At 31.8% G+C, this 288,358-nt stretch overlaps 3 protein-coding genes and 3 long non-coding RNA genes across 9 annotated transcripts; 2 read left to right on the forward strand and 4 right to left on the reverse strand.

The window, feature by feature from the left end:
• Window positions 1-12,299: 12,299 nt before the first annotated feature.
• On the reverse strand, window positions 12,300-16,377 carry LOC143062743 (cytochrome P450 2J6-like). The gene is made up of 4 exons (XM_076234508.1): window positions 15,996-16,377; window positions 14,544-15,059; window positions 13,325-13,765; window positions 12,300-12,882 (listed from the first exon to the last, which is right to left on the reverse strand). Exons 1-4 carry the CDS (start codon window positions 16,321-16,323, stop codon window positions 12,704-12,706), a joined length of 1,464 nt encoding a protein of 487 aa, XP_076090623.1. The 5' UTR covers window positions 16,324-16,377; the 3' UTR covers window positions 12,300-12,703.
• A 24,912-nt stretch (window positions 16,378-41,289) lies between these two features.
• On the reverse strand, window positions 41,290-47,885 carry LOC143062744 (cytochrome P450 2C25-like). Its single transcript, XM_076234509.1, has 4 exons — window positions 47,502-47,885; window positions 45,802-46,323; window positions 43,610-44,053; window positions 41,290-41,707 (listed from the first exon to the last, which is right to left on the reverse strand). Exons 1-4 carry the CDS (start codon window positions 47,836-47,838, stop codon window positions 41,532-41,534), a joined length of 1,479 nt encoding a protein of 492 aa, XP_076090624.1. The 5' UTR covers window positions 47,839-47,885; the 3' UTR covers window positions 41,290-41,531.
• Window positions 47,886-59,246: 11,361 nt separating this feature from the next.
• LOC143062747 (uncharacterized) lies at window positions 59,247-60,366 on the reverse strand. Its single transcript, XR_012974834.1, has 2 exons — window positions 59,739-60,366; window positions 59,247-59,676 (listed from the first exon to the last, which is right to left on the reverse strand). It is a non-coding gene; the product is annotated as an uncharacterized LOC143062747 (long non-coding RNA).
• An 844-nt stretch (window positions 60,367-61,210) lies between these two features.
• LOC143062745 (GTPase-activating Rap/Ran-GAP domain-like protein 3) lies at window positions 61,211-187,496 on the reverse strand. 4 transcript variants are annotated; one of them, XM_076234510.1, is made up of 28 exons: window positions 187,204-187,496; window positions 126,855-126,924; window positions 119,739-119,816; window positions 117,021-117,105; window positions 115,687-115,805; window positions 114,641-114,705; window positions 114,078-114,168; window positions 113,460-113,535; window positions 112,598-112,696; window positions 110,956-111,059; window positions 107,735-107,846; window positions 104,271-104,316; window positions 101,037-101,143; window positions 100,411-100,526; window positions 98,741-98,842; window positions 75,945-76,019; window positions 74,393-74,456; window positions 72,644-72,691; window positions 71,428-71,526; window positions 68,478-68,591; window positions 67,427-67,590; window positions 66,751-66,903; window positions 66,188-66,254; window positions 64,986-65,066; window positions 63,596-63,714; window positions 62,784-62,880; window positions 62,433-62,641; window positions 61,211-61,496 (listed from the first exon to the last, which is right to left on the reverse strand). In XM_076234510.1, exons 1-28 carry the CDS (start codon window positions 187,434-187,436, stop codon window positions 61,356-61,358), a joined length of 2,934 nt encoding a protein of 977 aa, XP_076090625.1. In that variant the 5' UTR covers window positions 187,437-187,496; the 3' UTR covers window positions 61,211-61,355. The 4 variants fall into 4 exon arrangements, with proteins under 4 accessions (XP_076090625.1, XP_076090627.1, XP_076090628.1 ...); XM_076234512.1 differs by lacking the exon at window positions 187,204-187,496 and adding an exon at window positions 151,588-151,850; XM_076234513.1 differs by lacking the exon at window positions 187,204-187,496 and adding an exon at window positions 142,990-143,558.
• LOC143062748 (uncharacterized) lies at window positions 150,863-166,096 on the forward strand. The gene is made up of 3 exons (XR_012974835.1): window positions 150,863-151,001; window positions 159,764-159,828; window positions 165,971-166,096. It is a non-coding gene; the product is annotated as an uncharacterized LOC143062748 (long non-coding RNA).
• On the forward strand, window positions 186,490-187,376 carry LOC143062749 (uncharacterized). The gene is made up of 2 exons (XR_012974836.1): window positions 186,490-186,599; window positions 186,676-187,376. It is a non-coding gene; the product is annotated as an uncharacterized LOC143062749 (long non-coding RNA).
• Window positions 187,497-288,358: the final 100,862 nt, after the last annotated feature.

The following is a 288,358-nucleotide window of genomic DNA, read 5'->3' on the forward strand; positions in this document are numbered from 1 at the left end:
TGTGAAAAAAAAATGGGGGGGGGGGGAAATTTTTGCTCATTTCTTCAAACATTTTTTTGAGAGGATTAATATTCAACAGCATAGTGAATTGCTCAAAGGCAAACAAAATATTTTAAGTTCATTAGACCACATTCATTTGGTGTCAGAAACCTATACTGCGGCAACTATTTAATCACAATCCAAATTTAGAGCTGAATCCAGCTTAAATGTTGTGTCCATACTTGCCCCAACAGTTCAGGTTTCAACCTCTGCGGTCGTATATAGCTGCGCCCTGCGGAGCATCTGATTGAGTTTTAGTCATTTTCTAATACGAAATGCAATAGGTCACCTATATTTGGTGTATGGAAACATTTTATGATCTATATGTCAGTCACGCAGGTTTTATTTGACCTTGACCTCATTTTCACAGTTCGTTGCTCAGTGTTAAGTTTTGTGTTTTGGTCTGTTTTTCTTAAACTATAAGCAATAGGTCAACTATATTTGTGGTATGGAAGAATAATAGCTATAAATGTCTGCCTGGCATTGTTCATTTGACCTTGACCTCATTTTCATGGTTCATTGGTCAATGATTAGTTTTCTTGGTTAATATTAAGTTTATGTGACAGTTATAATAAAGCTTTATAATTAAGACTATTAACATAATATCAATGATTAGTAAAGAAGGCGAGACATTTCAGCGTGTGCACTCTTGTCTTACTTTAGTTTGCCTCAACCAAATGTTATGAAACTTATACACAATGCTTATTACCACAAAATACAGATCAAGTCTGAAGTTGTGTGACATCACTATATAAACTGTTCTAGAGTAATTTTAGGGGACCTAGTTTAATATAGGACCCTCAGGGAAATACATACAAATGTTTATTTTTAGTGAAACACTGAATGGAATCAACCAAACATGAAATTGAGAAAGGAAATGGTGAATATGTCAAAGCGACAACCACCCGACCATAGAGCAAACAACAGCCGAAGGCAACCAATGGGTCTTCAATGTAGCGAGAATTCCCGCACCCGTAGGTGTCCTTCAGCTGGCCCCTAAAATATGCATAATAGTACAGTGATAATGGACGTCATACTAAACTCCGAATTATACATGGCATGAATATTTCTTATGAGATGCTGACCAAGTGTTGTTACTTTGAAGCAAATCTATCATCATAGATGGCAGCCAGCAGGGATCTTAATTTAACATAGGACCCCTTAGAAAATACATAGCAATGTATTCTTTTAGAGAACCACTAAATGGTATGAAACCAAACATGGACTGAATGTTTCTTAGAAGGTGCTGAACAAGTGTTGTTACTTTAAAGCTGATCAATCATCCAAGATGGCCACCAGCAGGGTAACTAGTTTAACATAGGACCCATATTTCATTTATTCTTCAGCAAAAAAGATTGTAAAATAACCTCTTTAAAATGGTTTACATGAAAATAAGGAGATGAGGTATGTTGCCAATGAGACAACTATCCTCAAAAGTGTGTTGATGTGGTTCACAAGTTTTTCTAGTTTCTCGTTTTTTATATACCGGTAGATTAGACCGTTGGTTTTCCTGTATGAATGGTTTTACACATGTCATTTTGGGGCTCTTTATAACTTGCTGAGGGGTGCAAGGGGTTAAACTGTTATGCTGTTATGGGGTAATTTAATTCTTTGTTATCTGTTATTCTGAAAATATATTTCCTGTTAGCTGTTTTGTTTATTCCTTGTTAGCTGTTATAGGACTATTATTTTATTGTTATCTGTTATTGTGAGATTGTATTTGCTGTTAACTGTTATTGAAAATTGGATTTTTTTTGGACGATCAATGCATTTGAATGGGGACATATAATTGGAACCCCCCTTTGTCCTGGGTTAGGAACCCCCCTTTTTAAAATGGCTGGATCAGCCCCTGGACAATGCTGTATGGGTTTGCTCATAGTAGAAGGCGATATGAATAATGATGAGCTATAGTTTTTGTGAGCCTTTTTGTCTATTTTGAAGAGTTGTCTCATTGGTAATGATACCACATATATATCCTTGCATACTTTACAAATTTACAAAATACAAAAATATTTATGGATCATTTGTTTGAGCATGTGAGTGAAATATTGCCTTTGGGAATTACACAACATCTTTTGTTTTTATCATTCATATTTAGAATTGATACTTCTCTTTTTTTTTGTATTTACATGAAAGAGAAACCAATTTTTTTAAGGCTTTTTAACTGCTATAGATACATAGTAAAAGTTGAAGCTCAGAAACTGTTGCTGCAAATAAAGATGTGTCTCTTTAAGGGACGACATCAAAAGTTCAATGAAGGATAAAAAACTTAATTCAAATAGTTTTTTTCACTGACCCCCCTACCCCCCTATTAACTTAATTTAGGAAAAATTGATTGACCCATATGGATATATGTAAAAATCAATGTCGGATAACCAAATCTTGCAGCAGTTCAACCCCACCTCCATTCTATTTGAATTAAGTTTTTTTTATCTTACATTGATCTTTTGATGTTGTCATTAACAGCTTCAATTTCTCGACAAAAATCGTTTTAAAAATCCAACAGCTATTCAAATGCAGTACCCAAATTCTCCATATTCAATAATTTCACATATTAAAGATGCATGATAGGTGTTTCACTTGGTGTCATCCAAATAGTCACTCCGGCCAATTTCTATCATGCTATCATGCAGAATAGTCACTTGAGTCAATTTCTATCAAATTATCATAATTAACTGTATGCATGGATCAATTACATTAATTAATTTCCTGTCACCATCTGGGTATTTTTGTTTTTTTTAACTAAGGTTTATTATGTGGTCTTTGAATAAAAATTCTATAGTGTCCCTAATGTTTTTTTTAAAACAAAGTCCATACGAAAAAATTGCTTTTCAGAAAAAAAATGTTTTAAATATCAAATTAATATCAGGTGTCACTGGCTTCATTTTCTTGAAAAATTATAAAGAAAAAGAAAATCATAAAAATCAACCCAACAAATGCCCTTGCCATGATTTTTAAATATTGCTTTAAAAAAAACAGAAACTAGTAATTTTGTTCAGTTTGAAGTGATTTAAGTAGAAATTTGTACAAATTGTAATTTCAAACGGTTCATGGATTTTTTTGTACAAATTACAATTTGCATGTTCAAAGTAAAAATACAAATTATAATTTGTAATTTTTTTTGGGTACAAATAATAATTTGTAAAAATCAAAACTTGTACATAATATATAAAAAAAAAATTGTTTGACCAAGGCCTATCTCATCAGGTATCCCTAGCCATATGTTTTCCTTTATTGTGATATTGTTGGATTTTTTTTTTACCTATATAACGCATGGGATAATGTTCCTTGTACCCCTATGCGTGCAGTATATTAAATTCAAATCAATTATTAAAATAACAAACAGGAAAACATATAGCCAAGGATACCTGATGAGGATCATAATAAAAATGTATATATATATATATGTATGTCTGGCGCTCTGTTAAAAGTTCTAGCCGTAGGTCCATATATACAACCAGTTATTTATAATAAGATCTACTGTATTGGTCCCGGACCGGACTAATTTTAAGATTTCATTTACTGTTATCTGTTATCAGCCCTTTTTAAATTCTTTGTTATCTGTTTTTCGCATAATCAATTTACTGTTTTGTTGTTATTGGAACCCCCTTGCCCCCCCCCCCTTTCCTCATTTGCTGTTCGGTGTGAGCCAAGGCTCCGTGTTGAATATAAAAAAGAAGATGTGGTATGCTTGCAAATGAGACAACTCTCCACAAGAGACCAAAATGACACAGAAATTAACAACTATAGGTCACTGTACAGCCTTCAACAATGAGCAAAGCCCATACCACATAGTCACCAATAAAAGGCTCCGAAATGACAATGTTAAACAATTCAAACGAGAAAACTAACGGCCTTATTTATGTACAAAAAATGAACGAAAAACAAATATGTAACACATAGACAAACGACAACCACTGAATTACAGGCTCCTGACTTGGGACAGGCACATACTTACATAATGTGGCGGGGACTGATCTTTAACATGTTAAACAATATAATGCATGGTTTACTTTTACAAATTGTGACTTGGATGGAGAGTTGTCTCATTGGCACTCATGCCACATCTTCTTATACATTGTATCTAGTTAGTAATTATATATATGTAACTGTATATCCCAGCAAACACATATATACCATTTTAAAAACATTCTTTAAATGTCAGATGGATGTCTTTCAGAAAACATTTGAAAAAAACGTCATTTAAACATCGAAAAAATATTCATTTCGTTGTTGTTAAAATGTTTTAAATCTAACATTATTCATAAATGTTTTTACAACATCCAAGTGATATTATTTGTTTATATCTATTATTCACGTTTGCAAATATTATTTCAGAATGAAGCACGCATATTTCTAAAATATAAAAATATAATATTTCCTTTGTTAGACATTTCATTTTGTTAAAACATTTGAAATGAATATTTTCCAAATATGAAAAAAAACATTTGGTTTAAAACATTTAACTGATAACATAGTTTCGATGTTCGCAAAAAATATTTTATAACGTAAAATTCAAATGTTTACATTTAACATCCGAAAAATCTCTGCCAAATATTTATTATTTTGTTATTAAAATGTGCAAATTTTTGTTAACTTCTAACATTATTCTAAAACGTTTTTATAACATCTAAGTAATTAGGGGGGCAAGGGGGTCCCAATAACAGCAAAACAGCAAATTGATTTGGCTCATAACAGATAACAAGAAATTAAAATGGACAAAAACAGATAACAGTAAATGAAATATTAAAATAATTCGGTCTTTGACAAATCAGTATTTCTTATTACGGATATAATCCTTTGTAATGCATTCCATTTTTTATGACTATGTTTTTAGTATTAATTTATGTATCTAGAATGTGTTTAAATTACTACTCAATATATTATAATAATTTGTATACGCTCGTTTACGGAACATATTATGGTATACTGTTGTCAACATGTCGGACATTAACTCAAAATCCCTTTAACCATTTGCATTAAACTTTGGGAAATTGTTTATATCTATTGACGTGAGCTCCCTTTTTTTTTTCTTTTTATAAATTTTAGATTTAAAGTTTCTGGGTAATGGGTTTTTATTCAATAAAATTGGTGTTTTTTTCAGTTTTCTGCCGATAATATCTCAAAAATGCTTTCACAAAGCAAGGAATTTTGGTGAATTGTTTATATCTATTAACATGAGGTAACTTTCAATTTTTATAAATTTTAGATTTTACGTTTCCGAGTTAACGGGTTTTATTAATTAAAAAGGGGTGATTTTCCAGTTTTCAGACATTAACACAAAAATGTTTTCAGCAGTTCTCATGAAACGTTGGTGTATTGTTTATATATATTGACTGAAGCTCGATCACTTTGTTGCTAATAAAAAAAAGTGACCTAAAAGAGTTTGAATATTCTGACTTTTTCTAAATGACCATTTAATGAGGTGTGTGATTTTTTCTTAATAAAACTATGAGTCAAAGTGTAATATAGGGTAGAAAAATCAAAAACACCAATTATAAGCATGCAATTTATCAAGTACTTCGAACGAATTTTGACACTCTAAAAGCAATTTATTCCACTCTTTTCAAAGGCCTTATTTGAACAATTTTTTTATCAGTTGAGGTTTTTGATTGTACCAAGTGTACTAGTAAGTAGAATACATACCGGTAGTTTAGTAGGGAAACAATGGCTTGAAACGAAATAAATTTGTTTGTAATGAGATATTTGCAGCTTCGGACCCAAGTACATGGTTGGAACTTTCATTGTACAATGCATTTGGTTCTGCTTTGAAAAGAATTACAGAGCTGAGTCTATGTACCATATTATATAAAAGGTTAAGTGGTTGTTAGGACCTAGTCCTTAATTGAGATCCTTGTCAGATATTCCTGGCCATATGTTTTCCTCTTGTCATATTAAGAATTGTTTTAATTTAATTTGTTCGTACGGAAAACAAGGAACATTATTCTCATACAAAAAATTAAGATAATTCTAAATACACATTCATAAAAAAAAGGAATTTATAACAAAGGATAATCATAAGATATACTTGAATTGTCCTGGACCTCACTTCTGTGATGGGTATATGTTAATGGAATCCTTCTCTGAATACGGGACAACCATATTAGTAGTGGTAGACCCCAATGGCCAAAGTTCTTCAATTTATACCGAATATTGACTGTAAAAAAAAATGCTAACATTCCAATTTTCAATAACAGTTAACAGCAAATACATTATCACAATAACAGATAACAAAAAAACTAAAAGCCCAATAACAGCTAACAAAGAATAAGACAATAACAGCTAACAGCAAATATATTTTCAAAATAACAGATAACAAAGAATTAAATTGCCCCATAACAGCATAACAGTTAAACCCCTTGCCCCCCCCCCCTCAGTAATATTGTTTGTTAATATAAAGTATTCAGGTTCTGAAATATTGTTCGAAAATATCTCGAAAATATTAAAATATAATATATAAATTTTGTGTTTTTACTGTCTTCTGATTGGTTAAAATTATTAGTTTTATTTTCAATGTTGTCAATTTTGATGGCGACACGCCCACTTTGACCGTTGTGTATTCATCCGCCAACATGTGTGTACGTTGTTATTGTTAATATAAATAATATAAAAAAGTTCTTCGAGCCTTAGTTTTGATAGAAATTTATTTATAATGAATGGCAATAATTTATTTTGATTTTATTGAACCATAAAACTAATTTTTGACTCTTCACATTCTACATAATCCGCTTCGCGGATTATTTAATGGGAAGAGTCAACAATTAGTTTTATGGTTTAAAAAATTCAAAATAGATAATAGCCATTCATTAAATATTAGTTATATATAAAGTTGAATTCTTTGATTCATCGTTTTTACGTGATGACGGCTGACAAATTGGACCTCGTAATTTTAGTATTATAGATAGATGCATGTATTATCAATAGCATTTAGGTCAAGTATGAAAACAAGGAAGTAAAATTCGGCAGACATTATAGAGTTATAATGGCCTGTGGAGGTGGACAGGTTCCAGTTTCCTGTAGTCTTTGTGAGGAGGATTCTATTATCAAATGGAAGTGTTTAAACTGTGATATGCTTATGTGTGACAAATGTAAAGAGAAAATCCATGTGAAATTCAAATTTGCAAAGGATCACAAAGTTGTTTCCATACAGGAAGTGGGGCTCAATTACAAAGAAATAGATTTTTCCAACATAAGTTGTCAAATTCACAGAGGTCAAAATTATGTTTTGTTTTGCAAGACATGTGACTGCTTAGTATGTCCATTATGCATATCAGAAGCCCATAATGGCCATGAGTTTGTAACAATCAGAGAGAGATATGAAATCCTGGTGAGCAAATTAAAGACAAAAGAAAAGAGTATCGAAACAAATATATTTGTATTGAAAAAAAGAAAAGCAGAAGTGAACGATGTCGATAAGGCCGAACTTTCCAAATTTGAAAGCACTATGAAGAAAATCAAATATCAGAATGTCCAGCTTAAGAAGGAAGTGGATCAACATACTGAAAAATTGGAGACTGAACTTATAAAAAAGTGGGACGACTTACATCGATGTACTGAAAAAGAGGAAAAAGATGTGTCCCTGCTCATCGGCAGTCTTGAATCTAAAAAATCTGAGGTTAATGAAATCATCCAATCCATGGAAGCCGAGACAGTCTTTGTGGATGGTTTTGGGTTAATAAAATCAAAAGAGGAAACAGTTGCATCGCCTTGCACAAAATTTGATTCTATTCCAATATTTCTGCCTGGACAAATAACTGCTTATAACATCGGATTACTAGAGAATGTTTGTATCAGTGGTGAAATTAAAGTTTTTAAACAATTTGACACTGAAATCTTAAACGTTTATGCAATGACAGCCTGTTCTGAGGATATGTTTTGGATTACTGACTTTAAAGTACTGCAGAAAGTTAAAATAGAAGGGAGTACTTCGATGATATTTGAGCAAAAAGCAATTATATGCTGGGATATGGCATGTACTCCCTCAAAAGATCTCCTTTTGGCTGATGGCGGAGCTATACTTAAGCGGGTAAGTGAACAAACAGGTGAAGTGACCAGCACTAAGTATGAGGTAAAGGGTTTACGTGTATCAGCTGTTCATGTGGACCAATATGGAGACGTCACTGTTAGTGCTTTTAGTGGGGAAGTAGTTTACCCAGCTGTGGGAAGACGGGTTGTGATCGTAATGGATGAAAGCGGGAAACATGACGCTGTCTATGAATTTGACAGAAGAGGCAAGCCTTTATTTACGTATGTTCTCAACATCACCAGAACAATGAATGGTAATATCTGTGTAGTGGACAAGTTATCTGCAGATAACAGCGGCAGAGTGGTAATACTGAGTGAGGATGGGGATATTCTGAATACCTTCAGTGGCAATACAGATAAAATTCTTTTCCAACCAATGCGTGTATTCACTACTCCATCTGACCATATTATCATTTCCAACTTGAACCATAGCATTTTATATTTCCTTAACAATTCAGGGAACTATATTGGATGGAAGGACACAAGTAAAATAGGAATAATATACCCACGCTCTTTCTGTAGTACAGAAGCTGGACATACTTACTTAGGGTGTGTCACACCTAAAAACAGTCGTGACATTGCCAAAATATATGAAATTATCATTTCTTGAAGGAAACATTTCAATTCAATGAGGGAATAGAGATTCTCTTCTATAGTAGTGGAGACAGGGTCTTATGTTTTGTAGTTCAATCTGTCTGATTGTAAATAAACATGCTTTAAAAACTATTTGTTTTCGGTATGAATAAAACCAGAATCGGGGTTAACGTCGAAAAAGAAACGTACAAAATACCACACAAGTTCTACAAAAAATCACCCATCATATGGTTGCTAAGAGAAACCAAAGTTTCTCAGTCATTACACAACCACACGAGTTAATTTAAACAAGTTGCAATTGGAATTAGGAGTTACGAGACATCAAGAGCAAATCAGGAAATAAGCATGTATATATATTGACATTGACGTTTAAGAAATCGTGAATAAAATTTCCTTGTAAATCACCAATTTCAGTTGATCCAAATTTGGCCTAGTGTATTCGATTCAGTGTTGATATGGACCATCTAACATGACGATATGTATTATATAAATAGAATAAAACAAGTATTGCATATGAAACATCTTAATATTTTTTTGTCGATTCTACGGCTTTTGAAATCGGTGATGGCGGAGGTGGCGCTTACTTACTACTTAAAAAGCTTAATATTTCACAAAGTAGAAGACCTGGATGCTTCATACCTTGCTTATAGATTCCTTATGTTATTAAGTTTCCATCTGTCATATCTTTTTTATTGTCTTTGATCTTATTTTCTTGGTTTACTGTACTTAAAAAATAAATTTATGATGTTATTTCTCATTAATCATATTTCTATGCTGTGTACTTCCCTTGCAATTTCGTCATGCCTAAAAACAGTATTCGACACGAACTCATGGTTTAATTCACAAGGTTTAGATCCATGGTCAAATTCATATTTCAGATACTTTATGCTGTATTTGGTGTATGGAATGTTTGGAACGTGTATATGTCTTTTTGGTAATTATCATTTGACCTTGACCTCACCTCATGTTCATAGGTCAATGTTTAGTTTTCCTGCACAGGCACTCGTCTCAGAATCTTTTTCCCCTATATACCTTTATAAAGAAAAGAAAATTCTGAGACGAGTGCCTGTGTTTTCAGTCTGGTAAGATTTGTTTCTTGTGTTGTTTATGGAATAGGTCAACTATTTTTGATAAATGTGATGATTGTAATGCGTACATATCTGTCTGACAGGGTTCATCTGTTTTACAAGAGCTTTGGGACTTTGATCATAATTTTGAGGACTACCAATGTTTTAATAGGCCGTATTTAACAGAATTTAGGATTTGGGATGTTAGACCATGCATAAAATTTCGAAAGTTCAAAGACCGCATTCATACTGTGTCAAAAATTCAATCATAGGCCAAATTCAGAGCTGCATCAAGCTTGAATGTCGTGTCAATAATTGTCGCAACTCTTCCGGGTTCGACCTCTGCGGACGTATCAAGCTGTGCACTGTGGATCATTTCATTTTGTTTTGTGGAGGAATTAAACTGGTTTGACAAGCAGAACCACCGATTTTCTGTAGAAAAAACTGTATAGCATTGTCAGTTATAAACTTAGCCAAACATACCTTGTCAGGAGAATAATCATTTAGAATAATTTCTTAAATTTTGTAACAGCAAAATTTGATAACAAAACATATCTATATTTTTATGCCAGTACTTCGGGCTCCTAGACTGGTGATAATCGGTTGTATTACAACAAATCAAAAATGCTTTCAATTTCATAAAACAAATGAAAAAAGAATATAAAGAGTGTGTCCACTTGAACCACATGTATATGATTGTTAATTTTAAAAATAAGAATATAATTTTATCAAGCAAAATGCGGCCTTTTCAACACCGGGAACGAAGTTTTTGGGCACATTTCATTGATTCTCTAGACGCCAAAGTAATATGCATTCAGGAACAAGAGCATTCATTTAAATTTTATAAAAACAAGATGTTGTATGATTGCCATAAGGCAACAAAGAAATCAAATGGCGTTTAAGTTAGCATCAATAGGTCACTGTATCACCCTCCAAATAAAAAAATCAAAGTGTTCAGTTTCATGGACGACCTCTATCATATATAACCTATACCTATTGTTTTATTGTTAATTTTTTTCTCGTCATAAACATATATCATGGATAATTTGACACTGCACGTTAAGCCACCAGCAATCAACCAATAAATAACTTTCAGTCTACAACAATGATTAAAACTCTTACCGCATAGCAAGATATTAAAGAATTTGCCGAATGGATAATTCATGTAAAACAATTCAAAGGGGTAAAATTAACGGTATAATTTCTTACAAAACAATCAACAACAAAAAATAATTATTATGATATACATGCAGATACAAAACTCAACCACTGAATTATTATTTTTAGAATTTGAGGTTTAGTTTGTTATTTTGTTCAAAGCTGGTAGTAATCTATTGGTCCAAGTTCAAGGTAATCAAATACGTGACCATACTGGTCAATAATTCTGTTGTTTCAGCGATATTTTCTGATAATGGATCCGGATTATTATTTTTTGTGTCTTGATTCGGTACATGACCTAACAAAAATGACTCAATGGACTTTAAATGTTATCTAAAGTTGAAATTGACATAAGTTGATTTAATCAATTCTAGCCAACTTTTATTTAAATCTTGTTTTCCTTTTTTCCATATTAGCTTTACAGAATAAAATCAATACGATTTAAATATATCATATCTCGCTTGCTCGTCGACTTTTTATCGTACATTACGAAATCAGAGATCTATATTTAACTAGATTGGGATATAAAGATATGATTTCTACGTTTATAACATAGATGAAAAGATGTTTTTTTTTTCTTCTGAAGTTTGTATTTGGTGATAATGATGGAACAACAGTGTACATTTTCCCCCATGTATGAGCCGGCGCATTTGCCTATCAATACGTTATTTACAATTGTACTTATAAAAGAGGCCCAGATTTGTTTTTATTATTTTCAATCGATCCTTTATTTTTATTGTACAAGTCTTCTCACTGTATTTGCATGTATAGATACGACTATACTAATTGCATGTTCCTTTTATCGTAGCGTAACGTGCCCTCCCCAATTTCCTTTTCTGAGATCACTGGTCACCGAATACGATTTATTACTGAGTTTGTGCTTGTGTACTGTAGATGTGGATTTAAATTAAAATTTTGCTTGCCCTACCAGAGCACATTCTGTCTGAGTTTTGTTTGGGTTCGTGTTGCGACATCTTATGTTTTCTATGGATCATGTTTTGTAGACTGTTGTTTGTGCTATGTCCTGTAATTTACCATTGGGTTGTATGACTAAATTAATTCGACTTGACATGCGTTTTTTTTTATTGCATTCAGGCTTGGTAATTTTTCATTGTACATGCATAATTGGATATTTCTCATTTATAGATTTGTCCAGCTGAAGGAAGCCTCCGGGTGCGAGAATTTCTCGTTGCATTGAAGACCTGTTGGTGACCTTATGCTGTTGTCTGCTCTATGGTCGGGTTGTTGTCTCTTTGGCACATTCCCCATTTCCATTCTCAATTTTATTATAGATATTATGTATAGTGCGCAAAAGAATTATCTGTGTATGCTTTGAAATGTGAATGAAACTATGATTACGCAAATAAATCGTTTTGTACAAACTGATGAAACTGAACACAAAAAAATCACAAACTGTTTAAAAGAACAAAAGATTTATTACTTAAACTATAATATATGTAAACCACTTCTAGAATATGAATATTATACATAATCAATAATTCGTCGTCTATATATTAACTTCCAAGACAGTTTTTCTGTCAACTTGGTCAGGTTTCAAGTCTTTAAACATGTAAAAATGAAAAGTAAGCTTATACAAATTAACACAAAAGTATTGATGTAAATGAAAGCATAGACATAATTATTAATTATAGAGCAATAATTGTGACTTGTTCTTTTATTGTCTCCGTACTTGAGCGTTACAAAAAACACTGCTTGTTCGACATTCAAGTCAAACCCTTTCTTGCTATTTGTTATGATCTGTTATTTACGGGCTTGTATCACCAGTCACGAAATTCAACTCAAGTAGACAAACATACACATCACCATGGAACACATCTAACATTAAATGGAAGCGGTCCATGTGTTATGCCGAGATTTCCAACTGCTGGGGGTGGCTGTTCTCCCACTGGTGGTAGGAACTTAAATTTTTGAACCATTGATGTTAAGAATAGAAACAATTCCATTCTAGCCAAAGATTCGCCCAAGCATACACGTCTTCCTGTAAAATAAGAATTGTTTGTCTCAGAACTTTTCACCATCATTTCATTATCAGGATAATACGCGACATATAAATAGAAGTTTATACATGTAGATTTTGAATATTGATAACAGGCACATACATGACATATTTTAATCTACCAGTATATTAGATTTTACAAGAAATTCGATCATTAATAACAATAAACAAACCTGAGAGAACAATATATTTATCATGTTTATTATTTAATCTATTTTTTTTTATTTTAAAGTCAGAGCTCAAAGCAATCCTAGCTTGTTATAGCATAATTCACTGAGACTCGTCTACTATACTTATTCATTTCATGAATCAGGGCAGGTATCTAGTACCCAAAATAATAATAAATATACCGAATCAAAACAGGGTTGCACAATAGCAACTATGAGTTTAATGTACGATCCTTTGTGACGAGTCGAGTACATACCTAAAGAAAATGGCATGATCTTATCCTGATTGCAGTACTTTCCCTCGTTGTTAATGAATCTTGTAGGGTCAAACTTTTCTGGATTAGGAAAGTTCTTCTCATCATTCTGGACAGAATCAAGAACAGGAATAACAATCGCTCCCTTCGGTATTCGTCGATTCTCCAGAACGAGGTCCTCTGTGGCCATGTGGAACAGAGACAATGGAACTATATTCCCCAATCTCTGGGTTTCAGTAATCACAGCATTACAGTATGGCAAATCAGTTTTGTCGGTCAGTGTTGCCTGTCTATTTGATCCGACGACGTTTTCAATTTCTTCGTGCATTTTTTCTTGTATATCCATATTTTGCATTAGGAATAATACTGCCCATGTAATTGTCGTGGAAGTTGTTTCTGTTCCTGCGGCAAACAAGTCCAGTATGGTAAACTGTAGTTGGTCATCTAAAAAAAGATATTTTTGACATGTTTGATGTCTTCTAAAATTTGAAAAAATGATCTATTTTTGTGTGGATTAACATTAACATTAATTATACATCCGAAAGAATATCGTGGATATAAGTACAGCTGTAAACTGAATTATAAGATAGCGCGCTTTCTCTTTTTGGCATATTTTTTAGTTTATACTTAATCATAACATATATTAGTTTGATATACATGCATGTATTGCTTCAAATACACGCGAGTAGGATTTAATGAATGAATACATGCATGTACTATTTTGTATGTACTGACACTGTGTTGACTTGAAATATCATTGATATGTTCATATTAATAGCTGTATTTGGCAAACTTTTAGGAATTTTTGGTCCTCAATGCTCCTTAACTTCGTACTTCATTTGGCCTTTTAAGCATTTTTTTATTAGAGCGTCACTGATGAGTCTTTTGTAGACGAAACGCGCGTCTGACGTATATATAAAATTTTAATCCTGATATCTATGATGAGTTTAATCCAATCTAATTAAAATTAAATCCTTCAATTGCCCCCGTTCTGATATGTCGCGCATCAGGTATATGTCGCGCATCAAGGCTCGACATATCAGAACGGAAGCATTTAAAGGATTTAATTTTAATTAGATTGAGTTTATTCATAATACACATGCAGACCGAAAAGAGGATGATATATTGCTATTGGTTGATAGGATAGGATTGCACTTTATGCAATTTGAACGCTATAAACCGTACGTTACTGACAATACATAATCCCTACGACTATACAAACCTTCAAAATCAGTTCCCTCTTCCTCTTTGTGCTTCATCTCTTCTAACAAGAAAGCGTCAATAAAATCTCTTGCGTCGTTTTCATCCAATGTCTGCCTGTGTTCTTCTATTTCTTCTTTAACAGCTTGCTCCAATATGGCTTTGTTTTTAAACGAACGCTTAATGAGGAACATATCACCAGGAACGTACTGTAGAAATGGAAGCATATCAACAAGTGGTCCATACGGATTTGAAATTTCCTCTCCAACTAGGTTCACCGCCTGAGTAAAACCTTCGTCGTCGTAACTGAATGTCTTGCCTACAGTTATAGAACATATAACATTGGACACACTTCTGTTTATTAGTCCAGCAAGTCCCATAGGTTTTCCATTTTCCTTTTCTAAAATTTCAATAAAATTTTTATTTTCTTCTAATATCTTGGTCTCCATACTCCTCTTGCCAAAACCAAAAACTCTGAGAGCTGCCAGGGCGAAAGTCCTTTGACCCTTCCATCGGTGACCATTGGAGGATACGATTCCTGAAAATATAATGGACAGCTTGATAGGGAAATTTACATGCCAAAATCCCCATACGCGTACACACTTTAAGATTGTTTTCTTTTCTTTGACATGCTATATCAGCTAGTTAACCTTAAATTAATCAATAAATTTTATAGAGACACAATACAAATATATCATAAAATGTATCAACTTAAATTTAACATACGCAATTTAATGTTAAGATTGAATGTCGCTTAAACATGTTAAATACATGTATATAAACAAGTCCGTTGATCGTACATCATTATTTTTATTAATTTCAAGCTGAATATTTTATCAAACAAAACGTTTGTTTTTATTATTAGTCATTGAACAATTAATGATCCTAAACAAGCCATAACCTTTAAAATATAAGAATATATACCATAGAAATATCTGAATTTATTCAACTTCAATGCCCTGAATATTGATATTATAAAGTAGGGCGAACGGACTCTATGGAGAAACGAACTCAGGGCGAACGGACACAGGGCGAACATGTCATTAGGGCGAACATACCCGATACCAATGTTTAAAGCGGTCTTACACGCTCTTAATCGTCCCGAAATTATACAACAAGTACACGTTGTTAACATGGTAAAATTGATGATAAACTAAATAAAATTGTCAGAAAGAAATTTAAATTCTTAAACTTTATCATACCTTTAAGGCATGTATGACAAACAAGCCGTAAATCTCGTTCTTGTTTTTTTTTGTTTGTTAGATAAACGCTTTTTTTTCACTAATTAAACTGTTTCCATAATTTTTGTATAACGTTTACGAATAACAAGTTTTTATGTTTATGTCATCATGGTCATAGTGATTTAACTATTACGATGCAAATGATAATCAAATGATTATACGGACATAGCCGATATTTATTTGCATAGTAAAATTATGACCTATAGCAATAATTATTCAATTATTCGACCTACCTCGGCGTTCTGCCAACACCTTTATGCTGAAAGTATCTGGTCTGTCTGACAAAACGTCAGCATTCTTTACAAATGCCTCCTTCAGGAGGTCATAACCATTGACAAATACAATCCAGTAAGGTCCAAGAGACAAGCTGTATAAATCACCATATTGTTTTCTCAAATCTCTGGAAACTTTCAATAGATCTCCTCCAAATAAAGCCGGAATATTTCCAATCAGTGGAAGAGGCGTAGGTCCCGGGGGTAAATCTCCGGGTCTCTTTGATCGAATCCATAAGAAAGTTAATAGAACTATTAAAATCACCAATGTCAAACTAACTCCATCCATTTTTTTGTCAGTTTTTTTGTAATTATAAATTCGGTGCAATATTTTAGAAAATATTCAGGTCACCATGATAAGCTAAATATTGATGCTCGCAAATTTCCTTTGTTTGCAAGCTATTTTGTAAACAAACTTGTAGGTCAATGAACACTAATGCGACTGACCACTCGATGTTAGCATGTAGTGGTCATTTAATACGGTCAGCTGGATATAATAAAATCAAGGTCAAGTATTTATGTCATTATGTAATGCCAGTCATGGTATACATGGACATACATCTGGACATATCTATATCGCATCGGTCAAGCGAAACACATCTTTAAAATAAGCTTCTCTTTTATTGTTCATGTTGTTTGTTACTAAAGCACAAAAAGATAAATATCTTGTGATAAGATTAAATTAAAACTGATTAATTAATTATCTATAAAAATTAAAATCAAATCTCCAAATAAGAGGATCGAATATTAAAAATTATCGATCTAATCATTACAAGAAAAAATATTATCAATTTCTTATCATGCTTGTCCTGTTGTGTTGTCAAGGTTGAAAGTTGAAGTGGTCAAGTTCAAAGATTGATTTCAATTCGATATTAAATCAAGGAATTGTATATTTAAACCTTTTAAATATACAATTCCTTGATTAAATTAACTACACAATCACACACTAAAATGAGCTTTTCAAATCGACTGTTACAAATGAATATGCATACACATGTATTCCTCCCCATTTATAGCTAGTATTTTGATCTGTGCAAATAAATGTTTCGAGATCTAAGTTTTAAAGGGTATATTCAATGTATGACGGCATTTCCGGGTGTAATAAGTAGGTTAACAATACCCATATTTAATTCTTGAATTATATATGTTTCATTTTTAAACGTTTAAAAAAAAAATTACTCAAACTTACAAAAAAATCAAAACAAAAAAACGGTAAAAAGAGTTATGTAAAGCTACGGTTATTAAAAAAAAAAAACTTATCGGTGGTACATGTAGCTTAATACATAAATATTTCATAGGAATTATAAAAGATTCAAATAAATGAATTTCATTTTAAAAATTATTTTAAAGTTTGAGTGAAAATTCTCCCTCGTCCAAGGTATTAATGATATATAATTGATATAACAATAAGATGTGGTATAATTGCCAATAAGACAACTTTCCATCAAATAACATAGAGGTTAACAACTATTATAAAACACCATATACGGCCTTCAACATCACCAGATATTCTGTATCCTCAGTCACACATTCAGGTTTTGACTTCCGTTCTAAAAAAGGAGCATTCCTGAGTAAAATTTGACAAAAAGTCTGATAAAGATCCTTTCATTTGAGGCTAGAAATTAAAAAAAAATGTAAAATCATTTAAATTTTATCACGATAATGTTCAGGAAGCGTCCCGATTATCCCCGTTCTCAATCAGTCGATTTGCATCTTTGGACTGGTAATACAGGACAGTAAATGTTCTGACTTCGTCCAGATTCTACCTAATGCGATCTAAAGATCTATAGACTCAGTCAGCTAGGAAGGCAATGTAAAATGTCTTCAGATCATGTCCGTTCCACAGGACACAACCCAGACAACACAGGTGACATTTTTTATATCCAATACAGCAGAATCTGGCACGATAAACTAGTAGTCACGAGCGTAACCTGACTAGACTTAAACGGCTGAGTTTCCCGAATGTTACGGGACACAACTGTCAGGAATGACCATTCCCGTTAAGGTAGATGGGGTGTCTAAATTATAATCCATAGAATTTTTTAATAATTTGCCAAAATGTAGTTTATATCCTGCTTGTTTAAAAACATTAATAAAAAGAATGGGTCACTGGACTTATTTTCACACTACAGGTTGTGCAAAATTGTCCGATTTTGTATAGATTATGCATGGAAAACCCAATTTTGCGTCATAAAACGAAAACTACACCATAGAATTTTGAGATAAAATATGAGAAGATAGCTCCAATATTATGCTTTCAGATAAGAAAAAGAAAAAATGGGGTCACCGGACTCGTTTTCTTGCTACATAGTAAAATTGGTAAATTCCTAACACATTCTATTGTAAAAGTAACACTATCTGAATTATCTGCCCTTGCATTTGAGTTGTCTCCCCTTATTTGGCAAAGTTGGAAAAAATTTAATCAAACAAAAGTAATCGTTTTTTTGAAAAATACAACCATAAATATAATAAAACATGGCATTTTCTATATCATAATAAAAAATTCTTACACATGAATTAACTTCTAATCTCAAAATTTGCACATTTGATTAAAGTTCTAGACCTTGTTTTCTGGTATTTCAAAATCCAAAATGGAGGAAGACACCCTATCTACCTTAAGAACACATACGATCCCGTGAAGAAAAAGAAAAGGTAAGACATTCCAAACCATTTCGAATACTAGTAGTTACCGACGTTTTCACTTTTAGTGTCGTAGCGATGTCTTACTCTTAACGAAACCCATGCACAATCGGCTATGTTAGAATGCAGCTGTATATATATATATATAGTGTCTAAGAATGTAACTTTAACACACTAATGAGTGTTATAAAATTAGTTGTGATATTTTATATATTATTCACGCAATATTTCGCTAAACAAATTAGCTTCATCGGGCGTATGCATATATCTAGGTGAAATCGGATACATGACAAAAATATCTTTGTAGCTTGAGCTACACAAAATTCGTGTAAAAGTTTAACATATTGATTGATGGTCTATATAAAACATATTTTTGTCGTTTATTGTATATAACAAATTTTAAATATAAACAAATAGTTGTTTTAGTTAAATAGAATGAAATTCATGATTTATTCCTTTGGTTTTGGGTTGAACTGTTTTTCATCTCTCTCATTTAGACCATCAGGTTCAAGAGTACGTAGCTGATGCATCCAGAACCTTTCTCTCTGTTTTCTCCTTTCGAAGTCCCAATTTTGGTTTACTTCAATTATTTGAATGGTGATATTATCAAAAGTATGTCCTGTTCTTAAGAGATGTCTCGTAATTGGACAGTTTCTTCCTTTTGTATAGAACGACCGGAGATTGTTTAGTCGGATGCTGAATTTAGTTTCTGTTTCACCAACATACTGCAGCTTGCAAGTTCCACAAGTAAGAATATAAATACTATTTTCCGTTTTGCAATTAGATGTAACATAGATGTTGTATCGCTGCTTTGTTACTGTGCTGCTGAAAGAGTGGTCAGTGTTGGCGGCTGTACAGCACTTACAATTGCTTCTACCGCATTGTTTGTAACACCCAAATTTAGAAGTTTCTTGTTTCATTACTTTTGATGTCACAAGTATGTCTTTGAGATTTTTGGATCTGCGATAGGCAATAACAGGAGGTGATGGAAAAATTTCTTTTAATTTCATTTTCGATAAGACGCCAGTGCTTTCGGATAGTAGATGAAATATTTGTCAAATCTGGATGGAAGTTTACAACAAACGGAATTCTATCTGCACGGGTCGTCCTATCTCTGTATTCCATGAGGCTAGCTCGATCTTTTTCTTGGGCTTTATCAAAAGCGTCTGTGATGTTTTTAGTTTTGTATCCTCTTGATTTCAACTGTGTTTTTAGTTGTCCCAAACGATAGTTTAGTTTGGATTCCGAGGAGCAAATTCGCTTTAGTACTAGTCTAATGGATTGACTGTAAGGTATACTCCTGGAGCAGTGTTTCGGGTGACAACTTTTTAGAGAAAAGAACTGGTGTTTATCAGTTTTCTGTGTGTGGAGATCACTTGTCATGACCCCGTTTTTTACAAATAAGGTGGTGTCGAGAAGAGCAATTTTCTCGCTTGAAAATTCAGATGTAAATTTAATTTAAATCTTGCAAATGTTCTGCAGTATCGTTCCATTTCATGTCAATATCATCAATAAAACGGAACCATGACAAGGATTTGTATGGCACACTCAAAAGGGTGCGTTCTTCGAGATTCCCCACTAAAATGTTGGCAAAAGAAGGTGCCATTTTTGTTCCCATACTAGTTCCGTCAATCTGCAAAAAGTGCTTGTCGTTGAAAATAAAGTTGTTATTTTCAAACACTAGCTTGAGCAATTGAACTAGACAGTCAGTTTGGGGATGTTTATCCTTTCGAGTATTCCAAACTTTTTCACACGCGGCTATTCCTTCATCTTTTGGAATACTTGTGTATAAAGAACACACATCCATTGAAACCAAAATTGTGTTGATAGGTAAAGGACTTCAGGAATTCATTTTCTTCAAATAGTCAGTCGTATCTTGAATATGAGATGGTAGTTGTTTAACATGTGGTCTAAGGTGGTAATCAACAAATTCTGAATTTTTTTCGGTGGGATGGCCATTAGCTGATACTATAGGTCTCCCTGGAATCTCTTCTTTATGGAGTTTTGGAAGTAAGTAAAATCGACCAGCTGTGCACGTTTCGTCTGGGAGTAGATAATCGATCGTACGTATCGTCATCAATTTGTTTATCTTTATTAATTTCTAAGAGGACGTCAATAATTGTTTTGCTGATTTCTTTGGTTGGATCACATGTTAGTTCTTTATAAAATTTAGTGTTGGAGAACTGCATGGCGATTTCCTTCTTCGATGTAGTCTGCCTTGTTCATCACTACAACAGCACTTCCTTTGTAAGTTTGTTTGATAACAATTTCGTCACGGTCTTTTAAGTTTATCATGGCTTGACTATCTGACTTTGAAATATTTCTGACTTGTTTACCACTGATTAAAGATCTGACTTCAGCTTTGACTGATGTAATGAATGATTCCAAGTTGTCGTTTTTGCTTTTAGGGGGATTCCATTTACTTTTCTTTTTAAATTTTGGGATGCATATGTCTCCTTCATCACTTTCATAATCAGATTCATTGATTCCGGCTTCTTTTAAATTTTTCTTCTGTTGTCTATTGGAACGATACTGCAGAACATTTCAAGATTTCTAAGATCATTGTAATCAGTTCCATCACTCAATTAAATTTACATCTGAATTTTCAAGCGAGAAAATTGCTTTTCTCGACACCACAACATTTGTAAAAAACGGGGTCATGGCAACTGATCTCCACACAAAGAAAACTGATAAACACCAGTTCCTTTCTCCAAAAAGTTGTCCCCGAAAGACTGCTCCAGGAGTATACCTTACAGTCAAGCCATTAGACTAAAGCAAATTTGCTCCTCGGAATCCAAACTAAACTATCGTTTTGGACAACTAAAAACACAGCTGAAATCAGGAGGATACAAAACCAAAAACATCACAGACGCTTTTGATAAAGCCCAAGAAAAAGATCGAGCTAGTCTCATGGTATACAAAGATAAGACGACCCGTGCAGATAGAATTCCGTTTGTCATGTTTGTTATAAACTTCCATCCCGATTTGACAAATATTTCATCTACTATCCGAAAGCACTGGCGTCTTATCGAAAATGAAATTAAAAGAAATTTTTCCATCACCTCCTGTTATTGCCTATCGCAGACCCAAAAAATCTCAAAGACATACTTGTGACATCAAAGGTAAAGAAACAAAAACACTTCTAAATTTGGGTGTTACAAACAATGCGGTAGAAGCAATTTTAAGTGCTGTAAAGCCGCCAACACTGACCACTCTTTCAGCAGCACAGTAACAAAGCAGCGATACAACATCTATGTTACATCTAATTGCAAAACGGAAAATAGTATAATCAGACTAAACAATCACCGGTCGTTCTATACAAAAGGAAGAAATTGTCCAATTACGAGACACCTCTTAAGAACAGGACATACTTTTGATAATATCACCTTTCAAATAATTGAGGAAAACCAAAATTGGGACTCCGAAAGGAGAAAACAGAGAGAAAGGTTCTGGATGCATCAGCTACGTACTCTTGAACCTGATGGACTTAATGAGAGCGATGAAAAACAGTTCAACCCAAAACGAAAGGAATAAATCATCAATTTCATTCTATTTAACTAAAACAACTATTTGTTTAGATTTAAAATTTGTTATGTACAATAAACGGCAAAAATATGTTTTATATAGACCATCAATCAATATGTTAAACTTTTACACGAAGTTTGTGTAGTTCAAGCTACAAAGATATTTTTTGTCATGCATCCGAGATTCACACGCCCGATGAAGCTAATTTGTTTAGCGAAATATTGAGTGAATAATATATAAAATATAACAACTAATTTTATAACACTTATTAGTGTGTTAAAGTTACATTCTTAGACACTTGTATAATTTAATTTAGTAACTGCATCAGTTTATTTACAAACTGATCCCTCAGACTGATCCACACCTAGATAGATTGAATGTTGATTGTTGCTATTTTTAGACACCATTTATATATGTTGTGTACAAGTTATCATTTTGTACAAAAAAATTGTACAAATTATTATTTGTATTTTGACTTTGTACAAATTGTAATTTGTACAAAAAGTGCCTGTACAAATTACAATTTGTACAATATTTGACGAATTATTTATTAATTTTATTTCACTTATGACTTGTACAATAATTCATAAATTAATACGGATTTTGATGAAAAAAGCATTGATACACACCATTGGTACATGTATTAAATGACCATACAGTACATCATGTACATCTTATTTACAAAATATAAAATTGTTCTTTATGATTCGTTTGAGCAGGTGATTGAATTCTGGCATCAGAAATTGCATCATTTGACTTTCACATTTATCTCTTCTTAAGGTAGATCATAAGTAAATTTTTTTTGAGACAGAATTTTCTTATAATTTGCCAAAATGAAGATTTTACTATGCTTTTTTTCAAAAATATAATAATAAGTATGGGTCACCGTGCTATTTTTCAAGCTATGAGTCGTTGAAAATTGCCTAAATTTGGTTAGTTTGTTAATGGAAAAACACATAAGAGTGCATAAAAAAAATTCTATGAGATAGAATTTTGAAATAAATTGTGAGAAGATAGGTTTCGTAATATGTATAAAGATAATAAAAAGAAAATGTGGTGTCACCGAACTTGTTTTCCTACCTCAAGTAAAAATGAAAAATTTCCCTATTAGCCTAGTATAAATTTTGTACTAAAAGAGTTATCTCCTCTTAAGTGGCTCATTTGCAAAAAATGACTTTAAAAACCAAAAAGGTTGATATTTGTTAAAACATTTTGCATAATACAATAAATTAACAAGTTTTCTTTATATAAATAAACAGTTTAACCATAAAATTGCAAATCTGTTTCCAAATTTGCTGATTTGGGCAAGTAACTAGACTGATTTTGTACTGTGATTGCACAATCCAAGATGGCGGTATACCATGAATCTACCTTAAACACTTTGCAACAGTTAACTCCTTTGGAGTAAATTATTTTAATAAGTTGCTAAAGCTCTATATCCTAGAATTTATTATTTACACTCTTTTACATGTTCAGTCATTTACTCAATTGATGTAATAGTGTAAACATGGATGGCATTGTTGATCGCAAGGAGAAAGTTGTGCAAAACATATCTAAACCTAACAGGGAATGATAGACAAAAGAAGAAGTATGTATACCACAAGGACAAGCATAACGGGCTCATAGTTAAATTGGGAACGATACTGATATTGAAACACCGATCATTCTTGCAAGGAAGTGTGTACTGTGTGGACAATAGACCCGAGACTAATATCTTACCAAGAAAACAACCAGTAACTATCATAACTTGTTGTTTGGGGTTAATGTCATTATACATATTCCTTAGAATGATCGTGTCCAAACCTGTCCTCGATATATTTAAGGCGTAATTGTTGACTGTGGAGATTTTGATTACCAAATCAGAAAAAGTGTATAAATTTGAACAGGATATTTATGTCTCATAGTTAAATTCAAGCTATGAAAGACACATTTTATTCACAGTAACTGTTCTCGGGCTTCAACTTTCGCAGTTAACCAGCCTTTAAAAAATAGGTTGTCAGTGGTTTCTTTCATGTAAATGCCTAGGCGGGTACTTTTAATTGTAAAAATATGAATGTCAAAAAATATTGTGCTGCATTCCTGATGCCATTTCAAACGAAAGATACAGAATTAATTTAGTATTTGATAAATATGGTAAATTGTGTGGTCATTAATTAGCAATTCTGTAGTGTATATCAATGCCTTTTTCACCAAAATGTATATTATAAAATATCGTACAAGTTATAAGTGAATTTTCATCACTGTTTGTACAAATTACAATTTGTACAAAATCAAAATACGACTTATAATTTGTACAAAATGATAACTTGTACACAACATATATATACACGCACACTTTTTGTTCTTTAAAGATAAAACAAATAAAAATCATAATGGAGAAAAACAACACTTTTTGATATTAAAAATATTTAGTGATGGATATGCTCTGAAACAAAACAAAACATACAATACTTTTTGATTAATGTCGTCATGATCAAAGTGAAGAATATGCTCTAAATCTAAATCAAAACTAAACATACAAAACATGTCGTCTGCAGATAAATCGAGAACAAATATGTACCTATCCGCAGTGAATAAATGTGTACAGAAAATTGTTACCAATATCCCAAACAAACAAAATTGAGGAACAAATCATGGTATCAAATGATAAACAAATCGTATGATTTCTTTGTGATTTGAAAGTGATAAAATTTCACATGCAAATGAGCTAACAAAACACAATAACAAATCACGAACAAATTGCTTAGAAATCATAAGCAAATCATAAACAAATTGTCAAGAAATTGTTTTGAAATCATTAACAAATCAGAGGTAATTGCTTTCCTACTTCAAGCAAATCACAAACAAATTGTTTTCAAATCGTAAAGAAATTGTAAAGAAATTGTTATCAAATCTTTAACAAATCAGAAGTAAATCATATTCCTACCTCAACCAAATCATAAACAAATTGTTTTCAAATTCTTAAGAAATTATAAACAAATTGTTATCAAATCTTTAACAAATCAGAAGTAAATCATATATTCATACCTTAAGCAAATCATAAGCAAATCGTAAATAAATTGGCATCAATCAACAATTCACAGATTAAATCATTTACATCCAGATCAAAAATATGTTCTGCCCCTGAAACCACTAAACTTTGAAGCGCAATTGTCTTCATTTTACCTTAAATAGCTACTCCTCTAATTGTAAAAAGGAATACTATCTTTGGTTGCGGTGAGGGACGAATTATTCACTCTTTGTAAGTTTCTTTTACTTCTCTCCCGAATTTGACTATAACGAAATTTGAAAAAAAACATGGGCAACCACGTGTACTTAGTAGAATGATGTCGAATAGGTGATGGCTCTTATAGTCTTGGTCCAAATGTGCTACAACCAGGCTCAAGCTAGCAGCCACTCGCTAGCAGCCAATACGCTAGCAGCCAGTTTTCGGATGTGTCTATGAACCAAAAAATTGCATAAGATTCAAACGTACTCAATTTTTTTTTATTAATATATAACCAATGTGTGAACAGTGTTTAATATATAATAAAGCAGTCGGAGAACTATTCGATGATTTAAAAAATATCTAGTCCTGTTCATTAATTTGAGACAATAGTAATCGATGTCAATATACCAAACAGTGTGCTCCCCGCTTTTAATTTTAATAGTCAACAGTTTTAAGTGTACATGGAATCGTAAATATGTAATAAAAATTATTCAAATGCTTAAAAAAATGTTTGTAACAGGGAATTGACATTGAAATCATAAATTAATTTTGTGATATTGTGTCAAACAGCTTTCCATATTCTCGTCATTCTGTCAAATAGTTCCTGAAAAGTTATAATTGTTCTGCATGACAAGAAAAGAAAGTTTCACTCGTGCATTAATATTTTTTAATTAGACAAATCTGTTTTAACGAAAAATTATAATTCTGAAGCAGTGGATATCGCCTACTTTTGAATAGACAAAAGGTTTATTTTTTGTACATCAAGTATGGTGGGCAGGGAAATTATTTATAATCTTTTTAAAAAAAAGAAAAAAAGAAATAAGTATTGCCGTCGAACATTTTTTATTAACATTTCCGTAAGGGTGGGGTAGGGTGTCCGACCCCAACTTTGGACCTAATTTAAAAAAAATCTAAGCCTAAGCACACCCAAGATTTTTTCTCAAGTAAACCTTACCTATTCAGCTTCACATTGCACCTAGTTGCGAAAAAAGTATTGCCGTCAAACATTTTTTATTAACATTTCCGTAAGGGTGGGGTAGGGTGTCCGACCCCAACTTTAGACCTAATTAAAAAAAATCTAAGCCTAAGCACACTCTGGATTTTTTCTCAAGTAAACCTTACCTATTCAGCTTCACATTGCACCTAGTGGCGAAAAAAGTATTGCCGTCAAACATTTTTTATTAACATTTCCGTAAGGGTGGGGTAGGGTGTCCGACCCCAACTTTAGACCCAATTTAAAAAAAATCTAAGCCTAAGCACACCCTGGATTTTTTTTTCAAGTAAACCTTACCTATTCAGCTTCACATTGCACCTAGTGGCGAAAAAAGTATTGCCGTCGAACATTTTTTATTAACATTTCCGTAAGGGTGGGGTAGGGTGTCCGACCCCAACTTTGGACCTAATTTTAAAAAAATCTAAGCCTAAGCACACCCTGGATTTTTTCGCAAGTAAACCTTACCTATATTCAGCTTCACATTGCACCTAGTGGCGAAAAAAGTATTGCCGTCAAACATTTTTTATTAACATTTCCGTAAGGGTGGGGTAGGGTGTCCGACCCCAACTTTGGACCTAATTTAAAAAAAATCTAAGCCTAAACACACCCTGGATTTTTTCTCAAGTATACCTTACCTATTCAGCTTCACATTGCACCTAGTGGCGAAAAAATTATTGCCGTCAAACATTTTTTATTAACATTTCCGTAAGGGTGGGATAGGGTGTCCGACCCCAACTATGGACCTAATTTCAAAAGGGTTAGTTAGCACATCCTCCTTTTTACGGAATTGTTGTTTACCGAGCCCGGAAATTGAGAAACGGTCCTGGTAAATTTATCGATCCTTGAATTTTACTTATTCTAAAAGGTTACCAATTTAACACTTGAAGTAGATAAATAAATACTGTTTTTATTGGTATCAATATCAATTTTGTTACTAGTATCAGTAAATGAAAAGCAAATTAAATTTTATTACTGTATACAAATACACATTCATGGATTTACAATCTGTCGAGACCTGTATCTTGGCATTGCAAAAGGTGATGTTTGTATCTGACTGTTTGTAACGTCTCTACACTAAATCCATTGGATGTTGAATGTTTACTGATAATTTAGTCTTGGCAGCATGATATTTTTATTAGCTGTAAGTTTTTTTTTTTTTTATCATCATAGATACGCTAGACGCGCTTTTTGTATATAAGGACTCTTCAGTGACTCTTAAATCATCAAGTTTAAAATGACCAAGTAAAGTTGAAGAGCATTGAGTATCCAAACATTCTAAAATGGTTTGTCATTTCAGCTAAAGTATATTCCTGGTGAAGAAAATCGAAAAATGTAAAGTTGATTTATAATGATGACCATATCATTGATAAATAAATTCAACACACAGGGCAGTAATGTCAGATACCTATATTGGACATGTGGTGTAGACCATTCTAAGAGTAGTCATAAACTGTGCTTTTTGGGTAAATACAAAGACACAGGTTTGATTGTTTTACTGCAAATAAAAGCAATGACGGATGGACTTAAATATAGAATGGATAAGGCTGCAGCTAAATCAGATCCCTATATGTTTCACGTATAGTGTAGACATTACATAGTCCTTCCACCTGGATCGGTTGGTCCAAACGCCCAGAGGTCACTGTCCTTAATTTGCGAATCAAAATGTTCCAAGGAAACTTTTTAAAATAAGTGATGGTAAGTGGTCGATACTCAATTTGTAATCTATGATGTAGATCTTCTTTTGTTTATCCCACCTGGGCCTTTTTGTCGATAACACATTTTAGCTTACCTCTAATTAAGAATATTTTCGATTTAAATCTAAGCCGTGGAGGGAGGTGTGCTTTCTATCATACCTCACTATTAGATAGATGATGAAATCTATCTTAGGTTTCCCCCGTGTCTTTTGGTCACAGTAGACTTGTAGTATAGAATTGACAGTTGCAAAAGCATATCACCAGTTTTTAAAATATTAACCCAACCCTTACCGTAAACCCTTGCAAACAGTAGACCAGTACGAAAGAAAAAATGACCTGATAGGAGAATGATAAAATGAAAAATGAATAAAGAATTGACATTAACGTGATTTTTTTTTTATTTTCATTTTTATTTATCTGATAGAGTACACCTTTCCTACTTATTGACCTAAATTCATTGTTTTGCACCCATGCATTTCCCCATGAACTTACCGTGCGTGGCCGTCACTTCAAACTTACAAAAGTCAAGTTTAAGATACGGGTCAAAATGTATGCTGTATGTTAGCTTGTTTGTGAAAAACTTATCAATAGTTGATGAAATGGGTCCTCCTCAACTTTCTACTGATGTTAGATGGCAAATAATTGGCATGCGAGCAGCTGGAATGTCGTTAAGGCAGATTGCCTGACGCGTGCACGTGGGCCACCACCATTCAACCATCAGCAGAATTGTAAGTAAACATCAAAATACCAATTCTGTGGAGGATTCTCCCAGATCTAGAAAACCTTCAGTAACTTCCGATCGTGAAAACAGAGCTCTTAGCCGAATTATTCGAAGAAACACCTTCATTAACAGTACTGTATTGAAAAGACAGTTGCTTCCACAGCGTGCACTCTCCTCAAGATCTTTGAGAAATCGACTCAAAAGGACAGGATACCCGTGAAAAAGCCATTGTTAACGCCTAGAAACAAAGCTGAACTGTTACGGTGGTGTCGAGCTCGTCGTCGCTTGAATTTTTTATCTAAAGAAGAGTGCATTGGTCCGACGAAAGCAAATTTGTGTTGCATGCCACGGATGGCCGTGTTCGTGTGTGGCGGTAGCCAAATACCGCATATGCCGAAAGAAAACATTGTTGAGATAGTCGCTTTCGGTGGATGATCCGTTATGGTGTGGGGATGTGTGTCTTATGACTGTAAGCTGGATATGAAAACTGTTCGTGGTAACCTTAATGGGCAAAGATACCAGCAGGAAATCCTTGAGGCAATTGTAGTACAGCATTTTGACAATCACCCGTTGAGGACAAGGCCCATTTTCATGGACGATAATGCACGACCGCATCAATCGCGGGCTGTAACAGCGTATCTTCACGACGAGTCAGTGGAGACATTCCCCTGGCCAGCATGTAGCCGCTATTAAAACCCGATAGAGCATATTTGGGACATCAACGGTCGAAAAGTGCACAAAATGACACCTCCTGTGCAAAATCTTGCAGAATTGGACAATGCACTGCACCATGAATGGCAACACTTAACACAACAACAAATACGACGGTTATGTGGTGGTATTAGAAGGCGGCTGGAATCTGTTATCCGTGTGAACGGAAGTTATTTAAAATATTGAAATTTCCGGTTTAAATTGACAAGATGGATCAAAATGGGTGTGTTTGAAATAAACTCGAAGTTGTCCGATGGAATTGGAAATCGCGTAGACCAATAATTGTAAACAGTGCATTTGCTCAAAAATGATGTCTTTTAAAATAAAATGTATAATTATATTTGAATTTTCCAGTGTTTCACATGTCTATCAGATATAAGAAGACCCAATTCACCCAAAAGCTATGAACATTTAACCATATTTTATATAAAAAATTTTTTAAAAAAAGTACAACTCGGGTTTGAAATATGTCGAACGAAATAAATCAGGTGTTGTAATGCTTTTTTCCAGGTTCATATATACAAATGATCTGAATAAAAAGGACTCATGAAGCTACGAAATGTTAAATGTCATATCACAGAAATTACAGAGAGGAATGGAATATTTTGTAACAGTAAATTGTCATTTATTAGAAATACAACAAATTGAAATAAATAAAGTATCAGCTTACAATATACTACAAAAGATAAACTAAATTGGTGGAATCTTGTGTCAAAAGAAACGGTTTACATTTGACCCTGCATTTTGATCTGTAAATAATATCAGGGTTGGTTTAAAAAGAAAATTGAAATGAAAAAAAAAAAAAAATAAGAGGGAGGCTTAGAAGATATATAATCACGACAGGACCATAACAAATACGATGGTGTTTGCTGTTGAAAAAAAAATGTGACGTTGAAAGCTTTTCCTAAGAAACAACTGCGTAAAAAATAAAGATATAGCAAAAGCTCATACAATTGAACCAATTCGGCTGATAAGACTGAAGAAAAAAATGTTACTTGCATTGCTGGACAAACATGTCAAAGGCAATCAACTTTTAAGATATGTTAAAAATGAAGTATAATAGCTCCGGAGAGAAATTTGCAAGTTGGGCATAAGATAAAAGATATTAGCATTAACTGAGGAGATTAAAATAAAATTTGATATCTACAAATATAGATCAATTGTCGGATCTCAATATTAGGTCTACCTAAGTGGCTGGAAGACAAGAAAGTCATCATTGATGTGAAGGTGCAGTTGGTGCAATGTTTTATGTGGGCGATTTTGGTGCCAAATCATTAAGAATGTGTAGAACATACAAATGATTACCAGTACCGTCGATGGGCAGAAGTTTTACTTTTGAATAGATTGATATCACAGTGAATCTCAAAATCAAGTTTGAGAGAACAATTAAAACATGTCAACCAGCTTTCATGGTTTAGAAAAGAAAACATCAACCTACTCAGGATATCACTGACAAAAGAGAACGTTAACTGAATGAGGACTTGTTGGAGATTGAGATGGAAGGATTGATACACAGCTATTATCGGGTGACTACTTACTTGATTTAAAGTATCAACATATTGTAAAGATCACTCTCGGTTTTTATTGGTGTTATGTTTTATCAGTCCTTGTTTTCTGGTGTATGTATTGTGTACTGTTGTCGTTGAACTGTTAGTCTGAATCTAACTTTTGAGTTTAAAACGTAAAACTATTTCTTTGGTTTCTCTTTTAATCACACCCAAAAAAAAAAGACCTATCCCAGCAAAAAGAGAATAGTGATAACAAAATAACTGCTTAGTTACGATGCTAGATCGAGAAGCATACGAAGACTTGAAACAATTTAAAAAGTGCTTTACTGATGACATCAAGTCGTAAACATTGTGATGGTTTGTAGTGAAACAATTCAATTTTAAAAACAAACCAAGGAACACAATATGATCCCAGCTGAAGAAATCATAAATCGCTTTTTCCAAATAGATAACTGCAAACCCTACCAGAATCACACATCGTCCGGAATTCGCTATAGTGTGTAGTGCTATGACGGCAGCCTGCTATTTAGTAAATCAATTTGCTCTACAACATGCACACTGCAGAACGGAAGGGACGATGTGATCTGGATCTTTGTGATAACTTGGACATGTACTAGAGCAATAATTATTCAATGTTCAAGAAAATGTCGTGGAGAATGAAAAAGCTTACAATAGGAAACGATATAATGGATTTGTTGTAAGAAGGAGATGACTGTTATAACCAGGCCAGGTATGACATCCATGGCATCATTACAAACATAGGAGTGAGTAGAACACAGATCACAAACAGTTTTGCGAATTGAGTTGAAAAGGGTGGAAGTGGACAGTGTCCTTGGACTTACGCTCTGTTGGCAGCGTGACATTTATAAAAGCAATTGTTCAGGTACAGAAACCCGGAATTGTACAACATGAAACAACGTTAAAACAATTCTAAAGATATTAGGAACATAGTCATAAGACAGAAATTGGCTGATTTCCATTGTTAAAATGAAAGAAATTAAAGCAGAAAAGAGTACCAAATTGACATAAATGCTCGACTAACAAGCAATACCTTTAGAATCATTCACCTCTCTTTTAGTGTTATTGGTCGTTATGTAAGTAAGAAGTTAATCTTTAAAAATCCTCCTCATACACGATATTAATTATTTCATCATCATAATCTACAATCTATTAGATGAATCTCTGTATTGTGTCTTTAATTTTGTAGTGTTTCTGTCCAATCGATAATGCCTGCCTATTGTCGTCTGCTGAAAAAGATTTATTGTTTTGTGTTGTACTATGTTGATGGGGTCATTAGCTCAAAATCGTTTTTATTTTGTTGTAGAAATCATAACCCGAGTTCAGATATTGTTTGAAGTCGCTGTAAAAAATCTCATTCTGATCACAATTATTCATACCTTGAAATTTTTCTACCTAAATGTTTTAATGGCATACCGGCTTAGACCCCCACTTGCAACCATTGATATTCCAGCATACTTGATCGTGAAACATATAAACGTTCTTGTTTAGCCTAGTCTGGACTTGTAGTGTATGGTATGGTCAGTCGTTTTGTCCAATTGATGTACATTTTTCCAATTCCATTTGTAAGTGTGTGTTATTTGAATATATTCAACAAGATTTTCATTGTTGCGAATGTAGTTAAACGTGTCTCGGTTCTTATTGTGGTTAGTCTTTTACAAAATCAGTTATCAAGCTTTGGACTAGACCAATATCGCAAAACCTAGGACGATTGGTTTTTCAAATCCAAACTTGTTTCGTGTCTTCCGGATTTCATCCAAAAAGATCGTTAAATATATTCCGTTTCTTGAAATTGAGGCTGCTTGTTTTCATGTTTTTTTTTTATTTTAGAAATACGAACACGGTTATTTTTTTAAATGGGCCATGGTTTGATATGATAGCTTTGTATATATTCCTAAGTTTCAAATTCTGAGTCAGATTCCTCTTTAAGTTCATATCTATATTAAGTAATGTACCACATTTGCTGAAATAGCTTGTAAAATGTATGTTGAATGTATCTCAATTATTTTGTTCATTAATATTATCTGGCCTGTAACGTCGCGTGACCTTTCCTTTTGTCAATCTCATATGCATACATGTAGTCCTCGCAAAGTGTTTGTCTATTTCGTCATGCTTGTATTTTTAAATCATGGTTTCACTGCAATCTAATATCCTCAAAAACTGTCCCATTAAACGTAACATATTATACTTTCATCTTTGACATGAGTATTGGCTTGGTAATCATGCATTAAATTTAGCTAAGTATGCGTGTTTACTTTAACTCCTATGATCTATGGGCCTTAATTTGACAATCATCCAGATGATTTACATTGCATACAACTGTTGCTCTTATGGGTAAACTAGTATGTCTACCACTTTCCGGATATAGATTTATTGTAAATTCCGGATAAAGAAAAAATTCTCCAAGCACATTCTGTGTGTTTGGAAATACGACGGTGAAGTTCCTGTAGATTTGCTTTTATAAATTGCAGACTGTTAAAAAAGAATAATGCCTGTACCCTGTCTTGATCTTCCTATCCTCATTCCCTTTTGTTTTGCGACTCTTTTTTTTAAAACGGATGGTTTTATTCACATGTTAGTTATGAAGAGGTAGCTGTCGTACCCGACCAGATTGTGGAAGATAACCAGAATTATTCAAGTACATACGTCAGATAGGTCAATTTGAGGAATAAATAACCATATGAACCACAGGAAATATAGTGTGGTATTTTAATCAAGACTTCCATTGTAACTAAAACACACTGGAAATGGTTGTGCCTTTGGAACCGGTGGTATGTTGACAGTTATCTCTCATTTTGCCATCTCCTAACTGTTTTCAAGATCTCCGTTACATTATTGCTTGCTCACACGCTTGTTTATACTCTTTCGACATCTCCTTGGACATAATTATAATTTTTTCTTCTTTCAGATTTTGCATAAGGATCTCAGCAACATCATCCATCTTTTTTTACATTGTACTTGTTGAATTTCAAACTGATATCTAGTGATCACCCTGTCCAGTTGTCTGATTAATTAATACAATAGAAAAAGAACGATGTTTGCTTTTGGTAGGGTTTGATGTCTGGTTTGCAGTCATTGATTTGGCATCATTAACTTTTTTTCTGATTTTTTACAAAGTCTTGAATTGTATTTTCTCTGCCAAAAGAGGGGCGAAAGATACCAGAGGGATATTGAATCTCATAGATCGACAATAAACTGACAATGACATAGATAAAAAAAAAGACAGACAGACAGACAGACAGACAAATAATAGTACACAAGACACGCCATAGAAAACTAAAGACTAAGCAACCCTTGCAATGTTTTTGACTTGTCGTCATCAGTATAAAAGCACTAAAAATTTTCGTACACTACGAATAAAAGTACTACAACCCGACTTAATTTCTTTAAACGTTATTGTTCCGGAAGAACACACACCTAAATTAGGTATCGATGGAAAGAGGAAAATGTGTACAATAAGAAAATTTGGTCGTTAAAACCCAGGGTGGTAACACTTTTGTGAACTTAGAGTCAAATAACAAGCCTGAAAATATCATTAATTCAACCATGAGGTCAAAACGAGAAATGTTCTTATATATTATCATTAGAATGCTACAAAAAACGACTAAATCTTCAAAGGATGTCAAAACGACAAATTTGACCTCTTGAATAAAGGGTTGCTATTACAAAATTGCGTTAACTTTGAACATTCTGAATTTTCCGCATTTATAACATCGCATATATAGACCTGGCCTTGATCTTTTCACATCTATTAACTTTCATATTGATTAACAATTTTTACTACAACATATAACAGAATTATTTCTTAACTGAAATTCACCAGTTTATCAAATTATTTCAATAATTTGTCTTTAAAAAAAAAACAATTCAAGCGCGGAAACAGTGTTTTTAATTTTGCATCCAAACGGTTTTGTATTTTTGGAAAATAAGTATCTTGCTAAAGATAAATAAATATTGTGTATTTACGAAGTCGGATCGATTAGTTATAACAAACAATGATCATGGTAAAACGAGGCGAATGCGAGGTTTAAGAAAAATCATAGGTGTAACTTGCATGTATTAAGCGGTTGGTTTAGTGTAAAACAAAATAATAAAATGCATACACATGTCTTATCTGGATTATCTTGATAATGTGTAGACTCGTCAATTATTTAAGAAAAAGATAGATAATAATGTCAGATTGAACCATATATAACTTGTCGTTCAAATGCTACATTCAAAAGTTCTGGTCTTAACAAAAACGATTAACTGCATGTAAAAAAAATCAAAACGTTACAGTGGGAACGTGTTTTGCAAGAGTTGTAGCTATTGGCCATTCTCTACATTATCGTTTTCGGATTCAATACGCGTATTATCATAATTTACAGCACGCGTCACTTCCTTGATACTGACAAAATACAGTGCATGACAGATTTTGTTCAAAGCACACATGTCTCTTTAAAACTTTGGGCTTAATCCATGTGTGTCTTTCCAGTCAGTCTAATGTAAACTGCTTTGGTGGCTGTGCAATATTTGAAGAAGTCCAAACAGTGGTCTGAAGTGACGCTTTCAGGACAGGTTGAAGGAAAGTTGATTCGCATTGGGGTATAGTTTGGCTAAGCTAGCATCATTTTTGTTTAACTTTCACGGAGTTTATCTAAATCACTGTGGTCAAATTTAGCTTTCCGTTTCATAGAGCCATGCAACAAATGTCCAGTTGACATCAACAGATTTAACAATGTCACCGCTTGAAAGATGGTCTAAATCAGGTCCCCAAGATTGTCCTTTAAAATTTGATAAGCTGGTTTTTCCCCGGTTCCTTATAATATGAAGTGGGATCACAACCGGTCAAAGCAGAAGCAGCAGGTAAAACTTTACACATGACAGTGTTCAACACACTGTATAATATATGTACAGGAAGGAATCAACGCCCATCTTTATTGCTGATAATTGTTCCTGTTTGAAACCACAGTTCCTGTGTGTTTTTCATTGATGGAAAGAAATGCACATCAAGATTTATGACATATGTATCTGTATATTCGATCCTTCTTGTTTTGCCTCCCAAACTCTTCATCAGCAAATATGGCATGCATGATCATTTGCCTGTCTGCCTCTTCATGTTTGCTGGAAAAATCCTGGCAGTCAGTTACCCTGTGAAAGATAATATCTTCACAACAATTAGGTCAACAAAAATTAACCGCTAGATAAAGTTAATCATCGGGCAAGGTCAGCACCTGGTACTGACCATGATGAAGAAGGGTAAAATCCCTACGGAACTTAAATAGGGCTTGTTTTATTTGCGTTGACATTCAAGATTTTTTTCCGGTCTGTTATGGACCGACCATATACTACCTGAAATACCTTCGGGATCGAATTTACTCCAGTTCGGCAGATTTTATTGAATGATTGATATTGTATATATCAAAGGCTGTAGCAGCATTGGTAAAGCAAGATTTCTGACTTTGATGACAGATAGAGCGAAGTCACCGAATGTGCTAATTGTCTCTACATACAATGTCTGGACTAAGACAATTACGTCCCTAATAAGTACGGTAGAAGATCGATTGCATGGTGCCAACTGATGCTTAAATGCAGCTTCTGCTTCTATTTGATGCCAAATATCGTCTTTATATTTCTTTCGCATAGTGCCGTCTTCGCAAAAAAGAGAGGTAGGAACAGGTCCGATTGGGACGGATAGAACCTTCTCTATTGTAATATCTGCACAACACCCCGCAAGAACTAGAGCACGACGGAAGACTAATTCTGGACTTCCATGTACACTAAGAACTTCTCCTATCCTACACTTGATTTAAACTTTTTCGTTAAGTTTTCGAAGGTTTTAATTTTCGATCTAGGTATTTGGTCATAGAAGTCATTGTTGTTACCTTCTGTCAACGCACTATTCACAAACGATTTTACCATTTTCATCATCAAATGCTTTTGCCAGTGATGATTTAATTCCCTTAGGCGCATGCCTGCCAGTTGAGATGTTAATGAGTGCCTAGCTTCTGGCGAATGACAAACTGCCAAGATGAAAAGTCGCTTCTATATCAGATGTTAAGTTGGGCATATCTAAAATATGTACAGGTAAACATCTGGAATAGTTTACTCTGTTTGAAATAAACAAGTATTGTAATATTGAAGCAATAAAGGTCAAATGTATATCCCTTGAACCCTCTCGTTCCTCCCTAACATTCTGAACCATGATTTTTACAGCGCGTAAAACATATCCCAATACTTGAATGATGGTGACGATTGACATCCCCACTGTCTGTAGACTTCAAAACGAGGCATCAAAATAGTTCTCACGACAATCAGAGCTTTTTTACAGATTTATTATTGTCCTGGTTACTTTTAAAATTTGAGACACCTTCTTGTATAAAGCACTCCCCTTGATGTTTTGAAATAATGCCGTCTGGAACACAAATACTGTCTTGAATACAGTCAACATCGAGCATGGCAATATCGTCTTACCTCTGTATAGGAAGCACAAAAGCCATGAGAGTACAAAATTTCTATCAATGTTCGTGACACATATTCATGATATTCATGATATAACTGCACGGTCAGACACAAGTGGAATGAAGTGAATGATGATTTTGCTACATAAACGACAGATTCTGTAATAGCCATACATACACGAATTTTATCTTTAGACATAACACGCGGTTCAGAAGCGACTGTATGTGATTTTTTTATCAATCAACTAACAAATGAACATAAGAAGCGATGCTTCATTGGCACTAGGGTAGTCATCCGAGTAAAAAACGAGGTTTTTAATATCGCGCCATAGAGCGGTAGCGGCAGAGTGCAGTTATTGGTCCTCATTTGATATATTCTTAATCTGCAGACATTCCATGATGTAATTCTGAAAGTTTTAACATAGACTTCAATTATCCTGCACCAGATATGGCTTCTCGTATAAAAGTATCAGATTTTGACGATTGATCATATATTTGGCCACCCAATCCCACCCTTACGGAAATGTTAATAAAATAAATTCAACGGCAATACTTTTTTCGACACTAGGTGCAATGTGAAGCTGAATAGGTAAGGTTTACTGGAGAAAAAATCCAGGGTGTGCTTAGGCTATGATTTTTTTTTAAATTGGGTCTAAAGTTGGGGTCGGACACCCTACCCCACCCTTACGAAAAATGTTAACAAAAAAAGTTTGACGGCAATACTTTTTTCGCCACTAGGTGCAATGTGAAGCTGAATAGGTAAGGTTTACTTGAAAAAAAAATCCAGGGTGTGCTTAGGCTTAGATTTTTTTTAAATTGGGTCTAAAGTTGGGGTTGGACACCCTACCCCACCCTTACGGAAATGTTAATAAAAAATGTTTGACGGCAATACTTTTTTCGCCACTAGGTGCAATGTGAAGCTGAATAGGTAAGGTTTACTTGAGAAAAATCCAGAGTGTGCTTAGGCTTAGATTTTTTTTTAAATTAGGTCCAAAGTTGGGGTCGGACACCCTACCCCACCCTTACGGAAATGTTAACAAAACAAGTTTGACGGCAAAACTTTTTTCGCCACTAGGTGCAATGTGAAGCTGAATAGGTAAGGTTTACTTGAAAAAAAATCCAGGGTGTGCTTAGGCTTAGATTTTTTTTTAAATTAGGTCCAAAGTTGGGGTCGGACACCCTACCCCACCCTTACGGAAATGTTAACAAAAAAAGTTTGACGGCAATACTTTTTTCGCCACTAGGTGCAATGTGAAGCTGAATAGGTAAGGTTTACTTGAAAAAAAATCCAGGGTGTGCTTAGGCTTAGATTTTTTTTAAATTGGGTCTAAAGTTGGGGTCGGACACCCTACCCCACCCTTACGGAAATGTTAATAAAAAATGTTTGACGGCAATACTTTTTTCGCCACTAGGTGCAATGTGAAGCTGAATAGGTAAGGTTTACTTGAGAAAAAATCCAGGGTGTGCTTAGGCTTAGATTTTTTTAAAATTAGGTCCAAAGTTGGGGTCGGACACCCTACCCCACCTTTACGGAAATGTTAACAAAAAAAGTTTGACGGCAATACTTTTTTCGCCACTAGGTGCAATGTGAAGCTGAATAGGTAAGGTTTACTTGAAAAAAAATCCAGGGTGTGCTTAGGCTTAGATTTTTTTTAAATTGGGTCTAAAGTTGGGGTCGGACACCCTACCCCACCCTTACGGAAATGTTAATAAAAAATGTTTGACGGCAATACTTTTTTCGCCACTAGGTGCAATGTGAAGCTGAATAGGTAAGGTTTACTTGAGAAAAAATCCAGGGTGTGCTTAGGCTTAGATTTTTTTAAAATTAGGTCCAAAGTTGGGGTCGGACACCCTACCCCACCTTTACGGAAATGTTAACAAAAAAAGTTTGACGGCAATACTTTTTTCGCCACTAGGTGCAATGTGAAGCTGAATAGGTAAGGTTTACTTGAAAAAAATCCAGGGTGTGCTTAGGCTTAGATTTTTTTTAAATTAGGTCCAAAGTTGGGGTCGGACACCCTACCCCACCCTTACGAAAAATGTTAACAAAAAAAGTTTGACAGCAATACTTTTTTCGCCACTAGGTGCAATGTGAAGCTGAATAGGTAAGGTTTACTTGAGAAAAAATCCAGGGTGTGCTTAAGCTTAGATTTTTTTTTAAATTGGGTCTAAAGTTGGGGTCGGACACCCTACCCCACCCTTACGGAAATGTTAATAAAAAATTTTGACGGCAATACTTTTTTCGCCACTAGGTGCAATGTGAAGCTGAATAGGTAAGGTTTACTTGAGAAAAAATCCAGGGTGTGCTTAGGCTTAGATTTTTTTTAAATTAGGTCCAAAGTTGGGGTCAGACACCCTACCCCACCCTTACGGAAATGTTAACAAAAAAATTTTGACGGCAATACTTTTTTCGCCACTAGGTGCAATGTGAAGCTGAATAGGTAAGGTTTACTTGAAAAAAAAATCCAGGGTGTGCTTAGGCTTAGACTTTTTTAAAATTAGGTCCAAAGTTGGGGTCGGACACCCTACCCCACCCTTACGGAAATGTTAATAAAAAATGTTCGACGGCAACACTTATTTCTTTTTTTCTTTTCTTTTTTTTAAAGATTATAAATAATTTCCCTGCCCACCATACTTGATGTACAAAAAATAAACCTTTTGTCTATTCAAAGTAGGCGATATCCACTGCTTCAGAATTATAATTTTTCGTTAAAACAGATTTGTCTAATTAAAAAATATTAATGCACGAGTGAAACTTTCTTTTCTTGTCATGCAGAACAATTATAACTTTTCAGGAACTATTTGACAGAATGCCGAGAATATGGAAAGCTGTTTGACACAATATCACAAAATTAATTTATGATTTCAATGTCAATTCCCTGTTACAAACATTTTTTTAAGCATTTGAATAATTTTTATTACATATTTACGATTCCATGTACAGTTAAAACTGTTGACTATTAAAATTAAAAGCGGGGAGCACACTGTTTGGTATATTGACATCGATTACTATTGTCTCAAATTAATGAACAGGACTAGATATTTTTTAAATCATCGAATAGTTCTCCGACTGCTTTATTATATATTAAACACTGATCACACATTGGTTATATATTAATAAAAAAAAATTGAGTACGTTTGAATCTTATGCAATTTTTTGGTTCATAGACATATCCGAAAACTGGCTGCTAGCGTATTGGCTGCTAGCGACTGGCTGCTAGCTTGAGCCTGGTAAACTTGCCGGTGTATTATGTCTGCTGGCTCTGGAAGCCAGTCTTTAAATGAATGTTTCGATCTGTTTACACATCTTTTACACATTTTTATTTTGAAAATTAATCCTAACAGACCTTACAGTACTAAATTATCATGATTATAATGAGATACTGAAATGCACAGTTTCTAAATTTTAAAGGTTAACGTTTGAATAGTATTAGTTTAATATGTGAAATTATAAATATAGAGATTCCTTACCACCGTCATCTTTCATAGACTGAATAAAACTCCTCATCTTGCAACCTTCTGTGTTCAGTTAATATAGAACAGTATTTGAAATTTGAATTTGACCTCAACCGGAAGTTATAGAGATAGATAAACAAAGAAAATTGGAATGCATTAACATTTTATTCATGGTAGCAAATCATCAATGAATCACACCATGATAGCTAACAAAGTACACAAATCATTTTCAAATCATTTCATATGATATTCTAAGTTAACAAATCATAACGAAATCACACCATTCTAGCTTACAAAGTTAACAAATCTCTTTCAAATCATTTCATAAAATATTCTTAGTAAACAAATCATAAAGAAATCACACTAAAACAGAAACAAATTGCTTACAAATCATACAATAGAAAGAAATCACAAAGAAATCAGTTTTAGGGAATTTGAAAAATTCTAATTTGTTTCTGATTTGTTTAATGAATCGCAAGTAAATGGTACTAACAAATCGCAGAATCACGATTTGGAAGAGATTTGAATACGATTTGAAAGCAATTTGTTCATTTATTTTTCTGTTTGGGATGCCTTCTTTTATTACCAGTCAACAAATCGTACAGAAAAGGGTGTTGGCGAATACGTCATTCCTAATTTTCCTTCTATGTTAGGAGGTAACTGTCCTTCTGGTAAAATTTTGTACCGAGTTGCTATTGCTGTCAGAAATAAAAACAACTCCATCCTCGCTAGTGATTCGCCTGGACAAACCCGTCTTCCTGCAGAGATATACATGATCAATATAAAAGAAAAAAAAACATAGATAATAAAATTATTTTACTTTGGCCTTTATGAATTTTGATTGGTACTATTTGATTGTAGTCTTACACAAGTTTGACCAAACAACATTTTTTGGGGGGAATAATTACGAACTCTCACGTCTTTTATACCTTAGACTTCGATAACAATGGTAGCTTGGTACCGTCAACAAACATGCGTACAACTGATTAGTTCTTGTTTATATTAGGTATACTTTTACACCGAGTTATAATGCTTTAATTAAAAACCAAGAGTTCCATCATGGATAACCTCGCCTACAATTTGATTAATTTCATTATCAAAGAAAGATCACTCAATGGTCAAAAGTCAAAAACGAAGGTTTGTTCGTTTGTCAAGTACCTATAACAAAGTTAGTTTGTTTCTCGAGACGGATCTAGTTTGTTTATTGCTATTTATATTATTGTATTATTGTATTTTCTATCTACAATAGTAGTAAAGGGCAGCATCAATCCCTTTTGTATAATTTGTTTATTTGATATTCAAGAATATTTTCAAATAAATATTGATTGGCACTGGAGATCGAAAACTTTAATGTTTCTACAGAACAACAAAAATAAATGTTATACTCAAATTATATAACTATTTAGGAGTGTATCTCGACCAGTAGGAAATTGATATGAATTCTATACATTCACGTCACACCCTATTTCCAATTGTCGAAAAAAAAATATATCCAGGAGAACGTTTAGTGAATTGACTTCTTTTAAATGTAGATGAAAAAATAAATAGGTTTTATTTGGAAAAATGTGGATGACGATTGATAAATTAATGTAAAGAACATGTTAATCTGATAAGTACATGTATGTTAACCCTGATTTCTACTGAGCAGGATTTATAACGTGCTAGTTCACAGGGTAACAATCTGCTGGAACACATGTAACCATAACAACGCATATTCTGAATAAGAGTCCACCAATCTTTGCTCTAAATGCCGCGGTGTCAGCAGAGAAGTAACACATGTTATCTGTTTTTTCATTTGAGCTAACCGAAGATCTCGAACCTACGACTTCCCGCACTCGAGGATAGCACGCTTTCGAGAGACCCTCGACGTGCTGAAGGCTAACAGTTAGGAAAAATTAGAAGCGAAGGGGTACTTAATAAATTAGTTGGTGGCATTGGGCTGTTTTCTGCTGCTCTTTGTCGGACTGTTGTTTCTTTCACATATTTTAGTTAAACCATGCCACATAACTTCGATATGTCTAATTATCTATAAAAAAAGATCTCAGGTTTTAATAGAACCTTCAGTAATTGATTTAAGTTACATCATAACGGGCTGTTCTGCCCAACAGGCTGAAGCTGGCAATCACTCGCTAGCAGCAACTTCATTAGCAGCCAATTTTCCGTTTTTTTCCCGCTTAGGAATTTGTTAATGACGGTAGATATTTTTTATTACGTGTAACTTGTACGAATCGTTTTTTGTTTGAAAATGACATTTAGACACTTGTTTTTTTGTTTAGGAACGTACCCTTACCTTTTACTTATAACAATATTCAACGATTTTGATTGTTATCAAAGGTACCAGGATTATAATTTAGTACGCCAGACGCGCGTTTCGTCTACATAAGACTCATCAGTGACGCTCATATCGAAATAGTTATAAACCAAACAAATACAAAGTTGAAGAGCATTGAGGATCCAAAATTCCAATCACGATCGACCCTTTTGGTATTCTAAAATAACGTACTATGTCAATTTGACATTGACATAGTACGTTATTTAGGAATTTAATCTATGGACTCGAAAAGCAACTCATTGTGCACTATCATATTTAGTATTAAAGCAAAAAAAAAAAAAAAAGAGTTTTGAATGATTATAAAATTATATACTATAAAGGAACATACCAAGTGAAAATGACATAACATTCTCTCTACTTTTGTTGAGCTTGCCATTATCATCTAAATATCTGCTTGGATCAAAATTATTGGAATCTGGAAATTTATTCTCCTCATGCAAGGTTGCGTTGATGTTGGGAATCACGATCGACCCTTTTGGTATTCTATAATTATTAAGCACAAAATCTTCAGTGACCGTATGAGGAAGAGAAAATGGTATGATATTACCAAGACGCAATGTCTCGGTTATAACACTCTCGCAGTACGGTAGGTTGTTTCTATCGTTTAGCAACGGCTGACGATTGGGACCAACAACTTCCGTCAATTCATTTCGTAACTTCTCTTGAACATCCGGGTTATTAACTAGATAAATAATTGCCCATAGGATGCTACTCGCTGTAGTGTCAGTTCCAGCTCCAAACAGATCTAGCACAACACCCTCTAGGTTGTCCTCTGTATAATATACATAAAACATATTAATTATTTTGATTGTATTTTTAAATGAAAACACCATTCCTACATTTATATTTGTGTTTAACTCTTAAACCCGACATCGATTTGTTTTGCGCTATGGATTTAATCATTCTAATGTTTCATAAAACATATCTCTATATTTATAATTTTTCGCGAAGATACTATTTTAATATAATTGTGTGTAAAGAAGATGTAATGACTATGGTTTTACAATTTTATTTCATTTAAATTTAAATCTAACAATAATTACAACAGTTACTAAACACTGAACTCCATGCATGTAGTCAGAATATTATATGAATTGCATTATTGCATGCAATTTACATTTTAATTTAGTCCTCTTTTTATGATGACAGCAAAAAATATATAGCATTACCAATAAAAGGTACCCGAAGGACTTACATATTTCTGAGAATAAAAGCAATAAAGACTAAATATATATAAAACAAACAAAAACAACAAACAAAACTGTCTGAAGTCCTGACTTGAATGTCAAAATTGTTTTGACTATTGCAAAATGAAAGTTTCGTAAATACTTGATTCATTTGCCAGATAAGACTGTTTATATGTTCATCTATATATTGATGGATTGAATGGTGTTTAACAACACTTTCAGAACTATTGGCTTTTTCGATGCGGTCACTTTTATTGCTAGAGGATTCTGAAGGGCACGAAGAGAACCACCGAACTTTAGTTAGAAATCTGACAATCCTAGTCAAAATGTATTAAAATACAACTCACAATCTCTGTAGTTAAAATTCTAAGATCACTTGTCCGTCGAGGCCCATCAAATAGTTTGCACGTTTAAATGAAATCTGGATTCTTTTGAAAAAATGTTGGGTGTTGAACGTTAATTTAACTCAAGAAATAGATCTTTGAAAATTAAGTACCAAACAGGCCTAGGGAATCCGATACAGTTTCAGAGAGATAGGAATACTAGTTGTAAAACGAATAAGAAAGAGCTTAGGTTAACACGAGGGTCTGGATGGAGGGATCTGTTATTCTGTAAACATTTAATTTTCACCCTTTTTTTCTCTAATCTTCAAAAATCTAACCCCTTTTTTCTCTAATCCTCAAACAATTCACCCTTTTTTTCTCTAATCTTTATTTTTTTTTGCCCGTAATTCTTCAATCTTCTTTTTTTAAGCGCATTATTCTTAAATTTTTTAACACCATCCAAACCCTCATACACATTAAAGATTTATGCTTCCCTTTTGTCATTTTGTTTTATCTTTTTTCATGTATGTTCCTAGTAAATAATAATTTTTGATACCGATACCAATAATAAACTCAAAAATTATACTTTAAGGAAGTCGATTTTTTCTTTTTGTAAAATTTCGGAACCAAATTGAATGACTTTTTTTAACATGTAGAGCTTGGAAAAAAATTGGCACGCTAACCCTACATTTCTTTTCATAATTCGATAACATATAGTTTTACATTTTTAAGTTTAGAGAAAGTGCTTAGGTTATACACGAGGGTCTGGATAGGGGGATTAGTTTTTTTTTAATTTTTGAAAGACGAAAATGTCCCATTTTTAAATGTATGGAAAATATAGAGATAATCAGGTATGGCTACAATGCAGGCGATTTGGTTTCACGATATCTCAGTAGCATTGGTTCGAATCCCGGCGAGGGAAGAACAAAAAAAATTGCGAAAGCAACTTTACAGATCTAACATTGTTGGGTTGATGTTTAGACGAGTTGTATATCATTATTTATTTATACCTGAGAATTGAAAATCGTTTTCATGCGTGTGTTTTTTCCACTCCAACAGATATGCGTCTATGAAATCTCGCAAGTCATCTTCGTCAAAGTTACGTTTATGTTCCTCGATAATGTTGGCCATCTGAGCTTTTAGGTCTTTGACAAGATTGATACATTTTTGTGTCCCAAGTACATCGGAAATATAGCTGACATAATGTAGGTATGGTATCCAATTTACCATTGGTAGATAAGGATTAGACAAAAGTTCTTCCAAGTCTTTGATAAGTTTCTGAAATATTTTGTCATCGTAGTTAAATCTCTTACCAAATACGATGGAACAAATAATATTTGAGACAGCTTCTCTAACAGAAGTTTCAATGTTGACAGGACTCCCTTTCTTGCTTTTCAAAACTTCCATGAAAAATTCAACCTCTTCGAGAATTTTTGATTCCATATTTCGTTTACCAAATCCAAAATGCCTCAAAGCGTTTATCGTAAAAGTTCTTTGTGCTTTCCATAAAGCACCACTTGGAGCAGCAATCCCTACATAAAAGAGATTTGATTGCTAGCATTTTGGTATATGTCTAATTTTTCATCTTTCATATTGTATAAGTAGTACTAGTTAGTGACAAATGCAAAATATAACAAGCACAAACTCAAAATGAATACTTACAATCAAAACTACTAAGATCCATGTTATAAGCTCATATAATACATTCACTCAGATGGTCTAGGTGTAGCTTTTTCTTGTTAGCATTTAAAACTGTTAGTATAATGGTGCATATTCTTTTGTATTATGTTGATTTATTGTAAGGAATGTATGCACTGGCAATTGTCTCTGTCTCTGCCCCCCATCTTATTATATTCCTTAATATAATTATTTATTAAAATTTTATTGAAAGACTTACAAGAAAGAGCGTTAAACTGGCAATAATTGGTGCATAAAATACTCTAGTTAATACTGAAACTTATTTTTTTCCAAAAAGATAATTGGATTAAATAATAATTTCCTGTGAACGATAGAACCAGGAAGTTAAGACACCAATTCAATCATAAAAAACCCACATCATTCTGCGTGTGATTGTCTCAAGTCAGAATACTTAGTACTGTAATTCAGTGGTTGTCATTGGTTACCGTCTATCACACTTGTTTCGTTTCTTGATGTGTATATTAAGGTGGTACCCAACACTTTCACTAAAATCAATTTGGCTCGTTTCATTTTCATAAAATTTTGACACAGTATTTACTTTGACCCTTTAACAAAAATATAAAAAAATCAAAAAATTTGAACCAACCGTTTAATCAGAAAAATTACACTGGTTATATAGCAGTTTGACAAACTTTTATTTTGATCATTGATATGCTTAATATTCCCTTAACAACTCAACATCATTAAAACGTTCTGCTGATTTTACAGAGTTATCTCCCTGTAGTGTTAGGTACCACCTTAACACATTCTTAATTAAGTTATAGGCATAGAGGTTCCCGGCATGATAAAACAATTCAAACGAAGACCAATAAACCATTTCACCATCGACCAGATTTATGACAAAACAATATTAAACGTTAAAACAAATGTGACAGAGACAGTCACCCTATTCTACAACCACTGATTAACAGGCGCCTGAGATGAGAAAAGTGCATTCACTGTTTAGACTGTAATGCAAAACTTTCAATCGAATTGATGTCAGGTTATACGTTCAAGATAAAATAAAACTGACCTTTGCCGCCTTGAACTTTCGTGAAGAAAAACACATCCGGCCGGTCAGAAAATATATCCGCATGTTTGACAAAGGCTTCATGGAGTGTGCTTGTATCATTAATAAAAACTGCCCAATATGGTCCTAAAGACAAACTGTACATTCGTCCATACTTTTTTGATAGTTGTCTTGTTTTTGTTAATATGTCCACCCCAAATAAACTAAACAAATTCCCAATCACGGGCAGCGGTGTTGGCCCCGGTGGTAAGTCCGACGGACGACGAGACCGTTTCCATACAAATTTGCATGACAATATAAAAATTAAAACCAAAAGAATCCACACAGTAATGTCATCCATAACCTTGAGTATTTTTATCTACATTGATGTGATATACGAACAGGTGAACTAAACTTTGTATTAAACTTTCAGTCACCTGTGTCAACAAAGACATATTCACCTCATCACAAAATGTAGGTTATTCTAGAACCACGTGTCCTGTACGCGCACGGAAATGGTACATTTTTTAAGTAATACTGGGAAACACTTTGAAGGTAAAATATCGGGGCCAATAACCTTCTGTATTTTTAATTAAATGACTGTTATCTTCTGATTTATATGATACATAAAACGGTAAATGAAAATCAAAATGTTTACATTTGCCATCTGGGTTTCCTCTGTCAAATCTTTGCATGCTTTGTGTTTCGGACGTTCGCCACAAGTTGACAGCGTATATTAAGGATGTTCGCTTGTTGTGTTTTAGAATTTTCGTCAGATTTTCGGAATCCTCTGGTTTTATCCATTTGAATTCGTTATTTGTTTTGGCCCATTGACCCCCATTTTTGCTTTTTATAAATCTTTTGCATGTATAATTATAAGCCATTTGTAAAAGTCTTATAAAATCTTATCTATTTTTTTTTTTTATAGTTTTTGAGATCTTTAACTTGTCAATGATCAAACTATAAAAAAAATCAAGAGAAAACATTTTCCCGCCAAAATTTCAATAGCTAATATCTCGAAAACAAGCACATTGACCTTTATATATATTTTGTTTTTTGATTCCTTAATTAATCCCCTTTCAATATATACTAATGTTATGAAAAGCTATTTTCTTAAAAACTGAGTAGCGAACTTCCTTAAATCTCGAAATTGAATGAATTATCCAGTGCAGTAAGGAGATGCACATGTCTGGATTATCGATATTCCGAGTGAAAAAAAGGAAAGCAAAAGTGTAGTATATGTATTGCTTTACAACATAAAGAGACATGAAAAAGAACAGATATGTCAGTATTGGCCGAGGAAGTTGCAAATAGTTTATATCACCATATATTATGAATAAAATGTGAATAATATGAATGAATAATATGTCCTTGTCAGGTCAGGAAAATTATTATTGGACAGATTATGTTGACAAAATGAGATATTTAAACCCTTAAACATTCTTCTAAATTAAAATATGTGTGGAGAAACATATTTATTGATTGATTCTTGTTTGCTTAACAGTGGCAAATATTTCATGCATGTTCGGGACGAAAAAAAATATATTTACAATACAAACTTAAATTAACAGGGTTTGAACAGACGATGAAGAAACACCTTTTTATGGCAAGCCGTTTTGCTATTTATTCTTACTTCAAGATATCTCATAAACTTTATAAGATATCTTATATATAAATATAGTTTATATGATATCTCATATAGTTTATAAGATATCTTATATATAAATATAGTTTATATGATATCTCATATAGTTTATAAGATATCTTATATAGTTTGTAAAATATCTCATATAATTTATCAGATATCTTATATAATTGTCTTTATAAGATATCTCATAAACTATATAAGATATCTTATAAACTATATGAGATATCTTATAAACTATATAAGATATCTTATAAATAATATAAGATATCTTATATAAAAATTGTTTATAAGATATCTCATATACTTTATAAGATATCTTATAAACTTTATAAGATATCTTATAAACTTTATAAGATATCTTATAAATAAAGGCAACAGTAGTATACCGCTGTTCAAAACTCATAAATCCATGGACAAAAAACAAAATCGGGATAACAAACTAAAACCGAGGGAAACGCATTAAATATAAGAGGAGAACAACGACATAACACTAAAATGTAACACATATAGACAAAAACTTTAGAAGATATCTTATAAAGTATATAAGATATCTTATAAATTTTAGGAGCTATCTTATATAACCTTAAAGATATCTTATATAATATATACTATATCTCATAAAATATACTAGTCAACAAAAGAAACGATACACGACTTTTTTTCTAATTTAAAGATGAAGTTTTCCGTTTATAGGAGCAACATTTACGGTAGTAATATTTAATGGCCATGGAAATATAAATTCGTTGAAAAAAAAATGTTTTTTGCTTTCATGACGTCATTTTGCGAAATTTAAATTTTTTGACAAAATTGACATAAAACGACATTTTTGAAAACAGAAGTTCCAACTAATGATGTCAACCTCTCATTTAAAGATAAAGACAATGTTTGCCATCAATTCTTTTTAAAAAATCGTACAGTTTCTTTGTTTATTTGTAGAGCAAAGTTCGTCCCCACAAGAAATTGTTAAAATGTAAACATTATCAATTGATTTACCATTGACAGTATGTGTAAAGTGAAATTAAAAAAAAAAAACGTTAACAATCTTAAAATTAATCAGAGAGGTTCCAAATTTACAGTGTGTTGTTTTCATATCTAAAACATTGATTTGAGACGAAAACAATTTTTTCTTTTTTTGCATTTTTTTAAGTTTTCAAAAAACACTTTTTTTACCAAAATTTTTAAAAAACATTATTTCAACTCATTAGTCACAAGATGAACATAGCATGATTAGCATATTGAATATTGTTTAACCAATTTGAAAATTGATTTAGTACTCAGAAAATTGTGTGTCGATTTTGTGTCAAACTTTCCGCAAAAATAATTTGCACCTTATGATCGTTTACACGGAATTTCGTTACTTTCCGACAGGTTTTGATTTTCATTATTATATGCGCATACATTGCAAATGAAAGCTTTTTAAAAAAGTGTATCTCATATTGTTTTAGTTTTAATACTTCTTGATCAATTCTATTCTAACGTCGTGTATCGTTTCTTTTGTTGACTGGTATATATAAGATATCTCATAAAAATAAAATTATGTAAGATATCTTATATATTATAAGAGGTATCTTAAATATTATAGGCGATATCTTATTTAGTTTATATGATATCTCCTAAAGTTTATAAGATATCTCCTAAAGTTTATTAAATATCTCCTAAAGTTTATAAGATATCTTATATATAAAAAAAGTAGATGTGGTATGATTGCCAATGAGACAACTATCCACAAAAGACCAAAATGACACAGACATTAACAACTATAGGTCACCGTACGGCCTTCAACAATGAGCAAAGCCCATACCGCATAGTCAGCTATAAAAGCCCCCGATAAGACAATGTAAACCAATTCAAACGAGAAAACTAACGGCCTTATTTATATAAAAAAATAAAGTTTATAGAATATCTTATACAGTTTATAAGATATCTCATATAATTTATCAGATATCTTATTTAGTTGTCTTTATAAGATATCTCATAAACTATATAAGATATCTTATATAAAAATTGTTAATAAGATATTTCCTATACTTTATAAGATATCTTATAAACTTTAGAAGATATCTTATAAAGTATATAAGATATCATATAAAACTTTATGAAATATCTTATATAACATGAAAGATATCTTATATAACATTAAATATATCTCATATAACATTAAAGATATCTTATATATTATATATGAGACATCTTATGAAAATGAAATTATATAAGATATCTTATATATTAAAGGAGATATCTTATATATTATAGGAGATATCGTGAAATTCGAATAAATAGTAAAACGGCTTGCCATACCTTTTAGTGTCGTCGATCTAATAAAAACAAAGACTTTCTTGCACTGGCACTGTATCTTAATATAACGCAAAGAAGGTACTTATCACGTGAACATTTAATATTTGTTGTCGGAATCCTTCGTTACTGGCCTGCCCGAGTTTGTCAACCGTAATTATTTCGGCAATAATGGTAGGGGTGTTATGTACCATTGTGTAGATACATCGATTTAGATTTATTGCATAACAAATTTAAGTGGGCTTGACAACCGAGAAATCGAAATATAACTAAATTTCGCGACCTAGTTGAATTTTTCAAAAATACGTGTTTATAAGTACCTTGTGTCATATTAAGGTACACAGGAAATTTATTTGCTAAGACAAGTGCTTCTGATTTCTTAGTAGCCTCACTTTAGAAAAGATTGCGTACCATGACGACCTGCTCAACCAGTGTATTATCCAACAATATTTCATATCGGTTAAGAATAAGCTTCTCCTATTGGATACAAAGAGGCCACATAACATTCATAATTCTTCAGAAATACATTCAAACGGTCATTAACAGGATGAAACGGACCAAAAAACCGGTCCTCAACGAACTTTTCACATGATAATGACCGGTGGGCGTGGTTTCTGTCTGATAATGACCGTTTGGGCATGGTTTCTCTGTTAATGACCGGTGGGGTGTGGCGTCTCGGTTTAGGGAGATGTCCCTTTTATAAAACATTTTCCTGTTTTCAATATTACAAATTATAAAGAACTTATTAAGTATTTATATACTGGAAAATAGCACTAAAAGAATGACAGTATGACTACGACTGGCATTCACTCTTGCCATATAAATCGTATAACTACTCGAGTTTGCTTTAGGCATTTTGAATTTATGAGAATTTACCAAAACACGGTTTCTCAATGAAAGAAACACAATAGTTCTTGAAAAAACTGGTCATTATCGTGATACAGGGACTGCCCGTAGGACAGTGGTATTAACTGCAAGAGCAAAAATGACCTCGCCTCCGGCGCAGTCATTATCACTATCTTAGTCAATACCACTGTCCTGTGGGCAGTCCATATATCACGATAATGACCAGTTTTTCAAGAACTATTATGTAATTACTGATACGATTACCACAAAACCGGTTATTACAATAACTTAAGGACATGGTTAATAATTATCATTTAACTGTGTCACAATTGATCATAAGCATATGCCAAAGTATTCACATAGTTTTGTACCGGTATTCACACTTGCTGATAGTGATATTACCTCTGGTTTTTAATATGACTGGTGCGTAACAAGCACTTCATGCTTACCCCTTCTGAGCTGACGATATCACTCATGCTAATAATTGGTGTATATTTTTGTAATTGCACGGCTTTTTTTAAAAATTTTTCGTTGTTCGTTTAGATCTTTCCTTGTTTATTCGTACTAGGGTTATATAAATCGTCTTTTTCTGTAATTTTTCGCATTCACATGCATTTTGTTACTACTGTATACATTGTTTTAGAAACTATATTGACATCTTGTATAACTTTTTGTGTTTGCTATTTATGAGACCAAGATTAATCCACAATTTTCTTCATGTGGAAATGCCTGTTCCAAGTCGACAGTTGTTTTCCATTGGGTTGTTTGTGTTTGAGCTTTTGATTTTTTCCGATTGATAAAGAACTTTTCGTTTTGAATCTTCCTTAGAGTTCAGTATGTTTTCTATTTTTTTTTTAAAGACTTAAAAAACGTAACATTATGGATAAATGCTTGTAAACTTACAATCAAACATTGTATTGAATTTGGTAAATTCTTATTTTGACCATTTTACTGTTATTTTTATTATATCCCGTTGTCTGTCAAACTCCAGGTAGAATACATAGATATAAGAAGATGTGGTATGAGTGCTAATGAGACATCTTTTCATCCAAGTCACAATTTATAAAAATAAACCATTATAGCACTAAGTACAATCTTCAATACGGAGCATTGGTTATCACCGAACAACAAGATATAAAGGGTCCCAAAAATAATTAGTGTAAAACCATTTAAAGTGGAAAAATCAATCCTGATTTTTTACAAATACATTGAATTACGCAAAAATCTGGTTTTAGCACTTCGACCGAACACATTTGGAGAAACCTGGATTATCACTTATTAAGCACTTCAATTACTATTTCTGATAAAACATTTAAACATTCAACATCTTAGGTTGTACAATGAGCACACACGTCACCATTGCCTATCTTCTTTTTCATATGTTCCCAAAAGATTCAAAGTACATTATCATGATTATTTGACTTGTATCTTTTGGCTAATAACTTTTAAAGGACTAAACGCAGCGAATCAGACCAGCCCGTAACGGATGATGCATCTTTAACTGGAATTCACTTGAGGCAGTGAATATGAAGATACTCATATATTGACATTACAACCATACACCGCTTTGTATCGAAAAACCCATTCTGTACAGATGGACAACCGGCAGTCGTAATACCTGTCCATTATCCAAAATAATCCATTGCAGAAAATACCCATATTAATTATGACCAAATCATTCTCATCTTAAAAATGCATGAAATATTTTCTACTGAAATCAAACAATCAGCCAATCATAAACAAATCACAGAAGACTTTTTTCTCCGTTTCATGTTTCACTTCACGGCTTTGAATCTGGACTATATGAAAAAATCGTTTGGAAAATTTGTTATGTAGTAGTAATTGATAAGAAGTAGTGGATTCGTAAACGATAATCAACGAGCGACTTTAGTAAGAACAATAGACTGACGTCAGAGAAATGGATTAAATTGAAAGAACAATTTGTCCTCCCATCATTTTGACAAAATAATCGTCTGAAATACAGAGTGAGTACATACTTAACGTAGTATCGCTCAAAAGAACACATCATATGGCATACAAACCTTCCTAGCTGGTATTTGGAAAATAAATTAATTCTACCAAACCATCAGTTATTTTCTTTGCAAGATGTTGTGATTTTATCCAACTTTTGTCATATACATCTCAATGATATTATTCTTCTACAAATTGCCTGAAACTGAATAGGCAATTTGTGTAATTTTTTTTTTAAATTTCAGTCATTTTACAAAATGACTAGGTATTTTTAGTCATTTTGTATAATGGCTGTCGTCAGGCATTTTATAAATTTCCTGAAAATTCAGTCATTTTACAAAATGTCTAAATTTAGAAAATACCTGTAAAGTATAAATATATTAATACATCATGTACTATTTTCTGCAATTTTAGTTTCCTCTAAAGTCACTGTGTCTAAACCACACCGGCAAAATTTGTTCGGACTCAATGGTATCTAACATCCGGCACAATGACGGAACATTAATAGACAGAAGAAAGCTAGGTTTCTCCTTATTTTCTTATTTTTTTTATGATATCGAAGAATATATATACATATACAACTATTTTCTATTGTGATATGCAATATTTTCTACAACCGTTCTATATTAACGGAGAAATAAGTAAAAATGCATGTCAAAATGACGAATTGAGTGAACCTTGCCTCGAAATTGTTTAATTTCTCGTTAACTTGTTCACATTGTACGGAAAGAATGGTACGAGAAGGTAGATACTGACACGGAGATTGCAAAACTTGTTTTTATGAACTACTCACTACTTGTATTTCTGAGTATGGAACGAAAGAAATGGGTCATGTCAAAATGGAACTGGCCGGTTTCGTCAATGTGTACCACCCGGTTTGGTCTTAGATTTCACAATGCATAACCCGGTTTGGTCAAATAAAAAAAAAATCATAATCGCATTGCATTATAATTGATCATTTAACTTCAGTGTTAAAAAGGAGTTTTGTGACCGGGTAGTTGGAAAACAAGTTCTTTCACAGGACAACGGCTTATTATTTATATGATTAGTCTCAGATTCAAATAAAAAATAAGCAAACACTAGAATTCCTACTCTCATAGAACACAAATAATTTTAATTTTATTTTGCATTCAAAAATTTTTAACAGCAGAATACATATAAATAAAGGTTATAACGCAAATTGAGGTTAAAGCTCTCAAATATGCGTTTTCTATATGAATTATGGAAAATATGATAAGACAAATGTATATATGAATGCATAATCGACATGGAAAATGAATGTTTATAGGAAGAAAAGGATTACAACTACCATGCATCAAAGGTGGGATCGGGGGAGGGGGTGCAATATATAAGTCTTCTAGATTCGCCACTTATATTATAAAGTGTATACCGAATTAAAATATTGTAAGAAATAAGAAAACAGGGACACCCGCGAAATCGGATTATGTGAGTCTGATTATGTTTATTATAAACATTCTCATTGATATTTTTAAACAAGCGACACTAATTGATTCGAATTCATAGCGTTTTTAACTACATGTATTTGTATAAAGCTGCATATGTCAAAAGGAAGAAGGTTTGACTGTAACATATACAAGTATGAAACACAGATCTAACGATTTTTTTTTCCTATTTGTCATATGTCCATTGCCCTTGCCCTTGACCTCATTTTTATATTATTTTTCCTTCGGCCACAGACCTTCACCATAAATTGAATTGCGACCATTTAAGCATTTGTGACATGTCAGTGCGTACACTTAAATATAAATAATATGTCTTATTTGTTTTATTGAAAAAAACGCCAGTGAAGCTATGTCCGATCCGGTTCGTGAAATTTGAAATTTTCAGTTGTTACACATTTTTTTTAAATTCAAGAACGGTGTAATTTTGTTTGGAATTCTTTAATTTAATTTTTTTCAATAATAAAATAATAGATAGAAATTATTATTTTCAAACATATAGCAAAAATGACTTAGCAAGATATACAAATAAATCGACTTGGTCGATATCCTAATAAAACTTTTGACCTTTAATTAAGAGGTTTTTTTTCATTTCATTGCGTTTTTACACGCCCGTCAAAATTTTGACAGGACGTATTATTGTATACATCCGTCCGTCCGTCTGTTCTTCCTTCCACCCGTCCGTTCCTCCATCTATCAGTTATTCTGTCCGTCCGTCCGTCCGTCTATCTTTCCGTCCAGCGTAAACATGTCGCACCGTAACTTGAGAACAGCTTATCTAGTTTTCATGAAACTTAACAAAGTTATTTCTTGAAATGGTCAAACGATCTATAAACCTTTTAGTGAAAATCAAATGAAATCTTATTGAGTTACAGAACTTTGTAAGTAAAACAGGAGTGTGTTTTTTTTTAACATGTCGCGCCATATCTCAAAACGATTTATCATTATTGCATCAAACTTTACACACTTCTTAGTAATATAAATCTTAACTTCTGCATACTTTTTGGTGATGTTTTAAATTTTGTTTATTAAGCGTTATTTAGGTTTTTTTTTGTAAAAAAAAGGGGGGGGGTCACATATTGCGATGTATCTCAAAACCTATATAATAAATATCATAATGTTAATGTTAAAAAAATAATTAGATATCAGCTGAGACTACTATAACACATGTTATAGTAGTCTCAGATATCAGTGTTTGCTAATGAGTATTTATATTCCATTTAAAATTAGTTTGAAGATCAGTGAAATAACGGATACGTCTTTCATTAGGAAAATGTGTAGTACTATAATTACCTATGTAAATAAATGTAAACACGCCAAGTTTACTTTATAATAAATATATATCTAAATTCTTTCGTAAGACAATGTTCAGATCCGTGTTAACGTTGCTTTTCATAAATTGTTGGTTTTAAAAAAATATATAAAAAACCGGGTGATATATATAGACGAAACCGGGTGATTGTTAGTAAACAACAATGACGAAACCGGTGTATTTAAATTTGACATGACCCATTTCTTTCGTTCCATACACAGAAATACAAGTATTGAGATGCTCATAATGACTAGTTTTGCAATCTCCGTGTCAGTATCTATCTTCCCGTATCTTTCATTCCGTACAATGTGAACAATTTAACGAGAAATTCAACAATTTCGAGGCAAGGTTCACTCAATTCGTCATTTTGACATGCATTTTTACTTATTTCTTCGTTAATATACAACGGTTGTAGAAAATATTGCATATCACAATAGAAAATAGTTGTATATGTATATATATTCTTCGATATCATTAAAAAATAAGAAAATAAGGAGAAACCTAGCTTTCTTCTGTCTATTGATGTTCCGTCATTGTGCCGGATGTTAGATACCATCGAGTCCGATCAAATTTTGCCGGTGTGGTTTAGACACAGTGAAAGTATATGGTTAACAAGTATGGTTGAAAACTAATGCAACTATAGGTTATCGATGTTCAAATCTCGTAATTCAATTAAACTAGGGGAATCGCATGACTTCAAATAGTAGCAAGACCAGGTACGTGAAAAGCGTCCACTTCTATGCATGGATCATCCGACATGTTTTTCGGAGCAGACCCTGTTAAAGAAATCCGTATAGTATGAAAATGAACAAGCGTAACTGGTATGTACAGGTATGTGAAAACACCACATGATAAAAGTAGAGGGTATGTTATTGCCAAAAAAAGGAAAGTTGAAATAATCCCGTTTCTCGTACATCCTTAATAGAAGTTTTAATTGAATGTTGTGTCGTTGTTCTCCTCTTAAATTTAATGCGTTTCCCTCAGTTTTAGTTTGTTTCCCCGATTTTGTTTTTTGTCCATAGATTTACGATTTTTGAACAGCGGTATACTACTGTTGCCTTTATTTAATTCTGTGTCAATATTGATGAAAAAATAAAGGAATGAATCATATTTTCTACTTTCTGGTGTATTTCTAATTTCAATTTTGCTGAGATATACAGTATTAGGCGTACGCACTCATTTAATTACGTGTTTTAAGTGACAGCACATCTTCACTATATCTTTAAATGAAATTAAAGAACTTTGCAAGATGCTTTTTTTTCTCTAAGAAGGTTCCATATGCTTTTTGCTCTATATGAACAAAACAAACTAGTCGGCTTATTAGTGATGCACAATTAGTACTGATTTGAACTCTGGTAATCAGCTGGAATAACAATCCACCAAAGTGAATAAATATAATACGTCCAGTATTTTGATGATACCAGTTCGATTGTTAATTCCCTTTGTTAATTTGACAACTAAGCATACATATATAGATACACTGCCTGACATTGCAAAATTTAATCGTTTACATCCTCATCATTTGAACACTGGTCGATGGTTGTCATCAGCACTATTGTATCATTAATAAAATTGATTCTTTATATGGAAATAAGTCAACTCACTGCACTTTGCTTTGAGTATTCCGTTGGTAGTTTTATTCATATTAAGAAAAACTAACTTCTATGGAAAAATCGAACTTAGATTAAATTGACTGTTTTCTCTCAATCAAATTATGATTTTGAACAGCGGTTTACTACTGTTGCCTTTATTCATCAACCTTTGATCATATAGCTACTATTCAAGTGCTTCCCATCATTGACTTTCGTATGCCAAGTTTTGAACGTTCCTTATAAGATATAACCATAAAAGTACTTAAACGCATCACATTTATAAAGTGTTATCATCATTTTTATTTTAGAACGGAGTTATTGCCGCTATTGTTTGATTGATATGCTACGAGAATATCGTCAGATCAATAGTCATTGCTTCAGTATTGACATGATTTTTAAGGTATTGGTCTTAAAGCTGAAGAACTTAGCAATAATTAATAATTTTCCTAGTTCTCCAGGAAAAGATTACATATGGATTTGGCTGTTCCTTCATCAGTGTTATTGTCATATTCTTTAAATCAAATGTTTAAACCAACTTTGAAATTTTGAAATACTTGAGCTTAAATTCTACCTCTGGAATAGATTACCTTAGCTGTTTGTGGCAAAAAAAAAATGGCAACGTTTATGTAATAAGACAAAGTCAACTCATTATAAAGTTTCATTTTCATTTATTTTATAACAAAATAAAACAATTTGTAAACACATTAACATAAACAAATAACATCAAGAAACGTAGTAACTTTTAACATTATTACATGTACTCAATATAAAGCATTTTAATGACATATTGACGAATAACCGTCAGAAATTGTAACCTTATTGCTGCTGTCAGCAATACCTATATCACAATAATATAAAGTTTTTTCTCAAAGTCTTCAGGTTCCTTAGAACATCATCGGAAATGTATAAAGTTTTGAAGAATCATTATGATTATAATTAAATCAACGAGATCTGACTCTATAGAAAAATATTTGAAAAATGAATCCGTTTTCAATTGATCGACTCCGTTCTCAATTTAGAATTTTCAGCAAAGGTTGGCAGTCATCCGTGAATACTGGCTTCTACTGTCTTTGAAAACCTTATTGGATGATTAGGATTGATGTGTAAACCTTATTGGATGAGTAGGATTGATGTGTAAACCTTATTGGATGAGTAGGATTGATGTGTGTAATCTTTTGAGACTAGTAATTCCGTACCGTATATTTCGCAAGTCCGTTTTACTTTGTATGTTTCATCTAAGTCAAAATTTAATCAGGTTCAAAAAATGTATCATGGTCCTTTCACTTGCTTTTAAACATTTAACAATTGGAGCAAAGCCGGTTATTGTGAAAAAATCTACTGGAAATAAAAACTCGATGCGAATTTCATTCTAGTTTTAAACTCGGAGTTCTCTTGTTAGATTATGAAATATCAATGGTTTAGCAGCATGATATTCTAAAAACTAGTTTATAACTTGTCCAGAATATAAAATAAAAATTAAACGGAACAGTAAAACAGAAAATTGATAACAAAATAACATTACCAAAATAATTTACGGCAGCATTATTTAAAAAGTCAAAAGCAAATTGCACCATTTGATGAACTAGACAAACAACATATAGACCCGTCACAGGAACTTGTTTTAGCCTTGCTAAACATGATACATGCGTTCATATGCGTTATTAGGAAATCAAAATACATTTCTTGTTAAACAAGTAAGTAATTCATACTTTTATGATTTATCAATGAATCTTAGGAACATATTATATATACTGTTAAAGTACTATCCTTAAAGGCTTCATAAAGTATTTTCAGATGTAAAATCTATGATCAGTAATTGGTTGGTTTTTATTTACAATTTTATCTTTCTAGTCAAGTAGTAAAAAATACAGAGAGTAAAAACTTCTTTAAAAAAGTGTGTACAGACATTCAAACAGATTATTTTTTGAATCTAATTTATTTTTAATTGAGTGTAACCACTTGTCAATTTTGTTTTCAAAACATATTTATTGTTCACATTTAATGTCAGTTATCCTGGTTAATTTTAAATTTAGTCCAAATATCTATGATATAATGGATATCATTTGTTATCACTAGCCCCCATATTATTTTTAACAAAACAAAATTCCTATAAAATATGGTTAATCCCTCAAAGAAGTTGACATGAAAAACATCCCTTTACAAAATACAGTTATGGAAAACTAAGAGAACTACCGTAAATTTGTAATTCTTACACATCCAAATTATGTGCACAGTAATATTTTTGGGGTACTACATGACTTCTTTCGCAAAAATATTTGGGTATAAAAACAACTAATTTGGAACATTTTCATTTTTCAAAAACACACCAACGAACTTTCCGTTTCAAAGAAAACAGCACATGTATACAAAATTTGGAACTAGCACCTTAATAATAAAAAAAATCAGTGATGTTCAAAAAAAGCTACAGATATACATTGACTCCAATCTCATTGTCTCAACATTGTATCCAAAAAATTATTTTTAATAACATTCTTAAGGTCTGCTAGCTAGAATGTTTTTTAAAATGACCAATGTCCTAAATTGTGTATAAATTACAGTAACTATAAAAAAAAGTCAATTTTGTCCATTTGAGTTTATATACCATTTTATAAATTGGTCTCCATTTAGTCCTGTATTCATTTATTGTTTCACAGTATGGATCAGATAAGGTTGTTAATTCTGGTCTCATTTAGGCACAAGGAATTAGTTGTCTTTTGACAGTGCTATAGTAAACTGTATTATATCCTTTGACTTTTGTCACACAATATCTGATTCAACGTCTGAAAACACGACATGTCCAATGTAATTTTGGTAAGGACTTTCTGGTGGACTTATTTCCGATTGTTTTAATATTGTTATACCGGAATCCGAGCCAGACGAATCATGCCTATCTTTAGCCTGTTAAGAATAAATATACATATGATATACATTATACACAGGAATATATATTATAAATGGACACAGACCATATTATAGACAAAATGCTTAATTATGAAAAGACATTTGTAAAATCCATTTGAACTATGATAAGGGGGAACAATTCAGTTCTTGTCCATATCAGGAATAGATAGCAGAAGAGTTGTCTGTTCTGAAAATTAATTTATCTCTTCTAGTATTGTTACATTCTTTTAAAGTGTGGATTTGCATATCCGGAAAACATTTATTTGTTATGTTTTTTATTTTCAATAATAGATTTCGCTATCGGTTACTATCTTGTAAACGCTAGGTGGATCCTAGAGAAAACTTTTGACCAAAATTTGCATACAGCGTTTTTTAATTCCTTTTTTGTTAATATTGTTTCTGACTGTACGATGTGTAACCTGCATTTATTAAGCCACATATCATACTAAAGGTAAGGCTCAATACGGCCGTTTGCAAGCTCACGATTAAAATCAGTGGTAAAAACTTCTATTCCCGATACGACCCATTCCTACGTCTCGAAACACAACATTTAACGTTATAACCTTCCATGTAATTACATTGTATGCTAAAAAATCAGATGTGGTAAAATTGATATCTTTTCTGGATAAAATAAGGAGATGTGGTATGATTGCCAAGGAGACAATTGTTCATTAGAGACCAAAAATTATAAGTCATCTGTAGGTTAGGAAATTATCAATAATATATAAACCACAAGGAAAGATAAAAAAGAAATATGTATTAGACAAAAGTATTGAGAACATTTTACAAAAAATAACTGTCATTTCATTAGTAATGTACTTCTTTTAGGGATAAGGTTTTGGGAACGAAGAATATATTTCATTGATGCGATCCAGCGACAATACGTTTTACTAGTATCGATCTTACTAGTAATTGATAAGTTACAATACGCACCTGATCATCTGATAACTGTGGATGCACTGCCTTACTCCGTACCAATGGGCTCCGTTTGGGTAAAACACATTTATCAATTCCACCACTGACAGGGGCCAGCAATGGGGTAACTGATTGTTTTCTCACAGGACATCGATCTGTAGCTATGTATCCAGTAAGGCACGATAAGGGGATTTTGTAGATGTAACATGGTGGGCGTGTCATTTTGTCTGAAATAAAGAAAATTAGTTTTCTTTAGTAAATATAGCATTTAGTTAAGACAAAAAGATGCCTAAATGCTTTTTTTTTTGCATTACATGATGCAGAATTACTTATATATTGATTTTCCGTATGAAATTTTAAAATACTTACATGATGGTGATGACGGTGGTGTGTAAGAAAAATCTTTCTCTTTGCTTTTGTCTATTGGTGAATTTGGTCCAGCTGAGGTTGAAAAGAATATGTCGTCCTAAAACATAATGGTAATCCTGTTATTATGATTCGCTAGACAAATTGTTAAAAAACATTACAAGAACCCATTATTCAATATTATTTATGTACTCGTCAAAAATGCTAGTATGAGATTTGTATGCCGTACATTCGTATTGTCTCCAAAAGACTTAAAAGTAACGCTTGAATAAAAAATGGCAAAATGGCAAAACAAAGAACTAAGTTGGGGAGCATTTAGGACCCAAAATTCAGTGAGAGTTTGCAAAATAAGGCTAAAGCGATGTATTCCTGGGGTAGAAAATCCGTAGTATTTCGTAAACATGTGATTTTTGACAGAAGTCCTGGCTACTGGTCTGGTGATACCGACGGGTAGTTATCCTTCAACAGCACCGAACAAGTGGTTGTATATTAACTCATCGTTAGAATTGGATCTATAATGGGTTTAATTCCTTACCAGTCAGCATGCTACATAAAATAATTTACACAAACTAGGAATATTTTTTGTATTACAACTGGAGAATACAAATTAAAACAAAAAAAATGTACATTTGCCAAAATAGTCAAAAAGTAAGTTTGCAACTTGAGACAGATTTGTAGATTGATACTTTAGGATCACTTTTGCTATTCCGAGGGTCTTTTCGTCGTTCATAACTTTAGCGTTTATCAACAAATAACGTTTTTACTATTTGTGTTTGGAGAATGACAACACTTGTTCATTTGAAATAACAACATACCTTCGATGTAATGAGACATAGATCTGGCATGGTCATTGTATGAACCAGGTTACCATTGATAATAAGTCGTATCTCAATCGTGTCTTGGGTAAATGCAAGAATATATGGAAAGGCACAAACTGAAAATAGTTTAAAAAAAAAGTATTTAACATTAGTTTGATTCAATACTGTATACTGTATTTGATTCCGAAATACTAGTACCCCCCCCCCCCCCCGTAAAAATCACAATATAAACAATTAATTTTCATGAGTTTAATACATAGGCTAGATAAACATAACGTTGTTATAAATTGGAAAGCATAATTGTGCAATTAAGACGAAAGATATGCGTGTCATCTTTATATTGCTTAAATTTAATAGATTTTTTTCTAATTGAAATATTAAGAAATTTTCACAACATATATATGCACCGTATAACATTTTAAAATTTGTTTTACTCAAGATGACGCATATATTGTTAACAAGCACAGCTAATATTCATATACTGATTAGTAGAAACTCGGTCGTACTAGTTAAAAGTTTGACAAGTACCAGATTCAAACCACTACCAGTATTCAAATATACATCAACCAAGTCGAAACAATTTCAGTCCTGCAGCCGTTGTTTTTATGATGATCGAGTGAAGAGATACTTTACTAACGTTTTTATTTTAAATAATTTGATCATATTTATTAATTTCTTACAATTGCATTTTTTTTTAAATATGAAATGTCTTTACGCTGTTCTATAGAACTTTTGGACTATTTTAAATTTCGGTCTATTTCTGAAATTAATACTTACATACTTTTGATTTATAACCATGTATGCTAACATTGCCCATGTGAAACTTTAAAATTGTTTGTATAAACATCGAACGACAAAAATATGTGACGTAGAAAATTTTCTGACGTCAGACACGCGAAGCAATTGTTTCTTTTAAAATTGTAACACGATGATGACTGCTGTACCCATATTTTGACTATTTTATTTATTATGTTGTTAGTTCAGGCATCACTCTAAATATAACGGAATTTGATGAGACTGTCATACAAAATTAGAGGTTTAGCGTTATAAAACAGCAGATTTAATCCACCATTTTCTACATTTGAAAATGCCTGTACCAAGTCAGGAATATGACAGTTGTCCATTCGTTTCTGATGTGTTTTGTCATTTGAATGGTGCCATGATAAGGGACTTTCCGATTTGATTTTCCTCTAAAATCAGTATTTTTGTGATTTTACTTTTTATTCAAATATACGACAACAGTTTAACCCCCTCATCTGGAGAGGATTGTAATCAAACTAATCTGGTACATGCCTTTTAACCTATATTGCAACTTAATAAATATATTTCTAACCAACAATGAAACCAAATTTATATTGTATGTAGTTTTTCGATTAAATAAGCTTACCAATTGATTTCGGCTCAGAATTCCAATGGAAATCAAAGTCAAAGGTGATGTCTTCCGACAGCTTTTGAAAATGACTTTCATCTGGAAAAAGATCTAATATATATACGATATGTCATATATATAGATTCTGGTGGGTTGCAAATATAATTGACTGCATTATACATAATCTTCACTCGCTGTATATTTTTAATTAGAAAGCAATATTTTTATTGAGTAATAAAATGAAGACTCCATGTTTATTCTTTTAAAATGTCTATTATATCGATCAAATATAACTTTCCATTTCATCAATGAAATGAAATGAAATGAAATGAAAGGCGTAATTAATGAAGTTTTATTATGTGATCATAAGTGACGGTTGTATTTGTTTTCTCTGCGTACCCCTGACAAAGTTAAAGCTGGACTGCTTATCATGTATCACTAACAATTGAGTAGTGAAAGCTTCAACACTGGAGTGATATATTAAAGAAAAAATGTCAAATACTGTTATTTTCTCATTTCTATAGAAGAGTGATACATAAAAGGAACATATCAAGTACTATCATTTTTCATTCACATAGAAAGGAAATGCTCATAATTCACCAGCCAGTGTCACTTTATGTTTGTTTTTGCTACTACACAGAGGCTCCTATATATAGGTTATATCTTTCGATGTACTATACATCTGTAGCCTTCTTAGTGTCCCTGGTGAAGTTTTCCCGAAAGAGCAATCACAATGTTCACTTCCGAAACAAACATCATATCAAAAATGTTATCACGAATCCAGCAACAAAATATTAGCAGGTTCAATAAATAAAGGCAACAGAAGTATACCGCTGTTTGAAATTGATAAATCGACTGAGAGAAAACAAATCGGGGTTACAAACTTAAGCCTTTTACAAGAAATATAAAAGTTACTGAGCAAATACCTATTATAACTATTTTACACTGCTAATACTTGAAGCGTTAAACAATTTAGAATGTACTAAAACCGTGAAAATCAAAGATATTTTAATCAGTCTTTAATACTTTCATGTTGATTCTATATACTGTTATTTTTGTTTTGATCTTTTCTGTGTTTGTTTTTTTTGCCATGGCATTGTCACATGGTTTTTCGTATTATAAGTTTGGATGTACTTTTAGTATATTTGGCCTGTCTAATGTGTTATTCAGTTTACTCAGTAATTACATTTACTTTCTTTTCTGAATTAAACATATCTTACAATTATAGCTTAATAGTAACTCCACTTCTTCATCTTCATAGATATCTAACGATGACACAAGATTTACCTGAATAAATACAAATCAGTAATTAACATACCTGTAAGCGTTTTCTTTTATATTTTAAACATTTATCACAAACGGTTTTACATAAGCGTTTTAGTGAAACATAACATTGCATGGTAAACAATACGAGAATGATATTTTTATACATGATTTTTTTATGTCCATTTTGAAGAAGATTACCTCAGATCATTTTGAATATCATATATGGTGCCAGGATATAATTTTTTTCACTTATTAAGAAATTTCAAACATTTAAACGAACAGTAACTTGTTAAACATCGATTTTCACCTTTTTAAATTTAAATTAAAATTTAAAGTTTTAGTTTTGTAATTAATTGAGCCACATCCATTTGGGGAAACATGGGAACTAGACTATACATATGTTTGATTGTATATTTCAGTGGGGAAAAGGATAAAGTTATTACAGTAAAATATCATAACTGTTGTCCTCTGTTATTGTTAATAAAGAAATAAATGTGAAAATAAAAATGTTTCGTACCTTGTTGGCCTCAATACTGTACATCTGTAATGTGTCCCCATTTTTCTCGTTTATAAGGTCAAACTGATTTTTGTATCCTACACATATTTGGTTATCATCTTTACTACCGTCGATCAACGTTATAAGTTGAGGCACTTCGAAAGACTGCAATTCCTGTGACATGAAAGATAGATTAGGTTATCAACGGATACTTGTATATTTAAGTTTATTACATGATACAAATTCTTGTTGTAATTGACGCTATTACACACATGTATAAAGATATCATATATGTTTATATCTAACGACCAGATACTCCACAACTATACCCCCTTTAGGTTCTGCATAGCAAAAACACATTGGTACCTTTATCAGTTCAATGCGACAGTTTAGAATGAAGACCGATTCCTATATTTCATTCATAATTTCATCAATTCTATTACAATAAACATTTCATCGAAAGTTACATTAAACATAAAACGATAGATTTATATCATTGCCATCAACTAACAGGACTTTACACAAAATGCTTATTTTTACGTCGTTTATTTGTTTTTCATAAGCAGACTGGATCCATGCAACTTCGAACTGACAATGTTAGTGACAATCTCAAATTGAATAAGCAACTACCTAATCTTCATAAACAATTACCTATATCTATACAGGAAAGCAAGAGTGTTATAGAATTAATGCTTACCCTAACTAATGTAAATTCATTGGCCGGCTCAATATCGACAGTAGGACACCATGATGTCCAGGCAGAAGAATGTTTCCATGTAAACAGCAATAGACGTCTTTGTATAGCAACTATCATCCTTAGGTATCTGGATTCTGGTCGACTTAGAGCATATAAATGGCAGCCTGAAAAGAATTGTTTAAACAATGGTAATTTGGTATAATGGCAGATAATTTAATCATTTGCTATGTAGCCAGTGTTAGTTACGGTTTAATTTAATAATTCAATTTGTCCTTAAATTTTATCTAAGGTGGCAGATTTAGTCAACAATGGATAACCGATGTTCAAATACTTTATCCGATACTAATGTGGTGTCCATCATAGTAATTACGTAAAACTTAAGGAAATGCATTTACACCAAAAGGAGCAAGGTTGCGAGCGTCAATAATGAAAGCGTCTTCTTGGGTATGCATAACCCACCATGTAAATCCCCAATCAAAGGAAATGTCGCAATGACTAATGAAATATCTAAATGATAAGTTTGGGCCACAGTAGTTTACCGATGTTCAAATCTTGTAAATAGAAAACAAAGAGACAACTCATGGTAAAAAAAAATGAGTTAATTGAGTCAATACAACAAGCATATATAAAGAGATATAATCGAAAGATTGATTGATTGATTGTTGGTTGCTTTAATCGAAAGATAATGACCGACTCTTTGCCAATTAACGTAATGAAAGTACATACAATGATAAAACTCATTTATCAAAAAGGGACATATTCCAAGGAAACGTCTTAGTATTTCTTTTTATTGGAAGAGACCCCTGAGTAATGAATTCATTATTTTTAAAAAACATTTTAAAGCTGAAATTTTGATAATAAGGATGTTTTCATCAACAAAAGCTTAAATGGCATTATCATTATGGTTGGACAATAAATATTAGTTTTTTGTTAAAAATTGTGTAAATTAAATTAAAACCTATTATAAGTCTTTTTCATAAATTATGATATTATAATTATTTGAGTATACAACATAAAAGCTTTTAAAAATGAATATATGAAAAAAAATAACCTTTGGTCTTTTCGAGTGTGTGATCTTTAAACTCTGTCCGACCTCGGATTACTTCTTCATTGCTCTCTCCTTCAAAGTCAACAAGTCGGAAAATAGCTATTTTCCCATCCTTTCCTGTTGATTGAAAATTTAAAAGAAAATCAAACACAGCAGATGTATCTTCACCGCTGGAAATATTGCTTTAGACAAAAAGCACCTGCTCATATCATCTCCTATTTTCTATATAATTATTTTATGAAGTCTATTATCTCCGGTATAATTTCCTTTACATCGGCAAATTTTTTATAATACTGACCTGTTAGGAACAAAAAACTGATTAATCAAGTTATATGCTATGCTAGGCAATATTCCTATGTATTCAATGTACTTCTCGTTTAAAGTGATATAAATTGGATATATAATGATTTTTGAGAAAATGAAATAAAGGAATTATACAGTGTAAATGGTTGTTAATGTTCATATTCGTGTTTTAAGGTTTTAATCAAAATAGAAAAAAAATACTTAAATTTGCGTCAATCAATCAACATATAGTCGCAGTCACGTAAAATTGGCACCATGTTTTTTGTCAAAAAAAAATTAAATATCAGTCGCGTGTACTCAAGATGATGTTTTTCATTTAGCGAAAGTAAAATCCTGTTCAAATATCCACTACTGTCCTACCTTTTATTGTGTTTCCACTGTATAAACCTGACCTTCACATTTTTCAAGATTATTTACATTGTAAAACAGCCATCTTGGTTTCTATGAGGATCCCTTCTTCCATAACATTCGTTACTCTCTGGTAATATCATTGTCATTGATGATACAATTTCCCGCGCTTTTTACGTAAAGATGAGGAAAAGCTCCGAGAAAAAAAATGGAGAGCACGTGGAACTCCACGGCAACACTTCCGATAATAACAATGTCGGATTCCACCATACAAAATAATCTTGGATTATGTGAAGGTCTGGATTATACAGTGCAAACACAATAAAAGGTAGGACAGTAGTTGATTTTTGGAATGATATTTGATTCCGCTAATTGAAAAACATAATCTTAAGTAAACGCGGTCGATATTTAAGAAAATTTTGACCAAAAAACATGGTGCCAATTTTACGTAACGGCAACTATAATTAAGAATTTTTTTTTATTAATTATCAATAATAGTTACATTACGAGAATTCTTTAGTCTGATTGGCTAATTGCAATCATCATTCGCAAGTTAAACTTCTTATAAAAATAAATGTTACATTCGCGATGATATGTGCCAAGCTTAATAAAAAAATGTCTTGATGATTTCTTTTCTGGATCTTAATAGCATAAAAATATAATTATAAGAAATGAGTGCTTCTTTTTGTAATTCAACTGGGGCGTAAAAGTGTCGTGAACACATTTCTAGAAAGAAGGGATTCCGCCCTTCAATAAAAATGTGCTTCGGCAACACTTTTACATCCCAATAACGTTACACAATGAAGCATTTATTTCTTATATAAAAAAGCATGAATGCATTAATTACACATTGGTAAGCTCATTTAAGTTTAGAATGAATTTTAACAAGGTTCAAATTTGATCTGGCATCAATAGAAAATTTAAAATTGGTCGAAAGCCTTTAAATATTAACAATGATAAGTCAAGACAAGATTCTGTATTGAAAATTAACTAAAACAATATGAATTAAAAACCAATTGTTCAGAGAACCATTGATAGTCTTTCCACCAGTAAAGATATTTTGTTATATGAAAATATTCAAATTTGGTTTTAAATGTCAATTTTAGCGTCAAATGACAGCTTATTGAACGCTGATTCCAAAAATATATGGTTTCTATACAAAAAGATATAAATAAGGGAGATCATTCTTTACTTCCGGTTTAAAAGATGTTACTTCCGGTATTTTTTGATAGTTTACTTGACACCAATTCCAAAAATATATGTTCTATATACTTTTACATTAATTTAGTACAAAATATAGCTACTTCCGGTTTTCAAATTGTCACTTCCGGTTGGCTATTTCTAGATCACATTGCTTGCAACCTAATGCAAAAAGCCCCATGGCTTTATCATGAATACATATGAGGTAAAAGCAAAGGTCAAAATCTAGAACGTTAAATTTACCTATGACCTTGAGCTCAATTCCAAGGTCATCAGCCAAGGACCTCAAATCAAAAGACTCTAGGCCTCTTCCTTATACTGTTAATGAGTTATATTACCATACAACTAATATTAGATACAAAAGGGGGGAAAACTCACCTCAAATGTCTACATACTCTTTCAACTAATATTTACGTGTTACGACATGTCGCAACTAACAATTGTGTGAAAATATTTTGTCGATAACTTATAAGATTTCTGAAAATAAGAGATCACATGGTTTTCCAGTTGAAAGTACATTTCACTTATATCAAATACAAAAGGGGAAATAACTCTCATATGGAGTCTCCAGATAGCTTCGGTCAAAATAAATCATATCATCCTGAGGATATAACGAGCAATTTGGTAAAATAAATTTGTCGGTTTTTTATACGGTTGCGAATATCAAGCGATCACAAGAAAAACAGTGTTCGGGGAGATAACTCTTACATTGAAAAGATTTTGGTTACACGGTGTCAGTTACAAAAGAGTAATAACTGTTCGTTATCATATACCATATGTCTAAGCGACATCTTGCGAAACAAAAAAACTGCGAAGGAAAAAAAAGTTGGCGGAAGAAAAAAAATAATAATAATAATAATAATCAGAAGAAATCCAATAGGTCTTTCCACGGAAAGGTGGAAAGACCTAATAAATGGATCGATTAGAGTGTATACGACAATTTAATGTGTTAATCTCTAGGATATTTTTTAATAAGGATTGAACAATTGGGAAGCTCTTGATCATTTATTAACGCTGTTCATTACTAATTTAATTAATTAAGTTTATCAACACCTATTGATATTTGAATAACATAAGAACAGTTTCCTACTAGTCTATTTACCTTTATCCATCCTACATATGAAAATACCATAGTCCTCTATTACATCTAGTTGCCTCACTGGAATTGTCTTATCAAACAACATTCTAGACGGTGCACCTTCTAAAATGGTAAAGAGTAAAATAAGGAACTGATATTTTAGCACAAAACAAATGAAATCAATATGTAAAGACTAATTGTAAACAATTCATGTTCATGATAGATATTTACCCAAATACTTATAATGATTGATACTAATTATTGGTGCTACTTTCAGCATTTTGTCTTTTTCTTAGCAGTCATCATTATTGGTGAAGGAAGCCGGAATTGTGCGGAGAGAACCAGCGCAGTGGTAAGAAAATTGAACGCACTCAGCCTCCACCCTCCCTCTACCACACATAAACCCGAAAACATTTATAAAAAACTACTGCACAGTAGAAAAAAGGTCCATTCACAGTTGAGTCAATCAGGGTTGTTGCAAAACAAGTACGAGTAATTTGCTATCAAGAACATGAAGGAATTATAGAATTGAGACTGGAAACAGGGAATGTGTCAAAGAGACACCCACCTGTCCTAAAAGAAGAAAACAGCCTGTGGTTACCAATTGTCTTCAACGCAGGGATAAAATCTGGATGCCGGCTTTAGCTTGTCCCTAAACAATTATCTATACTAGTTCCGCGAAATGATCGCCACTCTTTACTCCAAAACACAAAATGGAACACACTTAAAAAGCACACAATACTAACAAAAGTTTGAGATTTCTAACATGGAACAGGCGCATGAATTCGGCGTCGTTAACTTGTTTCCTGATATATCAACCCTCCTCTATACCTATGGCCAATGTGGAATAAACAAAAAACAGCAACATGTATGTATGTAAATTCATTCTTGTCGTTTATACGAAATATCAGCCCCTAAACGTTAGAAAAACAAAAATCAAGCGATCAATCTGACTTGTAAATCAGTATTGATAAAATATGAAAACACGATTTTTTGTTTGTTTTTAAATTTAGAATGCAAATTGCAAACATAAAATAGTTATTTGTTCATAATACGAAAAACAATAACTAATGTAAATATACACGTACAATTAGTTCTAGTGTTGAATGATGAAATTATAAAAAGAAAAAAAATATTTATGGTAAGCTCTTGTTTGCTTGTGCTAAAGATATTTTTTTTTTCAATTTTACCTTGGTGAAATAAGGTTTAGAGGAATGAATTAAGCATTATTCATACATACCTTCCAAAAGAAGCATTCCTGCGTCTGTTGACAGAACAAGCTTATCACCTGCAATATCGAGAAACATTTAAGGTAGATTCATGGTATACCGCCATCTTGGATTGAACAATCACAGTAAAAAATCGGTCTAGTTATTTGCCTAAATCTGCAAATTTGGAGACAGATTTGCAATTTGATGGTTAGAATGTTTAAGAATATAAAGAAAACTTTACAATTTATTGTATAATTCAAAATAATTAAACAAATATCATTTTTTTTTTTGCTGTTTGAATCATTTTTTTCAAATGAGCCATTTAAGGGAAGATAACTCTTTTAGTAAAAAATTTATACTGGACAGATAGGGAATTTTTTTCTTTTTACTTGTAGCAAGAAAACAAGTTCGGTGACACCATTTTTTCTTTTTATTTTCTTAAAACATATTACAAAACCTATCTTTGCACAATTTATTTCAAAATTCTATCTCATAGATTTTTTTTTATGCACACAATTGTGTTTTTCCATTAACAATCTAACCAAATTTAGGCAATTTTCAACGACTCATAGCTTAAAAAATAGCACGGTGACCCCTACTTTTTATTATATTTTTGAAAAGAGCATATTAAAATCTTCATTCTGGCTAAGTATAAGAAAATTCTGTCTCAAAAAAGATTTACTTATGATCTACCTTAAGATATATGTATTACATTGTGATTTGTGATATTATTTTTTCAAGAGTGTTTGAAAGGGTTGGTATGTTGAACATCCGTAAATGTTTAACGTCGTCACTACGACACGAGGTATCGAGTAGATTGACTCAAATCATATTTTTTGAACCAATGAAAAGTTATATTTTCAATTCTAAATTACATATGTGTTTCGCTAACTTGTTGAATTAATAATAGAACGAATACTCAAGTATGAAGCATTCAAATTTACACCAGGATCCCATTAACTGCAATTGGAAATCCTGCATTTGTCATGCCTTACTATACAATATGATCAAATTGCCGAAAGATCCCCCTCATGAATAATCGAAATCTAATATTTTGCAATTGTCATAAAAACAAGTCGAGATACACCAATCAAACAAACGCCCCTTCTCAAGGGTGTATCGTATATACATAACCATTGCATGATGATTGTATACGCTGTTTATAATCATCTATCTACATAACAGATGGATTTATTGAATGAACGATATTTGACGCTTGAAATAATTCTAGATATTTTTAATGCAGTTCAGAACTATATTAAGCACTCATTGAGTAAGGAATGTGGGCAAAGGGGAAAATTAAAATTAATTGAAAATGATTATAAATAGAGATACTTTAAGTATAAACATAAAACCGGAACATCAAATTTTGCATCATTGTGTTATTATATGTAGGTAACCATTTCAAAAAATAAGAAATAATAAGTAATTCCTATGCAAGACTTCGGACTAAATTTAAGAATCTTAACCGAGATTTCCCATTTAAAATTCTTCATCAAAACGATATGGATTGAATTACACATAAAGATACGAAATGGGGATATATATATATTCACGCCGACGCTGACCTTAATAAGTAAAGTGTTAACACAAATCTTATTTTGATTAATATCATGAATGTCGCAGCAAAATTGATATCGTTTATCATGTTTATGTTATCACTTATAAAAGTTTATCTAGTTATTTGTCTCAAACACACTTAGCTGTAAAGCTAATTAATTGGTTCTGTTAGTGCTAAGGTATTAATCAACGCATATTAATCAAATAGTAAATCTTACCCCAAGAATCACCACAGTGTATTTGATTCGGAAAATCCATAAAACACTCTTGTGGTTCCCAAGGCTGTAAAAGAGTTGAAAATTAATTCATCATTGTTTCCAAACTGTAATTACTTAAGTGAATACAACAAATCGAATATCATATTAGATGAACGCCTAGTACATTTGAAATTATACCAGCCTTAGGTATTTTAAAAAGCCTTTCATGATAAATCAAACAATCAAATATTTAAAATAAGAGTGTACTTGCCAAAACTAGGATATAAAACTTAATTGCATTAACCAATATTTTTTTCAATAAAATTGAGAATGGAAATGGGGAATGTGTCAAAGAGACAACAACCCGACCAAATAAAAAAACAACAGCAGAGGGTCACCAACAGGTCTTCAATGTAGCGAGAAATTCCCGCACCCGGAGGTGTCCTTCAGCTGGCCCCTAAACAAATATATACTAGTCCAGTGATAATGAACGCCATACTAATTTCCAAATTGTACACAAGAAACTAAAATTAAAATAATACAAGACTAACAAAGGCCAGAGGCTCCTGACTTGGGACAGGCGCAAAAATGCGGCGGGGTTAAACATGTTTGTGAGATCTCAACCCTCCCCCTATACCTCTAACCAATGTAGTAAAGTAAACGCATAACAATACGCACATTAAAATTCAGTTCAAGAGAAATCCGAGTCTGATGTCAGAAGATGTAACCAAAGAAAATAAACAAAATGACAATAATACATAAATAACAACAGACTACTAGCAGTTAACTGACATGCCAGCTCCAGACTTCAATTAAACTGACTGAAAGATTATGATTTCATCATATGAACATCAGGCACAATCCTTCCCGTTAGGGGTTTAGTATCATACCATCATAACATATATGAGAAGAACATAACCCGTGCAATGTTCAATGTTTATCAGATTTTAGAATAATTTGCAATGTGCATACTATACATCGAATAGTACAACCGGTAGACTCATAATGCTACTATCCATAGTCCATTGTATTTTTTATGCATATGAATAATATGGGCATTAATACTCATAAATTTAACGATTACTGTGGCTTAATGAGACACAAATTAAAATCTGCAAAAAAAACCAAACACAAATATTTACTGTAGATTGGAGAGGAGCAATCCTTTTAGAAATATGTAATATTAAAAGTTTTGTCATACAATTAAGTAATAGCAAAGAAGGGGATGGAGTAGGAGACCTAAAATTGCTGGCTTTGCATTTAATATACAAACTTTTTACTTTCAGAGATTTACTACATATAAATATACATTTGCGCCATTTGACATGGCCAATTTCTATAAAAGGGGATCTATTGTAACATTTATAAACCTTAGCCGTATTTTTGGGAATTTTGGATCCTCAATGCTCTTCAACTTTGTACTTGTTTAGCTTTATAAATATTTTGATATGAGCGTCACTGATGAGTCTTATGTAGACGAAACGCGCGTCTGGCGTACTAAATTATAATCCTGGTACCTTTGATAACTATTATGAAAAAAACCTGTTGTATTTGAATAATTTACAAATAGTACCTCTCTTTTAAGTATTCCAGTTGTTACTGTGCTGGTTGGAGCATCTCCTTTCAAAATAGTTTTTAACTTCAAAGTCTAAAATAAAAAAATGAAAACACAGTTTAGTACTAAACAACAATTTTTTACAGCAACCAGTCTCCTAACAACAAATAAAATGAACGGTCAGGTATGATTACTCTCAACAGATGACTTGGATTATTTTATTTTTTTCATATACGACAGAATTCTGTTACAGTAATATGTTCAACAGTGATTGTACCAACACACCTAATTGCATAAAAAATCTTTTTTTATTTATGTCTATTCAGAGTTTCTGAATTCCTTCTGTTACTTGTCTTCATAAGCTATTGTTGGTGTGATAAAGTGATCCGAACGGTGTAAATGTTGAAAGTCTAACATTTTATTTGCAGATTAGAATCTCCTGTCGTGTGATAAATGCATAGCAGAATAAGCTTACACAGACGATACACCCAGTCTCATTCCAGTTTATATTCATGCTATTATTTCGTTGTTTTTAACTAGATACATTTAAGTTAAATTGATTACATAGTTTTAAACAACGATAGTCAATTGGTAACTCTTACTTATCACCTATTATATATTAGAATATATGTTTTTATGTATATCTACAACTGCTGAGAACTTGGCTATGAGATAAATAAGATTCGTAAATGTTCCGCGGAATCATGTGTCTCGTCTACTTTTGCTGTTAATCGCAGACTCAACAAAAATGAGTAAAACAATCAATGAAAATATTCCTCTCAATTCATCTTTTGATAGTAAGAACTTCTGTCCAAGTTTGGTAAAAATCCAGGATAGTTTATGAATCTAATAAATGTTTTAAAAACTTTAACTGCAGACTGTATGTTAACTAGAAAAAAACTAAATCCATTAATAAGTAAAATACAGATAACAGGTACAACTATTTTTACAAAATTTCCTTCTAGATACACCAGACACAAGTTGGTTCCTTTTTCCTTTTTCCTTTTTCGATATTCAAATTTTGAAAATATTACAAGTACAAACTGAATTTTTTTTTTCCTTCAAAATTTTTTTTCCTCAAAATTTTTTTTTCCTCAAAATTTTTTTTCCTCAAATTTTTTTTTTCCTCAAAATTTTTTTTTTCTCAAAATTTTTTTTCCTCAACTTTTTTTTTCATCAATTTTTATTTCCTCAAATTTTTTTTTCCTCAAATTTTTTTTTTCCTCAAAATATTTTTCCTCAAAAAGTTTTTCTTCAAATTTTTTTGTTATTTCCTTATTCGTTTTCTTTTTCCTTTTTCGATTATCATCCTTATTTGATTTCCATTTCCTTATTCGATTTTCATTTCCTTATTCGATTTTCTTTTCCTTATTCGGTTTCTTCTTCCTTTTTCAATATTCATTTCCTTTTTCGGTTCCTATTTCCTTATTCGGTTTCTATTTCCTTATTGGATTTTCATTTCCTTATTCGATTTCCATTTCCTTATCAAATTTTCATTTCCTTATTCGGTTTCTTTTTCCTTTTTCAATATTCATTTCCTTATTCGGTTTCTATTTCCTTATTCAGTTTCTATTTCCTTATTGGATTTTCATTTCCTTATTCGATTTCCATTTCCTTATTGGATTTTCATTTCCTTATTCGGTTTCAATATCCTTTTTCAATATTCATTTCCTTTTTCGGTTTCTAGTTCCTTATTTGGTTTCTATTTCCTTATTGGATTTTCATTTCCTTATTCAATTTCCATTTCCTTATTCAGTCTCTTTTTCCTTATTTGGTTTCTTTTTCCTTATTCGGTTTCTTTTTCTTTTTTCAATTTTCATTTCCTTTTTCGGTTTCTATTTCCTTATTCGGTTTCTATAACCTTTTTCGATTTTCATTTCCTTATTCGGTTTCCATTTCCTTTTTCGATATTCAAATTTTGAAAAATATTACAAGTCCAAACTGAATGTTTTTTTTCATTCAAATTTTTTTTCCTGAAAATTTTTTTTTCCTGAAAATTTTTTTTTCCTGAAAATTTTTTTTTCCTCAAATTTTTTTTTTCCTCAAAATTTTTTTGGCTCAAAATTTTTTTTCTTCATTTTTTTCCACAAAATTTTTTTTCCTCAAATATTTTTTTTCCTCAAAATATTTTTCCTCAAAAAGTTTTTCTTCTAATTTTTTTTTCATTTCCTTATTCGTTTTCTTTTTCCTTTTTCGATTATCATCCTTATTCGATTTCCATTTCCTGAGTCGATTTTCACTTCCTTATTTGATTTTCTTTTCCCTAATCGGTTTCTTCTTCCCTTTTCAATATTCATTTCCTTTTTCGGTTTCTATTTCCTTATTGGATTTTCATTTCCTTATTCGATTTCAATTTCCTTATTCAATTTTCATTTCCTTATTCGGTTTCTTTTTCCTTTTTCAATATTCATTTCCTTATTCGGTTTCTATTTCCTTATTCAGTTTCTATTTCCTTAGGGAGCTACCATTTGATTTTTATGGGGGGGCTAGGATGAAATTTGAAAAAAATAGGCAGGACAGGAGTTTTGAGTTAAAAAAAAAGGCAGGATGAGACACTTTGCAAAAAAAAAAGGCAGGATGACAATTTAGGTAAAAAAAGTCAGGATAAACTGATAAAAAAAAAAAGGCAGAACCGAATAGAGTGAAAAAAAAAAGGCAGGACAGAGATTACTATTAAAAAAAAATGCAAGACAAAATTTTTCATCCTAGCCCCCCCATAAAAATCAAATGGTAGCTCCCTTATTGGATTTTCATTTCCTTATTCGATTTCCATTTCCTTATTCGATTTTCATTTCCTTATTCGGTTTCTTTTTCCTTTTTCAATATTCATTTCCTTTTCCGGTTTCTATTTCCTTATTCGGTTTCTATTTCCTAATTGGATTTTCGTTTCCTTATTAGATTTCCATTTCCTTATTCGATTTTCATTTCCTAATTCGGTTTCTTTTTCCTTTTTCAATATTCATTTCCTTTTTCGGTTTCTAGTTCCTTATTCAGTTTCTATTTCCTTATTGGATTTTCATTTCCTTATTCAATTTCAATTTCCTTATTCGGTTTCTTTTTCCTTATTCGGTTTCTTTTTCCTTATGCGGTTTCTTTTTCCTTTTTCAATATTCATTTCCTTTTTCGGTTTCTAGTTCCTTATTCAGTTTCTATTTCCTTATTGGATTTTCATTTCCTTATTCAATTTCAATTTCCTTATTCGGTTTCTTTTTCCTTATTCGTTTTCTTTTTCCTTATTCGGTTTCTTTTTCCTTATTCGGTTTCTTTTTCCTTTTTCAATATTCATTTCCTTTTTCGGTTTCTGTTTCCTTATTCGGTTTCTATTTCCTTATTCGGTTTCTATTTCCTTATTTGGTTTCTATTTCCTTATTGGATTTTCGTTTCCTTATTCGATTTTCATTTCCTTATACGATTTTCATTTCCTTATTCGGTTTCTTTTTCCTTTTCCAATATTCATTTCCTTTTTCGGTTTCTATTTCCTTTTTCGATTTTCATTTCCTTATTCAGTTTCCATTTCCTTTTTCTATTTCTAGGATGAAATTTGAAAAAAATAGGCAGGACAGGAGTTTTGAGTTAAAAAAAAAGGCAGGATGAGACACTTTGCAAAAAAAAAAAGGCAGGATGACAATTTAGGTAAAAAAAGTCAGGATAAACTGATAAAAAAAAAGGCAGAACCGAATAGAGTGAAAAATAAAAAGGCAGGACAGAGATTACTATTAAAAAAAAATGCAAGACAAAATTTTTCATCCTAGCCCCCCCATAAAAATCAAATGGTAGCTCCCTTATTGGATTTTCATTTCCTTATTCGATTTCCATTTCCTTATTCGATTTTCATTTCCTTATTCGGTTTCTTTTTCCTTTTTCAATATTCATTTCCTTTTCCGGTTTCTATTTCCTTATTCGGTTTCTATTTCCTAATTGGATTTTCGTTTCCTTATTTGATTTCCATTTCCTTATTCGATTTTCATTTCCTAATTCGGTTTCTTTTTCCTTTTTCAATATTCATTTCCTTTTTCGGTTTCTAGTTCCTTATTCAGTTTCTATTTCCTTATTGGATTTTCATTTCCTTATTCAATTTCAATTTCCTTATTCGGTTTCTTTTTCCTTATTCGGTTTCTTTTTCCTTATGCGGTTTCTTTTTCCTTTTTCAATATTCATTTCCTTTTTCGGTTTCTAGTTCCTTATTCAGTTTCTATTTCCTTATTGGATTTTCATTTCCTTATTCAATTTCAATTTCCTTATTCGGTTTCTTTTTCCTTATTCGTTTTCTTTTTCCTTATTCGGTTTCTTTTTCCTTATTCGGTTTCTTTTTCCTTTTTCAATATTCATTTCCTTTTTCGGTTTCTGTTTCCTTATTCGGTTTCTATTTCCTTATTCGGTTTCTATTTCCTTATTTGGTTTCTATTTCCTTATTGGATTTTCGTTTCCTTATTCGATTTTCATTTCCTTATACGATTTTCATTTCCTTATTCGGTTTCTTTTTCCTTTTCCAATATTCATTTCCTTTTTCGGTTTCTATTTCCTTTTTCGATTTTCATTTCCTTATTCAGTTTCCATTTCCTTTTTCTATTTCTAGGATGAAATTTGAAAAAAATAGGCAGGACAGGAGTTTTGAGTTAAAAAAAAAGGCAGGATGAGACACTTTGCAAAAAAAAAAAGGCAGGATGACAATTTAGGTAAAAAAAGTCAGGATAAACTGATAAAAAAAAAAAGGCAGAACCGAATAGAGTGAAAAATAAAAAGGCAGGACAGAGATTACTATTAAAAAAAAATGCAAGACAAAATTTTTCATCCTAGCCCCCCCATAAAAATCAAATGGTAGCTCCCTTATTGGATTTTCATTTCCTTATTCGATTTCCATTTCCTTATTCGATTTTCATTTCCTTATTCGGTTTCTTTTTCCTTTTTCAATATTCATTTCCTTTTTCGGTTTCTATTTCCTTATTCGGTTTCTATTTCCTAATTGGATTTTCGTTTCCTTATTTGATTTCCATTTCCTTATTCGATTTTCATTTCCTAATTCGGTTTCTTTTTCCTTTTTCAATATTCATTTCCTTTTTCGGTTTCTAGTTCCTTATTCAGTTTCTATTTCCTTATTGGATTTTCATTTCCTTATTCAATTTCAATTTCCTTATTCGGTTTCTTTTTCCTTATTCGGTTTCTTTTTCCTTATTCGTTTTCTTTTTCCTTATTCGGTTTCTTTTTCCTTATTCGGTTTCTTTTTCCTTTTTCAATATTCATTTCCTTTTTCGGTTTCTGTTTCCTTATTCGGTTTCTATTTCCTTATTCGGTTTCTATTTCCTTATTTGGTTTCTATTTCCTTATTGGATTTTCGTTTCCTTATTCGATTTTCATTTCCTTATACGATTTTCATTTCCTTATTCGGTTTCTTTTTCCTTTTCCAATATTCATTTCCTTTTTCGGTTTCTATTTCCTTTTTCGATTTTCATTTCCTTATTCAGTTTCCATTTCCTTTTTCTATTTCTAGGATGAAATTTGAAAAAAATAGGCAGGACAGGAGTTTTGAGTTAAAAAAAAAGGCAGGATGAGACACTTTGCAAAAAAAAAAAGGCAGGATGACAATTTAGGTAAAAAAAGTCAGGATAAACTGATAAAAAAAAAAAGGCAGAACCGAATAGAGTGAAAAATAAAAAGGCAGGACAGAGATTACTATTAAAAAAAAATGCAAGACAAAATTTTTCATCCTAGCCCCCCCATAAAAATCAAATGGTAGCTCCCTTATTGGATTTTCATTTCCTTATTCGATTTCCATTTCCTTATTCGATTTTCATTTCCTTATTCGGTTTCTTTTTCCTTTTTCAATATTCATTTCCTTTTCCGGTTTCTATTTCCTTATTCGGTTTCTATTTCCTAATTGGATTTTCGTTTCCTTATTTGATTTCCATTTCCTTATTCGATTTTCATTTCCTAATTCGGTTTCTTTTTCCTTTTTCAATATTCATTTCCTTTTTCGGTTTCTAGTTCCTTATTCAGTTTCTATTTCCTTATTGGATTTTCATTTCCTTATTCAATTTCAATTTCCTTATTCGGTTTCTTTTTCCTTATTCGGTTTCTTTTTCCTTATGCGGTTTCTTTTTCCTTTTTCAATATTCATTTCCTTTTTCGGTTTCTAGTTCCTTATTCAGTTTCTATTTCCTTATTGGATTTTCATTTCCTTATTCAATTTCAATTTCCTTATTCGGTTTCTTTTTCCTTATTCGTTTTCTTTTTCCTTATTCGGTTTCTTTTTCCTTATTCGGTTTCTTTTTCCTTTTTCAATATTCATTTCCTTTTTCGGTTTCTGTTTCCTTATTCGGTTTCTATTTCCTTATTCGGTTTCTATTTCCTTATTTGGTTTCTATTTCCTTATTGGATTTTCGTTTCCTTATTCGATTTTCATTTCCTTATACGATTTTCATTTCCTTATTCGGTTTCTTTTTCCTTTTCCAATATTCATTTCCTTTTTCGGTTTCTATTTCCTTTTTCGATTTTCATTTCCTTATTCAGTTTCCATTTCCTTTTTCTATTTCTAGGATGAAATTTGAAAAAAATAGGCAGGACAGGAGTTTTGAGTTAAAAAAAAAGGCAGGATGAGACACTTTGCAAAAAAAAAAAGGCAGGATGACAATTTAGGTAAAAAAAGTCAGGATAAACTGATAAAAAAAAAAAGGCAGAACCGAATAGAGTGAAAAATAAAAAGGCAGGACAGAGATTACTATTAAAAAAAAATGCAAGACAAAATTTTTCATCCTAGCCCCCCCATAAAAATCAAATGGTAGCTCCCTTATTGGATTTTCATTTCCTTATTCGATTTCCATTTCCTTATTCGATTTTCATTTCCTTATTCGGTTTCTTTTTCCTTTTTCAATATTCATTTCCTTTTTCGGTTTCTATTTCCTTATTCGGTTTCTATTTCCTAATTGGATTTTCGTTTCCTTATTTGATTTCCATTTCCTTATTCGATTTTCATTTCCTAATTCGGTTTCTTTTTCCTTTTTCAATATTCATTTCCTTTTTCGGTTTCTAGTTCCTTATTCAGTTTCTATTTCCTTATTGGATTTTCATTTCCTTATTCAATTTCAATTTCCTTATTCGGTTTCTTTTTCCTTATTCGGTTTCTTTTTCCTTATTCGTTTTCTTTTTCCTTATTCGGTTTCTTTTTCCTTATTCGGTTTCTTTTTCCTTTTTCAATATTCATTTCCTTTTTCGGTTTCTGTTTCCTTATTCGGTTTCTATTTCCTTATTCGGTTTCTATTTCCTTATTTGGTTTCTATTTCCTTATTGGATTTTCGTTTCCTTATTCGATTTTCATTTCCTTATACGATTTTCATTTCCTTATTCGGTTTCTTTTTCCTTTTCCAATATTCATTTCCTTTTTCGGTTTCTATTTCCTTTTTCGATTTTCATTTCCTTATTCAGTTTCCATTTCCTTTTTCTATTTCTAGGATGAAATTTGAAAAAAATAGGCAGGACAGGAGTTTTGAGTTAAAAAAAAAGGCAGGATGAGACACTTTGCAAAAAAAAAAAGGCAGGATGACAATTTAGGTAAAAAAAGTCAGGATAAACTGATAAAAAAAAAAAGGCAGAACCGAATAGAGTGAAAAATAAAAAGGCAGGACAGAGATTACTATTAAAAAAAAATGCAAGACAAAATTTTTCATCCTAGCCCCCCCATAAAAATCAAATGGTAGCTCCCTTATTGGATTTTCATTTCCTTATTCGATTTCCATTTCCTTATTCGATTTTCATTTCCTTATTCGGTTTCTTTTTCCTTTTTCAATATTCATTTCCTTTTCCGGTTTCTATTTCCTTATTCGGTTTCTATTTCCTAATTGGATTTTCGTTTCCTTATTTGATTTCCATTTCCTTATTCGATTTTCATTTCCTAATTCGGTTTCTTTTTCCTTTTTCAATATTCATTTCCTTTTTCGGTTTCTAGTTCCTTATTCAGTTTCTATTTCCTTATTGGATTTTCATTTCCTTGTTCAATTTCAATTTCCTTATTCGGTTTCTTTTTCCTTATTCGGTTTCTTTTTCCTTATGCGGTTTCTTTTTCCTTTTTCAATATTCATTTCCTTTTTCGGTTTCTAGTTCCTTATTCAGTTTCTATTTCCTTATTGGATTTTCATTTCCTTATTCAATTTCAATTTCCTTATTCGGTTTCTTTTTCCTTATTCGTTTTCTTTTTCCTTATTCGGTTTCTTTTTCCTTATTCGGTTTCTTTTTCCTTTTTCAATATTCATTTCCTTTTTCGGTTTCTGTTTCCTTATTCGGTTTCTATTTCCTTATTCGGTTTCTATTTCCTTATTTGGTTTCTATTTCCTTATTGGATTTTCGTTTCCTTATTCGATTTTCATTTCCTTATACGATTTTCATTTCCTTATTCGGTTTCTTTTTCCTTTTCCAATATTCATTTCCTTTTTCGGTTTCTATTTCCTTTTTCGATTTTCATTTCCTTATTCAGTTTCCATTTCCTTTTTCTATTTCTAGGATGAAATTTGAAAAAAATAGGCAGGACAGGAGTTTTGAGTTAAAAAAAAAGGCAGGATGAGACACTTTGCAAAAAAAAAAAGGCAGGATGACAATTTAGGTAAAAAAAGTCAGGATAAACTGATAAAAAAAAAAGGCAGAACCGAATAGAGTGAAAAATAAAAAGGCAGGACAGAGATTACTATTAAAAAAAAATGCAAGACAAAATTTTTCATCCTAGCCCCCCCATAAAAATCAAATGGTAGCTCCCTTATTGGATTTTCATTTCCTTATTCGATTTCCATTTCCTTATTCGATTTTCATTTCCTTATTCGGTTTCTTTTTCCTTTTTCAATATTCATTTCCTTTTTCGGTTTCTATTTCCTTATTCGGTTTCTATTTCCTAATTGGATTTTCGTTTCCTTATTTGATTTCCATTTCCTTATTCGATTTTCATTTCCTAATTCGGTTTCTTTTTCCTTTTTCAATATTCATTTCCTTTTTCGGTTTCTAGTTCCTTATTCAGTTTCTATTTCCTTATTAGATTTTCATTTCCTTATTCAATTTCAATTTCCTTATTCGGTTTCTTTTTCCTTATTCGGTTTCTTTTTCCTTATTCGTTTTCTTTTTCCTTATTCGGTTTCTTTTTCCTTATTCGGTTTCTTTTTCCTTTTTCAATATTCATTTCCTTTTTCGGTTTCTGTTTCCTTATTCGGTTTCTATTTCCTTATTCGGTTTCTATTTCCTTATTTGGTTTCTATTTCCTTATTGGATTTTCGTTTCCTTATTCGATTTTCATTTCCTTATACGATTTTCATTTCCTTATTCGGTTTCTTTTTCCTTTTCCAATATTCATTTCCTTTTTCGGTTTCTATTTCCTTTTTCGATTTTCATTTCCTTATTCAGTTTCCATTTCCTTTTTCTATTTGTAGGATGAAATTTGAAAAAAATAGGCAGGACAGGAGTTTTGAGTTAAAAAAAAAGGCAGGATGAGACACTTTGCAAAAAAAAAAAGGCAGGATGACAATTTAGGTAAAAAAAGTCAGGATAAACTGATAAAAAAAAAAAGGCAGAACCGAATAGAGTGAAAAATAAAAAGGCAGGACAGAGATTACTATTAAAAAAAAATGCAAGACAAAATTTTTCATCCTAGCCCCCCCATAAAAATCAAATGGTAGCTCCCTTATTGGATTTTCATTTCCTTATTCGATTTCCATTTCCTTATTCGATTTTCATTTCCTTATTCGGTTTCTTTTTCCTTTTTCAATATTCATTTCCTTTTCCGGTTTCTATTTCCTTATTCGGTTTCTATTTCCTAATTGGATTTTCGTTTCCTTATTTGATTTCCATTTCCTTATTCGATTTTCATTTCCTAATTCGGTTTCTTTTTCCTTTTTCAATATTCATTTCCTTTTTCGGTTTCTAGTTCCTTATTCAGTTTCTATTTCCTTATTGGATTTTCATTTCCTTATTCAATTTCAATTTCCTTATTCGGTTTCTTTTTCCTTATTCGGTTTCTTTTTCCTTATGCGGTTTCTTTTTCCTTTTTCAATATTCATTTCCTTTTTCGGTTTCTAGTTCCTTATTCAGTTTCTATTTCCTTATTGGATTTTCATTTCCTTATTCAATTTCAATTTCCTTATTCGGTTTCTTTTTCCTTATTCGTTTTCTTTTTCCTTATTCGGTTTCTTTTTCCTTATTCGGTTTCTTTTTCCTTTTCCAATATTCATTTCCTTTTTCGGTTTCTATTTCCTTTTTCGATTTTCATTTCCTTATTCAGTTTCCATTTCCTTTTTCTATTTCTAGGATGAAATTTGAAAAAAATAGGCAGGACAGGAGTTTTGAGTTAAAAAAAAAGGCAGGATGAGACACTTTGCAAAAAAAAAAAGGCAGGATGACAATTTAGGTAAAAAAAGTCAGGATAAACTGATAAAAAAAAAAGGCAGAACCGAATAGAGTGAAAAATAAAAAGGCAGGACAGAGATTACTATTAAAAAAAAATGCAAGACAAAATTTTTCATCCTAGCCCCCCCATAAAAATCAAATGGTAGCTCCCTTATTGGATTTTCATTTCCTTATTCGATTTCCATTTCCTTATTCGATTTTCATTTCCTTATTCGGTTTCTTTTTCCTTTTTCAATATTCATTTCCTTTTTCGGTTTCTATTTCCTTATTCGGTTTCTATTTCCTAATTGGATTTTCGTTTCCTTATTTGATTTCCATTTCCTTATTCGATTTTCATTTCCTAATTCGGTTTCTTTTTCCTTTTTCAATATTCATTTCCTTTTTCGGTTTCTAGTTCCTTATTCAGTTTCTATTTCCTTATTGGATTTTCATTTCCTTATTCAATTTCAATTTCCTTATTCGGTTTCTTTTTCCTTATTCGGTTTCTTTTTCCTTATTCGTTTTCTTTTTCCTTATTCGGTTTCTTTTTCCTTATTCGGTTTCTTTTTCCTTTTTCAATATTCATTTCCTTTTTCGGTTTCTGTTTCCTTATTCGGTTTCTATTTCCTTATTCGGTTTCTATTTCCTTATTTGGTTTCTATTTCCTTATTGGATTTTCGTTTCCTTATTCGATTTTCATTTCCTTATACGATTTTCATTTCCTTATTCGGTTTCTTTTTCCTTTTCCAATATTCATTTCCTTTTTCGGTTTCTATTTCCTTTTTCGATTTTCATTTCCTTATTCAGTTTCCATTTCCTTTTTCGATATTCAAATTTTGAAAAATTTTACAAGTCCAAACTGATTTTTTTTTCTCCTTCAAAATTTTTTTTCCTCAAAATTTTTTTTCCTCATTATTTTTTTCCTCAAATTTTTTTTCCTCAAAATTTTTTTTCCTCAATTTTTTTTTCCTCAAAATTTTTTTTCCTCAAAATATTTTTCCTCAAGTTTTTTTCGTTTCCTTATTCGTTTTCTTTTTCCTTTTTCGATTATATATAGTATAACTAATCGCCGTATTTGTATATAAAAAATAAGACAACGCGTGACCGAACGACGCATGGATTAAACGAGCTGATATTGATGTCTCGGGATGATACGAAATATGATACGGATTTTGCCATGTATTATACGCTTTATTATATACTTAGTAGTAAATACAGATAAATTGTATGTGTAATACAATCATTGACAAGTCTGCTGTATCAGCCACCCGTGATGATATCGATATCAGCACGGTTGAAAAAGCTTTATCACACCTTTAATCTATATGACGTCACGTCATCGATTGCAGTCACTGTTGCAAAGGCTTTATCAAACCCCTTATCTGTATGACGTCATGTCAAACCTATAATCTGTATGACGTCATTTTAAACCTCATATGTATGACGTCATGTCACATAAAAAAATCTACGTGAAGTTTATGTATATAATAAAGTGTATATAATATGGCTTTTCAATATCACACACCGTATCAACCCTCAACCAATATAATCCCTCGAGCAGAGCTCTTGGGATTATATTGGTGTCTCGGGTTGATACGGATGTGATATTGAAAAAGCCATATGATATTCTCTATTTATCATATGTTTCAACAGAAGAGTATTATATGAACTGTTTTCTGTTCCATAGCAGGGGTGTGATAAAGGGTAGGGGTGTGATAAAGGGTATGCGATAAAGGGTAAGGGTGTGATAAAGGGTATGCGATAAAGGGTGCGAACCAAAGTTGCGCGATACGGATTAAACAGCAGGCTATTTATCAAACATGCAAAACTACTGTATTTACTACTAAACATATGATAAAAGGATATATTGACCTGAAAGAAGTATATTGACTGAGAACGTAGTCCGAGGTCGATATACTTCTTTGGGTCGATATATCCTGTATTGACCTCATACAAAGGCTATATTTGTTATATTATTAATTTCCGACCATATTTGTATCAAAATCGTCATTTGATTTTGTTGGAATTTTATAGATATCATATTGTCTCCTTAACAATACAAAATATTAGTTGTTATTTCAATTGCTTTTTTTTGTTTGTTTGTCATCTTAAGTATTTGAAGATTTTTTCCGTCAAATAATCGATCACAGATATCATCTGTTTCAAAACGTTAAAGATCGTTTAACAATATCCTGAAATTCAATACATGACGTCACAAAGTTTATCGGTTTTTATATTTTCTAAAAATAACCGTGCAATATGCTTTTTGCCGTACAATATGCTTTTTGCTATCCGCCGTTTTCTCTCTACCTTCGAAAATATAGTTTAACATGTGACTCTCCCTAAACGAATCAAATTTGTTAAAATATACAAATTAATAATATTATTCCGTATCATGTCTTTGTGACGTCAAATACGTTGACCCGGCCTTAATAACTTTGACCCTGACATATCAGCGACTTCATAATGTTTGAACCGACGTTAATAACTTTGACCCGAACTTATCAAGTCATCTTTTGTGTGCTGGTGAAACAAAGAAAACACTTCCGAAACACGCAAATATAGCCCGATAAATCGATTATCAGATTATCTGCATATTGATATTGTAAAATATCAGCTGCTTGACATTATATGAAGGCTAGTTGATCTCGTTCGCTACGCTCACTCGACAAAAAGCTTCATATTATGTCTCGCAGCTGATATTTTACGATATCAACATGCAGATAACCTGATAATCGGTACTTATTGTATGACGTCAGATAGTGAAATAACCACGTTTATTTCACATGTGAAATTATCGGTTTTTATTTAACTGGGAAATCAATGTAATTCATTGCAACCAATGTAATAACATTCCTTATTCGGTTTCTTTTTCCTTATTCGATTTTCATTTCCTTATTCGGTAACTTTTTACTTATTCGGTTTCTATTTTCTTATTTGGTGTCTATTTCCTTATTCAATTTTCATTTCCTTATTCGGTTTCTATTTCCTAATTCAATTTTCATTTTCTTATTCGGTAACTTTTTCCTTATTCGATTTTCATTCCTTGTTCGGTTTCTATTTCCTTATTGGGTTTTTATTTCATTGTTATAATATTAGATTTCCATTTCCTTATTGGGTTTCTATTTCTTTATTCAGTTTCTATTTCCTTATTCAATTTTCCGCATTTCCTTATTACTCTTTATCGTTAAAAAAGGGTTCACCAATTCAGACAAAAATGAGATCTTTCTAGTATACAATGAAAAACGAACTGGAAAGTCTATATGAGACATCAAAATGTTGTAACAGAGGCGGATCCAGAAGGGGGTTTCGGGGGCTGGAACCTCCCTTTTTCGGCCGATCAATGCATTTGAATAGGGACATATAGTTGGAACCCGCTCCCTTTTTAAAATGGCTGGATCTGCCCCTGTATAAGATGTGCATTTATAAGCTGTTTCGTAAGAACAAATGTCCCTACGTAACAATACATGATAGATTATGAAATGCCAGCGTATTCCCGATTTTGATATTACATGCCCCGTTTTTTACTCCTTTTACAGAAGCGACAAATGACAACCTCAGTAGCCAGGTCAATAATTTTCTATATATAGATCGGAATTCCTTCTAGGTTTTTAAAAGACTCTGATTAATATCGGTTAGGGAAATTTTTTCCGGAACTTTATATAAATAAAAAAAGAATAGGATATAGATAGCAATTATCGTGACTAAGTGATGGAAACATCGGGTTATTCAATGAAATATGACTTATAGTGGAGGGGGCATTAAGTTTTTCCAGCTTTGTCTGTGTGTATGTACGTACGTCAAGAAATTAGTTTTTGTTCTTTTATCTTGAGTTTGCCTCAACAAAATGTTAAGAAACTTATACACAATCCGTATTACAACAAAATACAGATCACATTTGAATTTTGGTGGCGTCATTTATACCATTCTAGGGTTATGCGCCTTAACAAATTAAAAAAAAAATACTGATTTTTGTGTTTCCGTTTTCTTTCATAAGTTTGCCCGACATCAAAATCAAGACATATACACAATACATTTGCAGTAAAGAAACAGCGTCTTTATTGCTGTTCTCTTGACAAATACATTGAGATCTTTTACACAGAGAAATCATGCTCGTTTCAATGAAAGTTGAAAGACAGTCCCTAGCACCGGTTTGAGCAGAATTGTTTGCTAAAGTCAATATCGCCACAGTTGTATGTGGCATAGAAGACACACATATGCGAGGCAATATGAACAATTTAATATGAACAGCTGGCAAAGGCTATACTTTGCAAAATCTGTCATGGATTGCCCGACTATTTCAATTATACATTAGTATAAAACGAGACACATTTAAAGTGAAATACAGGGTAAGTTACTAGAGGTTGTATGTATATATATAATCCCTCAAAGTGGTATGTACATATGATTAACTAAGAGTGTTCCGTCCTGCCTGTCGGTTTGTCCATAGATCTGGGAAGTACTAGAACACTACATTATGTAGGTGGTCTTTTTACCGGGCACAGAAAAAAATCCATCATACTTGTCATTTTTACCGCGTTGAAGTACGTCCATTATTCATTATTCATTATTCAAAATTCAATAATGAATAATGAACTAGTTCACTATTCACTATTCAATGTTAAGTAATGAATGATGAAATAGTTTAGGTTTCATTATTCAAGTTGGAGCGGTGAATAGTGAAATAAAAATAACTGACACTGTAGCTAAATTCCGTATTTTTAAATTCGTCATTTTAGTGTTATCAAACGATCATTCAAATTATTATAAAAAAAACACTCTGTAAATCTTTAATTTCATTTATTTATTTAGTTTCGGAGGATATAAACTTATGGCTTTTTCTTAACTATTTTTAAAAGAAATTCCATGTATGAACAACCTGAATACCAAAACATATATATATATATCAAAATTAAAATACTCTACGTTGTCTTTTTTTATTTTCTCTGGACCTTTGCTATTCTTCATCCTCTGATTAAAGATATAACAAGTTGATTGTGCAGCAATGACCATTAGAGGGGTCACGGAGGACCTAAATGACAAAACACGCGTGAAAATTAAGGAATAGCCAATTTTGAATAATGAAATGGATATTTTGAATAATTGAATGGACTGCTGTTACCCTTCAGCCCCGAATAATAGATAAACCTTATAACTCATTCGTAAGCTTATTAAGAGAGGAGCAAAAGGTATATAGTCAATATGTTCCGCAACGCATATAAGAGGAGTACCGACGGACTTAATATCGAAATACGCGTGAACATTGAGAAATAGCTTATTTTGTATAATGGAACGGACTGCTGCAACCCGTCAGCTCCTAATTACGATAAAAATTATACACCAATAAAAAGCTTATTGATAGAGAAATACACTGATAATAAACAATATGTGCGGCAATGACCATTAGAGGGGTTACGGAGGACCTAAATGCCAAAACACGCGTGAAAATTAGGAAATAGCCAATTTTGAATAATGAAATGGATATTTTGAATAATTGAATGGACTGCTGTGACACTTCAGCCCGTATTTACAGATAAACTTTATACCTCATTCGAAAGCGTATTAAGAGAGGAACAAAAGGTATACAATCAATATATTTCGCAACGTTCATAACAAACGACATTGTGTGTACTCGATTATGCTTTCAAACAACCGTTGCAAGTAGTAACCGTTGCAACGAACGGTTTGTGATTAAGATTTATTTCCCTTGAAATTGCACAGACATAAACAAGCTAAAAATAAAATATTTTCATATTTTTTTCAAATAATCGCCTGTTATACAGATACAACAGTTTAAATTGAATAAGTTGGCAATTTTTTGAAGTAGGCTTTCAAAACCATGATAGAATAAGAGCTATTTTAACATATAAAATCGGCCTTATTGAAAATGTATATTATGATAAACATAAATACAAAACCTTTTTTAATACAAATGTGTAACAATGGTCTTTTAAATTCACAATTGTAATATATATGTTGAAGAATTGAATAAAGATAAAAAAAAAAAAAAAAAAAACAATTGTAATACATCAATTGGATGTTTTAATAGCCAATCAAGGTCGTTAAAAACTTCTAGTTGTTGTATTACAACTGTGAAACAAGGACTGTGAAGGTCTATTAAATTAACCAATTGTGAGTTTCCACTTAAACATAGTACAACATATGCGTACTGCATACGCGAAAGCTGAAACTATGCATTTTATTAGAAACAAATACATATTTAAGATAGATTAAGTCCGATGCCTCGTGTTAAGAGAAAGCCATGCTCTTTGTACGTTAAGAACCCTTACAACAACTCTTTGATGGGTTCGTAGGTTACCTGATGCAAGGCAACATTCATGTCCCTATCCAATATACCCTCATCTTCCTGTGGCAGTCAAAATTTCCCTGATCATCATCCCGGATGGCCTCAATTATTACGAGACCTACCTATTGTATTTATTGTTAAATTGTTCTCGTCCTGAATATTCATGAAATATTTGCCACTGAACATTGAGAAACCAACAATCAATCAATCAATATATTTTCAGCATTTTCAAAATAAATCGTAATACACACGTATGCGATATTTAACCAATAAAGGTGGAAGGAAAGCTTCAATTAAAAGATCGTTTATAAGATATTTAAAGAATACAATGTCAGTACAATTTAATTAATAATTATTCTAGTCTTTTTAATTCTATGATGATTAATTATTTAGTCTAGGATGCATGATTTCGTTTATTATTTGTTTTTGGCTTTGAACTAGCTGTTAATAACTGGAAAAACTCTCAGATATGTACCAGGCCACGTACACTCTGTGTTTTAGCAAGGTGTATTTTTATTTGTATCTCATGATCTGAGTTAAGTCAGGCTTAAGTCTTTTTCAACTTATTTTTATAGTTCGCTCTTATGTTGTACTGTTACACCACTGTCAAAGTTACATGTTTAACGCCGCCACATTATGTATGTATATGTGCCTATCCCAAGTCAGGAAACTGTAAATTAATTCAGTGGTTCTCGTTTGTTGCTGTGTTACATATTGTTTTTCGTTCATATTTTGTACATAAATTAGGCCGTCAGTTTTCTTGTTTGAAATTTGTTAGCACTTGACATTTCGGAGACTTTTAAAGCGGACTATGCGGGATGGGCTTTGTTCAATGTTGAAGGCCGTACGGTGGTCTATTATAGTTGTTTATTTCTGTGTCATTTGGTCTCATGTTGAGAACACATGCACTTGCCTCAGACAAGTGCCTGTGGTGGAGAGTTGTCTCATTGGCAATTATGTCATATCTTCCTTTTTATATTGGTGTTTTTCATCGACGACAGAATAGGCAAATATGTCTTATTTATCAATAAATTGTCAGTTACTTTTATTTGGAATGCATTTCAAGAAAAAAGTCTCAAGTTGTTGATAAAATAAAAACATGAGAAGAGTGTCCTTTTCTCACTGAGTCAATGCAAAATCTCAGGTTTCCAATCATCAAAACAAAATCTTTTGATGAAACGACTGAAATTTATTGTTTAATATTTAATGTCTAATTTCAAAATCATGCAAGAAATAATTATACAATGAAATTAACACAAATTTGACACGTTAACGAATATAGATAAGAAACAAAAGAATAATACCAATACCAATCACAAACGCAAATCTATATTTAGAATATTAAAGTCATGTCAACTCAGTTCGTTTAAGGTCTGTTTGATTCATTCTCTTATGTACCACTAAATAATTTCATAGGGAATCATAAACAAAGTGTTCTAGTTCAAATAAAACGTGAAGCTAGTTTTTTTGCTGATATGCATTTCGATTCTTTTGATGTTATCATGATGAATGAAATGACCTCATTCATTAAATGATTTCTCCAAAACAGCACCAACCGTTGAGTTACGTACCAACCGTACCAGATACGTAGCAAATCGGGAAACCTCTAGTAGAAGAGTACCGACGGACTTAAATATCAAAATACGCATGAACTTTGAGAAATGGCTTATTTTGAATAATTGAACGGACTGCCTTAACCCATCTGCTCATATTATACACCAAATTAAAGCCTATTAGCAGCCGATCAAAATAGCAGCCACTTCAGTTTTTCAAAATTTGAATATCGAAAAAGGAAATCGAAACCGAATAAGGAAATGAAAATCGAAAAAGGAAAAAGAAAACGAATAAGGAAACGAAAAAAAGTCTTCTGAATAAAATTTTGAGGGAAAAAAAATTTTGAAAGAAAAAAATATTCAGTTTGGAATTGTAATATTTTTTTAAAATTTGAATATCGAAAAAGGAAATGGAAACTGAATAAGGAAATAGAAACCGAATAAGGAAATGAAAATCGAATAAGGAAAAAGAAACCGAATAAGGAATGATAATCGAAAATGGAAAAAGAAAACGAATAAGGAAACGAAAAAAAAATTTTGAAGAAAAACTTTTTGAGGAAAAATATTTTGAGGGAAAAAAAATTTGAGGAAAAAAAAATTGAGGAAAAAAAAATTTGAGGAAAAAAAATTTTGAAGGAAAAAAAAAATTCAGTTTGGACTTGTAATATTTTTCAAAATTTGAATATCGAAAAAGGAAATGGAAACCGAATAAGGAAATGAAAATCGAAAAAGGAAATAGAAACCGAATAAGGAAATAGAAACCAAAAAAGGTAATGAATATTGAAAAAGGAAAAAGAAACCGAATAAGGAAAAAGGAACCGAATAAGGAAAAAGAAACCGAATAAGGAAATGGAAATTGAATAAGGAAATGAATATTGAAAAAGGAAAAAGAAACCGAATTAGGAAATGAAAATCGAATAAGGAAATGGAAATCGAATAAGGAAACGAAAATCCAATTAGGAAATAGAAACTGAATAAGGAAATAGAAACCGAAAAAGGAAATGAATATTGAAAAAGGAAAAAGAAACCGAATAAGGAAATGAAAATCGAATAAGGAAATGGAAATCGAATAAGGAAATGAAAATCCAATAAGGAAATAAAAACTGAATAAGGAAATAGAAACCGAATATGGAAATATTGAAAAAGGAAAAAGAAACCGAATAAGGAAATGAAAATTGAATAAGGAATTGAAAATCGAATAAGGAAATGAAAATCGAATAAGGAAATAGAAACCGAATAAGGAAATAGAAACCGAAAAAGGAAATGAATATTGAAAAAGGAAGAAGAAACCGAATAAGGAAAAGAAAATCGAATAAGGAAATGAAAATCGAATAAGGAAATGGAAATCGAATAAGGATGATAATCGAAAAAGGAAAAAGAAAACGAATAAGGAAATGAAAAAAAATTAGAAGAAAAACTTTTTGAGGAAAAATATTTTGAGGAAAAAAAAAATTTGAGGAAAAGAAATTTTGAGGGAAAAAAAATTGAGGAAAAAAAAATTTGAGGAAAAAAAATTTTGAGGAAAAAAAATTTTGATGAAAAAAAAAAATTTGAGGAAAAAAATTTTGAGGAAAAAAAAATTTTGGGGAAAAAAAAATTCAGTTTGGACTTGTAATATTTTTCAAAATTTGAATATCGAAAAAGGAAATGGAAACCGAATAAGGAAATGAAAATCGAAAAAGGAAATAGAAACCGAATAAGGAAATAGAAACCGAAAAAGGTAATGAATATTGAAAAAGGAAAAAGAAACCGAATAAGGAAAAAGGAACCGAATAAGGAAAAAGAAACCAAATAAGGAAATGGAAATTGAATAAGGAAATGAAAATCCAATAAGGAAATAGAAACTGAATAAGGAACTAGAAACCGAAAAAGGAAATGAATATTGAAAAAGGAAAAAGAAACCGAATAAGGAAAAAGGAACCGAATAAGGAAAAAGAAACCAAATAAGGAAATGGAAATTGAATAAGGAAATGAAAATCCAATAAGGAAATAGAAACTGAATAAGGAACTAGAAACCGAAAAAGGAAATGAATATTGAAAAAGGAAAAAGAAACCGAATTAGGAAATGAAAATCGAATAAGGAAATGGAAATCGAATAAGGAAACGAAAATCCAATTAGGAAATAGAAACTGAATAAGGAAATAGAAACCGAAAAAGGAAATGAATATTGAAAAAGGAAAAAGAAACCGAATAAGGAAATGAAAATCAAATAAGGAAATGGAAATCGAATAAGGAAATGAAAATCCAATAAGGAAATAGAAACTGAATAAGGAAATAGAAACCGAATATGGAAATGAATATTGAAAAAGGAAAAAGAAACCGAATAAGGAAATGAAAATTGAATAAGGAAATGAAAATCGAATAAGGAAATGAAAATCCAATAAGGAAATAGAAACCAAATAAGGAAATAGAAACCGAAAAAGGAAATGAATATTGAAAAAGGAAGAAGAAACCGAATAAGGAAAAGAAAATCGAATAAGGAAATGAAAATCGAATAAGGAAATGGAAATCGAATAAGGATGATAATCGAAAAAGGAAAAAGAAAACGAATAAGGAAATGAAAAAAAATTAGAAGAAAAACTTTTTGAGGAAAAATATTTTGAGGAAAAAAAAATTTGAGGAAAAAAAAATTGAGGAAAAAAAAATTTGAGGAAAAAAAATTTTGAGGAAAAAAAAATTTTGAGGAAAAAAAAAATTTGAGGAAAAAAAATTTTGAGGAAAAAAAAATTTTGGGGAAAAAAAATTTGAAGGAAAAAAAAAATTCAGTTTGGACTTGTAATATTTTTCAAAATTTGAATATCGAAAAAGGAAATGGAAACCGAATAAGGAAATGAAAATCGAAAAAGGAAATAGAAACCGAATAAGGAAATAGAAACCGAAAAAGGAAATGAATATTGAAAAAGGAAAAAGAAACCGAATAAGGAAAAGAAACCAAATAAGGAAATGGAAATTGAATAAGGAAATGAAAATCCAATAAGAAAATAGAAACCGAATAAGGAACTAGAAACCGAAAAAGGAAATGAATATTGAACAAGGAAAAAGAAACCGAATTAGGAAATGAAAATCGAATAAGGAAATGGAAATCGAATAAGGAAACGAAAATCCAATTAGGAAATAGAAACCGAATAAGGAAATAGAAACCGAAAAAGGAAATGAATATTGAAAAAGGAAAAAGAAACCGAATAAGGAAATGAAAATAGAATAAGGAAATGGAAATCCAATAAGGAAATGAAAATCCAATAAGGAAATAGAAACTGAATAAGGAAATAGAAACCTAATAAGGAAATGAATATTAAAAAAGGAAAAAGAAACCGAATAAGGAAATGAAAATCGAATAAGGAAATGGAAATCGAATAAGGATGATAATCGAAAAAGGTAAAAAAAAAACGAATAAGGAAACGAAAAAAAAATTTGAAGAAAAACTTTTTGAGGAAAAACATTTTGAGGAAGAAAAAAATTTGAGAAAAAAAAATTGAGGAAAAAAAATTTGAGGACAAAATTTTTTTGAGGAAATAAAATTTTGAGGAAAAAAAAAATTTTGAGGAAAAAAAAAATTTGAGGAAAAAAAATTTTGAGGGAAAAAAAATTTTGAAGGAAAAAAAATTTTGAAGGAAAAAAAAATTCAGTTTGGACTTGTAATATTTTTCAAAATTTGAATATCGAAAAAGGAAAAAGGAAAAAGGAACCAACTTGTGTCTGGTTCTAGATACTAGCTTTTGGTCATAAAGAAGCTTCTGGCAAAGTTTGGTACACATCAATGATAGTATAAGAAAGTTATTAAAATTTTTAAAACTTTATCCTTAGAGTAAATGTATTGTTTCCTGGCAGAAAAACTAAGTCCATTTACTTACAAGTAAAATACGGAAAAAATGACACACATAGTTTACTTCTGGATACTATCTTATGATCATAAACAAGCTTTTGTCCAAGTATGGTAGCAATCCAGGATAGTTTATTAAAATTTCAAAAACTTTAACCAGAGTGAATATTTGTGGACGATGGAATGTAGGATAGCTATGTCTCGCTTTTTCGACTAAAGTCGAAGGCTCGACAATAAATGAAAGACTTCTGATATCGTTTGTGTATTTGTCTTTGAGAGGATCACAGGTAAAATAAAACGACTAATGTTTGATATCAACATATTTGACTGATCTTCAATAATTGTCATTTTTTCGTATAAAGTAGATCATTAACTGAAGCAATAATATGCATGTAAGAAATCTGTTCCGTAATGAGTCTTGTGGCCTTTGTCTAAAGTCTAAAAGATAATTATTTAGTTTTTATTTGTCAAAATATCAATGCAAGAAGCTGTAATTTCTATTTGCAAATGGAAATATGGTGTTACATACTGGCACACCCGTAATGAAACTTTTATTATTCTAATGTATATTTCAGACTAATGTTAGTTTCCTTTTTGTTATCTTGTCTTGCTTCTGTTTCAAATGACACAAATAAACACTCCTGAAACTCAGAATGTTGCATCTAATGATTAGATAATCACAATATTAACCAAAGTATCCAAACAATCAATAATTAATTTCTGTTGTAAATAAACAAACAACTTATCATCAATAATACAATTTGTAATCAGTCATATGTACCTGTCCGACTCGTACAAATTCAGCCCGTCTTGCTTCTTCTTTCCGCGAACTTTGGACATCTTGGATAACATCACTAAAAGCTCGTCGGTACAACATGTTATTCTACAAAAATACATAATATATATTAACCAATATCTAATGTGTATGCCTTTCGCGGTCTCCGTTTTAATTTGACAATATACAGTTGTCACAAGGGACCTGCAACGTCTGGTGTAAATATATAGCTTCTTGCAAAATGGGAATTTAATAAATATCTGACGTTGTTATGTTAGAAACAATCCGGGTTCAATCAAGTAAAGAAATAACCAGTCCGGTAATATAATTACCTATGTCAGCCTTGCAAAACAAGAAGTAATTTATCATGCCCTTATATCATGTATATTACGATATGTAAAATGATACGTACAATTTTCAGTTTTTCATTTACATTTAGTTTGATCGTTCGTTTTCTGCAGGACAATTAGATTGAAATCACCAATTTACAGAATTAATATAAGTGTCCATATGATTTCTGTTATTTAATTTCAAGGGTACATAACTTATGTTTAATGAGCTGTTCTTTCAAAAAATGCATTTATACATTTATGTAAGCTATTGCTGTATGCTATTGTATATATTTGGCCTAATAAACAGGGAAAGAATAAAATGTGTTCACACTAATTTTGACTAATATATATGTATAAATAGATATTCTGTATTAATTGGTAAAATATATAACTAAGTGTTATTAGAATAGAATTATTAGGAAACAGTTTGTAGGGGCCAGTATAAAAAATGACAATGACCTATTTATATTCCCAATTACTACATCGACCTAGTAACATATATTTAAGTAGTTCACATCAAATTATATCATCTGAGTAATCTAGGTATGTGATTAGTAGAATTAAGTGAAAAGGTATTTATTGAATTGGAATCTTGCCTTTATCTATACCTTGTTAATGGAAATTAATCCCAAATCTTATCATTGTTAACTACATCGTTAATTTTATCAGACATTTCATGTTTAAGGTATTGAATAATAGGAATAGCTCTTTAAAGTTGATGCTTCAAATAACTTTTTATTGTCTCGTTGTTAAATTCAGCTTCGGTCAAACGTACGTAAAGAGTTAATTACTAAAAATTGGGCGAAAGATACCAGATGGACAGTCAAACTCATAAATCGAAAATAAACTGACTACGCCATGGCTAAAAATGACAAATAATAGTACGCATGACACAACATAGAAAACTCAAGACTAAGTAACACGAACCCCACCAAAAACTGGGGGTGATCTCATGTGCTCCGGAAGGGAAAGCAGATCGTGCTCACTAAAATATTCATTTGTTTAAATAATTGAATTGCTGTTATCAATCATTTATATTTAACAAGCATCTGCGTCAGACTAATTCTTCATTATGTGTTTATAAAATTGAACAAACCAGCAAATTCCTTGCTTTGTTAACTTGCTTATAAAAAGGAATATATCGGATCACTATATATAGAAGTTTTTTTATATTATATAAAAGGCAAAGGGCGGTTTATTTCTTTTCAACTCACATATTTTCATTCTGCGCATGGGGAAGTAAAAAGTATAAAAATGTACCATAAATTCCGAATTCTCTTCCTATATAAGAGAAGACACATGATTATGTATTACAACTAAAAACTATACTTAATTAAGTGTTACCTTGTTGATTTCTGACATGTACACTTGGTATAGATTTTTAATTAACATTTCCAACGTTCGTTCTCTCTTTTGTGCAAATAAAGGGTTATTTATTGCCGCCTTTTCACCATTTATTACTGAAATAAAGACAAATCAGAAAATGGAAATGCAATTATTTCAAAATAGTCTTGACTAATGGCCTTTGATCGCCATTAGGATCAGCTTTCTTGTCTGATAGCTAATAACCGATTTACATAAGAATGGATTGTTCATTTCCAAGAATAACTTTGACGAAAGGCTGACTATTTATTTTTGCAAAACTATCAATAAAATAGCAATATATGCAGATAGAACCTTACATCATTATAGACAAATGTTAAACATGACACCTACAAACCTAAAACGTCATGGTAATGTGTCCGTCATATGAAGCGCATCTGTGTTTCAGTTTTAGGGGAAAAAATCAGACATACAAAAATGTTGCTGGAACATGAAGATATTGAAGAATTGATTAAACAAAAGTTGCACATGGTACACTAAAAACACATAATCACACACGTCTCGGTTTTGATGTTTGTTTTATTGTGCGAAACGATTTTATGATTTTGACACTGAAAAGTCAATATTTTTTCATCATAATTACTTACATTTCACAAGTAAAAAATCCCTAAATTCTCGATGGTCGTAAAATGTTGGTGGTGACGGCAGAGGTGGCCCAAATAATGGAACAGATTCTTCTGAAAATACCACGAGCCTACAAAAAATAAAATCATATATTCAATCTTAACTGCAATACACGAGTTTCCACATACCATTTATTTCTTCAATTCTTCATAATTGTAGAAGGGGCCAGCTTACATGCTCATAAAATTTAACAACATGATTTAATATCGGGTTTATTAAGGAATGCATTAATATCTGTGGTGTCAGTTTTGGAATATAAACTGTTTACTTATGGAGCAGTAGAAATCATAAAAAGGTTGTTTGTATGGTTATTGTCAATGTCGTTTGTTTCTGTAATGTTATTTGATAATTTACGTTTGTTGTCCACTTTATTATCCCTATGTGTTGTCTATCTGTATTAATTTAATCTAAGATTCCCAGTAGACCATTGACATCTTCATTTGTTTATTACGAAAAGACACAAAACAACACCATGTTGCAATCGACAACAGAGTCTTGATTGATTTTACACATACAGTTTTACGAACGAAGCACATCTCATACAATAAATCATAATTCTAATTTGATTTTCGAATCTGTATTATCTTCAATATATTGGTCCGTTGTAATTTCCCCCTGCTTCATACTTCAATAGACCACGTTTAGACAATCCTACGTTCGTTAACTAATTTGAAAACCGTGTCGACGTCATTGCGATAGAGTCATGGACGATGCACATGTATAAGGGTTTGTTGCAATGTAAAATGAAACTATTTGGGGGGAAAATTATTAGAATGAACAAATCTTTTAAACAGTGTACTTTAGTTCAACGGCACAGTTTACACATCAATAACTTCTAGAATCAGTGTGTTTAATCATAAAATGTCTTCAGAATTATTGACATGTAATGAAGTGATAACGAAAGACAATTACAAATTTGCAACAGTCCAAGGATCAATCGAATATACATAAAGATTTAAACAGTGAAATTTGATTGTATAAAATAGATGCATGATGGTTATCTTATAATACCAATACAATAAACGTCTTGTTTCGGCTATAAAGTTGTTTGTGTGAATTTATGTCATTATGAAATAGGGTCTGAATGTTTTTCTTCATCGATTAGGGAATAACAGCAAAACACAAAAGAATAAACTCTTGCCTATAGTTATAATGATTACAATGCAAAACAAGTAAAGATCAATAGGTGTTAACTTATCTTAGAGTACATATTGAAGATAATATTTTATTAAGATGAATAGCCTATAACACTTAAAAGCAAGATACAAGTTGGGTCATCAACACTAGAAAGGGTAATGCTGAATTCTATTTGTGTTAAATCCCTTTGTATCATAAAATAAAATCTATAATAATGCTTTTTTATTATAAGATTTTTCATTCCCGAAGACGTGAAAATTCAAATTGCTAAAAACATTACACAAATCAATTCACAAAAAGTTACAAAAATATGGTTATTATTAGCTGTACACGGTGTATTATTCTGATGTCGTCGTTGAGAAATAGGTTTAAAAGGTTTGACCGGGATTAGTAAAAATCATCTCTAGGAAAATTGTATATCAAAAGTTATTGTGAAATTGAATTTACGTAACCATCCCATCTTGAACAAGATAGATCGGATCCCATTGGGAAATTGTCAGGTTGTTTATGTTCCTGTCAATAACCTTGTTATCAGCTATTGAACCGAATAGGCTATTATGACTTCTCCGTGTCCTTATTTACACAGGTTTTCTTTCTTCTTTATTCGTTTAGAAGCATGTGATATAGTGCAATTGCCTAGCATATCTCGTGTTAATTTTTCATTTAACTCAAAAGCTAAAGTCTATAGACGGATTTTTACCACAAGTCCATAACTTTTGCAGCCAGATATAGGTAGCATTTTTTTCATTTCAAATTCAATTTCACCGCCCCAATCTGTAGTTTTTCTATCAGACAAATTCTTATTGATGTCCGACTGAAAATTAGATTACCGGTAATAGACACAAAACAACCAGCTGCACTAAATTGCAAAACGGTTAAAGACATGTCATAATTTGCATAATCAATCAAGTTTTATTTTTCTTGTCGGATTCTGTACTATTAGCTTGAAGCCAAAATTTGTTTTCTTTCGATTAACCGATTAAACGAGTTCTATTACAACAGAAATTTGTTGTTAAAATTTCTGAAGGTTTTAGTAGAATTCCTTTGAATATATTTGTATGGCAAGATACCATTAAAACTGTCGGAATAGGGCGAATCGATATAATAAAACAAATCAATTTTTTACCTTGAAATTGCAATAGCATGATGGATTTATAAAAAAAAGTTCAGAAATTTGAGAACCCCATCGCTTTACTTGATTTACTGGATACATATGTACTAGCATTGCTGGTTTGTTAATCAGTTTATAAAACTTTCATTATATTTTGACTGTATAGAAAAAAGTAAAAACACAAAAATACTGAACTCCGAGGAAAATTCAAAAAGGAAAGTTCCAAATCAAGTGGCAAAATCAAAAAAAGTTCAAACACATCAAACGAATGGATAACAACTGTCATATTCCTGACTTGGTACAGACATTTTCTTATGTAGAAAATGGTGGATTGAACCTGGTTTTATAGCTAGCTAAACCTTTCACTTTTATGACAGTCGGATTAAATTCCATTATATTGTCAACGATGCGTGAACAAAACAAACAGACACAATAGATAAAAATGTCAAAAATAGGGGTACAGCAGTCAACATTGTGTTATCATCTTAAGCGCATATAAATTTTCTTCTGCAATATCATATAACTAATGGTAGATTACTGTTAAAATATTATAAAAATTAGAAAAGTAGATTGGTGATTCTCTAGAGTAAAATTTATCTAGTATTAAATGATTCGGTAATGGCATGATTAAGTAACAATATATATAATAAATTTGCATGTTAACAAACTTTTGATTTTTATATTAGGAACAAGTGTTGTAATTTTAAATTACAGAGGTAAATTTTCTTAGTTTTCTTGAGAAGTGGCCGAATCTATTAGTATTATTATAAAAGACACGAAATAAAGAAGTGCTGATTCTTAATTGATGCAATATTAACGAGACATTTTGAATCCAGTTATTTCAAATCGGTCTTGTTATATTGAATACAATTTAAAACATACTAGAACAAATGTTAACACATAATTGTGGTGCATGATACGATGATAACTACTATAGATAAATGGTTACCTGTAACTGTTATCCTGTTTACAATATACAACAACTGCAAATATATCTGTAACGCTAAGGAAATTTAAATTTTTTTATTTTTCCTTTCTATTAAGGCAAGAATAACTTATTAGCATAATGTTACAATATTCTCAAATATTTGAAAACCTTTTTTAAATTATGTGAATCCTTTTGTTCTACCGCGTTCCTTACGTCGTAACTACAATCCCCTTCCCTTACATGAATGTGACCTACCGAATTAGACTATTTACCGGATTTGTTATCACATAAGCTTACCCGTCCGGAGCACCTGAGATAACCCCTAGTTTTTTGGTGGGGTTCGTGTTAATTATTCTTTAGTTTTCTATGATGTGTCGTGTGTGCTGTTGTTTGTTTGTCTTTTTCATTTTTAGCCATGGCGTTGTCAGTTTGTTTTAGATTTATGAGTTTGACTGTCCCTTTGGTATCTTTCGTCCCTCTTCTATAATTCGACTGGTAAATTCAGTACTGTTCAGACAACTATCTTGCAGTCAATTTAGTACTGTTAAGTAGTTTTCAACAATCATATTGAGTGTTCATGTGTACTGGTATATAAGTCGTAACATAAACTAACATATCTCAATTGATTGCACTGGAATTGTCTCAACAGTACTTAATTAACCGCAGTAAAAAGTTCCTGGAAGACTGACAATGACTGAATAATTCATGGTCTAGTCTTTTAACAGCCGTTCAGATCAAAACAACAATATCAAATCAAAATTGATTAACCAATGAGGGAGTAACATGTTTATCATTCCGTTTGGAATTTGCAATGTTGCTTTTCGGTTTGTAAAGAAATGGTCATAAAAATATCTCCTGATTTTGCAAATGATATAAAAGTTTTTTTTTGAGAAATTCAGGAGAATCAGGAGTCGGAATTGACTTTAAATGATAGAAAGCAATTTCGTCTGACAGTACTAGTATCCGATATGTAATTCAGAATTGTGACTCAGACTGCCGAAAAAATCCTTGACAATTACAAAATATTGACAGTTTCTTCATCTTGTGTTATGACTCATTAGGAATCGAAAAGCATTAAATAAACAATGAACTCTCGATGAACCTTCAGAATGTCGAATAATAAAACCGAAAACATTTATATTTCTTAAACTGCACGTCAAAACAAATGTCGTGATTATAACTGTTGTTAATCATGCTACTTTTGTATTAGGTTTAAAATAATTTCTCCCAGCAAAGATCAACAAATGAATCATTTACAGAACAAAAATCTTCTATGAGTATTTTGTGTACTGTTAAATGGTCAAGAGTTTCTTTCAAAGACGTATTAAGACAATAGGCATACACAAATACATTCAAATAAAGGCAACAGTAGTATACCGCAAAACAAGAGACCAGTAAATCAAGATATTTTCATATCGCTTAAACAGATTAATTAAAAAAAGTATAGTTTTGGCTAAAATTGTATGAACGGGCTAATGAGAAGTCGCAATTTAATGAATACGATGGATACTTTCCCCCATTTTCAAATACACTCCACATTTTTATATACTTATTTCACAAATTCTGTGCAAATTTTAAAGCGAAAAATATCACGTTTTAGATTTTAAGATGCAGTTTAAGGAGATTTTAAGATACAGTTTAAGGAGTTCTTAATGCTTACATCGAATATCATAAAAATCCGAACTGCCTCCTAAAGTATTATTACATGTAATTAACTATGACAAAATTACACTAAAAGCCATATGAAACCTCAAATCAAAAAAAAAAATAATGCATATGTTTTTTTTATAACTCCATGGATAGTTTTCATTATAAAACTTATTTACATATATTTTTTTCTGAAGAAAATTCTTTAATTTATTCATATTTAGAAGAAGTTTACTTTATTTCAATTGCTTCCTTTCAGCAATTCCCCCGACATATTTTCCGTATGCAAAGTGACCTCAGTGTGACCCACCTCGTAAAAATCCGGTTATCACAATACGCATGGATGTCCTTAAAATAAACTATTATCTGAATTTACTGTTAAACACGTGCTCAATTTCCGTGCTTTTTGGTCGATTTTTTGTCGATTGTTGACAAACAGGTGACAAACGTTAAACTTCTGCTTCAAAACAAGAACTTTAATTACCTGCCATATTTTCACAACAACACTGGCCGATTGAAAAAAAATGACGATTATACAAAATTTACACGAAAAAAGAAGGCTAAGTTTATGATGTTTGTATGTATTGGTTCAAGAATTGGAAGAACATTAATTTTTACCGGTCACTCGTTTTTTATGACTTTAAAAGAACATAGTACTTTGATCGTCAATTAATAGTATTAGACATTTCCGATTACGAACTTTCTATTTTCATGCTTAAATCTATGATCTTTGACGGTTTTTGTTTTAAATCATAGATACTAGAACGTCATTTGACCTCATATTTCCATGACAATTACTAGGATGAAAATATCACTAACAAATATTCGGATCAAAATAAGAAAATGATTGAATGAAACACCATGGATGAGATATGAACTTTTTGGTAATCACATAGAATAAGAAAGTTATTATCTCAAAACTGCGTCTGTCAAAGAGGACGAAATTTATGAATTTGTTTTCGTTTGTAAAAGTCATTTTTATATTTGTTTGACTTAAAAACAAGATAACAAGCAGAATTTATGGTTTATACAGACACATATGTAAGGAAAGATATATGACGAGAATAGAAATTATACCACATCTCCTTATTTTCATATAAGATTACACTACTGAACTAAAATCAATTGATAACATAAGCGAATCAAATAAATAGTTTTGGTTTAATAAGATAATTATCAACACAGGTACCAATGCTATACAATAAATACAACTATCACTGCTTTCAAATAACATGAGGTTTCGTGTACTTTTAACATGTACCTTTAACACCAAAGACATTAAAAACAATTTATGTAAAATCAAACTCACAAATTATACTTTTTGGTAATAGAATTGTCACAAACAATTACGCATGAAGTTAATACATTAATAAACGTGTTTTACATTTAATATGAATTACAAGTAATAAAGGATGCATATTATCAGAATAATATCTGAATGATTTGATTTGTAAATGCGGCCTTTCACGTAAAACTTAACATAAACTAATTTTGATATTCATTTAGGTTATTATGTTTATATATCAACAAACTAAATTAATAACTCTACATCCACTACAATGTTTGGGGGAGTAATACATTGGATCGTTTTAATATAATGAAATACAAATAAACGAAATGCAATTTTGTGGGAATTTTGCGAAAATGTAAATTTGAGATTTCTAGCTGTTATTGTTAGATTTATTTATAATGATAATTGACCGATTCTAATGAACTAAAAAAGTATTATTTTTATAGTGTTGCATAGAGGCAAAGTCGACACCTAACCCGATTGGTGTTGTTTACTTTGGTTTCCATACTATTGAGTTACCATTTGTACATTCTTTTAAAAAGGATACGAGTAAACCTTGTTTTCATCATAGAAGGCTTAAAGGTTGTATTGTCCACTTTATCACATTCATAAAACACAATATTTACAATGTCGTTGCCTATATGTCTTTTCCGCTCAACCTAAAATTAAAACACATAAAAGTTAAAATGGATACATTTAATGGTTACATATTTAGATTGACCGTCAGATAGAAAAAATATAGAATCTAAAAACAATTTCAGCTTCAAAAAGGGGTTTACCGTAACTAGCATAACTACAATGCTCGTATAGCGAAGCTTAAAGAACCATGGTAATTGACTTGCAAATTTGAGCTATATTTATGTCAATGTTCATACGGTGAAATAGTATTAAGTAGACAAAATAAAATACTATTGAATATATTTAATGAATTATCTTATAATATGCATCAATGTCGGATGCACCAGTACAAAACAGTGATGATGCAGCAAAAAGTAAAATAACAAAATTACCAAATTCTGAGGAAAATTCAAAACGTAAAAAAGCCAAAATCAAAAGCTCAAAGACATCAAACGAATGGATAACAACTATCATATTCCAGACTAAGTACAGGAATTTTCAGATTCCATTATATTGACAACAATGTGTGAACAAAACAAACCGACAAAAAAGGTAAAAATATCAAAATATGGGTACAATGAAACGTAATTGTTGAACGTGAAGATACTACGAACGATGCAAATCTGCTATACGTTACTAACCAAGAAATATTTTCCATTTCTGAATTTATCATTTTTCCGTTTCTTAAACCAATTTCAGAATCATTTTTTTTTTAGATCTATCGATTTGTGTAGGAAGTTGTTTTCTGATTTTCATTCACCAATTACAAAATAAATGCATTATACTTAAAGTCTTTATTGTTTATTTCGTCCATCATTATTATGGTCCTTAATGCGAAATGCAGAAAATAATTCCATTTGTTTATCTTTCTTATTGTCAAATATACAAATGAGGCACCACATTTTAACAGTGTGATTTTCATTAAGAGCAGCATATTCATAATAAACCATTACTGGTACTGTGGAACTGTTTGGAAGAAAAAACTAGGTCGACAATGTCCTTGGAATAGTTTAAAAGTTAATGTTATTATCTCTGACAAGCAAGGAAGTTTAAACATTATTATGTTACATTAAAGACACTTTAGAATATCTATAAAACTTGACTGCTTTAATTTAGCCAAACCTTTTTAGAATTAATCGGTTAAAGAGCTTGTTTTTTTTTAGTATAAATTGAGTTTCCTGTGGTACATTTAAGAATCATTCATAAACCATATTCATTTGATAAAGATTTTAGCAATATTTACGGAAGACGATATCATTGTAGAAGATACTACTTCTATGTTATAGATTGAACATGACATGCAATCAATGATAAGAAGGTCCTCTATAAAATGGTACAATTAACATGATGTTTATTTTATAGGTTCAAATGTCATGTTTAATAACGTGTTATACATCTATTATATATTTGGTGATATCTTTGATACAATTAAATAGTCAATGCAAATATGCATTGTACTTCACAATAGATTACATTCAATTCTACTAACAGTAAGGTTAGATAAAACTGAAGACAATCTCGCTGACTTTTATCATATCTAAATGTTTTGATTTTGATGCAATTTACATTAACCACCGCAATATAATTGTTGTTTTTTTACAACATAGTTCTAAGAAGTACATAGATGAAGCCGTTAGTGGTTTACGAATAATTCTCTCCGGTCCATGACAACTTCAATTGAGAAATCCTTAATACCATATATGAACAACCACTACATTTTAAATCATTCAAAATTCAAGGTTAAATAACTTGTGTATTTCTTATATATTTATTGGTCTAAATTAAGTTCGAAATAAAAATTTAGCAGATCAAAAATAGAAGTTATTTTAAATCTTATTCTTTTCGAAGAACTTTGTCATAAACAAACTACATTGTACTATTTAAAGAGCTTTAACAATAAATAAACCGTTAAACTAATCTACGTATACCACGTAAATTCACATTGGAGACCGCTGACGATTTAATTTAGCGCATATAATAAGTACACTATGAAGCATACCGAGGGGAACAGACTTTTTACATACATCTTTTTTTTAATTCACGACGTACGGACTTTCATGTCTTAATTAAAAGGTTATGATATTTCATAACTAACTCTGAAATAGACTAAATATATATTTCATGATTGTTTATAAGAAACGCGTTCATTTAAAACATTGACGGATATGCAAATTTGGAGTCTTATTTGAATTTTGCTTCAAACATTTCTGAAAGTGCATGATTCATTCGATGGAAAACCTGAAACTAAATTCATGTTCCAGTGTAATGAAAATTAACAATATTATGTTTGCCTTCATTGACAAGGTTCACTGTATAAATCATTAGTAATTGAATTTGTATTGATACACATCCAGATTACAAAACTTTAAGTTTGAAGAATAAACTCATGCTTCTTACAGGAACAGAAATGTGCTAGAAAATTAAATTTTAGGCAAAAGCAAGTTATCTTAATCAATCATATTCCTTTGCAAAAATCAATATTGACTCTCTTTGACAACAATAGTGTTTGTTGGATTAATTTTGATTAGTTACTTTCATGACTTTCTTGTATTCGTAATTAAAGAATTAATTATAGAAAAAAGTGATTTTCTTGGTCTTCTTTAATTCTGCGGAAAGATATTTTATGGCTAAGGACATTCATTCTAATAGAATCACAGATGATAATTCTATAGCTTAAACTAGTTTGCAACATTTGCTTTTAAAAGCTAAGAATAAACAACAAAATATTAATGTTATTTCATTTCATTCATTAATGCAGAGTTCAATATTTAAGAACATCAAACAAAATACTGCTAATGCATTAGTTAATGTATATCCATGGGAAATAATTACAACATTGGATATGTCTCAATATGCATAAAAAACTGTATCTCAGTTAATCATGAAATATCATAAAACGGATTTAAAAGGTGTTCAATATATTCTTTACCATAATCGTCAAGAAAGAAGCTTTAAACTATGATCAACAGGCACAGGGGAACATTAGTTACCATTGACAAGAACTTCTAAACCAAACCGAATGGATCAAACTTTAATGGACATAGATGCACATGCTACGAAAGCTCAGCCGTTAGTGCATCTAATGCTGGACTTGTTTAAAACGATACATATTATACACTGCTGTATTACATGTTGAATACATTATTATACCTGCTGCATGTTTTCTTTAGATATAGGCAGTAGTGTAGACACATGGAACATTATCTCATGCCCCTCATATACTGTATAAACTGACTCAGTTCCAGTAGCATTTGCTGAAACATAAACACAGAGGGTAAAAAGAAATTTCAAAAAATATCAAACTCCGAGGCAAATTCAAAACAGAAAGTCTCTAATCAAATGGCAAAATCAAAACATAAATTACATCAAACGAATGGACATCAATTTTCATATTCCTGACTTGGTACAGGCATTTTCAAATGTAGAAAAAATGGTGGCTTGAACCTGGTCTTATAGCTAGCTCAATCTCTCACTTGTATGTTAAAGTCAGCTGACTATTGTTCCTCAAACCTTTTTCAAATGCCTTTGATCTCAAATTAAAATGTATATCCAAACTGATGAAATTGCATTATATTTATTCTGAATTTCCTATAAATAAAGGCAACAGTAGTATACCGCTGTTCAAAACTCATAAATCCATGGACAAAAAACAAAATCGGGGTAACAAACTTAAACCGAGGGAAACGCATTAAATATAAGAGGAGAACAACGACACAACACTAAAATGTAACACACACAGAAACGGACCAAGCGTCAGACAAAATCCCACGAGAATAACAAATATAACATCAAAACCAAATACATGAATTTGGAATAGACAAGTGCCGTGACACGTCTTATCGCAATGTGAAATTACACTCAAAATTAAGAGAAAACAAACGACGCAAGGTTAAAATGTAACACACACAGAAACGAACAATAATATAACAATGGCCATATTCCTGACTTGGTACAGGACATTTTTAAAGGAAATAATGGTGGGTTGAACCTGGTTTTGTGGCATGCCAAACCTCGCACTTTAATGGCAATGTTAAATATAAAATTGAAATGACAACATAATATTACAGGACTACAATACAAATAAATCTCATGTTATCTTAATGTGTTTCTGTTCGTCAACTTTAAACAACGAGACTCGACTACATGCTCTTGTAAAACATGACAGTTTCACTCGTCACAGACTGATGGATCGTTGTTAAATCATAACAACTCGTATAATTATCGAATTAATGTCTGGAAATCATCGAGTTTCGATTTTTTCAAAGTTAAAGACAGTGGTTCTCCACCTGACAAGCTATCACTTTAGAATAAATCATTGTCAATATTTTTAACAATCAAATTAAATTGACAATATAATTAATTAATAATGTATTATTGTTTGGTATGTTTTGTTGTTATTTCAAATTTTTAATGTTAATGTGCTACCTTTGCGGAGTTTTTATACTTTCTTTTCAACATTAAACAATTTGTATCTGCTAAACAGGATATTTTCATACGAGGTCATTCAGGAGTCATGGTTATCTCATATGGAAAATGCCTTTTATTGAAACTGCGTAATTAACAATATCATTCAACGTAATTTGACTTTGATACATTGTAGTAATCAACTATTTATCAAATCATAATGAAGATTATACCCTGCAGTTACCTATAAGGGATCTTACGTCGTACTTTTTTTGGCCTTTTTAACTTTGAGATTTGAGCGACACTGATGAGTCTTTTTTTTTAGACGAAACGCGCGTCTGGCGTAAATGCAAAATTTAATCCTGGTACCTTTGATGAGTTCACTTACATTTTACGTCCAAGCCACCTTTGAATTTGTCCCAACCCTTTAAGGAAACAGACGAACCCAGTAAGCGAAGAAAGCTGTTGAAACTGTCTGTTGTCTCTTCTGAAAAGAAATAAGAATCAGTTCTTCCTCATTTATACAAAAACTAATCATGAACGTTTAAGGAAAACACATGTTGTTTATCAAAGGTAACCTAAATATTTCCTAAATAACAAATTACAAATCCTCAGCTGATAAAAATTGAAAAAAAAATCAAAACTAGAACAGTGAAAATGCTACGTTTAAGATACAAGGTTTACCTATATATATTTAAAATCTGGACCAAAACTGGTTGTGATGTATTTTCTGTTGATTATTTCGACTAGCACTGCCGTACCTATTGATAGTCCTTTTCGTGAATGGATTTATAAAAGTAAAAATAGCAATATATATTAGGAAACAAAGTATTTCTTAAATAAGGGTAAATAATATGGGATGAATAATTTATTCCTATTGTGTCCACTTCCTTATTTAGATATTTGGACGGAGTGTGAATTTGAATGGCGAGTGATGAATAAATAGCAGAACATTCGCATTCTCTAGACGCACCCAGTCTTGCTCCTGTTATAGTTCATGAGATTCCTTCAATTTTTGTATTCTATGAAAAAATAGGAAGATGTGGTATGATTGGCAATGAGACAAGTCTCCACAACAGACCAAATGACACAGAAATGCACAAAAAGTCACCGTACGGCCTTGATTTGTGTTTTCGTAATTGATTGACGATATTTGAACATCCGTAAACTATTGTTGCCTGAATTTAAAGACATACGAATATTTTGTCATACTTTAGGGGAAGTGATCTATTAGGAATTGATTAGCTTACCATTGCTATAGAATTCATCATCAGACACCTGAGACTCTTTCGCATAAATAACTCCGAATTTGAAATTCACTGATCCCTGTTTAATGAAAGGAAAACATGTATTTGACGTATCTGCATCATGTAGTTTTTTGTATGTTTTTTTTATCAAAAGATTTGTTGTTACATAAAAAGCAAAATGTAGTTATGTAAGTGGTGCAATAACTAGAGACTTATTTTCAAACTAAAAGATGTCAATATACTTTTGAAATGTAAGCTCTCTGTTTGATTGGAGTATTACTTATGACTGCAATACAAAATAACTTTAATAACCATGCAAGACGAAATAACAAGGTCGCTGCAGTGTTAACACACTAACACAACAAGGTCGCTGCAGTGTTAACACACTAACACAAAGAGAATTATTTTTTATGTTAAATTTCATTACATTGTGTTGTACTGTTACAATAATTATAAAATCAAAGTAAATAATGTCATTTAGATAAAGTATTTTTTGTAACTTAAATTGTTCATTTCTAAAATTAGTTCAAAGCAGATATACTGTATTATCTGTTGAATTATTATTTCGAAAGACATTGTTATGTGCCTAAAAACTACTCTTTCAAGAATATCTTATCATACCTCTTGTTCTTCCAAAACAAGTAATTCTTTTTGTATTTCAGAGTCAAATATCTCTTTTGGTCCTTTTTCAGTTTTGTTAATATTAAAATGACTGAAATTAAACAAAAGGATAGTATATATATAGAAAGAAACACATCTTATCTGGTTTAAGATCACTAAGCTTTAGAAGTTGCTCGTCAAAAGTACAGATTTCGGTATAAAAAAACAGGTCTTATTTGATAATTTATATCACTTTTTCGACGGAATATTTATTTTCATTTGCACACAATTTTTTATATAAAGATGTTTCGATTTTCCATAAAACATTTATGATCTTCTTCAAACAAACATCAGCAAAAATCGCAAGACCTTCCGTAGATCTCTGTGCCATGGTGTTTCACAGAAACCAGATTATGTAGCAATGACTTATCTTGTTCGCCATAAAATTTAAATATAAACGCGATTCAAATGAAGCTACATTCAGTGTTCATAGATGAATGACGGGTTACAATGTTGCATGTAGCTCTTTCAATGGCATAGATAAATCGACTCACAGTTTTTATGACACGTTTTTATTGTCTCACCTTAAGATGCCTTTAACGGTCTGTGGTTTACTTTGATTATAAGGCAATGCTATCTTCTTGGCACCCTAGAAAGACAAAAAACAAATATTCAATCATATGTTAAATGTAAACAAGAATGTGTCCCAAGTACACGGATGGCCCATCCGCACTATCATTTTCTATGTTAAGTGGTCCGTGAAAATGGGGGAAAATCTCTAATTTGGCATTAAAATTAGAAACATCATATCAAAGCGAACACTAAGTTTCCCAAGTTTCAAATTAATTGGACTTCAACTTCATCAAAAAATACCTCGACCAAAAACTTTAACCTGCAGCGGGACAGACGGACGAACAGACGGACGGACGAATGGACGAACAAATGAACGACGGACAGACGCACAGACCAGAAAACATAATGTCCATTAATGGGACATAAAAAGAAAACAACACGGTTAATGTTATAATAGTAAATTACAATTATACATATAAAGTTTGGTTCAATGAATCAAAATAAACACTTGTTTAATATAAATCATCATAGATAACAGGATTAAAAAAGATTCATCAGTAACACTAGAATTAAAGAAGCCATACTACACTCATTACACAATATTCGAAAGTTTTACTTACTAGTATATCCATAGTCGGTTCAATTATCAAGAATGGTAAATTGCAAACGTTTAACTTACTTATAAACCTATAGTATGTTAAGAGAACTATATGGAAATATTGTGAAACTTCACACATCTGAGACAAATTTTCAAAAAAAATTATGAATTAATATTAAACTTATTGTTCTTTTTATCTAATCATTTGAAGAGAAATTGCATGAAGTCGTTTCAGATTGTTTAATTGGATTCAAATTTTGATTGATTACTAGAAAAAAAACAATATGACAGAAAATTTATAATTTAAAAAAAAATCAAGAAGCTCAAAAGCATTGTTTTATTTTATCCCAATTCCTTCATGTTGGAAAAAAAAACTTTTGTAAAATATATTCATGACGTCATAAGATCGATTAACAAATAGGCTATATATTTTGATTGACAGGATCATTGAAGACTTACAGTCTTGCACCACAAGATAGTCCTGTACTGTTGAACATTATGGTTATTTGCATCTGTGACGACCACGGACAGCAGGAATGGCTCTCGATCAATATCTGTGCCTACATAGTTCTGGTGAACTGAAAGATAAAGTAAGATTTATCTGAAATTGTGCCAAGATATACGAGGTTAAAAGGGTATTTTGGAAGAGCAGTGGGAGGTTTAACTATAAGTTTGAATACATTGCGTGTAAATACTGATCATGCTTTATATATGATGTTTTATGCTTATGAGGAATTCATTGCACCATCTCTTAACTTTTTCTCAATGAATAAAACGTGGACATGAACTCAAACACTAGTTTCTGTTACTTTCATCTTAAATTAAAATACAACAATTTATATGCCAAACAATGCTGGAAGTAAATTTCTTCAAATCCCAGTGTTTCTTTTTGTTTAACATATGTTATCCTGTTCGTTTTTGTATTCAAATTAGCTTTGAAAACAATTAATCTTATACTCCATTCTCCAAAAAATTTGAAATATATATCAGAAGACATAATTAAAAAGTTAAAATAACAAAAACACCAAACTCTAAGGAAAATTCAAACGGAAAAGTATATCAAACAAACGAAAATCAACTGTCATACTCATGACTTGCTACAGACATTTCCTTTTGTAGACAATGTCGGATTTAACCTGGTTATATAGCTAGCATGTAACCTCTCACTTGCATGACAGTCGCGAAACTATCGACTGTATCAATATTACTTTGTGACAATCATATTCATAATCAATGAGGTCCAGGACACAGTTTTAATCATACAAATATCCAAGATATCATCGTGCTTCGGGTCAGATATAGGAGACTATAGACATGTCTGCATTAACGATTCCAATTTGCATAATCTCTTTAGCTTTGAATAAGATATGATCATCACTTTTATTTGTAAGAAATTGTCTAATACATTCTCGTATTGAGGTCATTTCTGTTATCAGTATTTTAATTTTCTTGATCTGAATTAAGGAACTAATTAGAACTCAATAGTTCCTTCCTTCTTACAGGTAATTCCTATTCAATTTGTAGAATGCCTTTGTGATATATCAATATTGAATTCAATTTGAGAAAAATTGTGATAAAGAATCTAACAAGATTATTCCTCCATATAAGGACACCTAACCTGCTCGCCCTATCACAATTGAATGAAAAGTGAACCGAACAATATCGCCCAAATTTCTAATTTTTAGACATTCTTAAATAAGTGCACATCATATGCTATACGTTTTAAGTTGATGTGGTCACATTGATGACAAATAAACGAGATATCTACGGTAGCACACAAGTCCTATACTTACGTTTTCCTAAAAAGTATTTGAAGTACCATCGTGTTTGGAATTCTGGGTTCTCTAAATGAACTGGGCTGTTAACTGTACTCGATAGCTATAAAATATACATCTTACTTATTAAATAGGTTTTCTAAATTTATGATTATTGTGTGATGGAATTAAAATTTCACATATTTATTTATTCTTCTATCTCTGTCGGTTGTTTGCTAGTACATGTGTTTTGTACTTAAGAATTTACCGAAATATACCAACTCGCTAGGGTAGTAATGAAAACGGATTCTTTGTATATTTCTGATCTGTTCTGTTTAGTTAATTCTGTAATTAGTCTTTATATTAATGTCGATTCAAATCTTAATTCACAGTTTCTTTTAAAACAAAATTAGTGGTATACATAGCCAACTAATTTTGACTTATATTTATAACAAAATCTAACTAATAACTTTTTTATTTTATTATTTGTCCTAACTTTACTTCAATAACTCGTATATTTGATGTAAAACGGAAATAGAAACATAATAACAAATGTTTACAAATATTTACAAAGACATATCTCTACGTCTCAGCTTGTAAATCGAACAGAGGGTATGAAGCTAATAGCAGTATATCATACTATCAATTGAGTTTTCAATATTAAATACACGAATAACGAAATAAAATATAAACTAAATTTTAAACTTAAGCGTGAGCTACGTATTCAATCTGTACATTTATTTGATTTTACATCTTTAAAAATATGAAGAAATCTCAGTCGTAAACAAATTTTGAAAACAAGATTAAAATAAGTATCATGTACTAAATAATATTCTTTGCAACGATATAGAAGGGTAACCAGAAAATCCCAAGGACAACCGTTCTTGTTTACTCCAATAATGTCAAAGTGCAATTTGTAAAATTGAATTTAACATTCCCGCTGAGTTTTTTTGTATGCATTGCAGATTGAATCGACAACACACGTAAACAACATTGAATTACAGTAAATTCGGAGATCAACGATAATTGGATTAGAATTCAAACTCATTCATGATCACGTTATCATAAATAATATTGTTGACTGTAGTTGCTGCTACGATGATGACCATGAACTGTTGACATTGAGATTGAACTAAACGAAGTCGGTATTTTATCGCTAATGGCGCAAATATTCCGTTTTCTGTTGTCTCCAACTGTTGTCGTTATGAAGAAGTGGAAGTGTTTGACGAAGGCTAGTTCAATTTGAATAAATTGAATAATATTTATTAGAAAAGATTTTACCAATTTAGATAAATGTACTCTCTCTGTTTAGATAAACATAATAGAATTAGAAGAAAAAAATAAATATAAATTAATTTAAGCATTGCCCTACGTTATTAAAATCTGTTTTTGAATAATCATTATTTATTTATTTGAAATAATCGAATAAGTGATAAACTTGTAATTACCGATTAATAAAGTACATACACACGTTGTGTTTCGTAACATTCAGATGACAATAATTATAGCATTTATAATTTATTATCGCTATTATTACCGATAAATATGCATATTATTAGAAAATTTTAATTGTTAGGCCTTGACAGTCTTTATTTACTATGCGATAATGAAATAGAATTGTATCCGTTATAAAACAAGCATTGTTAGTCACATGAGAGATGTCCATCAGTTGTGCAACAGTTGCTAATGCGCCGTTTCATAAGTCTTTGGCACGCACATTAATAGTGGCTGCCCGGGAGGGTTCATGGTCGTGACTACAATGACGTTTATATGAACCAAATGACCTATGATTACAAAATTAAACTTCATTTCATAATTAAAAAAAATCATTGATTTGATAACTGGTTGATGGTCACTGAAGAGGATATCAAACTGAACAAACACGTAAGATATAAGTATGGTCAATTGAAATTTCTCGTTGCATTCAAATGTGTTCAAATCAATCACTAATTACATGAGGGTAAAATGATATATAAAAAGTAAAATCATAAAAATACTGAACTCTGTGGAAAAATAAAAAAGGAAACAGCTCAGACACATCAAACAAATAGATAACAACTGTCATATTTCTCACTTGATATATGCATTTTCTTATGCAGAAAAGGGTAGATAAAACCTATCAGTCTTTTTTCACAGAATGTTCCTATAAGAAGTCTTTTTAAAGTCTATAATTCTCTTAAAATCTAAAATGTATTAGATTGGTCAAACCAAATAGAAAACAATGACCAAAGGCGCGAAATAAAGTATAACAGATAAAGACAAGGTCCTTCTGCGTTATGTAGTTTGCTTTTTATTGTCATGTATTTGTCTAATTTTGTCAGTGCACAGTACACGTATATATTTATGAATGATAACAAATAAACTAAAACATTGCATGACGTCAATCGTGACTTTTCTTCTTAGTGTTTGGAAGATCAAACCAATTGTCTATAATTTTTCCCGTTGACAGGACCAATCTTAGAAATTTCCGATTTTACCTAAGGTCATCTAGTGCGTTACAATAAATTAATAAATTTTAGACATCTGGATTTACACATTTCTGATCTATTAAAGTCGTAAATTTTATTAGTTTTGTTTGCTTCCAATAAAGCACTGAAAGTTCAAACGAATAGAATTCTTTATTACTGAATAAACATAACCTATTAATTAACAGAAAAGGAAAAGAATTATATACGCAAATATTCTGATTATTTTCAGGATTACAGACTAGAATTTTGTTCATAGCTATATGATTTTATGTGTGTCGTAAAACCTTACGTCATCGCCATCTAGATCTCCTGTTTCTATTCGAAATCTGCCAGCAGTTTGTGTGCCATCTCCTTCTACAGCGTTTAACTGAAAGAAATAAAATGTATTGTTAGTCATTCAAGGTGTACAAAATGAGTACAACAGTAGTATACCGCTCTTCATCGGTCATGAATCGATTAAGCGAAAACAAAACTGGGTCACAAACCAAAACCGAAGGAAACACAGTGACACAAACTATAACAGGAAAACAACGGAACAACAGAAACACCAAACTGCTATAAAACAAACGCCAACATACTTATAAACGGAATATTTGATAAAAACTGTCATATTCCTGACTTAGTAACGACTTTTAAGAAAAAATGGTAAGTTCAACCGGGTTTTATTGCTAGGCGAACCTCCCACTTAAAATAAGAGCTATGTTCAGCTAGAAAATGATCAAGCGATACTAATTACTATTATACAACCAATGTTAATCTTTTAAACATGTGATACATTTTGGAATTCATGAAAAGGACATGATTCAACAAAATTTTAAGACGAAACCGGGAAGAAAATGAAACATAACTTGAATATAAGAATAAGGAAATTTTACGTATTAAAGTCTAGTGTATTAGTAAAAAAATGTTATATGCTAGGATAATATATCCAGCAAAAACACAAAATTCATTGTATGAAATGAACACCAATACAAATACTTATTAACAATAAAATTGAGAATGGAAATGGGGAATGTGCCAAAGAGACAACAACCCGACCATAGAAAAAAACAACAGCAGAAGGTCACCAACAGGTCTTCAATGTAGCGAGACATTCCCGCACCCGGAGGCGTCCTTCAGCTGGCCCCTAAACAAATATATACTAGTTCAGTGATAATGAACGCCATACTAATTTCCAAATTGTACACAAGAAACTAAAATTAAAATAATACAAGACTAACAAAGGCCAGAGGCTCCTGACTTGGGACAGGCGCAAAAATGCGGCGGGGTTAAACATGTTTGTGAGATCTCAACCCTCCCCCTATACCTCTAGCCAATGTAGAAAAGTAAACGCATAACAATACGCACATTAAAATTCAGTCCAAGAGATGTCCGAGTCTAATGTCAGAAGATGTAACCAAAGAAAATAAACAAAGTGACAATGCATTGCATACGAATAACCAAGTGTCTTCGATTAAAAATAGTACATGAAAAAGAAGTGTAGATTGTATTGTATTTTTGGTCTTCTTCAGTCCTTTGATAAGAATGTGCGGGAAATAGATGACAGACCAGACCTAAGAAAATGTATTCTACAAAAAATATAAGACGGTGCACAAATATTTCATCTATGAAAGTGATAGAATTCTCTGTTCATACAGAGACCTCGAACTTTGACTTTCGCAGAGCCAGTGATGCTCATTGAAAAAAAAACAGTATATGAACATCTTACACGATAAACATTTAATAGCTACCAACTAATTACCCCCTGTAATAATATCCAATAATATATATATTGTAATATCAAACCAGAGGTATGCCGAATAGCAATATGTATTGCTTTAATTAAAAAAAAGTTATGTAAGTTTTAATTAATATATAATACTCTTCAATACTATACATTTAAACACGTCCTGTTAATTACCTATTCAAAGGAACGAAAACAGCAATAGAAACTGTCTAAATCTATATGTTATTAACACTCTATAGATGTACATGAAGGTTGTGGAGAATAAATACTAGAATATATAGCAAACTGGTAATCATGCACGAGGTCACTAATAGTACTAACATTGAATTATTGATGTGACAGGTGCAAAAACCCATTTAACGTTCCCTTAAGACAAAAAAAAAACTAAAAAACCAAAATGAAATATACTCGTAAACAATTTTCATATATCTAAGTTGTGAAATGGTCATTTTTATAAATTTACTGTTTGTAAAAGTATGAATCATTCGAAATACTAAGGACTTTCTTACCCAAGGCAAAGATAACCTTAGCAGTTTTTGGCACAACTTTTTATAATTTGGTCATCAATGCTCTTCAACTTTGTACTTGTTTGGCTTTCTAACTATATTGATTTGAGCGTCACTGATAAGTCTTATGTAGACGAAACGCGCGTCTGGCATTATAAATTTAAAGCCTGGTACCTTTGATAACTATTGTGAACAAAGTACCGCTACTACTTTCCATGTACAATTTTAATGCCTTGATTAGTGATGATATTACAAGTATATTTTATAAGAATGATCAAAAGAATTTTTAATCGTCTTCAAACGATTGGGCAATATTTAAGATACAAATATAGCTGTGTTGCCACGGTCATTTGGTGGTATATATGTGTATATGAAGTTTTACTGGGGAAATTCAAAATTGACGTCTCCAATTCTTCAAATTAGTCATTTCATTCCTATCGTATTGCTGTACTACAATTAAAATATAAACAGCCTGAGAAAAGCATGACCTTGTGCTATGGCAAACTAAAAGTATCGCATGTTGTAGAACTATAAGTGTTCATACCTGTTTACATAAGTTTAGATTGTTTGTTCATTTATTAGAATAAATTCTAATATGACGTGCTTCTTTCGCTTTATGAATAACCCCTTGCTCTAAATCCAATAATTTGTTTTGCACATGCGTATATTGACTACTACAGAATAATGAATTTTATCAAATTGGCATGCATCTATTAAATTTCATTAACTTCAAATACTTCCCAACTCTTAAATGATGCACATGTTGTTACTAATTCATTTATTACGACTGTAATGTGTTGCATTCCAAAATTGACATATTGGACCTAGATACGACAACCGTTCATGCTGGCTGTTCAAAAACTCCTCCCTCTGCAAACTCACAGTGCCAGCCGTTTGCTTCTTTACAAAAAAAAGAGAGGTTCATGGAAGAGCCTACACAACTTTACCCTTATACACATCGGACATAGAAATTACTTAATTGTCCTAATCAGAATCGAAATAATTGATGCAAGCTATACTTTATTGTAGTTTTAACATGGGTATGCATTATACATTATACTCGTGTTATTTTAGCCCTCACTATTGCTCAGGCATAAATAATAACGAATATAATGCCTACCCATGTTAAAACTACACTAAAGTATAGCTTGCATAAATTATTTCGTAAACAAATGTCAGTTCCGATGATTTTTTAGATTTTTTCTTTGCTTCGTTTGACTGTTGCCTAACTGTCGCAAACCCTTTTTTCAAATCGCATATTATATAAGATGGCTTTCACTTTTAAGTATAATTCCAGATTAATGAATCGAAATTTAGATCTCATTTAGCTTTTGTTCTTGCTTTGATTTACTCAATCTATAGTTATTTAAGACTAAAAAATAAAAAAAAAAAAAAAAAATCGTATAGCTTCCTGTCAATAATCTTTCCTCTGACATATAAGTAAAATGATACATTATTAACTTCCTGTTCCTCGCAAGAAGAATTTCCGATTCGTTGTAGCTGTTTTGAAATTGAAACAAGAAAAGTTCATTACAAAACAAATGGAGTTAGCGAAGTATGCGAAATTGAGTATATTTATGACAAACCATAGGATATATGGAGAAAATCATTTTGATAGCAATTATATCATGTATATAGAAAGCAAAGAATTATCGATATTTTATATAAAGGGCTTGTCGTTATCTAAATACTCTACGTAAAGAACTAGTGAAAACATATTTTCAGCAAAAAATAAAAATGGTTTCAATAATATGATAAGGGTTTCAAATTCAATTTCTTATAAGGCAAAACAGATAAGTAAATCATTATTAAGTATTATAACCTTAAAAAAACTTCCGATAGCAATAACGTTCACACATAAAATGCAGTTGATAACCATATGCATATATATATTAGTTCAAATACGATTATGTAATTGTTTTTCTGTATGTATATAATGATAATGTGATCATAAGTGGTTTTGTATATAAGTACAACCAAAGAGTGCATATTTATAACGATAATAACAGTTAACTAACAATTGTATTTTCACGAAAATACAAACAGGTTAACAAAACAATAACTAAAGACTATAAAATTTGCCGGAACTGCATTATTGCAATGCACCGGTGGTAGCTGAAAGGTTACCAGAAGGAAAATTAAATTTTAAGATCAATGATGTCAACTTAACACTGTCGATGTCGATTTCACTGTGCCGATGTCAACACCACTGTGTCGTTTGCATGCATGCCGCACTGTAGTGAACGTTGCCTTTCGGAATTTAACTGACAAAGGTGATAACTTGTGTAGATATTTCAGTAATCGAAACCTCCTTAACATTAGAGTATATGACCGTATATGTTCACCAGGTTCATGAAGGTATACTACTATGCGCGTTTCGTTTATTAAGACTCATTGGTGACACTCAAATAAAAACAATATGATAGGCAGAATAAAGAAGGAAGTTGAAGAGCATTTGGTACCAACAAATGGGTAGAAGATTTTTACGTTTTGTCGAGTTACTCTAAACTTTGTAAATAGTTATCAAAGGGACCAGGATTATAATATCATCACTAATCAAGGCATTAAAATTGTACATGGAAAGTAGAAGCGGTACTTATTTCACTATAGTTATCATAGGTACCAGGCTTTAAATTTATAATGCCAGACGCGCGTTTCGTCTAATATAAGACTCATCAGTGACGCTCAGATCAAAATAGTTATAAAGCCAAACAAGTACAAAGTTGAAGAACATTGAGGACCCAAAATGTCAAAAAGTAGTGCCAAATACGGCAAACTTAATCTATTCCTGGGATAGGAAAATCCTTAGTTTGTCGAAAAATTCAGAGTTTTATAGCAGGAAATTTATAAAAATGACCATATAATTGATATACGTGTCAACAGTTGCTTTATTTATATTATCATATCACTGATAATGTATGTCAAAACAGCAGTGTTTTATAATTGGTTGGTGATAACGAAATCTCAACCAGCAGTGGCATCGATCCGGCGGTTGTAAAAAAACTCATCAAAGATACAAGGCTTATAATTTTGTATATTGGATTGTTTGTTCCAACTGAAATTGATTTGCAAATATACCACAATGTCATTTCTCAATGTGGTATTACTGACCATTTCCAGATAGCACGTACCTATTATCCAGTCTAATGAATTACTTACAGTAATATAAATATACAGAATGTCGAGACCTTAATTGCTAGGGACCACTTCAACTTCATTTACATCAATAAAACAGATCATATCAACTTGACTAATTTGTTTATATTAGAAAAATGGTCAATAATTGCTTTACTTCAACGCAATGTGTTCGAGAGAAAAGTACAATATAAATGTATGTAAACTGTAAGTTTAAAGGAATATGAAAGTAAGTGTAGTAATTGTACATATGAATCAACAGAGGAATGTCATATTTGATTAGATACGTGCAAAGTGACTTGTTTTTTTTTTACAAAATTACTAAAATTTCATTAACCAATTGATGAAACTCGAATAAGTGTTTGTACTTGAATGTACTGAGCTGTTCTCTAGCTACCAGCTTGGGAACGTCCGCGTTGTATTCAATTGACTTAACGGATACTTAACTGTTTTGATAAAATTGAAGATAAAATTACAAATATTCAGAACTGTTCTAGCTAAACCCCAACTCTAGGAGATTCGCAGTTGAATAAGTCTCAACAGTACTTAACCGAGTATGAATTGTTCTCAAAGTGATCTTTGTCAAGTTTAAACCGTCCTTGACCTCAGTTTAACAGCACTTGCAATATCTTTTTTTTTATGTCTTTGTCAAAAACAAAGTTTATCATTTGTTTAATATTTATCAGATGCAGTAAAGACATACCTGTACAATGCTAGTACTGTTCAATGCAGATAAGCAATCATGTCTAAGTGAACTTTTAAGTATGGTCCAGTATATTTCAGTACATTTAAGTACAAGAACTGCTGTTAGTCAGATTATAGCTTTTTTATTTGTCGTGGATAAGTATGCATTCATTACAATGAATTAGAAAAGACAAAGGTTATCACAGAATACAATGAGCACAAGGACGGATGCCACACGGGGAGCAAGATCGGTTTCCCCTATCAAAGCCCTGTATAAGACCCCTGGCTGTCGGTGGGTTGTGTTGCTCAGTCTAATTCCTATGTAAAATTGAGAAGAGGTGATATTATTCCAAATGAGACCAATTGCATCGAGTTTTATTTCAATCTAATCATATCAAGACGAAGAGTTCATATCCGTTCCTTTCAATACTACGCAACACTGGTCTATATGTTTAGTACCAGTGGAGTGGTATTGCGGACCTTGCATGTAACTAATATGAGGCGAAACCAAATAGTTATATGCTTGTTTCCTGCCACCTGGTAGAAAATCAGAAGTTAGGATGGACATTATAATTTAGGGTAAGTAAGGAGGAAGGAAAACAAAATTGTAGTTTTGACCTGATATCTGTATCGGAGTTTGGTCTTGTTCACATAATTAATCAGACTTGAGATTTAACGAGTGACAACATTCACAAATCTGATTATAGATTATACTTTACGGTTATAGAATGTATTTTGACGGTTGTCGTTAACTAGAATGAAATTCAAAACAGTGTGGCTGTGGCCATTGATTGACACATTAAATTCATCCATTGACTGGGACAATTTAGGTGAACGTTTGTATGTAACGACCACTGCTCACTATGTACTTTTTAAAGACACTTAAACTATGGGGTCACCAAAGGTTCTCCACACCTTAATAAAGTAATTCGAAAAATTAATCAGAAATAACATGCTGTTTTGATTTATATCAATTATATAAATCAAAACATAAAGGTTATTCCTGATTAATTTTTCGAATTATTTTATAATTAAAGGCGTTAAGAAACCTTTGGTGACCCCACAGTTTAAATGTCTATCGTAGGTACGTCGTGAACAGTGGTCGTTACATACAAACGTTCCTAGTCAATGGATGAATTTAATGTGTCAATCAATGGCCACAGCCACACTGTTTAGAATTTCATTCTATTTTATCTTAATCTTAACACCTTTAAAAAAAAGTTTGAATTTGTACCCATAGTAAATTTTGATATCTTGAAAACAGGTCAGGAATATGAATAAAAGGAAATGTCGAGAAATCGTCAAGCAGAGAAAGCAGTCCAACTTAATCAAATAACCAAAAGGGCATATTTACCTGTTCTACAGAACCGTATTGTCGTCTGCTGAACACATCACGTCTTCCGGTAAGGTCAGAGGCCGGAGAGCTGTAAAAGAAAAACACGAGAAATGAAATATGAAATATGAAATATGAATCATCCTAAATGTTCTAAATGTTTTTTCTGGTTCCTAATGCAAATTAAATTACACAATTGATTAATATTTCTTGGGAAGATAGTCAAGGTTAAATCTATATGCAACCAACAATTTGATTTACTTTTCTGTATGTCATCGTGAACGAGATAAAATACACTTCATTTACACGATATATCAGATTACAAATTAATTGGGATATTTCGATATTTATGGAGTATGATTATAATGATGATAGTGAACATTTGATATTATGTTTTAGACTTTATATCATAATTCATTTTACATTGAAAAGCAAGCATCAAATGAAATAGGGTTGTTTGGTAAAAAAATGTTTTAATGCCAACTCGTAAATTTTTCATAGTTATATCAAATCATCACAAAAACATTAGTAACGAATTTTACAGTAATAGTCTTGAATCATATTCAAAACAGTGTGGCTGTGGCCATTGATTGACGACCTAAATTATCCCATTGACTGGGACAGATTATGTGAACGTTTGTCTGTAACGACCACTGCTCACTATGTACTTGTTAAAGACACTTAAACTGTGGGATCACCAAAGGTTCTCAACACCTAAAGTAAGTTAATTCGAAAAATTAATCAGGAATAACACGATGTTATGATTTATATCAATAATATCAATCAAAACATAAAGGTTATTCCTGATTAATTTTTCGAATTATTTTATTATTGAAGACGTTAGGAACCTTTGGTGACCCCACAGTTTAAATTCTATAATAAAGTAAGTAGTGAGCAGTGGTCGTTACAGACAAACGTTCACCTAATCTGTCCCAGTCAATGGAATAATTTAGGTCGTCAATCAATGGCCACAGCCACACTGTTTTGAATATGATTCTATTTCAAAAAGTGACTCCGACGATTCCCGGAAGTATATATTATGCCTTATTTGTTTACACATTCATTATCAATACATAATAGTTTTGGGATATGTTTTTGTACTATGGTTCTAGATCTCTAATCGATCCTGGTACAACAAGGGTCTGACTCATAACCGCAGCTGCCAAATTACAATGTAGACGACCGATAGGTGTTGCGTACTTTTATGAAGTTTTTTTTATTTATTTCACATACGGTGTTATGTGGCAGTACATAAACTTATATTCTATATACATATCGTGTATTACAAAAAATCTATGTACAGTATGTTTTACATTTTTTTTTAACAGGAGTAACCAAAAATACATCACAATGCCACAGAACACTAACGCCTGAAAACGATATACAAACAACAACAAGCAAAACACGATTTAATACATTTTTAGCTCACCTGACCCAAAGGGCCAAATGAGCTTTTCCCATCAATTTGCGTCCGTCGTCCGTCGTCGTTAACTATTACTAAAATCTTCTCCTCTGAAACTATTGAGCCAAATTAAACCAAACTTGGCCACACTCATCACTGGGATATCTAGATTAAAAAATGTGTACAGTGACCCGGCCAACCAACCAAAATTGCCGCCATGGCTAAAAATAGAACATAGGGATAAAATGCAGTTTTTGGTTTATAACTCAAAAACCAAAGCATTAAGAGCAAATCTGACATGGTGTAAAATTGTTTATCAGGTCAAGATTTATCTGCCCTGAAATTTTCAGATGAATCAGACAACCCGTTGTTGGGTTGCTGCCCCTGAATTGGTAAATTAAGGAAATTTTGCTGTTTTTGGTTATTATCTTGAATACTATTATTGATAGAGATAAACTGTAAACAGAAATAATGTTCAGCAAAGTAAGATTTACAAATAAGGAGGCAACGTGACCGAAATGGTCAGTTGACCCCTTTAGAAGTTATTGCCCTTTATAGTCTATTTTAACCATTTTTCGTAAATCTTAGCTATCTTTTACAAAAATCTTCTCCTCTGAAAATACAGGGCCAAATTAATCCAAACTTGGCCACAATCATCTTTGGGGTATCTAGTTTAAAACTGTGTCCGGTGACCCGGCCATCAAATCAAGATGACCGCCACGGCTACAAATAGAACATAAGAGGTAAAATGCAGTTTTTGGCTTATAACTCAAAAATAAATATCATTTAGAGCAAATCTGACATGAGGTAAAATTGTTTATCAGGTCAATTTTTATCTGCCCTGAAATTTTCAGATGAATCGGATTATCCGTTGTTGAGTTGCTGCCCCTTAATCGGTAATTTTAAGGCAATTTTGCTGCTTTTGGTTTTTATCTTAAATATTATTATAGATAGAGATAAACTGTAAACAACAATAATGTTCAGCAAAGTAAGATTTACAAAAAGGTCAACATGACTGAAATAGTCAATTGACCCCCTAAGGAGTTATTGTCCTTAATAGTCAATTTTTAACAATTTTCATAAAATTTGTAAATTTTTATTAACATTTTCCACTGAAACTACTGGGCCAAGTTCATTATAGATAGAGATAATTGTAAGTAGCAAGATTGTTTAGTAAAGTAAGATGTACAAACACATCACCATCACCAAAACACAATTTTGTCATGAACCTATCTGCTTCCTTTGTTTAATATTGACATAACCAAGGTGATCGACACAGGCTCTTTTGAGCCTCTAGTTGTATGTTACTATCTTCAGGTGTCTTGTTTATGTATTGTCATCTGTTTTCTTGATTGTGAAATTCTGATGAAAACAATTTTACATCCTCTCCTAAAAACAGTTTGATAATTTTGCAATGGAAAGTTTAATTTAGTGTTTACATCTCCCCGTTCTAGAGACCGTTTCATTTATGGTCTTGTCGAGTTCATTTTCAAAGAAATCCAATTTAATTAAGATGACCTGTCGATAGAACTCGTGGTTTTACCTGTAATATAGACAATAACTGTTTAGTGTCTTTAAATATCAGCTGTATTTATACGAGGCTAGGAAACAAGGTGTATGCGAGCTTTTAGCGAGCTACTACACCTGTTTCGACCCGAGTACAAAAACATTAAACAGGTATTGTCTTTATCCTGCAATTAATTTCGTATATTGTTTGTGTTTTGAAAGACAGAAAAACTAACATATTTAGCATTTATTTTCGATATTTAATCCCTTGAGGCCCGCGTAGTAATATCAAAATCACACATTACAATGAAGACGGGTTCGCAAAAAAGAACAATAATAAATCGCTCAAGGTGAATGAATATCTATTTTAACATAACAACTAATTTCAACAGGAAAAACAAATAACAAAAACATTGTCAAATTTGAAACAGAAGTGTACGAGTTGTCCTACGCTTCAGACTTGACAATCACTAAACATGCATGCTGAAATTGATATGGTTGATTTTGTTACACAATCATACACATTCAAGTTTTGTCGATTTGTCATCGTCATGGAATGCAACTGAAATACACATTCTGAGGTCACACAGGTTCAAACAATACTCAGTCCGGCAGTGGGCGGAGCTTTAAAGCGATATCTGTATATTATACAGATACAACATAGCGATATCTGTAGGGCTGTATCTGTATAGTAGGACACCCGATTGCAGGATAAGTAAAGATTTTCCGATATTAAACTGAACACATATTTCAATGCTTTAATCGACAACACACTATGTGCAGAATAAATTTCTAAATATTAGAATGTTTATCAAGAATTATACCAAATGCATTATTAAGAGTGTATTTTTTTTCTAACACAAATGATGCAAACGGCTAAGCGCGCACATGTTTTGATCATTTGTTTCTAACATATGTTTGCAAAGTTTACGTAAACTTTGACAAACTTAGCACTCGCTAAAAATGCGTCTACAGTTTGTCGTTCATCGTTTGTTAATACCAACGCTACATTTGTTTCTATCTTCAACCTGATTAAATGATGTATTTGTTTCTACGTTTGTAAAAATGTCTGTTTACCAACAACATGTGCATGCATTATTGAAAGTTCAAATAGGGCCAGTAAACACTGATTAAACGATGTCTATGGCCGCATTTCTTTTAAACCCAAATTTTGTAAATGTTGTGTCGCGTTTGTTATTGTTTTCTAAACGCTACAAAAGTAGAAACAAATACATCGTTTAATAAGTCTTTACTGACCCTGTTTGAACTTTAAATAAGGCATTCACATGTTGTTGGTAAACAGACTTTTTACAAACGTAGAAACAAATACTTCGATTAATCAGGTTGAAGTAAGAAACAAACGTAGCGTTTGTACTAACAAACGACAAACGACAAACTGCAGACGCATTTTTATCGTTTGCATGGTCTGTCAAAGTTTATGCAAACTTTGCAAACGTATGTTTAAACGAAATGATCAAAACATGTGCGCGCTTAGCCGTTTGCATCGTTTGTGTTAGAAAAAAAATGCACTCTTTGTTTCTACTTTTGAAGCGTACAAACGACACACAACGTTTATGAAATTTTAGTTAGAAAGAAATGCACTCTATGATTGCATTTCTTTCTTTGCATTTCTTTCTTTACATAAACTTTGACAAATTATGCACTCGCTAAAACTGCGTCTACAGTTTGTCGTTTATCGTTCGTTAGTACAAACGTACATTTGTTTCTATCTTCAACCTAATTAAACGATGTATTTGTTTCTACGTTTGTAAAAAGTCTGTTTACCAACAACATGTGCATGCATAATTGAAAGTTCAAACAGGGTCAGTAAACACTGATTAAGCGATGTGTTTGTTTTTACTTTTGTAGCGTTTAGAAAACAACAACAAACTAATAACAAAATTTTGGTTAGAAAGAAATACACTCTATATAATATCTTTCTGTAGATGTTTGTTGAACTTTTGACTGTCAACGTAGATCCTCATAATGTTTCTGTAACAACAAGGTGGAATCTAAATAACGAAGACACACAGTTCTCACTTCAGCAAGGATGAGGTCGTAATTAAACACCCGCCCACAAGCAACCACCTCATCCCTTACTTTGCCATCCACCCCCAAATCTCAATGAAAAGTTATAATAGATCAGTATCAGTTAAATTATCAAGATTGTACTAATTTGCATACATTTTTCATACGTAATGTACGAAAAAAATAATATCACAAAAAATACTGAAATCCGTTGAAAATTCAAAACGGAAAGTCCCCAATCAAACGGCAAAATCAAACGATAAAACACATTAAACAAATGGACAACAACTGTCATATCCCTGACTTGGTACAGGCATTTTCAAATGTAGAAAATGGTAAATTGAACCGAAATGTTTGATATTTGTTTAAAATGATCAATTTCCAGAATTCTCTTGTGGTCGAATCAGTTATCTTAAGAAATAATATTTTTCGACTGTAAAGCCTTCAAAACGTCCGAAAAGGGGATTTGAGGTTTCTTTATACTAGAAGGACAAACAAACAAAAATACACATTTAATGTTTGTCTGACACTACAGCATGTAACATGAATCAAAATATCTTACCTTAGCATCATGAACATTTTGAAACAATACTTCAAGTATTGTCGTGAGATTGACATTAAATTTCCTTCCTTATATTGTACTTTAAATCGCAGAGCTTACTATTTCGACTTTTGCATCAAGCATTTCTGATTTATTTAAATTTATTTTCAATTCTTGTCCTGACGCCTTATGTCCTTACGTATGTAATATTTGATAACAACATTGGTAGAAAACAATCATGTGTATGAGAGGTGCAAATTGTAATATTAAAAAGACGGCATGAATTGTCACACATTCACAAGTAAGCTAACCACAAACGTGTATTTTGGAAATGGAAAAGGACAATATTGAGCATTAATTTTGATATGTAGTGGTTTCAATGTGTGCCCACTGGAATCTAAAAATGTCTATACATTGATTTGCACTTATACACATACTTTCCAGTCCACAACGCCATTCTCTACTTACATAAATGTACATAAGATATTGTCTCTTTTTGAAAAACAAATGGATAGGTAAATAATATAAAATTCTGTGCAAGTTTGCAAACCTGAGTTTATATACTAGTACTAAGTTTTATGTAATCAGTATTAATTTGTTTACTCACTTATACCATTACTATCATATTTGTTCAAATTGTGACAGGGATTTACCTGATCTTATTTCTATAATGCAGCAATCATGAAATTGTGAACGTCACAATTGGTGCTTTTAAAAGGTCATTGAATCTTGCATGAAAAGATGGTGGTTGCATCTTGTGTAAGTATTTGATTGAGATAAACAGCGGTCTTCTTGTTTTACATAGTAAGACGAAAACATGAATTGACAAAAAGCAGGAATCATAGATACAGCCCGTAACAGAGAAGTGATCGAATTGATGTTTCTTTACCGTCAAAATTAGCTACGTTATCGACAAACTTAATTGAGTAGTGACCGAACTATTGGTACTTTAACGTTAAAAAGATTGACAATGCTGACAAACTTTCATGTGTCGATAATCAAGTTTAATACCGATAATATTGAAAATACTTCTAATATGAAACAAAATATGTCCATGCACCATTTCGATTGGGCGAAAAGCAGCCATTTTTTCAAAGTCAGAACAGAAAAAAAAGATTTATGGAAGGACGTCTTGATAGCATTATTTCCTTTACAAATTACCCAAAACTAAAAGAAATATACTGGTAAACAATTAAAAAGGTGTTTGATAGGAATGAAGTCCTTTATTTTTTCGGACTACAATGTGTACCGTATGTGTGATGGATTTGAATTCAATCAATAACTTTGAAATGTTTTCTCATATATATACACAAAAGGGAGGACTGGTATTTGTACTTCTGTTAGAATATGTCTTCGTCCGTTTCACATGCCAAACTTTTTTCTAGTACAGTTTAAACGGGAAAATTTTGTTGAGATTTTTTTTTAATATGACAAAATAACGAGCAAAACTATTTCTTGCAATGGCACACACAGAGAATATTTTTTTTAGTAAAAATTTCTCCAAAATATACCATGGCCAGGACCTGACAGTTTTTAGCAGTGTACAAATAGATGTCGTCCGGAAAACTGCGCTTGCTGTCATTTTGAGGGATCATGCAATATTTCACCTATTACCCAGAAACAACATAGGTTCTCAATTACTAAAAAAAGTTCTAAAAGATAATTTCAAATCAGAGTAAACATATTAACTTCTTTATATCCAGTCGAATTTGTCTATAGGTTATACAAAGCTTGTTCTTAAAACGTTTGTATCAGGGAAAACATTTTTCTTTGACTTTTAAAACATGTAGGGGAAACGAATTTCCTAACCATTCACATATAATATTCCGTTTTTCTGATTTTTTGTTCGATAACGTAAATTATACGACTTTTTTTATGACTACGTGAACTTGTGCCATTTATTTTTGCTGGTCTTTAGGAAGACAATTTACAATTGTGCAGAGAACGGAGGCACTTATACATAATCTTATAATTCTGTTTGGAAACAAAAATAAATTCCCAATATATAAATATACATGTATGAATATACATGTATTATATGTCGTGTACATGGTTGGATTTTGTAGATATAACTACCGCACAGTAAAAAGCATCATGGATTTTGAGGCTTTCATATTCAAGGTTTTGAATTCTACCCTTGTTGAAAACCTGTGGAGACCTCTACAGTTCCTTAAAACATCAATTATTTTTTTGTAAATTGAGTGCCGTCGCCCTGAACATGCTAACACTTAAGTCATATCTTTTCATTTTCATATTTTTTTCCCTGTTTGTCTCTGTTGTCTTGATTGTTGGAACGATTAGTGGTATCTAACAATATTTATGAAAGCTTTCTGAGAAATATGAATATTTCTTCTCTGTCAGATATGGATCATTACCAATGATAAAATGAAATGCCGTACATCACATCTTATAGAGGTTTAAATTTCAAATATTCGTCAATAACTTAAGATATAGAGCAATTTTGTCTTCAACATTTCAAATGTTAAAGGGTACATTTGTATTTTTTACTTCGATTTGAAGGAAATTTATTTCAGTTTTTTCTGTGACAAAGTACAAGCATGTTGGTATTGCAACAATGTATGATTGACATAATCCCGCGCACATAATAAACAGATAGGTATGAAAAAGAAAAGATATGGGGTATTTTGTATCAGACGAAAGAAAAACTATTACAGTGTTGAATCCCATAAATATTCACAGTGCAAGCAGTATATAATATCTACATTGAGCAAATGTTTGATTGAATAATGATTTCCTCGTAACAAATGATAGATATTTCGGAGATCCCGTATTTGATCCTTTACCGTTAAAATGAAAATGCCAATGCGGAGGTTGATTATAAAAAATGTTTTACTGTGTTAAAAAAACTTCGACTTAAACAATGTACACTTACACGTTGGACATGAAATATTTTGTCGATGAAGAAAATTAAATTATGTCACTTCTGAAATAAGTTTGTTGATAACGTAACTTATTTTGACGGTAAAGAAACGCGAATTCGATCACTACTCTGTTACGGGCTGTAGTTAAATGGCAGCCGGCGTTCTACATGTTTTGAAAAAAAAATATATTTATATATCGTTTATTTACATTGGTTGGTATTATGGCGAGTGTATTTAGTAAAATTAATCTTTTAACCCTGCTACATTCATTATGTGCATGTCCCATATTAGTAGCCCGTAAATATGTGGTTGTCGTCCGTTACTGTTTATTATGATGATTTTGTTTGTTGCATTGTGTTGTTGCACCACTGTCCGAGGTTAGGGAAGGGTTAGGAGCTAACTTGTATAACCTCGCCACACTCTGAATATGCATGTCCCAAGTCAAGATCCTGTAATTAAGTGGTTATCGTTTGTTGCTACATATCATATTTGATTTTCGTTTATCATTAATTCTTTTACACTTGTTAGACCGCTGTTTTTTATATAAGTTTTGTTATATTTATCCTTTTATAGCTTGATTTGCAATATGAGTGTTGTTCATTGTTGAAGGTCGTATGTACAGTGACCTATAGGTGCTAACATCTACGTCATTTGGTCTCTGGTGGATCGTTGTCTCATTGGTAATCCTACGAAATCTCTTTATTTTATATTGAGAATAGTTTTTGTTTTTAAATTAGCGGCTCAGGAAATTTAACCTTTTCTGAACTAGTACTTGTCCAAAATACCCTTCCTGAACTCTATACACCATATGTGTTGAATATATTTTCTCAGTTCGTACGTTCCAATGACAACATATCGACTGAGACCAATACTTATAAAAGATAATAAAATATAAGCAGATAATTATGAAGCAATTACAAATGAACAGACAATTAAATACTCGAGGATAAATAAATGGGGAATGTGTCCATTGGTCACAAATGATGCCCCCGCTTACACATAACGTTATAAAGGAATATAACTCAAGAAATGAAAAAGTGACCCTACCCAAATGTGAACTTGGTCTGATTTTTGTGGTAATAAGCATTGATTATAAGATTCATATCATTTAATTGAGGCAAACTTAAGCCAGAGAACAGAAACAAATACATCAGCGTTTTTTTTTTCCATTTGTAAAGGTGAATTACTCTAGAACGGTAAAAGTAACGCCACAAAAATTCAAACCTGATCTGTATTTTGTGGTAATTAGCATTGCATTTATGTTTCATTACATTTGGTCCAGGCAAACTAAAGTAAGGGAACGAAAACTAAAAGAAAACTAAAAATTCATCATTTTTTTTTTCATTTGTAAATGGGCATAACTATAGAACGGTTAAAGTGAAACCCCTCAAATTCAAACTTGATCTGTTTTGTGGTAATAAACCAAAGTTAGAGAACGGGAACAAATTTTGGAACGTACGGACGTACGTACGTACAGACGGACAAGGGTACAGCTTTTTTAATGCCTCCAACATTACGGCGGGGGCATAATAAGATGAAAAGAATGATACATTCAATTTTTTCAGTTCTTATATGTCCTTGTCTTTCAAACATTCGACCTTGAGCCTGATGACGTGTAAAACAGAAAACCGGTCCTGATGACGTGTAATTTATTTTTTTCAGTTTTTATCGGAACAATTTCATTCCCAAATCACCCTTCCCATCTCCCCTGGCCTAAAAAAAATCGAATAAGCTTTCCTTTAGAATAAAGTCATGCAAAAAAATGTTCACTGAGAATTAGTTTCACCAAGCAAGCATTGTGGTATTTCACACTTTATGTGATATTTCAAATCCCAGAAGCGTATTTCCTGCCTAGTTGTTATTTTATGATTATTCTCGTTCGATCTGGGTTTTTTTCTAGGTAACGACCAAACACAATAACTATCATTAGATAACACAAACACTATATTGTAAGAAATAGACCTGACGGGGCAATTTATCGTAATTGTTATGTTGTTCAAATAAAACTGCTGTTTCATTTGGTTACTGAAAGCTTTTAAGTATAAAATTGTCTTTTTGCTTTTATGAAAGGGGTTTGCTATCGAAAGGGATTAAATCATATAAAAGTATTTAATGATAAAGATTCCATTTGATAAACATGGAAAAAAAAATTAAAACATCTTTTTTCTGTTAGAGAACATTTTGGTGTGTCAGCTACGAAAACATGAAGGAATATTTAGAATGCTTTTCCTAATTTTTGGCGGGTTCTCTACATAATAATTTTACGACAAAAATCAGTTTCTGCTTCTCTATTGCGTAATCTTGGCGCATTTATTGTTTTGTATGTGTCAGTTTAGTCATGATGAAGAGGTTCCTTTTCTCAAAAAGACAGTAACAAACGAAGATGGCCAAGGAAACCGCAGAGAACCAGGCATTAGGCCAAACAAAAATATTTTTGTTGATGTATTTTTCATTGGGCTAGATAGGGTAGGTAGAGATTTATTTTGCTGAACTGTTTTACCTTGAGTAATGCCAGAAATGCCAACAAAAAGCTATGGGTAATTAATTTGAGGCTTACACACAAGGAAGGTGGGGAACGTTACCCCAAAACACAAGTTATTTTTTTTAAACTTAGATTTAATTGGAAATACGTATACCCATGTACATTTGTATATTATATCGTTTTTCACATCTTTGTTGTGCAAACAGTTTTTGATAATATTACAATAAAGAGAGTAATAAGTATTAGATATTGAAATAGCAGTTAGTTTTTGAAATTTAAAAAAAAAGCCCGTAATAATTGAAAATAATATGAAATCAAAAGTTTTCCCCAAAATTGGAACTGCAAAAATTTATCTTTTAATTAGTTAAAAATCAATATAAACAAAAGATTTACCTTGCACATCTTCGACGAAAAAAGTCCTCTTTTGTCCAAGTTGTTCTCCTTAATGCATCAACTTTAGATAAAACTGGAGATTTTTTCTTAAAATTTGTAAAAGATTTAGAACGCAATCTAAAAATGTCCTCCATAGTTTTTTTTCTATCCAGACGGAACAGTATAGGAATAAAAAGTGTGACTTTACTAAACACCTACAACACTGTAGTAAAGTAGACGCCTACTTAAGGATTTGTAACCATGCTATCTTGTCATATAGTGTCCAGAAATCTCCTCCCAATTAAGTAGATATTTACAATTTTCAATATATAGCACATCGATATTAAATCGATATCAAAAACAATTTCCAATAGTATCCGCCTGCATTTATCATGAAAACAATTTAAGGCGATCATTAACAGCGAGGAATCAATGTACTATTATTTCGTCATGATTTATGATACAGCAATTCAGGTGATTATTATTTATTAACACTCTATAATAATAAATAAAAAGTCTTGCACTAAACAACGTTTATATGCGTAATTTTCTTCTTTACACAAACAAAAAATGAATAGAACCAAGGACAATACTGACGTGTTTAACGTATACAATGGTTAAAATGTTGTTCCATTGTCTTCTATCATCGACTTGACGTTTCTTTATTGTCCCTCCCCACCCCTTTTTCACTAAACACTAAAAACAGAATAAATAATATTGTGTATATCAGACAGACAGTTATTATTGTATTTTTCACAAAAAAAATGTTTGATTAAGACTTCCTACTGTAATCTCGATGTGATTCATATGATGAGGATCCAAGATTTTTAAAAGGGGGACAATGTAACGTTATTGTTAAACAGTTATGCATTAACCATAAGTGTAGCTTCATACATGTCCTCAAGTACAGGTAACTTTAAAACTGAGTCATAGCAGGTGTTACTAAGACATCGTCCTTCATTGACATACATTTTGAAGGTACGTGTTGTGCAGGTGATCCTTCTCAGCAGTAAATCATTTTCAATTTTCCTTCTTAATGCAGAAATATCATAAGTATGCACACACTTTGACCTCTAGACTGATTTTAGTTCCTTTTATTACGAGGATGACCTGTAGAACATATTTCCAAATATCTAGCAAATTTACTCTTGTTAGATGAAAACGAATGATATTATAATTATCTTCTTAGTATTCAATGAGGAGTTTGTGATGAGGAAAACATTCTTTCGTTTTTATCAAACTTATCGCTTGAATTTTATGGTGTCTCTGACATCAAACTTATTATGTAAGCTGGGATTACTAAAATAAGTTAATTATACACATATTAATGCGTTTGTTTAACGTTCAGGGGCAAATACATCATAAAATTGAGAATGGAAATGGGGAATATGTCAAAGAGACTGTCACAATAACCCGACCAAATAGCAGACAAAAGCCGAAGGCGCCCAAGGGTAATGCATATTCAGCGAAAGTCATATTTTTAGTTCACATGTATATATAATAAGTACACGTAATTTTTATAAATGCGGATGCAGGCGAATAACCACAACCTTCACAATGAATCAAGACTGAACAACTTCTAACTTTAGTTAACAAACTTTGTACTATAACCGAGTGAAAAGTTCACAGTCTTGTTAATTGTTTATGTATAATCTGTTTTATTACTGCTCTTGTATCCATAAGCTTATGGTTCTGGTCAGGTTGTGGCCAAAGATCATCAAATTAAATTGGTTTAATGCATGTTTATATATGATTGTCAAAATTATTTCAGTCTCTCAATAATAATAAACCAGATGCTCCACAGGGCGCAGCTTTATACGACCGCAGAGTTCGAACCCTGAACATTGGGGCAAGTATGGGCACAACATTCAACTGAAGCTTGATACAGCTCTGAATTTGGATTGTGATTAAATAGTTGACACAACACAGGTTTCTGACACATAATGAATGTAGTCTAAGAACTTAAACTTAAAACCTTTAAATTTTAAATTGGACGTTACCTATTATGGTCCAATATCCAAAATCTAAATACATGGTTAAATTCAGCATATCAAAAAACCCCAAGAATTCATTTTTTGATGAAATCAAATAAAGTTCAAGTTTGGACCCTTTAGACCTCAATGTGGACCAATCTGATAACCGGGCCCAAACATCAAAAATCTAAATACATGGTTAGATTAAGCATATATCAAAGAACCCCATATATACAATTTTTGTTGAAATCAAACAAAGTTTAATTTTGAACCACAATTTGGACCAACTTGAAAACTTGGCCTATAATCAAAAATCTAAATACAGGTTTAGATTCAGCATATGAAAGCACCCCAATCATTCAATTTTTGTTGATATCAAACAAAGTTTAATTTTGGACCACGATTTGGACCAACTTGAAAACTGGGCCTATAATAAAAATTATAAGTACTGTACATGTTTAGATTCAGCATATCAAAGAACCACAAGGATTCAATTTTTGTTGAAATCAAACAAAGTTTAATTATGGACCACGATTTGGGACCAACTTGAAAACTGGGCCTATAATAAAAATTATAAGTACTGTACATGTTTAGATTCAGCATATCAAAGAACCACAAGGATTCAATTTTTGTTGAAATGAAACTTAGTTTAATTTTGGACCCTTTGGAACTTAATGTAGACCAATTTGAAAATTGGACCAAAAATTAAGAATCTACATACACAGTTAGATTCGGCATATCAAACAACCCCAATTATTCAATTTTGGATGATGGACCTTTTGGGCCCCTTATTCCTAAACTGTTGGGACCAAAACTCCCAAAATCAATCCCAACATTCATTTTATGGTCATAAACCTTGTGTTTAAATTTCATAGATTTCTATTTACTTATACTTAAGTTGTGGTGCGAAAACCAAGACATATGCTTATTTTGAGCCCCTTTTTGGCCCCTAATTCCTAAACTGTTGGGACCTCAACTCCCAAAATCAATCCCAACCTTCCTTTTGTGTTCATAAACCTTGTGTTTAAATTTCCTTGATTTCTATTTACTTATACTAAAGTTATTGTGCGAAAACCAAGAATAATGCTTATTTGGGCCCTTTTTAGCCCCTAATTCCTAAACTGTTGGGACCAAAACTTCCAAAATCAATCCCAACCTTTCTTTTATGGTCATAAACCTTGTGTTTAAATTTCATAGATTTCTATTCACTTATACTAAAGTTATAGTGCAAAAAACCAAAAGTCTTCGGACGCCGACGACGACGACGAAACCAACGTGATACCAATATACGACCAAAAATGTTCAATTTTTTGCGGTCGTATAAAAACCACAATGATATAAGATCCTTTAATTTGAATAAAAATATATTCATCTTTATCATTATACATTATATAGAAGTCGACATGTAATGAAAATATTATATTTTGAAAGATAATTAATTAGACTGCATGAGTACGTTTGTACATAACATATTAATCGTTGCAGTGCAAATATTAGATGAATTCTTATTCAGCGACCAGACATTACTTTTATAACATTTTAGGGGGGTGGAGTGTGAGTGGGGTGGTGCAATATCATACGTCTGCGTGTAATAACTTGAAATGCATTTGCGATTGGAGTCCCGACTTTAAAACGATTTGAATTGTCGCCCTTTGACTAGAAGTTTATGGACAGGTCACGTATTTTTTAAGAATCTAACTCAGATTTCCCATTAATTGGATTTTGCATCGTCAGCATTTATAAAATAAAATATTAAACGTCAACATACATAGCAAGGAGAAATCATTACCCTTATGGTTTAACACCTTCACCAGTTTGCTCATGAATAAACAAGTCCACTACATATCTGACCGACAAATTATTTATATTAGAAATTTTTATTAACTATAACTAAATAAACTTCAAGCATAACTGTAAAATAACCAATTCATTATGCCATTGTGGTACAATTCTATTTGATATATATATACAAAATGAATTTTACGATTGTATATGGTATAATAAATCGATTTTATAGAAATTGTATTGTCAGTTTTAGTAATTGATTTGAATAAACCTATACATATACACAGAACCTTGTCAGTTGTAGTTTGGTGGCAGATCTCTGATATTCTCGGTTTAAGGATCATTTAAACCATTTTCTTGGAAAAAATCATTCAAAACTTTTCTTGGAAAAAATCATATAAATTGTGAAAACTGTGACATGATATAATCATACTTATATTTTTGTTTAAGATCGAATCTTGACCTCTAGAATTCTTTCACTGTTTTTAAACCGATGGTAGGGTTATTGTCTCATTGAGATGTTTGAAATACTCCCCATCTATTTTTTGTGTATTTGTACAAAATAAATAAACCACTCCAAAAGACGGTAATGTGTCCGATATACCACACCTTGTTTTTTCAGTATCAAATTTTTTCACATCATAAATGTATAATGCGGGTGTCGAGGGGTGCCATGCAATCAATGCAGACTGAAAACAAACAATTACAACACACTCTAAGTAATGTTTTCTCAAAAGAAATTTAACTTGTCAATGAGTTGATTTTCTTTCTTAATTTCTTCGCTAGTGATGCTTATTTACTCAAAAGCCAAGCCTAAAGAACGTCCAAGTTGTGCTAGCCATCCCGAAAAACCTTCAGCTTCCTCCGACCTTGTCTGTTTATAATTTTTACATAATATTTTACATTCTACTTTAAGTTTTTTTTTTATACTAACCTTGATGTACTTCGCGTTTTGTAAGCTCGTGTACAAATAAAATATTGTCTGACAGACTATATATGTATCTTTATGAAAAGTAGACTGCATAAGTGTCTTTTATAAATAGTCCATACATTTACAATAATACACATGAAAGAAAGAGAATCTACGTCTATTAGCATTATCAAGCGTTCATATAAAGCATGAAACGTGAGGAGGCAAAAAAAAAAAAAAAAAACAACATAAAAAAGAACCATAATCAACTGTACCTTGCACATCGAGGTCTAAAACCATTTTGGTAAATCCAATAAGAACGTCTGGTTACAATTTTTGCTGTTGAAATTGTACTTTTCCTCTTTCTTGTAATACACGACTTTGATCTTACTAGAAACATTTTACTTTAGTCCAAACAATAACTCCGGTCACATTTTCAGTTTAAAAAAATATAGTGAACTCAGCAATAACGTTTATTTCGTAATATTCTTATCAATTAAACACAGAAATCAACATCCTTTACACATGTCAATGTATATTTCCTGAATCTATAATTTCCAATCGTAATGTGCATTTGCTGATTAAATAACACCGGTCCATTGTCTTAAAAGTGGAGATCAATTTCTAGACAACATATGTCCGTTTTAAACACAACTTTACATACTATTAAAGTCATTATACCTCCGCTCCTTCATGCACTTACTGATCTTATATGATCTTTATCAAATAAGTGTTTTTTTTACTAATCATGTATTTACATATACGTATATAGATCTTGAACTATAATCTCAGCATTAGTTATTTAGCAGCTATAAAAGTCATTATAATAAAGGTTTTATTATGACTTGGTGCTGGAAATCTTTTTATTGAATTTAATGACATTGCTAGATTTTATTCGTAGAAACAATTTGATTTTTTAATTTAAGATATTGGTTATATCAATTTACAATCAACTAATGGCCTATCATGCTGGAAGCTGTTCGATTTAGCATTATTACTACTTCCATTTAAAAATAATTCAATATGAATGAATATGAATAATATGTCTAATATATCCGGATTAATATAATTGTCTAATGCTATGACTCCCCATCACACAGATTCGCCCGTTTGGTTGTGCAGGATGTATAAATAAAAAACATGTATATGCACATGCAGGCTATTGCGACTGAACAGGGGCCTGTTTCTCATCTCGTGTATGGAAAGTTACAGGCTCAATAACAAACACATTTATTTGTTTGATTGATCAGCCCTCCCTTATTTTTATTAATCTTCATTATATTTCAATCAATCTAAAAACCTCAAGCTGCAGATGAAACGCGTAAATGTATTTAGCCGTCATGTACATACACTTATACATGTAGTTTAACAAATTAAATGTTAGTCAGTCACGCGTCTTTTGGGGATTATATAGTAAGCCTTTAGGATCATGGCATTTGAACCAGACCCTGTTGCATTTACATCAATTTCAAGAAAAAATCCTTAAATCATCACATTCATTTCAGTTCACTTTTGGTACTGACTTTAAATCTAATCACATTGAATTTGAACAAGCAATGCACAACATGTTAATAAAAGTGAAAAAGACCAACAGCCGTGGGTAGCCTCTCACCCATTTAAATGTACAGTTTAATTCACATCACCCTAGAACTTAAAAACGAATTGCAAAGCAATTGCTTACATCAAGATCATTTGATATGCAGGGATCCGTTTAGAAATGGGGATAAGGAACAATAAGCTTACTTCTTAAATGTATTAGACGCACGGTGGGGGTGGGTGCAATGAATTAGTGGTCGCGTTTCATAAATAGAAAAATAAAAAATCTCAGTTCAGTTTTAGGTTCGATTTTAATTTGATACACGTATGCATATTTCTAGTTTTATTCTTGCTACTCTATGTGTTCTCTTAATTTATTGGTTTTTCATTCGGTAAAATTTAATTATACCATCAGATTCCTTGTCGTCTATAGTAACGACGACGTTAAAAAAGCTATTTTGTTTTTGCCAAATTTCAGTCTGCATTTGAAGCAATCTATATATTTCGTTTGAGAACGTAGTAAGCTTTTTATAATGTTTAAATAAATTTTAAGTATCAAATGGAAACTTCTTGTATTATTCAAATATTCATTTTTCATATTTCATCATATATTTTTATTTTGAAAAGAATGAAAGTGTCTTGTATGTTTATATTGTATATGCTAATGTATATTAAATTGTGGCACTATAATAAAATACTTAGTGATACTAACTTCCTTACTGGCTTACTCACTATTTCCTTTCATATATAATTAAATTCAATTCAGGTCACGATATATTTTGATGCACAAGTTATAGAAAAATGTCAAATATAACATAATGATCTTCTAAACAAGATTACCGCATAGAATAACAATTTGATTTTATGTTTATATGAAAAATCGTTGCAAAGTTCTTTATAAGTACATGTATATCATTAAGTCTCTATGTTATTCAAATCCTTAAAGTTTCATGAACCTCCGGATTTTGACCTCGCGAAAAAAAAAAGAATTTTGAGAACATGGTTCAGACTTCTATAACATAAGAATTTAAGAATAATTGGTCATGTCTCTTCCAAATAATAAATCGATCGAACAGCAAAAATGTTTTTCAAAGTCTAATATCAAATCTTTCTATGTGTGTGTATATATATATATATATATCAATAATGACTGAATAAATAGTCAACGATCAATCTTACAGGGCGATGGATCATGTAATATGATTCTGTACACTACAAAATATAATATATAACAAGTCGAAAAGGGTACAACATCACCATAAAATAACTATAAAACGAACAAATATTAGATATTTCGGATAACAGATATCCTTCTTCAATAATAGCAAATGTCAAATGAATCATGTCAAAATATTCAAACTGAGAAACTTTTTCTAAATCTCGAAATTTATACAATTTAAGCAAACACCACAGACGCTCATACAATTTTAAAATTTCCAAACACGGCGCAAAGATTACAAAGATATGCCAAATGAAAATAGTTATTTTCGATATGAACTGGCACAACTCTAAATTTCCAAAGGTTGTGACAGTTTAGATGTTATAACTGCATTGAGGGCAGTCTTCAAACAAAAAAATCAAAAATGTCCTAACCGATCCAAGTTTGTATAATATTTCAAATTTGACAACGGTAGGGCAATTGCAACAAAAACTACATATTTAAGCCTCCCAAACGAATAGAAGTCTAATAATGATTAGAAAAATAAGTTTGATCTAATAAGGTAAAATAACTGAACGTGGCTACGTACTTATACATCCATCCCGAATGAATGAAGCCCTGTAATTTACACTGGTATTTTAAAAAGAATTTCGAACTGTAAAGCCGGAGTAACTGGAAATAAGTGAAGACAGGAAAATAAGGGACTCATTCTATGTTTTTTTCATTTATGCCCTCTGGGGAAACTGTCCGCAACTTTCTTATCCAAAATCTTTCCCGAGCGACTCTGTCGACCTTCGACCAACCCTCGTTGTAGTCTATGATTGTGATGGCAAGGTTTTTGAGATCAGCTTGTGTGTGCCCAGGTGATCTCAAATGACGACTTACGGGTAGGTCGGGCTTGCAAGTGTAGTCACTTCGATGACCATTCATGCGTTTGTTGAATGGCTGCTCTGTCTCGCCAACATACTGCATGCCACATCGACACTGAAGGAGGTATACAACATTCTGGGTTTTGCAAGTTACATTGCAAAATATAGTGTACACAGACCCAGTCGAGTGGCAAGTAAATGTTTGAGTATTAAGTATTTGTTGACAAGTCAGACAACGTCTGTTACCACATGACTTGCACCATCCTGCAATTGAACAGCTTTTATTTGAGGAGACGTCAGATCTAACAAATAAGTCTTTGAGACTTTCTACTCTCCGAAAAGCTAAGACAGGAGTCTATCCCGTACAGTCAAGCTTTCAGAGTCAAGCGGATTTGCTCCTCTGAGGAGGCTGTCACGAAACGGTTACATGAACTTCGCGGATTTTTGACAAAACGAGGTTATAAGAAATTGGACATAGATAAGGGGTTTGCGCGCTCTAACAATAACAGCCGCAATGACCTCTTACAGTACAAACGGAAGAGGCGCAGCAAAATAGTCCCGTTTGTTCTAACATACAATCAAGCCTTTACTAACCTTTCACGTTTGATCCTTGCCAATTGGCAAACTATTGCAAAACACCCTAAATTATCCAAGATCTTTCGCAATCCTCCTGTCTTAGCTTTTCGGAAACCAGCAAGTCTCAAAGACTTATTTGTTAGAGCTGACGTCTCCTCAAATAAAAGCTGTTCAATTGCAGGATGGTGCAAGTCATGTGGTAACAGACGTTGTCTGACTTGTCAACAAATACTTAATACTCAAACATTTACTTGCCACTCAACTGGGTCTGTGTACACTATATTTTGCAATGTAACTTGCAAAACCCAGAATGTTGTATACCTCCTTCAGTGTCGATGTGGCATTCAGTATGTTGGCGAGACAGAGCAGCCATTCAACAAACGCATGAATGGTCATCGAAGTGACTACACTTGCAAGCCCGACCTACCCGTAAGTCGTCATTTGAGATCACCTGGGCACACACAAGCTGATCTCAAAAACCTTGCCATCACAATCATAGACCACAACGAGGGTTGGTCGAAGGTCGACAGAGTCGCTCGGGAAAGATTTTGGATAAGAAAGTTACGGACAGTTTCCCCAGAGGGCATAAATGAAAAAAACATAGAATGAGTCCCTCATTATCCTGTCTTCACTTATTTCCAGTAACTCCGGCTTTACATTTCGAAATTCTTTTTAAAATACCAGTTTAAATTACAGGGCTTCATTCATTCGGGATGGATGTATAAGTACGTAGCCACGTTCAATTATTTTACCTCATTAGTTCAAACTTATTTTCCTAATCATTATTAGACTGCTATTCGTTTGGGAGGCTTAAATATGTAGTTTTTGTTGCAATTGCCCTACCGTTGTCAAATTTGAAATATTATACAAACTTGGATCGGTTAGGACATTTTTGATTTTTTTTGTTTGAGGACTGCCCTTAATGCAGTTATAACATCTAAACTGTCACAACCTTTGGAAATTTAGAGTTGTGCCAGTTCATATCGAAAATAACTATTTTCATTTGGCATATCTTTGTAATCTTTGCGCCGTGTTTGGAAATTTTAAAATTGTATGAGCGTCTGTGGTGTTTGCTTAAATTGTATAAATTTCGAGATTTAGAAAAAGTTTCTCAGTTTACTGACTCCATATATATCGTATTAAGTCACTAACACACCATGTATTGTAACTAATAATATATAAACAAATTGGTGGCCTTGGGTTGTTTTCTGCTCTTTGTTAGGGTTGCTGTCTCGTTGACATATTCCCTATTTCCATTCTCAATTTTAAAACACTGAAAACTGTAAGTTTGTAGTAATATCAAGGTCAATACATAAAACTAAGATTCAAAACATGGGAAAATGCTTAGACATAATGAAAACTTATTTATTAAGAAATAAACTACCTTGTTATAAAAAAACCTCCAAAGTTGTAAAATATGCAATCCTATATGTTCCTTCAGTAGGATTTTTTAAAACTTCTATCATGATATCACAATTGCTGAGAGTCTACGGCAGTTTGGGAAGTCATAGATTATGAGGGATGGTGGTTGATGGGGGTACAAGTAATTGCTGAGCGTCTAAGACAGTTTGGGAAGTCATAGATTATGAGGGACGGTGGTTGATGGGGGTACAAGCAATTGAAGTCATAGATTATGAGGGATGGTGGTTGATGGGGGTACAAGCAATTGAAGTCATAGATTATGAGGGATGGTGGTTGATGGGGGTACAAGCAATTGAAGTCATAGATTATGAGGGATGGTGGTTGATGGGGGTACAAGCAATTGAAGTCATAGATTATGAGGGGTGGTGGTTGATGGGGGTACAAGCAATTGAAGTCATAGATTATGAGGGGTGGTGGTTGATGGGGGTACAAGCAATTGAAGTCATAGATTTTGAGGGGTGGTGGTTGATGGGGGTACAAGCAATTGAAGTCATAGATTATGAGGGATGGTGGTACAAGCAATTGAAGTCATAGATTATGAGGGATGGTGGTTGATGGGGGTACAAGCAATTGAAGTCATAGATTATGAGGGATGGTGGTTGATGGGGTACAAGCAATTGAAGTCATAGATTATGAGGGATGGTGGTTGATGGGGGTACAAGCAATTGAAGTCATAGATTATGAGGGATGGTGGTTGATGGGGGTACAAGCAATTGAAGTCATAGATTATGAGGGATGGTGGTTGATGGGGGTACAAGCAATTGAAGTCATAGATTATGAGGGATGGTGGTTGATGGGGGTACAAACAATTGAAGTCATAGATTATGAGGGATGGTGATTGATGGGGGTACAAGCAATTGAAGTCATAGATTATGAGGGATGGTGGTTGATGGGGGTACAAGCAATTGAAGTCATAGATTATGAGGGATGGTGGTTGATGGGGGTACAAGCAATTGAAGTCATAGATTATGAGGGATGGTGGTTGATGGGGTACAAGCAATTGAAGTCATAGATTATGAGGGATGGTGGTTGATGGGGGTACAAGCAATTGAAGTCATAGATTATGAGGGATGGTGGTTGATGGTGGTACAAGCAATTGAAGTCATAGATTATGAGGGATGGTGGTTGATGGGGGTACAAGCAATTGAAGTCATAGATTATGAGGGATGGGGGTTGATTGGGTACAAGCAATTGAAGTCATAGATTATGAGGGATGGTGGTTGATGGGGGTACAAGCAATTGAAGTCATAGATTATGAGGGATGGTGGTTGATGGGGTACAAGCAATTGAAGTCATAGATTATGAGGGATGGTGGTTGATGGAGGTACAAGCAATTGAAGCAATTCAAGCTAAACCTGCCTTTTGAAAAACGATAACCCCTTTCCTTAAAAACGATAACCCCTTTCCTTAAAAATGATCTCGTAGTTAAATTAAACGAATTATTTGAGGAAAAAAAGATGTAGAAAAGTGAAAAATATCGACATCGACACCTCGCTATTTGGTTTCAATTTGTTTGGTAGCAAAACAGATACTTGGAAAGTCACACTTCGTTTCCTCGCTAGCTTGGCAAGTGAATTCACTCACTCGAAAGGTCAATAAATAAACTCATCATAGATACCAGGATTAAATTTTGTATTTACGCCAGACGCGCTATTCGTCTACAAAAAACATCACGCAGTGACGCTCGAATAAAAATATTATAATAAGTTTAAAAGGCCAATGAAAGTACGAAATTGAAAAGCATTGAAGACCAAAATTCCTAAAAATTTTGCCAAATACTGCTAAAGTAATCTATTTCTGAGAAAAGCAACATCGTTTATAGAGCCGACACCTTCATGTTATGCTACATAATTTGTTCCTTTTCTCTGCAATGCGCTATTCCTGTTTTATTCATGAAAATGCAGACCTGTGCATATATATAGATGTACTAATGCGATATTCGTCACGTAAACAAACGGAAAATGTAAAATTTATTTGGTCTCGTTCCAAACCCAAGGGGTACAATCAAAATCACGTGATGGATATACACACACCGGAAGTAACAGTCGAGCACACCGCTTGAAAGGTAAGTAGTCGTATTTACTTGTTTATATCAATAAAATTTGATAAATAAGGTAGTGCACCGTATGTCGGATACTATCTAGTTTTGAAATACACAATTATCCTAGCTGGAAAGCGTGCAGTTAATGATAACACTATGACACAGTTCAAAAATTTCACCAGATAACTGTGTCGAAGTGTTTGCAATAACTGCACGCTTTCTAGCAAAAACAATTGTGTATTTTAAAACTACATATTATCCGACATTCGGTGTGCCAACTTATTAATCAAAATTTAATTGATATAAACAAGAAAATGCAACTACTAACCTTTCAAGCGGCGAGTTCGACTGTAACTTCCGGTGTGTGTATATCCATCACGTGATTTTGATTGTACTCCTTGAAACCGTAGAAAAATAAAGGTCTGCGATTCTAGTATTTCTTCCTGTATTTCTTCCTGTCTTGAAAATAAATTTTACATATGCCGACAATGTATATATATATCTTATATCAGGTACATTTGAAGTACGAGTCAAATCGATGGATGTCTATCGTTGAAACTTCATCCTTCTTTTAATGCATGTTCAGACAGGAGATAGTCATAATGTTTAAATGTTTTAAATTACATGCACGTCGGACATAATGTAAAAGTAAAGTATTGAATTTTAATTCAGAGTGCATTTCTGGTAAGGAACGTTTTAGTATATAAAACATGTTACATGTATAGTCTAAAATACATACCGCGGATGATATAGACAGGAGTAATATAGGAAATACCTTATACTTGTATCCCAGTAATTGAAAATGACATATTTTCCAAGACTAAAATTTTACTTTGAGCGTTTCACAGAAGCTTTACTTTATTTATGTGCACGAAAGGTTTATATACGGAATTTAAAGGACGTTATATCTTTGTTTTGTTTTTTATTTCGTAGATAGTAGATCATATCTTAAATTTCAATTTTCAGTTTGTCATTTAGTTGACATTTTTAAACATTTATTTTATTTAAAAAAGTATTATTCTTAAATTCTATAATTTGGCAAATTTTGTTTAATTAATTTTTTTTAAAATTATTTTGCCAAAAGTAGAGGCTTGTCAACATGCAAGTTTTGAACAAACGTGCAACTTTTTATCGAGCTAAAGTATGACTAATTCGTAGAGACATAACTCACCTGTTAAACAAGTAGCATAATTTCGAAAATAAGCAACACAAAAGTAAAACAGGAGAAAAGTAAACATGCATCGTAAAATAGTTAAAAAACTAACTGTACCTTGCACATCGAGGTCTAAAATCTTTTAGGTTATGACAATATGATAGTCTAAGTACAAGTGATGTTGACGAGTTGGTGCTGCTTTTTCTTTTTCTTTCAACAAAAGATTTTGATCTCAACCGAAACATCTTAGATTAGTCCAGGTAAGCATTAACCCAACACCCTTTTTCTAGTTAATGCAAAGAAATAGATCACAGCAACGTCCGTCAGATCATTATATCCTTATCAACTCTACGCAGGAACCAACATCTTTTACACTTGTCAATTTCTATTTCCTGGAGCCATCATTTCCAATCATAAATTTTCATTTGCTGAATTCATGACAAAGTTCACTTGTCTTAAAAGTAAAGATCGATTTCTAGAAATTATATCCGTTTTAAAAAGAATTTTTATATGAAAGAAAAAAGACAGTATGCCTTCGCTCCAGCATGTAATCACAGATTTAAACAGATTTTTATCAAATACATCTTATTTTTACTATTTGTAGTGTTTTTTACATTATCTGTTAAAGATCATCAGTACTCTTATAAAAATGTTGTTTTGCAGCTATTTAAGAAGCTATCTTTATATAGTTGTTTAAGTAGATTTGAATTTATTGAAGTCTATTATTTTATAGAATTTATGCATATGCATGTACATGCAGCATCACTTGCTTATCTTTGAAATGAGAAATACTCAGATTTGTAATTCTCATATTCTAAGTTGATTATTTAACTAATTGACTAAAATATTAAAGCGGTTGGTCGGTCGAGTGAAGAGATCATTAAACTTAAATAAGTCAGTACGTATGAAACGTCGCACGATACTGGTGTTACTTTGGTAAAATCACGGACAAGACACATTCATCTTATTAATTTTTAAACATACAAATTGATATTATAAAGTGTTGTATATCATTTTAAAGCTTTTAAACTCTTCTTTCAGATTATTGCAATTTTGTATACGTAACAGACCATTTTCATTAATTAAAACTCAATGAAACCTTTATTCTGCAATATGAGTTCCTTGTCCCGCGTTACACTTTTAGTTTTGTGAAATTCTGAATACCGTAAGAAACATATAAATTTTATAACCAAACGATATACAAGTTTGTCTAGAACAAGCAATTCATAATTGGGCGATGACGTAATGTCGATTTTTTTCTCTCGAAAGACGGAAATATAAAAAAAAATGGGTCAAGATGATACAAATTATGTGTCCCATGCACGAAAGGTTGCCGTAATTTTTGTTAAATTGTCCCAAAAAAAGGGAATTCCAGAGCAATCCCCATGTCGAAAGTAAATAATTCTTTTACTAGTATTTTGTACAAAGATCACACTTTCGCCTCATGCAAGAATCAGGATTTTTTAAAATAAATTCTTATTATTCGAGTTGAATAGCAATGTCCGACATTTTGTCCCCTTCAAACCAAATTAAACGTAGGGTTACGTTTTCTGCTTTTTCATGATGTTTATTTAATACAGTGCAATTCGCTGCATAAAAAAAAATTACAATGGATAAAAGTACAAAAAAATATCTCTATTTTGATATTAAATTCCCATAAATTAAATCTAATATACGAGTTATCAGATAAAACTAAATTGTCCAATACAATGTCCCCACATACGATTTTGACGTTATTTAATAAAAATATACTTCTAACGTTCAGTCTAATTGTCATTATTGCGGTTTTAACAGACGATTTGGAATACGGCTATTTTATTTTGTTGCTTAATAAGAAAACTTTAAAATTAATGTTTATGTTGAAACTCTACCGATTCATAGAGAAGGGGTTGGAGAGATTTTCTCGCGGAACTGAAGTGTTTTCCGGACTATAATAGTCGATTCCGCTTTAATACAAATTAATAGAAAAAAACAGCAGTAATAATTGTTCCCGCTAATTCCCTTGCATATATTTGTGCAGAACTGACATACTAGATATGCCGTAGTCCTTTCGCCTTGACATTCTGGAGTGCAAAGATGAGTGCATTTGCAGTGCATAGTTTATCCCTAAAAAAGTAATCGATTGCCTTTATAATTAAAATGTATATAAAACAAATGGTTTCAATTCAAGTTACTTTTTTATTTTTTATTTGTTAATAAATCTAATTTAAAGCTTAACATCTTTTATCTAAGAAAAAACAATTAATCCTTTCTTAGGGAAAAAAATCAATCTTCTCAAATTTATTGTAAAAAGCCATCTGAACAACATAAATTCCAACGTTTTTATTTTGGCTTACGTCTTTGAGTGTGTAACGTTAGGTGACACCAGTATCGTGCGACGTTTCTCTGTAAGTAAACGTTATTACTTCAAGCCGGAATATATATGCGCACTTAAAAAGCAAATATGAGCTCTAGCAAAATGTTTAACCGACTTTACCGACCACCAATATAGTAGGTGTGCAAGTTCCGATCCGAATACAATATCTTTTACCGGATTACCAACTATAACTTACTATTATCCTTACGTTAATTTAAAAACAAATAATAAAATAATAAATTCTGTCCGTTAGTCTTTTTCCCTTTAAGTCTTGGCGTTGTCAATAGATATAGAAAGATGTGATTAAAGTGCTAATGAGACAACTCTCAATCGAAGTCACAAAATGTGAAAGTGAACTCTTATAGGTCAAAGTACGGATTTCAACACTAGTTGATTTTCGACTTTTATGAGTTTGAATGTCCCTTTGGTATCTTTCGCCTTTCTTATACCTAAAGAAACAAATATAGATAGGACCCCTGCATTTGTTTCATTAAAAGTATCGAATTTCCCAATTTTTTTTAAAGAAAATATCTGGAATTGATATATTTGAACAATACAAATATTTGACGCTTCATGTTGATGTTGGAGGTTTTTTCAAAGACACATTGCAATTTGTAAATGTATTCATAAAATATTGTGTTGAGGGATTATTTTACCAAATGAACTGATCTGTATTCGTAATATAAGAGAACGATTTATTTTCGTGTGTGAAAAATGTCGCGAATAAGTAAACCAGTTTGATCTTTCTTTATCAAACGAATTCAAGTAAATTAGAAAATCGCGAAATTAATTAGCCGCGTACTGGACAAAAAAGGTCAAAAATGAAATAAAGTATCCGCGAAAACAAGTTGGTTTACAGTATAGTTTTACTCCCAACATATTATGTTGGCCAAGAATGTACTTTTTATGGGTTTTGATTATAACAAACTCGATAATTACCATACATTTTCAAAATTCATGTGTTTAAACTTCTGTAGGAGTTTATATTTTGGCAAGATTGTGAGACACATTTAAAACTGTTAATTTAAGTAAAGATTTAGTGACTGTTTTGAAAATGGGTCTGGTGTATAATAAAAGAAGAGAAATTGACCCCTCTGGTAATATTTGACACACGCATTCTGTGTGCTTCCGGCCAACACAAAAATCCTGTTATGCGAACATTTCATAAACAACCAAAATAAGTCAACTATCTTTTAAATTTATCACAATTATTACTTCCTATCATACAATTGTGTTCATACGACACTATATTTAACAATAACAATCCTTCACATTCAGAATATCAACAACTATAATACAATGAACACAATGAGTAAGTTCTGCAAAGTAGGTCGTACTGGGTGAACTGTGAGAGTTTCCAATTCCCCTGCGCATGGGAATATGTTTGCTACAGACCCCATCAAAGATTTATATTAAGATGTCTTAAACTCGCAAAGACGTAGCCTGCGCTTTACACGAGGCTTCTGAATTAAGGACCTTATTCCTATCGAACATTGCTGTGTATTTAAATATCCGAGTAAACCGAACGGAGACCATTTTGCAATGGATTAGCTGCCAGATTTATGAAGTCTAGGGATAACAACTTTTTCATACAGCCCTAGATATATATATATATGTGTGTTATGCAAAAAGTAAAATAACAGAAATATCGAAAATTCCCTAATCAAATGGCAAAAAAACCCGCGCATTGCTTGGCAGCCGCCAGCTCACAGAACCGCCCGACCGCCTGCCCGCACGCTGTTCATCCCCAAATCAATAACCGATTTTTACTTTGAAAATTCGGATAAAAACTAAAGCTCAAACACACCAAAACGAATGTAAAACAACTGATGAAAGTTTTTTTTTTATATTACAATGACAATTTAAAACAAGGAAGTCATATAACATGCAGCGTCTGTCTGCTTGATTGTCTTCATTGTTTTAGTTAAGTGTAAGTGTTTCTATAACATATCGCACGACAACAGGAACACAGATACATCGTTTGTATAAAAATCTTTTTCCTGTGCACTGATCTTATAAAGCAAGTCTTATTTTTAGTAGGTACTTAAATAACAATGACCGACTTAACATACTTTTACATGTATCAATCTATTTTATTTCCTTCTTGGAAGACTTAAAGTTGTCCTGACGTACAAATGCACGCTGAATGCAAATTGAAAACATGATACCGCATCGTCTATGTCAGACGACAAACCATAGGATCAAAAATTGAAATCAATGAAACAGGTGTAAAGGGAAAATAATAAAAACCAATTTACGTGAAAACTTTAAACTCAAAATTTGAGAAAATGCAGTTAAACATGAGATGGATGAACAATAAAGAAAATTGTACATGAAGTAAAGTCACAAAAATACTAAATTCCGAGGAAAACTCAAAAAGGAAAGTCTCTAATCAAAATGGCAAATTTAAAAGCTCAAACACATCAAACGAATTAATAAATAATGTCATAAACCTGACTTGATTTTCCTCTCTAACGGCGATGTTATTCTTTTTCTCGTTTTTATAGATTTTGTCCTCGAAGTTACATTCTGTAAATACTCTAATATGACGCTTTTCCCTTGGAAAACATATTTTCATATGGATTCCATATCATATTTTGTCAATATTTTACACAATGCTAACGATAAGTATAAATATATTGACAAATAATACCTACCCATGTTAAAATGAGCATACAACACGACATAAACGAATTAATTCTTACAGCTAAGAGTTCATTGTCGGTTTTTCTGTACTTTCCCTATACGCAATAGAACGAGTTTCTAGTATTACATGTAGTTAGTAATTGACCGACATTCCATCAAACCACGGACGTTATCAAATAACTTCTTTGATAAAAAAATAAGATTCTCTTAAAATGCATACCTCCTTAAAAACAACTTTACCAATCAATTAATTGTATGAGCACGATGTGACGTATTGACTGTATGATGATTTGCATTGTGAGATGTGATAACCCTGTCCACGCACTCTGGCTCGCGCATTTTTGGAGTTCATGGGATTCCAAGTTTACTGCTTTGTAACTTTGATTTGTATTCGTTGGGGGTACTATTCCAATTAGTCTATATAACGGGTATATAACCAACTGTCGTACAATTGTAAGATAAGCTAGCTATAAAACCAGGTTTATCCACTATTGTCTTAATTGCCTGCCCTAAATCAGGAATGTGACGGTAGTATACCATTCGTTCTGTTTATTGAAAAAGTCTAACGTTTGATTTTTTTCTGTTTTAATGAGCCCCCCCCCCCCCCCCCCCTCTTTTTGAAATTGCCTTGGAGTTCGGTATTTTTGTTAATACTTATTGATGAATACATCAGATTTGAACATCGATAAACTACTGCTTAACTCTAATTTATCTTGAAGGAAAAGAATGACCAACAGAAAAATCTATAGATGTTGATCTTTCACCTGTCTTTGAACTTTGAAATCGATTTAAACGGTATAGAATCTTGACCATTTGATTAAAGGTAAATACAAATTGTATCTACGTAGCTCACATTAACTATTACAGTCAAGGGTCGTAATGTTGCTATGCGGATAAATTTATCGGGTTTCAAGAGCAAAATTGGCAGCGCGTCATCCCTACAATGGCTTCCATTTTTACGATTGTGAAAATTAACTGGCGTAATGGGGAGATAATTTTGACGAAGTAGAATCCTGACTGATTAACCATGGTGTTTTCTTCTTTTTTGGACTTGTGGGTTTTCGATAATCTTAAGTGTGTTCTCTCTGTTTTTTAAAGAATATTTAAATAGCCGGGAGTAAATGTCCTGTTCTTTTTTTCACTATTTTTTTTGAAAAACCTTATCAAAGATACCAGGCTTATGATTTTGTACGCAAGTCGCGCGTTACGTTTACAAAAGACTCATTGGTGACGATGCACTGTTTATAATTGAGTGCATCAACAAACACTATAGCCATAGATACATTAAAGCAGTGATTCGGCACGGCCACTTATCCATCAGTGATCTTATTAGATTGACCCCTTGGTAAAAGTAATATGTCAATTTGAAGAAAACTTATCAATAGACAAAATAAACACGTACTTTTAAAAAATTGTGTAATCAAGTGTTTATTAAATGTGTACGCAACTGCATTTTGAATTTTGCTAACATTGCTTAGGGTTAACATAAAATGTCGTGTACAGTAGTGTCTCATATGAACTGTTTATACATAAACATTTAAAAGGTTGGATCTAGTAAATTATACCAAGATTCAAATCTTATCAAAGTATATTAAATGCTTTTACAATTGATTTCAAATTGGTGTTTTGTTATGTTTTATGCATATGAAATTAAAAAAAAAAATCCCACAGGTCTAATGACATTCAACAGTCGCAGTCCTATTCTCTGACAAAAATAAGCAATTTATGTCATGCAAGCCTAGTTCTTAATTCTTCCAATTACAACGAAAAATTTTGAAAAGAGAAAACATCAGCTGTTTCCAACGGATTTGTGTTTGAGCTTTCGATTTTGACATTTGATTGGGTACTTTCCGTTTTGAATTTTCCTCGGAGTGTAGTATTTTTGTGATTTAACTTCTTACACGATCATCAAACTAGAGGCTCCCAAGAGCCTGTGTCGCTCACCTTGGTCTATGTGCATAATAAACAATGGACACATAAATTCATGACATAATTGTGTTTTGGTGATGGTGATGTGTTTAAAGATCGTACTTTACTGAATATTCTTGTTGCTACAATTATCTCTATCTATAATGAACTTGGCCCTGTAATTGCAGTGGAAAATAATTTTCTAAAAATTTACTAAACTTCATGAAAATTGTTAAAAATTGACTATAAAGGGCAATAACTCCTTAAGGGGTCATTTGAAAATTTTGGTCATGTTTGACTTATTTGTAGATCCTTCTTTGCTGAACATTATTGCTGTTTACAGTTTATCTCTATCTATAATAATATTCAAGATAATAACCAAAAACTGCAAAATTTTATTTAAATTACTAATTTGGGGGCAGCTCTAAATGCTTTGGTTTCAGAGATATAAGCCAAAATCTACATTTCACTCTTATGTACTATGTTAAGCCATGGCGGCCATCTTGGTTGGTTGACCTGGTCATGCCACACATTTTTAAAACTAGATACCCCAATGATGATTGTGGCCAAGATTGTTAAATTTGGCTCAGTAGTTTCAGAGAAGAATTTTTTTTTCAAAGAATACTAAAATTGTTCAAAAATGGTTAAAAATTGACTATAAAGGGCAATAACTCCTTAAGGGGTCAACTGACAATATTGGTCATGTTGACTTATTTGTAGATTTTACTTTGTTGAACATTATTGCTGTTTACAGTTTATCTCTATCTATATTAATATTCAAGATAATAACCAAAAACTGCAAAATTTTATTTAAAATTACTAATTTGGGGGCAGAAACCCGAAACCCAACAAGGGGTTGTCTGATTTGTCTGAAAATATCAGGGCAGATATATCTTGACCTAATAGAAAATTTTACCCATTGTCAGATTTGCTCTAAATGCTTTGGTTTCAGAATTATAAGCCAAAATCTACATTTTACCCCTATGTTCTATTTTTAGACATGGCGGCCGTCTTGTTTGGTTGGCCGGGTCACGCCACACAGTTTTTAACTTAGATACTCCAATGATGATTGTGGCCAATATTGATTAAATTTGGCCCAGTAGTTTCAGAGGAGAAGATTTTTGTAAAAGTTAACGACGACAGACGCCGGACGCAAAGTGATAAAAACGGTACCCTTACCTTCACAATAAGTGAATTTCAAATGTTTTCAAAAAACAGCAAAACCCAAATTACATGTTGTTTAGATAATAAAGGTACATGTATACGCATAGTGTGTACTTTTAAATTATGTATATACAAATTATTTGAAATTCCTATAAACAGAATCATGTTTTCACATTCTATTAAAGAAAACATGCAAACTTGAATGGATTTATTTTTCAGAATTTGAAAGAAGAAAAATATTAGCCACTTCACCTGTTCTTGTGTAATAGTAAACGATGTTCACGGTAATATACATTTTTTGTATGTTTATTTATTTTTTCATTCCTGTAGGAGGATTTCACTAGACGATTTAGAGCTTAGTCTGATATGATACATCATATATGCAGTCGTATGCTACAAATTCGCTGATAATGAAACGTTAAACTCATTCGGAACAACCTCCTTGGGAACACTAAGGGATTTTTATCCGCAGAGTTAATTTTTTTTGTGGTGAGGTCTTCAAGATCGTGATGGGCGTGGCCAACTTTGAACATGTTCAAAACAATCGTGGTGCGATCGTGGCCAAATCAGGTCGTAGTAGAAGCGTAGTGAGAGCGCACTAAGATCGTAGTAAGATCGCAAAGGTCGCTGTACCATCGTAGTGAGAGCGTAGCGAAAGCGTGATTCTATTCGGAGAAACTGCTCTACGATCTCATTGCGCGTGTTATTACGACCTCGCTACGATCATCACGTTCTCACCGCGACCAAACTACGCTTCCAAGTTACGACTACACCACGCTGTTCACGACCATAGTACGATTCTAGCACGCCCTTGCCGTCCTCATCACGCTCTTCTTACGACCTGACTACGTTCATACTACGACCATTATTCTCATTGTCATTTTCCCATAAAATATATTAATTCTTTCCAGGTTTTGTTTGTCTGTATGTAATTGGGACTTCTTGTCCATTTTCCCTAACGGCTCACCCATGCTTCTTGTTTTTCATATAGATTAGACCGTTGGTTTTCCCGTTTGAATGGTTTTACACTAGTAATTTTTGGGGCCTTTTATATCTTGCTGTTCGGTGTAAGCCAAGGCTCCGTGTTGAAGGCCGTATCTTGGCCTATAATTGTTACTTTTAGAAATTGTTACTTGGATTGAAAGTTGTCTCATTGACACTCATACCACATCTTCCTATATTTATTGACACATCTGTTTCATATCTGCTATCGTTTACTAAAATATCGTCATTTCAGCTTTATGGACCAGAAATAGGTTGTAATTTAGGTCGGATTGGTCGTTCCGACATCTCTACTTGATCAAGATTTGTTACTATCAGAGCTCCATCTGCCTCTACATCAACCCTAACACCCCCCCCCCCCCCCCCCCCCCCACGTGTTCTAGTAGATTTTGGTGGCTTGTTTGTATTTTTTTCGAGAAATCTACGTATTGATTAGAAATAGAACTGAAGGAATGATACTGTATTGATATGGAACACGATGTTGACGTTAGAGCTGAGAGCGTAGTAAGATCGCGGTTTAAACGTAGTGTAATCGTGGTAAGAACGTGCTAAAATCGCAGTAGAAGCGTTGTAAGATCGTGTTGCAATCGGATAACTCGTGGTATGGTCGTAGTGAGAACATGATGAGCGTAGAAAGATCTTGATAAGCGTAGTAAGGTCGCAGAATAAGCGCGGTGAGGACGTGTTATTATCGTAGCGGGATCGTTGTAGAAGCGTAATGAGGACGTAGTAGCATCGTGAAAGCAACGAAAATTTACATTTTCATGCCGCTCATACCGCGACCTCACCACGATCTGAATTTAATTTAGATCGCAGTGAGCGTGGTGCGATCGTGGTCTAGTGGGACTGGGGCTTAACTGATGTTCGGTTTGACTTTTTTATTGTATAAATTTCAAGATTTAGTAAAAGTTTAATCCAAGAAGACTTAAAGATGATTCATTTAACATCAGAATCTGACTGACGAAGGATATCTGTTATCCGAAATATTTCTAAATAATTACATTTATAGTTACCTTTTTTTTTGTATTTGGAGTTGTTGTGTACACTTTTTTAGGCGTTTATATAATTTATTAATTGTGTACATGTATCGTTACTCGTAACGATCCAGCGCCCTCGTGGGGAAAATCGTTGACTACTATTCAGACGTTTTATATATATTTTTATTCTTAGTCTGTATCGAGGGATTTATTACGCGATCCGATTTTTCTGACAGCCTTACCATCAGGCAAACTATGTCTTTTTTAAAAAAGCTTAGAGCTTTGAGTCTTAAAATAGTTAAAACCGAACATCATGTATCAAATTTAAAAACTTATTTGTCTCAGGGTATTGTTCCGATGGGGCTTATTTTAAAAGCTTCACCCCTTACCACCGGTGCAAAATCTATCAGATTTATTGATAGATGGAATTATATTCTCCACAGTAGTTCCGTGAAATTGATGGATCTATTACACGCTGAAGCGTATCATAAACATTTAAATTTACAATGTAGTTATAACAACATTTACAACAAATCATGTCAAGAACTTTCCGGTCCTGAATTGCTCACCATCAACGAGCGCCTCCATGACATCTTGCGCATTGAATTCCGGAAATTACACAAAAAACAAATTAATAAATTTAAACGAGACGGCGTACTTTTAGACACTGTTGCAAGAGAGCAGACCACATTAACTCTCAATCATACCATCATAACCGGTAAAAAAAACCGGAATCGCCGATTCATGAGAAAAAAAACAAAACTGCATGAACTCTACAAACACTGTAGTCAATTTGTCTTCAGTTGCTTTGTCGGAGACCGAGACTAAGGTACTGTCAAAAGGTCTTAATTTTTGTCCCACGCCGGGCAAAATAGATTCTATACTTTTGGAAGATGACCTAGACAAGCTGGCAAGATCTCTCAGAATCAAGGAATATTTTTCTAAGGACACCACAAAAAGTACTACTGAAAGTGACACAAGTGATCTCGTCTCAGATGACGACCAAGAAGATGTCGATGTTCCCAGATTCAGGAAAACAAGTTCATGGATTCCGAAACCCAGTAAATGTGCAACTTTGGAACATATAATTGACAAAATTAAATCCGACGTAACACATCTGTCCACTGCCACTTCCCAAACATTCAGCAATTTATCGTCTGAAGAAAATGAAGCTGTGCGGAAACTTAAGAACAGAGACGACATTATAATTAAACTAGCTGATAAAGGAAGCGCTGTTGTCGTCATGGACAAATGTGACTACATTCAAGAGGCGGAACGTCAACTCTCTGATGAGAGATTTTATAAGAAATTAGACACTGACCCCACCGCTCAGTTCAACAAAGAGATCACAACAAACCTGAAAAACATGTGTGAACAGGGGCATATTGATGAAGACACATTTGAATACCTAAAACATGAAAAATCAAAGCCCGGGCGTTTCTATCTTCTGCCTAAAATACATAAAGTCAATAATCCCGGTAGACCAATTGTTCCGCCAATGACCAACCTACAGAGAAAATATCAGAATTTATTGACTTTCGTCTGAGACCACATGTAGAAAATTTACCATCCTATATACAAGACACAAAACACTATCTTAAGAAAATGGAATCTCTGAACCCTTTCCCACCTGAAACGATCCTTGTGTCGCTTGATGTTACCTCCCTCTATACCAACATCCCCCATTACGATGGTATTGAAGCCTGAAGGGAAGTCTGGAACTCTCGTAACACCTTACATCCACCAACTGAATGTCTCATCCAGCTTCTAACTTTGGTATTGAAATGCAATAACTTCACATTTAATGGCGAACACTTCCTCCAAGTTAATGGAACAGCTATGGGAACAAAGATGGCCCCGTCTTATGCCAATATTTTTATGGGGAAATTAGAACAAAGAATTCTCAATTCATCTCATCATCAACCCCTCTCTTGGTTCGATTTATCGACGATATTGACATGAAGTGGGACAATACTGAACAAGAACTAAATGTGTTCATTCATCATGCCAATAATGCCCATCCCTCAATAAAATTCACATATGAAATCTCTGACTCTAAGATCACATTTCTTGACACTACAACGCAATTGATGGATGGAAACATATTAACAGATCTGTATTGCAAGCCCACAGACAAACATCAATATCTATCTCCTTTGAGTTGTCATCCCAAACACTGCACCAACAGCATTCCCTACAGCCAGGCCATACGAATAAAAAGGATTTGCTCCACCAATGATATTGCAAAAAAACGTCTACAAGAACTTCGCGGTAACCTTAAACATCGGGGCTACAAAAGAAAAGACATCGATAAAGGTTTTTCTCGTGCTAACAACATCAGCCGAGATGAGCTTTTACAATATAAAGACAAAAAGGTCAACAAGAGGGTGCCTTTTGTGTTGACTTACAATCCAAAATTTGACAACTTATCTCACCTAATCCGCGAAAATTGGAAAGAAATCGAAAAACATTCTAAACTTTCCAAGGTCTTTCCCGAGCCACCTGTACTAGCTTTCCGTAGGTCCAAAAGCCTTAAAGACTTGCTGGTGAGAGCTGATTTATCCTCTCAAGTAGGCTCTTCATCTATGGGCTCTTGCAAGGGTTGCGGAAACAAACGATGTCTGACTTGCAAACAAATACTGGATACCCAGACTTTTAACAGTCACTCCACTGGCACAGAATACATCATATTTTGCAATGTTAATTGCAAGACTTCAAATGTTGTGTATCTCTTACAGTGTAAATGTGGTACACAGTATGTTGGCGAGTAAGAACAGCCGTTTCACAAACGGATGAACGGCCATCGTAGCGACTACCAATGCAAGCCAGACCTCCCCTCAGTCGACATTTGAGATCCCCTGGCCACACTAAGGCAGATCTTAATCGACTGACCATTAAAATAATTGACCACAACTCTGCTTGGTCTAAGGAGGATAGACTTGCTCGGGAAAGATTTTGGATCAGAAAATTAACAACTTTGGCACCAAATGGGATAAATGAAAAGATGTATTTCGACTCCGTGTAGTGCTTCACATTTAGGTTATATTACTTATACAGTCTCTGTTTCTTTTTCTTAACCTTTTTCATTTACTAAATAAATTTGTTGAAGATACCAATTTAAATTGCTTAATTTTTTGAGGGATGTATAAGTACCAAGCCACGTACTTCTAGTTATACTTAGTCAAAAACTATTATTACATTTTAACGGCTGTTTGTTCGCGATGTTTAAATATTCAGACTCTATTGTAGCTACTTTACTCTGTCAATTTCAAATATTTTTAAATTCAGATCCTTCAGTGCTGTCTATTTGGTAATTTTACAGACGTTATCATGCTTATACATGTTATACCATCATAATTGTCATTCCCGATAAAGTTTTAGAATTGTGCTAGTTCAAATCGCACATTATTATTTGTATTTAAAGCATATACGTGAGCTCTCTGTTGTAATAAGCCATATAACCTATGTCATGTTTAACAAATTTTTAGAATGATGCAAGCGTCTTAACTGATGTTCGGTTTGACTTTTTTATTGTATAAATTTCAAGATTTAGTAAAAGTTTAATCCAAGAAGACTTAAAGATGATTCATTTAACATCAGAAACTGACTGACGAAGGATATCTGTTATCCGAAATATTTCTAAATAATAACATTTATAGTTACCTTTTTTTGTATTTGGAGTTGTTGTGTACACTTTTTTAGGCGTTTATAAAAAAAAAAAAAAAAAAAAAAAAAAAAAAAAAAAACTCAGGTGTCATTTCTTTTATTAATAGATGGTTAAACGATTTCTCAGGATTCCGAGTATTTCTGACTAATCTTCATGTATTTGCTTCCAAATTCCTTTGATATGGATAAGATTCATGATGAATTTATATACCCGTGTCACGTCATTGCAAGACCTTCAACAGAATATGCAAATATTGTATCCAATGATAAGTTTTTACCATCATTTCTAAAGGATGAAGTGACTACAACAGTCAACGACACAGTGCATTAAATATAATTTTCAAATAAGAGAATTAGAAAATATAGTTTCCAAAACGGGTTTATAACATTTTTCTGATTTTATAAGACTAGCATAGTATTTTAAAACAAATCTTTTCTTAGGGAATTCATACACATACTCGTAGAAAAATTATGAATTCCCTAAGACAAACTTTTTATATATTAAGAAGTATATAAATGTCTATGTTCTACACTATGACACCTATAGATAAAGAGCAAAAAATAAGAGAGATGTATCAATTACAGGTCAATGTACGGCCTTCAACGATGAGCAAACTAATATCACTATAATAAACTATAAAAATACATTTCAAATGGGAAAAACCAGTCGTTAAATTATATGCATATAGTATGTAAGCAATTTTAATTATTCGGGAATTCAAGATGCAAACTGTTTCATCTCATATCTTTAATAACTGAAGCACGTTATTTTAAATTTCAGAGTTATTGTTTTAAGTTTCAAGAAAAGTGAAAAGAAAAGTGAAAAGTAAAGTGAATAGAAAGTACTTGAAGGAGTTATAACTGCTGTTTTATTTCCTTCCGTACTTCCTTCAAAGAATACTTGTAGGCGACCTATCATAGTTCACCACAAACGACGCAAGCGGAAAGTTACGTCAAAGTGCATCCTATACAACAACAAAATAAACTAGGCTAAGCAATTTGTGTTTGCTTTCTTCATCATGTTCATGTTGTTGGTGTTAATTTGCCATTGATAAAAGATAAAAGTTTTATCAATGAAATTTGTACTGTATTCTAAATTGTTTCGTAAAGATGATTGGAGCAACATGACACGCCTTAAATATTATTTTGTAATATGTTGAATGATTCAAATGTTTTAGGGTGTTTGGGGTACTAGTAATCAAGTCTATACATATTCTAAAAATTAAAAAAGAAATGTTAAGAATCATCAATTAATATTCAAGTAATAAGTAATGAATGGTTAGTTATATCAAATGATTACATGACAAATTAAGAGCAGACGTATTTCCAACGGCAATTCACATTCTTTTTTTCCAACATAATAGAGAAATCTTTTTTCTGCAGGTGTTGCTAATGTAGCAGAAACTGCTGACTGTTATTGTGCGCTCGAGATTACCTCCCTGGATTTTTACGCTGTAAGGAATGTTCAATCTTTATTTCTGTTGTTTCCTTTAATTTTAATTATGATGCTTCAGGTATTTTTTCGTGATATTCTCACTCTTTTACACGCTTAAAGAGAACAATTATACATGTATTTTAAACTTTTGTTACTGGAAAATACTGATGGCCAGTATTGCATGCTAAATATTTGATACGCTTATCTTTCTAAACTGTATTGTGTCATTTTGTTTATATCGAGGTTCGTCAGTTCAAACACAATGTATTTTACATGCTGGACAACGTTTTTCTTCAATTTTTGTCTCTTTTTCTCGTTGTATTTTATTTTCGTTGTATTCAATTAATATTAGTTTTCGATTCCTACATGTTTAAAAGATTTTGTTTGGTATTCTCTACCTGTTGTTAAGTTCATGATAAAGTCTTATAATCTTCTTTGGTTGCAATGTACTTAAAATTGATATTAAGGACACTCTCTCTAGTAAGTTTGATTGTTGACCAATAATGAGACTACAACGGTATAAGCATCTCCGGTCACTTGTATTTCGATATGTCATGTCTCATAAGCTCTAAAAACGGAATGTTCCCAGTATATATTTATGCTGATAAAGATATTACACTTTTTTTTCTATTTTACTGTTTATGATAAAATAAAATAATACTGTTGTCACAACGATTTAATGTCAAACACACAATTGTCACATTTTCGATGAACTCTTTGAAAATGTGGTTAATAGATTCTAAAAATAAACGGAATCACACGCTGTGATTTTCGCATGAAAAAAAAAACGAACATGAGCATATTTATTTTAATTTATCACTATTTTGTGCATTTTTCCTTTGATCTTTTTTTGTGATAATTTTCATATCATGCTTCTCGCTTAAGATGGAAAAATTATCGCTAGAAACTAAGGAGGCCACGTGGCGTTGCTAACGAAATTGACATGAAATTGACAACGTCGTCATAGGTAAAATAGCGATAAACAGATTATCATTGGTCATCTCAACTCGATTGCTTTTCTCCCTTTCGCTGTACCAGCTCAAGCGAGAAAATCAATCTTGTTGAGATGATCAACGATAATCTATAAATATAGACAATAATAGTGCATTGACTTGACATATCAACGATATAAGGATGAAGCTTAGAAACGAGGAAATGCGAGGCTCCGCCGAGCTTTTTCCCCGTTTCGGGCCGAATCCTTTGATAGTTGATATGTCAAGTCAATGCACTATTATTGTCTTTATACTGCAATCTAAAAAAAAACATTTTCAATTGTTGTTTAATGTGTTAATGTCAATAAAATATTTATTGAACATTTTTACTGACATTGAACTGAAAATATTTCAGTTCTATTTACCGTTATTCCGCGATTTTTTACTTATCATCTAATTATGTTCATCTTAACATAAAAAACACATTTGCAAAGTTTTAAATTTATATTCCTTCTATAATAACGGAGAAAATCAAGTATTTGTAACTTTTTTGGTTGAATTCTCGAGTGGGTCGTGACGTTTTAGCCCGATTTGTTGAATTCTGGGAAAAATAAAATCTGTTTAACTCTTATAGCTTATCGACAATATACGTAATTAAAAGCGCACAGCTGACGAATGGTCGTAGTTATTTACCACAATATAAGAATGAACGAAAATGAATATGCATATACCGTTTTGTATTGATTGAATTAAATTCCTTTAAAATTATCTCTGGTAAATGTTTTCGAATAAATTTCATTAATTATTGTTGAGATTTTTTTCATAAAATATTTATTGAACATTTTTACTGACATTGAACTGAAAATATTTCAGTTCTATTTACCGTTATTGTTTTGATAATCCTTTCAATGCAACTAATGTGTGAGCAGAGTGTGTATATTATTTTGTAAAGGTCACTGTATATTTCTCGGCTTGAGGTCAATTCGTTTACCTTGTAGCTATTTAGCCGCAGGTGTGAGTTCAAGCGTCCACAGGTATGAATGTTGTTATTTGGAAAGGATAAACAGAAAGGATTAGAAAGAGTCTGCTGTATTTAATACGATGAGAATAAAGATACAATAATAAAATTTAGATTCATAATTCCGAAAGTGTATAAAAATAAAAGAAAACAATTTTGGATTACTTTCTTAGCGGCAATTGGCGTAAAGATTCAAATATGAAGTAAAAAATAGTAGTTTTAATCTTTAATAAAAACAAAATGCAATTTTAGTTTTTTTATTACTAGTAGAATACTTTTCCAGTGTCTTCACAAAGGAACCTGATGGCAAGGTACCATCACCAACGCCTGTATTAGTAACTAATGATATGCCATATCAAAAAATTAAGGAAGAAGTAGTGCTGAAACATTTAAATGCATTAAAAATAGACAAATCTCCAGGGATGGATAAACTACACCCCAGACTGTTAAAAGAGATCGCTGAATCATTGGCAAAACCTTTATGTATCATTTATAATCAATCACTTGAAAGTAAGACCGTACCTAACGATTGGAAGAATGCTATGATAAGTGCAATATTTAAAAAGGGTAATAAGTCACTAGCCAAAAACTATAGACCAGTCAGTTTGACATCAGTAGTATGTAAAATAATGGAGAAAATATTACGTGAATTTATAATAGAGCATATGAAAAAGAACAACCTATTCTCTAAAAAGAAAAGCAATATGGATTTATTGCAGGAAGGTCAACTGGTCTCCAATTATTAGAAGTGATTGATAAATGGACAGAGGCACTAGATCAAGGATTAGACATAGACTGCATTTATACAGACTTTATGAAGGCCTTTGATAAGGTACCACATAGAATGAAATTCAAAACAGTGTGGCTGTGGCCATTGATTGACACATTAAAATCATCCATTGACTGGGACAATTTACATGAACGTTTGTCTGTAACGACCACCGTTCACGACGTACCTACGATAGACATTTAAACTGTGGGGTCACCAAAGGTTTCTTTACGCCTTTAATTATAAAATAATTCAAAAAATTAATCAGGAATAACCTTTATGTTTTGATTTATATAATTGATATAAATCAAAACATCGTGTTATTTCTGATTAGTTTTTCGAATTACTTTATTAAGGTGTTGAGAACCTTTGGTGACCCCATAGTTTAAGTGTCTTTAAAAAAGTACATAGTGAGCAGTGGTTGTTACATACAAACGTTCACCTAAATACTAAAATTTCACCCAGAAAAATGTAAATATATGAAAATAAGTAAGAAATCTAATAGCACTGACCATCCACCAATCTATAGCCAATCTATAGCCTACTAAATCATCCTATAGCACAAGTTAAAGAGGAAAAAGATATTGGAGTCCTCATTGATGCAGAACTCACATTCGAAAATCACATTAGTGAAAAAGTGAACAAAGCAAACTCCATATTCGCAGTTCTTAGAAGAACATTTAAATACCTGGGAATAGAGACATTCATGCCACTATACTAAACCATGGTTAGAACACACCTAGACTATGCCAGCTCAGTCTGGTCCCCTTACAAAAAGAAAGATATAGACAAAATAGAAGGTGTCCAAAGAAGGGTAACAAAACAACTACCAGGGCTAAAAGGCATGAGCTACCCAGAGAGACTAAAAAAACTAGGCTTACCTACATTTTCCTATAGGAGAATAAGAGGAGACATGATCGAAACCTTCAAAACAATGAACGGACACTACGACAAAGAAGTTATCTCATTTTTAAGAAAGGCAGACGATTCTCAACAAAGATGTAGTAGTAGGACCAACAGTAATAAAGTAGTTCATCAAAGATTCCAATCTAATATCCGTAAACACTCTTTCTCTGTTAGAATTGCTAAAACCTGGAACAAACTACCAGATAAAATAACAAAGTCACCATCGATAAATTCATTCAAAAACCGACTAGACAAATATTGGTCAGACGAAGAATTATACTATAATGACTATAGAGCAGAAATATCCGGAAGTAACGGTCAAAATAGTATAAGAAACACATTAAACTACGAGTCTGGTGAAGAGGAACCTTGAGGGATCCTGTACTGGAAATCAACTATAAGTAACTATAAGTAAGTAATATTTCCCAATTTGATATACCTTTGCACATCTGTTTGTACCATTGACTTTACCAGAATTTCTTAACTTGTATTCAAATCTGGCTGTGTTTAATGCTCATAAAACTATCGCAATTTTAAAGTTTTTAATTGAAAAAAAAATACAACATACAACATGCATGATTTTTTTTTAGTTTCTTTTTAACATTTCATTCTTACATAATTAAATTCATTTGACAATCATTTACACGAACTTTTTGTGAAAAGAATACCAATGATCTAAGCTAAGGCATTATTTTTTTTTGAGGATTTTTGTACATTTTTTTTTTTAAATTCTATGATAATATTTGTGCAATGTTGAACATGATAGCCGTCATTAATCCAAATAAGTAATACAGTAGTTGTAATAAACTTATATTTTAGTCATGCATAACTGATATTGACGAATTTAGAATAGTTCGTCCATACATCGTTGTTCTTGAAACAATCATTATTAGTATACATGTAAGTTTCCTGACGTATAAGCGCCATTGAGGATGATCTCCAGAGAAAGCAGACTAGTAGCGTTTCGTTAGTTTGTTTGTTGGGAAAGGAGAGGAAATGCAACCACTTATACAGATAAACGACAGAATTACCATACAAGCATTTGTAGTCAACACAACCAGAAAGAGTTCCCATCGTTGGACGGGGAATATGAAGGCTTCCAAGAATGAACAAGTGACATGTCTAACTCTGAACAGTTAGAAAACGGACTATCGACATCGACCGCTTGTTCTTGATATTTGAAACTGCATGCATATATACGTATATGTTTATGATAGTGATGAGTTCTTGCGTCTGACAAAAACTAAATTCCTTCATGGTTATATCTTGCCATACGTTTATATTGGTTTGTAAGGTGATTACTCTAAATCGTTATTTGAAGATGTAGATTCATTTCAATACAGAAATTTCGTCTATATATTAAGTTTCACAAGTGTATACCACGGAGAAGCTCTGAAGGTACATTACTCCCATTTTGTTTGGGTGTGAACCATCGATGTTTACAGCAATATCAAAGAATAAGATGATGATGGTAGAAAGAACTATGGGCGTCATGTGGCAAATATTACATGCATATTGGACCATGAGTTGTCAATCTGTATGAAAAGATTTCCAATACAACCATATTATTGAGAAGGAATGTTTACATGCTATACTCTCGTACTAGTATTACAGGGTTCTTGTGGCGTCCACCTTAGACACACCTCTTTTTAACGATGTTTAAAAAAAGACAGAACCAATTTAATGTCATATTTCCCTTGAATACCAAGAAAGAAAATAAATCCCGAAATTAATTTGAAACTTTGATACTCAATAGTTTCCCAGCAAAATATTCACATCCCTTGGGGATAATTAGTGTTCGTCCAGTGGCATATATAACAATTGTGATGACGGAATTCCTTCCTTTGTTCGAGAACAATCTTATTGAAATATAAATCTGTGATTTTACTATGTCCACAACTTCGATGAACCAAAGCAAATTATACATCGACCTGTATTTAAATCAAATTGGTTCTCTTCTTCTTCTTTTTCTGGTATACAATAGTCTATCGACATTCGATGATTACATACTGTTGGCATACGTGGACTAGTCTATTTACAAAACTTTTACCCCAATTTATTCAAAATATATGTTTTTTTCCTATGTTCAATGTATACATGTATATATTTTAAATTGCGCTATAGTTCCGTTACTTTCTACCCAGTCGTATAAACGAATCGTCGACAAGTGCGTACATTTTTTTAAATCAATATTTCTGGTATGTTCCAATCTGTCCTTCACTATTGACAATGAGTATATATTACATTTTCCCAAATTCACCCTTGGAAAAAATATTTAAATAGATTTTAATTTCATCAAATCTTATTTTTTGGGTATTATTTATATTTTATGAATAATATTCTTTACACCAGAAATGTTATTTATAAACAAGCGTATGAGTTTAGTAATGACAAGTAAGACAGAGTTGTATATTATACATCTGATAGTTCAAAAGTTATCCGCCGTGTACACTGATCAATACCTGCAGAGGTGAAACGATGCATGAACTTGCAAGCCCGACAGGAAATCGCTTGAATACCTGGACATGTCACCTCACACCCCTCACAATACCTTTGGAAGTAATACCTTTAGCCATGCTGGTGATCAGATGAGGGAAGATCAGAATTTATTTGAAAAAAGTTTATTACTTTAAAGAATTATGAACAAATTAGATTTTCGAAAACAATTTTCACGGAACACTTATTTATGATTTCAACTTTGACTCTTTACCTAATTCCAATATCAACAGTTTAAAAACAACAGACCATGGTAATTAAAAAAAATAAGAATATTTTCCGTATCAAGTTAGTTAGTCGGATAAAACAACCGTACGATTGACAAGATATCGACACGCAATTACGACTACATCTGTTTCTGTAGTTTTGTTCCTTTGTGGTTTATAGACATATCGTTGTTATTAATCGGGAAAGAAGACAAAATGGCCGAACGCAGAGAATTGATACTCTAAATTTAAAATCGATGGTGATCGCTTATCTAGCGGAATAAAAATTTAATAACTATGAATTTGAGTATTTTCATACTGAATGAACATAATATCAATTTTTGATTTTTTTGTGAAGTTTCCCTTTAATGAAAAGCACGTATATTTCGCGCTAAAAATTCAATTAATTTATTGAAACATAGACTAGTCACTACAATTAAAGAGATGCACAGAATATACTATATCAAATCACCACCGATTTAAAGTTAAATAAATATTCAATCTAAATCATCATTTTAACTGTTTTATGAATTATACTATTTTTAATTACATAGAGGACAAATATTTCGTCTTATTTAGCAAGTTGTTGATACAAAAGTATGACATATAAATGATAGAAGGACAGACGGACAAAGGTAAAAAATGTACGAAGGAACGGAAGGATATTTTATAACGTGTAGATATATAATCGGTATACCTATTACACGGTGCAGAATGGAACAGACTTTTCGCAATTTTCTGCGTTTTTGTACTAATCGTGATCAATATAAACACAAGAAACAATGTTATGTTTTAACACAGTCTTGATTCATAAACGATTAACAACTAAAGCGGACATCATAATATCCTAATTTATAATGATATAATAATCATCTGAGAAATACAAGGTAACGATAATCTCATGCATAAAGCGGCATAACTCAATAACTACAAACGTCTTAAAAATGACTACGAAAGTCACTAAGATTGATATCATTGATTTTCCAGTGGAAAATGTTACATCCATATCAGGATGAAAATATGTGGATGTTGAATAGTTTACTTTAGGCGATAAATAAAATAATGATATCGATCAAAGTACGCCGGTTTGTATTGACCAATTACATAAAAAATACTGAAAAATGTTTCAAAGCATCAAACGAAAAGGATTGAAACAGGACTGCAAAAGGAAATTACAACCTTGTTTTAGTATGAGTGCTTGCACATTTCATAGATTGAATGGTTACAAATTTGATAGTAAAAACACTTTTATATAAAAAGTGAGATTTCTATGGAGACTGGAACGACCGTTTCACGTTGTTTGAACTATAAAACTGCCAATAGAAATCCTAAAACGACGATTTGGCAGCCCACATTACCTGTACCAACTTATATGGATTTAAATTGACTGAAATCAAGAATTTTTGAGATGAAGAGTCAACTCTTTATGCTTAGATAAAACAAGATAAGGAAATTCGATATGAATGCAATTGGTAACGAGGAGGATATTTACCAGGAACCAAAGGACGAGAACGTTTTCAGATAAATGCCACCGTATGACCTTCAACAATGAATAAAATTCAAACTAGTAAAGTGAGTTATTTAAGATTTGGTATGACAAAATATAAAACCATTCAAATGAGAGAAAAAAACATGAACAAAAACAAAAGCAACGGCCTTATTTTTTTTTTTTTATCAAAAACCCCAAAAATGTTAAGGAGTTACTGTATACAAAGATAAATACTGAAATATAGATCCTGACTTTGCTAGACCCAACAGAAAGTGGCGGGGTTAAACATTTTTGTCAGCTCAACCCTCTCCTCAATAAACCAGGCACAATACCAACAGCATAAAATAAAACAAACTTTTAAGTATGAAACTTCAGTTGAAAAGGTCTAACTATCAGCAATGTAATAGTAGTTTTGTTTTACGGTAACCGTTGTTATTTCACGAGGGGCAATATTTACTAACATGTTGGGTAAGTATGTCATGATTAACCTTTTAAAGATGCTGGACCTTTTAAAGATGATCGACTTTGCAAATTTTAAACATATTCCATGTCTTTGTTACTGTATATCAGTTAATATGAAGGAAACAAAAACAAGTTTAAATTGTTGAACGATTACTCGCATTTATTTCTCGATTAAGCTATGTTTCTCTTTATTTCTATTTTGAATATACAGGTTTTAACGATTGTCAAGATGGTAAATTCAATTATGATTGAAAATTTTACTCAGAAGTTTCTTCAGCGTTGACATTATTGATTTATTTTTGTGGTTTAAAAAAAACCGGTGAATTCAATTCCGTTTCTTTACCGTCGAACAAGTATAAATACAACAAATGGAATTGATTGTAAATTAAGTTGTCTCTCTTAGAATCATTAATTGCAGACGTGGATCTTTGTTTTGCAAATAAAATGAGACAAAATCAACTCAAGAGCGGTTCATCCAATCTAATCGATGGTTTGTAAGATTGTTATTGTATTTTATTCTATTTGCTTATAATTTAAATGTTCTGCTGCAACTTTAAAAGCCTACATGTAAGATTGAGAAGGGAAAAAAAAGGAACGCAACCACAGAAGACTATGATTTTTTTTTGTATATTCTTATAACAAACACTGTTAGCATTACGCAACCATATAACGACAGTTTCTGAATATCTGAGTAATAAAATGCTACGGTCTTATAAAGCAAAAGCGCCACCTACGTGCCGGCATTTTTCAAGATAGTTTTTGACAGCAATTCTGTTTTCTTTTTTAAAATCATATACTAGTCATTTTGGTTGTCTCATTATTACCTAATATACATATACAATCCATTGGACCAACACATTATAATGTATGGACTACTGACTAATTAGACCAGGACAATCCAGTCGAATTAAATGTGTGGTTCGGTAGCTGTCCCAAAGACGTATTCACGTCCTTTTTATCAATAAATATCAAATAAAAATACTATACACATTGGAATACAACATAACACCTGTTTAAGAAATTTATTCTTTTCTTACGTCAATAATCTCAAATGGTTTGTTATCACACAACATTTCAATTTAAAAGTGGAATAAATTTCCGATAAAATTTCAAAATGAATTATAACCATCACCATACAGTGTCACTTCATATTACAAAGATGCTAAAGCATCGTATTCAAAAAGTATAAGGAAATTATTACAATTCTATTTCTTATAGTTTTTGCACTTTTGATACAAGTATTCATTGACTGTACATTGTGGAATAGATCACTGTCATTTTTTAAATAAAAGTAAGAAAATTCAATAATATCACAGAATTTTACGTGTTTTAGTGACAATCTTAACCATCCGGTTAGTTTACAAGATCGTAAATATGTGCAAAATCTGATACTATTAAAATGTGTGATTATATCTTTTAATATATGCTTATTGAAAGCAAAACAGGATATTGCGGAAGTTTGATGGCTAGCTCTAGATAACATTACTTTATATTGTAACATATTCCATTAAAACTGTATAGTCTTATAGACAAGTGCCTTGACGTTAAAAATGCATGTCAGGAAAGTTAATTCTTTTAAAAACGCATGTTAACATGTGGAATATTGGGACAAAAGTATGATTATTAGGAAATGTCATGAGCATAATAATAGTACATTGATTAAATATATACCGTTCTGGCATCATTATTATAAAAGTGTGCAATGCAGTCAGAGCTCCTGTGTCGATATGACTGACATTTCTTCGATACAACCATTTCTTGTAAATTTACTGTTAATTAAACGGTTCAAATTAATGAGGCTCCTCATGGGGGGTCCTAGTAATCACATAATCACCATTTTTTTTGCCAATATAATCACATAATCATTAAATATTTGCTTATCTTTAGTAATCAAATAATCATAAACTAAAAATACAGTCCTAGGTAATCAAATAATCATGAAATATTTGGCTTAATAATCAAATAATCACTAAAAAAACGGCCAATTAATCACATAATCAAAAACCCCATGAGGGCCCTCATTAATCGAAACACTTAAGAACTGTTTTACACCAGACAGAGTTAACCTTGCCAAATTAAGCAAAACTTTCAGGATTTATTTTTCGATTTCCTAATTGATTTTGGCCTCCTGTTTTCATTCGAGCGTCACTGATGAGTGATCTGTAGACTAAACAATCGTATAGTGTATTAATGTATATGTCTTGAACCATGAGTTTTAACGCCTGGGCAAACCCTTTAAACTTAATGGGTTTACAAAAATGTCTCCTTGATGTACGATCATCCGGGAAACGTGCATTTTGTTTATATTCGTACAATACTTTTTTTTCTACATCGAAAAATCGTTAAACGTCTCAGTGTGAGTACTAATATAGTGACACGTTCTTATATGAAATCGAAGTTAATATATACGGCGTGAAATAATCACCAACGCTTCGAAATGTTTGTTTACGTCCATGGCCGTTGGTCTTTGGTTGAAGGTTATTTCATTGGCAGTCATTGAACATCTCATACAAAATGTTAAATATGCTTGGACAAAAAAAGAAAGTATGAACATAAGAAGATGTGGTAGGATAATGCCAATAAGATAATTCTCCAACCAGATACCAAATGACGTAGAAGGTTATCAACTATAGGTCACCGTATGACCTTCAACAATGGGTAAAACCCGTACTAAATAGCATCACACATCCATGTTCATTTTTTTCTATATGGAGAGCCCTTTATATTTCGGTGTGAACCAAGGATCCGTGTGGAAGACCGTACTTTGACTTATAATGGGTTCTCGATTATATGTTTGCATTTAAAAGTTTTTAAAACACATTACATTCATTGTTGAAAAGAACATTTGATATCCAAGTTTTTACTTGTAAAATGTTGGATAATATACAAACATCAGGAAATTTATACGTTGATTGATTGATGATGAATTCACTTCCCTCGGTTATCAAACATATAAGATATAATCATAAAAATAACATTCACATCATATTTCTGACGGTTGTTTGTTTTAAGAAAAAGACATATTATAAACTGAGATACTAATTAAAGAAAGTTTTACAATACTTCAATTGAGATTAATGGTGGTCAAACTTTGAGGGCTCATATCTTTGTAGAAAATGCTTAATACGAAGAGAACACAATCTGTAATTAACAGAATTCCTGTTGTAATGTATGTTGAGTTAATTAAAGATGAAACTAAAACAATATGATGAAAATGAAGGGATAAATGAAGTGACCCTTTCAATTTGTTTTCTATTTTTCGTTGCAAATCAAACGTTAGTTTCAGTTCATATGTAATATATTTTGACATTAAATTCATAACTTTGTACAAAGTTTACTTTGTAGAATTTTTTAACTAGACGATGTGCAAACAAACTGTTTAAATTGTGATATTCAATTTTGACTCCTACCATTTATAATCAAATAATTACATTAGATGTATGTTTCATTATAATACTTTATGCCCATCACATGTTATTCCTTCAGCAATTGCATCACTCAATAAAACGTATCATCCATGATAACACGTGGTCCCACAATAAAGTGCACAGGTGAATTAAACAAAAAATAATATAAAATTCGTGTTTTCATGATCATAGCTAAAAAATGTAATTATAAGTATTGAATGCTTCTTTTTGTAACTTCATAGGGTTGTAAAAGCGTTGACCGCGCGTACATTTTTAGAATGAAGCGTTTCCGCGCTTCATACAAAATGTACTTCGGTCAACGCTTTTACACCCCAATGAATTTACAAAAAGAAGCATTCAATTCTTAAATATTGTGCACACTTTAGCTGTCTGAAATTTAGCAAACCGGGACTTAGTAATGTAGCAATTCCGAATATTCAAATGATTGAAGTCTAAGAAAATTAATCACAAATTTGAAAGTTAAATCGAGATTTTGTTTCTAGTATATTTCATTCAGAACTTTTATAGCTAGACTTCTATTTTAGTAGTATAAACTCCTAAATCTACTTCCAATTCATATCAAATATCCAAATGCCCTTGTATAATACAATAATGCATGTGTATTCAAATGTATTACAGTGGATTATAAATCACAAAAACACTGGATATAACAAAATTCCAGTGTGAATTAAACAGATGTGTAAACATTATAAATTAATGTTCAAGTTTATATAATCTAGTACTTGTTTCTTTATGATCTCATTTTTTGTTTAATGTAAACATGGACAAATGGACACGTATTCTTATCTTGAAGATTTGATACAGAAACCTGATTGCAAAAGAAAAAAAATATAAAATAACTATACATCATTTCAAAATATTAAGTTTACTAGTACAAAGTAAAGAAGCTGGTTGAGTGGGAGGTCTCACAGAGCATATCTAACCTGTTTCGAACATAGTACAAATATTATTTGAGGTGTCTTATATATGATAAGATTGATCTGCAAATGAGAAATACAAAATGGTTTTCAAAACACAAGCACACATGCAATTTCTCATCCCTTTTTTACATTCCCGTTTTCATATTTCATTTATAACCCATAATTTAGAAGCCTAAATACTAGAATTTAGATACCGTATAAACTGTTAGTATGTGCATGCTTCGAAATGTTTAGTTATTCACAAAAGAGGTATTATAATTTAACAGATTCAAATATTATGGCAATTAAGCCATCAAAAGACAAGAAAGTCCAGCGATTCATATTGCCCACAAAATCAGTGATAAACTATCAATTCGATGACAGAGAAATGTAAGCAATACACATGATAATGATTTCATTCCGAAACCTTGCCTATGAAATATCAATATGATAATGATTTCATTCCGGAACCTTGCCTATGAAATATCAATATGATAATGATTTCATTCTGGAACCTTGCCTATGAAATACATGTATCAACATGATAATGATTTCATTCCGAAACCTTGCCTATGAAATATCAACATGATAATGATTTCATTCCGGAACCTTGCATGCTTAAACATCTTCTGATCATCTACTGCATCTGGACATTTAGAGGACACTGGTTCTGTTTGAAGAAACAATTGTTTTACATTGTCTTATCGGGGCCTTTTATAGCTCACTATGCTGTATGGGCTTTGCTCATTGTTGAAGACCGTACGGTGACCTATAGTTGTTAATGTCTGTGTCATTTTGGTCTTTTGTGGATAGTTGTCTCATTGGCAATCATACCACATCTTCTTTTTTTATACAATTGCTGTTTTAAGAACAAGAGACAATATATAATAAGCATGTCTTAATTTTATGTTAATCAGATGTTTCTACGTGCCATATCTTTCGGTCCTAACGCCCCTCAGATACCAGAAGCTTGCATCTATTACTTGTACATGTATAGAAATGCTTTTATTGACGAGCAAAAGGTTCAGGAGTCGGTTTCTAAAACAAACTTACGATTAGGATTGATCGTAGTCTTGAACAATTCAACTGATAAATCTTAGTTGTAAGTATTTTTGTGAAATTTGAGACTCCAGGTTTTTAGCAATTAAACCAGAAAAAGATAAGACAGAATCAGGATTCATATGACATAAGCAGTCTTAAGGCATCAATTTTGATGACAGAAATATGGTAGCAATTAAGCTTTCATCCGGAAATCTATCACTATAAAACATCTTCTGAAAATGATAACTGCTATTGGTAAATACTATTACTGTTACTATCAAAACAAATTGCTCTTTTTACAATAATGGAAAAGATAATATTATTAGTTATTACTTCTATGTAAATTACATGTAAACTACATCTAATACATACTATATACAAGGAGAATTATATGGTCGATTAACTTGTGTCCTATACTTTTTCCTTAATAGTCGCAAATAAAATATGTACAAACTTTTAAAGCAAGTTTCTATTGTTTTGATTGACGACATATGATCTATCGAGTCACCAGAAATCGATCTGATCTATCGAGACCTTGGAAGTTGACCTGATTATTTGGGTCACTACTTATCGAGCTGATCTATTGATTCGCTGGAAATCGAGCTGATCTTTCAATTCGCTAGAAATCGAGCTGATGTTTCGATTCGCTAAAAATCGAGCTGATCTATCGAGACTTTAGAAACATACCTTATCTATTGAGTCTGTAGAAATCGAGTCGAAGAATCAAGAAACAAGAAATCGAGGTACCAGAATTGAACTGATCTATCGAATGACTACAAATCGAGATAGATCTAGACTGCATTGTCATATTGGTCACTAGATATCGAGTTGATCTATCGAATCCCTAGATATCAAACTGATCTATCGAGTGGCTAGAAATCGAGCTCGACGGATTGATTCCTGTTTGTTTTAAAAAAAATAGAACATGAGTTTCTTACGAAATGATTTAATTTGATCGTAGGGCAAGGAATTTAGACTACTACTGGGAAAAGATGTTCTGGGTAGGAGCAGACGAAGGTTCTGGTATATAAGTGAAAATAGCTACCATATTTCAAGATACCGAACCTCTAGTGAGTTAAATGTTTAAAGATGAAAAACTTAGTTAGAAAGTTAGGAGTCTGTAATTCAGTGGTTGTCGTTTGTGTTTTACATATTTGTTTTTCGTTAATTTTTTTTTTTACATAAATAAGGCCGTTAGTTTTTTCGTTTCAATTGTTTTACATTGTCATTTCGGACCTTTTATAGCTGACTATGCGGTATGGGCTTTGCTCAGTGTTGAAGGCCGTACGGTGACCTAAAGTTGTTAATTTCTGTGTCATTGTGGTCTCTTGTCGACAGTTGTCTCATTGGCAATCATACCACATCTTCTTGTTCATATTGTCCAGTTTAGAATACTCATATGCGATATTGTAGGATGTAGCAAATGTAGCAAATCGTTCGTAGACAGGATTGTTTTATAAAAACATCGACATATCAATTGGATATCTAAAAAGCCATTATCTGCTCAAGTGGGGATAAAATGCAATGAATGAATGAATCTCATTTGGTTATTTCTAAACAAGTAACATACATCTGATTGTGCGGTTTGATATTGATACATTTGGTGTTTTCTGATATCCCCTTAATTGCAAGTTAGAGTTACTTCGGAGTTAAGAGTGTTATTCGAAACAACACTAGGTCTAAAAATACCATTGAACATGTATCATCTGATTACCATTGCCTTTAGGGAGTGTTGCAAGACAGACACAGATTTCACATCTACGCAGCTTTCAAAAAGCAACATAAATTAGTACCATTTTCTACAAAAACACAGCTTTGTATCAAATTAGTACTAGAGTTAATGGAGACCGGATATGATATTTACACCAGTAAAAGCACGATAGAGTAATTATTCCATCTGCTTGGGGTCATAGATCTTAATGTGCGTTCGCTAACTAATAGCTATCTGAAGGCACTGAAAATCTAATGTCAGAAGAATATTGAAAGCAATTTGTATAATAGGCTTGATCCTTTTGAATGTATACAGTTAGACTAAAAACTGCCTTTAGAAAATCGCAGAATTCTTCTATTCAGTCATTATAATGATCTTGGAACTACATCATGGTAACAAAAGTTCTTGCATTTGACTATACTATTTAGACTTAATAATATATTAAAATATTTCTGAAACTCCTCCAGGTTATACAAACTGAAATAAACTTAACCTTTAGTCCTCATTTAATCAGAAGAAAAAAATCAAGATAACTTCAACTTTTAGTGTTGCATTAATCTGAGAGGTTTGCGTAACGTTAAAGTGTTCTTGGAAATAAGGAGTATTGTAATTTGCATAACGTCCAGTGACAAATATTTCAAGTATATTAAGGGTCCCCTTATAAATATCTTTAAGACATGTACAACATTCATGCAAAGTTGACATTGCCTATCCTAAGTTTTTCGTTTACAATTGATAATTAGAAATTTGTAAACATTTTGAAAACTGTCAAGTCAACTCTTATAAGAGTGCATGGTTGATATTTCTGCAATTTTATCATTATACCTCCTAGTAGCTAAGATGATCAAAAAATGCTTCGCAAGCCAACCACGGGCTAGATTGACTGATTGTATTTATTTTTTAACTCCACTTTAAGCACTATTGGTTATTTCAGTTTTCATTGGTGGAGGGAGCCGGAGTGCCGAGAGAGAACCACCTATGTTCGGCAGAAAAACTTGCAGTATCATTCTTAGTTAATAAAGATTGAAGTCGAATGCAACTATCTCGTGCGGGGTTCGAACTAACAAACTTAGTTTTGGACGGCTAGTGGTGTAGTAGTTAGACCACTTTGTCAACCAGCCCCCCTCCCCCACTTTGCGATGCATGTTTTGCATTAGATAATGCTAAAAATCTGAGTTAAGCATTTGTGTGATTTCTATAAACTTAGGTCGCTCCTTCGTTGCTTCATCTCTCATTAGTCTTTATTCTAATCTAAATTAGTAATTCCCAATACTAGTAACACATTATAACATGCAGATGCTCAACAAATTAATAGTATTAATTATAATAATGATATAGATTAAATAAAAATAAAATTTGAGTCTATGAATAAATGTCTAATTTCGTGACGACGTGAGAAATCAACACGGCGCCATGTTTCGTGTACAATCTTAGAATACCATTTTGTTCTCGGATATAAAATGTAATTTGAATATTTACACAGCTCAATAAACAATGCAAAGATCAAGGAGCAGATGCAATATGAACATCATAACCACTTTAATGAATATTGGAATATAGTTTTACGTCACTGACTCGACTACACTAAAATTTACATGTAAGGGATAGTCGGGAACAGGAAAAATAGATTTTATAATATTGAAAACATTGATAAAGTAGTAACAAGTGGTAGCAACCGTTATGGTATATCGCAGACTCGGTTCGTTATTGAAAATTGAAAAAATGAAGGTCTGTTACTTAAATTAATTAAAAATAATATAAAAAAAAAATAATTTGTTTTCCCTTATATATATTTTTTTAAATTTTGTTAATTTTCTATAACTTATCGTTATCAATTGTTCATTTTTTTCTAGTGGGGAAAAGGAGGGGAGTAAATAAAAAAAATAATTGATAAGAATTCTTCTTTTCACATGAATTGGAGTATGAATGTGAGTCCTCCCCATCATCCCCTTGGTACATTCGGTTGTAAGACTGATTTCCCGTTATATCTCGCAAGAAGTAGTTCTATCACGGTGAGGTGCTGAATTATTCGGGTTACTCAGACTACGACTGCTTCAGTTCAGTCTATGTTAAACACGTACATTCTGTAATAGTCAGAGTTTAATGATACAATTCTTACTAATCTAAAACTAAAAGATAATTCGTTAAAAAACATTTCATTACATAATATTGAGACATATTAATATTTTGATTTCATATCTTTCAATACAGCTTGCGTATCTCGACCTTTTTTTTTAAATATTGTACGTGTTTTTTACTCATGTTCACTACCGATATAAAAGCAAACTTAAAGTTATGATATAATGTTTATAGCTTGTTATTTTAATTCTAGGAATATTCCTTGATTTTGCAGGAAATTGTTTTGTTGTTGATAGTCAGTAATGGTCTGGGTGGGGGGGGGGGGGGGGGGGGGGGTCTTAAAGGATTTTTAGAAAAAACGAAGATAATGGACAAAAAAACCAGAATAAAGGACAGATTAAATAGAAAAATAAGGGGTGTTTAAAATAAGCACAACAACATGACATAATATAGAATAACGGGCAAAAGTAACAGATTAAAGGGCAAAAAAAAAAAAACAAAAAGAAACGAACAAAATAAGCATAGCAACAAATATAGAATAATGGACAAAAGCCTTTTAGATACAGAATAAAGGACAAAAAAAATTTGAGAATAAAAAAAAATTAAGTAAAACAAAACTTTATGGATAGACAAAATTTTCAAAATAAAACAAGAACAGAGAAAAAAATGTGAGAATTAATTATTGAAGACCCCTATCCATACTCTCATTAATTACTTTTAGTGGATGTTATCACCTTTTATTATTCATCTTTCGATTCTCTTAATTTTACTTGTTATTTTCATTTGATATCACTCTTGCTCTCGTCACATTTTTGTTGTTAAGCGTAAACTATCTTCGCATGAATACGATTTTGTTTTCTCATATCCGAGTCGAGTCGAGAGGACTACAACTTTTTTTATTTGATCGTAAAAAGGGGGGGTGCAACCCCTGGAATCAACCTTCTGGATCCGCCACATTGCTCTTTATAAAATATCTTTTTATTTTCAACTCTTTATTGGAGACATATTTGCTTATTTCATATGTTGTTAAAAAAAATTTTTGTAAAATATAATGGTTTATTTTACTGCTTAAAATTTCTTGGTTTAATATCAATTTTAACTTTTTTAATCACATGAAGGAAACTAATGTCCGTCACATATAAGTCACAGGCTTTATAATGGATAACCTGGTACAATTTACTACTCTCTCATTCGGAGTTGTCCGTACAATTTACAAAAGTCGGGCTTAATCATTGTCAATACAGTCGGTTATCTCAATAATGATCATTTGAAGAAATGTTTATATATTTTATTTCGTTTGAAATTGGTGTTTTCCCGTTTGCTATTAGTGGTAATTATTTATAGATGGGAACTAATAAATCTAGTTCTGCAACAGTATGTACTATTTATAGAGTTTGATGTCGGGTGTATAATGCACGAGGAAAGTTTTGGTGGTTTCTACGGGTGGGATTTAATGGTACTATATAAAGTTTGGCATTTAAATGTAATATTATCGAAGGTGCTCGCAGTTGCGTCGAATTGAAGTTGGTCACATTGGTATATTGACAGTTGCTGCTATGTTTATTACATACGTACAGGCGTCGGAGGTATTAACCCAGGAAAAAGAAAAGATGCGAATGAGAAACAATGTTATATGTCATGGATTTATATGTCAGTGGTTTGAATCGAAGAAATATGTACAAGAAAGTAAAATAAAATATTGTATCGCAAGAGAAAATGATAGGTTACTGCTAGCAACTAATCCATGTGTCAAAGAGACAACAACCTGACCATAAAGTCGAAGGCCACCAATGGGTCTTCAATGCAGCGAGAAACTCCCGCACCCGGAGGAGTCCTTCAGTTGGCCCCTAAACAATTATATTACTAGTCCAGTGATAATGGACGTCATACTTAACTCCAAATTATACACAAGAAACTAAAATTAAAAAAATAATACACAGCTAACAATGGCCAGAGGCTCCTGACTTGGGATAGACGCAAAAAACGGCGGGGTTAAACATGTTTTTTGAGATCTCAACCCTCCACATATAGTTACAATTTATTACCTTTTGATTTGTGCATTCTTTGTCTGATGAACACCCATTCGAATTCTTATTTTAAATATTATGATACAGTCATTCTTTTGAACATATAAGTTCATTATAACATGGGTAGTACTTGTTACTTTATTTTTTGGAAGCATAATATTATATCTAGTAAAGACAAGATACTTGCAATAGTGCAGTCATGTAGTAACTATTTGATTTTATATACACAAAATATTTCGTATGAAATAGAAACAAATTTTGTATTAACGAAATATTTCTTCCGGACATCATCAAAGATATTTTAGTCTACATGGAGAACATGATTATTCATTAATTGTAGGCTTTCAAACTATCAGAGATAGTGTTTGATGACTACGAGTACTCGAAGAGCGGTGCTTTTTTCTTTTTTTCTTTGAAGTAAATATATTTTTTTTTACTTCGTGACAATCTGATGAGTCAAGCGATTTTCAACTTATTGTAACATATTGTTCGAACATCGTGGCGTTAAATCTGTAAGCGACCAATCACCCCCTAACATGAGACAGTGGTGTCAAATAATTATATATGTTCGTGTCTGTTCCTAATCAGAATTTTGTAATTCAGTTGTTGTCCTTGTTGGCTGTCGGTCATGACAATTGTTTTTTTCATTTTTCTTTCTGTTAGTATAAATCAGGCCCCGCTACGAGATAGGTGATCAAAAAGTACGGCCAGCAGTTCCTGATCTGCTAGTCTCTGTCGTTATTTTAGCAGTAATACAAATAACGCTAGGAGTTTAATTGAAATTGTAAAAAACTTCTTTAAATTCCACTAACTAAAAGCTTCCGATTTGACTTTCTGTTAATAATTTTACATTTTTTTTTAAAACTTAGAAAATTTGAAATACTAAGACTTTTCTATCTCAGGAATATATTACCTTTAGTAAGCTGTATTTGGCAAAACTTTAAGGATTTTTTTTGTCCTCAATTTCGTACCTTATTTGCTTAAATTTCAGTTATGTTATCTATGATGAGTTTATCAAGAGTTACAGACGAGACAATGTTGTCCGGGTTAAACACGAACTTTCATATTAAAGTTTGTCAGTCATGTTTTAAAAGTAAACATTAAAAAAAATCTTACCTTGAAATGGATGTGCATGGTACAGATTGAACGGCTCTGAGGGGTTTATGCGCACGAGAGGGTATTGGTTTGTGTTCAATTTGTTTCCGAGTTCTTGTGCGACGTTTGATTGACGAAAATGTCCTTTTTAATTTATCCTTAAATGTTATTTCTTCGTCTTCTTCGAAGACGTCTAAATTCTGCATGGACGTTGACAATTTAGTCTTAGAATAAATTTTAAAATTTGAATTCATTTCCAACTTTAAATAAAAACTCTTTAACTCACAAAAGTCATAAATCACAACAGATTTTTATCTGACTTGAAAACATAAACATATTCCATTACACTTTATGTTTGATCTTGTGATGTGAAATAACCAACATTTCCGACTTTATTCCTCAAAAGTAAGATCCAAAGATAATAACGACTTTCCAAATTGGCGTATCCACGTAGCGTATAATTGAAAATCGGTCACTAATTCATTCGTAATTATATAATCCATGAAAAATGATCAAGAAATTGAAAGAAACAAAAGATAAGACTTTGTCTGTCAATGAAAATTCAATAAAGCACGCACATCAGTCAAAATCGGAAACAGTACTAATAATCAGAAAACATTTTGATTGCCTTTTCAGTAGATTATGCCGAATACACTTGACACCTATTGCGAATAAACTTGATTTGTTGTAAACATGAAATAACTGACTTACTTTAATCAATACGCGACATTTAAATCATTTTGACCTGCTAGGGGTCTTTCAACAAGTGTCATAATTTACAGTAAATTCGTGGGATTTCTAATAGCAAATTTGTTCTTTACGACTAAGAATTTGTACAAGTCTTATCGCTAGCTGATTGAAAGAATTAATCTGTTTTTATTGACATGAATATTAGTGTGTTATTTAATTTTGATGCTGCACCTATAAGTCTTACGTTGACGAGGTTGCTTTATAACGTATCGATTGGAACATGATATTTTATTATATCTTAGAAATAAAACAATTTCATAGTTTATAAATCAACTTTATATACATGTATACGTTTCATATTAAACGCCTTTTGTAGCTTTAATAATTTACTTCAATTATATCTTTTTGTGATACATATGATTCTTTGTTTCTAGACGTCAAGTTTTATCTCCAAAATTATTCTTTCTGCACACATTATTGCCATTTTAACTCATCTACGAAATAATAATGATGATAATGATATTATTATTGATAATAATAAAAAGTGATGACCAGTATAGTGGCTCTAAAGATTTAATTTAAAACATAAGGAGATGTGGTATGATTGCCAATGAGACAACTATCCACCAGTTCAAATGAATCGGATGTAATTAATTATGGAAACCGTATGACTTTTAACAACGAGAAACATTACTGAACTTGTGTCGATGATCCGGGTCTATGGGCATCTTAACAATGGACACTCTAGAACATTGAAGAAAAGAATGATTATGATACATTACTTAACTATATATTAAATTTTGTCGATCATGTATTTTTAAAGTTTCTCTTTCAAAATTACAGGCAATGACACAAAACATTTATAGATACAAAAATCGTCATTCAAGGACAATAACTCATACATTGTATTAGGGGTCAACCGACAATCCGCTAATCCGACTTATTTGTAGATCTTGTCTTGCCAATTTATATTTTTCAACATAATAGGCAAAATATGCTTATTGCTAAAACTCGTCAATGAAGGGATGAATACTCAAATAAGAAATTGACTGACGGTTTCGAACATAATGACTTGTTTATAACTCTTGTCTTGCTGATATTTTCTTTCTTTTAAAAGTATCTATCTATCTATTTTAGTTTTCACGTAAAAGTCAAAAATGAAAAACAAAGTTAAGAGCAGTAAAAGTCGTTAGAGTGTAAATGGACAGTACGTAGATCCCAACATTTTGAAAATGATTGCTGTTGTCATATTTTGCTCTATATTTATCTGTTTTAATATACAAAACTGGCACTTTATCCCTATGACCTTTTTTTGCTACATCTGCCATGTTAATTTTCGGCAGGCGGGGTCAGATGACTTATCATTTAACTTGATTGATACCTAAATGATGATTAAGTCATAATTGGCTCAAGTTTTGACCAAGCAATTTCATAAGAGGATATATAATTTTTTAAAAGTTTACAAACGACGGGCCATTCTATTATTTATAATTACTAAAACAAAAAACAAAGAACCCAGAAAAATGTAAGAACACAAAAAAAATTAAGCGAACAGCAACACGAATGCATTCGTAGGCGATCTCTTTTCTTTCCAAGATAATGATTCTATACCATATGTAAGAAAACTAATAAAACAATTTGAATTTATGGCAATTCCAGAACTTTAAATTGGGTCTTAAAGCGGAATTTGCTATGTAATTTATTGACAGAAAATAACCTCTGCGAAATAGAACAGTACTGCTAAAATTGGCGTTCAACACCAGCTAGTAAATCAATCAATCAATTAATCAATGATTATCAATCAATCAGTCACTAGTGGATAGTTTTTTCATTGGATAATATGCAACATCTCCTTATATCTTCAATACAAGAAAAAGAACTTTAAGAAAGCTATAAACAAGATCATCTTTACGTAAATGAACAAGAAAACAATTAACAGCACAATTCGTTCTAACACATTCAGTTGACTAATTCTGTCACATCAAATAAAACATTTCACAGTGAATTACCCATTTGTCTTTGGGGACGCTAATATTCTAGGAAGATATTGATGATTTATTGTAGTTTAAAAGACAAATTTCACTATTTGATTACGTATTATTTTGTTTTTTTTTTTAAATATTTTTCATACCTAACAAGGCATTAAACTAAGCCTGGAATCCCTGATTAGGGACTTTCCGTTTTGAATTTTCCTCGGATTTCAGTAATTTTGTGATTTTACTTTTTTCCCTATTTTGTTTGAATTCCTAATGATGGGTGTATTTTCTCTTCACCGTAAGGACTCAAACCATGTTTTATAGTTTAATATGGGATATGTGTGTTTTGCTCATTAATTAATTATGCCTTACAGTGTCTTATAGTTGTAAACTTCTATGTCTCTTTGGCATTCATCACATCTTATTTTAATACTCTCACGAAACGAAATTCTTGACCATTCCCTTAGTCAGTTCGACATTACCTTGTTATTGCAAGGATTATGCCTTTATTTTTTTTTCGGACCCTCTTCTAGTTTTTATGCAGGTTTTAACTCATTAAAACATCTTATGAGTACAACAATCAGTTATATCTAAAATTATGGTAGTTTTTGATGTGAGAGTGGACCTCGAAGAGTGGACATCAATTATTCTGTTTACATCGGCATAAACCGTATGATTACAAATAGACTCACTTACAAATGTATGTTTCTGTATGAAGACCTAATATCTGTTTGAAATCAAAACCATCCTACATAGAAATAAACCCCCTTTATGTAGCTATGATTAGGCGAGAGTTTTTGTATATTTGCCGCCGTCTATTATTGATTTGAATGTTGCAAATATCAAAATAAATTTAAGAGATAGACTTGTACAAAACTGTTTTTGTTTCTGAATCCTTCATATTTTGTATTGTTATGTTATGATTTTTCTGAATAAATGAAAATAAATAAATTGTTCAAACTAAAATAAGTTCTTATTTTTGTAACGCCAAACAAACATTTTTAAATCTCAATGGTATTTCTTTTAATAGAAGAAAAATTGTGGGTGTATTATACATCATACATATCTAGAGTTTCGTCTGGTATGATCGCCTACCGATGACGTTGATTTACGTGCAGTTTTGATTGATATTTTTAACACTTTCTGTTTATAATACTTTGGTGGGCTGGTTTATATAACTTCAATATATCGTGTCGTCGTGTACGTTTCTTGAAAAACTTCTATATACAAACTATATATTAATTTTATTCTTGTAGAGGGTGTTTTGGTCGATCACGACACGAACAGATATATATTAATATATATAACTTGAGACTAAATTTCTTCCGATCTGTTCTTATCTGATTGAGTTTCTATTTTCTATTTTAGTATTACATTTCTAAAGTTATAACATCGTTAAAAATGTTTGAAATATAGTTTTCGAGAAAAAAAAAAGATTTTGAATACATGACTGATAAGCACGTTTCTTATTACAAAACGACTATGTTTTTACTTTTGTCCAATAGAGTGTGAGAGATCGCGTGTTTGATCCATGTCTGGCCCTTGTCAAATATGTTGAGATTGATATTTGGTGATTTTTCACTTAGCACGCACCATTAACGGAATAAGAGTACTGATAATACCGAATACAATGACCATATGGCGCATTGTCCGTCCAACGGCTGTTTTCCAGACAAGCAGGGGCCCATAACGGACAAAAAGCCGTTGGATGTCAGAGTAATCTCGAACTAAATGGCGCAGAACCCTGTTTTAAATTTTTACTAGACTGAAATGCCCGAATGGGGTATAATGTGTATGGGAAGGACGACATGACCTCGTGTTAAGTGTTACTTATGGATTAGTATATAACAAAATATATCAAGTACAAAACAGACTTTCTTCCAGATCCCATGCATGGTGAAAATGCATGTAATATTGGTTGCAGGACGTTAAATATTGATTAATTTATTTGCACATAGTTTGAAACGACTAACACACGAGTTTATATTAGCCTGGTACCTTAGATGATTTATTAAATAAAATATTAAATACTTTTCATCAAGAAAGATTGAATTACAAAGAAAGGCATGGAAATCCAAATAAGCAGTTAGATAGAGATTTGTTTCTTGTGTACAATTTGGAGTTTAGTATGGTGTTCATTATCACTGAACCAGTATATATTTGTTTAGGGGCCAGCTGAAGGACGCCTCCGGGTGCGAGAATTTCTCGTTGCATTGAAGACCTGTTGGTGACCTTCTGCTGTTGTCTGCTCTATGGTCGGGTTGTTGTCTCTTTGGCACATTCCCCATTTCCATTCTCAATTTTATTTGAAGATATCGCAGATAAACTGATTAAATACAATGCAATTTTCTTGTTATTCTTAAATGTTATCACAAATCAATATACTTTTTTTTTCTCAGAAAAATAATAGATTAAAGCAAAATGATTCGCACGATGTGATATAGATCAAATGAGTCTGCGCCCTTCAGCGGCCAACATTCTTTTACAAGTGAAGTGGTCAATAGTGCACTGAATCTAACGACTCGATTATACGGGTAATATAAATAATATTAATCGGTGATGTTTCTGTAATATGTATACTAAGTATAATATTCATATAACATATGGTTGGGACTAACTAAAGTTAGGGATCGAATTTTTCCATTTAGTAAGGGGCATAACTCTAGAATAAGAAAAGTGACACTACCCAAGTTAAAACTTGATCTGTGTTTTGTGGTAATAAGCAAATACGTTTAAGTTTCATTACATTTGGTTAAGACAAACTGAAGTTAGAAAACGGAAACTAAATTTGGAACGTACGTATACGCACAAGTTCAGGTAGGTGTATCTCAGTGGTATACCAATAAAATATTAACACAAATAGTTGCACGTGTTTATTACAAAAAACAATAACATAGAAGACATTTGTAACTACAGATGTATTATACTTTCACAGTTTGTACATTCAATTAAATGTTTTTCACAGCTTTGTGTTTGCAATTACATAAATTATATATAATTATATGCATTATCAACAAATGCCCAACAGTTTTTTCTTCGGGTCTAGCAGCTGGCGATAAAGTTTCTTAAAATTGTCACTGCAAGCGCCCTCCTTTTCCCTTTACCAACAAAATATAAATAAAAAATAAAAAATAGAAATAAAAATAGAAAAAATAAAAAATCGTCATGGAAGGGAAATAATTCTGAAAGATTTGATTTGATGATAACGACTTTTACCTTTGATTATCATTTATATATCTTGGATTTCTGATGATATTTTCGGTATTAATGCATCAATCTATTGGAGTTTTCATGACTTTAGTCAAAACGAGAAAAAAAAAATGAAAATCAATCATTGCAAGGCAATTATTATAACCCCTGCATGTATAACGACTGGATTATTCGGGTAAATGCTATTCAAATATCCATCGGTGATATACCAATACGTAATTAAACAATACAAATTCCTGCACGTGTTAATTTAAAATAACAGTATAAACTTAGACATGTGTAACCATAATACTTTCACAGTTGATATATGAATTTCAGTGTTCTTAACATTTTTTTGTCAATTACACACATTAGGTAATATACTTTATATTATTAAAATAAATACATAAATATAGTTATTTCTTCGTGTCGAACAGCTGCCAATATAGTTTTACTTTACTAAAATGTTGAATGTCACTTCAAAAAAATCAAAATCAAAATGATTAAAATCATCATTGGATGGAATAATTTCTAAAAAAGAGTTGAATTAGGGACGACATCAAAAGATCAATGTAAGATAAAAAAAAACTTAATTCAAATAGTTTGGGGTGGGGGAGGGGGTCGAACTACTCAAGATGTGGTTATCCGACATTGATTTTGATATATATATATATATGGGTCAATCAATTTTTCCCAAACTAAGTTAAGAGGGGTTGGGGGTTGGGGGTTGGGGGGGGGGGTCAGCGAAAAAACTATGTGAATTAAGTTTTTAATCCTTCATTGAACTTTTGAAGTCGTCCCTTAATGAGTGTGGCCATTAAATTTTGATGATTATTTATTGATCATGGCTTTTTGATTAATTTTACGGTATGAACGTCTTTTAATCTATTTTACAGATTATCATATTATCATTAACATAAAATGAGGAATGGAATACCTATTTTGGTATGGTGCTTATTTGTAGATCATTTCCTACTAACCATGTACCGCTTAAATCTTTTTATACAATTTTCAAGATACTGGGGATTCATTTATTTTCGTAGGTATCAATAATCGTGAATTGAGGAAAGCTTGCATTTTCATGGGCATTTGATTTCGTGTTTTTGCTTATATCTGCATGCAAAACTTTTAGAAAATGTTCACTTCTTTGAATATTTGAAGTCATGGTTAAACTGTACTAACGAGACCTACGAAAATTAGTATCCAACGAATAATAATGAGTCCACAGTACTTTTTTTTTTAACAAAGATCGCAAAAAGTCAGATCCTTACAATCAGGGCAACGGCAATGTAGGAGTATACAGAAGTAGTGATCTAATTTTTACTGTTTTGTAGTATACCCTACTATGTATAACTAAAATTAACAACAAACAACACTTAAGTCAAACTTCTCATTATATAAATATACAGCCATGTCCGGACTCGTCCACTCGAGACAGTTACACTTTCAAATTAAAAAAAAATGCGAGGATCCTCGAGCGTTTTAAATATTTAAACTTGAACTATCGAGAGTGGATAAATATTATTTTACAAGATATTTGGTAGTGGTATCTGTTTCTCTAATGATTTATAAACAATACACAGGTAATCTTATTTCTTCTTTTTAAATTATCTGCAAAAATATGTGTTCTTTCTTTGGGACGTCATCAGGCTTGGTCGCTCTTTTTTATGCCGTCAAAATAGAAAATTCAGGCTTGGTCGCCTTTTTTAAAGCTGTCAAAATAGGAAATTCAGAGGAAAGCAAGATAATTCGATGTTAATCATTGAAGAACTGAGATCGAACAAACCACACGTTGATTAAATCAAAATATTTATCATCTCAGGAAAAGGATAAATCGTGTAAGAAATTTGTTATGTTATTTCTCCATAAACAGAGTTAATATTACATTCATTCCTTAAATATTATATGAAATCAATATGATATCACCATGTTAAAAATTTGTATTTCTGCAGATTCTGCAATTGTTAAATGTTGAATAATTAATCACTGATTTAGCTACGCATTTCAAGGATTTAAGGATGGAGAGCCCTCATATAAAGCTTTAATTAAACAGCAATATTGATATTCAGTCATTTCTTTGAATCTAAGTACGTCACAAATGTCAATGCTGAGCTAAATGTCTGCTGCAGTAACATATATTTAAATATACAATAAATGTACATTGTCAGCAAATATCAATTTCATTTGAAGTACAAGCGTTAAAACAGGACGAAAATCAGGCTCGCCGAACTTCGCACCTGTTCCGTAAGAGGACAAATATTTTTTGTTTAATTTCTGACAATGTACATCTTTGATTTTTTAAAGAAATTGACATAATCTAAAATGCGGACCCCAAAATTACATGTAACGCAATGAGAAATATTCACATTACCGTTTGCTCAACTTGGAAGGAGTATAATATACGTCTAACATATCTATAGATGCACACATAAAGCAAAACGATCTGTGTACATGTATCATGTACAATGATATTATGAACAATGATTTGATGATTGCAGGATAAATTCGTTTACGAGGTTCTTCTTTCGCTTTGAAAACAAATCTTACATATACCAGGGTATAAAGATATTAACGAACAAAAGCTTACCAATGTTAATATTAGCGTAATTTTGTAATGCCGGGGAATTCATTACCTCACAGTTTAATTTTCCTTCCAAATTTTACCACTGTTCAAGTGGGGGTTCGAACATAAAGCCAACGGTCTCTTAAAAAGGACAGTTCTATGGGAAGCTGGGGAAAATTATGCCAAATACGGTTAAAACAATGTCTATTTGGGGTGTATAACCCTTTGTGTTTCGAAAAATCATAATTTTGTTTACCGCAAAGGTACATGCATCGGTGATCGTTTATGTCAACCTAAAACTGGTGTTTACTGGGCAGGTAATATTATAGGGGTGGAACGTCCACCAGCACTGGCATAGACCCATTGATTGTGAAAAGTCAGCTTATAATTTGGAACGGGCACTGGTCTATATATAACTCATCAGTGGCGTTCGAAACAAAATTTTTTGAGACCAAACCAATGTGAAGTTGAAGAGTATAAGAAATTTAAAATTCCTTAAAAAAAATGCCAAATTTGGCCAAGGCAATGTTTGTCTAGGGAGAACAACCTTGCATGTTTCAATCTTAGTAATTCAATATTTCATAAACAGTATTTTTACAGAAATCCTTGAATCGGTAACATTTCACGTCAGCAAAACAATGCTGATTACTCGGCTGTCAATACCATCAGGAACGAGACGTCCACTAGCAGAAGCATCGACCCAGTGGTTGTTTTAGACTTATCAAGGATACCAGGCGTATAATTAGGTATCATCGGCCAGATGCGCGTTTCATATATAAGACACATCTATCCTTCACTGTTATTACAATTTAACTATTCAGAATTAATTACAAGTTCTTCTGCTACACTTTATTGATTGAATATTAATTATTTATTGATTCATTGCATAAAGTCTGCATACGAACGGAGGCCGTCTTAAAAAAAAAAAACACCTTCCGACCATTAAATAGCAGTTTGATTGTAATCAAACGTGTGGGGAGCGTTGTATTTACAAAATATATCACTCATTCTTATATTTTGAAGGACGTTATATACTAAAGTCTTGTTCTGCCAAGTTTGATTTTTTTATGGAATCTAAAAGGTCTCATTTTCAATTATAGTGCATATCCTTATTTCAATATAATTATACAGTCTTTACCGGTATTAACCGTTGAATAATATCTAATATATATTATCGCCAAGCAAAATTATCCTTTTTCATTGACATTAATAAGTATAAAAGTACAAATATATTCTTTTATTTTCGGAAAAAAGTGAAATAACAAAAATACAAAAAAATTACCATACACGTGGCACAATAACACAATGCTGGGATGTATAAGTAACGAGACACGTCAAAAAGATATTACCAAAATTTGAATAAACAGTATACAAGAACACTACAACAACGACAGTACCTCGAATCTATACTTCAAGACCATAATGAATTATTTGTGAAATTGAAACGGTATATTATCTATAAGGTTTTGGTATCTTCCGATGAACCGTTTTAGAAAAGAACAATACGTTCGTTGATATAACCCTGGTTCATCAACTTTCTGTTCATACATTTTTGGGACTTGAATATCCAGTATTCAATAGTGTTCACATTCTGTATATTATTTTCAAGTTTTTTTCTAAAGTTAATTGCAAAGGCTTTTCTCTATATTCTATATTCAGTTTGAATATAATTTTTCCCAATTCTTTATCTTGTTTGTCCTTTCCCCCCAATTTTCGTCAATTATTCTATATTTTGTAAAATTATCCAAACCCTTATTTAACTTGTATTGATTTAAGGACGACCAAACGATCATATATATATATATATATATATATATATATATATATATATATATATATATATATATATATATATATATATATATATATATATATATATATATATATATATATATATATATATATATAGATTGCCTAACAATGTAATTTTAACACACTATTTAGTATGTAAATATAAGAATGTTTAAAATATTTACAAAATGATGAAAATAAACGCAATATTTCGCTAGACCAACTAGCTTTATCAAGCGTGCATCTATCCAGGTGAAATAGGATGTAGATGATAAGAAACTTTTGCAGCTCAACGTCTGTGTTGCACTGAACTGCCTTCAAAATAAGAAAATTTTGCAGCTCAATGTATATGACCTCTTGCATTTAGCTGCTTTGAAAATAAGAAAATTTTGCAGCTCAATGTACATGACCTCTTGCATTTAGATGCTTTGAAAATAAGAAAATTTTGCAGCTCAATGTACATGTTGCACTTGGATTGAGCTACCTTAAAAATACATAATTGGTAGTTGAAGTTAGCAACGTCCATTGGCCAATATTACGGGATAAAAAGGACGATGCTTTGTTTTAAATTATTCTTTATCTTTCCTGTATCTTTTTTCGTCTTTTTCGTTAAGACCATCAGGTTCTAAAGTGTGGAGTTGGTGGATCCAAAAGTTTTCTCTTCTCCTTCTCGCCGTGGTGTCCCATTCGGTGTTGACTTCTATAATTTGGAAAGTGACATTATCAAAAGGATGTTTCGTTGAACGAAGATGTCTTGTGAGAGGACAGTTTTTGTTGGTTTTGTACGATGAACGATGGTTATTGAGCCGAATATTAAATTTGTCCATTGTTTCTCCCACATACTGAATGCCACAAGTGTCACATGTTAATATATAAATTGAGTTCTCCGTTTTACAGTTGGAATTAAAGTAGATGGTATAATTTTGTTTAGTAACGGAGCTGATGAAAGAACTGCTTGTATTGGCAGTTTACAACACAAACAATTCCTTCGACCACATTGTTTGTAGCAACCGGGCGATGGATTAGGCTGCTTGGTTAATACAGATGTCACTAATTTGTCACGGATGTTTTTAGGTCTTCTGAAGGCCATGACTGGTGGTGAAGAAAATACTTTTTTTAGATTTAAATCATTTTCTATAATTTTCCAATGCTTCTGAACAATGGATGACACATTTTTTAAATCAGGATGGTAAGTGAGTACAAGGGGTGTTCTGTTAGCTGCTTTATTCTTATCTTTGTACTCAAGAAGTTCTTGGCGACTAGTTTTGTTTGCTCTTTCGAAAGCGCTATCAATAATGTTGTTATTGTATCCTCGAACAACTAGATGTTTACGAAGTTGTCCAAGTCTAGCATTTTTCGTATTTTCAGTAGAGCATATTCTCTTGATTCGCAATGCCTGGCTGAATGGGATACCACGGGAGCAGTGTTTAGGATGGCAGCTTTTAGGAGAAAGGAATTGATGTTTGTCCGTTTGTTTGGTATGAAGGTCCGTTATAATGGTTCCGTTCTTGATGTAACTCGTAGTATCGAGGAAGTTTATTTTCTCCATAGATGATTCATATGTAAATTTTATTGAATGGTGGAAAGAGTTGCAGTGTTCTAGAAATTCATTAAGATGTTCTTGTGAATCTGTCCATTTGAAATCAATATCGTCAATGAATCGGAACCATGATAAGGGCTGATATGGAGCACTAGCCAAGAGGCGTTTTTCAAGTTGGCCCATAAATATGTTGGCATATGACGGGGCCATTTTTGTGCCCATACTAGTACCGTCTATCTGGAGATAGTGTTTTTCATTGAAAGAGAAGTTGTTATTCTCCAGTACTAGTTTCAGAAGTGTAACAAGGCACTCAGTAGGAGGATTTTTTTCACTACGAGTGTTCCATGCCTCTTCACAGGCTGCTATTCCTTCGTCTTGTGGAATGTTGGTATATAAAGAAGACACGTCCATGGATGCAAGTATAGTATTGCTTGGTAAAGGATTGAGGATATACCAACATTCCACAAGACGAAGGAATAGCAGCCTGTGAAGAGGCATGGAACACTCGTAGTGAAAAAAATCCTCCTACTGAGTGCCTTGTTACACTTCTGAAACTAGTACTGGAGAATAACAACTTCTCTTTCAATGAAAAACACTATCTCCAGATAGACGGTACTAGTATGGGCACAAAAATGGCCCCGTCATATGCCAACATATTTATGGGCCAACTTGAAAAACGCCTCTTGGCTAGTGCTCCATATCAGCCCTTATCATGGTTCCGATTCATTGACGATATTGATTTCAAATGGACAGATTCACAAGAACATCTTAATGAATTTCTAGAACACTGCAACTCTTTCCACCATTCAATAAAATTTACATATGAATCATCTATGGAGAAAATAAACTTCCTCGATACTACGAGTTACATCAAGAACGGAACCATTATAACGGACCTTCATACCAAACAAACGGACAAACATCAATTCCTTTCTCCTAAAAGCTGCCATCCTAAACACTGCTCCCGTGGTATCCCATTCAGCCAGGCATTGCGAATCAAGAGAATATGCTCTACTGAAAATACGAAAAATGCTAGACTTGGACAACTTCGTAAACATCTAGTTGTTCGAGGATACAATAACAACATTATTGATAGCGCTTTCGAAAGAGCAAACAAAACTAGTCGCCAAGAACTTCTTGAGTACAAAGATAAGAATAAAGCAGCTAACAGAACACCCCTTGTACTCACTTACCATCCTGATTTAAAAAATGTGTCATCCATTGTTCAGAAGCATTGGAAAATTATAGAAAATGATTTAAATCTAAAAAAAGTATTTTCTTCACCACCAGTCATGGCCTTCAGAAGACCTAAAAACATCCGTGACAAATTAGTGACATCTGTATTAACCAAGCAGCCTAATCCATCGCCCGGTTGCTACAAACAATGTGGTCGAAGGAATTGTTTGTGTTGTAAAGCTGCCAATACAAGCAGTTCTTTCATCAGCTCCGTTACTAAACAAAATTATACCATCTACTTTAATTCCAACTGTAAAACGGAGAACTCAATTTATATATTAACATGTGACACTTGTGGCATTCAGTATGTGGGAGAAACAATGGACAAATTTAATATTCGGCTCAATAACCATCGTTCATCGTACAAAACCAACAAAAACTGTCCTCTCACAAGACATCTTCGTTCAACGAAACATCCTTTTGATAATGTCACTTTCCAAATTATAGAAGTCAACACCGAATGGGACACCACGGCGAGAAGGAGAAGAGAAAACTTTTGGTTCCACCAACTCCACACTTTAGAACCTGATGGTCTTAACGAAAAAGACGAAAAAAGATACAGGAAAGATAAAGAATAATTTAAAACAAAGCATCGTCCTTTTTATCCCGTAATATTGGCCAATGGACGTTGCTAACTTCAACTACCAATTATGTATTTTTAAGGTAGCTCAATCCAAGTGCAACATGTACATTGAGCTGCAAAATTTTCTTATTTTCAAAGCATCTAAATGCAAGAGGTCATGTACATTGAGCTGCAAAATTTTCTTATTTTCAAAGCAGCTAAATGCAAGAGGTCATATACATTGAGCTGCAAAATTTTCTTATTTTGAAGGCAGTTCAGTGCAACACAGACGTTGAGCTGCAAAAGTTTCTTATCATCTACATCCTATTTCACCTGGATAGATGCACGCTTGATAAAGCTAGTTGGTCTAGCGAAATATTGCGTTTATTTTCATCATTTTGTAAATATTTTAAACATTCTTATATTTACATACTAAATAGTGTGTTAAAATTACATTGTTAGGCAATCTATAATTTTATTTGTGTAATTGAATTAATCTCTGTACTGATTAATCCACACTCCCATAGATTTGTATGTCATGTGCTGCTATTTATAGGCACTTATATATATATATATATATATATATATATATATCACATTTATCAGAATATCTTTGGTTGTATGCACCCAATTCAAGCCAACGTTTAAATTTTGTAAGTGCTGATAACGTTATTTGTCTGCTACTAGTGCGACAGTGAATGAACTATATCTAGCTAAATTTACGGATTGTGCACAACTTATTAAGATTGACAAGCCCCATGTGACAAAAAGCATAGCGTGTTCAATAATTCTTACTTTAAAGTTAGCTTATTGTTTACTTGGCATTCCATACATCATTCCAATCCCTTATCAATGTTTTGATAGTCTGCGCTTCTATATATAGACATGTTGAATATGGGTGTTACAATCAATTAGCCATTACTGATATTGAAGATTATATATTGCTAATTATTTCCATCTCGGCTAACAGTACAGTATTCGATCACATGTTGTAAATCATAGACTTGAAGTCAGCATTGTTCGGCGATACAGGAATAAATGTTTTTCTCACACTGAATAAAACGTCTATCTACTTTTATTTTCATAGACACATTATACTATAATCTGTAGTAAGAAATTTTGTATCCGGGTTTGTTTTCCGAACTTATTGTTCAGGTTCCATATAATCTAAACACGTCACTATATATATATAAAAAATAAACCCCAAACGTACATGTAATTAGTCCAATGTAACTCAATTTGGTAATTCTTATTTCAAAACTTCATTTGTTTTTTAAAACAATCATCATTAAAGTTAATACAGATAAAAGAACATGATGTTAGCCTCCTTATCACTTCTGTATTTGTCAGTTAAGGGGATGTTTCTTTAAGGGTTCGTTAAGATTATAAGTATGATACAAAATGTGTCATAATTGCATTATGTTTGAGATGCATTGTTAAATCAAAACTTTAAAGGGATGTCATGCAGGTGAACTTCATGGCAAGCCTTAAATCCTTGTTCAACCCATAGTAGTCCGCACTTTTGTGCTGACATGAATTATCATTGATATGGTCATATTTATGAATTAACTGTTTACAAGCCTTTTGGATTTTTGAAATTATAAGGCTTTTCTACCTCAGGAATAGATTAACTTAGCTGTATTTGGCAAAACATTTAGGAATTTGGTCATTAATGCTCTTCAACTTCGTACTTTATTTGGCCTTTTTAACTTTTTTAGGATTCGAGCATCACTGATGAGTCTTTTGTAGACGAAACACTCGTCTGGCATAAATAAAAAAAAAATAATCTTGGTATCTGTGATGAGTTTATTTTGAAAGTTCTAGCACAAAGAAACATGACCTGTGTTTTGTCCACATACAACTTATCAGCTCAAATCAAATGATGGTTGTCAATTATCAATAATTATTTTAATGGTGATTTCCGGAAGTATATACATACTTTAGTTTTTCAATATATTTCAATGTTCATTAATTTTGTGATTACTAGTATCTTTTTCTATCCTATACAAATAGTATGTTTGTGAATAAAAAAATCAAAAGTGCACGTACTGTTGCTGTGTAACGATCTAACGTGGAGAATGAACCTGCAGATTGCATTGTGTTCACGCCATGAATTTAGAGTTGTCTTCCTTTGTGCGTTGACACTTAACTCTCTTATATCTTTATTTACTTTGAATTTTCAAGAAAAATTTTTAACAGTTTTTCTCATTTTGGTTTATATTTTTCGGTATCTCAACTCACTAGAGATTAAGATCGTTAGATACCAGTATAGTCTCTTGATAAGTAATTTGGCGATTGTACTTTTTGGTTTAGGAAAGATTTGCTTGACGGGTCTTGAACAATTTTGAGTCTGTGATATTCCCTCAATTTTATATGTTACCTTGATTTCACTATTCCTTATCGATTTTACCAGTTTTGAACATAGGTCAACTACTTTCGCTAAAACATGTCCAAAAATTAATGATTTAGTTTTAATTATATGATTATTTTCATTATTATTACATGACAATGTGTGGCCTGGTATCTATCATAAGTTTATATTTCAAATATAAGAGAGCGAGAGTAAAAATAATATTAACTTGTAATTGTGCAGCAGTAATTCCAGAATTAACACAAGACGTTGTCAGGTTATTTATTTGGTCAAACTGGAAATCGTAGTTTACTCTTAAAATTAGAAGAAGTCGAGAAGCTAATGACAATCGTTGCTACATTAATGAAAAAGGAAATAGATGTGAACTTAACAATTTTCCTTGGCAACAAGCAGTTTGCAACTAACATTGGGTCAAATCTACAAAAAGGAAGCGAGGGAAAAGTAAAAAAGTTAGGAGAAATAAAAGTTTTGGAATTAACCAAAGTCGATAAATTAATACTAACTCATTCTACAATTACAGTTTTAACAGGATTTGTCTTTCTTTGAAACAGAAAATATGTTTCTATTTGTTCAATAAATATGTATTCATGTAATGTATTTGTTAATATACTTTATCTTTAATCTTACCGAAATTAATGATTGAAAACAACAAAAATATATTTTTCTAACACAAGAAAATTTATCAGCTACATTATCTTCCTGGTAAAGTAATTATCAACATCATATCTAAGTTCCGTGAAGGTTATTTTCAGTCCTAAAAGATAATATCAGTACAATAGATCGACATAATGATTTGCTTTGAAAGCGATTTGATCATGTGAGTGTGTCACATAACCGTAGACGAATACAGGTAGCTGTCTATTATCCACAACCGGGGTTTTATTATAAAATATGCTCTCTGTTCCCAATGTAATTTTTAACGTGCCTCCATCTAAAGTTTTGGTGACGATTTGTTTTATTTCTCTAATGAGTCTCGTTTAAACAAAACCCGCGTCTGGCTTAAAATTATTAGTCTGGCGGGTGGACTTGCTCAATCATGAGTTTTCTATGGTGTGCTTCGAGAACTATTTTTTGTGTTTTTGTGTTTTGTTTTGTCCTTTTTTACACCCCGTACGATTTTACGTAAGTATGAACAACATAACGGAAACTATGCAACAAACAACAATCTCATTACAGGACATGACCTAAATACAAGTTCATAAGGACACTTCATCACAAAGAAAATTGATTGTCCTGTCACATTCAAAGCTTAACAGCTTATGCAAATTTGTTTGTAGTAGCCGACTTATATTCCATCGCCTATTTTTAATTTACAGCACAAAATATAAGATCTATTGACAGATACTCAAGTTAGTATCATCATAACTGTCTTTTGGTTATTATCGATTATGAATATAATAACCATAAAAGAATAGTTATGCATTTTAAAATACCTTCATGCTTTCCTTGATAACAATTTAAAAAATGCTCCTTTTCAAATGAACAGAGAAAGAGTCACATGTAATGATGGATGTGATTTAATTAGCAAATAATTTTAATGTTGGTACACGCTTAATTATGACAACATATCATCAAACTAATTAAGGAGAAATCTATATATACACAAACATCGTGTGGAGAATGAACCTGCAGATTGCATTGTGTTCACGCCATGAATTTAGAGTTGTCTTCCTTTGTGCGTTGACACTTAACTCTCTAATATCTATTAATTACTTTGAATTTTCAAGAAAAATTTGTAACAGTTTTTCTCATTTTGGTTTAGATTTTTTGGTATCTCAACTCACTAGAGATTAAGATCGTTAGATACCAATATAGTCTCTTGATAAGTAATTTGGCGATTGTACTTTTTGGTTTAGGAAAGATTTGCTTGACGGGTCTTGAATAATTTGGAGTCTGTGAGATTCCCTCGATTTTATATGTTACCTTGATTTCACTATTCCTTATCGATTTTACCAGTTTTGAACATAGGTCAACTACTTTCGCTAAAACATTTCTGACAAAATATATCCAAAAATTAATGATTTAGTTTTAATTATATGATTATTTTCATTATTATTACATGACAATGTGTGGCCTGGTATCTATAATAAGTTTATATTTCAAATATAAGAGAGCGAGAGTTAAAATAATATTAACTTGTAATTGTGCAGCAGTAATTCCAGAATTAACATTAGACGTTGTCAGGTTATTTGTTTGGTCAGACTGGAAAGCGTAGTTTACTCTTGAAATTAAAAGAAGTCGAGAAACTAATGACATTCGTGGCGACATTAATGAAAACGGAAATAGATGTGAACTTAACAATTTTCCTTGGCAACAAGCAGTTTGCAACTAAAATTGCGTCAAATCTACAAAAGGAAGCGAGGGAAAAGTAAAATAGTTAGGAGATATAAAAGTTTTGGAATTAACCAAAGTCGATTAACTAATACTAACTCATTATACAATTGCAGTTTTAACAGGATTTGTTTTTCTTTGAAACAGCAAATATGTATCAATTTGTTCAATAAATATGTATTCATGTAATGTATTTGTTAATAGTCTTTATCTTTAATCTTACCGAAATTAATGATTGAAAACAACAAAAATATATTTTTCTAACACAAGAAAATTTATCAGCTACAGTATCTTCCTTGTAAAGTAATTATCAATCATCAGATCTAAGTTCCGTTAAGGTTATTTTCAGTCCTAAAAGATAATATAGTAGCCGACTTGTATTCCATCGCCTATTTTTAATTTGCAGCACAAAATATAAGATCCATTGACAAGATACTCGAGTTAGCATCATCACTGTCTTTTGGTCATCATCGATTATGAATATAATAACCATAAAGGAATAGTTATGCATTTTGAAATACCTTCATGCTTTCCTTGATAACAATTTAAAAAATGCTCTTTTTCAAATGAACAGAGAAAGAGTCACATGTAATGATGGATGTGATTTAATTGGCAAATAATTTTAATGTTGGTACACGCTTAATTATGACAACATATCATCAAACCAATTAAGGAGAAATCTATATATCAGAACTTATTAAACCTTCAAAGAAATGACACAGCATAAAATCTGAAACTTAATCATAATTAAATATTTTTTCATAGAAGTAATGAAGATGAAATATTAATATAATCGAATAACCACATATACAAAAATACAACTATATAAGTCAAGATATGTAGCAGACTTATTGGCAATCACACCTTAGCTTCTTTTTTATATTATCTCGTATTTCATGTTGAATAGGACAGATGTAGTCGAAATCGTCACCAAAACTAAATATCATTCTTCCTGAGAATGAAGTATGTCTCATGTAAAATGATGACCAAGTCATCCGGAAGAGTAACATTGTTGTTTCCAATGGAATAACCAATTTTCTGTTTAAATTACGTTATTAATCTTCAAAATGTTGATGAAACCAAGGTGACATTACAAAAATCGAAAGTTTTCAGCCAAGAGAAACTTACCATGATGTGACAAATATGTATAAGTCTATATTACATCGAAAACTTATAACCGGTCACTACGGACCCTCACAAATACAGAGATATGTCTTTAGCCCTCCCGAAGAGTTTGAGTCCGTGAATATAAAATTAAATTAGATTAATGTTTCAAACTCCAGTAAAAACGTGCCGATAAAAATTGTCTTCCTTCCGTTTAATACATGTACCTACAATATTACATAATAAGATACATTAACCAGATCCGTGGCACACATTAATCGATCTCTTCGAGGAAAAACACCAATTAAACATAAAGACATAATTATGTATCACGTCTCGGGACTTATCAATGTTAGATTAATGGTTTTCCGCTGCCTTATAATCTTTCAGGATTTCAAACTACAGTCAGTTTATTTGACTCATTTAGGTGTAATGTTTTATCAATTTCCAAAGATAAAAGTCGAAACAAATCTAAGATGATGATTGATTTTGTGGTTTTCGTCTGTAGAATACTATTATCCTTTATACGTACATTTAATCCTTATAAACCAGAGATATTGTACTAAAGAGTCTGTTTTGTAATGTGTTTGAGCTTTTGAATTTGCCATTAGATACAAGACTGTCCGTTTAGAATTTTCCAAGGAATTAGTTCGTTTTTTATTTTTACTTTTTTTTTATAATTCCACAATCGATTGTTAACTCAATAATATGCTAAACTGTAAGATGGTAATCTTTGGTGAACAGATATAAATATAATTTGAACAAAAATTCTTTTAAAACAATTAAGGATGCACAATATAATTATGGTTAAGAACGTGAACAAATGTAAACAAATTGTAAGACGGGGTTTATGAGGAGTTGCAAATGAACAATAAATGCTCCCCAAAAAAGTATAGGCACAGTTCGTCCTTTGATATAGAAACACAGGATAATTCTTATAAAAAAAAACGAAAAAAAAAGCAACAATAGCATTTGAACATACTATTGTTAGATTTGACAGTTCTAAGAAATTAATCCTACATTTCATTTCCAGTAAAAAACATTTCATGAGTCATGAATATATATTTTGGGTGTTTAAAGCACCACTCTTTTTTCTTTCGTGTTATTACAAAATTTGGAAACTTAAGGTTACTTAGTTACTAAAGCTTGTAAACAGACCTAGAAAAGAAAGGGTGAAAATTGAACGTTTAACTTCCAGTATCAGTTATTATTTATCTTTTATCTTACATAATCTTTCTATGTTGTGTCTTCTGTACTATTACTTGTCTGTTTGCCTTTTTATTTTTAGCCATGGCGTTGTCAGTTATTTTTCAATCTATGAGTTTGACTGTCCCTGAGGTATCTTTTGTCCCTCTTTTACATGTAAATATTTTGTCTGTAGTACTGGACAGGATGAACCTTTACCCAATTATGTCTTTATATGAAGGAAAGATAAGTTATTCGCAATGTTTTAAAAAGAGCAAATTTAACAAAGATTTATAGGAGAAAAACAATATTAATGCTGGTAAAACATATATAACAAATATAAAGAGAAATATTCAATTACATTTTGATTAGGAGACGTTGATACACATGTGTACGATGTGTGCATATATGACAAAGGATACATGTGTTCTTGTAATTGACTTCTAACTTGTTTCGGATAGATAAAGCCCATGCAAAACATGATTAATTGAAGGTGATATGTACGCGTGTTAATACATTTTTTAACAAAACACTATTGATATTACCATTCAAATCTTTATAGCCATAACACTATATATATTTATAGTATGTGACACGATATTACAAGATTTAAAGGTAAATGTGTGTAACAAATAGCCAATAGACTATGTTCCAAATGAGACTAACGTTTAATTCATTTCATGCGTCTGAATCGGCATAATGTATTTTATGGAGTGGAGTGTTGGAGTGGAGTATTGGAGTGGAGTGTTGGAGTGAGATTTTGGAGTGAAATTTTTGGAGTGAGATTTTGGAGTGATCTTTTTTTTGGTGAAATTTTAGAGTATTATTAGTAGAATGTCAGGGGGTTAAATGTTTTGTTTAATTTTAAAAATAAATAAAGAAAAATTACAGTGCTAAATATTGATTAAAATTTTGATCACAGATAATCATGAATAATTATTTGGTCATGTTCATTTAAAAATATGAAATATGCTCCTCTCATTAACTCACCTTGTGGGAGTGTCATTTGACTTGTGGTGACAAAGTGCACATTGAATTGCACAGAATTTCGAAGTCCTAATGGGCAAAAATCTGGGAAAACTCATTGAACCAGAATATCATAATAATGCTCATATCTTTGTGCAAAGAATAAAATTCGTAATAACTAGTATCTCAATTGTTTGTAAAACAATTGAAAGGTCTTTCCTGTAAAAGTGATGTTTTCGTAATGTTCTTTGTACGACCTTTCGTTTGATATACGACAAGTATACCTTCTGAAACTTTTCGCTTTTTACACTTAATGACCTCATCCGCCTACATTTTTGAGATCGGAAGTATGATATATGTAAAACACGGTAGATGAGCTTTCATTTGATATGCGACAACGCCATGTTCTAAAAAGTTTGATTGATGATTGGTCGGTAAGGAATGTTTATGTTTCCAACTATTTGACCAGTTCGGAATGCCTCATTACTTATTTCTAGATTAATTTTATGAACTTTTGGAAGAAGGTACATTTGTCCGTGTTTTGATTCATTATTATTCCTCAAGAAATTATAAGTTTGTGAATCTATTTCTTTTTTCCTATATAGATTTTCAACAATATCTTTTATAGATTTGACAACAAGGTTCATTTATTTTCAACTTTTATTAAATGCGGTTCCTTCAACCAACATACGTAATGAATCTCAAGATATATATTTTATTGAGACCATAATTATTATATGCCTTATAACTACAACTAAATAGTTTTGTAAATATTGGACCAATCTCTCTTGTTAATATGTATCCACTTATTGGAGATTTATCATATATATATATATATGATATGATATTACTATTGATGTATCTATACCAGTGCCTGTATTAAAAATTACCATATTACCTATGTTTTATATTTATATTTATAGCTCAGCCTGCTACGAAGGTTTAACCACACACCCCAGGTGTAACAATATTTTCTCAATGTAAATCCAGGAAATAACACTGTAATTGCAGTTCATCTTTTGTTATTGTGTTCTATTGATACCGAAATGATAGCTAGGTAATACCAATTAATAACTTATTTTTTCATAAATCCAAATTTCATCTAAATTAAATTCAGAAAATGAAAATACTTTCATCATTGTTGAAAACATTTAAACATTCTTTTTTATTTAAACAGAAGCTCAAGTCAATTTATTTGTAAATCATTTAAAAAACTAAAAACAACAGTGCAAAAACAATAAATATGATACTTTTAAACATGATAATGTGAAGATTTTTTGTTCATTTTACAAAATAATATAATATAATAAAGAATGGAAATGGGGACTAAACCTAATACACGAGCATGTAAAATTCTCCTAATGAGGATGCTGCCAGATTCTTAAGAGATTGGGAAATCACAATGCTAAATAATTATATAACTCTTAGTTATGCATCAGTAGATCAGGAGAATTTGAAATTGTTTATAAAGGACTGTTGATATGAGGTCGTTCACATTATTATTCGAATACTTCACTGCTTGCATTTTTTTATTTCTATTTCAGTATAGTTTGTTTTTAAATTATTCACTACAAAATTTTTCATCAAATTTCACTCCAAAATCTCACTCCAAAAATTTCATTCCAAAATCTCACTCCAAAAGTTCACTCCAACACTCCACTCCAATACTCCACTCCAACACTCCACTCCATACAATACATTATGCCGTCTGAATCGCCTTCCTGAATTTACTTTCATCATGCATGTTCGAACTCGAACATTTTAATGGTTGAGGTATAACACCAAAAACACTTTCCATGGTCTTATCCTTTTATAGAAATAAATCATATCGTTTTCCTTAAAAATAAATAAATGAAAACTGAATAGTAATGTCGGCTTAATTGAATAATACAAAACCTGTTGTATTGAACACTTTTGCGATACTTAACATTCATTTTAACTGATTCAATCAACCAGGATAAGTGCTTTTGTCTGTCAGAGACAACATGTCATGTCGACTATTGTATCACTTATTTGCTACAGCTTCTGGTTTTGATAAGCAACATTAACTTCCGTATAGATTCATTTATCCAATCAATACGCGTTGATAGAAGATCTGATGTTCTTTATGATTAGAAATGGTGTCCTTGTATGACTTTTTTGACAAAAATATCTTACATTTGATGTTATTTTTTTTCCGACTTCAACGAAAAATACTCCTGCATGTTTCGCAAAATACTTTTAGAATACTATTTTATATAATAAAGAACCATCCCTACATGATTTTATTACATCTAATTTCATATTTATGTGTTGATTCGTAATTATCGTGATACAAATCATTTTCAAATCGACGTATTTTCTATGAAGTTGAATATCTTTTTTTAACCTAGCTTAAAAGGATATTTTTTAATTAATAGAGATTATTAAAATTTTATATTTTCAATAATCTGGTTTAATTCAATCGAATATTTGTGTGGGTGCGTGGGTGTTGTAGTCTGTAGCTCATTGCCATATTCGGCATTGCCATAGATGGCGCTCGCAGCTTGAATCAGATTTTTGGAATTTCCGTATCAGCTTGAATTAGAATTTTGGAATTCCCGTATCGGGCACTTGTTAATTTGCTGTCGACTTGAAAGCAGGTGTTTCACAAATAAGTTAAACTATTTAAAAGAAAAAGAAAAGATGTCAAACAAGAGAAATGCCATAGGATCGCCATCCAGGGCCATGGGAAAGAAGAGAAGAACGGCTAACAGGACAGGCGGACAGAGAATGCAGAACGAGGAAATCCCACAAAAGAAGGACGGAGCTGGACGGAGAAGAACTGCCAAGAAAACACAAGGGGTCGGACATGTGGTGGCAGAAGGACCGGTGGAAACTACTGATTTCTCATCAGGTAATGAGTCGGAGGAGGATGCACGGGCGTTCCCCTCTTTAAGGCACGACCCGTTACACCAAAACTTTGAAATTGCAAATAATTCCATTGATTTCACTCCGTCTCAAGAATCTAGCATTCATGACACAGTGGGGGAACACGTGTCTTTTAAAATTAAGAAAACAATTTGGGAGGGAAATTTTATTGAGCTTCATTCTCTTTTGAGAACGCGAAAAGCAATGGAAGAGGTGGACGAGGGCGATTTGAAATTAAAAAGGGGAAAAATTTGCATTGAAAAAAGATCGTCGAGTGTTTATTTGTCCATAAATGAATGGACTTCAGCATTCATGGTTTTTATGAGTGTCTACATTGAGAAATACAGCACACGGGCACAGGAATTGTTAAAATACTGGGCCACCTATGACGAGCAATTTAAGCTAAAAATAGAAAAGAATCCAAATTTATCTTGGGGAAATATACACGGTGAATATTGGCTATTACACATCACATCTCCCATAGTACAAAACTGTGTGTCAGTGCAATCATAGGGTGATAGAACAAATACACAACATCCGCTAATCTGATGATTATAAATTCCTAACTGTCAGTATTAATTATAAGTCAAGTCAACTATAAAAGTGATAACGTATAATGTTAACATAATTTAACAATCCTCCCTCTTTTAATTTAGAAGATCAAGATAAACAAGATTAATCTCTAGTGAATGAAAGTAATAAATTCAATTTGCACTCAATTGAACTAAATAGCTACAAGTTTTACTGTCTATATTTTTAATGTTCAATTATGAAATCCTAAACCTACAGTGATATCACTACACTAACTTAACCACAAATATTTACAGTCATATGTTTCTAATAAGTCTCTCTGGTGCCTTTCTTACTATTTCTGTGCGGTGCATAACGATAGTATCATTAGCATTTTCAACTGTTTTATTTTTGGTTATTTTAGTTTGTTCGGATTCATTGTTATTTTCAGAGTTTTCGGTATCGCAAATGAATTACATGTTGGTATTGTTATGAATTCAGTGTCAATATCAGATATGGTAATTTTAAATATGTTTGGTATGTTTTTATTTTCCTGCGGTACGAATTCACGAATCTGATCAATATGTCTCTTCCATACTAAATCTCCAAATTGGACTTGATAAGTTACTGTTCCGAGTTTATGAACGATAGTTCCTTGTTTCCACTTGTTATTGTCTCTATAGTCTCTTTAAGATTTGGACTCCCTAATGGATGCAAAAAGAATATTTGTTTTTACCATCTCCTCATTTTATTATTATTCTCTGTGGAGCTAATGATTTGACAGATTTAGAATTGACAGGGAATGGTTTAATTGAAAATGTAAAAATGGTCTACCCTACGTTACCAGGCTTTATTTAAAAAGGTTATTATAATATGGTCTTCAATGCTACAGTGCGATACTGGCATGTTGCACCCTTGGATGCGGGTGCAATAATAGAACAGAACAGAAAAAGAGAAATTTAGTGGCCAAAAACTTTGTTACAGAAAATTGGGGTAAAGCTATATTACATGAGAACATTAAGGCGTGAAGTGTCTTTATACAGAACAAATGGAACTAATTTGTCACAAACTGGAAATCAGGTTTTCTTGAATAATATACAAGGGTGTGGGGGTTGAGTCTTTCCTACGCACACCATAATCAACTTTTCCTAAGATTCAATAATGAAAATTTTGTGGAGGTGAGAACCCATGTCAGATTTGGTAGCTGACTTGGGCTCTCATGTGGCGGTCCAGGGAGACTGGTAGTGATTGGGGGATTATTTCACTCGGCCCTTGCTCTGGGCCTGACAAGTTCTAAAACTTGCAGGTTTGGAAAATGTGGTTAGTGGTAACGGTGGGGTCTACAGATGGGTGACTCTGGGACCTCCTCCACCTCATCTTATAGAGGGGAGGCCTACACCTGCCAACAGGTGGGGCACTGATAACTGGAGCATTGGTAATACGAGTGTTTTCCCCGGTCACTCCCCATGGTAGGTGGTGGTGTAACCGTGTTTAACTACCAGGGGTTTTATGACACTATGTCAACATAGGTCAGCTGATAGCCATTGTGTATAGGTAATCGGTAGTCACCCTGGCGCCTCAACAAAATATTATAGAATACTCTGTAGCCAAAGTAATGCCACAAAGTAAAAATGTATATTCTAGTCATGAAAATGTAAATACAAGTTGGTGTAATAAAATGTATTTTTAATTCAAAGGATTGTTTTTGTATAAGTTGTAAATGAAATACAGAGGATGGAACCTCTACACAAATGAGTAAAATATACAGAAAGTCTGTACAGTATTTGAATTTTGGTATTTGTGAATTACAATTAACAACACACAAAGAGAGACAACTCTAGTTTAATTTTTAACATATTTTAGAAAATACGTCAACAACTCTTGATCGTTGTTCTTCGTCTCATTGTTATTCGTTCAGTATTGATATAGGGTCTTCTTATATGAGTATTGCAATTAATAGAGATTATTAAAATTTTATATTTTCAATAATCTGGTTTAATTCAATCGAATATTTGTGTGGGTGCGTGGGTGTTGCAGTCTGTAGCTCATTGCCATATTCGGCATTGCCATAGATGGCGCTCGCAGCTTGAATCAGATTTTTGGAATTTCCGTATCAGCTTGAATTAGAATTTTGGAATTCCCGTATCGGGCACTTGTTAATTTGCTGTCGACTTGAAAGCAGGTGTTTCACAAATAAGTTAAACTATTTAAAACCCGCCCACCCTCCCTATGAGAATAGTTGCTGCTGTTTTTGTTTTATATTTTCAGGCACTTGTTTCCTGTATTTGATTGGAATATTATGGTTACCAGTATCCAGGCTGACCTTCATAGTATTGGACCAATACAGGATAATTTCGAATAAACTTGCGTTTCTATGAATTGGACATTTCAGTTATTCAGCACTTTTTAACATATTATGGACTATTGTGATTTAAGCATCCAGAATTAATTTTAGTTTTTAGTAATTAACAATTTTAATAATTGGAAAGAAAACAAGACACTTTTTAGAAATTAATTATCTTCTACTATCCTTAGGCGCAGAGTCAATTTTGAATGGGGGGAGGTCCAGGGAGACTGGTAGTGATTGGGGGATTATTTCACTCGGCCCTTGCTCTGGGCCTGACAAGTTCTAAAACTTGCAGGTTTCGAAAATGTGGTTAGTGGTAACGGTGGGGTCTACAGATGGGTGACTCTGGGACCTCCTCCACCTCATCTTATAGAGGGGAGGCCTACACCTGCCAACAGGTGGGGCACTAATAACTGGAGCATTGGTAATACGAGTGTTTTCCCCGGTCACTCCCCATGGTAGGTGGTGGTGTAACCGTGTTTAACTACCAGGGGTTTTATGACACTATGTCAACATAGGTCAGCTGATAGCCATTGTGTATAGGTAATCGGTAGTCACCCTGGCGCCTCAACAAAATATTATAGAATACTCTGTAGCCAAAGTAATGCCACAAAGTAAAAATGTATATTCTAGTCATGAAAATGTAAATACAAGTTGGTGTAATAAAATGTATTTTTAATTCAAAGGATTGTTTTTGTATAAGTTGTAAATGAAATACAGAGGATGGAACCTCTACACAAATGAGTAAAATATACAGAAAGTCTGTACAGTATTTGAATTTTGGTATTTGTGAATTACAATTAACAACACACAAAGAGAGACAACTCTAGTTTAATTTTTAACATATTTTAGAAAATACGTCAACAACTCTTGATCGTTGTTCTTCGTCTCATTATTATTCGTTCAGTATTGATATAGGGTCTTCTTATATGAGTATTGCAATTAATCAGTTTACGGCTACAATCATTGTAACAGCCACTGACGTCTATAAAAGTTGATCTCGGTATTTTTTGGTAAATATCGACCGTCACGTCATCAACGTTTTTTTCATGGTTTACTCCGGTTTAAAATGGAATTGAGAAATGAATTATAAGAAATGACTGTAATATTATTTCTGTGTATTCAAAATAATGTACAAAATGTGGTGACCACTTTGAAATAGCCTGCTACGCGGGTTATTCAGTATGCACCACATTTTTGACAGGAACAATATTACAGTAATTCCTTAAATAGATGTTATATCAAGATTGAACAGGTTTGCCTGAAGGCTGACAGATCGAAATAGCTACAGAAAGGTTTTCTTATTGGAAATCGTTACCTTTTGCAGAATAAAAGCAAGTATTCATTTGGAGATGAGCTGTACATGTTGATTAGATTGTTATTTTCCGGAACAACTCCAGATTAAACATGCTTTTCTAACGACAAAATAACTTTTTTTTATATAAAAAAAATAATTGATTAAGATAGCCAAAATATAAAAAAGAAGATGTGGTATGATTGCCAATGAGACAACTGTCCACAAGAGACCAAAATGACACAGACATTATCAACTATAGGTCACTGTACAACCTTCAACAATGAGCAAAGCTCATACCACATAATAAGCCACGAAAGGCCCCGATATCACAATGTTAAACAATTCAAACGAGAAAACTAACGGCCTTATTGATATAAAAATGACTATCTGACCTAGTATCTATGTTGAATATTGTTTTACAAATGCACACATGCTTCAGTGATTGTTAATTTTAATATTAACAGTGCTTTCAATTATAGATTCAAGGCTTAGTAGTATATGAGTATATGAATAAGGTAATGACGGAACAAAAACCAATGGTCGCTATAATATGAATAGGTAAAATTATATTTCGCCCCTCGTTTGTAAGATGTGCCTTCAAAAGAATTGATGCAATATTAGAATGTGAAACTCAAAACACAGTCTTAGAAATGAAAGTCTTTATCATCGCACGAGAACATAGTATATTCTAAAGTATTCACAACTGACCTCAAAATATTAAAGGTGTTGAACAACGAAACCAATTATAAAGACACTTAAAAAATATATAAAAATCTTTAGGGTCAACCGGAGTAAGTCAACTGACAGTTTATTATTTTGTTTATACCGAGCAGGCTTACTCTTGCAAAATCAATTATGGAGTTTCCAGGTGGAAAGATCTATTACGTGCTAGCTTAAATGTGTTGACAAATATTCTGTCATAGACATATGCACTTGGGAATAGATAATCCTAGTAAACGAGATAATCTTATCGTATAAGAAATCAATCTCGGTAATATATCTTCAACAGACAGCATTAGTAATCCCTACTATGTTACTACATAGATATGTATAGTGCGATTGTGGTTTTAGGTGATGAAATATAGGTTACATCATTACTCAAAGGAAAAATTGTGGTTTTATATCTGTAAATGAGAGCGCAATGACTAGGATAGCAATAAATATGCTTCAGGCATATTTGCTGAAAAATGAAAATGCTAAAATTGCATAGGGTTATGTGACATTAAGGATCTTGTCATTCTCTGTATTTACCGTCAGTTACTATTAAATAAGTAAAACAGATCTGTTCCTTTGCTCTAATTCCATGTCGTGTTGTGTTTAGAATGAATGAAACTATTATTAGTTTGTTTTGCATATCACGTATTTTCTATCTGATTGCATCTCTGTGTTTTTTTTTATTTCGTCAATAGTTATTTGTTTTGCTGTATACCACGATGCTTTTAGACATAACCAAATGCAACGTAGACGCTCAAATGGTTTATCTCTTGTTACCTGCAATACACAGATTTAGTTTAATTATTGCTGCTAAACTATTGATAATCATATAAAGCTCAATACTTGGTCAATTATACCATCAAATAACACAGTGAGTAAGTAGAACATTTATCTACTACAGTTATTGTGAACTAATTGCACTTATGCATTATTGTTTTTGGTAGTAATATGGTACTTTCATAACTAATCTTCTACTTTTTATATTAAAATTTATTTAAGAATTGAATGCTTCTTTTTGTAACTTCATTAGGGTGTAAAAGCGTTGACCGAAGTACATTTTGTATGAAGCGCTAAAAATGTGCACACGGTCAACGCTTTTACAACCCTATGAAGTTACAAAAAGAAGCATTCAATACTTATGATTACATTTTTAGAACAATGATCATGAAAACACGAAGTTTATGATTGTTTTATTTAATTCACCTGTGCACTTTATTGTGGGACCACGTGTTATCATGAATGAAAAGTTTTATTGAGCAATGCAATTGCTCACGGAATAACACGTGATGTGCAGTTAGCCAATCATAATAAAGTATCATAATGAAACATACATCTAATGTAATTATTATTTGTTAAATCGTTGTCACGATTCTGTTGTCTGTATAATGAAAAAAAGTAAAATCACAAAAACTCCCAGAAAAATTTAAAATGGAAAGTCCCGAATCAAATGATAAAACACATCAAACGAAGAGACAACAACTGTCATAGTCCTGACTTGTATGAAAGTGGCATGGTGTATGGGAATTTTAACCAATTTTTTTTTTATAAAAAAAAAGATAGCACATGATTTAGAATAAAAAAAAACACGTTATGTTTAAATTTAAAAAAAAATAACTTACATATTACACACATTCCGCTAAAGATATTTTTTTATATCCAGTAGATCTTTATGTAAAAACAATGTGTCTTTCACAAGGGAAACAACTCATACACATGCACATGTATCTCGAACTACAGAATCAAGTACATAATTATCAAACAAACTATTTGTGACAGTTATCAAACGCCATGCGATATTTAGGGGAATAATACTCCATAATGAAACACATTTCAGACTAGATGAATCAAGTAGTTTACCGAGTTAAAACGTCACAAATCGGTCGAGAGAAAACAAATCTGGGAAACAAACTAAAACCGAGGGAACATATAAACTAGCAAACATAAGATATTTTACTTTAATTCTAACATGTTTAACTATGTGTAATACAAAAATAATAAAAAGTAGCCAGTTCTTTTTTGTTTACCGCACAATTGACCTACCTCCGGTTTTAAATCTAGATGAATGTGAAGTTGTGAACCAGATTCGCTCTGGCTCTACATTTACTGTGAACTTACTATTACAATAGTGCGACTGAAAAAAAACAGGGTACAGATATTCTAAAGACATTTAGCCATAAAAAGATGGCGTAAATATGTGTCATTTAAAATCCTAAAATTTTTGTTTTATTAAAGCTTAAAAATGTTGTTGTTTCTTTGGATTCGTCTTTTTGCGTAATAAGAAATCTTGTATTATTAATTTAGATTATGAAAGTCATGGAAATATTCAATCCAATGATTAGTTCATGTAGTTATTGAATTACCAACAGCGCAATTAAAATTGTGCCGTGCTTTAAGAATTCCCAAGTAGTTTGATGTCACTGTCATTTTATAATGACAGAATCTGTCTTTTCAAAATACTTGCAATATGAAATTGATGTAATAAGAAAAACATGTCATGTGCAGACTTAGAAAAGGTGATAGAATGAAATTCAAAACAGTGTGGCTGTGGCCATTGATTGACACATTAAAATTATCCATTGACTGGGACAATTAAGGTGAACGTTTGTATGTAACAACCACTGCTCACTATGTACTTTTTAAAGACACTTAAACTATGGGGTCACCAAAGGCTCTCAACACCTTAATAAAGTAATTCGAAAAACTAATCAGAAATAACACGATGCTTTGATTTATATCAATTATATAAATCAAAACATAAAGGTTATTCCTGATTAATTTTTTGAATTGTTTTATAATTAAAGGCGTAAAGAAACCTTTGGTGACCCCACAGTTTAAATGTCTATCGTAGGTACGTCGTGAACGGTGGTCGTTACAGACAAACGTTCATGTAAATTGTCCCAGTCAATGGATGATTTTAATGTGTCAATCAATGGCCACAGCCACACTGTTTTGAATTTCATTCTATTTAGGTCAATGTAATGTCATTTACGTCAACAAAAAATACAAACAAGTGATTTTATAAGTTGTATTTAAATTTATATTGTTTTGGTGTTTTTATATTTTGCCTTGTGTAAATCGCTAATTTTATAATTTTCTTTGCGCTTAAATATGTTGTGTTTATAGATTATCGTTGGTCTTGTCAACGAGATTGATTATCTCGCTTGAGCCGGTACAAAGTTAAGTAAGCTAGGGCGTAATAAAATTGAAACAGGAAGTTAATGTTCTGTACTAGCACATGTGCCGATACGTTATTTTTCGTATGGGTCCTATACGAAAACAGTATTAACTCTTGATTCATTTTAACATGGCAACAACATCAGTATTTAACATGATGTTCTATCCGTATTATGACTGATTTGCTCATACATGTATCATTTAATAATTGTTGCAACATACCTTGGGTTTTTTTCTACCAGTATTTCTCAATACAGACAAAGATTCGTAAATATTCAGCTTACTTGTTCACAGTCTGACTTCAAACTGATTTTTGCTGCAGCTATTTCCATCTTTTTTTCAGATATCTTTTATAGCATGAAGCAAGAGTAAATGAAATAAAATGACTATTTATTGCCAATCACGTAAATCCGAAAATTACATTGGCATCCATTTCACACTCTAAATATATTTCCAATTTGCATCCATGGATTGCCAATGAGAACAAATAGATAGTTCTGCTTGATACAAGACTATTATATTTATTGAAGTGTACAACGGGTCAATCGCTTGTCAATTCATTGGAATGGTAATTCTTTCTCACATAAACAAAAAGACTCAGGAAGTTCAAGATAGCATTTTTGCAAACAATATCGTTTATTCAAACAAATATTCATTTCTCAGGGAAATCAAATAATTAATTCTAAATAATCATAAAACTATGTGATGCGGAAACAAATTGCATTGAGCTGTGTCAAGAACGATCTGACAAAAGAATCTTGTTTTTTTTGTGGGTTTAAAATAACCATGATAACTAGCACTGCAATTCTTATATATGTTGGTCTCTGAATATGTGCATTTCAATTTTTTTTTGTTGTTTCCATCTTGCTATATACAGGATGCAAAATTGCGGAAAGCTTGAGTTGAAAAAATAATATAACAACAGAAAAAGAAACTAACACGATCGATATATATATTCATTTAAACATTTTAAGAGTTAATAGGAACAGCAATCATTTTATTTAGTCAATTATCGAAAATTTGATTCCTCCATATTTTTTTATTTGAATGCTTTTGTTTTTGTCGTCAATCTGTAAGGTTCAAACAGTTGCCTGACGACATGTTCCTGTATTTCCAGATTTTACGATGTATTTATTTGTTTGATTATATTTCTTGTAATTAAAAAGCAAAAATTACGTACTTAATCATTGGTACATAGTGGAATATATATTTGCTTGATTGTTGCCCGAACATGCCGTCCCTTAAACACTATACATTTATAGATTTAATGAGTTCGTACTAGGAAGACTTTGAAATATGTACTTTTCATTGAGGAGATAATTACAAAAACGAATAAATTTGAAATTGGATAATTTGTCAACATCACAACCCTTGAATAAATTATTGGTGAAATAAACTTATTGCAAAATTATGTGAATTTTGTTGCATTATTTCTGTAAATGAAATTTAACATGTATATTTTCTATATTTTGACAAACATCTTATAACATGTATAGGATATTTAGTTATTTCTGTATTAGATTATTCATATATGAATGTACATATTATTGCAAAGAACATATTATTTCGAAATGACCCCTGTCAAATACGCCCGAGACAAGAAGTTTCTAACAAAAAAAATATGAAACATTAGAAAGCATCCACAAAAGAGCCGCCTAAATTTTCAAAATTAAAAAGGCAGAATAATATTATGAGACATTCATAAATCGACGAACTAACAACCCCATTTTACAAAACAATGATAGTATACGAACAGCTAAAGAAATTGACATAATCACGAAATGAGTATTCACTGTCGTCTTTTACACAAAAAACATCTTTAATGTAAACTATACTATGATGGCACCATTAACTTTTCTATATCTAACCATTTGGTTAAATCCGTCTGTGTAAGCAGCAACGCTTTTCCATGGAAACCATGATGGGGAACAGAAACCTTTGAATTTGGTAACAATTGGAAGATTTGTACTTTATTTGCAGTAGCGTAGCAATTAGCTATATGAGTGTTGCTGCAAAGAGGAAAAATCCCCAAAGGGAATGTAAATAATTTTTTTATTCAATATACATTTTTTGCATCGATCCCAATTGTTAATTTTACTGTTTGGGTGTTTATGTTATCATTTATTTCAAAATTGAAAGGATGGCTTCAAAATTAGTCGCAAAAATTAAAGGATAATGCAAGCTGTTTTGCATTCTACCTGAGAATCGCTTGTACAAATAAGCCTCGTTTAATGGTGAACAAGTTACCAATACTATAAGCACAGTTAGTTCAAATGGAAGTGCCAATCTGGTGTAACAAAAGACATGAACCTGCGCATCAACCGTGGAAGGTATCAGGAGTTCATCTAGAGTTCACAGGTCATGCGTATTTAACCGTAACATTTTTGGAGAACATTTTGTTTGTATCAGTGATAGATGATTTTGACCACGAATGACTTCCTAAAACAAGATGTTTGTATTCACTTTTCGTTATAAGTGTGACCCCACGTAGTATTAATATAGAATCCGTTTCGGTTAAGAGCTCACTTTGAAGAAAAATGCATGAAGAAGAATTCAAATATCAGTATCTCAATATATACATGAATAACTTTCATATTTGATTATATAAAAATAATGCATCTTAAAATGACCATCCCAAGCCTAACTGCCGAAACACTAAAATAGTGTCGGGTCCTATCATGCAATATGGGATGCGTGGTTGCATGGGTGTATTATAAGAACAAAACTGGTCGCCTTTCTCCTTATACATGTACATAAAATATTACATGATAAGTTACATTAATCAGATTATCGACACAAAAAGAAATCAAGGACACACCAACCAAAACAGGAAGAAACAACAATGTATCACGTGTAGGGACTAATCAATGTAAGATTAATCGTTTCCGCTGCCTTACAATCTTTCATGATTTCCAACTACAATCAGTTTATTTGACTAATTAAGGTGTAATGTTTTATCAGTTTCAAACGATGAAAGTAGAAACACTTCTAAAATGATGATTGATTTTGTCGTTCTGGTCTGTGGGGTACTATTATCTTTTATATCTACAATTTATCATTATAGACATAACCATATAAGAATGAAATTTTGTGTAAATTAAGATATACTGTAAATTCAGAAAATATTGCGTGCATTTATTATTGCGATTTTGTCATTTTAGACAGAAATGCGATTTTAATTTTTACGATTTTGAGAAAAATTCTGTTAAATTCATATAAAATATATCAAAATGCGAGTTTAAATTATTGCGGTTACAACTCAGTCGCATTTTTCGCAATAATAAAAACCTCGCATTAATTTCTGAATTTACAGTATATCAAGAGTGTGCTTTGTGGTAATAACTGCGGTTAGCTATATTTATCATTATTAAAACCAATTGATCTAGATCAATATCAATTGTAACAACTGTGGATAAAAGAGAAAAGACTAATCCACACCAGAAAAAGTTTTAAAATGAAACCGATATGGACATGATTTGCTAAAGGAAACCCAATAGCTAAATTAAAAGTTGGAAAATGTCAAAATGCAGTTAAGAATATGTATTAATACATTTTAATAAGGGACTTATGATGAGTTCCATATCCAAAACAGGTACCATGAATGTAAATTTGTGTTTTCAAAAGCGAAACGCGAAAATTATTCTATCCAAAATAACTTTATATAGTAAATACTAGTATGTAGAGTAATTTCCATTGTATGCAGTTGAGAAGAAGCTGATGCAAAGAAGAGGCAACAGATAACTATAGAATATTCAAACCCATAAATCGACATCAATCAAAATTGCCACGGCAAAACAAAAAGAAACGAGAACTCCATGTTCATGTTCAAATCATGATCAATTAAAAGTGATATATTTGCGTTTGTACCAATTTGTGATGAAAAATAACTATTGATAAGCAAAATATAGCTTAACAAATCATATATTAAAAACACTTGAAAGATAATACAAATGATAAACAGTTCAATTTGTTCTTCCTGCTGACTCTTCATTGTCAATGAAAACGTATGTCCCGGCTAAGGAATATAACTCCTTTCTAATGAAAATACACATTTTCAGTAAACTTGCAGTCATAAAATACTGTCTAATAGATTTTAAGACTATTTATGATTGATTGATTGTTGATTGCTTTACGCCGCATGAGACTATTTATGAGTAAACTAAAACTCTTTTTGCTATAAGGTAAATAACAGTTACTGAAAAGTCTCTCAAAAACCGGTTTAATTATTGCACGCATTCTCTGCATAGTGCTGAATTTACAACAGAGAGGATAAGTCAAACAGTTCACTCTAAGACTGAACCTAACGTACGTCTTTGTTTTCAGTATTCTTATATCATTTCAGATCAATTAGCCGTTTCATTTAAAAATCAATGCTCTAATAACGTTTCATTAAGGGATTTATAGTTCTAGACATAAACATGGCAGGTAGGTCTATTAGACAACGCATTAAAACTACGTATAATTGAGTCTATAGTTAAATATGTGTATGCTAATTGAAATGTAACATAATTATTGCTTATACCTAAATACTTAACAAAGTATACATTGATGTGAGAGAACATACAAATGTGTCTGGGGTATTTAATGATTTCCATCGAAATAATTTTTTTTTGGATAAAGATCGTGAAATACAATGTTTGTACCAAAACATACCACAATAACATTTGAAAAAAAGAATAGGCAAAGTCACACAAAATATCATTTAAGAAATCGTTTGCTCTTACATAGGGATTGATAACGTTAAAGTAGATTTTCAGTCTGCCCATACAGCTGAATATAATATTGTTAGAATGTCACCGTACGCACACGAAAGGCTAAAAGACTTGTTCTGAGTTAAAATAACTCTACAGATAATTGGTTTTTTGTCTGCCCCAACGAAATTTGTCGGGACCTTCATATGAATTAAAATTGATATTGCCAAATTATTACATACAAGTAATATCTGTGTTGTCGTTCTGTAATTATACAGCCTAATGACCATGGTAACATTAGTTATGCGTCCATATGTATTTCACTGTCGTTTCAGATTTTTGTCCCAGTAAATTATAAAGACGATTTTGTGAAGTCGGACACTTTTGCATAAATATGATAATTTTGCAGATTCTGAAAAAGACAGAAGAAAGATTTTAAATCGTGACAAGACAAATCTTTGTTATGTTCATGAATTTGTAAGGGACTATGATCGAAATTTGCGTATCAACATATAAAATGTTTTATAGTATGTAAATCGACATCATCTGCTATTCTTGGCATTTTCCTTGTAAAATTATTTAGAAGCATGTGCCTCTAGAGTATAACACAAGATTTCAATTAGAAATTATATGCCTGCATAAACATAGACAGTATCATATTCTACAATGTATAGTTGTCGGTTACATGTGCAGATGGCCTACTTTACCAGACAAAAGATACCAGAGGGATATGAAAACACAAAATTCGAAATAAAATGCAAACTCTATTACAAAAAAAGACTATTAAGACAAACAACAGTACATTTCACACAGAAAAGACAGTCTGGGCAACATTAAACCGGGAGTAATATGAGGTTCTCCGGAAGTCTACTGCGATAGGTAACATAGGACGGATTTGTGGTAACGAAATATTGAACGTATCCATTTTGATAGCTTCGTTTATGTTTTGGTGAATGTTAAATAATGTTGTATACCTTTTAATTGTTCATTTTTATTTTAGACATGAATAATACCATTTTCTTTAAATGTTTTTAAGTGAAAACAGGAGAGTAACTGAAGATAAAGTGAATAATACAAAACCTGGTTCATTGAAAATTGGTGTTATATATAACATTTATTTTGACTGATTCAATCATCGAGAATAAGTGTTTTTGAATGTCAGAGACAACCTGACACCTCGAGTATTGTATCACTTATTTGCCAAGGCTTCTGATTTTGATAATCAGCATTATTTCCGAACAGAATCATTTTTCGAATCAATACGCGCTGATAAAAGATCTAATGTACTTTATTGATGAGAATGTTGTCATTTCATGAACGTATATAGCGACAAAGATAGCATCTGTTTGATATATATTTTTTTAACTACATTGGCAAAATATTTATGCATTTGAAGAAAAAAAACCCAGACTTTGTTTTATAGCGCATCTTATTTATGATTCGCAATGAACTTGTTTGAGCACGACGTAAATATTGGAAATAGATTAGTGACATGCATTCACGGGTGTATTAAACTATCACCAGTACCAAGTTATTTTTTCCCTGATGTTGATTTTTCCCTTTATTACATAATTGACTTAATGACCCAATATTAAACATTGATGCATTGTGTTGTAAAGACATGGAGTGTTCTCAATACTACAGGTTGCCCAATACATATTGATGTGTTCTATTTTACATATTTAGGTTTGTCTAGTTTATCTGCTGATTCAATCAGTGATATCAACAATATCAAAACAATTAATTGTAAATTGCACTTGGGAACAGAAAATTGCGCTTTTTTAGTTATCTCAATATGTGATTATTTATTAATTATGTAAAAAGATGAGAATAAAGTAAAAACACAAGTCTCTTTTTCATGTTTTCATGCGATATGAGTTAATGTGTTACTATGTCTTGGATTGTTTGTGAGATGATAAAAGTGAGTCCATAGCGTTTGTAGTATGCCAGAAACACCATCCGTATGTATGTAACTCGACAGTTTTGCTCAAATAAAAACCATTTCATTTACGAAGTAGAATAGTAAAGTCAACCTTCAGAATGTAAATGCCAAAAATATTCCTGAGGTTTTGTTCGCTTTGTCTGCTGTAATCGTTTCTTATAATGGTATACAATAGATATCGTATCGATCAACCATTACGCAAATACTTGCTATGAAAGCCGAAATTTAATTTTACTTAAACCTATTCCAATCATTTTTTTCAACACCATCAGAATTGACGGATGACAGCCCCTTCCGATTTGTGTTAACATTTCTAGCAATGTCTTTCATAAGTTATGAGATATAAGGTTCATTATCATAAATCGATCACTGCGGTATGCTTGATTTGATATCCGTAAATCGTTGAATTGTTGATATAATAAACTTAAGAAACCTTTCCTTTTTTTCATATTTCGTCTGGTTGTTCACACGTCCAGATATAAGCACATACGTAACATGTTGTTACATAAACTTAGTATGCTTTGATTGGTATACTGGTGACTTTGAATTCTTGAATGAATTAGTGGAAGTAAGACACATTCAAACTTAACATTTATCCGATTTGTCGTTTAAGAGGTATGGAACCTTAACCTACGGATTAATAAATGGCAAATTCTTAACACATTATTCACTAATTCTAGTATCTTAGATTAGAATTACGACTAATTCTACACTGTTATTAGGTTAAGTGAAGGTAGATTGCTTTTGGTTTTGAGTATATTCAGGTTTATACTTCTTGAGTAATGGAATTTTAAACTGTCATATTTTTTGAATGATTTTATACTTTATGATATCATCATGCATAATTGTTTCCACAGAACAATTATCTGACTTTTGATGAGAGAGAATAGATGCAAGTCTTCATTTGGAAACAAGTTATAAATGTATAAAAGTTTTATCTTTTTCAGAAAAAAAAACCTCATATAAAGATGCTTTTCCCAATACAAAATTACTTTTAATCATTAAAACGATTGACTAGGTTAGCCAAAGACATTATTCTTTTCGACAGAAAATGCCTTGTCATTATATAAAAGATCGGAAAATATAGTTTTAACGTTTGATGTTCAAACCTGATGCCATATTAAAAAAATAACAACAGTAGAAACTTTACAGCTTGTCCTGTTGAATTGAACTATTATGCCAAAACAATAATGTAGATTATAATTGAAAGGCTGTTTCATAATCAACACATAAACATCCTGTTTATGTTAGAATCAATTGCAAGGGGTGTTGTTCGGAGAAATTTATTCTTCTATGAAGTTGATCTGTCTCGCACCATTACACAGCAAATTCCTGTTTCATTTATTAAAAACTACTCTCAGGTAAAAGTTGTAAGTCCATATTCATTCTGTTATATAATTTCCCGTTCTTAGCAAATGTTTTCATTTTTTTTTAAATTACCTCATTTATAATTCTTAACTCATTGTTTTATCTAGAATATTGTGATATTGCAATATAAAACTAGAATAATAATACAACATTCTAATAGTTACATAAGATAAAGCATAAAAATAGGTTTTGAAACTAAACTGCCTAGTTGCGGAAGCTACGAAGGTATTTACGATTTCCCCTTTTTTTTTGACAAAAAGAATAACCATACACAACACTATTATAGAAATGACTATGAAGTCTTTAACTTCTTAAAAGTCATGATCTATTCTGAAATATTCCTAAAATTCTCAAAACAGCTTGCATATGTTGACAATTTTCCGTCTTAGGCTATATACTTAGGAATTAATAGTCAGAGTAAAACAGATTATCTCCTCGTGTAAGAAACCAATCTTGGTAATATATTTTTAAAAGACAGCGTTAGTAATCCTTATAATGATACTACAGAGAAATTTATAGTGTGATTGTGGTTTTAGGTGATGGAATGTCGATTACATCATTATCTCCAGGGGAAATTGTGGTTTTATAATGGTGTATAAAGCTGTCAATGAAAAGCAATTACTAGTATAGCAATAAATATACTACAGGCATAGAATGAAATTCAAAACAGTGTGGCTGTGGCCATTGATTGACACATTAAAATCATCCATTGACTGGGAAAATTTACATTAACGTTTGTCTGTAACGACCACCGTTCACGACGTACCTACGATAGACAATTAAACTGTGGGGTCACCAAAGGTTTCTTTACGCCTTTAATTATAAAATAATTCAAAAAATTAATCAGGAATAACCTTTATGTTTTGATTTATATAACTGATATAAATCAAAACATCGTGTTATTTCTGATTAGTTTTTCGAATTACTTTATTAAGGTGTTGAGAACCTTTGGTGACCCCATAGTTTAAGTGTCTTTAAAAAATACATAGTGAGCAGTGGTTGTTTCATACACGCGTTCACCTAAATTGTCCCAGTCAATGGATGATTTTAATGTGTCAATTAATGGCCACAGCCACACTGTTTTGAATTTCATTCTATCTTCTTTGCAAAGGATAATGGGTATACAAAATTGCATAGGGCCATGGGACATTTAACCTCTTGTCGTTCTATTCTTTCGTTAACTTATTTAAAATCATAAGCTTTGCATTAATAACAGCGACAATTGCGCTCATTCTTTGTATAATTCCATGTTTGCATTGTGATTTGTGTTTTGAAATAATGAACATACCTATTCGTATGTGTTTCATATAACTTACTTTCTATCTAATGATATATCTGTGTGTTTTTTATAATTAAGTTTGAATACAAATTTTGCTGTTCACCAAGGTGCTTCCACATGCATACCGATACAATGTAGATGTTCCAATCACTTATATCTAGTTACCTGCAATACTGTATTTAAATACTGCTGCCAAAAGCTTGATGTTTATACCTCTAACTATTATATAAAGCTCAATTATCGCTATGGTTCGTTAAATCATACCATCAAATAATACAGTGATTAAGTAGAAAATGTATCAACTATATTTAGTTTAAATATATTGCATTATTAGTTTTGGTAGTTTAATGGTATATTTCCTATACATCAACTCCTTTTCTGCGTAATCTTATTATTTGCTAATGTATTGTCATAAGTCTGTTTGCTTAATTATTTATTTACTCTGCACAGTTTTCTCATTGAATAAACATATTTTTCTACAAGAGTCGGCGGACATGACTGCATATTTTTTTTATCCACCACTGCTAAACAGACACCTCTTTTTGGGCACTGGTTTAATCTGTTGGCTGGTAATATTTCTATAACTATATAGATAAGTCAATACTTTTTTAATCAAGTTAAAATTGTCTGTTTTAATTGCTTTCGCATTACAGTATTCTCTATAAAAGTGCAAAATAATGAGATCATATCTTATTTATAACGCAAATATGTTAAGTAAATTCGAGGACACTAAACTAGATACAAAATCAATGTTTTTACTTGAGTTTGATCATGTTATACTGACATTGCTAATGAATTTTATCTATTATTTGTCGAAAAAACTTTAATGCTTAAGGATCGTTTTGAAATATAATGAACATCAACATAATTGGATTCCAACGGAAATGCAATTCTACAAAATAATGTCAGAAAACAGTCTTGATTCGTTTATATGTTATCAGTACAACAAGAACTTGTAAAATATATCTCTCTGAATGGTATAAATATGAATAAATAATTACATCACGTATTTATATAATGATATCATTAACTGAATTCCGAGGAGCGGCTGTTTCTATTGCACAAACATATTTGGAAGTACATTTTATATAGGTAGGTATAGCATAACACTAAATAAACACAACGAGACGAAACACAATTATTATGGATTCATTTATTTTCGTGGATATCAATTTTCATGGATTAAGGAAAACTTGCATATTCGTGGATATTTAATTTCGTGGTTTGCAAATATTTGCATACAAACCTACAGACAAGTTGTTATTCGGTGAACATTAAAATTCGTAGTTCACCTTTACTCACGAAATTCAAGAAAATTGGTATCCAACGAATAATAATAATGAATCCACAATACTGCCTACCTCATATCAACATATTCTGATGGGCTATCAACCCTTTATGTACACTTATAAAAAAGTTTGTGTGAAAACAAAACTTTTACACTAAATTCCAAGACGTATAAACTAGGAATTAACAGATATAAGTAGTGACCATATATATACTATCATCGAAATTAAGATTCTTTCATAGGTGTAATACCACCAAATCATGGTACGTCACATCCGGTTGTATACGAAAGTAGGTCGAAAAAAATATTCCCTTGAATTTGACAGTTGTAGGTAATTAATCCTACATTTTATTGCAGTAAAACCATTTCTGTGTCATAAACATATATCTTGGGTATTTCAAAACACCATTATTTTTTATTTGGGATTTCTATAGAAAATTTTGTAATCTTGAGGTTACATGGTGACTAAACCTTGTACACAGATAAAATAAGGGGAGAAATTTGATTGGTTAACTTCCAATGATGGTTATTTTCTTATATGCAATGAAATTCTACGTGAATTTTTTTTTCTATAGAACTGGACAGGACAAAACTTTACTCATGCCAAGTATTTCTTTATTTGAAACAAAGATAAATTCTGCACATTTGTTTGAAAAGTGCAAATTTAACAAAGAATAATAGGGGGAAATCAATGGTGGTATTACACCTCATAGAGTTTCTGAGTTTTTGTATTTTAGATTTTTAAACGATTTATTACCGCCATTCATTAATCAATTTAATTTAAGCGGCTCTCTCGGTACATTCGATAGTTAATTGGTAAACTACCGATTTGGTCCTGTTTTCAGTACCATGAGTGTCTCCCATTGCAATTGTACACTAGTTCGTTCTTAACTAGAAACCAATGATTTTCACCCATGCACGTTGAAAATGTTAAGTTTGAATTTCAGCCAATTTTATTGAAAACTTTCTAATAATATCAAAATTGTTTATCTTTACATAAGAGTAATTTGTAAATGAAACATTATTGAAAAACCTTCATATTACACACATTACGGAAGGATAAATTTGGTAAAGCAATAGTCGTTAATCCTGGTTTCTATGATGAGTTAATTAACATGTTCAAGTCAATGACATTCCTGGTGGAGGTTTCATCAGCGAGGGTTTCACCAGACCCGTAGCCCGCACTCCAGTGTTGACATAGTTATTAATATTGTCATAATTATGAATTAATGATTACAAAACTTTGCGTTTGCAAAATACTCTGAAGTTTCTACCCCACAAAATGCTAATCTAAGTTATATTGACAAAAGTTTCGACATCACGATATGGTTACCTTAGTTGTATTGACAAAACACTGTAGTTTTTCATTGTAAATAAACATTTGTGTCCTTCGTAACAGCCAAGAAATAATATTTTACTTCTATTTTTAATTAAGAATTATAAGATGTATCAAGTCCTGTTTTGCTACAAGACTGGTACCCAACTTCCGGTCTAAATGTAGGTGAATGTGAAGATATAAACCAGATTGATATTGTTCCTACATTTACTGTGAACTTTATATTACAAAAGTGCATCTGATAAATACCAAGAAAAAAATATTCTAAAACTCAAAGCCATAAAATGTTTCTGATTTTTTTTTTCATTTTGAATTCCTCAGATAGTTGTTTTTCTTAAAGCTTTATAATGATATTTCTTTGGATTCGTCTATTCTTTTAACAAGAAATCTTGTATCAATAATTTAGATAATGAATATAATGGAAAGCTTATATTCCAACTAATTAGCTATTACATTACCTACAATGATATAAAATTGTGCTGTGTTTTAAGAATTCCCAAGTCTTTAAAATTGAAAGTAACTTTAAAATAACAGAATCCATCTCTTTAAAACAGTCAAAATATGAAATTGATGTTATATTTAAGGCATGACATGTGCAGAAAGTATTATTGGCATATTTAGGTCAAAGCTATGTCTTTCTTGTAAAAAAATACTAGGTGTTTTCAATTAAATCAATTGTTTGTGTTTTTTTTTATTCATATATATTGCGTTGTGTATATTAATTACTGCATCATTTTATTAGCGGTTTAATATCTTGTATTATGCATAACCCACAATTCTATTTATATTTTCTTACAATTGTAGGAGAGTTTCCCTTTTGTTTTAATTTTTAAGTGAGGGTTGTGTCATACAAATAACATCTCGTTTGTTTGCATATTATTACATCTGTAGCTATTTCAGCATTATATAATGATTATTTATTGTCGGAAATAAAAATTGAAACCTGATTATCAAATACATTTCGTATTTCCCAGGTTGTACATCAACAGTCTTAATATTGGTAACTGTTTTTTTCTGCAGGTAATTCTCGATATAGACTAAGAATCCATTAATTTCAAGATTATGTGTTTACATTATGGATTAAAACAACTTGCTTACAAATATTTACTGCATATATTTCTCTTCAATAAACAGTCTTAGAATTTTGTAACGACTGAGAGATATATAATTCAATTGTAGTAACTACCAGAATGTTGCTGCAGGGAAAGCTAAGTTAATAAGTAAAATTATCTCTTTTGCCCAATATATAAATTTCGCAATCTATCCTCATTGTATATTTATATATATCAGTCAAGAAATGCTCTACTGTATCTGTTCCTATGTCATCCTTTATTTATAGGTTGAAGTATGGTACCATATACACTGTAGTCACCAATAATGGGAAAATTATACTGATTTACTACCACTTCAGTTTAAGGTAGATAGGGTGTCTTCCTCCATTTTGGATTTTGAAATACCAGAAAACAAGGTCTAGATTTTTGTTAAAATTTTCAAATTTTGACATGAGTAGGTATTCATGAGTAAGATTTTTCATGATAATATAGAATATGTCATGTTTTATCATATTTATGGTTGTATTTTACCAAAAAGCAAATACTTTTGTTTGATTCATTTTTTTACAACTTTGCCAAATAAGGGGAGACAACTCAAAGGCAAGGGCAGATAATTCAGATAGTGTTACTTTTACAATAGAATGTGTTAGGAATTTACACATTTTATTATGTAGCAAGAAAAAGAGTCCGGTGACCCCATTTTTTCTTCTTCTTATCTGAAAGAATACTATTGGAACTTTCTTCTCATAATTTATCTCAAAATTCTATGGTGTAGTTTTCGTTTTATGACTGAAAATTGGGTTTTCCATACATAATCTATACAAAATTTGACAATTTTGCACAACCTGTAGTGTGAAAATAAGTCCGGTGACCCATTCTTTTTATTAATGTTCTTAAACAAGCAGGATATAAACTACATTTTGGCAAAGTATTAAGAAATTCTATGGATTATAATTTAGACACCCCATCTACCTTAATCATGTATATATTATATAGTCATTTTATAAAATTTACTATTTGCAAAACTATGTAGTATTCTTGATCATAATGATGTTTTGTCCCAGGCGGATAACCCTGGCCTCACAACTTTTTCGAACTTTTGGACCTCGGAGATCTTCATGTTTGTAGTTGTTATGGTTTTCAAACTTCTTACATCTGAGCATAGTTTAGTGTGGACGTAGCGCGCGTCTGGTGTATAAAAATATGTTTTAACCTGTTACCTTTGGATGGCTATTAATCGTTTGTTTCTCTGTTCTATATTTTCTTCAATTTATTTGTTTATTTATTGAACCCTGTCGTGTAATGTTGTAATTTCAATGTTATAATCAACACTGCCATTAAAGCGGGAGGTTTGGCATGCACAAAACAAGGTTCAACCCACCATTTTGTCATAAAATGCCCTGTAACAAGTGAGGAAAATGGCCATTGTTACATTATAGTTCGTTTCTCTGTGTGTTACGTTTCGGTGTTGTGTCTCTGTTGTGTCGTAGTTCTCTTATATTTGATACGTTTCCCTCAGTTTTAGTTTGTAACCCGGATTTGTATTCTTTCTCTATAGATTTATGAATTTTGAACAGCGGTATACTACTGCTGCCTTGGCTATATTGTATATGACGATACTCTGCTATAGAAAATACAAAAAACCAACCAAATACTAAGGCAGGCATCGGGTGCTAGTGTTGATTACGCAAATCCTGAATATGCAATCGTGACAACTATTTTGAGAACATTTGTGTGAATTAGTGAGAGAGTATTTCGACCCCCAAAAAAAGATTTGTATTTCTCAAAACAAGATATTTGTATCTGTGTTCACTTTTTTATGCAACAAAGTTTGTGAAATGACCTAGTGCAAATATAAATTCACTTCGGTTAATATATCATACACAAGCAAAACCAATTGCACTTGACATTGACCGTCCTTCCCTTAATAAATGTTATACAATATCACATCATAATTTACATGAACTTGATATGTGACACAGAGTCATTGATCTCGTTGAGAAAAACAAAAACAGACACACATAACTGTGTAAAACGTTTCACGACTTATCAATGTAAGATTAATGGTTTTGCGCTGTCTTATAATCTTTCAGGATTTCGAACTTTAATCACTTATGTGACTTACGCTTGAAAGTATAATGTTTTATCAATTTCTAACAATGGATGTAGAAAACAAATCTATGATGATCATATATACGCGTTTTGACCAATTTTCGATAGAAATAACATATCAATTTACAAATAATACCCATAAACATTTACTCTTTCATAGTCTGTACATGACAATGAAAGTGGATGTCCCGCCCAAATAAACTCATCATAGATACCAGGACTAAATTTTGTATACACGCCAGACGCGCGTTTCGTCTACAAAAGACTCATCAGTGACGCTCGAATCCAACAAAGTTAAAAAGGCCAAAATAAAGTACAAAGTTGAAGAGCATTGAGGACCAAAATTCCTAAAAGTGTTGCCAAATACAGCTAAGGTAATCTATGCCTGAGGTAGAAAAGCCTTAGTTTTTCAAAATTTCAAAATTTTGTAAACAGTTAATTTATAAATATAATCATATCAATGATAATTCATGTCAGCACAAAAGTGCTAACTACTGGGCTGGTGATACCCTCGGGGAAATAAATCTCTACCAACAACTCCTAAGGCATACAAATACTTCTAATAAAAATGGGACTATTAATTTTACTGGTTTAAAATATTAAATTCAGGTTATAATTAGGTGTTTTAAAATCAGAGAATTTATTTAACAAGGAATATATTTTCCACGTTAAAAGCTCTGATTTTTCGTCCGGATTTAGCTGTTCTTAAGATAATTTTTAATCTGCTCTTCTCCATTGTACGAGACTTCGAATATCCAAATATGTTTGGCTTAGAACATCAATAAAGAAACATAAGTTATCGAAATGCGTTTCATAAAAATTGGTACTGTTTATGTCATATAACTGCCATTGGGTCAACACCTCTGCTGTGGGATTGTGCGATCGAGGGTATCACCAGCCCAGCAGCAAGTACTTCGATACTAGCATGATAAAACGCATATTGTCTGCTTACATCTGAAATCTAAATATAGGAAGTATCGCCCTCATACAAAGATTTCGATTTCTTATCAAGATTCGGTGGCTATTCTTTATGTCAGTTGTGTTTAACTGACATCACTGAGGAGATATTGATAGTTGAAATGTGACCCCTAACACTGCGTGACCATATAGCACACACTACATTTAACCATGTTTAATATAGAAATATTTATTCAAACCTTGAGCATTAAAGGATAACTTCATATATTCTAGAAAACTCAGAAAACGCTCACTATTTGATAAAGCTGATAATGAAGACTCTCTGTTCGGTCATCATATATATGAAGAGCTTTTGTGTCAACAGACTATTACGTCACAGATTATCATATATTACACATGTTTAGCAGACCTACCCTTGGGACATACCTAGTATTGTCACCATCAGGTTTCTAGTGAAAAGATCTATTACGTGGTAGCTTAACTGGATTGACCAATTTTCTGTCATATACTATGCACTTAGGAATTGATAATCCGAATAAAACAGATTATCTCCTCGTGTAAGAAATCAATCTTGGTAAGATATCTTTACAAGACAACATTCGTAATAATTATAATGATACTACAGAAATATTCATAGTGCGATTCTGGTTTAACATGTTTAAGGTGATGGTATGTCGGTTACATCGTTATCTCAAGCGAAATTTTGGTTTTATTATGGAGTATAAAGCTGTAAATGAGATAAAAATTACTAGTATAGCAATAAATATGCTTCAGGCATATTGAATTTGCAGAGAATAATGTGTAAATCATCATTGCAAAGGACCATGTTATATTTATACTCTTTTCTGTTGATGCGTGTTTGAAATCATATCATCAACGTATTTATTTGTTTGTTTATTTTTTCATTTTTGTAAATGTTTAACTGTACGCCAAGATGCTTCCAATTATAGATCGATACAATGCAGTTCAAATTAATATCTGTTGTTACCTGCAATACACAGCTTTGATTCAATTATTGCTGCCAAACTGTTGATGGTCATATAAAGCTCAATTATCGGTATGGTTATATAAAAATCATACCATCAAATGGCACAGTGAAAATATATCTACTACAGTTATTCTGAACATATACACTGATGCATTATTATTTTTGTTCGTTTTATGGTATATTTTATATCTATTCTTCTACTTCGGTCTGCATTATCGTATTATTTGCTAAATCAATGCTTTCTTAAGGTAGCACAATACAAAGATTTTTTTACTTCCAATGACTAACCTTTGAAATGCTGTAACTTTCTTATGAATGCATAGAAAATAACAAAAGAGGTATATATAGATAGATAAAAGATAATTCTTTTAAATGAATGCAATATTTTTATTATGCAATCATTATGTAATCAATTATTATGTAATTAGTGGCAAAATGTGGATAAGTTCACTTGAATGAATTTAGCTCTATCATCTTTTTAACTATACAGAAAATTTTAACGAAATCTTAATCAACACATCATGGGCTTCAAAAGGGTGTCTCAGATTGTCTCTATGGTATTCCATTCTCTCATAAATCTCTAATTAGTGTAAACATCCTAACCACATAAAAGAAGATAATGTTTAATTAGGTGTAAAATTTGTTCTATACATTCTATCTGAAATCTGAGACACCCTTTTGTAGATAATGGCCATCAGAACAACATATAATAAAATCGACCCTCTAGGGATACCTATGAAGAAGCTAATTTCATTTGAAAGTGGAAATTTGGTGAAAAATATTTTAGACCCAGTTAATATTATAATTGGTTACATAATTGTTGCATAATACTAACATTGCATTAATTTGAAAGAGTAATCTGTTAGCTATCCAAAACTACCACTTTTATAAATTTTCAAGCATTATTAAGAAAGTTACAGCATTTTAAAACTTGGGAGTTGGAGTTATAAAATCTTTGTATTGTGCTACCTTAAATATGTATACATTATAAAATGTGATGGTTCGTCAGTTTATCATATACTACACATAATATGATACACTAGTCAGCAGACATGTCTGCGTAATTGTTTTTCTAACATAGCCAAACGGACACTGCTTTTGACTTGCGTTTATCTGCTAGAATCCAGCATTGACATATATCTTTAACTGTATACACAAGTAAACACTTGTTTTTTTATTTGATATTTAAGTCAAAATTGCCTGTTCAAATTGCATTTACATTACAGTTTTCTCAATATTGTGCACAATAACGAGATCATATCTTATTTATAACATGTTATATATAATATGTTATATAAATTCGAGAACACTGAACTAAATACAAAATCAATGTTTCTACTTGAGTTTGATCATGTAATACTGACATTACTATGAATTTTCACCAGCTTGCATTAAAAGCTAAATTAGTGCCTGCTATATTTTTTGAAATATAATGCACGTCAAATTAATTAAATTTTCGACGGAAATAAATAATGTTACAAATGAGTCTTAATTCATTTATATGTAATCAGTACAGCAAACAATAGCAAAATATGTCTCTCTGAATGGTATAGATATGAATAAATAATTACATCACGTATTTGTATAAAGATATTATTAACTTAATTCCAAGGAGCGGCTGACTATTTTGCACAAAACATTTGACGGGAGACTTTATGTATTGAGGAAGGGCATAACACGAATCACAATTTACCAATTATATGACATTCTATCTGCACACTTATGAACAAGCTTTTGTTAAAGCACACCTGGGATAGAATTTCCAAGACGTATGATCTAGGAATACAAGATATAAATATTGACCATAAGATTTATTATTATCGAAACTCAGATTTTTCTGCAACTGGTCCCTTACCGATTTAAATAGTGTGCAATTTGTTTTTTCTCTTCTACTTGCCTTATAAATTCAATAACCTTTAATTATAGGAAATATTTTGAGGCTAAACTTTGTTTTAAAATGAATACTGCTTGCTAAACGCACTATATAGTAAAGTTTCAAGAAAATTCTGATTCTGTTTCGAGCATACCTAGGGAGAGAAGTATCTACACCGTGTATAAAATCTGCCCATACTCAAAAGATTCACATGAATTCTGTAAAAAGATGTACAAACAGACAAATAACCGAGAATGTTGTAGTCATTTTTCCTGGATATCTGAAGGCGAAATCAGGTGTATATGACATCGTGCTGTGCTTAAGATATTTGCAAGTATTTTGATTTCACTGTCATTTGAAATGACAGAATCTTTCTCTTTAGATTGCTCCAAATATGAAATTGATGTTATATGGAAGACATGTTATGTGCATCAACTAGATAAAGTGGGACTTAAGTCAATGTCATTTCTATCCCGTCACCAATAATGCCAACAAAGGATCTCGTACGGTGTTTTTCAATTCAATTAATTGTTTGCATTTTGATATTTGTGTTGTGTAAATCATTAATCATATTAATTGCATCATTTTTTTTGCGCCCTGATATGTTTTATTATGATGCACGCACACAATTTTCGATTGCTTTAGAACATTTGAAGTCAGGGATTGCATAAAACAAAGACACATTGGTGTGTATATTATTTAGTTATGAAATATTTTGAGAATGATAGATCGATGTTTCTACGTATTATAATTTGTGTTTGTATTTAAATGATACACTTGCTAAGATTTGTTACGGAACTTTAAGGATGCACAATACAATTATCTTTTCAACTGGCGACAAAGGAGTAGGGGCATTAAGGTCAGGTTTTGGCCCAATTATATAAAATGACAGAAAACTATTTTAAATTGGCATATAATGTTTGAAAATGCATAGGTTGAAGAAAAATAAATTCGAAATATAAGTTTGTTATCTGACGACGTCACAATTACGTCAAAATGGATACCGTTTTCTTAAAAACGAGAAAAAATACGGAATTGATGCAGTTTCCTTTGGTTATTTCCATTGTGGAAACATCCTTTGCAGCCAAGAAACAACAACATATTTACTATAACTATTGACATAATCCCACCAGATATAAATGTGTTTCCTGGGTGCGGACATTCTTTGCCAGTCTAAAATAAACTTAAATTTGATGAAAAATAAGAAAAATCAGGATATTGGACAAAATTTACAAGTTTGTTCGTGACTTGTTGCCATGGTAACTTGTTAAATGTGGTATTAATTTTCATTTCTTGAATACCTTATACCTTAGTCTTGTTGGAGCGAATTTAAGTATATGTATGATAACATTTAAATGTGCAGTAATATTTGGGCCAAAAAAGGGCCTTAATGCCCCTACTTTTCTTCCTTTTCAGTCTGATTTTCTTCTTTTAGTCGTTTTTCTCGATCATCCTTATCTTTAACGTTATAGTTTATTTATGAGACCTGATTGTTAATTAAAACAGATCGTATTTCATCAGGTTTTGGATCACTTGTACTAGTGTTATCTTTTAATCTTTCTTCTTGAAAAATAACAATTTTGGTAATAATTATTTTCTTCAATTAAATCTTGATATAGAGTAGGATTTCACTTGAGATAATGTGTTCACATGATGGACTAAATCAACTAACTTGCAAGGTTTTACTACAGATATTTCTCCTGATATATTTTTATTGCATGACGCAACAGTTAATGAAATAAAACTACTGTTGATTGCCTATCACGTGATCAGGAAATTACATTGTCATATATTTCACACTCTAAATATATCTCCAATTTGGATTCATAGAATTGCCAATGACTGCAAATTCATTTCTGATTGATACAAAGCAATTACATTTATTGAAGTGTTCAAAGGGTCAATTGTTTATCAATTCATAGAAATAATAGACTTCTTTCACACATGAACAAAAAGACAAAGGAAGTTCAAGAGAGCTTTTTCGCAAACAGTATCGTCTATTCAAACAAAAACTCATTACACTGGGAAATCAAGTCATTAATTCTAAATAATCATGAAAATATATTTTTTTAACATGTAAATCTATGTCAAGAATGATGTGACCTATGAATTCTGTTTTTTTTTTCATTTGAGATCCGGTTATATGGATTCATTCATGTTCGTGGTTGCTAATTTTCAAGGATTAGTAAACACTTTTTCGAAGACATTTATTTTCGTGGTTTTGACCAGGTCTACATACAACCTTATGGAAAATTTGTAATTCGTTAAACATTCAATTCGTGGTTCAACTGTACCATCGAAGTCCACGATAATTTGTATCCAACGAATGATAATGAATCCACAGTAACTAACAATTTAATGCTTATTGTTCTTTCTTTATTTTGTTTACAGGATTATAAAGCTATCATCTAAATTAAAATTTTAGATATGTATATGAAAACATAAAAGGGGACATGGCATTGAAATGATTAACGCAGGGTATGAACTGACATCCATGTATATTGTAGTAATAAGAGTTTTTAAATCTGATGTATAACTTATTAGCTAGAGCGTCTGGATTCGATAATCAGCATTAACTTCCGAACAGATTATTTTTTCCAATCAATACGCGCTGATAACAGATCTAATGTACTTTATTGATGAGAATGTTGTCATTGCATGAACACTGCGATGAAGATAGCATCGGCTTAATATTATTGTTTTATGCTTAAGTTGGTATCTAACACTACAGGGAGATAACTTTGTAAAGTCAGCTAAACGTTTCAATGACGTTGTGTTGTAAAGGGAATATTAAGCTTCTCAATGATCAAAATTGATGTTTGTCAAACTGCAATACAACCAGTGTAATTTTTCTGACAACACGGTTGGTTAAAAATTTTTGAAATTTTTATATTTTTGTTAAAGGGTCAAAGTAAATACTTTGTCAAAATTTGATTAAAATTAAACGAGCCAAATTAATTTTAGTGAAAGTGTTATGTACCACCTTAATTTGAAAAAAAACACTTATTCATGTTATAACCACACACTTTCATAACACCAGATTTACCTCATTTCGTAATAGACTACGATGTATTGTGACACAATTCCTTTACAAAACGAAGTGTTTTCTGTGAAGTTGTAATCTTCAAGCTTCTTAAGCTCTTTTATTTATTTGAACCAAATAGCTTCTGATGTATATAATATATCTCTGATGAGTGCAGCCTGTTATCTATTTCATGCATGAATATATAATGATCGTATCGTACTGGACGGAGTGCGATAAAAGAAAGTGATACTTAAATCTTTTTTAATTTGATTGGCTTATCCAGCTTCATTAAATGATATAAAACTATTTCCTTTGGCAATTCGTTAGTCCATGGATGACTTTCATATGTTACGACAATATATATTTCATCCATGGCAACGCACATATGTGATTTCGTCAATAATATACCAAACCTGCTAGAAAAAAGGCAAACAAATCTATTTTAAAATTTTGTTCCACCTTTACTGAGGAATTGAGTAACGAAAAACTGTTCATTCTGAGTACCATGATAAAACGAGGTAGAATTTAAATAACAGAAAACACTCTTTTGTATTTGAAAATTTTCTACCTGGTCACATGTTCATATTTATGTAAATATGTATCTGGTTGCCCGATATCGGAAGTTTGTTTCGATTGGTATTATGAGCTTGATATAATAGTATGCATTGGTGGAAGTAAGACACGTTCAATTTTAAAAAAGTTGTATTTGTCGTTCTATAGTTATAGGATTGAAACCAACAAATTAGTAAAACGTTGACAGATCAAACTTAAAAACTAGTATGTTCGTGGTTTTCACAATTTGCATATATAGTTTTCGAGACTTATAGGAAGTTAAAAAGTCATGTTTGTTATAAGCTTTATGGTTGCATCATGCAAGTTTTCTCTACAATTAATCTTACTTTTTTTAGCATTAATTGATATTTTTGACGATACATTGGTACATACTGATATTATAGATGGAAAACAATGCAAATGAAAACAACACTTTGTATTTTTAAAGATATTATCCGTTTGAAGTGCTTACCTTAACAAGGGACGCTTAGAACCAACGAAATTAAAATTTGGCATGGACATATATCTAAAGAGCTATCTGACCAAAAGGAATGTTTACAGAGAAGACATTTCCGTTCCATTTTTCATTGTCTTTCTCTAAAGCTATATAGGAGTTTATGTATACTCAAACGACGAAAATCAATTTATTGACAACTCAAAAAATGTGTGATTAGACGGCAATCGAAGTTTGACCAGGTTGCCTACAGATTGACATAAAAAAAAAACAGAGTCATCATTTACTTGTGGAAGACCAGAAGCAAGTCCTTATTTCATGTATTTGGAGGACTAGTTATAAATGGATATATGATAAGCATTCGGGGTGAAAAAAATTCAAGTCAAAGATGCTTTTCTGAATACAAATATACAGCCTATCAATTAAAAACGGTTGAATACAATAGTCAAAGGCTTTACATATTTTGTAATCTTTAATTAGCTTTTTTACAAATTCAAATATTAACATCATTGTGTCTTTTAATCAAGGAACAAAAATATTTCAGTTAAAAGTTTCAGGCTTTATTGTACCCGATTTAAGATAAATCAGAAAATATCATCTCAATATTGAAGAATCGGTATAGATATCCGTAACATTTTTCCTTAAAAAAAAATTGCAAAAAAGAAATGATAAACACTATAAACATTAAAGATTTTCCTGTAGAATTGCCTTTAATATACCTTTTTGTTGAAAAAAAATCAATTCAGGTTATAATTAGATGGCTGTTTCAAAATCAATACATTTACAGATAAATTGAAAATATGGACACAGTTTGATTAATAATTGCTGTTGTAAAATTAAGGAATACATCTCCCTCATAAAAAATTTACAATATTTGGTTGACCTCGAGCATCAATACAGAAAAAATTGTATTTGTCAGCCAAGCAGCAAAAATTGTATTCTCAGTCCAGCAGCAAGAATTGAATTGTCAGCCCAGCAGCAAGAATTTCTGTACCGACATGAACATATTGTCGGATAACATTTGCTGAACTGAAAAATTTCATTCCTTGTTCAGAATTGGCGGCTATTCTTCAATTTATGTCGTGTTTGTTGTTTTACCATCACTTAGGATTTATTGATTGTTAAAATGTGAACACAAACAATACTTGAACATACACCAAACAATAAAGAAATGTTTATTCACATAATAAACATAAAAAAGAGACTTCACCTCAGTTAACTTACAAATTATCCTACATTACACATTTGTTAGCAGACCTACACTAGGGAAATACCTAGTATTGTCACCAACAAGTTTCTTGTGGAAAGATCTTTTACGTGCTAGCTTAAATGTATTGACCAATTTTCTGTCATGTACTATGTACTCAGGAATTGATAATCAGAGTAAAACACATTATCTCCTCGTATAAGAAATCAATCTCGGTAATATATTTTTAAAAGACAGCATTAGTAATCCTTATAATGATACTACAGAGATATTTATAGTGTGATTGTGATTTTAGGTGATGAAATGTCGATTACATAATTACCTCAAGGGAAACTTGTGGTTTTGCAATGGAGTTAATGAGATAGCAATTACTAGTATAGCAATAAATATGCTTCAGGCATATTGAATTTGCAGAGAATAATGTGTAAATCATCATTGCAAAGGACCATGTTATATTTATACTCTTCTCTTTCGATGCGTGTTTGAAATCATATCATTTACGTATTTATTTGTTTGTTTATTTTTTTCATTTTTATAAATTTTTTACTGTACGCAAAGATGCTTTCACTTATAACTCGATACAATAGGGATGCTCACATTAAGATCTGTTGTTGCCTGCAATACACAGCTTTGATTTAATTCTTGTTGTCGAACTGTCGTTGTTTATATAAAGCTCAATTATCGGTATGGTTATGTAGATCCTACCATCAAATATCACAGTGAGTGAGTAGAAAATATATCTACTACACAGTCATTGTGAACATATACACTTAAGCATTATTCGTTTTGGTCATTTTATGGTATATTTCATTTCTATTCTTCTACTTTGTTTCTGCGTAATTTTATCATTAGCTAAATTATTGCTTTCTTAAGGTAGATTCATAGTATACCGCCATCTTGAATTGTACTATTGCAGTACACAATGAGTCGAGTTATATGCCCAAATCTGCACATTTGTAGACAGATGTGCAAATTTATTGATTAGACTCTTTATTTATCAGAAGAAAACTTGCTGATTTATTGCATTATTCAGAATATTTAAACAAATACCAAACATTTGTGTTTAAGAATCAATTTGTTTAACTAAACCATTTAAGTGGAGATAACTCTATAAGTGACAAATTTATACTGGACTGATAGGAAAATTTTTAAATTTTACTTGTAGCAAAAAAAAAAACAAGTTCGGTGACACCATTTGTTCTTTTATTGTCTTGAAACAAATTATAAAGACTACCTTTGACACATTCCCCATTTCCATTCTCAATTTTATCTTCTCTCAATTTATTTCAAAATTCTATCTCACAGATTTTCAACTACTCATAGCTTGAAAAATAGCTCTTTAAATAAACTCATCATAGACACCAGGACTAAATTTTGTATATACGTCAGACGCGTGTTTCGTCTACAAAAGACTCATCAGTGACGCTCGAATCCACAAAAGTTAAAAAGGCCAAATAAAGTACGAAGTTGAAGAGCATTGAGGACCAAAATTACTAAAAGTTTTGCCAAATACAGCTAAGGTAATTAGCCCATCCTTTTTTTGAAAAGAGCATAGTCAAATCGTCATTTTTGGCAAAGTATAAGAACATTCTATCTCGGGAAACATATACCTATGATCTATTATAAGTAAATATACACTTTACAATGAAATGATTCGACAGTTTATCATATACTACACTTATTTTGCTACTCTAGTCAACAAACATGTCTGCGTATATTTTTTTTTATCCAACACAGCCAAACGGACACCCCTTTTTGACGTGGGTTTTATCTGTCTGCTAGATTCCAGCATTGCTATATATCTATAACCGTATAAACAAGTCAACACTTGTTTATTTATCTAATCAAGTAAAAATTGCCTGTTTTAATTGCATTTACATTACAGTCTTCTCAATAATAGTGCACGATACGAGATCATATCTAATTTATAACACAAATATGTTATATAAATTAAAAAACACTAAACTAAATAGAAAATCTATTTGAGTTTGATCATGTTATACTGACATTGCTATGAATTTTCACCAGCTTGCATAAACAGCTAAATTAGTATTAGATATATTTTTTGAAATATAATGCACGTCAAATTAATTGGATTCCGACGGAAATAAATAATATTACAAAAGAGTCTTAATTCATTTATATGTAATCAGTACAGCAAACAATAGCAAAATATGTCTCTCTGAATAGTATAGATATGAATAATAAATAATCACATCACGTATTTGTATAAAGATATCATTAACTTAATTCCAAGGACGGCTGATTCTTTTGCAAAAAACACTTAACGGGAGAATTTATGTATTGAGGAAGGGCATAACACAAAACAACACAAAGATTACTATGTATTTGACACATACTGATGTGCTGTCAAATCTATCTGCACACGTATAAACAAGCTAATGTTAAAGCACACCTGTGATAGAAATTCCGAAACGTATGAACTAGGAATACAAGTAGTGACCATAGATTTATTATTATCAAAATTAAAATTTTTCTGCAATTAGTCCCTCAACGACTTGAATAGTGTGCGATTTGTATTTCAACTTCTACTTGCCTGATAATCTTAATGACTTTTAATCATAGGAATAAATTTGAGGCTAAACTTTGTGTTAAAAGGAATACTGCTTGATAAACACACTATATGGTTACAAGAGCGCAATTATTCGTAATGCATTTTCCATAGGGTACCACTAGTTTTCCGTATTTTTTTTTCTCGAAGACTACACAAATTAGGGAAAACGGATAGCAGTCCCTTTTACTAGAAATGCCAGTGTTGCATTACAGCTAAAAAAAATATATAGGGTCATGCCGCTCACATTGACTTAAAATGCAGTTGAAAAAGATCGTTTACTTTTTTTGCTTAATGAAAAAGGCTTATTTTTAATGGGTCCGACGTGCAGAAATGGAAGATAGTTTCTATGCTTCGTAAAATGTGAATATGATTTTCGGCAATTTTTAAACCTAATTGGATAAGCTTTCGATTAAATGTAATTCCAATCCTGTATCAACCAATCAGAAACCGTAAAGGATTCTATTCTGAGTACCATCTTTGGGTAAAAAACTTGCCTGTAAAATATAAACAAATAATTGCGCTCTTGTAACCATATTTATAGTAAAATTTCAAGAAACTAATTCCAGTTTGTAGCAGACCCAGGGAGAGAATTTTCTATACCGTGTATCAAATCTTTCTTACTCAAACGAGTCACCTGATTTCAGTAAAAATAACACGAGAAAACAAATAACCGAGAACCTAGTAGTCATTTTGTCTGGTTCTCTGAAGGTTAAAGCAGGTTTTAAATATATATAAATACTATACTATGTCCGTACTTCCGTCAATTTATTTCTCAAAACAAATATAATGGTATACAAAACTTTTGAGTAGTTTTTATTGAATGAATCATTTTATATATTGTTATAATGAATAATTATGAGTTGCTGCGAGTGAGTCTTTTTTTTTTTACATCTGCCATGCAGGGATTTGTTCGGTGATAATCCAACATAAATTAGTTTACATGCCGCGACACAGGTCAAACCCGGTATTTAACGTGCTTAATTTAAAAAAAATCGATATATACTATTGGAGTTAACCTATTTTCCATTTTACAAGAGACTATATTATATTTTCGACAGAAAGTTATTCATTGATAACGATGATATATTTTTACGTATATTTTTTTTATTTTGTATTGAAGACCCATTGATTGCCTTCGGCTGTTGTCTGCAGCTTTGGTCGGGCTGTTTTCTGCTCTTTGGTCCGGTTGTTGTCTCTTTGACACATTCCCCATTTCTTTTTTCAATTGTCTTGTGTAACTCAGAAAAAAATAAAGATATAAAGAATATCCAACGGGCAGAACAATGCCATGAAGCTAAACGTTTATTCAAAACCCTTCCGCTGATCCCCTCATTCTCTTCTATAAAAGAAAATGCATGTCTTTGCATAAACCTTAAATATTGTTAACGTGCTTTCAAGTTGATAGCCTTTTCTAACCGCTAAGTCTAGCTAAAAGAAATTTCTAATTGTCCCAACCTAGCCAACATCAATAAAACTACTTCATGACAAACATGTTCAGACTAGTTGAAGCAGCCAACATAAGATTATATTCTTTTATTGCAAAAGTGTGAGACGTAAACGTATTTGGTTCTGCCTCCTTACTGCATAGTTGACCTACTTCCGGGTAACAGATTTAGGTGAATGTGCTATTATGACTAAGATTTGCACTGCTCTTACAATAACTGTGAACTTTATATCACAAGAGTGCGACTAAAACAAAATCAAAGATAACAGTATTCTAAAGAGGCCATAAAATATTTATCTTTTTCTATTCCTCGGAATATTTGTTTTCTTAAAGTTTTATAATGTCATTTCTTTGTATGCCTCTTTTTGCGTAAGAGAAATCTTGCATTATAAATCTAGATGATGAAAGTCATAGAAACCTTACATTCCAACTAATTAGTTATTATAATACCTACAGTCTCGAAAAATTGTGCTGTGCTTAAGGAATTCCGAATTATTATGATTTCACTCTCATTTTGAAATGACAAAGTCTGTCTCTTTAAAATGCTCAAAATACAAAATTAATGTTATATGAAAGAAATGCCATGTACATCAATTAGAAACAATGGTATTTAGGGAAATGCAATGTCTATCCTATCACCAATAGTGCCAACAAAAGACTTCGTACGGCGATTTGTAATTTAATCAATGGTTTGCGTTTTTATATTTGCATTGTGTTAATCAATAATTATATTAATCACATCATTTTCTTTGCGCTTTTATATGTAGTATTATTTTAAAATCACTCACATAATTGTTCGAGTGTTTTCGAACATTTGCATGCGCATTTCTCTTGTCTGTACTATTCAAGTGAAGGATTGTATCAAATAAAGACACATTTTGTTGGTTTGCATATTAATTAGTTATAAAATATTTGTGTATTATATATCGATGCTTCTACGTTGTTGTTTTTTTCTAGTATTTAAAAGATACCCTTACTTAGGCATGTTGCAGATTTTTCAGGATGCACAATACAATTATCCCTCCAATAGGCGAAAACATTTTCACTTTTAAGTCTATAATAACACACTCGCCCTCTGATTTTCTTGATAAAATCGTTTTTCACGATCGCCCTTTTCCTTATATTATGCTTTGAAAACTGTATCTTGTTACAATTAATCTTATACCTGATTATTAAATAAAAAATCATCATAATTCACAGGTCTGGGATCAATTGTATTGATGCATTGTAGCTTTAAGTCTTTCTTCATGAAAAAAATACAAATTTGGGATTAACTTTTCTTCAATTAAATCTCGATATAGACTAGGATTTCACTTGAGATAATGTGTTCACATTATAGACAAACTAACTTGCAATTTTTACTACAGATATTTCTCCCCAATAAACAGATATTTTTTTTATTACATAACGCAACAGTAAATGAAATAAAACGACTGTTTATTGCATATCACGTGGTCAGGAAATTACATTGTCATATATTTCTAAGTCTCTATATATTTCCAAATTGGATTTATGGAATTGGCAATGAGCGCAAATATGGTTCTGATTGATACAAAGCTATTATATATATATTGAAGTGTTCAAAGAGTCAACTGTTTGTCAATTCACAAATTAATAGACTTCTTTCACACATGAACAAAAAGACAAAGGAAGTTCAAGAGAGCTTTTTTGCAAACAGTATCGACTATTCAAACAAAATTTCACTACACTGGGAAATCAAGTCATTAATTCGAAATAATCATTAAACTGGGTGATGCGGAAAATACAATTTCTTTGAGCATGTAAATCTATGTCAAGAACAATATGACCTATGAATTCGTGTTTTTATTTGTCATAAGGATAACTTACGATGAATTGTTCATATATTTTAGTCTCTGAATATGTGTATTTGTTTTGGTTTTGTGTCCAGGAAAATTAAGTTATCGTCAAAACTAAATTTTGGATGGATTTTTATGACAAAATCTGAAAAAGATATTCAAAGAGGATATAGGAATAACGTTTGTTATGAACTGACTTCAATACATTCATTGTACTAGAACAATAAAATTGAGAATGAAAAGGGGAATAAGTCACAGAGACAACAAGCCGACCTTAAAGCAGAAAACAGCTGCAGGCGACCAATGGGTCTTTAATACAGCGAGAAAATCCCGCACCCGAGGCATGCTTCAGCCGGCCCCTAAACAAAAATGTGTACTAGTTGAGTGATAATTGACGTCATACTTAACTTCGAAATATATAAATGAACTTTGATTAAAAATCATGCTAGACTAACTAAGTTAGAGGCACCTGACTTTGGACAGGCGCAAACATGTGGCGGGTTCAAACATATCTTTTTTAGATCTCAATCCTCCTGTATCTGTATGGCAATGTGGAAAAACAAACAGTAATACACACAGTAAAAGATAAGATAACATAACCTGCATCAGTCTCAATATTTAAAGTTTGAATATATGTTTTTTTTTTACTCATTGTCTTATCCATAACCAGTCAATTCTGAAAATTTGACCTTCTTTATTTCGCGATTTTGACTTTTCTGATCTTGTTTTATATATTGTTTAGAATTGCGATAATACCAAGTCGTTGATTACCCTTACATCAAGGATTGATGCATATTATAAAAAAAAAAAACATTCTACATATATTAGGAGTTATAGGTAATACTCAATTATATACATGGTGCGTCCTTCATATTTCTCATTTTAAACTGATTTCGTTTCCGTCTTCATTCTATAAGGTTCAAACTAATTCTTGACTCCAAATGTGAAAAAAATTAGATTTAACAATTTATTTGTATGTTTGATTTTACTTCTTGTAATCAAAAAGGAATAAACACGCACTTAATCATTCGTACATTCGTCTTATAGTTTTCTGAAAACATACTGCCCCTCAAGCACTATATATTTATAAATTTAATGGTAATCGGTTTATTCTATGGCGACTTGGAATAATGTTCTTTTCGTTGACGGGATAATTACAAAAACAAACCTGTTTTGTTAAAAGACAAATTGAAAACAATGTTAAGTATGTTATAATTGGTCAACATTTCAACCTTGGAATAAAATATAAGTGATACATAAACATATGGCTGATTTGTGTCAATTGTACTTCATTATTTCGGTATACGAGTTAAGAATAACACACTAGTTCATGTTTATTATTTTGGCAAATAAGACATTAGTTTATATTTGTATTTAAACGTTTAAGCATAAAATATCTATTTAATTAAGAGGCAGATGTTATTTCAGAAGTAGTTGTCGTTAAGTATGGCCGAGACGAAACATTCAAAAACAAGAGACGTTAAATATTACAGCGTATTTACGTAAGAGCGGCCTGTATTATCTAAAATGTATATAAAATTCAAAAGATATTTTGTACATTAGTAACATTTAATACTTATAAATCTAGAGAAAAAAATGTCCAACCCTTTACAAAACAAACGCGACGGTCAGATTTTGTTTTTATTGTAGGGTAAACAGAAAACCAAAAATGTATCAACTCGAACCCTTAAAAGTAAACTTCTCATTCAAATTGTGTTTTTTTTTTCAGAAACATCTTATTAAGTGAAGTACTACAATAAGACTAGAAGGCGAACAAATATTTGGATGCACCAAAGAATAATTTATTTGATGAATTTTGTGCGTTCGAATCACAAGTAACGCTCAAACCTCAATACTGATGAATAAGGAATGTATAAACAGCTTGAAATGTCTGACGCTTAAGCACCAAAGGTACATAAAAAGAATTGCAAAGTTAACGCAAGGTCAAAGTAATTTGAGGAAGTTTGAACTTAGTTTTATTCATAAGTTTTTAATTGATCAATTCAGCGAGGTATGCTACATAGGAAAGTACCATATCAAATTAAATTGGTAGGTTATTGTATGTGCAAGTTAGATAAATCGAATGCTATTACTTATTAGAAAGCTTACCTTGACCAGGGGCTTGTTAGCCTGCTCGCACCCTCAAAACTGGAGCTTTTATATTCATATTTCTTTCTATGAATTGGTAGCATGCTTACACGTTTCCTCACTAATTTTGTATTTTTTGTTGTTGGTTATAGCACAAACTTATATAAGAATCAAAGGTTAAACTTATTGTTACAAATTACTCATCCCTCTTTCATTCAATATCAAAGTAAATATTTGCATACTCATTTGCATGAGAATAATTCCATAAAATAAATTCCACTATAGATAGGTGTTTTCATAAGTATCATTTGTTCCTGCAAACATATTTCCTTAATAAGTCCTCGTTTGCATTCCTATCACTAGCGTTTATTCTATTCTACCATTTAGTTACAATAAAATCCTAATTATTTCATTTTAAGACATCCTTCTTAATATAATTTAATTCCATTTTGATAATTAGAATATTACGTCAAATACTTTTTATTCATTATTTCTCTAAAACTATCAGTGTAATTAGGTTCAATCAAATCAAAGTAGAACTATAGAACCAAATATGTTATTCTCAGAGATATTTTCTATTCCATTAAAGTAAAACCACAAGAGTCTTCGTGCGTTGTCAGTTCAATTGATGACGACTGAAATGACACAGATTTATCATAAAACACTATAGTGTCAATGTAACATATTCTCTAGGTTAAACTTGACCAATTAACCAAGTGTTATGTCAACTGATCTAGAGGTGAATGCTTTCCAATTAAATCTCAGCATCTTTTTGAGTAATGCCTTGTTAATGTCTCTTCCCTTACGAGACATACTATTAATTAGAAAACAAAGACTTGATGAGGATATACGGAATGTGATTCCGATATTATACAGATTGATGTCTGTGTTAAAACGGATAGAAACAAAGTACAATTAATATACTGCCATTACATAAAAGCTGTAAAAATAATCACATCCGATTTTAGGACATGTTAGTGAAAATCAATTTTCAGACGATAGAAATATTTGTATAAATATTGCCGTTGTAAAGTAATGTTTACTTTTGTTTCTAATGTCAATTGTTTATTCTATTGTCGTTAATTCCATTTGAATCAAAAGATTTTACAAAAGGCGTCTAACATAGGTTTAAATATTTTTCGCCTAGAATAGGACATAGCTTTTTGTCGAAAGAGCGATCACATAATGCTGTTTTACAATTTTGAAAAAAAATCATGTCTCATGTATCTATTCATTTCAATCCCATAGGTAAATTGTGACCTGATGTTTCATAATATAACTTGATATTAGGTGTGTAATTGCATGATCCTTTACTCCGCCAATTTAACAAACCATTGGTGAAAAGGGCATGATTTTTATCATGATAGGTTTAAACCAAAAGACTGTCTATATAGTAGGCCATGGCTTGATCAAGATAAGAACGTTAGGCATTGAATTCGAAATTTGACTTTAAACCTTTGGTCAGTGTGTGTGTCCGTTATTGAATCTTTGATTGTTTTAGCGTTCTTGATAACGATAAACAAAGAAAAACGCTTCAAACGCAAAACACATGCAGTGTTAATTTTTAGAAATTTGCTTTAAATTTGTAAAAATGAAACAAGCTGTTAAAACAGGCGTTTTCAGTTAGACTATTGTGACAAACCATTGATTTGAACGACTCTTCCATAACGCAATACAAATGTTAGCTGTAAGGTATCCTTCAATCTTGTAAACAACAACTTAGTTTTGTATACATTATCTGCACATGATCTTGTAAATTATTTTGTCTAACAGTTAAATATCCCTTTTCATTGTATTGGATAAATACCTTATGATAAATAAAATATGTGCTAACTTATAATTAATCACGAAATTTAATTTGCAATGATATTTTTTTAAATCAGAATTTGGTTTTACTATTAGATGTATCATCTATGTTCATTAAGTGCTTTCAATGATTAGAATAATTTTAGGTAGTCATGGATTGTTTGCCGCGTACGGTTTTTCTTCGTTGTTGCTGTTCCCATTTTGTATTTATCTAAGTTGTTTGATGTGAGATTCAGATTCAAAATATTCCAATGTTTACATTTCATCGATCTATTAAAGTAATATTGACTTCTTCTTAAATGTGTTTATAATAAGTCTATGTATTTAACACTAAACATTACGCGTGCATATGAACTGCTGACAATAAGGTAAAGCATCAATTTTTGTTGAATTAACTGAAACGTTTGATATTTTTGTAAAGTATTTGCTTACTTTATAGACAGTTAGTTTTTTTCTTATTGCCTATTAATAACAATATCTTTTGGTGCAAGTACTATATCAATCCATTAAAAATTTAGAAAAACAAATATTTAGTTTTAACTATGGTAGTACGATAGCACTAGACTGTGTACTAGTAGTGACCGTGTTTTGAAATCGATTATATTGCGAAAGCAGTTCGTCCCGGAATGACTTATCACAAGGTTTGTGAACTTCGGAAAAAAATCTCAGAAAAATTTACCACAATTTTATTATTCCCTCTGATCTTAACTTTTTATCTTCAACACTTGCAAACTATACACATGGAAAAAAGTATTGCAACACCGAATTGAAATTCAAATAAAAAAAAAACACTCTTTATTTTTTGTGATATAATTTTTTCAATTAGAACTAGTTTAACATTTTTTAAATCTCACCCGAGTTCAATAATTAAATATCGACTCGATCAGTTCTAATCTGCACATGCAGCTACTGTACCCGTAAACAATAAAACAGATGCATAGTTTCAACACTTTAGATAAATAAAGTTTATAAAGTTATGTGAATGATTGCCACCTTGTAATGGGTCTTCCACAACTCTTAACTGCAGCAAGACTGCAGATTATCAGCATGACAGAAGCAGGTATATCGCTGTGACAATTGCACGTATTGTTTGCCATCACCATTCCACTATAAGTCGTTTTGAGAATAAAAATTAGACAACAAACGATGTTAAAGACCTTCCAAGATCAAGAATACCCCCTATAACATCTGATAGGGAAAATCAAGTATAATGAAGGTTGGTAAGAAGGAATCCCATTGCAAACAATACAATCATTAAAAGAGAATGGTTGCCATACAGGAGACTTTAAACTAGAACTGCTCGAGATCGACTCATCGCTTCTGGTGGTCGTGCCATAATACCATTTCGGGGACCTTTGCTTCCAAACAGACATAAAGTGGCCCAAATCCAATGTAGTGCAGTGCTCGCCAAATCTAGAAATTAGCATCGTGGAGGACGATCCATTGTTCCAATGGAATTCGGTTTATCTTCCTTGGCCCGATCGTAGGCCAGATTTGAGCCATATCGAGCAAATATGAGACACTATTGGGCGTAAAGAGCGCGAAAGGACATCTCTAGTTTAAACAATTAATGAAATAAACAATGCCCTTCATCAGGATTGATTGCAGTTACCTCAGCAACAAATAAATCGATTGGTGGACGGAACCAGAAGATGTTAAGAGCTGTTATCCGTTTGAAAGAAGGCTAATTGTTTGGCGTATAACGATCAAACATGATGCCAACAATAATCTTAGGATTAATTTTAAAATGTCTGACATCGTAAAGTTCGACTACAGTAAAAGTTTGTACAAACAAAATACCACATTTTTTTTTTTTTTTATCAAAAACGTGGTAAGATAAAACATTTTGTTTTATCAATTTTTGTATTCGTTTTAATGGCAATGTTATCGTTAACTATGTTTCAATATTATTTTACCAATATTTATCACATTCTATCAAAATAAAAGACTGATTTTTCAAGGTTTAAAAAATCAAGGTGTTGCAATACTTTTTTCGATGTGTATATTATAATTGTAAAACATCATAAACGATATGTGCTCCCAACACTTTTTCGACAATTGTGTTTGAATGCACTCCGGTATTTTTAATTTCGACTTTCATTTAACTCAGCATATGGGGAAAACAAACGAAACTGTAACAATTTAAACTGCAACTCATTGACCTATGTATTAACTGATGATAAATATAGGTTCTTGATCTCAAAATTTCGACTAGTCGATTGATCGTAATATTACAAATATAGTTCTTTATTTTCGTTGACATTCCAGTATTGATGTTTACATCCAGTGTTATATTTAGAACTCAAATTACTTAACGCTGGTACATTTTAATTCAGGCGGTATCCTTACTTTATCATATTTATTGAACTTTATCCAACATCTCGATTGTGTTCCTCTAAATGTGTTGAGTTATTTCTAAGTCTTGCACAAATTCTGTTGGCAGAATCATTGAAGAACTGAATGAATATACAATTTATACAATTATACAGTGCATAACGCTGTATCAAGTACTTTTATACATTGTTATTGAAATTTCCAATATTTGATATGAAGCATATTTAAAGATAATAAAAAGTGTGATATAAATAAATGTTATAACAACTAAATTTCGTGATCTTATAATTGTGTAAATTAGATTGATGTGACTTTTGATAAGCTTCAATTTCACGATTGATTCACTGCCCTGGAATCAAGTTTATAACTGATTTCATATTACTTTTATACTAGTATAAAGAAATGCTAAGAATTAACAAGGTTGTACTAGTTTTATTCTAATTTTATCACTGTCCCAATGTTTAGGTGTATGTAATCCATCTGTATCTTTGTCTTAGTTTCTAGCAAATAGTAGTTCATAAGTGATACCTTCTTTTATGTGTTTTTAACTTCTGCTGACGAACACAAAGTGTTTCAAATCCCTAAGTATCAACTTAACTTCGATCAATTCTAAGTTTGTACTGATAAACAGTTTTACATTAAAATATTTATCATTTTTTTTCTTTTGAAAGTCTATTTTATAGTAGAGTCTGTCAGAAAATCATAATGACTACTCAAAATCAAGTAGCTTCAAATAGATTGTTATTATTTGGAAGATAATATGTCTAAACACTTGACTGTGAGAGTAATGTTGTCAAGTTTTTCAATAGAACTCTAATGTTATATTTAACATTTGCCTTTCAAGGATGCTAACCAAATTTAAAGCACTATTCTCTTAGGAATACAATTAGAATAATAGTTAGGTATGTAAACCAACTTATTTTTGTGAGCATATTTTCGCACGCATATAATATTTTCGCAACTTTCTCGAGTAGAAAAATAACGCGAATATAAATCGTCAAGAATATGTTAAACTCGGATCTTTCCTTATTAAACTTCATCAAGTAATTAAAAAAAAACGCGAAATCAAATAGCCGCGAAGTGGTCAAGAAAGGGTAAAACGCGAAATAAAGTATCCGCGAAAATAAGTTGATTTACAGTATGTATACATAAAACATCAAAAGTATTGAAATCGAATGATGTTTGTAAATGATATTCATTTGAAATGATGAAAGAGTAAAACTAACGTAATAGATAATGTTCATTTTTCTTTATCTATATAATTCTGTCATTGAATATGCAATTTCAATTCAATTTCATTACGATTCACTTTTTATTTTGATATAGGTTCTAGGAATATCCAATCCACTGAATTATGTATAATGTTCAAACATACAGAAATGGCAAAAGAAACAACCGTTAAAGTCTACACAAAGGAATAAATAGGAAAATTGTCAATAAAAAAGTTGACAATATCGCGTTTCTCATTGATACCTTATTGATGGACTATTCATTACATGTCTTTTTTCATAACAGATTAATTATACGGTAATATATGTTCTTATCTCATGAATCGACTTAAACGAAACAAACCAAGTAACAAAGAAAGGAGTGCGATTTGATGCGTTGACAGAGTAATTGTCTCCTGCTAGCTATTGTATTACAGTTGTGATTAATGGAACTTTTATATCAAAGTATCTGGTACGGGATTTTTTGACGCTCGAATTCAAAATAAAATTGAAAAGGCCAAATAAAATACAAAGCTAAGGAGCATCAGAGGCCAAAAATTTCGAAAGGTGTTGCCAAATACAGATTAATATATGTAATATGTTAAGGTAATATTAGCAACTTATCAAAAACGGATTTGCACCAATTATGATCACGTTAATTTAAATGTGATTTGAAATTGTAACAGTTGTTTTGTTTATTTGTATTGATTTGAGTTGTTTGTTCTATTTTTCCCTTCTTATTATTTTGATATTAACTTGTTTTCAATATATCCTGCTTGATTAAATATTTTTCTTTTGTTCTTATTCGTAACATATTGCTATGTCATGACAATAAAAATATTAAATGTTTTCAGGAAATGAGGGAACAAAAGAATTATTGCGACATGTACGTCATAGTTTGCAACATCTGATGATATATCCTTTCATAGGTTTATTATTAGAAGAATGTATACAATAACATGAATAAGGCTTATCATTACAAAAACATTCTCCGTTTCAACATAAGGTCAATAACGTAATGGTGGACTGCAAATTAACATCTGTCTAACCTTTTGTGCAGTTCAGACTTCAAAATGAAACAGAGTGTTTCAGATGAAATGATATATGACATGTGGTGTGAACTATTGTTTGTATATATAAAATATATATCCTCGTATTTATGATGAGTTTACTTGTCTGTTTGTCCCTTTGTTTTTAACCATGCCAATGTCAGTTAATTTTCGACTTATGAGTTTGAATGTCACTTTCATATCTTTCGAATCTTTTCAAATGACTTGCCCATAATTACAGAATTCACAGTCAATTCATGAATCGTTAAACGAATATTGTTTATTCTTTTTCGTTTCAGAAGTTTGCATATTTTATAATTTTTTTATCATTAACATTCGTAAAAACTGTTTCCATCTTGTTAATAATTTTTCAATCACATTCTCACAACCTCATCCCCCAGACGATTTAATGAACATGTATCGTCTACATAAAATACATTTCGGGTGGCTTATATCAAAACAGTGGCAGGCCTTATCGAATACAAAGATAACAATTATTAAAACCCAAAATCCCGAAAAGTGATGCTATATACAGATCACGCCATATGATAGGAAAACATTATTTTTTCAACCTGTTTCAACATTTCATAACAGTTCATTTACCACAAATAAAAGAATCAAACATATTTCATAAAATTACTAAAATGGCGAACTGGTGAGCTAGCGCGGTAAAATCAGTAATTGATGGCATCAATCCAGTGACTCTAAAATAGTCAAAGTAACATCAGACGCAAGTTTACCCTTCCCTTAACCCGCGAGTTTAGGCTATGGTTTTAAGACCAAATCAAATACGAAAATTTCATTTGAGACTGAAAGTTCTGAAAATTGTAAACAAATACGACTAAATCAATATATTGCCGGAGTACACACACCTTAATTTTTGGTGGCTGAAATATTTCGATATTTCAAGAATAGTGAATTACAGAAAATGAATAGAATCAATGATATTTTATGTCAAAACACAAGTGTTAACTACTTAGCGCATCAACCGAGGAGACGAAACTTTAACCAGCTATGCAGCGACCGAATGGTTGTGAAACCTCATCACAAAACAAGGCAAACCAATTGTGAACAGTAAGTTAAGACGATACGGGTCAAAACAATAAGAAAAAGCCATATCGTATAGTCATCTATAATAGGCACCGGAATGACAAAATGATACAAACGGCTTGACCTAAACCAATGTGTGCATGCAGCGGTCAACTGTATTATTGACCAGGACGGTGTTAAATACGGCTAAAAACATAGCAATACTGATAAATACTGGTCCATACTGGCAAAACTTGAAAATTGAAATTCGTATATAGTAAGTTTTAAAACTGACCACTAGTTGATCAATTAGTAGGTCGAAATGAACAGATATCAAAGTCACTTAATCATTACATTATGATTATCATCAGTTCCTGATTTATATTGTACGACCGTGGTGTTTATTTTGTCTAAATACACCTATAAGTGGTTTTTAGTGATGAGGCATCTTTCAATAGCAGAATGATAAATCTTATCTTAAATCCATTCATTTCAAAACAATCAGTAGATGTAAATTGTATAACCATGTACTGTGACAAATTTGAAAGTTTGAAATGAAACTCAAATGCAAGTTTACAGAATAATTTTATGTTGAAACCAAATAACGTATCTAAAGTAATTAAACGTGGTAACATTGTAGAAATCGATTGATGTTATGTAAATCATGTTCATTTGTACTGAAAAGAGAGAGAGAATTCTACGGAAGCAAGATAATACGCATTGCAATACTAGTTTGATATTTTTTTTTAGAGATTACAATGCACTTTTATTATGTTTTATTCTTTCTGTATGGGTATATATTAGAAATAAGTTAAGAATTATTTGAACATAAATACAAGTTCTAAATACATGTGGGTTTAGAAATAAATGGTAATTTTTTGGATCTAATATCGTTCATTGGTAGATTTTAAAAGAAAAATTAGGGTTATAACATATTTGACATGTTATTTTTCCGGCAGTTGTCTTGGTTGATACAGTCGTCGGATATTTTCATAATGTAACAGCCAAAAAGAAGATAGAGCTATGAAAAATCAAGAGATAACATTTTCTCGCCATAATTTAAATAGCTTAGATCTCGAAAACAAGCATATTGACCTATATTTTATTTTTGCTCTTGTGGTTCCTCTATTTATCCCCTATCATAATATACTAGTGTTATGAAAAGATTGTTGTTTTAAAACTGAGTAGCGAAAAGTAAAATCACAAAAATACTGAACTCAGAGGAAAATCAAATCGGAAATTCCCGATCAAAAACGAATGGACAAGAACTGTTATATGCCTGACTTAGTACAGGCACCTTCAAATGTAGATAATGTGGATTAAACCTGGTTTTATAGCGCTAAACCTCTCACTTTGTTGACAGTCTCATCAAATTCCGTTATATTTACAATGCATCTCCTTAAAATACTAAACAATGCTTGGAGAAGAGAAGCAACACATTCGATTATATACATGACTCTTTGTCCAAAAACGTCAACCATTAACAGAAATCCTCATACCATGCGACGCATTAAGACATTGGAGTTGAAACTTAAAACAAACTTTCTTTAAATGTTGATGACCGTTATCTGATATTTTAGGGAAAAGAGTACATCTAAATATTTCATAGTTTTTATTATTGACGTTTTGATGATTAAGAAAGTATTGATACTTATATTTATTAAGAAATAATATTTTTGCCAGAGCGATTATTTCGATTCTGATTATAACAATTACGGTAATTTCTATGTTCGCTGTGTATAAGTGTACAGTATTTGTGTAGGCTCTTCCATCAACCTCCCTGTCGATTTTTATCCAACTAGTTCAAACCAGTTTAAAGTTGTATTTAAAAATTTCTAAAATTCAAAATTGAAACAGAAATTAACAAATTTATTAACCTAAACAATATTTGTGTCACAATATAACAGAACAGTTATAATTCAACGTCTTTTCTCTGAGGCAAATTTCTGACATGCACATTTTCAAGTCAGTTGTCAATGGCGGTGGACGCACAAGGAGAATCGGGAAGGTCGATCTTTATTTACTAAATTAATTGTAAATGTTCAGCCGGTTATTGTAGCATTGGTAAATATGTTCATATCTGATAGATGATTCCTTGATAAAGTTGTGCTGACATTCGAAACTTGGCAGGAGGAGCCCTTTGACAGAGATTCAATTATTCTTGCGGTAGTCCAAATAACTACGACGTCTGGCAAGGCTATTTTTTTTCTGGGACGCCTTCCTACAACGGCGTCCAAAAAAATATAGAATAGCTTTTCCAGAGGTCATAATTATTTGGACTATACTTGCGGAAGCAACACCCTGTAAAGTTGATGAAAGGGAACGCCTTTGTGCATCTGACGATTTCAAATGCCGTATTACATGATGATTAAAATTCATACTGAGTGACAATTTTGTTGCATCTGTAAAATGGATTGGAAACCTTGATGGTATATTGGTCATTACGCCTATTTTTTTTTTAGAATAGGGTTCGATTCCGTGCTAAGGTCAATCCATTTTATCATAAATATGAAACAATTTTGTCATTTCAGTACAACAGTTATACTTAACCTATACTTTATTTTATATTTTATCGTCAGATCATATGTTTCAATGAAATTATTATATACATGCCTTTTAACAGGATAGATGAAACATGTTTTTTCAGAGGGAGGGGCTTTGAAGTCTGAACAGCCAACATGAATATCTAGGTCAAATATGTCAATTTCGAATTGTAACACATTGTTTTCATTGTAAAAGTATTAATAACAAAATGTGTATCATTTTAGTGTTTGAAAGTGTTTTAAGTTAATGAAATACATTGAATGCGTATACCAATGCGATAAAATTCATTTTCCTTCCGTAGTCAATATACAAATGTGTAAAACTAATTTTATTGGATAATAAAGTATAGTTTCTTTACAAAGCTAAATAGGCACGTCATATTAGAATCAACTTTAGATATAGAGATGATCAGTTTTAATATGGTTTTAAAAAATATTAGAAAGGTATAGTTTGACAATTGCAACCGCTACAGTAATTATCATTCTCATTGTTCGAATTTCTTATAGAAGTTATCATCAATTAAAAAAAATATGAGAATTCTTCAGTACAGTAGGGAATACACAAATTTTAATTGTTTTTCCTTGGTATATTGATTTGATATACTTGAAATATTGAGCTAAATAACCAAAGATGTTTTCTATTAATAAATATATAGTACATTGAAACTGATTTCAGTCTTTTTGATGCCTTTAAATTGCAGGAAAAGGCATGTTTTAAAGATGTTAGGATTTTTGAAAATAACTTGTCGCTCGATGATAACAACAAAATTGACTGAAAATTAAACGTTTTTTATTTGAAATCATTTACTGCCATCAGACTTGCACCATGTTTGAATTCCACAGCTTGAAATTAGTAAATAAGTTAAATAACATATGTTAGCTTTAGTTTCATATTCACCAAAACCTGTACATACAAAAATAAGTTTGGTGCAATGAACTGTTAAATATACTTGAAACATATATAAATACCTGTTTTGTTAAATTTTGATTTGTTACAGTCTTAGTTTTCAGATATAATTTTTCATTGTTTTGATTGTTTTTTGTTCTTAATTCTGATTTTTGTTTTTTTGGTTTGACTTGTCATTGACAAATGAATGATGAATTGAATGTTTTTCTTTACTTTCCTATCCTTTTATTGTTTCAAGACAATTGTGATATTTTACAACCTGGGACATGTACGACATCATTTTCGTTAACAAAGCCATGCAATCCATTATCTTATCTTATATTCCATGAACATAATATCAGATTTCTCGTGTAATATCTATTTTCAGCTTAGATACATGCATATGATAAAGCTCACAATTTTCAATTGATCTATGTTATTATATAACTGTATAAGGTCTATATCTTATGGTTAGGCTACCAGTTTTTCATTGATTTGAAAAGTTTAGTAGTAAAAATATTTAAAACGGAAACACTTATTACGATATGAATTGTTTTTGAAAAAGATTAAATCCTGCAATTACAAGTTATTTTGAACTCAATAATTCAAGAACATCTAAATATGGAGAAAAATGTTTCCCCCATTACTATTGTTTATTTATACTGTTGTTTGAACACTGAAAATTGCTGATCAAATCTGCTGCAAATTTATTAACAACGTTCACAATTAATTAATATCAGTTAGGACGCTTTCACAAATGATTAGATGGTACCCTAAGGGGTTAAATATCTACCAAAACAGCACAATAAATCATTGTTGATAAGATAATTGTTTGGAACGACAAGTCTCGAACAACTACCATACATCATTAAAATATGTAACAAAAACAAATTAAGCGTTTTAGAATATGAAAACGTAAAAAACAATCAACAACTCATAATCTACAAGTTAGTAAACTGAATCATCTCAAGGAGTTGTTTCAGTATAGTAACTGGTAACACAATTAATACTTTTCTAGAACCAATGCTCGTTAGAAACTTCATCCGTGTTTTTCATAATTGGTAATTGCGTAATTGAAGATTGAAATTAAAGTGTTTATCGCCCGGGGTTGTTGTTAATGGTATTTTTTGTTTTGTTTGAAAACGTTAATAGAAAATCTTTTCTAGTTACTGTTATATGTATTCACCAGTTGTCATGACTCAAGGCATATTTGAGCATGGCATTTTCTATTGAAGAAATCATTATTGATCTCTAAATATGAACAAAAGCGTATGTGCGGTAACATCTATATGGGACACAAATAACCTATAAATAATAGGACAACACAAAGTCTGCTCTAAACCATCCATGGCCACAGTCTTAAATGTTTTTTTTTTCTGTTTTTTGTTTTGTAGGTTTACTGTTTAAATGACATATACCCCATATGTTGTGGTTCTCATTTTGAGATATTTGGTATGGTTAATTATTGTGGTATATACTTTTATTTCGTTTATCATTTAAAACATCACAACTCAAATATGCAAATCCGATGACAAAACATACGTAGTCAAGTGAAAACAAGACACAAAATAAAACACTAATAGAAAACGTTCAAAAACGTGAACTAGTTTATACTTGATAAAAAGTTATACAAAATTGGTTTCGTGGACTATGTAATCATAGAAATGACAGACAACTTAATATATATAAAGTTGTAACATTAGGGTCGTTATTTTACATCAAGCAAGGTCAAAATACTTTTTGCGTCAGATAAAATAAAAATGTACTGCACTATATTATCCGTAGCGCTATCGAATGTGAAGACAAAAAGCTCATAAAACAATCATTTATATACAACAAAAAAAAGAGGGTTAATAAAAATACAATCATGTCTGAATTATATATCCTTTGTGGATAACATACAATGCTTTGTTTTGTTTGAAATCCAGAACAACAATCTTATATTTATCAATATCAACTATGATGAACTCGAATTTTTCTCTATCGTCAAAAACCTTATTTATAAAGTGTTGATTGCTGTATTGTTACAAAAACTTACCACAGACATGTTTACACAATGCTATATTGTTAGCCGTTGATTGTTCATAGTTATTTTTCTTGTCTTTTTATTTGAATCATATTAAATAAGCAGGTTGAAAACGCATTTTGAATGATGAATGTTTTACTGACAAACACGTTTTTTGTTTATACACTAGTATATGATTCCTACAGCTTTATTCCAACACTAACACTTTTTTGCTTTGTTTACTTTTTAAATATGAGCTCTGCGTTTTGCCTCTTTTCTAATCAAACGTGTATGTATCGTAATTACTTTACTTTATGTTGACCTACTATAGTTAGTTACATAAGTCCAGTGCCAATAGTATGCAACCATCTCTGTAGATAGGCTACATATTTGCTAAATAAGGATGAGAAATAAATTTCAGTCAAGAGGATGGCAACAAGACCACACATAAACCCCAAAACAGAATACATTACAGAGATAACATACTAGGTAAAGAACAATTATGAATTCTACTCTATGATCGATTTAACATGGATTTTTCTGCTTTTTGTTTCTTTGATTAATGGGTGTTGATTAATTTGGTGGTATAATCATCTCTTTTGTGTATGCAATTTATAATAGATAATCAACATTACAGTACTAGTTATCTGATTAGAATTTGTTTATGAATCCATCATCGTTCGTATTTTACAGAAAATTGATTGATAAACCAACCAAGTAAACATGGTTGCCAATCCTAAGCTGGTTAAGATAACAATATCAATAACACTTACTAGTGTTTGTGTTACTGCAAAACTTACATAATCTATAATAAAAAGGTTTGTTATTATTATCGAGTATACAAGGCGAGAAAGGAAGTCCTTAAACTTGAAAAATAATACTTTTTATTAAGTGTGTTGCCGTGCAACATGGTTGACGGAGTGGAACGCAAGAATGTTATTATTAGCCAAAGCTTTTAAATTTCTTCAGTAAGTCCATGCAGGGTTAACATTGACCCTCATATTTTGGTGTATTTTTAATCAGGCCTTTATACTACATTTCACATAGAAATAATAGTAATATAACTACTAATACAGAATAACATCATTATACTTCACAGAAAAAAAACTTCAACCAGCGGTGGTATCGAACAAGTGGTGGTGAAACCTCATCAAATACCAGGGGAGACTAATCGGGTAAAGGACGCATAGGTTACACCATACATAAGAAAATGTCTGTACTAGGTCAGCAATATAAAATTTGTAATCTATTCGTTTGATCTGTTTGAGCTTTTTATTACGAAATTTCATTTTTAAATTTTTCTTAAAGATCGTTTTTCGTTGTTGTTATTTTACTCTTTTTTATATTGAGGCTCTTAACAATAAGCAAAATCCATATCGTATAGTAAGCTATCGAAGGCACTATAATGAAAAATGTAATTAAATTTAAATTAATAATACTAACAGTCTGATTTAAACCAAAGTTGGCAAACACCGGTCAATACTATCATTGACAAGGATGGCGTCAAATACAGCTAAATACCCGGCAATTCTTACAAAAACAGATTCATACTGGCAAAAACTGGAAAACTGGAAATTTTGATATGACGTTGGTTCCAAAACCGACCACTACCTTATTAATTAATGGGTAGATGGAAATGAACAGATAAAATCACAACACATAAAGTCACTTAATCGTTACATTATCATCAGTTCCTACTTTATATTTAACAACTTTGGTGTTTATCTTATCCAAATAGACTTATGAGTCGTATTTAGTGATGAGGCATCTTTCAATATCAGAATGACAAATCTTATCTAAGTTTCCTCAATTCAAAACAAATCAGTAGATTTAAATTATCTAACCATATACCGTGTCAAATTTGAAATTTTTAAATGAAATTGAAATGAAATTTTACAGAATTATCGTCTGTTGAAAAGAATTTACGTATCTAAAGTCATTAAACGAGGTAACATTATAGAAATCGATTGGTGTTATGAAAACTACTTAAGCAAGATAATATAAAAAAAAGAAGATGTGGTATGATTGCCAATGAGACAAATATCCACAAGAGACCAAAATGACACAGACATTAACAACTATAGGTCACCATATTGCCTTCAAAATTGATCAAAGCCCATACTGCATAGTCAGCTATAAAAGGCCCCGATATGACACAAATACTGTGGCTGGATTAAACATGTTTATAACAGGATCCCAACCCTACCCTAACCTGGGACAGTGGTATAACAGTACAACATAAGAACGAACTATAAAAATTAGTTTAAAAAGGCTTAACTCATCAGATTGACAAAAATACAAGTGGACGTGACCGGGTACTTGTACATCCCGACAACAAAAAGACACTGGGAACAGATCTGAGAGTACTCGCAGTTATCTGAAAGCTAGTTCAAAGCCACTAACAACTAATAAAAAAATCATGCTTCTAAGACTAAACTTTCACTCCGTAAACATTCAACATCCAATGGATTTAGTGTAAAGACGTCATAAACAGTCAGAGAAAAACATGACCTTGTGCAATGCCAAGTTACGGGTATCGACAGATTGTAGATCCATGAATGTGTGTATATATATATAATATGCATTGCAATACTAGTTTGATATTAATTTAGAGACTACAATGGACTTTTATAAGGTTAAAACTTTGTATAGAAGTAGATATTAAAAAAAGTTATTTTTCATTCTTGGGGTGGTAAGTCTTTGAAAATAAATACAAATTCAATAAAATTGGTGATTTGGAAAAAACATGATACTTTTGTGGTTGAATATTGTTCAGTGGTACATTTTAAAAGAACAATTAGGATGATAACATTCAAGTTCGGCATGTTTATTTATTTCCTTCAGTTGTCTCGGTCGATATAGCTGTCATCGCCTATTTCTCCTTATGCAACAAAAAAAAAGACATATTTTCCTCATGTTCCTCTGGAGCAAAGAATGGAACCCTTCTGGAGCACCTGAGATAACCCTCAGTTTTTGGTGGGGTTCGTGTTCCTTGGTCTTTAGTTTTCCATGCTGTGTCTTGTGTATTATTATCTATCTGTTTGTCTTTATCATGTTCAGCCATGGCGTTGTCAGTTTATTTTCGATCTATGAGTTTGACTGTCCCACTGGTATCTTTGGCCACTTATTTGTTTCCTACTTTGATGCATTCTCTATATTGTGATCCTGGATAATCCGGGTGAACAGAGAAGCAACAAATGCAAACATAAATATAATTCTTTGTTCTAATAAAAAAGCTATCTACTTAACGAAATCATCATACCAATCGAGGCATCAAGAAATATGACATTAATCTAAGACACAAACTTCCTTTAAATGTTTTATACCATTGTTAGTTACAAAGTTAGATTATTTTAGAGAAAAGAGCAAATTGTTGTAAATCAAAGTATCTATAATAGATAATATAAAATATTGATATTAATCATAATCAACTTTAGATATAAAGTTTGTCAATATAAGTAAATATGGTTTTGAAAAATATTAGAAAAATGTAGTTTGACAATTGCAACCACTACTGTAATTAATATTCTCATTGTTCGAATCTCCGACTGAAGCGATCATCAATATAAAAAAAAGGCAATGAGAAATTTTCAATACAATAGGGAATATCCAAATATCAATTGTTGTTTCTGGTTATATTGGCTTGATATACTTGACACATTGAGTTCTTTAAACAACGATGTTTTCTATGGATAAAGATATAGTATTATTTAAAACTAGTTTCAGTCTTTTGAATGCATTTAGATTTAAAGAAAAGGTATGTTTTAAGGTTATTAAGATATTTAAAAAAAGCCTCTCGCTGATAACAATAAATGACTGAAATTTAAAAGGTTTTTTTATGGGTTGATCGATTGCTGCCAGCCATCAGACTTGCATCATGTTTGAATTTCTCAGCTTGAAATTAGTAATTAAACAAGATAACATGTGTTAGCTTCAGTTTCATATTCCCCAAAACTATACATTCAAAATGTTTTGTGCAATGTCCTGTCAAACTTTTTTATTATCACCTGGTTTTATTTGAATTTTGATTTGTTACAGTCTTAGTTTTCAGATATTATGTTTCATTGTTTTTATTTTTATTTTTTATTTTTTTGCTCTTTATTCTGATTTTTTTTTTTTTGGTTTTGACTTGTCATGGAAAAATGAATGATGAATAGTATAGTTTTCTTTTCTTTCCTATCCTCTTATTGTTTCAAGACATTTGTGCTATTTACAACCTGCAAGTAACAATTGAACAAAAGAATATATTGGGACATGTACGTCATACTTTTCGTTAACAAAGCCATGAAATCCAATGTTTTATCTCATATTAGATATCAGATTTCTCGTGTAATGTCTATTTTCAACATAGAAACATGCATATGACAAAGCTCAAAACTTTCAATTGTTCTCTGTTTTTATATAAGGTCAATATCTGAAAGCAAAACTATCAGTTTTTCATAGATTTTTAGTAGTAAAAAGTTTTACAAAGAAAGAAAACTCCAATTTTGATATGAATTGTTTTTAAAAAAAGATTTAATCATGAATTCAAAAGTTATTTTGAACTCAATACTTCAAAAAGATTTTTTTCCTTTCAACGATAATTAACAGAGTATATATTTGTTTTGTTTTTCTATAGACGATTGTGTATTTTGAAAGTGGAGAAGAACCGAACATTTCCCCTATTCCATTGTTTATTTATACCGTTGTTTAAACACTGGAAATTCTTGATCAAATCTACTGCAAATTAATTAACAACACTAACAATAAGTTCATATCAGTAAGGAATTTTTCACAAATGATTGGATGGTACCCTAAGGGGCTAGATATCTATCAAACAGCACAATAACTCATTTATAAATGTTTCGAACGGAAAGTATTGAACAACTTCCATATATCATCGAAATGTGTGTAACCAAAACAATTAAAGCGTTTAAAAGTATTTAAACTAATAGGACCGACAACTCATAATCAACAAGTTATCAGACTGAATCTTCTGAAGGAGTTGTTTCAATAAAATGAATATATAACTGATAATAAAATTATTACTTTTCTAGTGTCTAGAAACAACTCTCGTTATAATTTGCATCGATGTTGTTTTCATAATTCCTATATGCTGAATTTCAGATTAAAATTGAAGTGTTTATCGCCCGGGTTGTTGTAAGTGGTATATATTTTTCTGTCTGTAAACGTTGATAGAAATTCTTTTTTATTTACTGTTATATGTATTCACAAGATGAGATGACTCAGGGCAATTTTAAGCTTGACATATCGTTATGATCCTTGTATTAAATAAACTATTATTGTCTGTTTGATATGAATAAAAGTAAATATTGAAAATGTCTGTTCCAAGTCATGAATATGACCGTTGTCCATTCTTTGATGTGTTTTATCATTTGATTTTGCCGTTTGGTAAGGGAATTTTCGTTTTGGGTTTCCCGCGGAGTCCAGTATTTTTGTGATTATACTTTTTACATCTATGTGGGATACACATAACTAAAACAGGATAAGAGGACAACATAAAGTCGGCAACAATAGAAATGTGTCCTTTTAGTATGTTTAGCTATTAACCGTCAATGGCCACGGTCTCAAATGGCTTTTTTTTAATCTCTTTTTGTTTTGTTGGTTTTCTGTCTAAAAAGTAAAATCACGAAAATACTGAATTCCGAGGAAAATTCAAAATGGAAAGTTTCTAATCAAATTGCAAAATGAAATAGTAAAATATATTACACGAATGGACAACAACTGTCATATTCCTGACTTGTTATTCACATATACCCCATTGTATGTTGTTCTCAATGTTGAGATATTTGGTACGGTTTATTATTGTGGTTTATATTTTTATTTCGTTTATCATTTGAAACATGCATAGTCAATTGAAAACAAGACAAAAAATAAAACACTCAAAGAAAACGTTAAAATCTTGAAGAATTCAATACTTGATATAAAGTTATACAAAATCGATTTCGTGGACTACTAAATCGATGCAATGACAATAAACTTAATATATATAAAATTGTTACATTTTGCTCGTAATTTTACATGAAGCAATGTCAAAATTATTTTTGCTCCAGATAGAATAAAAGTGTACTGCTCTATATATATTTTCGTAGCGCTACCAAATGTGAAGACCAAAAGCTCATAAAACAACCATTTATATATGAATAACAAGAAAGAGTTAATGAAAAAAATACATTTATTTCTGAATTATATATCCTTCGTGAATAAAACACAATGTTTTAAATCCAAAATAACAGACTAATATCTATCAATATCAACTCGGATGCACTCGAATTGTTTTTATATCATCCATCGCATACATTATAAAGTGTTGATCGCTGTATTGTTACGATAACTAACCAGAGACATGCTTATACAATCATATATTGTTAGCCGTTGATTGTTTAATTAATTTTTCTCCATATTTTTTCTATTTGAACCCTTTTAAATAATACGGTTGAAATCGGATTTTGAGTGATAAATGTCCCCCAGAGGGTGAATGCGCTACCGACATATATGTCATTCGTGTACAGGATTCCTATAACCTTATTCCAAAATTGAAACTTGTTTGCCTTGTTTACCTCATTTAATATGAGGTCTGCGTTTTGCTTTATTTTCTAATCAGACAAGTGTCGTTAGTATTTTACTTTATTTTGTGTTGCAATACTTAATTACGTCCAGTGCCAGAAGTATGTAACCATCTAGCCAGAGAGTATACATAATTCTGCCTTCTTTTCTTCGAATAATGCGTTTTAATTAATTTAGTGGTAAAATCATCTCATTTGTGTGTGCAATTTACATGATTTATAAATATCAAAAGCATTACAGTAATCTGATAATATTTTGTCAATAAATGCATCTTCGTTCGTCTATTAAAATCCTACAGGATAAATCAACCAAGTAAACATTGTTGCCCATCCTCAAATAGTTATAGATAACATTATTTATAATAATTACTAGACTCTGTATTCGTTACAGAAAAACTGATATAATCTCTCATGAAAAGGTTTCCAATACTTGTATTTACTATCGATCATACAAGACGAGAAAAAAGTCATTAAGCTTCTATTTATTTTTTAAACTTGTGTTGCATTGTAACATGGCTGATGCTGCAGGATGCAAGTTCTGGAGCGTACCATTTGCCAGTGCTTTTATTAGTTTTGTTAAAGAATAAGTTCATGAAGGTTTTGATGTTTTTAATCAAGCCATAATACTCCATTTCACATAGAAATACTTATGATACAACTATTAAGACAAATTAAATAAATTTGATACATCATATCAAAATGACGAAGTATTGACTCTATTAAGTGTGCATCATCTAAATGTGCATTATCTGAGTTGTAACGTCATTAGTTCTTAACAGTTTTTGGTATATTTTACTTTTGCTGCTCCCAACTCCCTCACAAGACCATGAAAGGTTTTGTGTCCAGGAATTAGATATATCACGGACTTTTGGTTATAGATCATTTTAGATTCAATGTTTCCTCTAGCTTTTAGGTCCAAAACATGCACTACATCGTCGTATTTAGACAATATATCTAAAATATCTCATTTTGAAGCTACGAATGTACTCTAATAAAAAGATTTGCTTCAAAAAAAAAAAAAAAAAAAAAAAAAAAAAAATAAGTATACATTTAATGATTATATCAGAAGTATTTCTATGTGAAATGGAGTATTGAAAAAGATCAAATTAAGAACCAACCTTTTGCCATCTTGAAGTGTCATGATTAAGTTGAAATTTAAGTAAACCTTGTTCTTGGCAAACGGATAGAACAATTGTTTGCTTCACATGTTTTCCATCGACGAAAATGTACTTGGTTACCCTTTTGATGGTATTAAAATTATATTGTTGTTCAAGATGTAATACTTTCAGTTTTTCTTATATTTTAGCTTAAATTGACCTTTGAAAAAAATAATTCAGTTCATTACTGCATCAGTTAAATTTGATAAGTAATCGGGTAGTAGCATCCTTAGGTCATGCTAAATCACTAAAATCTTCACAAGTTTAGCATTGGAGTTAATTCTTAGACGGTTTCCGTCTGAAATTGAAGTGACTGCATTTGTTTTCATTCTTAATATTCAAATGTTAGTTGTCTTCCGTGATAATACATAACATATATAAAGGTTGAGGTTGAAAACGGATGCTGCCACCTTTATTTTTGACCAAAAAAAACATCTAAAAGTGACATATTATGGCATACTTGATAGATGAATAATATTTATTTGAGCGTCTTCAATGTCAAAATCAGTTGAAATATTTCACATAAACTAATTGAATCTACTGAAGTAGACTCAAGTATTTAAAACGTGTCCAAAGTCTTTCTTCAGATGAACATGAAGTTTCGGGCCAAAATCGGCCATTCAGATATTATGTCGGATAAAACTGACGGATATATCTTGATGATATAACACGAAAATCGTGCATAAAATTCAAATATCTTTTGCTTTAAACTGTTGCTAATACTTATAGGATTTCCTACCACAGATAAGGTAAGATTTTTGAAAATAAGGTAATCCAGTCAAAAGTATGTAATAGGAACATAGTCTATTGAATTGACGGAGGTGTCCGACATTATTCTGCGGGTTACATGTTGTATTGTACTATCATATTTTAATATATGTATTCCTTTTATCTGAGTGTTCTTGTATTTAGTTGTACTGTAATCCTGTCACACAATAATGTCATTTAAGCGGGAAGTTCGGCTAGTCATAAAACTAGTTTCGATTCACTATTTATACTAAAATGGCCTGTACAAAGTCCTGTGAATGTTGGAGCTTTTTTCCCTTGTATTTCATTTCTGTTGTTCCGTTCTCTTCTATTTATAAGTGATGTGTTTCCCTGTGTTTTAGTTTGTAACATTGATTTGTTTTCGCTAATCGATTTATGACTATTGAACATCGTTATATTGCTGTTGCTTTTATTTACGCTTAAGGTTTAACATGCTTAATGAATGTTATATAAAATGAAATTCAAAACAGTGTGGCTGTGGCCATTGATTGAACATCAAATTCATCCATTGACTGGGACAATTTAGGTGAACGTTTGTATGTAACGACCACTGCTCACTATGTACTTTTTAAAGACACTTAAACTATGGGGTCACCAAAGGTTCTCAACACCTTAATAAAGTAATTCGAAAAACTAATCAGAAATAACACGATGTTTTGATTTATATCAATTATATAAATCAAAACATAAAGGTTATTCCTGATTAATTTTTTGAATTATTTTATAATTAAAGGCGTAAAGAAACCTTTGGTGACCCCACAGTTTAAATGTCTATCGTAGGTACGTCGTGAACGGTGGTCGTTACAGACAAACGTTCATGTAAATTGTCCCAGTCAATGGATGATTTTAATGTGTCAATCAATGGCCACAGCCACACTGTTTTGAATTTCATTCTATGTCAACCAAACTTGAAGTTCATGTTCTCAAAGATTCATCTATCAAGTAATGCCCTAGTAATGTATCATTTCTTACGACACATAACTATTAATTAGGGAACAAAGATACGGTACATAACTATTAATTAGGAAACAAAGATATGGGATCACGATTCCGATATTACATAGATTAGTCACCTGTGAGAAAACAGAAATCATTATTGATATACAATAAATACATAAAAGTAGTAAAAATTGTAACATCCTGATTTAAGTACATGTTTTTGAAAAATAAAATGACAGACAAATTGAATTTGCATAATATTTGCACTTAAAAATACTACTTCTGTTTACAACGTTTTCTTTGTATTGTGAAAAATATGTAATATATAATTAAAATGATCTTAACTCTTAATAATTGAATCCGACCTTACATGCCTTATACCGAATAGTTGTTTGAAAAATATTTAACGCCAATGTTCAGCACGATTGGGCTAAGTCGTGTCAGTCAGTTTTTATTGGTGAAGGTAGCCAGAGTGACCGGGAATAACCACCGATCATCAATAGAAAACGTGCTGGGTTAAAAATTACAACCTAAGTGTTGACAGAATGATTCATTGGTCGATTTACTTAGACCACTCTGTCTATTAGGCCTCTAATGAATAATAAACAAATGATGAATACAAAAAATAATTTCGTTTGTTTTGATTGGACTTTAAATGAAGTGTCCTTAACAGAAAATGAACATTAGTCGAACAAGTAACAAGTAACGATTGTGTTATGGACAACTTTAACTCCGATTTTGTTTTTTGTCCATGGATTTATGAGTTTGAACAGCGGTATACTACTGTTGCCTTTATTTAACTTTACATGCATTTACCACATGAAATAAGAATGTTTCTTTCGTGGAACACATAAATTTATAGGGAGCTCTATGTCTGTTGAGAATATAATGCAAATGTTAACGTTATGTTTCATGTATTTACGTCTTATGTTTATGACGTTACTTTGTACCTTTGTATGGGCGCCTTCGATATAGATTTTGAGCATAAAAGTAACACAACGCAAAGTATCGAGTTTTAGTCGTTTATTAGAATACAATGTCATCTTTGGAGCAAAAATTGTATGTGTATATATGGATACATAGATTTGTTATATCCCGTTAAAGTAATATTAGAATTTCCATCTATATGTCTATTATTAGTTCTTTTAAATACTTTAGCTAATTTATCAAATAAAATTATCAGTTTTACAAATATTAAAAACGCAGATGTAGATTGCAAATTTAGTAGTAAATAGATTTTAAACTGAAAAAAGATTTTTTTATCGGAACTGATATAAAAGAAAACAAACCATTAATGAATAAGTCACGTTTAATTCAACTTGGTATACGCATCACTTTTTCTTTTCAGTGGTCTGTTTACTTTACCGATGTTTTTATCATGAACATTAAAAGGAATTATTTTTTGTTGTAAATACAATGTAAATATCATTATAACCATGGAAGTACGGCAGCATTCTCCACCAATAGGTAATACCTAGTTTAAACAGTACTTGGATACTCACAATGAGAATGTTGATATAAGAAGATTTGGTATGAGTGACAATGAAAGTACCAATTTGTAATAGAAAAACCATTATAGGTCAAAGTACGGTCTTTCATACGGAACCAAGGCTCACACTAAACAGTAAGCTTTAAAGGGCCCCAAAAATGGTCAGTGTAAAAACTATTCAAACGGATAAACCAACGTCCAATATATATATATAAAAAACGAAAAACGAGAAGCACTTATGAACCACACCAATAAACGACAACTACTGGGCATCAGGTAATTAGAAAAATAATGCAGCTGCAATTCTATTTGTATATAAACTATGAATCGCGATTTTCTGCATGATCTTTTTTATGATTAGTGTGACTGTTAGGTTTTCCCCTGAGTCTGTAGACACTATAGACTATTTTAAGGTTTCATCGTTTTAGTGTTTATGTGTTTACTCAAAATCACTGTTCCATGGCTGATACAATGAATTCTGTTTTTGTATGATGTAATCGTCCGAATAAAGTAGTGTTAGCATCCACTTTGAGATTTTGTTAACACATTGATTTATTCAAAAGTTGGTATACGCTCATGGTAATTAAAAGCTTGACACATGATATACCTACCAATCGACGGTTTTACAATCTTTAAGTGACTTATTGACATATACAAGACAATTTATAATATTCCACAAAAGATACAGTTCAATACAATGCCCAGCTGTCAATCATCTCGAATCTTGACAAATGTTTCCTTTTTATCATGTTGTTTGTGTTGCTATTTCGAATCATCCAGTTATACATACATGTTCATTACAAAAAAGTCAAAGAGGGCATGACCTGCTTTCCCTTCCACATTAAACAAACTAAAATCCATAATAAGATTGGATAGGTTAGATCTTTAGTTTTGTGTTTTGTATTAAGCTAGGTTCACACTGCCGATCAGACCAACTCGATGAAGACAAATTAAGCGATCGGGAGACTTGTCTGACTCAATGGACAAAAATGTTGGGGTGTTTACTTTGGTCGTCATCGATCTGTCTTTCTACCCGAGAGTTTTTGACAGCAAAAACATTCGAGTAAGGATCGAGAAACCAGTCACTGTAGAAAAGATCGCGAATTTGTCGAGTAGTTGTCGAATTGATCGGGAAAGAATCGTGTAGAGATCGAGTGTGGTCGGAATACAAATAGTTTAACGATCAGTACTCGGTCATTTCGATCTTTACTCGACTTATTTCCATCATTTCCCGATCAACGCAAACCTGTCCGATATATGGTCCAGATTTACTTCAACAATGCCCATTCGCTTCATAATCACTGCGTTTCGATATTGTTTTCATCCCAGACCAGCTCGACCAATATCCGATCTCCTCGCGGCCACATTCGACCACTCTTCGATCTCTACTCAGCCATACACGATTCTCTAAATATGTGTGCAGCTCTGGTTAACTCCCGTAACTTTGCTTCTGCAAAACTATATTGTCTCTATTTTTTTTTTAACTATACACAAATTTCTCCATGTTCTTTTGCAAGGAGGTGTCACATTTTACAAGAGAGACAATATATACTAAAAGAACAATCAAACTCAAAGGTCGAAAACAAACCGACACAGTCATAGCGAAAACGAAAGCTGACGACAAGAAAAACAGCAGTCTACAACACACATAGAAAACTAAAAACTTAGCAACACGAAACGAAATAAAACCTAGGATGATCTCAGGTGTTCCGAAAGAAAAGTAGATCCTGCATTTTGGCTCCAGTGAATTTTTCAAATATGAAAGTAATTGTCCATTTAAACTTACCATTAGACAGCTGATGACTAATTTAGCGTTCAAAGTTAGTTTTTTAAGAACATTCATATTATATTTTACCTGTTTAATAGGCTATTTTTGTTTGACTTTCCGTATTTTCCGTATGTTCAGAATTTTTGTTAGTATAAAAATAAGAAGATTTAGTATAATTGCAAATGAGACTACTATTCACATGAGACCAAATGACACAGAAACTAACAGCTATATGTCACCGTACGGTCGAATGTTTACAAAAACTTTTTTCATACTCTTTTTGACGCAATTGAAAAAAATGAGACGAAATACAAATGATTTTTATTTGAATTCGTGAAAGATATATATAAACAGTTTGAGAAAAGGTATCCTCCGGCAGATTGAAATTCTATTTTTGGCCAAACTTTGGGAAAATGTGTGAAATCTTTACCCCCTTTTTACAAGGTTATTAGTAAAAACAAGCAGATTGTTGTCATGGATACACAAAAAAACATATATAGAACCATTCAACTACTGGGTATCAGATCTATGGAAATTACTAATTACATACAAACATGCATACACATATATGACGCAAACAGTAGGTTTAATTTGTAAGAAAGCAAAAAGAGCAGTAAAACTCCCATAATAAATCAGCGTCATACTTTACTTTCAGGAAGTTTTTATAACTATGGGGATTCTCTTGGTTGAGCTCCTGCAAATCTCTCATACTTTTGATTTTGTCATTTGATTAGGCACTTTCGTGTTTCCGCGGAGTTCAGTACTTTTGTGATTACAATTTATACAGCCCACATAGTGGTCGCCGTATCAGCCACTGCATCATCTAGATTATCGGCACCCTTTGCTGTCTACCCTTTTTTGTTTGTCTTCTATGCTCATTTCAAGCTCCGTCACAGATATTAACCTGTGTATATGAGCTCTAAAACTCTTGCAAAACTACTTTATTTCCATGTATAATTTTTCTCAGACATTTTGTGAACTACTGAATTTAACCAAATAAACAGAGCATTTATCATATTATATATATATATATATATTACATATTTTACATATGGGACACAGATAATATCCCACCTTGCATGCGACGCTATAAATAGTCATTACCCAAGAACGATCAAAGTGACGCCCCCCAGATTCGCACTTGATCTGTGTTTTATGGTATTAAGCATTGTTGAAATAGAATTTCATTGAGGCAAAATAAAATTAAGTTCAGCGGAAACTAATTGTTTGGATGTACGTATACACACTTACGGACGTACAAGGGTAGCACTAAATGCCCCTCCGCTGCAGCGGGTGATATAAAAAAATCAGACGTTTTATACTGAAAATGTACCTTCCCGACCAATGCCCAAATTTCCCTACGACCCATATACGATCAAGTCGATCTGGTCTGACCGATATCAGGCTGAAATCGAGTAAAATTGATTTGGTCAAGCTAGTTGAGTAAAGATCGTGTAGAGAGCGTGAATTGGTCGGAATCATCGAACATGTATTCAATTAGTGGTTGGGTTGGAGTCGTGATACAGTCTTCAATGAGTCGTGAATGGTCGAGGTAAGTTCGTGTTCAGTCGGATAGCAGTCGGGTAGAAGTCGTTAGAAGGCCCGATCAAGAATTTGGTTTCGCTTGGTCGTGAAAATTTGGACAATCGGGATCATCGAGTTGATCTGATCGGCAGTTTGAACCTAGCTTGATGTAGACAGTTGGTTTTTGTATTTGATGTCTATTGATACTATTGATATATACACACGGAAAAAAGTATTGCAACACCTTGATTTTTTAAAACTTGAAAATCAGCCTCTTATTTTGGATGGAATATGATAAAATATTTGTAAAATAATATTGAAATGTAGTTAATGATAACATTGGCATTAAAACGAACAAAAATTGTATGAAAAAAAAATGTTTTATCTAACCAAAATTTTATAACAAAATGAAGTGTTTTTTTTCACAAAAAAATGCATTTTACAACTTTTACTGTAGTAGAACTTTACAATGTCAGACATTTCAAAATTAATTTTTAGACTATTATTGTTGATAGTTATACGCCAAAGAATTAGTACTTTGTGCGCAGCCTCAATTCAAATGGATAACTGCATCTTAAAGACTTCTGATTCCCGCCATAAAGCGATTAATTAATTGCTAATCATAAGGTAGCAGCAACCATTCCATACGAAGGGTAATGGTTATTTCATGACGTGTTTGAACCGGGGTGTCTTTTCGTGCACTTTACACCAAAAAGTGTCCCATATATGCTCGATATGGTTCAAATTCGGGCTACGATCGGGCCAAAAAAGACAAACCGAATTCCATTGGAACAATGGATCTTCTCCACGATGCTACGTTTCTTTTTGTAGGCAAAGGTCCCCTAAAAGGTCTTATCGCTTGATAACTAGTAGCGATGAGCCGATCTCGAACAGTTCTTATATAAAGGCTCCTGTATGGTAATCACTCTCTTTTTAGGATTGTATTGTTTGCAATGGATTTCCTTCTGACCAAACTTCATTATGCTTGATTTTCTTTATCAGATGTTATAGGGGGTCTTCTTGATCTCGAAAGGTCTTTAACATCGTTTGTTGCCTGATTTGTTTTCTCAAAACAACTTATAGTGGAATAGCGATGACCAACAATACGTGCAGTTGTCACAGCGACATACCTGCTTCTCTCATGTTGTTTATCTGCCATCTTGCTGCAGTTATGAGTTGTGGATGACCAATTACAAGGTGTCAATCACAAAACTTTATAAACTTGGTTATTTAAAGAGCTGAAAACAATGAGGATAAAATCATATGTTTTATTGCTTACGAGTACAGTAGCTACATGTGCAGATAAGAACTTATCGAGTCGATTTTTATTGATTACACTCAGGTGATATTTAAATAATGTTTATCTAGTTCTAATTCAACAAATTATATCACAAAAAAATAAAGAGTGTTTTTTTTAATTTGAAATTCAATTTGGTGTTGCAATACTTTTTTCCATGTGTATATATTCCACGTGTAATTGAAGGTAAATGACTTGTAGAATAAATCAAGCCTTCTGCGTCAATGTGTCATTTTAAAAACAAAATTATAAAGAGACATGAAAGCTGTCTTAACAATTGAAAAAGAATACCCGTAGGAACAAACAACAGAACAAATAGCCCTGGGCAATTAAAATTCTATCAAACACAAAATAGATAATTATATCGTTTAGAAGGATGAGCAAGCATTTCGTTTCAAAGTTATCTTTTAAAAGCATTTTCGATTGTCTAGTCAAATTTCAAAAGTAGAACTAATATGAAAGTGCGTAATTGTATTAGAAACATACGTCAACATCAATGCACACGATCCATGCGAGTTTATAGATAATCATCAAAGAGGATCGATCCTGATCTATACTTGATATACTTTTTAATTCTAGTTTCTTGGGTATAATGTGGAGTATGATGTCCATTATCACTGAACTAGTATATATATCTGTTAAGGGGCTAGCTGAAAGACGTCTCTAGTTGCGGGAGTTTCTCGCTGCATTGAAGCCTATTGTTGACCTTCTGCTGTTGTCTGTTCCTTGGTTGGGTTTTTGTCTTTTTGACGCATTCCCCATTGCCATTCTCAATTTAATTGTCTGTTGTTTACTGTATTCATTCTTTCTAAATTATATGAAGTGTATGTTTAAATGATGACGCATTTTTGAGCGATGGCTATAAAAGACTCTCCTTATTCAAAAAAACAGTTCAAATTTCTTGCTATTCGTCCCAATTGACTCCCTTAACAATACTTAATTATTTAACATATAATTTTTTTTCTTAATTTCTGGACGTGAGTACATATCGACCAATCAATCGTCGTTTCATTAATCTTCAAGGTTACTTCCTGTTCGCTTTATAAATGTGTTGCTATCAGCCAATAGAGTGAGCAGGCTTATATATGTGTCTATCGTCGTAATCTTTATATATCTTACATGTTTTTGCAGGCAATGTTTGTGCATCTAACATCATAAAACAATCTGAATTGTGCAAAACAGAAACAAATATTGCTTAGTCGTTTCTCATAATTCCATCTTTTTGTTTCCTTAATGTCAGACTTTCCTGATCGAAATACGCAAAAATAAAATAAATGATATTGAACTTGACATTGTTTCTTTATTTAACGCAGACATAATACTAAGTCATTGAAAAGCTCGTTGAAATACGGCTAATTTATATATCAAAGTTAATATTTGTGTGTGGTTTATTTTCTGTGTATGATTTATATATTTTTTGTAAGTACATATATTTTTATTATGCTAAAGATAATTATCTAAAAAGTGCTTCAGAAATCATTGGAATATTCTAAACTTACAGTTTGCAGAAAAACAATAATAGTCGTATTTATTGTATGTATCGTGTTACGGCCAGAAATCGCCTTTAAATTGTAGCCAACAAAAGACACAAATCAATAGTAAAATTTAACAATATTTAATATACAAAAGTTTACAAAAGGTATTACACAAATATTACTGTTAACTTAACTGTCAAAATATGAGTCCAATCTGTTATCTTTATCTGTATCCGGAAATCTTTCGGAATCCAATTTGAATATTACGTTCACTACTAATGTCACAATCCAGTATGATGTTGTTTGTAGAATAAAAGTGTCAATCCAAATGCTGTGAATACTAATGTCTATCAATGTCTATGTCCAAGTTTAATTATGAGAGTTTAACTTTAGTGTCTGTATATATAGTGTTGTCATGGAAAATTCTGGAACACTCTATAATGGAACATTGTGGAAAATCCTGGAAAGTTACAACGGAAGTTTCTGGAATAACGTAGAAGTTTAAATTACGCATCTTTTATAAGGATCATTCTAGAAAGTTCCAATCATTCTGTGATTGTTCCAGTGATTCCTAAACTGCACAATTATAAGATTATTTGGTAAACAACTATCAGGCCACACAACACAAATTAGGCCAACATAAATAATTACAATAATTACAATATCATAACACCTCCCCCCATAAAAGAAGTTTTAGTGTAACAAAAACTTATCATGAATAATATGAACAAAAATACATAGTATATACAAAGTGTTTTAATAAGCTCTAGATAAAGCATCTGCTATTACATTATCTTTACTCTTAATATGTTTTACAATTACATCATATTCCTGTAACAACAAACTCCACCTAGTCAACCTCTGATTCTTGTTTCTCATTTTATGTATGAAGGTGAGAGGATTATGATCAGTACAAACAAGAATAGGATATACAGTTGGATTCAAATATACATCAAAATGTTGAAGTGCTGACAACATTGCAAAACACTCTTTTTCAATAGTTGAATAATTTTTCTGATGTTTATCTAATTTCTTAGAAAAATATGATATAGGTTTTTCAACATTATCATCTGTCTCTTGATATAAAACAGCTCCAATTCCTACATCGCTTGCATCAACGGCAAGTTTAAATTGTTTTTCAAAGTCTGGAGTAATCAGAACTGGACTATTAATTAAAAGTGATTTGCTATTTTCAAAAGCTTTTTGACAATTTTCACTCCAGATAAATTTAGAATCTTTTCGTAAAAGATGAGTCAATGGTTGAACCACAGTAGCAAAATTTGAACAAAATTTTCTGTAAAATCCAATCATGCCTAAATATCTCATAAGTTGTTTTCTATTTGTAGGAGGAGGAAATTTGGAAATAGCTTCCACTTTAGCCATAATAGGTTTTACTTGACCTTGGCCAACTATATGCCCTAAATAATCAACAGTGGCCTGACAAAATTCACTTTTACCAAGATTAACAGTCAAATTTGAATGTGACAATCTATCAAAAGTATCATACAAATGTGTTAAATGTTGTTCCCAGCTATCACTACATACAATAAGATCATCAATATAAGCATAACAACAGTCTAAATCTTTTATAACATTATTGATCATTCTTTGAAATGTAGCTGGAGCACTTTTCATGCCAAATGGCATTACAGTATATTGAAATAAGCCATCTGGTGTAACAAAAGCTGATATTTCACGAGCTCTCTGTGTCAGTGGAACTTGCCAATAACCTTTCAACAAATCAAATTTGCTCACAAATTTTGCTTGACCAATGTTGTCAATACAATCGTCTATCCTTGGAATAGGATAGGAATCAGATTTTGAGACTGAATTTACTTTTCTGAAATCAGTCACGAAACGAAAGGTTTTATCTGGTTTTGGCACAAGGAGACACGGAGAGCTCCATTCACTGTTACTCGGCTCAATAATATCATTGTCAAGCATATATTTAATTTCTTTTCTCATAACTTCAAGTTTGAGTGGATTGAGCCGGTAAGGATGTTGCTTAATGGGAGAAGCATCTCCTACATCAACATCATGACAAACAGCAGTGGTTTTGTTTGGCACATCTGGAAAAAGATTTTTAAAAGAAAATACCAAAGTTTTTATTTCTTCTCTACGATCAAAAGACAGATGTGCAAGTTTTGAGTCTAAATTTGACAAAATTTCTGAATTTTTCAATCTAACTGTCTCTTCCATAGTTTTAGAACTAAAAGGTGATTCAATTACATCTGGTTTGTCATGATTGTTCTCAAATTTAACCATGCCTTAAGTGGCAACTGGTTTACTCTCACATTCATTAATACGCTCAAAATATGGTTTTAACATATTAATATGACACACTCTGTTTTGTTTACGCCGACCTGGAGTTTTTACAATATAATTCAAATCATTGATTTTACTCTCTATTGTATAAGGACCACAATATTTAGCTTGTAAAGGATGTCCAGGGACAGGCAGAAATACAAGTACGCTATCACCAGGCTCAAAAACTCTGTCCCTGGCATCTTTATCATACCATATTTTCATCTTGTTCTGTACATTTTTTAAGTTTTTCTGAGCAATTTGACAAGCAGTATACAATTTTTCTTTAAATCTAGATACATAGTCTAAAAGGTTCAAGTCAGTATGTTCAGTAAGCCACTTTTCCTTAATCAATTTTAACGGTCCCCTTACAGTATGACCAAATACCAACTCAAAGGGACTAAATCCAAGGGATTCTTGAACAGCCTCTCGAACCGCAAAAAGTAGAAAGTGAACTCCATCATCCCAGTCTCTGTCAAATTGAAGACAAAAAGTTCTAATCATGTTCTTCAATGTTTGATGAAAACGTTCTAAGGCACCTTGAGATTCTGGATGATAAGCACTTGATCTGTACTGAGCAATCCCTAACTGGTACACGACTTGCTGAAATAAACCTGACATGAAATTTGATCCCTGGTCGGACTGTATAGACTTAGGAAGTCCTACTAATGTGAAAAATTTGATAAGTGCTTTGACAATAGTAGGTGTCTTGATATTTCTTAGCGGAATAGCCTCAGGAAAGCGAGTGGATGTACACATGATTGTCAATAAATACGCATTTCCAGTTTTGTTCTTTGGTAAAGGTCCAACGCAGTCAATTAAAACTCTGCTGAAAGGTTCGTCAAAGGCTGGAATAGGCAGAAGTGGTGCTGGTGGTATTTTCTGGTTAGGCTTACCAACAACCTGGCATATATGGCATGATTTGCAGTATTCTGCGACATCATTTCGAAGTCTGGGCCAGTAGAAATGCTGCAAGATCTTAAGGCAAGTCTTCCTTATACCTAAGTGTCCAGCCAAGGGGGTGTCATGGGCAAGACCAATAATTTCTTGCCTATAAACTTTAGGCACCACCACTTGGTATAGCACTCTCCATTCCTCCTCTGGGGTAGCATCAGGAGGCCTCCACTTCCTCATTAAAATACTGTCCTGATGGTAATAGCATTCGGCCACTTTGTCTGCTTCCTCCTGTGGTTGAGCCCTCTGGCTGAGCTGAAGAACCTCAGGATCTTTATGTTGTTCTTCGAGTAAATTATTTCGGTCTAATGAATGGCTGTTTACATCTGGCCATGGCATAATAACATTTTTGTTAACACTAGGTGGTTTTATAATAGCCTTTTCTGAGTTACCAGGATCTTCAATATCAGCTATAAAAGTGTCAGAAAGGTCCATGTAATCAAACTTGTCTTCTTGCAAATTCTCATTTTGTTGTTTTCTAGCCATCGCCCTAGTAACAACACAAGCTGGATACAATTCAGCATCATCTTCAGGTGATTTAACATCCACCACCGGTTCACTGGTAACAATTGGTTCAGCAACCACTTTGTTCCTAGCTAGATCATTTCCTAGCAATAATGTAACACCCTCTACAGGGAGATTAGGACGAACACCTACAACAACTGGTCCAGTTATTAAATCTGACTTCAGATAAATACGATGGAGAGGAACATCTATACAACCTAACTCTACACCTTGTAACAAAACGGAGGCACCAACAGAAGTCTTCTCGGACAAAGGCAACACACCTTCTAACAATAAAGACTGAGAAGCTCCAGTGTCCCGTAAAATCTTAATAGGCTGAAGAGTGGTATCATCAACAATAGAAATAAACCCATCAGACATAAAGGGTTTATATTCCTCCATGTAATCACAAAAACTGGACTTAAAAGCCTGACTCGCAGGACATTCCAACGTACTGGTAATATAAGGTGTCGTACAAGCACTGGTCTTCGGCTTATTATCTCGTTCATTCTTCTTCTGGAGTCTAAAACAATCAGCCATCAGGTGACCAATCTTCTTACAATAAGCACAAGTCAGTGACTTCTTCTCAAAAGTATCAAATTTTGGACTAGACATATTATAACTGGACTGACTCTTATTCTGTGGAACAGGCTTACTATCAGTACGCTCAGTGCTTTGGTTTTTGTAATTTCCACTTGGAGTATTAACATTTTGACCCTTGAAACTTCTTTTATGTGAAAGGGTATAATTATCTGAAATTACAGCTGCATCATGTATTGTCCCAACAGTTTTGTCGTCTAAATGTGTTTTTAAGTCTAAATGAACACATTGTTTGAACTCTTCTAATAACATCAATTGTCTTAGGTTATCAAAATTGTTATCTGTTTTCTTTGAAGTAAGCCATTTATCAAATAGATCTTCTTTTTCCCGAGCAAATTCCACATAGGTTTGCGAATCAAACTTTTTATAAGATCTAAATTTCTGTCTATATGCTTCTGGTACTAGCTCATAAGCTTTCAAAACTTCCTGTTTCACCGTGTCATAATCAGAACTTTTTTCTGATGGAAGTGCGGAGTATATTTCAGCGGCCTTGCCCTCCAAAACACTTTGTAGCATTGTAGTCCAATATGGCTTTGGCCAATTCAAATTATGAGCAATTTTCTCAAACTGTGGAAAATATTTATCGACTGTTTTTTCACAAAATCTGGGAACCAAACGTATATTTTTTGCTGCATCAAAATATTCTGATTTTGACTGGACTTTAGTGTTGCTTTCTTCTTTGACCATTTCAAGTTTTAGTTTCTCCATCTCTAGTCTTTCCCTCATTTCAAGTTCTGCCTGTTTTAACTTTAATTCATCTTGTTTTAATTTAAGTTCATCTTCTTTTAATTTAAGTTCATCTTCTTTTCTTATCTCAAGTTCTTTTAATTTGAGTTCATGTTCTAATTCAAGCTGTTTAAATTTAAAGGCGTCAATATTTTCAACCTTAAGTTCAAGAGCCTCTTCACCTAAAATTTCTGCGTCAACTAATTTGTCTATAACCAAATTTTTTATAATTTGTTTTCTCATAGATACTTTAAAATCTAATTTCAGATGTTTAGCAAGCAACACTAATTCCTCTTTCTTTAAATTATCAAACCCCTCCAGGTCAGGCGTTTTCAAAAATTTACCGGCATCAAATGCCATTTTGTAGAATTTTGTTGGCTAGTTATAATAAAAATTACTAAACAAATTTTGAATAATATAATTCAATATCCCGGACGAGCCCCCAATTTCTGTTACGGCCAGAAATCGCCTTTAAATTGTAGCCAACAAAAGACACAAATCAATAGTAAAATTTAACAATATTTAATATACAAAAGTTTACAAAAGGTATTACACAAATATTACTGTTAACTTAACTGTCAAAATATGAGTCCAATCTGTTATCTTTATCTGTATCCGGAAATCTTTCGGAATCCAATTTGAATATTACGTTCACTACTAATGTCACAATCCAGTATGATGTTGTTTGTAGAATAAAAGTGTCAATCCAAATGCTGTGAATACTAATGTCTATCAATGTCTATGTCCAAGTTTAATTATGAGAGTTTAACTTTAGTGTCTGTATATATAGTGTTGTCATGGAAAATTCTGGAACACTCTATAATGGAACATTGTGGAAAATCCTGGAAAGTTACAACGGAAGTTTCTGGAATAACGTAGAAGTTTAAATTACGCATCTTTTATAAGGATCATTCTAGAAAGTTCCAATCATTCTGTGATTGTTCCAGTGATTCCTAAACTGCACAATTATAAGATTATTTGGTAAACAACTATCAGGCCACACAACACAAATTAGGCCAACATAAATAATTACAATAATTACAATATCATAACAATCGGTTAAATTTTTGCAAGATTGAAAGCGGTTGTCTATAGAAGTCCAACCCCCGTTATACGTTATACACCATTTCTGACTTAAATGGTTAATGTAAGGATCTAGATGTAAAGAATGATGGCAAAACTATTTAGTGGATATAGAAAAAAAAAGAATAAAGACAAATTAGATGCAAAAGTATTAGAATAACTATGTAAAACCCTTATCAGGTAAAACAATACTGGTTACAGATTCGAACGACGGATTGAATAATAAAATCATATGATATGTATTCGAAAACAATTTTGCATGACAATAGACCCTCACTAAAGAGACATGATTGTCGAAATACGCATCTGGTGCGGAAAAATTGGTACCATTTAGGTTATCAGTGCCATTTTTTATATATCACTATTGTGATAGTAATTGAAATTTGACAAATGTTTGTCAATTGTCAAATACGGACTTCGTATGTTCTGAACATAGACAATTTGAAGAAAAACTTTTATAAAACATAGGCTTGTTCGTCATTCTATTTGGTTACAATTTTAAACACTGTACTGGCTATTCATTACACCGATATCATTTCTTAAAACAAGGGGTAAGATGTAATTGCATAATCTTTAATTTGATAACTGATGATTGATTTTTGATTTCCACTATTACTTTGAACCTTTTATGACAATGTAGTAAAATGCCTAATTCTGAAATTTGCCAAACACAAAAATCATCATATTATTTGTATTTAAATGGTAAAATTGTAAAATG

Source organism: Mytilus galloprovincialis, chromosome 2 (genome assembly GCF_965363235.1).
Source record: "Mytilus galloprovincialis chromosome 2, xbMytGall1.hap1.1, whole genome shotgun sequence".
NCBI lineage: Eukaryota > Metazoa > Mollusca > Bivalvia > Mytilida > Mytilidae > Mytilus > Mytilus galloprovincialis.

Coding starts and splice junctions, on each gene's coding strand:
- LOC143062743 (XM_076234508.1), bottom strand. CDS start 16,323: ATGGATGGAGTTAGTTTGACATTGGTGATTTTAATAGTTCTATTAACT. Junction 15,060..15,995: donor GGTGTTGGCAGAACGCCGAG/GTAGGTCGAATA, acceptor TTATATTTTCAG/GAATCGTATCCTCCAATGGT. Junction 13,766..14,543: donor AGAGGGAACTGATTTTGAAG/GTTTGTATAGTC, acceptor ATCTTTTTTTAG/ATGACCAACTACAGTTTACC.
- LOC143062744 (XM_076234509.1), bottom strand. CDS start 47,838: ATGGATGACATTACTGTGTGGATTCTTTTGGTTTTAATTTTTATATTG. Junction 46,324..47,501: donor GAAAGTTCAAGGCGGCAAAG/GTCAGTTTTATT, acceptor TCTTTTATGTAG/GGATTGCTGCTCCAAGTGGT. Junction 41,708..43,609: donor TGTTATGTCATTTTCACTTG/GTATGTTCCTTT, acceptor ATATCTCTGCAG/GAAGACGGGTTTGTCCAGGC.
- LOC143062745 (XM_076234510.1), bottom strand. CDS start 187,436: ATGAATTCAAATTTTAAAATTTATTCTAAGACTAAATTGTCAACGTCC. Junction 76,020..98,740: donor AATTTGTACGAGTCGGACAG/GTACATATGACT, acceptor TTTTTATTTTAG/ACTTTGAAGTTAAAAACTAT. Junction 61,497..62,432: donor CACAGTTATCAGATGATCAG/GTGCGTATTGTA, acceptor TATTCTTAACAG/GCTAAAGATAGGCATGATTC.